This window comes from Tursiops truncatus, chromosome 4 (assembly GCF_011762595.2).
Source record: "Tursiops truncatus isolate mTurTru1 chromosome 4, mTurTru1.mat.Y, whole genome shotgun sequence".
In the NCBI taxonomy this organism is placed as follows: domain Eukaryota; kingdom Metazoa; phylum Chordata; class Mammalia; order Artiodactyla; family Delphinidae; genus Tursiops; species Tursiops truncatus.
In genome coordinates this window covers 28,684,626-28,953,515 of record NC_047037.1, presented here as the reverse complement: position 1 = coordinate 28,953,515, position 268,890 = coordinate 28,684,626, and the positions used below count along the sequence as shown (strand labels likewise).

At 43.3% G+C, this 268,890-nt stretch overlaps 5 protein-coding genes and 1 non-coding gene across 15 annotated transcripts; 2 read left to right on the top strand and 4 right to left on the bottom strand.

The window, feature by feature from the left end:
- Positions 1-5,458: 5,458 nt before the first annotated feature.
- On the bottom strand, positions 5,459-9,672 carry A4GNT (alpha-1,4-N-acetylglucosaminyltransferase). Its single transcript, XM_004323737.4, has 2 exons — positions 9,262-9,672; positions 5,459-6,073 (listed from the first exon to the last, which is right to left on the bottom strand). Exons 1-2 carry the CDS (start codon positions 9,670-9,672, stop codon positions 5,459-5,461), a joined length of 1,026 nt encoding a protein of 341 aa, XP_004323785.1.
- A 27,380-nt stretch (positions 9,673-37,052) lies between these two features.
- On the bottom strand, positions 37,053-48,718 carry DBR1 (debranching RNA lariats 1). The gene is made up of 8 exons (XM_004323735.3): positions 48,386-48,718; positions 47,637-47,761; positions 45,725-45,805; positions 43,482-43,567; positions 41,747-41,971; positions 38,820-38,900; positions 38,422-38,567; positions 37,053-37,938 (listed from the first exon to the last, which is right to left on the bottom strand). Exons 1-8 carry the CDS (start codon positions 48,580-48,582, stop codon positions 37,245-37,247), a joined length of 1,635 nt encoding a protein of 544 aa, XP_004323783.1. The 5' UTR covers positions 48,583-48,718; the 3' UTR covers positions 37,053-37,244.
- Positions 48,719-60,305: 11,587 nt separating this feature from the next.
- Positions 60,306-166,825, top strand: ARMC8 (armadillo repeat containing 8). 7 transcript variants are annotated; one of them, XM_073803786.1, is made up of 23 exons: positions 60,308-60,585; positions 81,176-81,252; positions 88,858-88,909; positions 97,060-97,131; positions 98,484-98,626; positions 98,731-98,828; positions 103,694-103,786; positions 108,467-108,547; positions 110,531-110,606; positions 110,703-110,793; positions 112,478-112,538; positions 114,552-114,752; positions 117,777-117,872; positions 135,175-135,257; positions 135,569-135,650; positions 139,684-139,770; positions 143,600-143,692; positions 146,227-146,376; positions 147,067-147,162; positions 153,865-153,960; positions 158,552-158,624; positions 160,026-160,119; positions 164,294-166,825. In XM_073803786.1, the coding sequence occupies exons 2-23, from the start codon at positions 81,201-81,203 to the stop codon at positions 164,325-164,327; spliced, it is 2,004 nt and encodes a 667-aa protein (XP_073659887.1). In that variant the 5' UTR covers positions 60,308-60,585; positions 81,176-81,200; the 3' UTR covers positions 164,328-166,825. The 7 variants fall into 7 exon arrangements, with proteins under 7 accessions (XP_073659889.1, XP_019789788.1, XP_073659888.1 ...); XM_019934225.3 differs by lacking the exon at positions 88,858-88,909; XM_019934229.3 differs by lacking the exons at positions 88,858-88,909; positions 114,552-114,752 and having other exon boundaries at positions 60,307-60,585.
- Positions 107,311-107,383, bottom strand: TRNAE-CUC (transfer RNA glutamic acid (anticodon CUC)). Its single transcript has one exon. It is a non-coding gene; the product is annotated as a tRNA-Glu (tRNA).
- A 1,823-nt stretch (positions 166,826-168,648) lies between the features above and the next one.
- NME9 (NME/NM23 family member 9) lies at positions 168,649-208,626 on the bottom strand. The gene is given in 11 exon segments (XM_033856326.2): positions 168,649-169,661; positions 171,549-171,685; positions 173,103-173,257; positions 174,188-174,280; positions 174,571-174,653; positions 177,471-177,546; positions 178,922-179,038; positions 181,024-181,095; positions 182,345-182,448; positions 206,860-207,028; positions 208,408-208,626. Coding segments are annotated over 11 exon segments (1,320 nt in total). The 3' UTR covers positions 168,649-169,566.
- On the top strand, positions 208,274-267,476 carry MRAS (muscle RAS oncogene homolog). 4 transcript variants are annotated; one of them, XM_033855363.2, is made up of 6 exons: positions 208,274-208,411; positions 233,163-233,373; positions 255,872-256,025; positions 257,372-257,471; positions 262,389-262,468; positions 264,171-267,476. In XM_033855363.2, the coding sequence occupies exons 2-6, from the start codon at positions 233,181-233,183 to the stop codon at positions 264,268-264,270; spliced, it is 627 nt and encodes a 208-aa protein (XP_033711254.1). In that variant the 5' UTR covers positions 208,274-208,411; positions 233,163-233,180; the 3' UTR covers positions 264,271-267,476. The 4 variants fall into 4 exon arrangements, with proteins under 4 accessions (XP_033711254.1, XP_033711255.1, XP_033711252.1 ...); XM_033855361.2 differs by lacking the exon at positions 208,274-208,411 and adding an exon at positions 208,694-208,850; XM_033855362.2 differs by lacking the exon at positions 208,274-208,411 and adding an exon at positions 208,861-209,092.
- The last annotated feature ends 1,414 nt before the right edge of the window (positions 267,477-268,890 follow it).

The window sequence follows — 268,890 nt, the reverse complement described above, 5'->3', positions numbered from 1 at the left end:
CAGCTCCCGTTCCAGATCCCACTTTCCTAAAGGGCATATGAGGTATAGAGGACAGGCCTCTCAGTGCTGGGATGCTGGCTGCTAATGGTCCTGGAGGTGATTTTAGGTCAAAGGTGTATTGTTGAGTTTTCACAGTATTGATGTATAGATAGACAGACAGGCGTATTGTTCGAAGGGCATTTTACATAAAAACCTGGTTTGCTGGTTTCTTCTTGAAAAATCTGAGAATCTAGCAACAAAAGGCCCGCACTCTCATATGTCAAGAATCAGCTGGAACTGAGGGGGAACCTCTTCCCTAGGCAGAGCTTACACTCTAACCCATTCTCTGAAAAAGATCACTTTGGAGGATGTCTCTGCACTTACAAAAAGACCTCTTTCCTCCTCTTTTGCAAAATGAGAATGCAGGGTCATTTTAACCAGGACCCACTCTCTGAGTCTTGAAACAAACACTAGGTGGGGAGGGCTGAGACAGACTGCACAAATTGCGACAGAATAGTAAACTGTTTGTGTCCTTGATATACAAAGACTAGTTAAGTCACTAAGAAATAGAAAAACAATCCCATAGAAAAGTGAACAAAAGATTAGGCAAGACACAGAATAAAAAAATATATCAATTGAACATGTGAAACACTCAACCTCACCAAAAGTAACATAACAATTAGAGACATTTTTAAACAATAATATTGGCTAAAATTAAGTAGCGTTTTGGCACTGGTGAAGGATGGGAAAATGAGCAATTTCAAACAGGCGCTTTGAAAACAATTTTGCAGCACATATCACAATTTAAAGTCCCCAAAATGTGGTAATCAGGACTACAGTATTTCTTGTACGATTAAAATTAGAATCAATTTAAATGTTCACCAGTTGGGGTGTAAATAAATAGATTATGATATATCCTACAATGAAACACTCTGCAGCCCTTACGAAGAATATATCTTGGTATGTTAATGAAAAAAAGGTGTCCAAGACAAATGTATTGTTAAATTAAAAACAACTGACATAATAATATGTATTACATGAATCCATTTATGTTTTCTTAAACTATACATATGAGAAATTCAGGGGTGATATTCAAAATATTTAACCACTAGGCTGACACAGGGACTAGCACGCTGGGGCTGGTCTTCACACGTTAACATATTCTTTTTTTTTTGGCTGTGCGGCATGCAGGATCTTCCCCAGCCAGGTATTGAACCCATGCCCCCTGCATTGGGAGTGTGGAGTTATAACCACTGGACTGCCAGGGAAGTCCCCATCTTCACCCTTTAGTTGCTGCATTATGGGGGTCCTGGCGGGAAAGAGCTAGGGCAGATGAGGCGATAGTGGTGGATACTTGGAAGCCTGTGGCCAAGACTTTTTACAAATAGCGTGGATATATATGCAGAGAAAAGTGAGAGACATACCAAACTTGACAGTGGTACAAGAGAGACTTTCACCTTTTCCTCTGTACAATCTTACTGTTTGAAATTCTAAGAACGAGTGTCGGATTTGGAAAAAAATTAACATAGGGGAGAACACCAGAATGGCCTATATTCAAAATGTATCATGATGTAAACGTGTGGCTTAGGCTCCCCGAAGGCCAGAAGGAATCCAGGATCATCTGGAATCCCACGCTTCTTACCACTCACTACTCTTTTTACTTTGCCCAATACCCCCCTCGCCACTATATTTCCTTTCCAGCTTTATTGAGAAATGGTTGTCATACATCACTGTATAAGTTTAAGGTATACAGCATGATTTACACATATTGTGAAATGACAACCACAGTAGATTCAGCTAGCATCCATATTCTCATATAGATACAGTAAAAAGAAAGAGAAAAAATATTTCTCCTTGTGATGAGAACTCCTAGGATTTATTCTCTGTTTTTTTTGTTTGTTTGTTTGGGTTTTTGTTGCAGTACGCAGGCCTCTCACTGTCGTGGCCTCTCTTGTTGCGGAGCACAGGCTCCGGACGTGCGGTCTCAGAGGCCATGGCTTATGGGCCCAGCCGCTCCGTGGAAAGTGGGATCTTCCCAGACCGGGACACGAACCTGTGTCCCCTGCACCGGCAGGCAGACTCTCAACCACTGCGCCACCAGGGAAGCCCGAGGATTTATTCTCTTAACAACTGTCCTATATATCACACAGCAGTGTTAGCTATAGTCATCATGTTGTACATTACATCTCTAGTGCTTATTTTTTTAAATCATATACGTTTTAGTTTATGCATTTTTTCCCAGCACCACCAAGTTTTGAAATATTCTTTTCTACTTAACAAACTGCATTTATTAAGTAATACATTATTAACTTATTCCCCACATTTTATTAATCAAAAACATTTTGCTGCCACGTAAAACTCCCTACAAATGTCAAATTATCAATAATGCCACAGTGAATTCATATAATCACAACCCAGCATAAAGAAATGTGACATTCAGATTGACTTATTTGGTCCCATCATAAAACAGTTCATATATTTTTGAAATATTGAAAATGTTTCTAATTAAACCCTTCCAAACCCTAGGGACTGGGAATGTTAGTTGGAGGACCATTTGTCATGCATTCTCCAGACGTGGAAATTAGATCCAGCGTGTGTGACCCTTCTCCTCCCTCAGAGGGCTAGCCCTAGGAAGCCTCACCTGTGGAGAGACTCAGGTGAGCTGAAACCCAGCAGGGGTTCTGGGGACACAGGTCAGAGGGCAACCATGGGGAGTAGCAGCAGGCCTCAAAGTCTCACTCTGGGGTCAGGCTGGACCTAAGAATCCAGAGCAAGTAGCTGGGAATAAATAAAGCTGGGGCAGGAGACATGACTTGCAGGTAGTTTTTAATAAGACAGTCAGAACAGTGATTCTCAAAGGGGGAAATATCAGAATGAAAGGGGATGGGTGGATGTCATTTGAAAAAGCATCATAATTTTATATATGGAGAAAAATATAAACTTATGTTTCCGTTAAAGCAGCTACCAAAAAGGAAGTTCTAGAAAATCTTGGTTGATGAGTATTTGTAGAAGAAATATTAATTCTCATACCTCCTAGAAAGAGGAGGTAAACTTTTATGTGACTGTAGAAGGACCAGCAGTTTTTAAAATTTGAATTTGTAACTTGCTTTTATAAGCCAACTGGGGTAGAGTAGGGAATAGCAGACACCCTGGGGAGCAGAGGACACTATCCCAGGGGGGATGTGGCCAGTTATTAAGATGTAAGTACTAGGGACCTGCAATGGACTGAATGTTTGTGTCCCCCCCCCCAAATTCAGATGTTGAAGTCCTACCCCCAAAGTGATGATATTAGGAAGTGGGGCCTTTGGGAGGTTTAGGACGTGAGGGTGGAACCCTCATGAATGGGATTAGTTCCCCTATAAAAGGGACCCCAGAGAGCTTTCTTGCCGCTTTCCACCATATGAGGATTCAACAAGAAGTGTGCCATCTGCCGCTCAGAAGTGGATCCTCACTAGAACCCAACCATGCTGCCAACCTGATCTTGGACTTCCAGCCTCCAGAACTGTGACAAATAAATTGTTGTTGTTTATAAACCACCTGGTGAATAGTACTTTGTTATTGCAGCCCAAGCTGATTTAGACAGGACCTTGTCTGCTTGATCCAGCAGCATCTTCAGCATCTAAATCAGTGCTTGACACACAGAAGGGACTCAATTAATATTACTGACTGAATGTTTTAATGAATATCAAATTCAGGACTAGAAATCAAGTCTCTTTTTTCCCCAGCCAATTCTCTAACAGATCCTGTAATTAACCTTACAAAAGTAAATATAACACATAGCAAAACCATTAGCTGCCTATCCTAACACCCATTTTCTCTTCCTTCTTGAATGTCCCAGCCTCTCCTGCAGCTACATTCTGGTCAATGAGATGTAAGAGGAAGTGTTATATGGTACTCGCAGGAAGTCTTCATAAAATAAGGGAAGTGCACCTTTCCTCTTTCCTTCGTCCTGCTGCCTGAAATGCAGAAATGATGGGCTGGAGATCAAGCTGCCATATGGACCATGGGCAGGATGGCAAACAGGAAGATGGAAGAAGCCTAGGTCCCTGATGACTGCAGTGACCATACCCGCCCTGATCTGCCTGCCTTCAGACTACTTTTACGTGAGAGAGAAATGAACTTCTATACTTCTACGTCAACGGTCTTCTTTGGGATTTTTCTATTATACTCACAGAAAGCCCACTCTTACTGACATGCGCTACCTGCACGTCCCCACCCCTGCCAGCAGGAGATGCTGATCCCGCCTCTATGACACGGAGCACGTGAGAGTTTCATCCTCGCTCAGCTACCAGGAGCTCCACCTCCGGCACCTGTAGGACTTTGGCTTCCGGACAGGGACGGCAATGTAGCTGTCAGTGCTCAGTCTCCTTAGAACCCGCTGGGGTTTCAGCTTGAGGACAACACTGGGCTGCATCCATGCGGACAGGAGCACAGTTTTCTCAGGACCGTCCCAGGGAGGTCCCACTGGGAGAGAACGGTGAGGAAAAAAGTGAAGAGAAGTGAGGAAAAGTGGGGAGAAACTTCCTGTGTGCGACTGACTGCTGGAGGCTGGGGGGGATCCCTCTTCAGAGGACCCAGGAGAGAAAGGTCTTGATGTAGAAAACTGTGGGGTTTTAGTCCCTGTTGTGTGCAGTGTAGACTGTGTCCAGTGTGGTTCTTTGGTGTGTGGTGTCCAGCTTTCCCGGTGCTGTTTATTGAGGGGACTGCCCCTTCCCTGTTGTATGTTCTTGGCCCTTTTGTCGTAAATAAACTGATCACACCCGTGTAGATTTATTTCTGGGCTCTCTGTTCTGTTCATCTGGTCCGTGTGTCTGTTTTTGTGCCAGGACCACACAACTGTTTTGGTTACTGTAGCTTTGTAATATTGTTTGAGGTCAGGGAGCGAGATGCCACCAGCCTGTTCTCCTTTCTGAGAATCGCTTTGTCTATTCCTGGTCCTTTGTTGTTCCACACAAATATTAGGATCCTTTGCTCTATTTCTGAGAAATATGCCATTGGAATTTTGGTAGGGATTGCTTTCAGTGTGTACATTGCTCTGGGTAGAATGGACATTTTAACAATATTCATCCTTCCAACCCATGAGCATGTGATATCTTTCTATTTCCTTGTATCTTCTTCAATTTCTTCATCAATGTCCTAAAGTTTTCAATGTGCAGGCCTTTCACATCCTTGGTTAAACTTATTCCTAGGTGTTTTGTTCTTTTTGATGCAGATGTCATTCGGATTGTTTTCTTTTTCTTTTTGATGGTTCATTATTAGTGGTTAGAAATGCAGCTGTTTTTTGCGTATTGACTGTCACCTTACTGAATTCCTTTACTAGTTCTAATAGTTCTTTGGTGGAATGATGTGGAAAATTGTAACTGTAACTGATATGTGGGTGAGCGTCCACACACCTAGGGGAAGTGGAGATCAGGTGAAAGTCTGGCACTCCAGGAAGTGGCCAGTTCCACGATGTAGCAACAACGACCCAACATTGGCTCTATTTGTTACCTGGGCCCCGCTCCCCAGTCACCGAGCTCTCTGGACCTTGAAGCAGGTCCCTATAAGACTTGGGACAGTGCTTACGGTAGAGATTTTCCACCAGTGTGTTGCTTCCTCTGACCACAGCCCTCCCTTCCTGGTTCATGTAGTTCCACAGATGCAGTGCGTAGGAGTCGTTGAAGCTCGGCTCTGTGTCCCAGGCTTCATAGTAGCGCCTCCACGCTGCATAGGAGATGGGATAAAATCTTTGGGGGTGTAAGAAGGAGAAGTTTAAACACTTGAGGTCGCTCACCTCCTGGAAGTCTCTGAGTTTGCACCATACTCTCAAAATCCTTGTCATCAATTCGGGACCCTGGTGGCCCCAAATATCTGAATTGTAATTTTCCACAAAGTTTTCCATGCACTGCCACAGGAAAGGGTGGTGGGGGAGGAATCCAAACACCCCATTACTGGAGAACTGAGATGTCTGCGCAGCCAGAAAGTTGTCCTCGGGGATGGGTCTGATGGAGATGACATCAGTATCCATGTAGACACCACCGTACTTCCAGATGAAGGCCAGGCGGGATGCATCTGAACTGACGTGGAGCCAGTATCTCTCTGCGCTGCTGTTGATCTGCAGGAACAGGTGCAAATCAGCCCCCAGGCAGGGGAAGAGGGAGGGATGTCACAGCAAGAGGCCAGGCACAGGGTAGCTGAGCAGGAAGCAAGCCAACTTCCCAAAACTCTATTTGCCAAAAGCCCAATATTGCAAATGTACCAAAATTACCTCCACCCAAAAAAGTTGCCTTTAAGTGAAAAGTGTACAGCAATCAGTATCAATGGGAAGGTTTTAGCAGCTTTTAAAGATTTCATGAAATCGTTTTTTGAAAAAAGCAGTAGAAAGATGAAACCCAGAAGGGATTTCACAATGAACCCTATGAGTCACTTTCAGCAGGATGGAAATTAACCACAAATATGAAACTGTGAAGGAAGAATTTTTTGGTAAGTCCTAAAAGTGCTGAGAACTGATAAAGAAAAAAAAATAAATATGAAAATATAAGATAGATTAATAGCTATGCTCTTTGAGAAATTGATAAAAGAATCTTAAAATGCATCCATGCCTTCATCCACTAATTAATTCCTTTAATAATATTCATTGAAGGCCTACTTGCTATTTGCCAAGCTCTAAGCTGCTAAGGATACAGCAGTGAACAAACAGATAAAAATCTTTACTGGCAGGAGATAGACAACAAACAAATAAATATATCATATGTTGGGTGTTCATAAGGAATATGAAGGAAAAAAAGTCAGGCGAGGGGGCTATAAAGGGGGCAGGATACAGCACTATCTTATCTTGTGTTCGAACAGAACACTGGATGAAGTGGGTGGATGAACCATGCTGCTACCTCCGAGAAGAGGGCTCTAGGTAGAGGAAACAGCAAGTGCAAGGGCCCTGGGGCAGGAGCACACTCACTATGTACAGGAACAGGAAAACAGCAGTGCAGAGTAGTGAAGGGAGAAGGGTAGGAAACCAGATCAGAGCGGGGACAGGGGCGGGAGTGAGGGAGGATCCCGTAGGCTGGGGTAAAGACCGAAATGATTTGGAAGGTTTGAAAGAAAGGAGTGGTGTGATCTGAATTAGTCTAAAAGGGGTCACACTGGGTGCAGTGTGGAAAATAGATGGGGGCAGGGGGCAAGGGCAGAAGCAAAGAGGCAAGTTAGGAAGCTGTTGAAATAATCCAGGCAGGGGATGATGGTGGTTTAGACCAGGGTGACGATAAAGGAGATGAGAGAAGTGGTCACATTCTGGGCACACGGTAAAGATAAAGCCGGTCAGGATGTGCTGATGGATTGGATATGGAGCTGGAGACAGAGGAGTCAAGGATAACTGAAAACGCTGAAATGTGAACAAAACCGAAATTTACTTTGAAACGAATAAAAATAAACCATTATAAATGCCAGTGTTCCCAAATGGAATGCTAAAATTTTGAATACAGAAAACACAGTAGATTTTTCTGAATTTAAATATGTTGATTAAAAGATTAAACAATGACCCTTGGCTTTTGACAAAAGAAACATTTTTTTAAATTCTACTATAAAGCCAAACGAAAGCAAGTCCACTAAGACTTTGCAGAAATCTTCACCTGAGCTATTAACGTCATTATATTGTATACAGTTGCTGAAAACCTCATGAATAATAATAGCTACAATTTATCAATAACTGTGGTGGTGGGATGAATTGGGAGATTGGGATTGACATGTATACACTAATATGTATAAAATGGATAACTAATAAGAACCTGTTGTATAAAAAAATAAATCTAATTCAAAAATTCAAAGAAAATTTATCAATAACTGTTCTGATCTCTTATAATCTACACAAATCCTCAGAAATAGGTGCTATTATTAGTCCTATTTTTCAAGTGAAAAATTAAAAGGAAAGACCAAGAAGTTCAGTCATTTGTGCAAGGTAAGAGAGGCAGAGGTTAGATTTTAACCCAGGCAGTCTGACTCCAGAGACCCAGTTACTTTCAGTAAAAATAAGTAAAGTTGATTCTTTGGTAAATTGGTGATTATTAGTGAACAGACCCAGATATCAAAAGCCGCACAGAAGGAAGGAAGCCTACCTTGATGTGGGCATTGGACTAACATCAACGTAAAACACAAGGCTCCCCCAGAGGTGAGCACCAGAAAGGGGATTAGGATTCTGTTTGCTCATTCCCTCCCCACCCCCTCAGTACTCATCCCTGGGCATCTTCAAGGGCTACAGTTGCCCAAATCAGTGCAGCAAATCCAGTGGTCACCAGCAAGTGATGGCACGCTAGGCCATCCTAACAGCTGGCCACCAGCTATCCTATTGTAGCCTAACTGGAGCAGAAGATACCACAGCCCGACTCCCCCAAGGTGCAAGTGTGTCCCCCACCCAGGACAGCCCACCCAGTCCCCAGGTGAATGAGAGAGGGTGGGACAGGAGTTTTCTCTTTTCTTATACAAATACTGTAGTAGGCTGAATAACAGCCACTCAGTGGTCCTAATTCCTGAAACCTGTAAATATTACCTCCTATAGGAAAAGGATCTTTGCCAATGTGATTAAATTAAGGATCTTGGGACTTCCCTGGAGGCCCGTGCTTCCACCACAGGGGGCGTGGGTTCGATCCCTGGTCGGGGAAGTAAGATCCCACATGCCACACGGTGTGGCCAGAAAAAAAAAAAAAAAAATTAAGGATCTTGAGCTGAGATTACCCTGGATTATCATGGGCCCTAAATGCCACAACAAGTGTCCTTTAAAGGGAAAGGTAGAGGGAGTTTCGCACAAAATTACAAAATTCCTAAGAGCTCCGGGAGTTTCTTGATCGTATCTCAATGTAACCCAATCTCATACAGCAGCACCCACCTGATCTTTCATGAATTTTCTATTTACATCATTTTCCAGTTAAATATTGCCTTATTTTCCCCCTTAGGTGCAAAAAAGTTTAACATAGATGGGTTTAAAACTGTCAGTGAAAAATGAATGGTCTATACACCTAGAAAAGATGTAGAAACTCATTCAGTTAAGAATAGTCTCAAGAAATCCTAAGAAATAAGGTGAAAGCAAAAGGCAGCAGGGTAAAGATAAGCCTAAATCAAGTCTCTCCTGTTTCCTTGAATCAGGACTCAACACCGTAGAATGAAGACCAGGCAAGAGTCAAAAGATCTGGGTTCTAGCCTATCTCTGACAATCTAGCCTTACCCTCAGTTTACCCATCTATAAAATGGCTAGATTGGACCCATTTCCTATGGTCCTTCCCAACACCGACATTCTGAGATTCTCTGAACACTTACCTGAGTGTACCACGAAAACAGCGGTGTGTCTTCAAACAGGCTTTTCATATCCAAAGGGAGGAGGAAAACATTGTCTATTGCCGAGAGGAGGGAAAGGGCTGGGGAAGTGGAGTTTGGGGGCAGCTGCATGGAATTGTTGAGCCCTTTCATAAGTAACAGCACAGGCTGCTCAGTGTAGACGTTGGCCGCAGACTCCACAGCACAGGAGACCAGCGGGGATAGCTCCATTCTCTCTGAGGTCTCTAGGAACACGATGCTGCGCCCATGGCCCAGGAGGGCTTCCAGCCCCTGCTGGGACTTGTAGGGAGGCAGGTGGGGGAAGAGGCAGCTGGACTTCTGGGTGAACTGGTAGAGGAAGCCACAGGCAAGCAGCAGGATGACCGACAGGGAGAGCTGAAGCTTCATCAGCATGTCCACCCCTCTCTCCTGTCCTGCTCCCTAAAATCAACACTATTAATTAAAAATTATAGTCACAAAACCTGATAAAGATAGCACACAAGAAGATGATACCTGAATATCACTTTCAAGCTTAGATTTTTTAATTGAAATATAGTTGATTTATAATATGAGATTACTTTCAGGTGTATAGCATAGTGATTCAGTATTTTTACAGATTATATTTCATTAAAAATTCTTACAAAATAATGGCTATAATTCCCTTGCTAAACAATATATCCTTGTTGCTTTTCAATTTTATACCTAGTATAGTTCATATTTCTTAATCCCCTACCCCTGTTTGCCCCCTGGCCCCTTCCCTCTCCCCTTTGGTCACCACTAGTTTGTTTTCTCTACCTTTGAGTCTGTTTTGGTGTTGCGTGTGTGTTCATTTGTATTATTTTTTACATTCCGCATGTAAGTGATATCATACAGTATTTATCTTTCTCTGACTGACTTATTTTAGTAAGTATAATATTCTCTAGATCCATCCACGTTGCTGCAAATGGCAGAATTTCATTATTTTTATGGCTGAGTAATAATTCCATTGTATATACACATGTATATACCGCATCTTCTTTATCCATTCATCGTTTGATGGACACTTGGCTTGCTTCCATATCTTGCCTGTTGTAAATAGTGCTGCTATGTGCATTGGGGTGCATGTATCTTTTCAAATCAGTGTTTTTGTTTTCTTTGGTTATATACCAAGGAGTGGAATTGCTGGATCATATGGTACTTCTGTTATATTTTTAGTTTTTTCAGGAACCTCCATACTGTTTTCCATAGTGGCTGCACCAATTTACATTCCCACCAACAGTGTATGAGGGTTCCCTATTCTCTACCTCCTCGCCAACATTTGTTATTTGTAGACTTTTTGATGCTAGCCATTCTGACAGATGAAAGGTGATAATGTCATTCATGCATTTCTCTAATAATTATAAGTTTTGATTTTTTTAATTCTAAATAAAATATGATCAAATCAAATCCAGCAATGTTAAAAAGAAAGGTGCATTGATTAGGTTTTATTTGAGGAATGTAAGGATGATTTGTAATAGGAAAATAATGAATTAATAGGAAAACTATTAATGAAATGCATTATTTCCACAGATTAAAGAAGAAAAGCTGTATGATCATTTTGGCTCAGTAGATGCTAACAACAGCATGCTAAAATTTGACATCCATTCATGCTTTTTAAAAGGCACAAGGAAACTTTCTTAAGCTGACAATGTCTACCAGAACATATAGCAATGATCATCCTTAATGTGAAGCATTTGAAATATCCCCATTAAGACCCGGAATATGACATGGATGTCCATTATCACTGTTACTTTCACCGTCATTCTGCTAAGTCTAACCAATGCAGTGAAACAAGAGAAAAGAATTTCTACTATGACTATTAGGAAGAGACAAAAATATCACTAGTTGTAGAAAATATGATTGCCTACCTAGAAAATCCAAGATAACTTACCAAAAAACTAATAGAACTAAGAAGAAGCAAACTGAAGGTTAAATAACTTGCCAAGATCACACAGTTAGCGGAGCCATGACTTTAACTAGGGTCTGCCTGTCCCCAAAGCTCAGGCTCTGAGCAGTTACCTGCAGTACCACCCTCTTCTTCACCATAAGCTCTAACTCCAGCCAACTCCAGGACAGCAGAGATCTCCATTCATCAGTAGTCTATTTTTTGCTTGACATGTAACTCTTTCAGAAAATACAAATCCAGTAAATCAGAGCTTACCTTCCAGCCAGAAACTTGTAGTTAGCCAATAACTGCCGTCTTAGCAATGATGACAAGATTTTTCCTGCAACACTTTCTGATAAATCACCACCTAACCTTCAATTCAACAGTGCTGAAGGAAGTAAATCATTGACAGAAGATTATGCCAAACACAGGAAGTTCCCAGGAAGCTCCTCCCTTTGCTAAGTTGCCCTAAACACAAAGACTTGCATATTGTAAGGCGTTCACATGATTTTTCAGGTGACCTACACACTAATCCTGCTGGTTTGTGGGCCTATCAGGAGGGTTACAAGGCAACGATTTCACCTGAAGAAAACTGTATAGTAGCACAATCCTGGCGCCAGCAAAGTGTGCACCTAAGCAGTTTGGCCTCAGTCAAAATCATGGGCAGAGACTTGGGGAAGTTCCTTCACCAGACAACCCTGTAACTTGGTCCAAGCTTTGCAAACAAAAGATTTTGTTGAACGAAAAGAAAATTCATCTCCACAAATAAGTAGGTAACGTAGAAACCCCAGCAGTCCAAGGGCCTGGTGATCTGGAACGAGAATTGATTCCCCGATTTCAGTTATGGTGGCTTCCCTTTGCCCAGAAGTCCCCCCTGTGGGATGTGAGCTTCCTCCCCGTCTCACGAGGTCGGCGTCACCACACTCCACTGATGTGGTAATCCCCACATTTCCCAAAATAATGTGACTCTCCTGTGGTCTGGTCCCTATCACCCCTGACAGGCACGCTTAGTAATCCTCTTGCGAGCCACCCTCTGCTCTGTCTTCATCCAGAGCCTTCTCTCAGCCATGAACAGGTATCCACAGAATGCTCTGGTGTGAACAGGGAGGTTCCCTTCAAAGCAGACATTGGATCCTGATATAGCAGCTCCTACGTCAAGGGAAGTAAAGCTGTCCCACTTGTCAGTGGCTTCTCATTTTCTATGTGCCTGAGGTTCTCCAGGAACAGCTCTTTGGGTCTCCAAACACTCCTATTCCTTTTGGAGCTGAATTTCTTCTCTGGACCTTGTCATTTCTAGGGTCAGGGTACCTTGGCATCTTTGCAAAAGTTCCCTGGCACTGGATAGATTGGTCGTTCTTTCCTTATGGAGGGGCAGAGGAAGCAGAGCTCCTGGGCCGCACTCTGGGGTAACCAGAGGACTCCATTTGTGGGAGTGATACGTTCCTAGTGCCCACATTTCAGGTGGGTCACAGATCCTGGTGCCTTCTAGCTGCTTGCAAGATACCCAACACCATCAAACAAGTGGTCGAGGCAGAGAGCAGGGAAGTAGTTGGTGATCTTTGTCACAGGGATGAAAGTGAGCATTAGCGATGCAGTGAAATACTAAACACACAAAAAAGTAGGACCTGTCTGACCAAGAACCAAGTAGAGGGTATGATGAAAAGAGCAATGAGCTTGGAGTCATGCCTCTACCCACTGTAGCCAAGAGTACTAGAGCAAGTCCTGAAACTGCCCAGAGCCTCAGCTCCTCTGTACAGTGCTGACCTCAGGCTCGTTGTGAGGATGAAAGGGCTCTATAAGCCAAAGAAGCAACTCCCACTTTCCACCAAGGATAAAAATAGAATACTATTACTGTAGATGGCCTGGACTCCCTGATGACAAACATGAAGTCATTGTTGCTTTCAGATGAATGAAGTCTGTTTCCCAGTGAACAGCTGAGAAGGAAATCCTCAGCCCCGTGTGAGAATTGTTGAGATGTGTGCAGAAGTCGGCAGTCAGCCTCTGGTGTCTGGGATCTTTCTGGGTCACAGCCTGATGTCCTTGCTGACTCTTTCCAAGGAGGCCTCCTGTCATCTGAGGCACTCTACCAGGAACGTCCCAGGGACCCTGGATCCTTTCAGCCTTCCCTCTCGTGTTCAGAGCAGAACCGCCTTCCCTTCCGTCTGCTCCCTCTTCTGCCTTCTCTGGACTGTACCACACTAGCTTTCTGTCTGTGCAGGCAGATGGCACAGCAGCGGCTCCTAACCTGGACTCCACAGATCCCTAGAGGCTCAAGGATACGTTTCAGGAGACCCTGGACCCTGAAGCCATAGCTTTCATCAGTACCTTTACCCTGGACACCATTTATCCACAGTTTCTCCTACATATCCCCTGAGGAAGGTCCCTGCTCTTTGACCCTCCGTGACATTAATTCTGTTTAAAATTCCCACAGATATCTTCACCATACAATCTCAGGCCTTCTTCAACCAGCCAAGCAACCCCTAGGTACCTCAGTACAGATATCTGAGTAGAGATGTACCCAGAGCTATTTACCTTTAAGCAATGGATGGGTCTGAATACACTGGTGACAGTCACACATGCATCCAGCTATTATCTACTTTCCTAGAGTTTAGGTCTCCTGTGAGAGAGCTCTTACTTCCTACATTGCAATGTAAGCCAGACTTGGTCAATCCAATGGATTATGGAGCCTTGGTAATTGTTGCTGAGTGATGAGACCTTAGGAAACATGGATTGGTGTAGCCCCAAATAAATGAACAGGATGGGAAAAAATTCTGAATCCATTGTTCTTTCTATTGTATTTTACAATGCTGTTCTTTGGATATTTGAAGCGAGTACAGAGAAAAGGCAGTACTGGGAAAAAATCAAGGAACCAGCAGAGATCTCGGCACTCGTTGGCTCTGCAGATAATCTCTGATAACCTCAGTTGGAAATAGTTCAATGTTTGGATCTAGACTCCCTCTGCTATAAAGGACACACTGTGTCAAGAAGGAACCATTAAAGGAATGTTTAACAATAAATTTTTGTTGCCTACAATTACGCGTGAAATGCCTACCACTCAATTCTGTAGCTTCTTTGAACTCCAATTTACTGCAAGAAGGAAATGTTCAAGTTTACAACCCTTGTCCTGTTTTCTTTGGAGCTGTTGGAACCACAGTTCCGGTTTTTAACATTTGTTAAATAAGTGGGACTGATAAGCTTGTTAAAGCATTCAGCCATTCACAGGGCAAAACGAATACACAGAGCGTAATAGCTTATCAACGTTGCCAATTCCTTTCACCACTCTTCTGACGCAGAAACAGAGACTGGAGTGTTGGGTTTCCATGACAAGAGAGGAGACCGCTGGACAGAGGCAGTTCACTGCAGACCGAGAAAGAATCCATAACCTAACCCTTGGGACACATTGAGGAGTGACATTATCAACATCAAATCTGGAAAAAAAAATTTTTTTTTTTACTAAAACTCAGTGAGTTCGTGCCAGAGTAAAATCTCCTTGCCCCATGGCAATATTTTAAACTATTCTGCATTTCCAGGAAAAAATGCTTCTGGCCTTGTGTTTCTGGGGATAATGGTTTTTGTTCTCCACACAGCCACACTAATCAAACATGCTTCTGCTTACGAAACCTTATATAGCCTCCAAGAATGTGCTTCTGGGTGTATTCTGGGTATTACTCGATTCACACATGTAATTCCCCCCCCCTTTTTAAATTTACTTGCAGATAAAAAAGGGGTTGGGGAGAAGGGCAGGGAGATAAGGGGAAATAATTGTTCTCAGTGAATCAGTTGTGCCTCAGATGCCACTCTTCCAGCTTGAAGAACAGGGTCTGCAAGAAGCCCACAGAAGTCAGTGCAACCAGTCTGATCATGGAGGGCTGTTCAAAGGGGCTTTGCTATTAACTTTTATAAGTCAGTGCTTAATTTCTTCTTCCTGTAAGGAATTGGGAACATCTTGGAGCCACCTACACCAAGTGTCCACATGACACGGGTACCTTTATAAAGACTGAGTGGCCACGAGATTGAGCACTTCCCATTCTGGCTGAAAGAAACTGTTATGGACTGAATGTTTGTGGCCCTACCCCCCAACCTGTACCATCACCAAAATTCCTATGTTAAAGCCCCAACCCCCAATGTGATGGTATTTGGGGGTAGGGCCTTTCAGAAGCCATCAGCCTTAGATGAGATCATGAGGGTGGGATCATTATAAGAAGAGGAAAACAGATCCCTCTCCCCATGAGCACAAGGAAAGTGCAAGGGAAGACCCAGCAAGAAGGTAGCTGTCAACGATCCAGGAAGAGGGTCCTCACCAGGAACCCAATCTGTACCTTTATCTTGGACTTCCCAGCCTCCAGAACTGGGAGGAGTAAGGGTCTGTTGATGAAGCCACCAGTCTGAAGTATTTTGTATAGCAGCCCAAGCTGACTGAGACAGAAACCTCACAGTAAGCTTCTTCTCTCTGATCTCCATCCATATCCTTTCCTGAGAATCTGTTTTTGCAGTTGGAGCTGCTCTTTAAGGTTTGGAGAACTGAGACCAGGCCTCCAGTGGGGAAAGGGCAAATTCATCTGCAACAAAAACCCATAATAATAGGTGGAAGCGTCCTCCTTACCTGAGACCTCTCTGCCTTCTCCTCCTCTTGTCCTTCCGCACACCCCACAATCTGTCCTCTTGTTTTACCTTTTCTATTTAAATGGAGATCCTTGGTCTCCCTTATCTCAGTGCCTGACAATCACCATGCACCCACTACCCAAGTCAGAAATCAGGGAGTCATTCTTTTTTCTTTAATCCTCTTCTTAATTGAAGTATAATTGATTTACAATATTACATTAGTTTCAGGTGTACAGCATAGCGATTCAATATTTTATAGATTATATTCCATTTAAAGTTATTATAAAATAATAGCTATATTTCCCTCTGCTGTACAATATATCCTTGTTCCTTATCAATGTTATACATAGTAATTTGTACCTCTTAATCCCCTACCCCTATCTTGCCCCTCCTCCCTTCTCTCACCCTCACTGGTAACCACTTCTTTGTTCTCTATATCTGTGAGTCTTTTTCTGTTTTGTTATACACATTCATTTGTTTTATTTTTCAGATTACACATATAAACAATATCATACAGTATTTGTCTTTCTCTGACTTATTTCACTAGGCATAATATCCTGTAGGTCCATCCACATTTGTGCAAATGCTGCAGAATTTCATTCTTTTTATGGATGAGTAATATTTCATTGTGTGTGTGTGTGTGTGTGTGTGTATCTCACATCTTTATTCATTAATCTTCTGATGGACATAGGTTACTCCCATATGTTAGCTCTTGTAAATAACGCTGCTATGAGCATTGGGATGCATGTATCTTTTCGAGTTAGTGTTTTAGTTTTTTTCAGATATATATATCCAGGAGTGAAATTTCTGGGTCGCATGGTAGTTCTATTATGATTTTTTTGAGGAACCTCCATACTGTTTTCCACAGTGGCTACACCAGTTTACATTCCCACCAACAGTGTGCAGGGGTTCCCTTTTTTCCACATCCTCACCAACATTTGTTATTTGTAGACTTTTTCATGTTAGCCATTCTGACAGGTGTGAGGTAATGTTTCATTGTGGTTTTGATGTGCATTTCTCTATTGGCAATATTTAACATATTTTCATGTGCCTGTTAGCAATCTGTATATCTTCTTTGGAAAAATATTTATTCAGGTCTTCTGGCCATTTTTTAATCGGGGTATTTGTTTTTTGATATTGAGGCCTATGAGCTGTTCATAGACTTTGGATGTTAACCCCTTATTGATCATAACATTTGCAAATATTTTCTCCCATTTAGTAGGCTGTCTTTTTGTTTTCTCAGTGGTTTCCTTTGCTGTGCAAAAGCTTCCAAGTTTAATTAGGTCCTGTTTATTTATTTTTGCTTTTATTTATTTTTTTGCCTTAGGAGACAGATCCCAAAAAATATTGCTACAATTTATGTCAAAGAGTGTTCTGCCTATGCTCTCTTCTAGAAGTGTTATGGTTTCATATCTTACCTTTAGGTCTTTAATCCATTTTGAGTTTATTTTTGTATATGGTATGAGGAAATGTTCTAATCTCATTCTTTCATGTGTAGCTGTCCAGTTTTCCCAACACGACTTATTGAGGAGACTGTGTTTTCTCCACTGTATACTCTTGCCTCCATTGTTGTAGATTAATTGACCATAGGTGTGTGGGTTTATTTCTGAACTCTCTATTCTAATCCATTTAATCTGTTTTTGTGCCAGTACAATGCTGTTTTGATTACTGTAGCTTTATCATATAGTCTGAAATCAAGGACCATGATACCATGAGCTTTGTTCTTTTTTCTCAAGATTGCTTTTGCAATTCATGGTCTTTTGTGGTTTCATATAAATTTTAAGATTATTTGTTCTAGTTCTATGAAAAGTGTCATGGAGACTTTTGGGTTTCCTATATATAGTATCATGTCATCTGCAAACAGTGAGTTTTACTTCTCTTCCAATTTGGATGCTTTTTTTTTTCTTGTCTGATTGCTGTGGCTAGGACTTCCAGTACTACATTAAATAGAAAAGTGGCAAGAGTGGGAATCCTTGTTTGTTCCAGATTTTAAAGGAAAGGCTTTCAGTTTTTCAGCATTGAGTATGATATTAGCTGTGGATTTGGCCTTTATTATGTTACGATATGTTCCCTCTTTTTCAACTTAGGTGAGAGTTCTCATCATGGATGGATGTTGAATTTTGTCAAACGCTTTTTCTGCATCTGTTGAGATGATAATGTGATTTTTATCCTTCCTTTTGCTAATATGGTTATCACATTGATTGATTTGGAAATATTGAACCATCCTTGCATCCCCTGAGTAAATCCCACTTGATCATGAAGTATGATCCTTTTTATTTATTGTTGGATTTGCTTTGCTCATATTTTTTGGCAATTTTGGCATCTATATTCATCAGCAATATTGCCCTGTAATTTTCCTTTTTTGTAATATCTTTGGTTTTGGTATCAAGGTTATGGTGGTGTTGTAGAATGAATTTGGGAGTGTTCCATCCTCTTCTAATTTTTGGAATAGTTTGAGAAGGATAGGTATTAGGTCTTCTTTATATGTTTGGTAGAATTTACCTGTGAAGCCATCCAGTCCTGGACTTTAGTTAGCTGGGAGTTCTTTTGATTACAAATTCAATTTCACTACTAGTGGTCAGTCTGTTCCAAGTGTCTGTTTCTTCTTGGCAGGTTGTATTTTTCTAGAAATTTGTCCATTTCTTCTAGGTTGTTCAATGTGTTGCCATATAACTGTTCAAAGTATTCTCTTATGATTTTTTGTATCTCTGTGGAATCAATTGTTATTTTTGTTCTTTCATTTCTTATTTTACTTATTTTGGTCCTCTCTCTTTTCTTCTTGATAAGTTTGGCCAAAGGTTTATCAATTTTGTTTATCTTTTCAAAAAACCAGCTCTTGGTTTCATTGATCTTTTCTATTAAGTCCAACTGGTCTGTTGTGTCATTTAAGACCACTGTTGCTTTATTGATTTTATTTCTGGATGATCTGTCCATTGATATAAGTGGGGTGGTAGAGTCCCCTACTATTATTGTATTATTGGCAATTTCCACCTTTATGTCTGCTAGTATTTGTTTTATATATTTAGGTGCTCCTATATTAGATGCACATATGTTAATGAGTGTAATATCTGCTTCTTATATTGACCCTCTATCATTATATAATGCCCTCCTTTATTTTTTGTTATAGCCTCTGTTTTAAATTCTATTTTGTCTGATATGAGTATTCCTACCCCTGCCTTCTTGTCATTTCTGTTTGCATGAAATAGCTTTTTCCATCTCTTCACTTTCAGTCTATGTGTGTCTTTAGCTCTGAAGTGAGTCTTTAGAAGGCAGCATATAGAAGAGTCTTGCTTTTTTATCCAATTAGCCACTCTATATCTTTTGATTGGAGCATTGAGTCCATTGACATTTAAAGTAATTATTAATAAGTATGTACTTATTGCCATTTTATTGCTTGATTTCTGATTGTTTTTGTAGTTCTACTCTATTCATGTGTTTTTTGTTTCTTTCTTTCTTTCTTTCTTCCCTTGTGGTTTGATGATTTTCTTTAGCAGTATGCTTGTGTTTCTCTCCTTTTAGTTTTTGTGTATCTATTGTACACTTTTGATTTGTGGTTATCATGGGGTTCGTGTATGTTTACCTATAACTATATCTATTTGTTTTAAACTGTTAGTCATTTAAGTTCAACCACATTCTAAAAGACCTACCTTTTTACTCCCCTCCCCCACATTTTGTGTTTTTGATGTCATATTTTACATCTTCTCATTTATCCCTTAACTGCTTATTGTAGTTATAGTTGCTTTTATAATTTTTTGTCTTTCAATCTTCATACTGGCTCATTTAAGTGGTTGAGCCTCAGTCCTAACTATGTATTTGCCTTTCCTAGTGGGATTTTCCCTTTCTTATTGCTTCTTACTTCTTTTCCACTTACAGAAGACCCTTTAACATTTATTTTAGGGTAGGTTTAGTACTGATCAACTCTTTTAGTTTTGGTTTGTCTAAGAAGTTGTCTCTTTTTCTGTTCTCATGATAAACTTGCTGAGTAGGGTATCCTAGGTTGCATGTTTTTCCCTTTCAGCACTTTAAATATACGATGCCACTTCCTTCTGCCTGCAAAGTTTCTGCAGAGAAATCAGCTGATAGCCTTCTGGGGATCCCTGTGAATATGGCTCTGTTTTTCTCTTGCTGCCTTTATCTCTTTAACTTTTGTCATTTTAATTATTATTTTGTTGGTGTGAGTCTGTTTGGATTCATCTTGTTTGGGACACTCTGTGCTTCCTATGATACCTGGATGCCTGTTTCCTTCTTGAAGTTTGAGAAGGTTTCAGCCATAATTTCCTCAAATACATTTTTGACCCCCTTCTCTCTCTCGCTTTTCCTTCTGGGACCCCTATAATGCGAATGTTGGTACACTTGATGTTATCCTAGAAATCTCTTAGACTGTTCTCAGTTTTTGTTTGCTTTTTTTTTTTTGGCTGTTCTGATTGGGTAATTTCCATTATTGTATCTTCCAAATCACTTGTGTGTTTTTCTTTATCACTTAGTCTGCTATTCATTCCTTCTAGTGTGTTTTTCACTTCAGTTATTGTGTTCTTCAGTTCTGGCTCATTCTTTTTTATATTTTCCAGTTCCTTGATTCTCACTGTTTCCATCTATTCTTTTCCATAATTCAGTTAGCTTTCTTATTGCTAATGCTTTGAATTCTTTATCTGATAAATGGTTTATTTCTGTCTCATTATTTTTTCAGGGGTTTTCTCTTGCTCTTTCAATTGAGAGCAGTTCCTCTGTCTTTTCATTTTGCTTAACTTACTCTGTCTCTATGAATTTAGGTGAAACAGTTACCTGTTGCAGTCTTGAAGGGGTATCCTTATGTGGGAGCATCCTTATGCAGTCTGCATGTGCCCAGTGCCTTTGTTGGGACAGCTAGATTTGACATGAACAGGAGTCACATTTTTCCTCAATGTGAGCTGGCAGCTATCACCTTGGTAGGAGGTGGGGCAGGAGATGGAGGGAGTAGGGCCAGAGCCAAGTGTGAGTCAGGGATTCCCCTCTGCTCAGTGGCCATCACCACCCTACTGCGGGCAGGGGTGAATCCCAAGTTGATTCAGGTCCTTCAAGAAGCAGACCCCAAGATGAGATTAACTGTGCAAGGATTTTGTTAGGAGAAATGCCAGTGTGAGAAAACATAAGAAGGGAGCTGTATAAGGCTGGGACAGCTGTCAAATGACAGGGCAAGTCTGAGAGAAGCTTGGGTGGAAGTGTCCTAGACTGCCTTGCCCAAGGCTGTTCTTGTCTAAGGAAGGCTCAGCAAAGTCATCAGAGAGTCCTCAAACCAAAGTCAGCCACTAGAGGAGTCTTGTGTCTCCCAGGAATGAGTCTACCTCAGTATTCTTGCTACACACAGTGACTGCTGGGAGAAGCCTGTGGGAGGAGTGGTCTTGGCACAGCTCAGTGATGGATTTCATAGTGCAGTAGCTGGAGCCATTGGTCACTTATGCTCCCTCTGGTTGGAGAGCCATGAGGCACAGTCTCATGGCTGCCACAGTTCACCCCTTGAGCTGCACAGATCTACTTTTCCAGATAGCTTTGGGGAGCAGTACTTCCATGGTTCCCATGGACCTCTCTTACTGAGGGGAAACTAACAAGAAGGAGGTTAGAGGAATGAACTACAGCCCCTGTCACTGTAGTTAAGTTGATCTCAGGGCTGCAACTCATCCTCTCTGTCCTCCAAAATCCATTCTGAATTCCTTTCACCCTCAGAGATTACCTCATCAGGTGTTGGTAGCTTAGCTGGTTGTGCAACTTACCTCCCTGAAGTGCCTGAACCCTTGATAGTCATACTCTTCCTTAGGTCAGCATTGCTGCACATGTCTGTTCAGTTATCATGGGGCCAGGGAATACCAAGAGGCCCCAGATCGGATCTCCTGGGTTCAGTTCATATTCCTCCCTGCTACCATTATGTAAAAGCAGCCTGACCTCCTTCTGCTGATCAGGATCAATTACCTTTACCAGTGAAACTGTCCCCTTTACTTGCTGGTCCCTGTCACAAGAAGTCCAATGTGCCCTGCAGTGATTTGTAAGACCCTTGCAGTATCACCTGGCAAGAATCTGCTTTATTTGAGATCAGAACCTATAATACTGAAGAGTGAGTGCAGAGTTACAGGGACAGAAGCACAAAATCCTCCAATAGGTCAGTGGGGCCACTCCTATTTATAACCCTTGATTCCCAGATCCATCTACTCTTTCTATTGGGAACAGAGCACCATACACAGGTCTCTGAATTGATATGAATACACTGTGTCCTGAAGGATAGCACCCAGTTCTTTCAGAGTGTTTTCTCCAAGCTAGCACTTCAGCTGCACCTTTAAGAATGTCTTTCTGAAAGCTGCCTCTGGATGGTGCAAAATGTGATACAACCAGTAGATCCCATGGGCTCACCCCTGCACCTCCCTAACTGTAAAGCGAGTCCCTGGTCAAATGCTATGCTATGTGAGATTCCATGCCTGTAGATCAAGCATTCCATAACCCAGATAGTGTTGTAACTGAGACTTTGCAGGCAGGAAAGGCAAACTCATACTTGGAATATTCATTCCTGTGACAATGAAACTTTCATCATCAGGGGCTTGATGTAGTCAATCAACTGGGCACCAAGTTGCCAGTTGGTCTCCTCAAGAAATAGTGCCATACCAAGTACTCAGTGTTGATCTCTATTGCTGACAAGTTAGCTCAATCTTGGGAAGTGGGAGTCTATAATATTGGACAATACATGGCCTCCATCTTTGCTACCATATCCATTCTATTCAGGTGCCCATCATGCCAGTTCTGGGCTGGTAACCAATTGCTAGATTGTCATCAGTACACCAATGTTCCTGTGAGATATCTCACTGTTGCTTTAACTTGCACTTCTCTGATAACTAATGAGTTTGAGCATCTCTTCACATATAAGTTAGCTGTTTGTTTTCCTCTTCTGTAAATTGCTTTTTCATATGCTTGGTTCATTTGTCTGTTGGGTTCTCTGCCTTCTTCTTATAAATCTACAAATCCCTTGTAGAATCTAGATATTAGTCTTGTGTTGGTCTTAAACATTGCAATTATCATTTCCCAACATATCATCTGGATTAATTTGTCTTTGATGTCCTCTATTTAACAGATATTTTCATTTTGATGCAATAAGTACAACAGTTATTTTGTTGAATGATTTACATTTTGGGGATCCTATTTTTTTTAAGATTTATTATTTATTTATTTATTTAATTTATTTTTGGCTGCGTTGGGTCTTATTTGCAGCACACGGGATCTTCGTTGAGGCATGCAGGATCTTTCATTGTGGCACACGGGCTCTCCATTGTGGCACACAGTCTTCTCTCTAGTTGTGGCATGCAGGCTCCAAGGCACATGGGCTCTGTAGTTGTGGCACGGGGGTTCCAGAGTGCATGGGCTCTGTAGTTTGCGGCACATGGGCTCTCTCATTGAGGCACAGGAGCTCAGTAGTTGTGGCACGCAGGCCTAGTTGCCCCATGGCATGTGGGATCCTAGTTCCCCAACCAGGGATCGAACCTGTGTCCCCTGCGTTGTCAGGCGGATTCTTTACCACTGGACTACCAGGGAAGTCCCTGGAGATCCTATTGAAGAAGACTTTCCATACTCCTAAGTCACAAAGATATTCTCCCACATTTTTTCTTTTTTTCTTTATAATTTCATAGTTCACATTGTTTATTTGTTCATCTGGAGTGTACATTTGTACATGGTAAGATATAAAGATTGATTTTTTCTTTTTCTGCCTGTAGTGAACTAGTTTCTCCAACATCATCTACAGAATAGTTCATGCTTTCTCCATTGGGTGGTGATGCCAGCGCTATCATATAGCAAGTCGCCATATGTATGTCCCCATATATATGCACATCTGTCTTTGAGTTTTCTCTTTTGTTCCACTGGTCTATTTTTCTGTTCCCATAACTGTACTTCTTAAATTCCGTTGGCTTTTTTGTATGTCTTATTCTGTGGTAGGTATTGAAGAACTGCTCCTTTTTCTGATTTCCCCACATGCCTTTGGAGCAGCTGTACTGGCAGCACAGAATAGCTGGAATAGCGATGGTGAAACACTTGTCCCTAGAATAAATTGATAGAAATAAAGAGTTAAGAAACAGGCAAAAAGCTGTGACTGAATGGAACATATTCTTGGAAGAAATGAAAGAGAAAAGGAAGAGGAGGGGGTGGAGGAGGAGAAAAAGAAGCAAGCAGCCACACCTTTTGGGAAGAAAGAATTTGAAGAAGAATTTCAATTATTTAGGAGGAAAAGACCACAAACTGTTAGTGAAAATGACAGTCCAAAAGAAGTACATGACATGATAAGAACATAAATTTCTCTCGAGAGATTTCAGCAGGATTCTGGGAAAATGATAACAGCAGCAGTATATAATTTAAATCCAAATCCCCATGTAAAAACAGGCAGAACAACTAAATTGTACAACCAAAATCCCAGACAACATTTACAACAAAACTCTGTGACAAGTTATCCCCATAAATCCCAAAATACAAGTGGATGGTGACAGACCACACATAGCCCCGAGAACTCCATGGTTTCAGTTTCTATGCTAGAGAAAGCAGAGAGAATCAGTCAAACCTCAGAGGAGAAGAAACTCAAAGGATCCAACAGATATTTACTGGAAAGTGTGGCCACACTGAAAGTGGGAGGGGTTTTGTCCAGTATAATAGTGGATGAGAGCGAGGGGCTCCCAGTAAAATCTGAAGGGGCTGGAATAGCTCTGTGAGGCTTCTCTCCAACACAGAGCCTCACACTGAAGAGATACCGATAGAAATGGAACAATCAAAATTGTACAGGATAAGGAATTCTACTTCCAGAGGCAGAATAAAGGAACCAGGTTTATCCTCTCACCTGAAACAAAGAATAGACAAAATAAATGAAACAATGGTTTTTCAAAACACTGAGCATCAGGCAATAAAGGACAGTCATCCCTGACTGATGGGAAACAAACAAGGTAAGCCCTGTAGTTAACTCAGCTTCCTGCCACAGTGAGGATTTCTAGCCTCAGTGCAGGGAATGGGAGCCAAGGTAGAACCCATATTTTGCATTGAAAAGACAGAGCTGAGAGTCCTGGAAGACTGAGGTAAGCAGAGTACTAGAGAAAAGAGAATCACAGAGCAAAAATTCAGAGACCTACAGAGGGTTATGCATGAGAATTCAGCTGAGTAATAATCAGAGCAGGTGTGTGAGGTAACAATCCAAGGCTGAGGAAGGAACCACCAGAAGGGATTAGAGGAAGAGTGTGTGGCACTCACACAGGACCAGAAATAGCTCCTGTCCTCACCAGTCAGGCTGAAAACCCTCATAATTCATAGGATGTTGGGTAGAGAACTCAGAATGCTCTTGTCTCACTACTGGGGGGAAAAAACTAGCTTTACACTAACACAGCTCTGATGCTGCCTAACAGATTTTTTTTCTGCCTAACAAATTTTAAAAGCAAGAACTGAGAGGATCAAGCAGAGGAGGTGGCCAAGGTGGCAGAGTAGGAGGACCCTGAGCTCACCTCCTCCCACAGACGCACCAACATTACAACTACTTACAGACCAACTATAGCTGAGAATGACCTGAAAACTAGCAGAAAAGATTTTCCACAACTGAAGACCTGAAGAAGGAACCATAACGATTCTGGTAACAGAGGTGGAGATGGAGTATAGTGAAGACCCACTAGGAAGGCAGCTCACAGATGGGAGGATAAGCACAATTGCAGGGGTTCTCCCCAGAGAGAGAGAGGGATCCAGGCCTCAATCAGGCTTCCCAGCTAGGGAGTCCTACACCAGGAAGAGGACTCCTAGAACATCTAGCTTTGAAGGCCAGTGGGACTTATGTTTAGGAGAGCCAGAGGGCTGCAGGAAACAGAGACTCCACTCTTAAACTGTACACACAAACTCTCACACTCTCTAAGACTCAGCACAGAGGCAGTAGTCTGAAACAACACTGGGTCAGACTGACTTGCTGATTTTGGATATCCTCCTGGAGAAGCAGGAGGCAATTGGGACTCCCCTTACGGACACAGATGCTTGGCAGCAGCCACTTGGGGGAGCCCATCTACCACAAGGACACAGGCGCTAACAAGTGCCATATTGCGGTACTCCCTCTAGCCTGTGAGTGCTGGGGGCTTGCCTGCTCACCAAAGGCCCAGCAGCAGTCCTGGGCCTCCCCAGCCACCCAAGACCAAGACCTTCTGATCATCGGGCCAGCACGAGCTCCAGCCTACTCAGGCCCACAGCCAGCTGCCCCAGGACCTGGCCCACCTCCCAGCAGGTGAGCACCAATCCCAAAACCCCTGGGCCCTGTGGCCAGACACATCAGGGTCCAGCCCTGCACACCAGTGGGCCAGCACCAGCCCTAGGACACCACCCCCCCCCCAGATTATGCACCCAGCCAAAGCAGGACCCAGCCAAGCCTGCCCCACAGAATACCAGTACCATCCTGGTACACCCTGGGACACACAGCCAGCCATACCAGGACCCAGCCCCACCTACTAGTGCACCCACATTAGTCAGCCCCATCACAACAGAAGGGCTCATGCAGCCCACATAGCTGGCACCCCCAGAGCATATAGCTCTGGTGACCAGAGGGAAATGTGCTGCTGCTGGGTCCCAAAGGACGTCCCCTACATAAGACCACTTCTCCAAGATCAGTAAACATAACCAACCTATCTAATACAAAGAAGTATTAGGCAATACACAGAAAATTAGGTAAAATTAGGAGACATTCTGACATATTCCTCTGAGGAAATAGAAGAATATGTTACAAATGAAGGAACAAAACAAAACCCCAGAGGAAGAACTAAGCAAACTGGAGATAAGCAATCTAACCAATAAAGAGTTGAAGGTAATGAACATAAAGAGGCTAAATAGACGTGGGAGAGGAATGGATGGACACAGTGAAAAGTTTAACAAAGAGTTAAAAAATATAAAGAAGAATGAAATAGAGCTGAAGAATACAATAAATGAAATTAAAAACATACTACAAGGAATTGACACTAGATTAGATGATAAAAAGGAACGGATCAGTGAACTGGAAGAGAGAGGAGTGGAAATCACCCAAGCAGAACAGAAGAAAGAAAAAGAATTTTTGTTTAAATTAGGATAGTTTTAAGAGGCCTCTGGGACAACATAAAGCATACTAACATTTGCATTATAGGAGTCCAAGAAGGAGAAGAGAGAGAAAGGGGCAGAGAAATTATTTGAAGAAATAATAACTGAAACATCCCTAACCTAGGAAAGAAAACAGACATCCAGGTCTAAGAATCACAAAGAGTCCCAAGCAAGATGAACACAAAGGAGTCTACACATTATGATAAAACTTCAAAATTAAAGAAAAAGAATATTAAAAGCAGCGAGAGAAAAGCAACTAGTTACATACATGTGAACTCCAATAAGGCTATCAGCTGACTTTTCAGCAGAAACTTTATAGGCCAGAAGGCAGTGGCACGATATAGTCAATGCAATAATAGAAAAAACAAAAAACTACATTCATGAGGTTAAGGGAAACATCCTGCAATCCTGACTTTAGATTGGAAGTATCAGTGTGAATGCATGAGGTGTTTTGTCATGTGTGTGTATGTGTGTGCCCTTTTCCTAGCTCTGTCCATTGAAGAGGCCTAGAAACAATGACCAATCCAATTACAATTAACAATGTTTGTACCCAGATTATGGTCTTGAGATACATTGTCTTACTAAAAGAAACAAGGGCTTTTGGGGGGAAATGATTCATTTCATGCCTGAGGCAGAAAAAAGGTACAAGACGAGTCTGGAATATATTTTCACACCAGATAGCAAGGAAAGAGTCATGTCAAAATGATTCAGTAGTAGGGGTTTCTACTAACAAAAATGGGACACTCTTTGCTTTCTAAGGCATAAGTGCAACTGATTGAAATTCATTTAATATGTTTTAGTCCATAGGTTTTTAAAACTGATTGACCAGTTTTGGACTGTGATAGGGATTCAAGTCACTATCTGAAGACTTGTAAGAGAAAGAATCAAACATTTATCCTATATTTCCCATACACAATTGCACTATTGTTTACTGGCTATAAAAATAGCATTGTTATAAAAGGTATTCAAACTAATAAAAAAAAATTACTGAATTAGAATATCACTATTTTTCAACTCCCAATAAATTATTGGATCTAGACATTGGGCATCAAATGCTGCTAATATCACAAAAAGAATGAAAAGCAGACATGGTGCGCCTGCTGATGAAGGAACACAGCACCACCTATGGTCTTTTCCAAGGAATTTGACCTAAGTCTGATCAAGCATCTGGCTCCAGCTGCCAATCTGCAGGAAAAACAGAGGATAGAGGAGCATGTTGAACTGCACCAAAAGCAAAATCCAGACTGTGGGATTCCAGACACCAAAAGTCCTTGAATCTCCAGCTGAAAAAGTGTAAAGAAAAGAAAAAATGAAGCGAAATCATGAAGATTAAAAGCCCCTTAAAGACATAACAATTTTTTGAATGGACAAGACTCAACTACAGTATGTAGGATTGCCCACAGGTGAAAAACTACAAAGAAACACAAGAAAGTGATTACTATAAAGACAGGATAATGGATACTTTTGGAAGAAGGGAGGATATTGAGATCAGAGTGGAGCCATGGAGGGACTTCTGGGGTAAATGGCAAAGTTCTAGTCATCTGGGTGACCTGGAATATAGTTATAAGGGTGTTCACCTAACAATAATTCAGTAACTATACATTTGTCTTGTTTAGTATTCTGATTCTGTGTTTTATTTGATTTTATAATTTTATTTTATTAAAATGACCTAAAGGGGCTTCCCTGGTGGCACAGTGGTTAAGAAGCCACCTGCCAATGCAAGGGACACGGGTTCAAGCCCTGGTCCGGGAAGATCCCACATGCCGTGGAGCAACTAAGCCCGTGCACCACAGCTACTGAGCCTGTGCTTTAGAACCTGCGAGACACAACTACTGAGCCCACGTGCCACAACTACTGAAGCCCACATGCCTAGAGCCTGTGCTCCGCAACAGGAGAAGCCACTGCAATGAGAAACCCGTGCACCTCAACGAAGTAGCCCCTGCTTGCTGCAACTAGAGAAAGCCCGTGTGCAGCAACGAAGACCCAATGCAACCAAAAAAAATTTTAAATAAATAAAATAAATAAATTTATTAAAAAAAAAAGACCTAAAGACCCCATGATTACAGACTCCTTAATAGTAAGTCAGAGACAATCAAATAGTGAAGTTATACATTGACTGTTACATAAAAACCTTATAAATAAGTAAGAAATTAAACTTCAACCCAGTAGAAAATTAGGGAAAAGCAATGACCAGGAAGTCTACAGTAAAAGAAATACAAATAGATTTCAATATATATGAAGACAGTCTTACCCATAAGATAATTAAAAGCTGCCCTGAGATACTATTTTTTATCTCTCAATGCCTATAAAGTTTAATAAAATAAGGTGTTGGAAAAGGTGTGGAGAAACAATCATTTTCACACATTGCTGGAAGCATAAATCTGTATAGCCTCATCAGAGAACAGTTAAGCTATACTTATTGAAATTATGAACTAATATACCCTGTGTCCAGTGATTCTATTACCAGGAATTTATCCTAGAGATCTAGTTGCACATGAGTGAAATGACATATATTTTCATTTGCATTGTGTTTATTTTCAAAGGATTGTGAAAAACCTAATGTCCATCAGAAGGGACTGGTTTAATAAACTTAGATACATCCATACAATGGAATAATATGCTTCCATAAAAAATAAGGAAGACATATATGGACATGCAGTCACCTCCAAGGTATATATTTTAAGTGAGAAAAAGCACGGTAAAGAAGAAAATGCGGGCTTCCCTGGTGGCGCAGTGGTTGGGAGTCCGCCTGCCGGTGCAGGGGACGCGGGTTCGTGCCCTGGTCCGGGGGGATCCCGCGTGGCGCGGAGCGGCTGGGGCCGTGAGCCACGGCCGCTGGGCCTGCGCGTCCAGAGCCTGTGCTCCACGGCGGATGAGGCCACGGCAGTGAGAGGCCCGCGTACAGCAAATAAATAAATAAATAAATAAATAAGAAAATGCGTGGATTGCCACTATCATTCTCAAAAGAGAGTAGAAAAAGAAATTCAACTATTGATTGACTCTAGGGAAAGCAACTGAGTGACTAGGAAACAGACAGGAAGAGATTTTTCATCGTATGCTACTTGTACTATTGGAATTCAATACTATGTGAATATATAAGCAATTCAAAAAAAAAAAAAAAAACAAAGTTTGAATAAAAACAATTGAGTATCCCAACAGTGACTGATGAGCACAGACTTATGATGAGAGTTGAGAAGTTTGATAAAATTACTAATGAAGAATTCAGGCAATCATCAGGAACTTCCTATCTTGGATTCAATAAGTCAATACATGGAGAAATCCAAAATGGACAAAGGAAAGCAACTGAAATGCTTTGGAATCCTTTGATATTCTTCTCTAACATTTCCTTTCCACATTTTATACATTAAAAATAAAGATAGCGGTCACATCAATAATTCACAGCATTCTTTCTTGTTACCATTCTTTTATACACTTTTAGGAACTGATTTTGAATCTTCTTTATAATTTCACTACTATAATTTATACTAAAATTTAACTTACCAGATTTGCTAAATTCCCAGGATGGAGTCAATATTTTCTCCCAGGTGGTTTGGCAAGAACTGACACCTTTGCAATGTTAAGCTATCACATCCAGAATCCTAGACCATTTCCTCATTTATTTAAATATTAAATTATTTCCTTTAATACAGTTTTCAGTTTTTCTCTACTGAAGTCTTGTGCATTTTTGATAAATTATTTTCCAGAAATGTTTTCATTTTTCTTGTTGCTGTGTTGCTGTGTCTGTCACTTTTGCTTACTGATGATTGCTGTTATAGAAAAAAAAAAATGCTGTGATTTTTAAAGTTTTCTTTGAATCTGGTAAACTTTTGTTGACCTTGTTTATTTGTATGAATCTTTTTATTTTACTTTTTTTCTTCCTATATAGGTGATCTAGATATAGATGATCTGCAAATAATGTTTCCTTTCCAACCTTTGTATCTATTTTCTTTTCTTTTTTTTAGAGATACAGCTGTTATTTTATTTCTGTTTATAGCATAAATATATACTCATTTGCTTAGGGCAAAGCCTTTTTCTCTTTCTTTTAAATTTATTTATTTTTGGCTGTGTTGGGTCTTTGTTGCGGTGCGCGGGCTTCTCATTGCGGTGGCTTCTCTTGTTGTGGAGCACGGGCTCTAGACACGCAGGCTTCAGTAGGTGCAGCACTTGGGCTCAGTAGTTGTGGCTTGCGGGCTCTAGAGCGCAGGCTCAGTAATTGTGGCACACGCCTTAGTTGCTCCGCGGCGTGTGGGATCTTCCCGGACCAGGGCTCGAACCCGTGTCGCCTGCATTGGCAGGTGGATTCTTAACCACTGCACCACCAGGGAAGCCCTCTTTTTCTTTTTATACAATTTTTAAAGGTTACTTTACATTTACAGCCATTACAAAATATTGGCTATATTCCCCAGGGAGTACAACCCTTCTTATTTTATAGCTTGAACCAAGACTTCCAGTAGGTATTATATTAAACAATACCTGCGGCTCAGATATCCCATTTGATTTGCTCTTGTAGTACTATGTTCCTGTCACTTGGCACACTGCCATAGTTGGAATTTCACAATTTTGGATGGGATTATTTTATTAATATTAAATTCCCTCATTGTACTTTAAGCTCCATGAAGGCTGGAATTATAACTGGTTTTTCTCACCATTGTATCCCTGGTATAGTGACTGGGACATATTTATCTCAATAAATATTTCTTGAATGAATGAATAAATATCTGGCCTAAGCTGATAAAAAAAACATAATAGATGAGGGCCATACTTTTCTTATTTTGCTTTTTCTTCCCCTATCCTAATTACAAGCCCATTAACATCCAGGAGCACATGTATCAGTCAGGGTATTTGGCTTGCAAGCACCAAAACTCATGCTGGCTAAATTAAACAAGAGGGGAATTTAGTGGAAGGAGATCAAATAGGGAGTTGGGATTAGAAGATGAAAGGAATGCTGAAACACTAGGTTAAAAAAAGAGCAATTCTGAGGGTGTAGAATAGATAGTAGAAACTGCTGTAGAGTTTTGTCTGGGTACTGCCACTGGAACAACCATTTTCATCTTTTTATCTCTCTGATCAATACCCATATTCCAAGGAGGGAGCATCCAACTGTTATAACTTGAGTCACATGACTGCCTTTGGACAGGTTAGGGCAGGACACCAGTGCAGTAGTGGTGATTCCCAAAGAAATAATGTGTGGTGCCACTACCAGAAAGGGGAATTAATGCTTGCAGGTCAAAAATCAATGACCTTTAAAGGTCCACCTGTGACATCACCATTTCAGACACTAGGATAAACTAGAAACTAATGCAAAGAGTTGGGAAGGGAGTAACAGGATGAAGGGGTTCAGAATGGGAGGAAGACATCTCTGAGTATACCTTTTTTTAAAATTTTTATTGGAGTATAGTTGCTTTATAATACTGTGTTAGTTTCTACTGTACAGCAAAGTGAATCAGCTATATGTATACATCTCTCCCCTCTCTTTTGGATTTCCTTCTCATTTAGGTCACCACAGAGCCTTGAGTCTCATTAGGTCACCACAGAGCCTTGAGTAGAGTTCCCTGTGCTATACAGTAGGTTCTTATTAGTTATCTATCTAACTATCTTATTAGTTATCTATTTTATACATAGTATCAATAGTGTATATATGTCAATCCCAATCTGCCAGTTCATCCAACCCCGCCACCCCGAGTATACCTTTTAAATATAGTTCTGACAACTACAATGAAGTACCCCCTCACACTGGTTAGAATTGCCATCATTTAAAAGTCTACAAATAGGGCTTCCCTAGTGGCGCAGTGGTTGAGAGTCCGCCTGCCGATGCAGGGGACATGGATTCATGTCCCGGGCCGGGAAGATCCCACATGCCGCAGAGCGGCTGGGCCCATAAGCCATGGCTGCTGAGCCTGCGCGTCCGGAGCCTGTGCTCCGCAATGGGAGAGGCCCACGTACCGCAAAAGAAAAAAAAAAGTCTATAAATAATAAATGCAGGAGAGGGTGTGAAGAAAAGGGAAACCTCTTGCACTGTTGGTAGGAATGTAAATTGGTGCAGCCACTATGGAAAATAGTATGGAGGTTCCTTAAAAAACTAAAAATAGAGCTACCATATGATCCAGCAATCCCACTCCTGGGCATATATCCATAAAAGACCAAAACGGCAATTCAAAAAGATACATGCACCCCAATGTTCATAGGACCACTATTTACAATAGCCAAGACACAGAAGCAACCTAAGTGTCCATCAACAGATGAATGGATAAAAAAGATGTGGTATATATACAGTGGAATATTAGTCAGCCATGAAAAATGAAATATTGTCATTTGCAGTAACACAGACCCAGAGAATATCACACTAAGTGAAGTAAGTCAGACAGAGAAAGACAAACATTACATATTACTTATATGTGAAATCTAAAAAATAATACAAATGAATTTATTTACAAAACGGAAGCAGACTCACAGACGTAGAAAACAAATTTATGGTTACCAAAGGGGAAAGAGGGGATGGGGAGGGATAAATTAGGAATATGGGATTAACAGATACATACTACTATATATAAAATAGATAAACAACAAGGATTTACTGTAAAGCACAGGGAATTATATTCAATATCTTGTAATAACCTATAATGGAAAATAATCTGAAGATATATATATGTATGTATACATATATATATATGAATCAGTTTGCTGTACACCTGAAACTAGCAATATTGTAAATCAACTATACTTCAGTTTTTCAAAAGTTTTGACTTTTGAAACATGTAGATGTTTTACAAAGTCAAAACTAAAAGAAAAAAGCAAAGCAAGGAAATTTCCTTCTCACACAGAAAATATACACTGCTCTCTACCTTGATTTAACTTAGTATAACCTAAAACTCACTCTGTATCAGTTCATGAGAATCTCCCATTTTTTTTAGTGTACAATTCAATGGTTTTCATATTTACAGTATATTCACAGAGTTGTGTAACCATCACCATAATCTAATTTGGGAACATTTTTGTCACCCTCCAAAAAAATCACATATCCATTAGCAGTCATTCTTCATTACCCCCCATTCCCTTCCCCCAGCCCTGGGCAACCAATAATCTACTTTCTGTTTCTATGGATTTGTCTAATTGGGACATTTCGTATAAATGGAAATCAATCAACATGTGTTTTCTTTTTTTGTATCTGGCTTCTTTCACCTAGCATAATGTTTTCAAGTTTCATCCATGTTGTAGCATATGTACTTCATTCCTTTTTATTGCTGAATAATATTCTGTTGTGTGGGTATATATTTTATGTATTCATTCATCAGTTGAATGGACATTTGGGTTACCTCTACTATCTGGCTGTCAAGAACAGTGCTGCTATAAACATTTATGTACATGTTTTTTTGTCCCACATTCTTTTTTTTTTTTTTTTTTTTTTTGCAGTACGTGGGCCTCTCACTGTTGTGGCCTCTCCCGTTGCAGAGCACAGGCTCCGGACACGCAGGCTCAGCGGCCATGGCTCACGGGCCTAGCTGCTCCGCGGCATGTGGCATCTTCCCGGACGGGGCACGAACCCATGTCCCCTGCATCAGCAGGCGGACTCTCAACCACTGCACCACCAGGGAAGCCCCCCCCCAACCCACATTCTTTTTTAAAGCTGTGTGTTACTCCACCGGGTATTTGTTCAACCAATCTTCTCCTGGTGAACGTTTAGACTGTTTCCAATGGTTCGTTATTACAAATAATGCCACAATGAATACTCTTGTGCTTATGCTTTCTTTTATTTTGGAGATGTATCTTTAGGACCTATTCCTACAAGTTTAATTACTGAGTCTATATAAAGAGTTCTTTATATTTTGGAAGGATGAGTCTGTGATATGAGTTGCAAATACATTCTTCCAGTTTGTCATTTATCTTTTAATATTGTTTATGGTGTTTTGTTTTGTTTGCCGTGCAAAAGTTATCTATTTTTGCATATAGTCAAAATGTGTCAGTCTTGGGCTTCCCTGGTGGCGCAGTGGTTGAGAGTCCACCTGCCGATGCAGGGGACACAGGTTCGTGCCCCGGTCCGGGAAGATCCCACATGCCGCGGAGCGGCTAGGCCCGTGAGCCATGGCCGCTGAGCCTGCACGTCCGGAGCCTGTGCTCCGCAACGGGAGAGGCCACAACAGTGAGTGGCCCACGTACCGCAAAAAAACAAAAAACAAAAAAAAGTGTCAGTCTTTTACTGTGTCTGGATTCTGAGATACAGTTACAAAGGCTTTCCTCAGTTCCAGATTAAAAGGAAATTTACCCATGTTTTCATCTGGTATTTATATGGTTTCATTCTTCACATGTATATCTCTGATCTATTTGGAGTTAATTTTGGTATTTAAAAAAAAGTTTCTTTCCCAAGGCCCAATCCTATTTATTTAAAATGTCATCTTTTTCCTCAGTGATTTGAGATGTCACTTAAATACTATACTAAACTCTTATATATGTTTGGGCCTATTTCTTGTCTTTCTGTTCCATTGGCCTGTCCTCTAATGAACCAGTACTATGTTGTTTTAATTACTGTAGAGGCTTTGTATTACATTTTAATAGCTGTTATGCCCAGCATATGTCCATTACTCTTTGCAGGGGATTTTCCTGTCTGTTCTAACTTATTTATCCACAAGCATTAAAATCAACTTGTCTAGCTCCAGAAAGACAAACAAAAAACATGTGTTGATATTCTGATTAGGATGTTAAATTTATATGTTAACTTGAGAACTGGCATCTTTAAAATGTTGAGTTTATCTATCCAGGAATAAGAGATGATTTTCTATTAGCTCAGGTTTACTTTTGCATTTTTCGGGTGCATTTTAAGGTTTTCATTACAGGTTCTATGCATTTCTCATTAAGTATGTTTGTTGTTTTGCTTATATCATGCCACTCACTAGTAATTGTGTATGAAAACTATTGATTTGTATGTTCAGTTCATAACATTACTTTGCTGTATTACTTTATTTACCTATTACTTTAGTGGTATCTTAGTTTTAGTTTTAATATTCTGGTGTTTTCCAACGAAACATTCAGGTCATCTGTATAAAGATGCTTCTGCCTTTACAATTCTGATTCCCCTCATTGTTTTCACCAATATTAAAATATAAAGGAGGTAGTGGGTATCTTGTTCCTTGATTTTGCTCTCACTTTCCTTTGATGGGAATGCTTATAGTATTTCCCTTTTAAACAAGATGCTAGATTTTACTTTTCAAAAAGAATCAGAAATGGGTGTTGCATTGTTTGTCCTTAGATCTATTACTGGGTGAATTATATGAACAGACTTCCTAATATTGAACTATCTTTGTATCAGTCATGCTGTATCTTAAAATGTGCTATAGATTCTGTTTGCTAATATTTTATTTAGGACTTCAATTGGGACTCAATATTCATATGTGAGACTGGTTTGTGGTTTCTTTGCGCAATCTTTGTCAGATTTAGGTATCAATGTTATATCAGCGTCATGAAAAGAAACTGAGCTTTCCTTCATTTTCTGTATTTTGGAACACTTTGCATAATATTAGTGGTTACCTTTAAAAGGTTTGGTAGTTTCTCCTGAAACCATCTGAACCAGTAGTCCCTCGATAACACTATTCCTTCTACAGAAATTACTTTCACTTTCCATCTCTACTAGGATAATTCTTTTCCCTTATAGGTTATTACAAAATACTGAGTATAGTTCCCTGTGCTATACACTAGGTCCCTGTTGGTTATCTATTTTATTCCCTGCTAGTAATTAATACTAAGCTGAACTGTGCCCCACATGACCTGTATAGTCACATTAAAATTAAAGCTAAAGCTAAAATATAATATGTAAAAGTCAGCAGGGTTATATTAATCTCATCAACTAAGTATAAGATTTTATGTTTGCCAATGTTTAGTACTTATTTCCTGAAATCTTATCTACCCTCTTCAGCTTCAATTATATTCGATAGACATTAAGAGCTGACCAGAGAAAATATTTATAATAAATGAAAAGGGAGCATATATAAGTATATATACAATAATGAATTAACTGTAAAACAAAATATGCCATATTTTATACACCAAAATATTTACAGTGATAGTAACTCTATGAAGGTAAAAACCCCTGTCTTACTCATCTTTGTAGTGCCATCTTATGGAAGAGTGCCTGGTACAAAGTAGGTGTTCAGTAAGTGCTTGCTGAAAAAACTGAAAGTGAATAATATATGTTCTCAGAAAAAGGGGTACTCAATCAAGTAAATATATGAAAGTTTAATTTTTTTTTATCTGAAACATACAAAGGCCTAAAGATAAAGTCGATACCTAACTAAAATTTATGTAACTTCATTATTACAAAGTTAAGTCTTGAGTCAAAGATCCAGCTCTAAAAATATAGTCTCAAAAATCACATATCTACATATAACACTAAAACAAGTAAATTGTCTTAGGCTGTATCATCATTATCCACTGCAGCATAGATGGCTTGATTCCTCCTCTTGATTTTCTTTCTTTGTTCAGGTTCATGTTCATCACTCAGCCTCTTCAACGGCACATTGGTTAAGTCCTTTCCATCCCCCAACTCCACAGGGTCACCGCGATTCCCCTCCTTGCCAACTGGGGAACCGGATGTATCATCAGAAGATACAGTCATGGAACCTGGCAAGATCCTGATGTCAGAGAAGCTTGCAGAAAAGTCAGAAGCTTGATCAGAAGATGGTTCTACAGATGGTGTATTCATGTCACTGTGTGCGCTTACAATACTATCATCATATTCCTCTTCTTCATCTAACATTATTTCGTCTGGATTAATAGAGGACAGGGCAGATGTGTCTGTGTTATACTCACTAGGGTCTTCTCCAGAGTCATTACTCTGCACGTCATCCTGCTCTTCATAGTCACCACACAAGTGCTGTTCTTCCTTGGCCTTCTGAAGCCTGATGTTAATGTCAGTGATGCCAAGTTGGGCACAAAATTCAGTAGTCTGAGGATTGATCCTATGAACCAACTGCATTTGTGTCTGTGGCTTGCTAGGGTCATAACAAGCAGCCGTTACACTAAAGTTACATGGAACTTTGAGGTCATGATTCAATTTTTCCAATACTTCGTTCATAGCTTCTTTTGTTGCACTGTAATCCCACCTAGAAAAGTCCAAAACAATAGCTTTTTATATTTTATCAGCCTTGGACAACACATGATGAGCTCCAACTATGGACGGCAGGTGCATTCAAAAATAAACCACATTTCAGAATTCCACTTCATAAAATTATAGTTAACTTAGCAAAGGACCATTTTGAGATTAAAACAATTCTTAGAAAAAGCTGTCCTTAACTCACTCCCTAAAACAAGTACAAATTATTTTAATGTGTGAACCAAATCTCCACGGTCTTAAGGTTTCATGCGCTTATGCGCTTATAGTTTGCTGCACTTATACACTTCTTTGGGTTGGCGCTCAGCAGTCTATTTTCTTGGATCTCTCGGACGGAAAACTTGCAATTTTCATACCAGTCAATAAACTCTGAATTGTAGCAATAACTCCCTTGATTTAAAAAAATAAGAAGGTGGAGGGGACAGAAACTGTGCATACAATGGAGAGGGAAAATCCTAAAGAAGGTCAGACTCACCTCGTATGCAGGCCATTATTTTCAGGCATATTCCATAGGTGCTCAGTCACATTCATAAGATCATTAGTAGCCCTGAGAATGGCGAGCCATTCGGTATCATACTCCAAGTAATCAGGAGCACTGGGGTCGTGTTCTATTTCTATTACCTACAAGAAGAAATTGGTGATTTTAAGAAGTACATGTCTATTTTTAATATTCTAAGAATGTCAATATAACAGTAAAGTTTGAAAGGAATTTAATTTAGTAGCTTACAAACATGAATGTAACTTAAACATTCCCAAAGAAATCTCAGAACACATAGATTACAAACAGCACCGATAATTTCTGCAAGGAGACAATTTTTTTTAATCACTGGAAGAGTAAAACTATATTGCAAAGTTATTTCATTTTCTTTTTACCTGAAGAAAGTCTCTGTGTGGTAAGCATTTGTCCAGGGCTAGAAATCTGGTTGCTTTGGCTGACTGTCCTTTATCCTTGGCCTAGACAATAGGAACCATGATTTAAGAAAGAACGTTAAAACATCACAAGCAATTCAGACATTGAAAAGGATGGAAATAATCTTCACTACCCAATCCCCTAAGTTGTGTGTCAAAGGAACAATGGTTACTTTTCCAAAACAAGTTAGCTCTATACCCCCTTGTGCAATGACAAGCAAGGCACTTACACTCTCTGGGCCTGGGCGTCAATTTCCTTACAATAGTCAAAGCAGAAAGAAATGGTGGTAATGATAATGTTAAATCAAAGCAAATAACACACATAAACCAAAGCATATAACACAAAGGTTAAAGATCAGACAACGGAAGAGCTTAAAAGTAAATTGGCAGAGCTAAAACTATACAACTCGTAGAAGAATTCATAGGAGAAAATCTTTGTAACCCTGGGTTAGGCAAAGATTCTTAGATACAACACCAAAGTAGATATATATATATATAGATAGATATAGATATAGATATAGATATAGATATATCTATATATATATATATACATACATACTCCATAGGATGAAACACTATTCACCAATAAAAATGAAAGAAACGCTGACACATGCGACAACAAGAATGAGCCTCAAAAGCAAGTAAAGGAAAGAAACCAGTTACCAAAGACTATGTATTTTGTGATTCCACTTATATAAAATGTTCAGAAAAGGCAAATCCATAGAGACAAGACAGATTAGTGGTTGCCTGGGGCTGAATGTTGACAGAACAAAGACTGACAGCAAAGAGGCACAAAGGATCTTTTGGGGTGATGGGAATGTTCTAGAATGGGATTATATGATGTTTGCACAACTCTGGAAATTTACTAAAAATCACTGAATTCTACACTTAAAGCAGGTGAATTTTTTGATATGGAAATTATACTCCAATAAAGTTCTTTTTTAAAAAGTGAACCAGCAGAAAGAAACATGGGAGGATCACAAACATGAAGGTCACACTGGAAGAAGTAAAAAGTGACTCACTAAAAACAGCAAGGCAGGGCTTCCCTGGTGGCGCAGTGATTGAGAGTCCGCCTGCCGATGCAGGGGACGCGGGTTCGTGCCCCGGTCCGGGAAGATCCCACATGGCGCGGGGCGGCTGGGCCCGTGAGCCATGGCCGCTGAGCCTGCGCGTCCGGAGCCTGTGCTCCGCAATGGGAGAGGCCACAGCAGTGAGAGGCCCGCGTACCGCAAAACAAAACAAAACAAAACAAACAAAAAAAAAAACAGCAAGGCACATGGAGAAAGAAAGACAAGGAAGCAAGTGATGGGACACCCTGCTGAGGACCAGGTTTCAATTCAGTGGTGGGGAGGGACTGAGAGGTGGGATGCACAGAGATCATGGGCAGATCCTGGCAGCAGGGCAGTTCTGAGGAAAGATGACCTTTGGTGTTAGTAAAAGGGCTCAGACAGAATACCGGTGAAGTCAGAGGCAGGTGAGGAGCAACAGAAAGGGATCAAACATATTAATTCAGAGACACAAGTCCCCACGGTTGACAACAGAAGACAGAATCAGGGAAAAGTAGCAAATTAGGTGCTTCAGTAGCAATCCAAGAGCATCATGAGCCCCAAGAGACAGAGGAGAGTAACACAGATGTGGGAAAGGTGACTGACAGAAACAGAAGACTTGGACGTGAGAAGAGGATAATCACGCTGGCAACAGCCCAAAGGAAAATGCAAGAGTAACCTCGCCTTCTTCTCCCAGTGAAGCTGGGGAGTAAGAATAAGCCCACAACAGAGAGGGCCCACAGGAATGTTTTCAGACAGAATCTTCCGGACCGTGTGCGAAGAGCATCACCGAAGTGTACCTCTACCGCAGAAAAGGGTTTGGTCAGGTAAGTTCAGGAAGCGCTGCACAACCCCTCCGCCATCTCAGAGAAAGGTAATACCCATTAGCACACTGGACTCTCAGAAATTCTACACAAGCCTCTGGGAAGAAATCCCGAACTTTGTTAACCCAGCATTTTCTAAACGTATTTCCTATGGGATACTTTATGGGAAAGTCAGAATTCAACCAGAATCAGAGGTGAAAGGAAGAACTGCATAGTTCCATTAAAGCCTAACTCTAAGTAGGTATTTATTTTCTACTTTGCATCAAGCACCATCCCCATGCAATTACCAAAGGAAAACTCTGGGAGTCATTCTAGATTCACTCCTCCCTCTGTCACTAAATCCTGATGATTCTGCTTCCAAAATCTCTCTGGAACCTGCTTCATTCTCTGTGTTCCCTCTTTGCCTTAGGTTAGAACCTCATCTTTTGCCTCCTCTGCCTCCCATTTAACATTACTCCAATCCACACACAAAACTGCTGCCAATCTAATCCTTCTGAAATGAAACTCTGACTTCATGACCCCCAACCTTCCCCATTACCTCCTGGTTAAAACCCAAACTCCAGAGCATATCCCAGAAGGCAGCTATGATCTCGCTCCAGCTTCATCTCTCCCTGTGCCTCAGCCCCAGGGACCAGCTGCACTTCCCCAAAGGCACCACGCTCTCAGACCTTCCAGCCTGTGCACACATCGGTCCCTGGGCCTAGATTACCCTGATAATCTGCTTCTTCCTGGCACCACCAACTCCTTTAGAAAACCTTCTCTATCCCTTCATCTCTCTGTCCACATCCCCTCTCACCATGGCCTGGCTTAGGTGTTCCCACAGTATCCTAAGCACTTTTTGTCACAAACTTATTACACTATTTTATAATTGCTTGCTTGTCCCTTCTCCCCACTGGATACTGAGTTATTCACAAAAGGAAAGTCACCTTTGATCTCTTTCTCTAACTTTCCAACTATGCCCATAGGGCCTATCCCGTAGATGTTCAATAACAACTCAAAGAATAAGCATTTTGTTTTCTACCTGATGCTGCATCAAGGCTGCAAACTTCACATGCAGGTGTGCAGAAAACCAGTAAGTAGGTTTTAAGTGCTCTAAAAGTTCTGAGGCAGCGGGACTTCCCAATGTGTTATTTTCCACTTCTTGTCGGAAAAAAGATTTAGTCTTAAGAAGTTGCTTCTTATTTCCATAATGATATATACTTCTCGGCCAATCATGAGATAAGAATATGTCCATAGGCTGCTTCAGCTTTAACAGACAAAGAAAAGAAAGAAAGCTCTTAGAAACAGATTAACCAAAAGCAATCCCCTCCCTTCTCTCCACCGCCACACAACCATTTACCCACGGAGATCTGTAGATTTCTGTGTAATTCATTCTAAGAACACTTTATTTAAGGAAGTCACAGAAATACTGAGCTACTCACTCATCGAGGCAAAGAGAAACACCTTTCTCTCTGCCTGACAAATCAGCTTTATTTTCCGTGGCGAGGCAGTTCAATAGAGACACACTTTGATTAGATTGCCAATCAGCTAAGGTCTTTAGCACTGGGTTTCCAAAATCTACAACATGCACTGTTCTTTTCCCTTTTAGTAAAGAAACTACTGTTTTAAGATCAATGTCCAGATTTCATGAGACTTGTACTGTAAATGATACAGTAAACCTAACCTACAGTAAACCTTTTTTTTTTTTTTTCTGATGGACTCACATAGTAAACACCAAAAAAACCTCTCCGTTTACTACAAAAATTATATTAGAGGTATTTAAGGTAGCTGGTGTCTTCTTGGGGAGAACACAAAATATACTCCATACTGTCAAGTAATCCAAAGCAAATACTTGGACAACTAAATTAAAATAATTTAAGTAAGTGTTCAAGAAAATACAAAAGGAAAGATGACATGATTAACCACTGAAAAGCTGGTATGGGCAATAAGTGCTACAAAAATTCAGAGAAGGGTGAGGACTTCAAACTAGAACACTGGTTGGGAAGTGAAATCTAAGCTGGGTCTCCAAGGACCAGTAGGATTTAGATGAGTAAAAGTAAAAAGTAAAAGGTAAGTAACTGTTATGAATGGGGCATACCTGTAAACATCTTTATGTTCCAGTCGAGGCTGTATTTATGATGGGAAGGGCCTGAGTTCAGTCTGGCAGGCTCTACCAGCCTGGGGGCTCTGGCAGGCTCTTAACTGTGTGGGAAGTCCGGGCAGGTTACTTTATCTATCTGAGCCTTTGGCCTCTCTCCCTTAGTGTGACAAAGTTGGACACGCTGCATGACAGAATTTGAGTGACAGTTATATGAACTATCACGGATGAAAGCTGCTTAGCCCGGTGTCAGACATTTAATGGGTTCACAAACAAAAACCTAGTTTCATTTACTCTCCAGTTGAGCCAGTGTTTCGGTTATCACCTTCACAATTTTCCCATATCATCTTCACTATTATTTTCTATTTAATATCATTATTTAAAATAAAATATTTAACACTTTCTTTCAAGTATCACTTTATTCCAATATATATTCTTCAGCCTTACCCTAGCTGAAGTCATGGATCAAATATTTTATTTTATTATTAATCACTAAAATAAATGTATAGCCATTAAAATCTAAAAAATGTTCATCTGTGAACCTCCTAAAAACAACTCAAGATCCAAATTGTGGAAATACAGAATTGAGCTCTTCTTGGAAGTAGCAGGTCAAAATACATTCTGGTAGAGAATTAGTTTACCATTTTTTCAAGTCTGCCGTAATGTACTTTTTACATACCTGTTTTAATTTGTAGACTTCAATATTTCTCACATGATAGATGCTCCTTATTGTAGCTGCATTATAGGGGGGGCACTCAAAATGACCTTAAATTGAAGAAGAGAAATAAGCTATTATCAACTCCCTTAAATACTGCAAGTATAAATACATACGTACACTTCTCCAAAACTGATGCTTGTCATCAATGCTTTTGGTTCTTGAAAATTTTATTAAAAAAACACTCAAAGTGCTGGTATTTTCTAATAACTGATCACCAACTATAAATCTAAATAAGTGGGAGGCTTATGATTTTTTAAATTAAATTATATTTAATTTTGGAATACATTGTTTAGTCACATAGTTTAAGATTTAAAAGATACCATCAGAAAGGCATAGGGTAAGGGGGAGCGGGGGTGAGGGAAGGATGGATTGGGAGTTTGGGGTTAGCGGATGCAAATTATTACATACAGAATGGATAAACAACAAGGTCCTACTGTATGGCACAGAGAATTATATTCAATATCCTGTGATAAACCATAATAGAGAAGAATATGAAAAAGAATGCATATATATGTGTAACTGAATCACTTTGCTGTACAGCAGAAATTAACACAATATTGTAAATCAACTATACTTCAATAAAATAAAGAAAAAAAAGAAAGGCATAGGGTAAAAAGTATTCCTCCTGGAGGGTAGACCCTACTGGGTACCTAGGGCTGGCATGGGAGCAGGGATTAAGTTTGGCACAAAACTTTTAGGCATGATAGAGATGTTCTAAATCCAGATGGTGCTAAAGGCTGCGTAACTCTACAATTTACTAAAATCACTGAATTGTGTACTTACAATGGTACATAAATTTTACGTCAATCAAGCTGCTAAAACAAGCTGACAGGGTTCTCCTATTCCTTCCCCCATCTATCAGTAACCCTACCTACAGGGAACCAGTGTTAATCAGGTTTCAGTATTTTATTCCAGGAATGTCATCTATGCATATAATATACATATTTCTTTATCCTCCCTTTTCTTTCTATACAAGTGGCAGTATAATTTATACACGTTCTGTGCCTTGTTTTTTTCACTTTATTTTGGAGTTCTTTTCATATTAGTCACACATAGAGCTGTTTCTTTTTTCCTTCTTTTTGACTTCATAGCATTGCACTGTATAGTTATATCATGACACATTTAACTAGTTCCTATCTTTTGCTATTACAAACAAGGCTGAAATACATTTGTTTATATCATTTTGCACTTGTGGAATATATCTGTAGATAAATTCCTGGAAGTAGAACTCCTGAGTAAGAATACTTCTATAATTTCCACAGATGTTACTAATTTTCCTCCAAAGAGTGGTTCCAATTTGTGCCCACACCTGCCATGTAGAAGATGGCCTATTTTTGCAGACCCATCACAATAGTTCAGAATCATGGGGAACAGGGCTGCTAAGGAACAGACTTGTGATTTAACAGTTACACTGAGGATGTAAGTTTTAGCTGTCAACTTAATTCATGAAATTTTAAAATCAATGTGGATCCAAGCTATTCCTTTAACTTTAAAATCAAGATATAATTCATTCAGATACAGTGTGGTATATTTATACAATGGAATACTATTCACAAATTTAAATGACAGAGTTACATGTATCAACATGGATTTAAAAAACATATTAAACAAAGAAGCAAGTTGCAGAAAGATACATGTAAAATGATACACTTATATGAAGTTTAAAACATGCTATATAATACACTGTTTAAAGCTGTTACTGATATGGTAATGATATAGAATAATCAAGTGAATGATAAACACCAAATTCAGAATAGTGACTGCCTGGTGAGGTAAGGGAGGAATAAAAGGAGGGAGATGGGACTGAGAACAGATAAACAATGAACTTCGATTGTATCTGTACTCTTTTATTTCTTAAAAATCAAAACTAAAAGTGGCAAAATACCAAATAAAACTAGATGGTGTATACACAGAAAATACGTTCTAGTGTTCTCTATTTTTTCATATTTATAAAATATTTTATAATATAAATTTAAGAATAAATTAATCAGTTCATAGGAGAAATCCAATGAAAAAGTCAAACTGTATATTATGCTTAAGTTACTATGGGGCATGGAAGTTGTAAGTTTAAAAACAATTCTCAGAATAACAATACTCACTTTGCTGTATACCTGAAATTAACACCACATTGTAAATCAACTGTACTCCAATTAAAAAAAGAAAAAAAGAATGTAATAAAATGTAAAAAAAAAGCATAACAATACCTTTTCGATAGTCATGAGATTTAAAGATACCAGAGATTCCACCAATCCTTACACCTCGGTATTTTACTACACCTGCCAAGCCTGAAAAATTACATAGTTAAATAAAATTACTGTAGGCAAAAGCAATCATTTTTTTAAAGCAATCTTTACTAACTGAATGAACAGTTTAGAGGCCTAGAATATCATGCAGTCTTAAAATTATTTGAAAATTAAGTGTCATGATGAGGTTACTCTTTTACATAGAAAATATGCCAACAATATATAACATAGAGTAGGGAGACAGACTACGGAGGCAAGAGACTGAGCAGAAAAGAAGGAACAAATGAGACAGGGAGTGTGAAGAGGGAAACAGACATACATAAATTTGGTACCTAAAGGAATGTGGGGATGGGGCGGGGGAAATAGGGGAAAATGTCCTATGATGGATTTATATGTTATATATAAGGTATATATAACATATACCTTTGACTTACAGAATATAGAAACCTGCAGTTTCTCTATTTCATTTGATTGATCATCTTCAGACAATTTCACCTTCTCACAATACTACAGTTGTCAAAAGTTGATCCATCAGTAATGACATAGAGAAATTAAATTTCTGAAGTTATAATGTCATCACTAGAAACACCTATAAACATCTAAATAAAGAGATGAAAGGACTGTATAGTTTAAAAGGACTAAAACTGAACCTGAACCTAATCAGGTCTATAAATCTAAATGCAGATTATAAGCAACACAGAGGATAAAAGGAACACGTTAAACAACCCAAGGAAATCCAATCAGCTAAACCCAGAATGTGGGAAATTCTGCCAGATAAATTTCCCATATTCTTCAACAAATAAACAGCATGGGGGTTTGGGGGAGAAGAGAGTGCGAAAAGAGACAGTTATAGTCTAAGAGACTTCAGAATCATGACAATCAAATGAAAGTGTGGACCTTGTTTGGATCCTATTTGAACAAGTCAACTGTAAAACAGACATCTTTGTGATAATCAGGGAAATCTGAACATGAACTAGGCAACAGATAATGATAGGTAATAGGTATAATCATGGTACTGTAGTTGTGGTATTTTTTTAAATCCTCATCACTTAAAAACACATGCTAAAGTATTTACAGGTGAAATAATCCGATGGCTGAGGTTTGCTTTAAAATACTCCAGTTGGGACTTCCCTGGCGGTCCAGTGGTTAAGAATCCACCTTCCAATGCAGGGGACATGGGATTGAGCCCTGGTCAGGGAACTAAGATCCCACATGCCCCTAAGCCCCTAGAGCCCTCATGCCGCAACTACTGAGCCAGCACACTCTGGAGTTCCAGAGCGCCCAGGCGCCACAACTAGAGAGAAGCCTGCCCACCACGAGGAAGATCCCGCGCTGCAAGGAAGATCCCACATGCGACAACTAAAGACCTAACACAGCCAAATAAATAAATAAATAAATAAAATATTAAAAAATAAATAGATAAAATACTCCTGTCACCTCCTCCCACAAACGAGTTTAGGCAGGGAGTGGGTTGAAAGAAGGATGGCAGAACAATAATTGTTGTTAAAGCTGTTTAATAGGTACAGAGATTCATTATACTATTCTCTACTTTTGTGTATGTTTAAATATTTCCATTATAAAAAGTTCATTTTTTTAAATTTAATAAGAAGAGTAAGAAAAAAATTAAGGGATTGCAAATCGTACAGAAACTCTTTGCAGTTATATTAAGTATTGCTTAAAGCACTAGATGATGCATGGACATATTTTCATGATTACCTACTTAAATGAATTATTTTAATTAAATTTTCATGATTATTTAAATCAAGAGACATTCCCAAAACACCATACATTTCAAGATGCTGATCAACTGATAAACAAATCCTGACAGGCTCTTCCATGCCATCAGACCAAGAAATTACCCACGAACACATACCTAAATAATAAATGTTTGGTGCTACCCAGCCACCATAGGGTAACTCTTGCAAATGATTTGAGGCTTCATGGTTACCCCCGATGAAAATTGTGAGAACTGGGGCCTTTTTCTCTCCAGAGTAATACCTAGAACATAAGGGTAAAGTTGTCAATTGGCATAGCAGAAATGAGACATAGAGAAAAGCAATTGGGCATGCCTGTACTACTAAGCATAGCAGAAAAGCAAAATAAGGTCCGAAGTAAAAAAACTTGAGCTCATCATAAAAAGTTAAGCCCTTTCTAAACGAATTGTCCATCCTTGTCCTTAAGAATGATTAAGGGCCGCCACCTTGGGTTCAAGCCAACGTATATTCAATGAGGTCAAAAACTTTTGTCAGTTCACTGCAACAACCTTAGTTTCTAGAATGAGGACTAGCACATAGCAAGCGTCCAATAAAAACTCCTAGATCAATAAATGAAGTAGTCCCAGAGTCCGATTAAGTATAAACTAGATTAACCTGTCAGTTTCTTCCTCCAGATTTTCCCCTCAGGCTGCGATCCCTTCCGAAACAAAACAGATGAATGGAAAGAAGAAAAGTGACATTTACTAAGCGCCAGTTCCTAGACACACAGCGTAAACAAAGACGGGAACTAAGAGAGACAGCTGGTCAGTGGCAGACAGGATTCCAACTCAGCCCGGGTTCTCAGCCCCCACCGCTGGCTAGTCACACCTCGCACCGCGGGGGCCCGGGCCCAAGCCACGCCCCTCACCTGTAGAAGGTCTGCATGTGGCGGTACTTGGGCGGCACGGCCATGCAGCGCAGGTCGGCCTCGTTGCGCACAGCCTGGAAGTCGCCGCAGCATAGCAGAAGGTCTATCGGTCCCGGGCCGCGCCGCTCCGCCAGCGCCAGCGTCTCATAGATCTTGTCCAGCTCGCCGTGGCAGCAGCCGGCCACAGCCACCCGCATGCTGCCGGCCCGAGGCAGGGAGCGCTGCCCGCAACCCCCTAAACCAGAGCCAGCCCAGGCCGGACAACGAAGACCCGACTGATCGCTCAGATCCCGCCAACCTTAACTGAGACGCCGCCTCTTGCAATTGAGACTCCAGCAATATAATTCACTTCCGGTTTCCAAATCTCGCGAGAGAGAGGTCGGGAAGGGAATGACCAACACGGATTCCAGGGAGCTTTTAAATCGTCTCGTACTTTGCCTGTTGTGGCAGGTGGTTCTTGAAGTCCGAGCAGCCTGACAGGTGCTAAAAATCAAAACCAGAATAGTAAGACAAACAAACAAAAATTCCCGGAAATAGTGTAGTTTGATAAAATCAAACTTAGGATGAACTTCTCACGGCAAAGATAATTGCCTGAAAGTGATTAGAAACGATTACACAAACGATTTTTTAAGACACCCGAAATAAAAATAAATTTAAAATAAAACGCAAAAACTCACTGAGGATTTTGAAATTATCTCCTCGAAGAGTTTCTAAAATTATCAGTTATTTTTTTTAAAGGGGCCAGGGACTCTTCATTTCCCTACCAAATGGTTGTGTAACTAGACTGCAAGCTCAATGAAAGCAGATGAATATCTCGAAAACATCCAAGAGGGAAAATGACCAGACTGACAATTGAAGAATTTGTGGCCAAGGCAGAAACAAGCAAACAAATAAAACCCTTATGGCAAATTTAATCAAGAAAATAATCAAGATAATACGGAGAATAATAAAACCATCTCTGCTCATTAAAAAAAAAACTAGATAAACAATTTCTAGGAATAAAGACACCAAAGTTAATTCAAAATGAAGCAGAAGATGTAAACAAAACAGTGACAATAAGACACTGGGATATATACACTACCAAATGTAAAATAGACAGCCACATAGCACAGGGAGATCAGCTCGGTGCTTTGTGACCACCTAGAGGGGTGGGATAGGGAGGGTGGGAGGGAGACGCAAGAGGGTGGAGATATGGGGATATATGTCTATGTATAGCTGATTCACTTTGTTATACAGCAGAAACTAACACACCATTGTAAAGCAATTATACTACTATACTAAGATGTTAAACAAAAAAAAAGACTGGGAAAGTCAAAGACATAAATCCATTGAAAGACATTTATGAGTGATTTATAGGTGATTTCTTTCAAATTTACAAGGAAGATACACTTTTCATGATATCTAAATCAATCAAGAGGGTAGAAAAAGATGGAAATCTAATATTTCCTATTAGTTTTTAATGTTTTATTTTCCCTTCTGTATTAAATTTTTTGAACTATATAAAGAACAGATAACTTTTTTTGACATTGTTAAATTTAACTTCTAAAAAAAATTTAACTTCTTCCACTTGATTTTCAATCTTCAGGAATTATCTTTTTCTGGATCTTTTTTTCTCGATTGAAAAATTGTTAATTTTAATTAACTTAAAATGCCATGAACAAATCAAATCTTAAGTGCACATTTTGATTAATTTTTCCATATATAATCACCCATATCAAGATATAAAACATTTCTAGCATTCCAAAAGACTCCCTTGTGCTTCCTCCCAAGCCTATTCTCCCAAAAGAAAAACTCTAGTCTAACCTCTAGCACCGTAGATTAGCTCTACTTGTTTTTAAACTTCATAGAAATGTCAGTGTATATTATGTACTCTTTTGTGTCTGGCTTCTTTCACTTAATATCTGTGAGGTTCATCCATGAATCTATGTAACTGAGCAGGAGGACCCTATGGGGCCTTCGCAGGGCAGATGACCACCACCCCCACCCCCCGCAATGTCCTCCACCTGCCTCTTTGTAGAAAAACTAGCCACCTAGGCCTTCTCCAAGTTCCAAAGAATAAATTTAATTAGAGAAGTGAGAAAATGCAGAAGCAAAGGAAAACAATCAAGCAGGACAAAATAATAATAGTTTAGCCATTAAACAAAGTCAAGGACATTTAGTTCCTCCTCAAGGGCTATAGATAATAATCTGAGCCAGGGAATTCCCTGGCGGTCCGGGGGTTAAGGCTCCGCACTTCCAACACAGGGGGCACGGGTTTAATCCCTGAGCCATACCATATCCTTTGAGCTATTTTGCAGATACTGAAACTCCCACCAGGTGGAAGAAGTTAACTGTATGCTGATCACAAGCACAGAGACCCCAGACTGGTTGGAATCAGAAGGTTGATGATGTTGACTCCCAATTACCTCACCACCAACCAGTCAGAATGTCCACAAGCTGATCACGCACCCACAACCCCCTCCTTCACCCTGTCTTTAAAAACCTTTCCCTGAAAGCCATCAGGGAGTTCGGGTCTTTTGGGCACTAACTACCTGGAGTCCTGGCTTGGTGCCCTGCAATAAACACTGCACTTTCCTTCAACATACCCTGGTGTCAGTAGATTGGGCTTTACTGTGAGCAAGTAAGCAGGCTCAAGTTTGGTTCAGTAAGAACTATACTATAGATAGATACAGCCATAGTATACTATTTCTTATTGCTGTGTTGTTTTCCATCGTGTGAACATACCACAGTTCATGTATCCATTTTTCTGTTGAAGGACATTTGGATTGTTTCTAACAATTGTTATGAATAAAGCCACCATATACATTCTTGTAAAACCTTTTGGTGGACATAACACTTTTCCCCCTTGGATTATGCCCAGGAATGGAATCTCTGGATAACATAGTAGGTATATGTTTAGCTTTAATAGATAGTGTCAGTTGTGCTAATTTACACTTACCTACGTAATATGAGTGTTCTAATTATTCCATGTGCACAACAGCACTTGGTATTATCTGTCTGTTAAATTTTAGCCATGTTGTTAGGTGTGCAATGGTGTCTTCTTGTTATTTCCATGTAGTTTTTTTTTTTTTTTTTTTTGTGGTACACGGGCCTCTCACTGTTGTGGCCTCTCCCGTTGCGGAGCACAGGCTCCGGACATGCAGGCTCAGCGGGCATGGCTCACGGGCCCAGCTGCTCTGCGGCACGTGGGATCTTCCCAGACCGGGGCACAAACCCGTGTCCCCTGCATCGGCAGGCGGACTCTCAACCACTGCGCCACCAGGGAAGCCCTCCATGTAGATTTTACAACAACATTTTAATATGTCAATTTGAATTTTCTTCTTCTGTGACCAATAGGAAACAATAATTTAATGCCATAACATTCAAAATCTCATGGTCAAAGAAGGAAATAGAAGATTATGAATAGGGATGAAAAAGTGCATCATGGCTTAGCTCTTAACTCTATTCCCAACCAACACCCCATTTCCAGAGGTCATACCGGTATGTTAATAAACTTAAGAATTCTCACTGACTTTCTCAAATCCAGAGAGAATAAAACTAAATCAATAGCCTCAACTCCTTCCCATGCTGAACGAGGTGAAATGGGAGGATTGTGGGAGAAAAATGGATGTGTGAACAATGAAAATTCTTTTTGCAAACATGAAGGACCATTCACTGAACGGGTAGGTAAACCCTCTCCAATTGTGTGTGTGGTCCATGAGGAAAGTCCCTCTTATCGGGTGGGAAAGGAATTCCCTGATGCTGTCAGAGCAAAGACAGTATCTAGATAGAGGCACCCAATGATGAGCAAGATGAAAAAAGAAACCACATGTCAACTATGGAAACATGCTAGAAAGAGCATAAGCTGGGATGAACCTGAGCAGGTGTTAATTAAAACTTCTTAGATACAACCAGATCTTTCTCCTTTAAATCAAGTCTTTTTGTTGAAATGGTTGATTCCAAGACAGAGAAAGTACAAAATGAGCATGGATCATCTTGTGCCAGAAACAAGGAAGTGCTCAAAGAATCTGAGACATCAAAAGGACATTGAGTGAAGGTTATTCCACTGGCCAAATCTGAAACAATTTCAGCATCAAAATGCACAATCATAGTAACAGACTTTAGCCCATTGAATAAAGTAGGAATCTACTATTCCATCCTGACATAAATAAGTAAATAAATAAATAGGAAAAGAGAGGTCTTATTTACACAAGAATGCTGATTGATAAGCATAGAAGGAAAGTTGGAGTTAGAAAATCAGAAAATCACCATAAACCATCATCATCATCCTCCTCCTCATCAACATCACTTGTTACAAGGAAGAATTTTAATGAATGCTAAAACAATTGGGGAAAACTTTGAAGAGTAATAGGATACTTACATTGTCTCAATGTATCTATTATTTGAGACTATTTATATGATCTCAAAGTATCTTTCCAAAAGACACTAATTTTAACAAAGAGAAAAATAAGGATTTTACACTAGAGAAACCTGGCAGACACCACTTAACAGAGTGACCAAAGTTAATCTCACTAGGAATGGACAAATCCACATCACGTGCCCCTGATACATTACTTCTGTGGTATTCCTACCAAAAATGCATAACCTGAATCTAACCTTGAAAAATAGGAGACCAATTGAAATAGACAAAATTTTTTTTAATAACTGGCCTGTCTTTAAATATATATATATAATAGTCATGAAATACAAGGACAGACTGAGAAAGATTAAAAATTAAATGATACTGAAGATTCATGATAACTGAATGCAATGTGTTGCTATAAAATATATTATTAAGATTATTGCCAAATCTGAAGAAGATCTGTAAATTAGATAGTATTGTATCAGTGTTAATTTCCTGATTGTGATCATTTTACTGTGGTTACATAAGGGGATTCCTCATTTTTAGGAAACACACACTGAAATATTTAGGAACGTATATATCTGCCCATCCATGTATTGCAGGGGACATCACCTTCTTTGGATGAGGACCGGCCTTTGGTGTGGTTGGTGGTGGTTCATTTTGCTTACCCCATGATCTCTTCCATTCCACGTTATTGCACAGTATCCACTTTTCATTGCCCACCACAATTTGTTTTAAAAACGGAATGTTTTCATTACGTTTCAGTAGACAATCACATGTGGAAATACGGTCAAGAAGGTTTTTTTCACTTAACTTATGTGGAACCCAAACATCAAAGTGATTAACATAACCAAGCTGGTGCAAATGATTTTCAAGGCATGATTTGGATATTTTGAGTATGTCGGCTATCTCTCATGTGGTATAAGGTTGATCATTCTCAATTAATGTCTCGATTTGATTGCTATCAACTTCAACTGGTCTATCCAACCATGGAGTATCATCCAGTGAGAAATCACCAGCACGAAACTTTGCAAACCACTTTTGACATGTTCAATCAGTCACAGCACCTTCTCCATACACTGCACAAATTTTTTTTCCATTTTGGTTGTGTTTTTACCCTTCTTGAAATAATAAAGCATAATATGCTCTGAAAATGTTTCTTTTTTTCTTCCATCTTCAATATTAAAATGGTTACACAAAAATTCACCAATTTTGATATCTTTTTTTTAATGCACGCTGATATGACAGCTGTCACATACAATCTAACAAAATTGTTTTGAATGAAGTTAAAGACAATTAAGTGCTACTAGAGCCATCTTATGGAAAAAAACTGAAGGAATCTTTTGGCCAACCCAATACATTTCTTAGACTCCCTTGCTGGCTGAGGTCTGGATTGGCTTTTGCAAATGAGAAACACTTGTGTGAGGTTAAAAGGTAGAAGAAAAGTAAAAGCTGTTGCTTTTCTCTTCTGGCTCTGGAAATGGTGGTGGCAGCTCAGCACCCCAAGTTCATGCAGTGATGGTGAATTTCTCACTGTTCCTGATCTCAAGTGAAATATTCCCTGCCTGTTTGCCCTTTATTCCTTCCAATAATTTTGTAATCTTTTTGCTTAAAATACAAAAAATGGGTTCTTTTTTCCTGTATGTTGTACCAGCCAAGACGTCATTCAAGTAAAAGGCAACAAGCAAGATGTTTTCAACCATGAAAGTGCTCCAGGGAGACAATACCCATGAGCCCCTCTTGAAAAAATATTACTTGACAATGAAATCCAGCCAAATAAGACTTGAATAAACATAAATGACACAGGAAGGAAGAACTGTGTTTAAAAGATGATTGGGACCTCCCTGTCTGTTCAGTGGTTAAGACTGCATCTTCCAATGCAGGGGGTGCCGTTCGATCCCTGGTCGGGGAGCTAAGATCCCACATGCCGTGTGGTGTGGCCTAAATAAATAAATAAAGTCTCTTTTTAAAAATGGAGTGGGGTGGGCGCGGGGGAAAAAAGAGAAATTAAAAATGGTCCACATCAAAAAAATCTTTTAAAAAAATGGATGATTTAAAACAGAACAGAGTGAGGGGATTGGAAATGCCATGGTAGGGGTAGGGTACTTAATGAATATAGGGTGGTTCTGGAAGACCATGTTGATAGGGTGACATATTGAGCAGAAACCTTCATTAAATAAGGGAGTGAGCTGTGGAGATATCTGGGCAATGAGTTTTCAAGTCAGTTTATAAATAAAATGTTATACACATCAAGGTAAAACATCCATCCCTGCTATCTGTATCTTATCATTGAACCAGGTGATTATGGCACCTACCACCACCTGATGGCAGCACATTCCACAGGAAAACTAAAGAGTGAGCAAGTCTGTGGTGGTAAAACTAAAGAGCGGCAAACATCACAGAGAGATGAGTCCTGTGGTGTCTCTAGCCCCTGAATCTTAAACTTGTCAGACATTCCATTCAGACTTCCTGATTTCATCAGATTTTTTTGTTAAAAAGCAAGCAATACCTCTTGTTTATAGGTTTAATGACGTCCAGATTCCATTCCGGTATTGTAAATGGTGAAGATTGGATTTGCTTTGCCTAGATTGTTACCTTCACGTCTCCATTTTCAAACTCATCTGCCTAATGTGGTCATCTTTGCTTGGGGTGGGTGTGGAGTTGTCTTTTAGTACCCAGGTAATCCAGAAGATGGCAACCCATCTGAAGACCTGCTGATTTTATAGTGTCTCTTTTCCTATAAATAATCGGAGCTCTTGTCCTAGCACTGATTTTGCAAGATCTGCCAGTGTTTCCACAGCTAAGTGCAGAGAAGGGGATGTCTTAATTGTTCCATTACACAAATGTTTATGGACAAGCCAAGCTCTGTGTGGAGCAACGCACAGAGTTTTGCCTGGTCTGTTCCTGTTGACACTTCAGGTCAGAGCTTGGGTGCCACCCCCAACAGAAAGACTTCCTGTGACTTTAGTCCTGATGAGTTTCCCTCATAGATGTTCCCTTTGCCCCACACCTTTTCACGTATCATCCTACATTCTAATGACTTGTTCTCTTGTCTCTCTTCCCTTTTTTAAAAAAAAATAAATTTATTTATTTATTTATTTATGGCTGTGTTGGGTCTTCGTTGCTGCGCGCGGGTTTTCTCTAGTTGTGGTGAGTGGGGGCTACTCTTCGTTGTTGCATGGGCTTCTCATTGTGGTGGCTTCTCTTGTTGCAGAGCACGGGCTCTAGGTGTGTGGGCTTCAGTAGTTGTGGCTCTCAGGTTCTAGAGCACAGGCTCAGTAGTTGTGGCACACTGGCTTAGCTGCTCCGCAGCATGTGGGATCTTCCTGCACCACGGCTTGAACACGCGTCCCCTGCATTGGCAGGTGGATTCTTAACCACTGTGCTACCAAGGAAGTCCTCTCTTCCCTTCTTTTGAAAGCTCTGTGATAACAGGGAATGTATCTCTCTTGTTAATTGTATTACACCACCACCACCCAGTACTGTGCCTGGCACATAGTAGGTACCTAGTAAATATATTTTATTGAATGAATTAATTTCCAGGATCCTTGGTCCTCTTATTATTATTATTCTCTAAATGAGTCCCTTTTTCATTATTAAAGAAAAACAATTGTTTAATACATAGTGACTCAGTTTTTTACACTTAAATTCTTCACTCTGTGTTTCCTAAGAACAAAGGTATTCTCTTTATAACAACAGTACAGTTATCAAAATAGGTACATTAACGATGGTACCTCATCTACAAAATTTGTTCACATTTTGCCATCTTTCCCCTTGATGTCCTATATAGCAAGAGGGAAAATGTTTTTTTCCAGGATTCAATCCTAGATCACAAGTTGTATTTAATAAGTGTCATGTCACATTATTTTCCTTTCATCTATAGCAACTCCTCAGCTTTTCTTTGTCTTTCAGGCCAGTTTTGAAGGATGTAGATGTGTTGTGTCTCTCAAGGTTTGTCTGATGTTCCCTCATGATCACACCCATGCATTTTTGGCAGGAATACCACAGAAATGATGTTGTGTCCTTTTCAGTGCATCATATCATGGTGTCTATTTATCCCATTAGTGGTGATATTAATTATAATCACTTGAATAAAGTGATGTCTACCAAGTTTCTCTACTATCATTAGTAACTTGTGGGGAGGTTCCGTTTCTCATCATATTCCCACCAGTTAGTTTCAGCATCCATTGTTGATTCTTGCCTCAAACAAGTATAACTCATATGGTTGTCAAGGGGTGGTTTTCAAATTCCATCATTTCTTCTATATTTGTAAGTTGGAATTCGAGCACAGCAATTATTCAGTTATAAAAAGAACATTTTCTTTTTTTTTACTGTAGTTTCTAATAGAGGACTTTTTCAACATCTTACTAATTCTGCTTTATGCATATACATATTTTACACCTGCCAAGCACCTGAATTATGGATGCATTATTTCCCATTGCAAAGCCCTTGTAGATTTTCCTTAACTGGCTGGTTGCTTAAGTGAGTGCTCAGTAATCCCATGTGGGAGAGTCCTATCAGGTCCCAGGGGATTATGTACGAGAGAGCAAATTATTGAACCTCTCAGAGTCTCACATTTTTGTCTGCTTGAAGGCAGGAACCATGTCTTTATTCCACTTTGAATCCCTAGTACAATGTGTGCGCCAGTAAACCCACAGTTAGTGTCTGTTGAACTGAACTATATCTCCTCTGCACCAGTGTTAGTCTATTTTCTCTTATTAATTTATTTAAAGAATCTCTTCTGTTTTCAAATCTTTTAAAGGGTCTTCTAAATTCCTTTTGGGATCACTCAGTTTTTGTTTTGAATCTTTCTATATTTTAAGCTTTCCTTTTTTTTTTTTTTTTGCATAGGTATGTTTCTACTTTCAAAAATATGGCTTTATTTCTCTACCCTGGCAGTTCCATTTAGATATCTATAAATACTTCTCAGATTTCTTTCTTGCTACTTACTTTCGATTGTGTATTTCTACTTTTCCTTTATTAAACTCACACTTTGTTGTCATTATTTTTTCAGAAATTAATACTGCTCTGAGATAGGGGAGGATGGGGAGAAATTTCGTTCCTGTTTTCAGGGGAGTCCGTGTGGCTATTCCCGCTCTACACCACTGGGCCAAAGTTTTGTTGTTGCTGTTACGTGGAGGCTGAATCAATTTTTTTTCATTACCCTCAATTTCTACTCATTATTTAGGTTTGAAGGATGTACCTAAGATTATTTAGTAGCAAAATTTGAACTAGAAATGGGATTCCTGATCCCAAGCTTAGGACTTTGCTAATTAATGCTTCTTTCCTGTAAAATGGCTATGTCAGTTTTCTGGAAATAAAACAGAAAAGCCTGGATGCTTTGAGTCATGTTCCCTAGCCCCTCCTCACTCTGATTTCAGCCACAGCTGTAATGATGGTTCTGCTGCAAGTTCAGGTGCATGCTGCCTGTATCCTACCCCAAAGGAGAGCCTGCAGATTCTGCTTTTCTGCATCAGGTTAAGGAAGCCCTCTCTGTTCTGTGCACAGGTACAATCCAGGAGGGTAGGGAATTAAAAGCTGAGGGGAAACCCTCAACTAATATAGGATGGGAGTGGTGGATTAATACTCCAACCTCAAGATGGATATCTAGGGGGTGGGGCATGCTGTATGTTTTTCAGGGGTCCTTAGGGAATAGGCAGTGACTTCAACAATGGACCCTTATATTGACTTTTTCTCCTTTCTTTTCTCACTCTGGCTGATCCATCAATTCTGTTGCATGGAAACACTTTCCAAATAAACTACTTGCACCCAAATCATTGTCCCAGGATCTGCCTTTGGGGGTGCTCAAACTAAGCCAAAAATTCATTCAACAAACATTTACTAAGTGCATAGTCTATGCTAGGCAGTGAGATAAAAGACCTGGAAGATAAAATTCCTAGTGCCTGCTCTGAAGTGTATAACGGGGAGACAGACAAGTAAAATATTACCCCAAAAGTTAGAGTCTATTGTTGGAGATGCTATGTTAGAGGCAAGAACAGAATGATGTGTGAAGACATGAGGGAGGGGTCACCTAATCTATACTTAGGGGAGGGGCTTCCTGGAGGATGTATTGCTTGGGCTAATTAATGACATGTGGATCAAATACAGCTGCAACAACTCTATATCATACAAATGTCAACTGAAAATTTAGTTGATACCTCTGTACACTCTGTGTAAGGGCTATGCTCTGCTCTGTTGTGGTATGTAGTGCATGACATGATTCTAGGTGATATACGGATGGACATTTGAACATTTTTGTAGTTGTTATGTTAATGTGTACTAGAATAAAAATTAGGAGCACAATACACTTGATTTTTCAGAGTATTATGATTTAGGATGAGGCTAAAATTATTTAATCAGTTGAAATTGGCTTTAAAGAAAAATATTGAATAATAATACCTGGGTGCAGATTGGCAAAGATTGTGTGGGTGGTATGCAGAGTACTGAAGTTTGGGAAACAGTGCTGCAGCAGGAAGAAAATCTACAATGAAATCACTTCTTTCCAGAAAGTCAACAGTTTGTTAGGGGGCACAGGCCCATAAGCGAGATTAGTACCACAATAAATTCAGAAACCAAGTACAGGGGGAAGATAGGAAAGCAATGAGGAGCAAAGTGAAGGAGAGGCTAGCTACAACATCAGTTGGAAGACAATTGCTCTAGTACAGGGGAGAGGTAATAGCAGCCTACATTAAGGAGCGGCTATAGCAATGAGAGAAAGACAAGTAATATAACAGGTTAATTGCACTCATCCTGTGAAAACCTTGCTGGTTGTGAGCAGCATGAAGTTGAAACCTGTCCAGCCAAGTCCAGGGCAGTTTTGTTCATATACACCCAAACACACAAATGGAGTGGGAGAGCTGAATTCATCAATCAGAAAATAGAATTAGAAGCATATTTTTATTTGGCCTCAATTATCAGAGGGTTTTAGTGTGAATTATTCAGATATTTGACTCCATTTTTTTCTGCTTGACTCAGAGGCTGCAGAAATGCTAACACATATATAACGTTTTCTACGTTCCAGGCATGTTCTAAGAGCTTTATATTTTCCATCTTCATAGCCCCTTATTTTGCACAAGAGGAAACTGAAGCATAGGAGTTTAAGTAACTTGCCGAGGTAATGCAGCTCTGTGAAGTAGCAAGGATTAAACTCAGGCGTTCTGGCTCTAGAGTATCTATTCTTAACACTACACTAGAATAAAAGGGTCGGGCAGATAATGCTGAAACAGGTCACACTTCAACGTTGGATCGTGAAACACTCTTACTGGTGGCAGGAGCCCTGGTTCTGAGATCACAGTTTCTCCATCTGTAAAATGGAGATAATAACGACACTAGGAGTTTGGTGCAAAGAAGGAGTGAGATAATGAATGTGAAAGTGAACTTCAAATTATGTATTTGGCTCTACACACCAGTTTTTCGGAATAATGAGTACGCGAGCTCAAGAAATTGCAACAAATCAATCTGTGACGCTTATAGCAAGACTCCGCCCCTGAGGCTCCGCCCACCGCGAGCCGCAGGTGGGGCCGGCCGATCTTCTTTGCGCATGCGGAAACTGCTGCGCGCTCCCACCTCTCACCCAGGCTGAGAGTAGCTGCCGTTTCTGAGAGGACGATTCGTAAGGAGGCCCCTGGTGCGGTTTCCCTTTGCTCTCCCCTCTGCGGGCCCTGGCCGTACTTCAGCGGTGTCTAGAGCGTGGTCCGTTCTCGTCTACCTGCCTGACTTTCTTCAGAGGTAACTGTGGTTGGCCCAGTAGTCGGCTGTCGAAAGTGCCGGCCCCGGCGCCGGCGCCGGCCGCAGCCGGGTGGGAAGGCTCAAGATGGCGTGCCTGTTGGAGACCCCAATCCGCATGAGCGTCCTTTCGGTGAGTTACCGGCCGCAGCCGCTTGGCTGCCCGCCTGCCCGAGAGCTCGGGCCCAGCCCGCAGCATTCACCACCAACGCGGCGTGCCTCCTGGGCACCACTCCTTGGGGTGGCCTCCGGCTCAGCTCTAAGCAGGGGAGTTGAGAGAGGGTGGGCGGGGGGGAGAGACGGGACCCGGCCGAGCCCGAGACGTCTCCAACTCCGGGAGCGCTCACCGGTGCAGGTTCTCAGGACGGCGTCGGGCGGGCCGGGTGGTTGGACACACGGGCAGCTGGCCCGGCGGCGCGGCTTGGGCTTTGCCAGGCGTTTCACCGAGCCTTCTTACCGATGCCTCTTTCCTGGGGCCGAGCGCTTTGCCGTGTGAGGCGCCGGGTTTGCCGCTGGCCTGGGGGTGAGCGCCCACTCAGCCCTCCAAGGCTTTGGCAAAAAGAGACGGAGGCTTCTTGGCCCCCACTGTCTCGGGCTGCCAGGCCAGGTCTGTGTGGCTTCTATCGCGTCCCAGCACCCGGTCACAGGCTAGAGCTGCTTGCTTCTTGGCAACGGGAATTTCTTATCAGCTGCAACGTCTCCTAGTGTATGTAGTTATTTAAGCCCCTTTTCTCCGCTCTGCTGCGGAGTCTAGAGGAACCTGTGACTGGGCTTCCTTTTTCCTTCACGGGGAGTCAAACGTTGAAAAAAGAGATCAGATTTTCCTACTATTGAAAGAAGGGAATGTATTGACATGCCTGGAAGTAATACCTAGTTTGTTCGCTTAAATTTAAAAATGAAACTAAAACTTTCACCTTTGCTGTGTTGCTCTTGAGAGAACCAAGGACCGGGGGTGAAAGTTACTAGGAGATAACTTAGAAGGGTTTTGCAACAAATGAGAGCTGTCCAGCTCTGAGAATGGTCAGTTTACCAATGGTCCATTTGCTGTTGTTGGCAACAAGCAGGCAAAGACTGGTTGACCATCTTTTAGACTTATCGTGGAAGTCAGTCTGATGTTGAGAGGATGGTTGGATTATAGATGCCTTGTCAGGTACCTTGAGGCTGTGGCTCCAGCGGGTTTCTCTTCCCTGACTTCTCCCACAAACACAACTCACCTATCTGGAAGCACTTAGGACATTTGCTGCAGTTCACAGTTAGAGCATTGTGGCATATTCCACCTTGATTTATTTGGGCGGGGGTGGGGTGGGAGCTGTACACAAATTTGTCCTCTGGTCCATTTCAATAGTCCCTTTTCTTATTTTTAAACTGTAGCTGGGGAAATACTGCTCACCTAAGCATTGAATTAGCTTGTTACTGCACCTCTGACTGACACCTAGGAACATTTTGTGGGAGAGCAGGCCAATGACTTTCCCTCATTAGCTTTTTGTTGTTTTTTTAAGTATGCATCTGGACTGTTCTCAATTTCCTTAATTATCTAGCTTATCCTTCATTTGAAGCTTCTTTAGTTTTTGTACGTTGTCAACCCATGTAGTGTACAGTTGAAATTTTTGGGGTTTTTTTTTCACTCCCTCAGTAAATAATATTTCCTATTTTACTTTATTCAAAAACTTCTTGAAGAGTATTCCCTACTTCTAGTGGGCATTTGCTTTAGCCCTAGTCTCATTGGGGGCTTTTTTTTTTTTTTTTTTAAGGTTTTCACAGTCCCAAAGTTTGGTCTTTCAGTTCTTCAGTTCTGGAGCCTTGGGAAAACAGACCTTTGGATAAATGATTTAAACTGTCTAAACTCACTGATTATAATAATTTCAAGTGAAGCCTGTACCTTTCAAAGTTCTACCTAGGGCACCACTTTTTGAAATACAAAGTGCAAGTGGAACAGGAATTAATCATCAGAAATTATCTTGAAAATAATTGGTTCCTTTAATAGGCTACTATTTTGCACAACACCCAGTGCACAGTTGAGCTCAGCTATGCCTTCAGGAAGCTCACCATCTGAATGACTCCATAACCTGAGAAACATAATTCTCACCAGAGGCAGATCAAATGGTTTTAAAGAATTTCCATTCAAGGCCCTTTATACCTTCTCCTCTCTGAAAGATCTCATTCATTTTTATAACCTTAACTGTAATCAACTCACACATCTACATTGGCAGCCTTGACTGTTCTCCATCTAGTCTCACGTCTTCAGTTGTGTGGATGTTACCCATCACTTTCCAACAAAGCACATTCCTTCTCCTAAGAGAACTTAGTCCTGACTTCTCATTTCTGTTAATGGTATTATCTTTCATGGATCACCCACTGTTAAACCACTTGACTCATCATTGACTCTTCCCCCTTTCATGCCCCTATAGCTAATCAGTTCTTAAGTTCTGTTGGCTCTTCATTCTCAGTGTTTCTCACATCTGTCTTTTCCCATGACCACCCTCTCATTCCGGAACTTATCATTTTGTGCCTGCATTACCACAGTTCCTTGCAGTTATTTTTACTGCCTCTAGTGTCTTATCCTCTTAGTTGAATTCAGTTCTCTGCATTTATTTCCCTATACAGCACATCGGATGCACCGGTTCCCTGTTTCAATTCTTCAGTGGGTTCCTGTTGCTGAAAGGCTGATGTTCATATTCAGCTTTGTATATAAGATTCTTTATCCTCTGCATGAACCTCCTATCCCATATAAACTGGCTTTCTCAAGTTGAAGTGATCTTGGGTTCTTACAAAACCCAGTAACTCTTGTTGTCTGCCTGCTCATTTGCACATATGAATTAGAGCTTTGTATAGGTTTATTCATGTAACATATTTTGAGCTTCTGTCATTTGCCAGGCATGGCATTGAGTTTGGGAATACAGTGGTGAGCTACCTAGACTGTCTTTGCCTTCTTGGAGATTAGCCTAATGGAGAAAATAGACATCAAAATGTCACACAGTTTTTTGTGAATGGTGATTAGTGTTATGAATGAAAAATATAGGGTGCTGTACTAGCATGTAATAGGGGAACGTGTTCTAATATGGAGAGCAAAGAGAGCTAGGGAAGGTTTCCCTAAAGAAGTGACAATGAGCTAGAGTTCAAGGACAAGTAAGAACTAACTAGAAAAACAGAAGAACATTCCAGGCAAAGGAAACTGCTTTTGCAGTGGCCCTGAGGCTTTTAATAATTAGTCTGTTTTATCTTCTTAGAGAGTAAATTAATTCAGAGGTAAGTGCTTGACCTTTTCTTCTTCTTAACCCAACTACTTTTTATAGCACTATGTCTTTCATGTATTAGATTCTCAATAAATATTTGATTGAACTATTTATTTGGAGGAGTTGGACAAAATCTCCAGGTGTCTTTCTAGGCTACACCATGATCACCCCATCCCTGTAATGCATTTAGCATTACAACAACACTGTTTTCAACAAATTTATAAATTTTCCCATGTTTCCCAAACTTTTGGGTGATTTTACATTGATTGCATTTTTTTAAACGTTTTGTTTTGAGATAATGACAGATTCACAGAAAGTTGCAAAGATAGTACAGAGAGATCCCTGTGTATACTGTACCCAGTTCCCGTGTTTGGTCACATTTTATATAACTATAGTACAATATCAAAACCACAAAACTGATATTGGTATAAATATGTATACAGTTCTGTAATACCATAGTCAAGATCTCCCTCATGCTCCTTCTTTATAGTCACACCTGCCTACTGCCCCACACGCACTATCTCTAACCCCTGGTGACAACTAATCTCTTCTCCATCTCCATGATTTTGTCATTTTCTATAATGTTGCATAAATGGAGTCATACAGCGTGTGATCTTTTGAGATTGGCTTTTCTCGCTCAGTGTAATGCCCTGGAGATCCATTCAAGCTGTTGTATGTATCAGTAGTTTCTTCCTTTTTACTGCTGAGTAGTATCCTGTGGAATGGATATATAATATGGATGTTTGAAAGATAGTTTGCTTAACTGTTCACCTGTTAGAAATTTTGGGCATTTCCAGTTTTTGGCTGTTATAACCTGCTATGAACAAACATGTATAGGCTTTTGTGTGGACATAACTTTTTGTATCTCTGAGATAAATGCCCAATAGTGCAATTGCTAGGTTGTATGGTAAATGTATGTTTAATTCTTAAAGAAACTGACAAACTTTTCCAAAGTGGCTGTACCATTTTACACTCCCACCAGTTATGTTTGAGAGATTCAGTTTCTTTGCATGCTCACCAGCAATTTGGTATGTCATTATTTTTTATTTTAGCTGTTCTAATAGATACATAGTGATATCTCATCATGGTCTCAATTTACATTTCTGTAATGATTAGTAATGTCAAAAATATTTTCATTACTTACTTGCCATCCATATTTTATTGAAATATGAATAAAATATTCTATTGAAATATGAATAAAATATTTTAGTGAAATATGAATAAAATATTATAGTGAAATATTTTTTCACGTCCTTTTGCCCACTTTCTAGTTGGACTTTTTTTTTTACGCGGGCCTCTCACTGTTGTGGCCTCTCCCATTGCAGAGCACAGGCTCAGCGGCCATGGCTCACGGGCCCAGCCACTGCGCGGCATGTGGGATCTTCCTGGACCGGGGCACGTACCTGTGTCGCCTGCATCGGCAGGCAGACTCTCAACCACTGTGCCACCTGGGAAGCCCTGTTTGTTTTTTTACTGTAGAATTTTGAAGTCTCTTTATATATTCTAGATGTGAGTCATTGGTCAGATGGGTGCTTTGCAAATATTTTCTCCCCGTCTGTAGCTTATCTTTTCATCCCCTTAAACATAGGTTAAAAAATGAACTTTGATCTTAATTTCACACCTTGTACAAAAATTAATTCAAAATGGATCGTAGATTTAATTGTAAAATATAAAACTTTTAGAATAAACAAAATTTGCAGAACCTTGGGCTTGGTAAAGAATTCTTAGACATAACACCAGAAGTATGACCTATTTTTAAAAAAATTGGTATCAGACTTGAGATGAAAATTTATGCCTTTTGAAAGACCCTGTTAAGAGGATGATTACAGTTTACTTTGGTCAGTTTGTAGTGATTTGAGAGAGACAAGATAATAAAATGCCTTTGAATCATACTGTAGGCTGGCACAGACAGCTAAGGCCTTTGTTACATTTATTTCCCAGTGCCATTATGCCTATTTGATGAGCAGTTATTTGCACTGTATAGGGTATTCCAAGTCTGGATATTCCTTGATTATGTTCTGTTCTTGATGATTATAAGCATTTGTTGGTCTTCAGGTGCACAGTGATTTGCTCTCTTACATGGACAACTGACAAGAGCTAAAAAAATTTTTTTCTGTGAGGTTAAGCTCAACTATCTTATAAGTATGAATTTGCCCTCTCTTGGTTTTTAGTAGTAAATGCAAAGTAAAATCTTGTAAGCACATTTTAAAGTTTCCCGTTTGTTTTCTCTACAAAACACCAGCAAGCACAGGATATGTCAGGAGGTGGTCCTAAAAGAAAACCAGTATGAACTTCCTAATCTTTAATGACAATGTGGGAAGAATGGGAGATGCTCATCGTATGTTTCTGGACATCTTCTATCTTTTTAAGGAATGATTGCCACCTGAATTCAGACAGCGAATGCTCAGGAAGTCTTTTAAGCTTTACCAAGAGTTAGGTAAGGTCTTCAGTTTCACTTGGATATTTATATCTAGCCTTCTTGTCTCCTCCCATTCTCATCAAGAATTTTAAAGTAGTACCAGGAGCCAGGAATTTCAGTTACTCTGACTTGTATCTTTTTGATTTCTGATTTGGCCGTTGTTTTGCAGTGTAATATGTTATGTTGGCTTCTAGGTAAAGATATGGATTTATTGACAAAGGATGATTTCTGTTATCTTCTGGAAATTGGAGAGCAGCTGCCTTCCCTGAGCTGTAGTGCTATGATCCTTAGGACTGTTTAGCTAGGAATGAAAAGTATTCCAAATAAGAGCTGTTTTGCGGAAACAGCCCCCACTTGTCACTTTGGTAGAAGAAAACTGTTTTGATCTCATTTCATAAACTCAGAAGAATAAAGAGTTAGCTACATTCTCTGGCATATTCATAAAACAGTTATTGGAGGAGGGGGAATGATGAGATGGTGTTATGCTTTCTATTAAAAATGAGAAGTTATGGTCCAGTGGGAAGAGTTTCCAGCCTATAGAATCTATTAATATTTGGAGATCTTTACCACCTGCAAAATGATTAGAGAACACATGATTCTTCTGTTTCTGGAGTGTTTTAAGAATTTATTAAGCTTTCAAAAAGTTGTAAGATGTGACTGATTGGATGAGGGGAATGAGGAAAAGGAAAGAGTCATAATCATGATCAGGCATGATTGACAAGATTTTTAGTTTTATATCTAGGTGGTATCCTCTACTGAGATGGTGAGGATTAGGAGCTGAACATGTTAGAAGAGTAAGGAGGAAGAATGAGTTTCATTTTGGACATGCTGAGTTTGAAGTGTTTTATGGGAATTCATTTAGAGGTGTCCAATAGGCAGCTGGATATTCTGGAATGTTTTCCACACCACCAAGCAATTCTCTGGTTCTCTATGGATACTAGCTGGGTGTCCTACAATTTAACTCAATTCTGACACTATTTACTTGGAGATAGTGTCAGATTCCACAGGTTAAGTCCTGCAAGACTGCCCCCACCTCAGACAGCAGTTGCAAGTCCAGGTTGTTCTCCTGTCCTCTGACTGACCAGTTATAAATCAGGGGTTCCCACTGCTCCCTCCTCAAATTCAGTCATTTGTCAGAATGGTTCACAAAGCTCAGCAAAACATTTATCTTATAAAAGATTCAGATGAACAGCCAGGTGAAGAGGTACATAGGGCAAGATCCAGAAAGGTCCCAAGTGCAGGAACTTCTGTCCATGTGGAACTGGGGTGCACCACCCTCCTGGCAGGTGGATCCATTCACTTACCTGGAAACTTAATCACGTTTTATTCAGAGTTTTTATAGAGCGTTAATATCCAGCCTCCCACTCTTCCACTTCCCAGAGGTTGGTGGATGGGACTGAAAGTTCCAGCCCTCTAATCACTTCGTCTTTTGGGTAACCAGTCCCATCTTGAGGCTATCTAGGGGCCCCAGCCTAATCGTTCATTAGCAAAACTCTTGAAAGATGTTCCTTATGAATAAGTAAAGACATTGATGTCACCCAGGAAATTTCAAGGTTTCAGGACCTCTGTGCCAGGAAGTGGGAGAAAGACCAAATACATTTATTAAACCACAGATATAGAAGTCTAGTGCTTAAACCTGGGGAGATGATGATTATTGGTAGTCATCAACACATTGACCGAGTTCTTAACGTTTTAAGGGTAAGAGGCTCAACACCATCTTCCCCAGAAAAACATGCATCTGCCTAAAGAATCACATAATTTCAAGGGGCTCATAGATTCCCTGAAACCCACACATAAATCTTGAGTTAACAGTTCCTATTCTTTATTCATTCCAAAGTCAGTCACAAAAGCATAGAGCAAAATTTAAAACTCATTTTCAATCATTTTGGAATGGTAAAAATTGTAACAACAAGGTTTTAAAGCTCACATAAGGTATCATATGGGGGATTTGGCTCTGAAGAACTGTAATCTTTTTCCCAGATTATGCCAGTGATCTTCCCCAAGGTGTACTGTTTGTACAGAAAGGGCTTTGTGTAGCAGATGGTATAGCAGGCCTGGGAGGCAGAGCTAGATGAGAGATCTAAGCCAGGACAAAGTAAGGCACTGTGGATCTGGGCATAGGCAAGGTGGAATAGACAGAAATTGCAAGTGGCCCGTGATACTGGCATAATAGTCACAGGCCACAATGTGGGTGATGGGTCAGGCAGATCCTGAGTGGTACTGTGGTCGGAAAGCTAATGCACCAATTGCTGGAAGTGACGGGCTGAGTATGAGTCAAGCACCATGGATAGCTCTGAGGCAAGGGTGTTTACTGCCTCTAAGAATCTGAAGCAAATAAAGCCTTTTGAAAAAAAAAAAAAAATCAGAAGGCAGCTAGCCTGTCTGGACTGTACCACCTCTGAGGTGTACCATGAAAGATGGTACCCTGGATCTCAAAGTCATTACATGATTGCAGTCTTGAAGAATAATTTAAACTATTCTTATGGTCAAGGACAACATCACCCGTGCCTGAATGGCCTCACTCTGTTATGTCAGGATTAAGAAGTAGGCATTTGAATGCATCCTAGTGGATTTCCTGGGCTATCTTATCATTTTGGAAGGCATCTAAATGAACCTTTGCCAACCCAGAGAATACCTCAAGCTTTATAAAACTCCTCACAATCCTTGTCACTCTAATGTCCCATATTAGGTTCTTGCTCCCTTGGACTTCCAGATTCTGCTGTTTTGCACCATAAATCCTTACATGGTCCACTTACTCTGTCCAGAGGGATCTCTTCTTGGTCCTCAGTCTTCAGACATTCTTGTCTACATTGAAGAGTAAATGAATAGAATTTAATAGTGAGAAAGAAATCGTCTAGACCCAAATAGCTCTTTGTGATTTGTACCATACTTTAAAGGGATAAACATTGCAGTACCTGATTAGAAAGAAGCATGAATGCTAAATTGCTTCCAGTTCTTGAGACCACCTAAGCATCTTTATAACATGTTGATACGATATACAAGGGCTATAATAATATTTTATTACATTAAAAACTCACTACTGTGCTCTGGCTTTCCTATTATGAAAAAAAAATCCCCCTTTGGGTAAGTAAAGTTATGGAATCTTTGCCTGAAAGAAGCCTGCAGATAATCTTTAGTTTGTCCTTGTCTGTTTTTTATTGATGAAAACTGAGAACCAGAGACTGACCTGTCCACTGTCATATACTATTGTCTATGAAGTGTTGTAGTCAGATTTCCAAACACATAGAGGAAAAATTTGTGTGCACAGCCTTACATTTTAGAATTTTATTTTCAAACTTTATATGACTACTGATTTATTAGCTCTTTATTTTAAAATAAGTTCTCTTAACATGTGAAATCTGATTTTCAGTCTTAATTACTTATTGAGAGGTCAGGGCTGCTTCTTATCCAAGTAGATTAAGTTTAAAATTATATATTTCAGTATTTTCATAATTGTGTTTATGAGATTGAAACATTATATTCTAGGAATTTTGGTTGTCATAAGTATGTTACATTCTGCACTGATGGGACCCAGCCAAACTGAAGTGCCATTTTATAAACTTCCCAAAGTTGCTAGAGACTTCAGAAAAGCAGGGCTTTGGTGAATTTTGGGAGGAAGGATGCTGCAAACCTCTAGGATCACCTAAGAATGAATCCCATAATAATAAAAAAAAATGTAAAGATAAAAATAGTTTAGGGCTTCCCTGGTGGTGCACTGGTTGAGAGTCCACCTGCCGATGCAGGGAACATGGGTTCGTGCCCCGGTCTGGGAAGATCCCACATGCCGCGGAGCGGCTGGGCCGGTGAGCCATGGCCGCTGAGCCTGCGCGTCTGGAGCCTGTGCTCCGCAACGGGAGAGGCCACGGCAGTGAGAGGCCCGTGTACCGCAAAAAAAAAAAAAAAAAAAAAAAAGTTTAAAAAATACTATATGATGGGTCTGCAAAAATTGAATGAGAATCTGATTGAATCCTAATGGGGCCAGAAGTTTACTAGAATACAAAAAAGTAAAAGAAAGGAAAAATCAAAATATCCACAAAATTTGGGGTTTACTTAGGCATTTTCTTCTAATTTTTCTTCCTTTTGGAGGCAAGTAGGAATTTTTTAATACATAGGGAGGGCATGATAGCCATCTGCAAGGAAAAGGTCAGTCTTTGTTATATTATCCTTTTTTGTATTGTTCCAGAGGGAGGTAGGGTTTTTTTCCCCTCAAAGTTAGGAAAAAATTCTCTAGTTCCTGGACTTCAAATTGAATAATTGTGAATCTGTGAGTGATCTAAGCAGTACAGTTACTTGGCATTTCAGAAAATTGTCAAAGTGACAGTAGGAAGCATTTGTTTGGACTGAGAGTTGGAGGCATCAGAAAATCAAATTTTCGTTTCAAAATGTTTGGGATGGAGAAGAGGTTCTGGAGCTCCCAGCTGACTGGAATGTTAAGAGCTGTTTCAGTTAGTAGTTCTCAACTCTGCTAGACTCCACATCCCCTTCTTAAAACGTATTTTGAAGCACCTCCTTGGCTCTCCTGGAATGAAATTCATAGATAACTGCTCTTACATGTAAATTTTTAAGAGTTGGCATAATGCCTCAGCTGTGTTAAGGGAGAAAGAGCAGGAAACTAATTTATATTATTTAAATGAGTAAATACTCAGGTACTAGAAAGAAGTAATAAAATAGTGATATATTTACAAATAAGGGTAGTTTAACTGTAAATATGACTGCTGTAAGACAGTGATATAGGTATGATGTGATGGCTACTTAAATACAATAAGTGATACTGTTTTTGATGTGATTTTTTTGAAGTGAACAACTTTTGATAAAGTTCCTAACAACACAAAGTACACCCTTTCCTGTATTCATATGGGAGTTGCATTCTTGGAAAATGGTATAGTAAAATGATGCGAAACACATTTTTTGTTTATATGTAAAATGGAGTTAGAGTCTAGGCTCAGGCAATTAAAGTTTATTTTCCTACATGACTGCATAGTGGAAAGTCTTTTCGAGTATGGGCCTGTTGTCCCACTCACTGCAGGACATCTAGCATCCTTAGCCCTTGCCCACTAGATATCAGTAGCACCTATTGCCATTTTGACAACCCAAAATCACTTCCATAGATTTAAAGAATATATCTTAGGCAGTAGTGTCCCTGTTTAGAACTACTGTTTAGAACTACTGAGATGCTGAGTGTATGGTGTTCTCTGGGGGGGGATGTATTAGTACACTTCCCTCTTTCTCTCCTGCACTTCTCCCTCCCCGCAGCTTGTGCAGTGTATAGTAAAAGGAGATGGAAATAAAATGTGCTATTAAACATTTTCCCCCATAGCATGTATAGCCCTATAATATTCTATAACGTTTATTTATTATGTTTATTGCTTTTTATCTTTCTCCCCTTGCTGAAATGTAAGCCCTGCAAAGTTGGGCTTTTTTTGGTTCTTGCCTAGAACAGTGCCTGCATAGCTGTCTAAATATTTGTTGACTGAATTAAAGAGTACAGCTTTAGCTTTGTTTTGTATTCCCAAGTGTATACTGTATCACTATAATACTAAATTGCGTTTCTCAAACACACCACATTGCTTCAGAACTCTTTTGCGTGTGCTGTGCTCTCCGCCTAGAGTCCTTAGCTTTTTTTTCCTCCCCATTTCACCTAGCAAAATAATACTAGTCTTTCAGATTAATCATCCTTGCTGCTTAGATACCACCTCCCATTCCACCCCTAACTTCAGTTAATTGTATCTTCAGCTTTCTTTTTATCTTGTGTTCACTTTTATGGTTACACTTATCCTGTGTTAGAAGTGACAACTGTAACTTACTTACCTATCTGTTTCCTTTCTGTGCTGTGAATGAGTTGAGGGTAAGGGACTCTATCTTAACTCTGTTACCAGCACCTAGTAAATTAAATATATTCACATGTTGAATTTCAGCATGAAATAGGTTTTAAACTGAAGCTTTATAGAGCTCAAACATTCTGTTGTTTGGGTTGTGCTCCTTTCATCTCTTCCCTAAACCAGGATTTTCCCTGACAATGCTGAATGATCAACATTATGAACAATTTTATCTTGAAGTTCCTAGTAGTTTGGAATAATTGACACATGAAATTTTGATTAATATGGCAACAACTAGTTTAAACATTCATTTCTCAGGGGTCAGAATTCCCCAGTGAGATTTGTAATATTCCAATTTCTAAAGAACATGTGAATTAAATGAGAAAATAGATATGAAAATACTTTGTAAACTGTAACATACTAAACAAGTGTCAGGTATTATAAAAATATTTGTATTCTGTCTACCTTTTCTTTCTGATTTGGTGTATGGGTACGAGAACACTATAAATTGATTATTCCTTGCGACTTCCCTGGCAGTACAGTGGTTAAGACTCTGCGCTTCCACTGCAGAGGGCGCAGGTTCGATCCCTGGTCAGGGAACCAAGATACCTCATGCCAAGATGCAGCCAAAAAAAAAAAAAAAAAAAAAATTACTCCTTGAACTATATATTGGTATTCGTAGCTGTGATTTTATATTGTCTGAGTCCATGGTTATACCTACAGTTATAATGCAAGTTAGTAATAAAAAGTGCACTAAGGATTACCTTACATATTTTTAACAGTTATTTTAAATCTCAAGTAATGAAAGTTTAGATTTCTAAGGTCAGCATTCAAATGCATATTTATTTCTTGCTAAGTACTTAGCTTGGTCTGAGAAAAAAGCTGCTATCGGGTGAGGAAAGGTATGTCTGAATAATTAGGCTTTAATCATGAATATGACTATAAATAACTGAGAAGAGCATTAGTACATTTGTTAAGGCAATTATATTTTTTATACAAAAATAGGCTTTTCCTGAAATCCGTGTTTATATGGTTCATTTACAGTGTATAGGGGTTTTTCTTGTGTGTTATCTCATTTGATCCACACTCTGAGCTATGTGGTAACGTTACCATTTTATACTTGAAGAAACAGTCTCAAAATATTATTTTTGCCCTATGTCACAAAGCTACCAAGTGGTAGAAGTAGGTTTCAAACCCATCTTCTGATCCCAAGTCATATATTCTTCTACCATTCAATGCCTGAATATGGTAGGATTAAAGAACATACTATTTTAATGAAATACACATAGAGCAAGATTTTAATGAAATAAAATAGTTTGATATTTTCTTATTTACACTTAAACCCTCACTCTTCATTGTCTAATAAACCCATTGTTTCACTTCAGGTTTTAGAACTTCAGTTGAACGAATTTACTTCTTCTATTCTTTGTGTTAAATCCCATTCGTGGCAAGTCTGGGACTTAATAATTTGGCATTCAGAACCTTTCCCGAAGAATTTTTTTCAAAAGGCAGGGTTTTAATTTACCCCAATCATGCGTAGTTTATTCAGAAGGGCAATTAGAGATTGTTCTGGTTTGCCTTTTCAGTATGTCTGACCAGTTTTCTGAGCTATCTCTAATTTATTAGAGATAAATTTTGTGCCACTAAAGAGGAATAAAAGGTAGGGCGAGCATATAAGCCCGGTTTGTCTCCAACACTCTTCATTTATGTGTTATTCTGTGACAAGTATTAGTAGTGCCCTCTTTCAGTCTTAAAATTATCCTGGTTTGGATGATAAATTTGAAGGTAGATTCATTGTCTGTTTATTGTTATGTAACAGATTACTTAGCTGCTTAAAGCAACATTTATTATCTCACAGTTTCTGTAGGTCAGGAATTCAGATGTGGCTTAGCCCCAGAGTTCCTTGTGAGGTTGCAGTCAGGGTGTCAACAGGAGCCACGTTTCAAGGCTCAGTTGAGGGAGAATCCATTTCCAAGCTCACTCACAGGATTATTGGCAGGGTTTAGTTCCATGTGGGCTGTTGAAACGAGGGCCTCAGTCCCTTGCTGGCTCTTGGCCAGGGGCTCCCCTTAGTTCCATGCCATGTGGGGCTCTCCATAGGACAACTTACAACATGGAAGCTGGCTTTTGACTGAGGGAGGGAGGGAGAGACAGACAGACAGACACAGACATGGCCACAGAGAGAGGGAGAGCTCTGCAGTGACATCCTATCACCTCCACTGCTTTCTGCTTGCTAGAATCAAGTCACTACAACCAGTCTTCACTCAAGGAGAGACATCACAAATGGTCACCCTACTAAAAGGGAAATTGCTTCCACATTAATAGTTCTCCACAGTGGAACGCAACTCATTACCTGTTTCTGTTTTCCTTCAAGAAGAAATTTGCTACAAGCTTCTCTTCCTTCTTTAATGTTTAGTACCTGTTCGTACATATGTACATTCAGCTCTACTAAATTCTAAATACTAAGTCACAAATTTGGTGTATACAAACTTTCTGCTTGAAAGGATTCATGTACATTTTTACATAATATAATTTGGAGGGGTGCTATTAAGCGTAAAAATGTAACAGTTTTTAATCTATACGTTTGTGGTGGCTTCTGCAGCTTTGAATGGGTACAGTAAGTTTAGAGCTAGGTTTCGAGGGCTTTCTAGGTCATTTGTTTGAAGCCTTGTGCCAAAAGGCAGAGGTCATAGTGTGACCCTGGCTAGCACTACTCTCCTTCATGGGCACAGACTGTACCCTGAGCTTTAGCTGGCTGCTTGGCACATTCACTGGATCGGTTGGGAGGATGGAGGATCACTGTGTGTACAAGCCCTTCCAGCTACCGGAAGCTACAGAGTAATTTAAAAGGGTATTAGTGTAATATTCCATTGTATATATGTGCCACATACAATGGAATATTACTCAGCCATAAAAAGAAACGAAATTGAGCTATTTGTAATGAGGTGGATAGACCTAGAGTCTGTCATACAGAGTGAAATAAGTCAGAAAGAGAAAGACAAATACCGTATGCTAACACATATATATGGAATTTAAGGAAAAAAATGTCATGAAGAACCTAGGGATAAGACAGGAATAAAGACACAGACCTACTAGAGAATGGACTTGAGGATATGGGGAGGGGGAAGGGTAAGCTGTGACAAAGCGAGAGAGAGGCATGGACATATATATACTACCAAACGTAGGGTAGATAGCTAGTGGGAAGCAGCCGAATAGCACAGGGAGATCAGCTTGGTACTTTGTGACCGCCTGGAGGGGTGGGATAGGGAGGGTGGGAGGGAGGGAGACGCAAGAGGGAAGAGAGATGGGAACATATGTATATGTATAACTGATTCACTTTGTTATAAAGCAGAAACTAACACACCATTGTAAAGCAATTATACTCCAATAAAGATGTAAAAAAAAATCTTAAAAAAAAAGAATAAATGAAAATATTTTCATCAAAAAAAAAAAGAATAAAAAATAAATAAAAGGGCATTAGTGTTTTGAAGTGAGCATGAAGCCACGTCTTGAAAGAACAGATCATCAGACACTCTTTTAACCTTTTGGCCTCTGTGGGCAGGAGGGAGGAAGAAACTCCAGTGTTTGTCCTATTTCAGGGGTAAATTAGTGCCTAGATCAAACTGTCCCTCCCCAACATTCAGGATTAAGCTCTTTATCTCTGTTTACATCAACTACCACAGGAAGCCCAGGACTCTAGGGTCCTTCCTCATGCGCATGTGTCTCTGTCCATTTACTTTTCTATCCAGATCCCTTGCCTCTCTCCCGCTTCTTTCACTGGGTTTCTGTTATCCTCACCCTCTTGTCTGAACATTTCCTTCATCTTTTTGTTTAGACTGAAACCAGGCTTTTCACCTCTTGACACCCTTTTCCTCAGCTTTCTCCTGCAGTCTTCTCAGCTGTTGGCTCTTTTTCTTCCCATATCCCTCATATCTCTAGGCCTAGAAGTGGAGACAGAGAATTGCTCCTCATTGCTCTTTTCAGACCCCTCTCTTCCCTTTTCTCTAAACATTCCAGCTCTGAATCTCATCAGACTCTACCTTGTAGTCATCTATAGATCCCCTGGATCATTCCCCCTCATTTCTTTAAGATTTTAGCTCCTAGCTCATGTTCACTTTTTCTAGCACTATTTCTGTGATAATTTATGGAAATTTCATTACCTATGTAGACAATTTTTCTAAAACTCTAGACTTGCCCAATGATCATATCCTCTGTGTTCCCTTGAGGTGTTTGTCCACATGGTTATTTCCTAGACCTTGACGTTACCAATAACTAAAACCCCTTCATAATCTCTTCAGTTTTACAAATTCTGGTCACCACCTTCTGTCCTCCCAAACCACTCCTTCTACCCGAACACCTACAAGCCTTCGTCAATCCCCCTGTTACCTGCATTCCATTAATCCTACCGCTTTTTCATTGGTCTTCAATAGGCCTGTCATTATAATCTCAACTTTGCATATACCCTCAACTCAGCTGACCCATTCCTTTGGCTTTGTCATCCTTGCCTGGTGAAATTCCAGCTCTGGTTAAATCTAACTCTATTATTCATGTCTACTTCTGTATATTTTAATGTAGCTGGAGAAAAACACAGCCATGCTGACTGGTCTCATTTTAAATTCATAATCATGAACCTCAAGAAGGTTAGTGCTGCCTGGCAGTCCTGGTATATTTTCTGGCCCATGCTGTGTTTTATTCCTTCTGTTCTTCAGTCTTGCACCCAACCCCACAATTTTAACTTTCAGAAAATAGAGATAATCAGAGAGAATGTCCACAAGCTCTCATCACCGTATCCACCTAATTTATTGCCTCTGACTGTTGTACTTTACATGTTCTACTTGGTCAGTAAATCCACTTCCCTCTCAATTATTATGAACGTTGTTCCAGAAGTTCTCCCCCTACCCCAGTGCAGCATGTTTTTCTTTATCAAAACAAAACAAAAATTTCCGTCGATCAATAAGTATGCTTTAATTTATTCCGGCTTTAAAAAAAAAAAAAAAGCTCTCCTGACTTCGCTTGTCCCTCTAGCTCTTACTCTCTTTCTTCACTCCCCTTTACAGTGAAACTCCTTGAAAGAGCTGTCTGTGTGTACTTTCTCTAATTCCTCTTTTCCCATTCTCTCTTAAACCCTTGCCAAGCAGGCTTTGACCCCACCACTCTGCCCACACTGTTGTTGTCAAGATCACTGATGACCTCCATGTTCCTAAGTCTAATGGTCAGGTCTTAGTTATTATCTTATGCTACACATCCGTAGCATTTGGCATATTTGATTACTCCCTCCTTGAAACCTTACCCTATCTGGCTTCTCAGATTTCCTCCCACCATACTGGCTGCTTGTTCAGATGCTCCAGAGTTCAGTCTTCAGGCCTTGCCTTATCATGGTTATTCCCTAAGTGAACTTATCCTGTGTATAATCTGTCAACTCCCTAATTTGTATCTCCCACCCACAACTCTCTCCTAAACTCTAGACATATTCAACTGCTAACTTGACATTCTCACTTGGGTGGCTAATAAAATTCTCAGTCCTAACATGTCCAAAACTGAACTTTTGATCTTCTCGCTCAAACCTGCATCTCCCACAGTCTTCCTCATCTCATTAACTGACAATTCAGTCTGACTTTCTAGGTGCTCAGGCAAAAACTTTAAGTGTAATCCTTGGCTCCTCTGTTCTTTCACACTCCACATCTACTCTGACAGCATATCCAGTTTGATAGTCATTTCAGCTTTAACATTTATCAGGAATCTGAGTGACTCTTACTACCTCCAGAACTCTTGCCCTAGTCCAGGCTTCCATCATCTCTCTGAAGTGACAGCATTTCTAATTATTGAATAGCCTCCTCCCTAGTCTCCCTGCTTTGTTCCCTAGCCCCCTCCACACATTTGTCTGTTTCTAAAGTTGCAACCAGAGCAGTCCTTTTAAAACAAGTCAGTTCATGTCTCTACTTTCTCAAAACTCTCTAATGGCTTCCCAACTCACACCATAAAAATAAAAATCCTTACAATGACCAACAAGGGTCTATACCAGTGTTGTCCAGTGGAAAAATAATGCCAACCACATATGTAATTAAAAATTTTCCAGCAACCATGCTATACAAGTAAAAAGAAAACATGAAATTAATTTCAATATATCTAATTTAAACCAGTATATCCAAATATTATTTCAACATGTAATCAGTGTAATGAATTATCAATGAAATTGTTTTACTTTTTTATATCAAGTCTTCAAAAATCTGATGTGTATTTTACACAATTTTGATACCAAATTTTGGTTGGAAATACTTGATTTGTATTTTGATTGGAAATACTTGATCAGTATTTAGGTTTCATGAAATTTACAGTTGAAAGTAAATTTACATACTTAAATAATTCACAACATTCTTAGAAGTTTTCTAATAACAGAATCCAGTATTGGTTTTTAAATTTTAATTTTAATTAAAGTTTAAAAATTTTAAATTCAGTTTCTAGGCACATTTCAGATGCCCAACAGCCATATGAGACTAGTGGCTATCATATTGGACACCGCAGCTCTTTACCATCTGGCCACTCTTCTCTGACCTCATCTCCTACTGTTTTCTCCTTTGCTCATTCTGCTCCAGCTGTAATGACCTCCTGTTCTTTGATCCCAGCAGACACTTAACATTTCAGAGCCTTTGCATTTGTTGTTCTCTTTGCTTAAAAAGCTTTGCTCCCAGGTAGCTGCATGACTTACTCCTTGACCTTTTTCAGGTCTTTGCTCAAGTGTCACCTTTTAAAGAAATTATCTCTGACCAACTTATTTAATATCTGCACCAATTGCCTTCTCTCTCAAAGTCTTATATTTCAGGCTGCCTTTTGAAAGACGAGAGAAGAGGGCTGAAAGGGGAGAGACTGATCTACAAAGGAAAGCAGTGAAATATGAGAAGTGTCCCATACAAACAACTAAGTAAATTTGTTAAGCAAAAACATAAGAGTAAAATCAGATTGAACAAGTGACTATATCCTCTCAGCTTGCTGCTACCTAGGCAGCTCAGAGGATCATTTTTTGTACATAGGACTGACCCCTTTATAGATGTAAGCTCCTTAAGTGCACTGTTCTGCCTTCACATCCTCTTGTATTTTCTTTGGCACCTAGCATAGAACTTTGACCAAAAGGCAATCTGAACACTTCAATTATTGGCTGCCCATTGATTAGCCTTTTGTGTTTTATATTCTGTGGTTGCCTTTCTACCTTCCTCCCTTCTTTTTCAGTGCCAGCAACTGGTATACTTGCTGATGGTATTTGTGTGTTGGCTTCACATGCCTTATGGCTGTGGTTGTGACCCTGATTCTTTCCTTGTCTGTTCTCATGTACTCTTATTCATTTTCCAAAACCAACTCCTAAGAAATCTTCACTATGTATTCTTCTGTTTTATATTCTAGTAGGGAATATAAACATGTAAACACAGTTACTATAGAATATGAATTCTTGAGGGGAGGGACCATGCCTTACTTTTTTTTTTGGCCTTTAATGCCTTCCTCAGTGCCTTGCGTATAGTAGGTACGCAGTGCTTGTTAAATTGAATGAACCAGGCATAGAGCAATAGAGTTGCTATTAATGGGAGAAGTTTATGTTGTTTAAAATAAGGTCTTAAACCCAAGTACCTTTTTAAAAACCACATTGAGAGGCAAGAGATGTAGAGCTGTGGGAGAGTGTGTGGAGAGAAACAGTAAAATCAAAATCTTTCCTTACATAGGAGGGAGTCTAAGAGTCTGAAGTTCTCAGAACTTACCATGTTGGAAAGTCAGGAAAGCACATGTGCTCAAATGGAGTGAGAAGACATATCTGTTTGTATTATAGGAATACTGTTTTCTGTTTTACCCTGGATTTTGCTCTTGTGTATATTGTTTCTTGATATATTTGTACAGTTGTTTGCATCCCTACTTAACATTTGACAGTCTGACATCTGGGTAAAGATCAGCCCTCATTTGTTAACCAGGGGATTGAGAGAGATAATTAAGAGTCCTTCTAACTCTGTGATTCTGTTATTTTGAGGAAACCAGACCCCGTTAGCAAGTACTTAATGGTACCCTATTAGGCACAAGAATTTTCATCAGTTTGGCTTATTTGCTGCCAGTTTGTTCTTTAGAAATGGAGTATGTATTAAAAGTGGGTACTTGAGTTGCCTACAAGGGTATTTTGGTTGCAAGCTCATAATGTGAAAATACACTTTGATTTTGGATTAGCTATATTGTCAGGAAATTTGAGTTTATAGAATTTTTTCCAGAGTTATTTTTGGAGATTCAGAATTTTAAGCTGGCACTGTGTCTTAGCAGTTAACTCTTTTCTGATCAGGGGTTCTGGGTAAACTGGAAAAGTATTTCTTCCTCTCTATAATAATTTATTGCTAATGGGTCATAGTACATGAGCAGCATATTCCAGCAGGCATCAGGAAGAAACAGCAAGGGACAAAAATTCTTTTTTTCTGGTTCTTAAACATGTTCTTTGTTTTAAATAATGTTAAGTATTGAAAATTAAATATAAAAAATAAGTATGCCCCCCAAATAAGTATTACAAGAAATAACATAATAGTGCAAACCCCAAAATACAAATAAAAGGAGGTAAGTGTCTCCCCTGCTCTTCATATTCTAGCTCTCCCTCGTCTGCCCAGCTTTAGCCAGTTCAGACTGGGTAGCTCTTTTGGACCTGATAAATCATCCTAATTCTTAATTTTTTTTCCCTCACAGAAAGTGTGACAACTCCTTTATATTCGTTTTTATTTTTTGCATATGTCTGCTTCCTAGCAGTATAGCTCTCCTCTGCATCACTCTGAGAGTCTTCCTCTTGCACCAAGACTGCCCTTCATAAACTGTTCATGAAGTCCTTACCCTTTTTTCCTTGCTGAGAATCAGATTTTCCCTCCCTTTAGTGGGTATAAACAGAAGCAACATTCCCATGTTTTTTTCGTGTGTAGGTGACATCCAACAGTTAATTAAGAAACTTAGCTTGCTTCTCAATACTTAACGCCCAGTTCTTCCATCGGCAGAGCTTGCAGGGCTCACTGCAAAGGTCCCACTGTCTAGTCATGTTTTTAGTGAGAACCGGGTATCTCTTTCTTCCCCATCTTATGTTTTATCTTGTCACAAGATTTTCTCAGATAGATTTAATATAATAAGTATTTATAAAAATTCTAATGCTTCTACCGTAAGTTAGATTATATAGCTGTTTGATGTTATGGGTGATACTGTGAATTTGTGATTTGCACGGCTTCAGATGTCATAATTTTTCCCCCCACTTTCTAGGAAGTAACAGCTAGCAGTCGCCACTATGTTGACAGGCTATTTGACCCTGATCCCCAGAAAGTTCTACAAGGTGTCATGTAAGTAGTATGTATTTAAGAGTCTATCAAAAAGTCTTGTTTGTTTCATGTTTGAATCTGTCAAGTATTATAATTCTGAAAATGCAGGGTTGTAACTTTTTTCTTCTGTTTTGGAAAGACCCCTTGACATTCATGACTTTAATATGGTACTATAAAGAATCGTCCGTTGGATAGTTAACTGACATGGTTAGCTTCATTTTTTGTAGAATACTTGTTTTACATTTTAAAAAATGTTTACTTTGGAGAATGCTTTTGTGACTTCAATATCTAGCAAAAGTAAGAGAGTAAAACTGATTATCTTTGATAATCGGAAAGGGGGTGGGAGAATAGGTCACCAGGGTTTTGGGCTTCTTGTTTTGCTTTGTTTTTGGTTAACTCATTGACTGTCTTTAAGGTTTGAATTTCCTAGTGATGTTCTAAATACAAGAATTTAGAAAGCACTCATTAGAAAATTTAAACTTTTTTTTCCCACATTTTAAATAAACTCTTGATAACCTAAATACCCTTCTTTTCTCCACAATTGCCTCATGTTTAATGAGAGGAAATATTTTTAAGCAACATACCTGAGGTGATTATTCTTAAAAAAAAAAAAAAAGTGGGACAAGTGCAATAAGATTGAAAATGATTGAAAGATGAATTCTCTCTCCTAAGAGCAGATTTTCATGCTCTTATCACATTACTTGTAAGAAAGAAGGTCTAGCCTAAGGCGACTGACTCATAGGGTTGGAAACACGGAGCACCCACAGGGCTGAGCTGTGTCCTGGGGAAGGAGGACCCAAAAAAGGTCAGGATGAGATACATTTGGGATAGCAGTGAGGGCACAAATGAGTCCCTTTCTTCTTAACCCTGTTAGTGTTATCAGCAAGATAACATCTTTAGTTTAACTCTTGCTCAACCATGGCAAGGCTAGGATGCGTCCCACTTCCAAAAAAAAAAAAGCTCTATAGCAGGGACGTCTTGAGAGTGTGTATTTGTAAAGTAGAGGCAAGATAAGTAAGGCTGCTTGACTCTTCAAATTGAGCTAGAAGGGAAGGTGAGGAGCTGGATGGAGATCCACCTGGGAAACTCGACACCTTCTCTTCACATCTTCTCAGTTTACAGAAACAGGAGATGATATTTCTTGTTTTCTCATTATGTTAACTTTGCCTTTGTCCCCTTAACTGGGAGACTATAATGATTTAATCAGCGCCTTTAAGTCTAGTTTGATTAATACCAGGAAAAGTGGTATTAAATCTGTCTCTTAAATAAATCAGTTTGGGTTGTACCTACACACACAAATTAGTGGAAGAGATAGGTTTAATTTGACATTCTTTCTTAGACAGGCAGACACTCCCCCACACAAAGCTAGACACAGCTTTGTATATTGCTAATCCTAGATATCACTTAAGATTCCTCAATAAATAGTTCCGCTGGAAATGTCAGACTCATTAAGTATTCAGTAAATGATACAAGATGATGTTATTGTTGTTGTTGTTTTCATTATTACTGCTTCTGTGGCAGTTTAGGAGAAAAGCTAAATTTCTCAGTCAAGGATTCTGCGTGAAAGACTTGTATCTTGAGTCATATCTGATGTGAGTAGCTGATTCAAGTGTTGTCACTGTTAGAAATTTCTCATTTACCAAAAACACTGTAGCTTTTTTAAAGGTGATTAAATATCAAATAAGGCATAAAAAACACTGGGAAGGGTTTCCCTGGTGGCGCAGTGGTTGAGAATCCGCCTGCCGATGCAGGGGACACGGGTTCGTGCCCCAGTCCGGGAAGATCCCACATGCCGCGGTCCGGGAAGATCCCACATGCCGCGGAGCGGCTGGGCCCGTGAGCCATGGCCGTTGAGCCTGCGCGTCCGGAGCCTGTGCTCCACAATGGGAGAGGCCACAACAGTGAGAGACCCGCTACTGCAAAAAAAAAAAAAAAAAAAAACCACTGGGAAGAGTGTATTATTTCAAACTAGCTATGGTATAGTTTGATAGACTTAGTGCCTCTTAAAAAATTATCAAGTCTAAGACACTTAGCTGTCAGCTAAGAAGATAAGAAAGGTTTGTGTGGAGGGATAGTGGAGTGGAAAGAGCATGGGCTTTCAAGTTGGACAACGGTAGGTTGGATACCTGGTTCTGATACTTCCTAGTAGAGTCCTTTCCTAGTACAGTGCTTGGGCAGGTTATTTGATTTCTTTGAGCGTCAACTTTATCATCTGTAAAGAGAGAGTAATACTGCCCATCTTGCCAAGTGGTTAAGAATTAAGACAAATATAGCATTCAGTGCCTGGTATGTTGTGGATACCCACAAATTGGTACTTAAATGGTTAGTAGTTATTGACCCTAATTTAAAACAACTTCAAAAATAAGGTGATTCTTTTCAAAGAAGAGAAAGAAAAACTAAAAAAATGTCAGAGATAAAACAATTCCCACCGAAGGAGAAGAAGAGGGAGAGGAGCTAGAATTCTTGATTCAGACAAGAAAATCTGAGTGATAACACGTTCCAGTAAATGTGATTGCTACTTAAAATACTAAAATCTATTTAGAGTTTGAAACGGACAGATCACCCAAAATCTTTTCACTTTATGGCCTTCTGGGGGCGTGTGTAGTATGATTTGATAAAGCTTTCTTTACCGCAGAGAGAAAAAATTATCCTTTCTGACTTAATTCTTTCCTGAATTTTGTTACTGTCTGAAGATTAATTGTACGTAGTCAATTGAATGAAAAATGAGTTAAATTTTTAACATTTACTTTTAAGTAACCTTGTCTAATACAAGAATAATACAATATTGATAGAGGAAAAGGGGGAGCCAAAATGATGTTTAGGAAAAGAGAATTGACCAATTCTTTCCTTTTATTTAATACACATTACACAGCCACCGTTGAGTCAGTCATACAGAGACCATTACTAGACCAAAAGAGGCAGGTAGAAGGAAGGTGGCCACAGAGTGTAAACAACCAAAGGTAGCCTTCTGGTTTTAGGGAAGGAAAAGACAGAGGCTGAAGTAACCAGCTTTGAATCCACAATATCCAATTCGAAGGACATAAAAAAGAATTGATGACTAGCTTTAGCTATGAGACAACCAGAGCTCTATCGTTTTTCTAGCAATATTAGTCTGATTTTTCACTAGCAGGAAAAACAAAATCGAAGAAATTAAAGATGAATAATAACTTTTCATCAAGGCCTCTAACTAATCTACTCAGCTGAGTTAGAGCCATAGACCTATGCATAAATATAGGGAACTTCTTTGTAGATAACCCATGTTGTGAAGGACTGTTTTACCTAGTCAGTGAGTATGCCTTTGAAGAATACTATTAAACATCAGAACTGCTTAAGTTTAATTGTTAAAGAATGAGGAGTTATACTAGAGACAACTTTTTTGTTTATAGTACAATATTTAGCATAAATTTGAATGGTCCTATTATACTAAAGGTTTGAAAACAGAATTAGGTCCTGAAAAGCAAGGTTTCAGATGTGTAACTGAGTAGTTAATGGAGTAAGATAGGAGTCAGATATGAGCAGAGAGAACAGGGCAATCAGCTGTGTAGGTCATAAACTACAGCCTTTGCAACTACAACAGAGAGTAGGTACATCAGATAAACTATACCGTATTGCAAATTTTCAGCTTCCTCTAGTGTGGTGATCTGCGTGTGACTTTAAAAAAACAATTACAGGATGTTTTTGGTGAAGTTACCCTGGTATTAGCTCAACCATGTTAAATTTCATAGTTGCAGAAGAATACCTGTTGAAATGTTTTTGTAGACCTTGAGTTAAAGCTGCTTAAATATTGTGCTTTTTTTAACATACCTAAATTAGAGCACCTGAATCTGGTTTTGACGTTAGTGATTCTCCGTGGCCTTACGTTGATATTCCCCATGTTGAAAGGCAAAAGATGATACAAGCAAATGTGGCTGGCTTTGTAGTTTCAAAGTTGAATCAAACTAGAAAACTAGATTGGCTCTTTCTGGTAAACTAAGGCAGGCAGTTGTGGATACTGTAGAATTGTGTGGTTTTCACCAAGTATCAATTTTTAAGAAGTGTCTTCTGAAGTATTTTAATATACTGATGAAATAAGTTCATTTTGGTGATGGTTTTGGTACTTCATTCTCTGGTTCCAAGCAAATATGTACCTCTGGTTTCAGTAGAATATAGGCACTTTCCATTTTCTTGCATGTCCTAAAGATATGAGCTCCTATAAAATGAAGCCTCTGGCTTTTGGAAATTTTAAATTAAGGATAAGTTTTAGGCTAATTCAAAAGAAATGTCCTGTTAGTTACTTTCAGAAGTGTTACAGGTAAACATAAGTGAAGATGACCTTAATACCAAATGAAATGGAGTGATTCTGAGAGTTACTTGTTTAAAACTTTGTATTCTGAGACAGGTTAGTCTGGTTAAAAGGGTAGCAAGATTTTCCAGAAATTGTTAGGTCAGATTGACATAGTTTTGTGTACAGATATATAAGCTGTTTATATATGTATGTGATACTAACTTTGAACATCAAAAATAGCTGAATATTTGTATGCATATCTGTATATATATCTTTTCATATTTATAAGCCACTTAACTGTATGCTTCCATATTCATAATGTTCTAACACATTTCTGATGTTCTTTGGAATGATTACATATATTAAAAATATTTATTAATGTACTGTAAAAATATTTTACATTTATTAGTGCAGTTATTACATTGCACTTTTCATTTTTGGAGAATGTAAGGTGATTTGTAATCAGCTGATAACTCTGATAAAACAGAGTTAAGTACAACTCCTAAGCTAGTGTTTATAAAAATCGGAACTGTATCTGACGCTACCCTACATTCCAGAAATCTACACCTCAGGGTAATTTGTTGATAAGAATGAACTAAATTACTGTCAATTCTCAGTTCTGTTCAATTTATACATATAGTAGGTGCACAATAATTGCCTAAGTTGACTTGAAATGAAGTTCACTGTAAATCTCTCAAGTACCTGCTGAATCAAAGCCTTATGTTAAAAGTAACTTTAGTTTGAATAATAGATCATCATTATCTACTTCTTTTAAAATTGGCAATTCACATATGATGATGGTGATTTTGATTGGAATATGAATAATCTCATTCCTTAACCATGCTGGATATTAGAAACTTATTGTACTTGGATGTTTGGATGTTACATTTTCCAAAAAGAACATCATAATAATTATTATTACAGGGTCAGAGCAGTGATTAAGTTTGTAATTTTCCAAGTCCAAATAATTTTGTTAAGTTGTTTACCCTGTTGCCTTATTATAGCTACCCACAAATACGTATTTCTTCCTTATGTCTTATGAAAAGTGAGTTTTCATAAGTAGGTCAGACGTTAGACTGTACTTTTCCATATCTACTGTACTCTTTGGCTACTTCATGCTAATTAGACCAAGAATGAATGTGTAGTATTCCAAATAAGAGCTGCTTCAGGTAAGTGAAGAGTCATACTGGTTCAAAATGAAAATGACATCATTGATCTTTAGCTTCTGGCCCCAGCCTTCAATGACTTTAAAGATAATTTTCTATTTTTAGATGATAATTAGGTTTTCAGTTAAAATTTATGGTGTCTTGACTGTTTAGGAATAATATGCTCATACCTGATTGACTTAGACTTTGTTTCTCCAACGGGTCTAGGTTCCAATTATTATTTTTTTTACTTTTCCTACTATTTTAATGACAAAGTGTGGTGTTTACTTTCTCTCTTGGTTTTGATCACAAATCATAATACTCTGATTTAGACATATGCTGTAGTAGGCACTGCACATCTCGTTTTTATATTCAAGACCTTTTTCTCTACCACACTAAAAATTAAACTCCTTCAGAGCAAAGAAAGGAAGTAGAAAGGTTAACCTCCATGTAAAAGTGGGTGCATTTTGAGTCCATTTATTACTGGGCAAATTTAAGGTTCTAGCTAGATTTTAGCCGAAAATGTTCTCTGCCAAATGCATTTTTGTAACATCTTAATATCGACTCCTCTATTCCCATCCTCAAGGAGTAGACTATCCCCAAGGCTTACATTTTAGCTTTTCTACCCAGATATTCGTATCTCATCTCAAAGATAATTCAGTATGTATAAATTCAAGATAGATCCTTGTCTTGCTAAGGGATTTATTCTCCAAACTTCCTAGTGTTCTCTGCACCCAGGCACCCAGACTTGAAGTAGTCACTCAAGACATGTCACATATCACATTTCCTGTACCTGTCAAACCTATCAAATCATCTTGTTAACTGCTTCCTTAAAATGTCCTCTCTATTAATGGTTCCTATGCTGCTACTTAGTCTCATATAACCAGATACCTGGATGGATTGAGTAGTTTTTTAAACAAACATTTATTGAGTGCCTATCAGGTGCTAGGTAGGCATTGTGCTAGTATGGGAGTATATAAGAGTGAATAATTAGTCACTGCTCTGGGAGATCCAAAAGTCTAATGCAGGAGTCAGATAACTAAAGAGACAGTTCACTGTAGTTTGATTAGTGAATACTGTGATAATGATAAGTACAGAGGGTCTTGGGACCACAGAGGAAGGGCATCAGCCGTTTAGTTGCCTCTCAACTCTAGAATTATCTGTATTCCAGTCCATTCCACATTCAGCTTATCTTCCATTGTCATTGCTTCCTTCATGTCCTTTTTCTGATCAAAAACATGATTTCTCCTTAATCCATCCCCCTTTAGTTTGTCTCTTCTCCCTTTCACTTTCCTAACTTTGTTCCATGCTTAATGTTCCACCTTAAAAGGAACCTTCTTTTCAATCTTGGCTCCTGGTACTGCCCCAGAAGTATGCCATATTCATTTCCAGTATGGTTCCTTTTGCCCTCCTCATCCACTTATTCAAATCCTAGCCATTTTCTAAGGTCTATCTTAGTTCCTACCATTGCTTCAAAACCTGTGAAGCTTGTCTTATCATCTACTTTTCTCAGCCCTATAAGCACACTGTTTATAATATACACTGGCTTACATTGTTAGTGTTATTTTTGTCATCTCAAAAAGATTGTAAACTCTTCAGATCAGACATCTCATTATGTGATGCTTTTGTATCCTTCATAGAGCCTAGCACAGTGCTGAGCTCAAAAAGTAATTGTTGAATTTCAGTAGTATGTTAGTAGGGCATTCCACCCCCTCCAATATTAAGGATTGATGGACATGAGATTGAGATTATATATTTCTTTGATCTACTGGGAAAAGGATGTCTTTGCCTAAAAGATATGCTTTTATTTTGCATAAAAATGTAAATTGAAAGACAGGAGGAAAAAGGAAATTCATTTACTAAATTCTTTTGTCTTTTCTCTGAATGCCTGATATCACTGGAGGTAATGGAAAAAACACTTGGCATAAGGGACATGGGTTGAGACTGGCTCTGTCATTTATTATGGAGCTTTGAGAAGAGCCCAAACCCAAGTCTTAGCTTCCTCATCTGTAAAATGGGGTTAATATTACTCAAGATTGTGGTGAAGATTAAATAATGGGTATGGAATGCTTTGTGAACTTCAAAGCAATGTGTAAACCCTGCCTAGTTTTGTTGTGCTCCCATCTTGATAGTTGTGAGTTTGTATTTTACAAAAATACGGATTTCTATATGGTATGTTTTGTGATCCATTGATAGTAACTTCTCTGATATTTCCAGGTCAGACTGGTTTCTTGCCTCTGAAGAGGAGACAGACTTCTTTCCTAAAAAAGTAATGAGTATGTTATGATACAGGCCACTAGGAGGGATACCTAACCCAGACTTGGGAGTTGTCAGGGCATGCTTCCTGGAGGATGACACTGACATAGAAGCTCAGACCTGAAAGATGAGTAAAATTGGCCAGGGAATGATATAAGGGAGGGAATAATAAGGAAATGAAAGAGAGAGAAAATAGCTACACTCTGGGAACTGAAAGAAGCTTCATTTGGCTGGCTCTGAAATTGAATCTTACCCTGTACTTAGATCTGCTAAAAATGAGTATATGTATTCATTATTGTCTCTTTCGATTTTAACTCTTTCATAGAAATGATCTTCTGGTACAACTGAATAGAATTTATTTGCAGGGCGTTAACATCTCTTCCTTGTCTAGTATAGATATATTTTACTTATTAGAGCCAGAGCAAGAATTGTTTTCTTTAGACATTGGTCCATTTTATTAATTGTGTTCTCTTTAGCCTGCGATTACTCTATAACTACCAGCTGCCTCCTTCGTGTCCTTTTTGCAAACTATTAGGAGAACTGGAAAGTTGGTTTTGGAGTTTTTGTTTGCTTTTGTCTATAAAAACATTTACTCTGGCATGGTTTGAGGTATTTGGGTTGTGTTTATAAGGTGGGGACACCTCATTTCTGCTTCGTTTAGGAAGAATGGGGAGAAATCTGAGAAAATGTTAGGGTTGGGAATTCCAGAATAGAGAGAACCTCCAGAATGGCACCTGGCATAAATAAACCCTCAGTAGATAGACAGCTACTGGACAAATGAATGTACTGTGTTGGTATAGGCAGAACACATTAAGAGAAAAGAAGAAGATGAAAGAAGACGACAGACTGCTAGGTTAGGGTCTATAAGCTGACAATTGGGAAGCAGGTCTCTAAGAAAACAGCAGACATCCATAAGGAGGCAGGAGCTTAGATGTACAATTTATCATCAACTATGCTTTGCTCAGGGAAGCTTCAGTATCACATAATTTTATAATCATGTATCAGAACTTGGTTAAAACCTTAGTAAACTTCATTCAGCTTAGTCCTCATAAACAAAAAATACTCCTGCTGATCCCCTATAAACCATATGGAAGATCTGAGGGATATTTACAGAGAGAGAGGTAAGGACCTGAAAAATAGACCACCCTCAAGCACTGAGCTGAAGGAAGAAGACTAACAGGTACAGTGTTTGGCTCAAGACTTGTGAAAATGCTATTCAAAAATTTGTGGGGAGAATCAGCTTTCAGCAGACCACTACGTCATAGCAGCATTTTTCTGTAATAATTGAAGAAGGTAATTAAGGAGAGGGGTATTATAATTATTGTTACCAGGGTTTTCAATGCCAGTGAAATTGGTTGGTACTGGAAACACAAGCTGACGATAACATTTAGTCACTGATTTTCTTAATAACTCCCCCCCACCCCCACTTTCTACTCGTGTTTTTCTATAAGATCATGGTTTGCCAGTTACAGAACTTTTTCAGAATTGTAACTTTCATGGTCAGCAAAAAATTCCTGTATACTGTAGAGCTCTGCTGCCTAAAAGAGAAGTCAAAGAGATCTCAGTAAGTAATTAGGGGAATGTATTTTGGAATATGAAAAAAAGATAATTTATAATGTTTCAATATGTAAGTGCTTAGGGGTGACCATGTTAGAAAACTTAATGAGGTGTGAACGCAAGAGCAGAAACTATGGACTGATGTCGGTATGGTATTGATGACCCATATACCATGAGTGCCACTGATCTGATTTTCCAAAGTGAAATAACTTTTAATGAAAAGTATAGTCTCGAGCAGAAGCTAGAAGAACTACAATCCTGCAGCCTGTGGAACAAAAACCATATTCACAGAAAGATAGACAAGATGAAAAGGCAGAGGGCTATGTACCAGATGAAAGAAAAAGATAAAACCCCAGAAAAACAACTAAATGAAGTGGAGATAAGCAACTTTCCAGAAAAAGAATTCAGAATAATGATAGTGAAGATGATCCAGGACCTCAGAAAAAGAATGGAGGCAAAGATCGAGAAGATGCAAGAAATGTTTAACAAAGACGTAGAAGAATTAAAGAACAAACACACAGAAATAAACAATACAATAACTGAAATGAAAACTACACTAGAAGAAATCAATAGCAGAATAACTGAGGCAGAAGAACAGATAAGTGACCTGAAAGAATGGTGAAATTCACTGCTGAGGAGCAGAGTAAAGAAAAAAGAATGAAAAGAAATGAAGACAGCCTAAGAGACCTCTGGGACAACATTAAATGCAACAGCATTCGCATTACAGGGGTCCCAGAAGAAGAGAGGAAGAAAGGACCCGAGAAAATATTTGAAGAGATTATAGTCAAAAACTTCCTTAACATGGGAAAGGAAATAGCCACCCAAGTCCAGGAAGTGCAGAGAGTCCCATACAGGATAAACCCAAGGAGAAACATGCCGAGACACATAGTAATCAAATTGGCAAAAATTAAAGACGAAAAAGTATTGAAAGCAGCAAGGGAAAAATGACAAATAACATACAAGGGAACTCCCATAAGGTTAACAGCTGATTTCTCAGCAGAAACTCTACAAGCCAGAAGGGAGTGGCATGGCATATTTAAAGTGATGAGAGGGAAGAACCTACAACCAAGATTACTCTACCTGGCAAGGATCTCATTCAGATTCGATGGAGAAATCAAAAGCTTTACAGACAAGCAAAAGCTGAGAGAATTCAGCACCACCAAACCAGCTCTACAACAAATGCTAAAGGAACTTCTCTAAGTGGGAAACACAAGAGAAGAAAAGGACCTACAAAAAACAAACCCAAAACAATTAAGAAAATGGTAATAGGGACATACAAATCGATAATTACCTTAAACATGAATGGATTAAATGCTCCAACCAAAAGACACAGGCTCGCTGAATGGATACAAAAACAAGACCCATATATATGCTGTCTACAAGAGACCCACTTCAGACCTAGGGACACATACAGATTGAAAGTGAGGGGATGGAAAAAGATATTCCATGCAAATGGAAATCAAAAGAAAGCTGAAGTAGCAATACTCATATCAGATAAAATAAACTTTAAAATAAAGAATGTTACAACACACAAGGAAGGACAGTACATAATGGTCAAGGGATCAATCCAAGGAGAAGATACAACAATTATAAATATATATATGCACCCAACATAGGAGCACCTCAATACATAAGGCAACTGCTAGCAGCTATAAAAGAGGAAATCGACAGTAACACAGTAATAGTGGGGGACTTTAACACCTCACTTACACCAATGGACAGGTCATCCAAAATGAAAATAAATAAGGAAACAGAAGCTTTAAATGACACAATAGACCAGATAGAGTTATTTGATATTTATAGGAGATTCCATCCAAAAACAGCAGATTACACTTTATTCTCAAGTGCGCACGGAACATTCTCCAGGATAGATCACACCTTGGGTCACAAATTAAGCCTCAGTAAATTTAAGAAAATTGAAATCATATCAAGCATCTTTTCTGACCACAACGCTATGAGATTAGAAATCACTTACAGGGAAAAAACCATCAAAAACAAAAACACATGGAGGCTAAACAATATGTTACTAAATAACCAAGAGATCACTGAAGAAATCAAAAAATACCCAGAGACAAATGACAATAAAAACACGACAATCCAAAACCTATGGGATGCAGCAAGAGCAGTTCTAAGAAGGAAGTTTATAGCTATACAATCCTACCTCAAGAAACAACAAACATCTCAAATAAACAATCTAACCTTACACCTAAAAGAACTAGAGAAAGAAGAATAAACAAAACCCAAAGTTAGTAGAAGAAAAGAAATCATAAAGAACAAAGCAGAAATAAATGAAATAGAAACAAAGACAACAATAGCAAAGATTAGTAAAACTAAAAGCTGGTTCTTTGAGAAGATAAACAAAATTGATAAACCATTAGCCAGACTCATCAAGAAAAAGAGGGAGAAGACTCAAATCAATAAAATTAGAAACGAAAAAGGAGAAGTTACAATGGACACCACAGAAATACAAAGCATCCTAAGAGACTACTACAAGCAACTCTATGCCAGTAAAATGGACAAACTGGAAGAAATGGACAAATTCTTAGAAAGGTATAACCTTCTAAGACTGAACCAGGAAGAAATAGAAAATATGAACAGACCAATCATAAGTAATGAAATTGAAACTGTGATTAAAAATCTTCCAACAAAGAAAAGTCCAGGACCAGATGGCTTCGCAGGTGAATTCTATCAAACATTTAGAGAAGCACTTAACACCCATCCTTCTCAAACTCTTCCAAAAAATTGCAGAGGAAGGAACACTCCCAAACTCATTCTATGAGGCCACCATCACCCTGATACCAAAACCAGACAAAGATATTACAAAAAAAGAAAATTACAGACCAATATCACTCATGAATATAGATGCAAAAATCCTCAACTAAATACTTGCAAACAGAATTCAAGAACACATTAAAAGGATCATACACCATGATCAAGTGGGATATATCCCAGGGATGCAAGGATTCTTCAGTATACGCAAATCAATCAGTGTGGTACACCATATTAACAAATTGAAGAAGAAAAACCGTATGATCATCTCAATAGATGCAGAGAAAGCTTTTGACAAAACTCAACACCCATTTATGATAAAAACTCTCCAGAAAGTGGGCATAGAGGGAACCTACCTCAACATAATAAAGGCCATATAGGACAAACCCACAGCAAACATCATTCTCAGTGGTGAAGAACTGAAAGCATTTCCTCTAAAACCAGGAACAAGACAAGGATGTCCACTCTCCCCACTATTATTCAACATAGTTTTGGAAGTCCTAGCCATGGCAATCAGAGAAGAAAAAGAATTAAAAGGACTCCAAATTGGAAAAGAAGAAGTAAAACTGTCACTGTTTCCAGATGACATGATACTATACATAGAGAATCCTAAAGATGCCACCAGAAAACTACTAGAGCTAATGAATTTGGTAAACTTTCAGGATACAAAATTAATGCACAGAAATCCCTTGCATTCCTGTACACTGATGATGAAAAATCTGAAAGAGAAATTAAGGAAACACTCCCTTTTACCATTGCAACAAAAAGAATAAAATACCTAGGAATAAACCTGCCTAGGGAGACAAAAGACCTGTATGCAGAAAACTATAAGACACTGATAAAAGAAATTAAAGATGATACAAACAGACGGAGAGATATACCATGTTCTTGGATTGGAAGAATCAATATTGTGGAAATGACTGTACTACCCAAAGCAATCTACTGATTGAATGCAATTGCTATCAGATTACCAGTGGCATTTTTACAGAACTGGAACAAAAAATCTTAAAATTTGTATGGAGACACAAAAGACCCCAAATAGCCAAAACGGTCTTGAGGGGAAAAAATGGAGCTGGAGGAATCAGACTCCCTGACTTCAGACTATACTACAAAGCTACAGTAATCAAGACAATATGGTACTGGCACAAAACCAGAAATATAGATCAATGGAACAGGATAGAAAGCCCAGAGATAAACCCACGCACCTATGGTCAACTAATCTATGACAAAGGAGGCAAGGATATACAATGGAGAAAAGACAGTCTCTTCAATAAGTGGTGCTCACCGGAGAACTGGACAGCTACATGTAAAAGAATGAAATTAGAACACTCCCTAACACCATACACAAAAATAAACTCAAAACGGTTTAGAGACCTTAATGTGAGGCCAGAAACTATAAAACTCTTAGAGGAAAACATAGGAAGAACACTCTTTGACATAAATCACAGCAAGATCTTTTTTGATCCACCTCCTAGAGTAATGGAAATAAAAACAAAAATAAACAAATGGGACCTAATGAAACTTCAAAGCTTTTGCACAGCAAAGGAAACTACAAACAAGATGAAAAGACAACCCTCAGAATGTGAGAAAATATTTGCAAACGAATCAGCGCACAAAGGATTAATCTCCAAAATATATAAACTCGTGCAGCTCAATATTAAAAAACAAACAACCCAATCCAAAAATGGGCAGAAGACCTAAATAGACATTTCTCCAGAGAAGACATACAGATGGCCAAGAAGCGCATGAAAAGCTGCTCAACATCACTAATTATTAGAGAAATGCAAATCAAAACCACAATGAGGTATCACCTCACACCAGTTAGATTGGGCATCGTCAGAAAATCTACAAACAACAAATGCTGGAGAGGGTGTGGAGAAAAGGAAACCCTCTTGCACTGTTGGTGGGAATGTAAATTGATACAGCCACTATGGAGAACAGTATGGAGGTTCCTTAAAAAAGTAAAAATAGAACTACCATATGACCCAGCAATCCCACTACTGGGCATATACCCAGAGAAAACCATAATTCAAAAAGACACATGCACCCCAATGTTCATTGCAGCACTATTTACAATAGCCAGGACACGGAAGCAACCTAAATGCCCATCATCAGATGAATGGATAAAGAAGATGTGGTACATGTATACAGTGGACTATTACTCAGCCATAAAAAGGAACGAAATTGGGTCATTTGTAGAGACGTGGATGGATCTAGAGACTGTCATACAGAGTGAGGTAGGTCAGAAAGAGAAAAACAAATATTGTGTATTAACGTGTATATGTGGAAACGAGAAAATGGTACAGATGAACCAGTTTGCAGGGCAGATATTGAGACACAGATGCAGAAAGCAAATGTATGGATATCAAGGGGGGAAAGTGGAGTGGGGGGTGGTGGTGGTGGGATGAATTGGGAGATTGGGATTGCCATATATACACTAATATGTATAAAATGGATAACTAATAAGAACCTGCTGTACAAAAAAATAAAATTCAAAAAAAAAGTATAGTCTCCTTTTTATTTACAAGGCAGGTACAGTACTGAAAAATATGATTTTCTTTAGGATTGTGCAAAAAAGGCTTTCTATTTTAAAACTATGGCCAGAAATTTCCAGACTCTCTCTTAAACTTCTGAAATGCCCATGGAGTCTCTGATACCTTCTTCCATACTTTGAGAATCACAGTGTTCTAATGTTCTATATTAAGATAGCACTACTGACCAATTAGCGTAAGTTTTTTTAATTAAACATTTTATTAGTACTGGGCTTATTTTCAGCTGTTTGTATTTTCTCTGGGAACAACCATGTGTTTGTGAACCAACTGGTCATTGATATTCTTTTTATGGAATAGAGTGTTACTCCTGGTGAAATAAAGATCTGAGTGTAGCTAGAATAAAAAATACTGGTGAATATATGGGAAATATAAAAGATTTTTTCTTATTTTTAAATCTCCTTAAAAGATAAGTGGCTTTTAAATCAAAAATAATACAATATAGGGAATTCCCTGGTGGTCCAGTGGTTAGGACTCCGTGCTTCTACTGCAGGGGGCATGGGTTCAACCCCTGGTGGGGAAACTAAGATCCCACAGATCTCACAGCACAGCCAAAAAAAAAAAAAAGGTACAGTATATTATGTTGTTTCTAACTAATTTAAAAATAAAACTATGACAGCAGCTCAAAGAATGGATGGGAAGATGGAAGTATATGCTTGCAAGGCTCTTAAAATACACATGAAATGGGACAGTATCCCTTGAAGATTGACTGTGTTAAGTTAAAAGATGCATATTGTAAAGCAACCACTGAAAAACAACAAAACAAAACCCAAAGAGGTACAGCTAATAAGACAATAAAGGAGATAAAATGGAATCAGAAATATTCAGTCCAGAGAATTCAGAAGAAAAGGAAAAAAGGAAAGTCATTGTCCCTGAAACAAGATCAGATCTGTTCTGTCGGCTGGCTGCTTTTACTCCCTACTGCCAGAGCTGTGCGTGAGAAGATGGCCTATATTTCTTTTTATTCAAAGGATTGGTAGCCTTTTTGAAGAACTCAACTTCCTTTGTATTGGAAGTCTTTTGCCAATACTCAAGATGTCTCTCATTCCCCCCTCCCCCCACCTTGCTACTCTCCTGTTTTACAGCCCCAGGTTTATAAGGTACCTATCTCTGTCCCTTCTCTTTGGCACTCCAGGTGGAAAAGCGTCAGTGTTTTCACTTTGTCCCTAACTTCTGTACTTGCCAATCCAAGATGTTGCATAATAAAGATAAAGTGGGATGCATTGATCTTTTATTTTTCTGTGATGTCTCAACATACCTTACCCTTTTCTCTTTCCCCTGAATTCAGAGACATGAAAAATGCTGTAATTGGAAACAACAAGCAGAAAGCCAACCTCATTGTTCTAGGAGCTGTTCCGAGGTAAGTTTGCTGTCATCCCCTTTTCTGCTATTCATACTAAGTTTTGAATGTATTTCTCATTCTCAACCATAAGACCTATCTTTTTTCTGTATTGTCTGTTCTTATTTTTTTTAAATAAATGCTTTGAAGTATATGAAGCATCTCTTTAAAAACAATTAAGGTACCAGGGAATGGAATATGAAACAAATGTATTAATACTTTCTAGAGGTTCAGGAAGATCATTGACCCTGCAATAAAAGGATGTGTTGTGTAGATAAGCAGTGTACACCAGCCTGAATCTTCCCTGTCTCCTTTGCACTCTGGCAGTTTTTGTATGATTGGATAATAATTTATTAGGATTCGCAAAACCTTTTTTGAGTTTAAAAAAAATTCTTGGTTTTTTAACCCTGCTTTTTTAATTTCTAATTTTTCGAATTTGCTGGTTTTTAAGTTAACATAGAAAGTTTGATTTCTTCTGATGAAGCTAATAAGCTTCCTTTTGGTAGACAGTGACAGTTGTATAACTTCCTCTTTGCCTTTGCTACCCAGAACTAAGTTTTATGTGCAATTGCTGTAAGTTTTTCATTCAGAATTTTTTAATGTTTTGTTTTTTTCTCTTTCTTCTTTTCTATCTTTTAATATAGGATTAATGGTTTTATTGTTTTTAACGTGATTGACCTTTGGTCACTATAAAGCTGTCAGCAGCCTTTCTTAGGGAATTAGTGCTCAGTATATATAAATATGCTTTAGAGAACATGAAGGTTCTACATTAGAACATAAAGGAGATGGTCATAAGTGGTGGATGATTAGAATTTGGGGAGTATTTATTTGTCAGGCTGGCCTGGAGTAGAAATAGGATCTTCTGATCTCCCAAATAGGAGGACTGGAGAAAGAAGAGAGCTTCCCTTGCTTGAAGAGCAGCACAAGGACTCTGAATATTCCCTCTAGGCTAGATCTCTGTGATCTCTGAACTGCAGTATTGGGTATTCAAGGTCCTTAAGATCCGGCAGCACTTGGCTTTGGGAGTCTTCATATCCTGGAGTGGCAGATAACGTGGACTGTGGTGCTGCTGTTTCCACAGAGATCACTTGCGGACAACTTTCAGATTCACAGTTCTGATAAACTAAGATTATATGATAGTTCTGTTGCTCAAAATGAAGAAAATCTCTTTAGATCCACCCCCACTGGATATTCCATTATTAAAGTAACAGCTTATATAAAAATATGACCATTTCCTAGCCCTCCATAAGCTCACCAACCATATTTTCAGTGTGTGGGATGTATTGGTAGCCTTTTTCTGTAACATTACTTTTAGCTAATGTTTACTTTTAAGTTTTTTAGTCTCTTCTGTTTACCAAGTTCTTTCTTTTTAGATTATTGTACTTGCTTCAGCAAGAAACCTCAAGCACAGAGTTGAAAACCGAATGTGCAGTGGTATTGGGAAGTCTTGCTATGGGTACTGAAAACAATGTTAAGTCTCTACTCGATTGCCATATTATCCCTGCCTTACTGCAAGGTATGTAAAGAAGTCATTTTTATACAAGTAAAAATTAGAATCAGTTTGCAGAGTTTTAAATATGAGTTGAAAGGATGAGTCTCAAATCTGTTTTCTATTAATAGGACTACTGTCCCCAGACCTGAAGTTCATTGAAGCTTGCCTCCGATGCCTGCGCACCATCTTCACCAGTCCCGTTACTCCAGAGGAACTACTGTATACAGTGAGTTTTAGGTGTTTTTGAATCATCAGTTACATTTTACTAACAGCATACTTCTAATTTATTGGGTTGACCAAAAAGTGCCTTCAGTTTTTAAGTAAAAATGAAAGACACATTTTTCATTTTCACCAAGAACTTTATTGAACAGTGTATTCACCCTTTTGTTCCACTACCTTCTGCCGTTTTTCAGGCAACTTCATAATTCCATCTTCCCAAAACTTCTTATCTTTTTGAGCAAAGAACTGTTCCAGGTGCCTTTTACAGTCTTTCAGGAATTGAAATTTTTTCCATTAAGAGAATTTTGTAAAGACCTAAATAAATGGAAATCTGAACGTGCAATGTCTGGTGAATATGGTGGATGAATCAGAGCTTCCCAGCCAAGCTGTAACAGTTTTTGCCTGGTCATCAAAGAAACATGCGGTCTTGCGTTATCCTGATGGAAGATTATGCGTTTTCTGTTGACTAATTCTGGACGCTTTTCGTCTAGTGCTGCTTTCAGTTGGTCTAACTGGGAGCAGTACTTGTTGGAATTACTTGTTTGGTTTTCCAGAAGGAACTCATAATAGAGGACTCCCTTCCAATCCCACCATATGGACAACATCACCTTCTTTGGATGAAGACCGGCCTTTGGTGTGGTTGGTGGTGGTTCATTTTGCTTGCCCCATGATCTCTTCCATTCCACATTATTGCACAGTATCCACTTTTCATTGCCCACCACAATTTGTTTTAAAAACGGAACTTTTTCATTATGTTTCAGTAGAGAACCGCATGTGGAAATACGGTCAAGAAGGTTTTTTATCCTTAACTTATGTGGAACCCAAACATCAAAGCGGTGAACATAACCAAGCTGGTGCAAATGATTTTCAAGGCATGATTTGGATATTTTGAGTATGTTGGCTACCTCCCACGTGATATAACGTTTATCGTTCTCAACTAATGTCTTGATTCAATCGCTGTCAACTGTTCTACCCGACCATGAAGTATCGTCCAGCAAGAAATCTCCAGCACAGAACTTCACAAACCATTTTTGACATGTTCAGTCACAGCATCTTCTCCATACACTGCACAAATCTTTTTTTGCGTTTCAGTTGCATTTTTACCTTTCTTGAAATAATAAAGCATAATATGCCAAAAATGTTGCCTTTTTTCTTCCATCTTCAATATTAAAATGACTACACAAAAATTCACCAATTTTGATAAGTCTTTTTTTAAATGCACACTGATATGACAGCTGTCACATACGATCTAACAAAATTGTTTTCAATAAAGTTAAAGACAGCAAAGTGCTACTGGAGCCATCTTAACGGAAAAAAACGAACGAACCTTTTGGCCAACCCATATTTAGCATCTCAAAACTGATCTTAACTGTGATAACTGTGTTGTAGAAAAGTCTCAAGAAGTGTTTGAAGTCTTGCTAATTTGCAAATATCAAACGTTCTAGGCTTTGTAAAGAAGTGAAAGGTCGTCTCAGATCTTGAGGAATTTGTAAGCTGTTTTTTTTCTTTTGGTTTTTGTAAAAAGACCCTTCTTAATTTCCTAATAGGTACAAATTAAGGAGTATATTTAATGCACTCACTATAGGTTAAATCCAGTAGAGTAGGCTTTGTAGAGAAGGTAGAATTCAACCTGGTCTTGAATAATGGATAAGATTTCAAGAAGCGGAGAGAAAAGAAGCTGTTCTAGGAAGCATCTGTGTAAGAGAGAATATGCAGGACAGTGGACAGAATAGTCTAATGCAGGAAAGGAATCCGTGTTCATTTCGGCTGGAGAGGTGAACCAGAAGCAACTTGTTAGAGGCTTACTTACCAGGCTAGAATCAGAGTATGTGTGAGAGAATCTAAAGATCTTTAGAGTCATTCAGTGGTTTTCAAAAACTTCAGGGAGTATTAGGGGGTGTTTTTATCTGTTGATTACTTGGGACTTTCTTAATAAAAATTATCCAGACTAGTATTTTTCAAACTCTTATCCACAGTCCACAGTAAGAATGATATTTTCCACTGCCCTACTGTGTGTGTGGGGCGGAAAGGGGAGGGGGTGAGGGGTGGTAGAACATCCTGAGATAGTCTTCACAAAACAGTTCCATAAATGTGGTGCCTTCTGATTTCTGTTCTATCCTTTTTCATTAAAAAAAAATGCTGGTTGTGATTCTCTGAGCTGACACACAGAATGTCAGAGTTTCAAAGTGGACACATAATGAATCAGAGATCTTGTCCAGAATCATGTTTTACAAGTATTTCAAGAGTATAAGCAGTCAAGAGGCACAGGCAAAACAGACAGGGAGAGGGAACATGCCACATGCCTTCATAGTTTGTTTTTCCTACATTAGGCCCTTGCTCCTCTGGCTTGTAATGATGCATAAGGTCTGTGAGGTTTGTGGGTCACCTCACACAGCAGGGAGGCTCTAAATTATGAAACATCTCAATTTTATACCTCAGGGATTTGTGCAGCATTCTTCAGGGAGCTGTGCCTCATAAATCCAAAGACTGTTTACTACACTGGTTCTCAAACTTGAGCATGCACCAGAATTGCCTGGAGAGCTCATTAAACACAGAACCCTGGACTCTACCTACAGAGTTTCTGATTCAGTGAGTGTGGGGTAGCGCCTGAGAATATGCATTTCTAACAAGTTTCCCAGTAACTTGAGATGCTACTGGTCCACGGACCACTCTTTGAGAACCACTGGTTAACTGTAAGCACTTCTAAAATGGGGACATCCTCCTCAAAACATTCCACATAGAAGGACTCTCCATCTGTTTTCCTGAAAGTCCAATTGTCATGTTTACAAAGAAATTAAACCAATCACCCATCTTCTTTACCCTATAAGTTTCTCCCCAACCCCCAGCCCAGTAATGGGGGAGAAATTGATCCTGGTTAACTGATTTAGCTCCTTCCTCCTCCCTCTCTAAACTGATTTCATGACCCACTAATGGATTGTGGTGCATAATTTGGAGAACACTAGTCTACACAAACTTAACTTCTTTACATAAGAAAAATTAAGACACAGGGACATTAACGTGACTTTCACAGAGAGAATACCTAAATTGTGAAACAGTTTTATCCCTCAGAGACAGTGGAGAATCCATGAAGAGTGTTAGGTGGGACAATGACAGAGAGTAGTATTTAGGTGTAACTGACTGACATCTGTGAGTTGGATTGTGTAGAGGCCAGCTACCATGGCAACTCAGGCACTAAACTAAAGGCAGCACAGTCCTGTTGAAGAGGGCAGGATGTCTAGTTTGCAATCCTGTTTATCAGATGGGTGACTGGGGAAATTATGTAACTGTTCTTTGCCTTGTTTAATCAACCATAAACTGCAGATATATAACACAGTTGGCAGAAAGGACGCAGGTGTGAAGAAATGAGATAGGGGCTATTGTCACAGGAAAACTGAGGGGTGAGAGAGCAATGGAGGAAAGGAATGAGGTGGAAGTAGTTTTAGGAGCGTAATAGAGGCTCTTCCTCTCAATTGCTTCTTCTCTCTCAGCTGTTACCTACTTCCCTATCATCTGTCAATGGAACCACTGTCATCGTTATTCCTGCCACCCCAACCCCGCATCTGTAAAATAGATGCATACTTTACATTCTCATCGCTTCCCTTTTTTAAATGAATTTAGTAGCTGACTTTCTTTGAAATTTTCTGAGTGTTGTTTATTTTTTTTGTCCACGCCACGCCACTTGCGGGATCTTAGTTCCCTGACCTGGGATCAAACCTAGGTCTATGGCAGTGAAAGCGTTGAGTCCTAACCCCTGCACCTTCAGGGAATTCCCTCATTTTGTTTTTAAACTGCTAATGACAACACAGGGTTATACTAACAAGCAAGGGGAAAAGATTCTACTTGTAGGCATCAACAACCTATTTTCCTACTTAGCTTTTATGGATCTTGAGCATTCTTTTCTTTCTGAGGGAAACCCCAAATCTTGTTTATCCCAACAGTGGTATTCTGGTATTCTTTTAAGTTTCCTTCCTTGCCCTCTGTTGTCTTTTGTCAAAGGGTGGTCTGTGGACCAGCAACATCAGGTATCAGTTGGGAGCTTGTTAGAATGGAGAATCTTAAGTCCTGCTGCAAACCTAGAGAATCAGAATCTGTATATACAGAATGTCCCCTGGGAACATACACGCAGTGCACATTCATATTTGAGAAGCATTGCTACAGGACTTGTGAGAGCATTGACTAGGAGGCTTGAGCTAAGTCTCCTTTACCATCTGTGGTTCAAGCCAAATATTATTTCAACATTTAATTCTTTTTGCACTCAAGAAAGAGGAGATTTTTGGAGAGCCCTGCAGCAGGTTCTGTCTTGTCCTGTACCATCGTGTGTGTTGTGAAGTGTCAGTAGTAGGCAGAGAGTGGGCTATAAGTGAGAAGTTGCTATTATATAAATTGTGAAGACTGAAATTAGCTAACTACAGTTGTTATGAGTGTTAACCTGTTGCTGATACTTACCAGAACATCTCAGAGATCAAAATTGTCAACTTTTATTTTAATACAGTAATTCCTCCTTATAAGCAATGCATTGTTACGTATCTTATTAATATGTCACATTTTGGTTTCAGAATAGATTTATGTCAAGTCTTATTGAAATGATTTTGTTTTATTGTGGGGATGTAGGCTGTTTATGGGAGAGAAATTGAGAATTTCCTGTTCTTGTATTTTGTTGTCAAGGATGAAAATTGAAGCCCCTTTCCTTGTCCTTTGCCTAGACAGTTTTGATTGCCGTGTTGCTTCTGTGTTGTGTTCCTTAAAGAGACTTGATTTACTGTCATTAAGATAAGAGGCTTACATATGTATCTGCTCGTGGAAATCATTTGTTAGAGATACTTACTGTGTTTGAGTTCCTTGTTGCTGTGCTCTTCTTCCCTTTGACTCCAGGATGCCACAGTGATACCGCATCTCATGGCGCTGCTTAGCAGGTCCCGCTATACCCAGGAGTACATCTGTCAGATCTTCTCACACTGCTGTAAAGTAAGAACCAGAACAAATGTTCTCTATAATATAAAATCTTGCATGTCCTCAGGAGATGTGCCTTCTGTGTGTATCCTCCTGTAGTTAATCTATACACATATAAGCAGACTTATGTATTTTCCCCTCTTTTTTTTTTTGACACAAATGGTAGCGTACCATACATACTGTTCTGCACCTTGCATTTTTTACTTAACATCTTGAAGGATATTCCACATCAGTACATGAGGAGTTTCCTCATTCTTTTTTTTTTTAAACAGATGAAGAGTATTTTATTGTATAGATGTACAATAATTTATTCAACCAGTCCTCTATTGTTGGGCATTTAGCTTGTTTCCAATCTTATTTCACAGCAGTGATGCAGCAAATACCCTGTATGTAAGACATTTTATAAGAAACAGAATTGCTGAGTCAAAGAATGTGTGCATGTGTAATTTTACCACATGTTGTCTTATATTGGAGGTTATACAATTTTATACTCCCACCAGCAGTATATGCTCATGACTGTTTTCCCACACCCTCAGTTTCCACATTGTTGGAAATTGTTTTAAGTGATCTCTTATAAGGAGAACTAAGAGAGATTCTTCTCTCCTCTTTGTTGAGAGGAATTCAGTTATTAGAAGAGCCTGAACCTAAACTGAAGAGTGCCATGCAGTGCTACTTATTTTGCTTCATAGTTTACATATTGAGTGTACTCTTTTGATAACCATAATTTGCTAACTTTTAACCAAGTCATTGTTTATCTTCTGATAAGTTTTTCAGGACAGCATTACTTACCTGCTTATCACTTATAATGCAAATATAAAATGAGGAGTTTGGGGAACTATAGGAAAGAAGGAAAAGTGAACAACTGCATACTAAACTAAGAAGATCACAGATCTATGCTATTTTAGGACAGTTTCCAAAATATAACTTAAGTCAGTTCCTTTCAGAAAAAGTAACTATAGATTATAACTAACTACAGATTATAACTTAAAACCCCTCTCAAATCCTAGCTGTCATAGCCTATTCTATTCTATATATAAAGACATTTAGAATTTAAGATTTTTGTCAAAAGTCTCTGAAGTTTCTCCTCCTGGATTGCTTTGTGAGCATGTAAGCCAATTTATAGGACCAGGGATGTCAATTCCTTAATCTCTTGAGGTGAGCAAAGAAAAGCTTTGAGAAAACAATTTCCGACATTAAATGATGTCTTACAGCCAACCCTGGTAGATAGGTGGAGAAGGATACTCCAGAACTATATGCCTCATTACAAATCTTTCAGCATCTAGATGCAAGTGCTTGAGAGCACAGCATCTACTAGTCATAATCACAGTAATCCCAAATGGACACTGAAAATTGGACCTGGAGGTATAACTACTACATGTCAAATTATGAGAAGTTTGAATAATCCTATCCCTGAAGTTACCCAAATAGTTTTTAGAATTGCTCTTCAGGAACTTCTCAGTGCTTTTAGGCTTGCTCATCTGAAACTTCTCAATGCTGTTTTAGCCGAAATCATAGATAATGGAATACTGTTAAATTACTAGTTCTTTTGCTGGAGATAGATAACGGAATACTGTTAAATCACTAGTTCTTTTGCTGGAGAGAAACTTATGCTGAATAAGAATTTACAGGCACCCTCATGCCACTAACAGAACTGAAGAAAATTAAAAACCTGAACTCATCTTTCTTTTAGCCTGATAATTAGCATTTGCCATGGTAATTAGATGACCCAATTTAAGTAGTCTGAGATATAACTAGACCTCAGGAAACATTATAGCATGTATAAACCCAGTGACAACAGTAATAGTCTAAAATACTATTTATTTTCCTACTGACACACTAAAAACATGTATCTTTGAAAGCAGCTGGTCTGATGATCTCTGTATGTCATTAATTATAAAAACCTTTTATTTTCATTTTGTTTATGAAAACAATAAATAAAATTCATAGTAGCATTTTAAGACTCATTTACAAATTTTCATATACTAGTATCAATATTAAATTTGCATACTTTGGGCAGGAGAGACAGAAAAAGAGATTTCTAAAGCATTTGTGTTGTAAGCTAATCATAGTTATATTTTTGAAATTCTCTCCCTGATTTATTAAGGAGCAAAAAAAGGCTAGTAATAATATTAATTGGAATTCTAACTTCTACATTGTTGCCACTTAAGCAGTGACTCAGATTTCGAGACCTGTCTTTTGGGGTTTAGGATCATGAGGGCTTATGTGCTTCCCACACTGAGAGGCTGTTTCACTAACTCCAGGTTCGTGCAGGTTGATTTGGAGAGACCAAAGAGAGAGTTGGTAATGGAATAATAGTTCCTCCTCTTTAGTTGGTTCAGCCACTAATTCCTTCCTTGCAGTTGTTTTTACACAATCCTATCTATGACCATAGAGAAGAGGAAGAGCTTCTTTTGTAACAAACATTTGCTGCAATTTGGGCAAAGAATGTGAGGGATTAAAAAGTACAATATCTTGTAAGCGGTGGGAAACAGTTACGTACAGAGAATTGCACTGTGCTTCACCATCATTTATAAATATAACTCCAAGACTGAAAACAATCTGAATGTCTAACTATAGGATACTAGTTAAAGTATGGGACATTTGTACAATGGATTAAGGCCAAAAAAGAAATGAGAAAGCTCTTTGTGTACTGATATGAGTGATCACTGAGATATATTATAAAGGAAATAAGAGGTTTAGAGCCATGCATATATATACTTATATATGTATGTATAGTATATATATAGTATTTGTATGTAGTATTTTATATATTATATATATATAAATATATAGTATTATCCTACCATTTGTGTTAAAATAGGGGGAAAGAATGTACTTGTGTATTCTTCTTTGTCTTGAAGAATATAAAATAATCTATTAGTCACCTCAAATCAGGAGAATGGATTGGCTGAATACAGTGGAAGAACAGTGAGGTACAAGGGGGTAGAGGCAGCCCCCTGCCTACTTAGCTGTTCTGCTCAACATTGCCTGTATATAAATTGGGATGTTAAAATTTATAAGGAAGGCAAAAAAACCTTAGTCAAGGTTAATTGAGGCTTATCTTCATAACTTATTCTAGTTACCTACTTGTTAATAGGTAGAAAAAATGGGTCAGATTCTGAGGAGACCCTTCTTTTCCTTGACTCCCCCTTTGTAGTCTCCACCACTATCCTTATAATGAATAAGCCAGAGACTCCTGTGTTTCAAATGAGTCAATTAATAGTGAGACACTAGAAAGTACCAAAAATATGTGATGGGGGTTTGCTTGAGTAAACTGTGGAATATTATATAGTGATTAAAAATAAGAAATTAGAAGTTAGAAAATGTATAGAATCAATTATACTTCAATTTTTAAAATGTTTGTAAATTAAGAAAGAAATTGCTGAAGTGTTTTTTTTTTAAGGGCTCTTTTTAAAAATGTTTGTTTATTTAGGCTGGGCCGGGTCTTAGTTGCGGCAGGCGGGATCTTTAGTTGTGGCATGAGGACTTCTTAATTGCTGCATGCGAACTCTTAGTTTTGGCATGCACGTGGGATCTAGTTCCCCGACCAGGGATCGAACCCGGGCCCCCTGCATTGAGAGTGCAGAGTCTTACCCACTGGACCATCAGGGAAGTCCCTAAAGGGCTCTTAATAGTATGTAAAATGTTTAGGGGATTGTTGCCTATAAAAGAGAGTATGGCTCTTTTATTAATCGGAAGTATGAATGCTAATCTTCCCACTTCAAATGATGGATATTTTGGTCCAAGAAAGAATGAGCATCTGCAAAACAGTTGTAACTTGGCTGAATAGTGAGTTGGAGAAGTTGGTTTGAGAGCTTTTTTTCTAGACTAGGAGTTGGTTTCCTCTGGTGAACCCAAATAGATAACCTACCTTTCGGTGCTACACTTTTCTCTCCTAAATAATGATAAGCATGAACTACCATCCTTGCCTTGGCTTTAATTGACTTTTCATTATTTGAGTGAATTGGTGGGACATAAAAGAAGTGAATTAAGTACTGGCAAATTCAAAGCCTTGCATTAATCTTTAGCTTGTGCCATTTTGAAGATCTTCAGTAAATTGATTAGTAGAAAACAGAGTTGGTAAAAAATAAAATACCTGAATTTTCCTGTTACTTCACTTTCTTACTCTAAGAAGTGATAATTTTAAGAGAAATGAGAGAGAAAGAGAACTAAAACATGTTTACTTCTCAGTTATGCAGTGCTGTGTTTCCTGCCATCCACTGCTCCAACCTCCCAGATGTGTTGAGGTAGCTTAGGATCTGGTCCAGTTTCTCTTGTAATTAATTAGTTTTAGAGTTCCCCTGACTAGGTCATCAGTCTTAAGTTGTAAGAATGAGTACACTGTCTCCTGTGGGCATAGGGTAAGGGTGTGCACGTGAAATGCAGAATTTGGAGTGCTTTTGTTGCTGTAATGGTGTGAGGGCCTATGCCAGGATAGCTTCTGTGCCCCCTTCCTTATTTAGGGAGCTAAGGAGGCAGCGGTTCTATGGAACTGAGATGAGAGGTAAGATATTACAGCCCTTTGCAGGACTGAAAACAGTGTCTATCCTGCTTTTGGGGAATGGGTTTATACAGGAGAAGGGTAACTAAAAATTCTACATTGTAGTGAATGTGGTTTTCTCCATTTAAGTAAGTGTTTTATTGGAATGAATCATTACTCTTCTTAATGTATTATTATATTCTCTTTTCTTACAGGGTCCAGATCATCAAACAATTTTATTTAATCATGGTGCAGTTCAGAATATTGCTCACCTACTAACCTCAGTATCTTACAAAGTAAGATGTTAAAAATTATGGCCAGACTTTTATACTTTATTTTGGGCTTCTAGAGTCTTGGTCTGGAAAGAGGCACACATGTTTTGTTGTTTCTTTGGTAGATATTGTGATCAAGAATAGTATTTTATCAGTAAAATGTTATGGGGCATTGTTTTACCTCTAGAGAGAGTACACTTAAAAAAAAATCTACCTTACCTTTCCTTTTTTTTTTTTTCCTTCAGGATATGATTGTGGTATAAGTTCCTGTTGATTTTTACCTGTGATCATTAGTAGTCTCTTCTGGTATGGTGTCAGTGCCAAAGTTGCAAGTGAGGTTATGCCTTGAAGTATGTAGGAGCAATGGCTTGCTATAACAGGAAAGACCTTGGATTTCCTATTTGAAACCTTTATTTAGCCACACTGACTGAAACTTACAGCATATACCCACATATACATCAACATTTAAAATGTGTTCTGTTTTGTATTTTGACTTAAAAAGTCAAGGGTTTTCAGTTGTGTTAATTAAATTTCTTTACTATCTCTTATATATAGGTAAGCAGTGTCATGATATACTATCAGGCATTTAGTTAAAACTTTGGTCATTTCATTATTGTCCAACTGGTAAGTTGTAGCACATATTGGGACACTGTCTTTATTGTGTCACATTAGAACTAAATATGCTAGGAATTTCCTGTAAAGCAGAGAAGCTGTCATTTTTGTCTTCTATCCATTTGCACTGATCGTAGTCTGCTCTTTTTGTCCTTAGCTTTATTGCAGGTCTGCCCTGCTAATATGTACATTTTCCCTACTTCAGACATCCAAAGTTAGATCTTGGTGAAGATCTCACAAGAATAGGAGTGGGGAATGGAACCAGCTTGAAACTAGCCAGAGGCAAGGGAAGGACATATATACTGAGAGCTGCTTCCTCTGCTCTGTACTGTGTGTAGGCTGAGACCAGTCAGCACTTGTATGTCAAGAAACGGTTGCTGGGGTGGCGATTTACTGTTCTTGTTCTTTTCCATCCTCTAGCTTCATTAAGTTCTTCATTTCTTTCTTTTCTTTTCCACACTAGACTTCCTTATCTACTATGGCAAGTTACAGGTTGTAGAAGGAAAAAGGTTTTGGTAACATTACTCTTGCCAAGGTTTGCTCCACTGTCAGAGTGTCATGAACATATTCTAGGTTCCATCTGTAGGCACGTGCTTGTGCTGCAGAGCATTGCCCAAGTTAGGGACAGAGCTTCTTCACACCTCAGCTACCTATCCTGCCAATCTCAGGCTCCACAGGAGAACATCATATATAGACTCAGACTTGGAAGTGAGGATGAGGTCATCTGGTGAAAGCTGAACAAAAAGAATGAAAAATAACAGCTCTCATAGGAGCTCCTGCAAATTATAAAATATGTTGTATGTGGTCAAGAGTTTGAGCCCTTGGTATCATCCCAGACCAGTTACCTAGTTTTGAGGTATAGTAACATAATTCATAAGTATTTCTAAAGTTAAATTAGTTTAGTCCTTTTCAAACTTTTATCATAACTTTCTTTCCTCTCCTGTTCTCTTCCCCCACTCCCCATCCCATACACAACTACAAGAGTACTCTTTTTTTTTGATCTTCTCTTCAGTTCTCTGGTTTGTAATTTGGGAAGAAGAAATGTCCCACTTGAAAGGCAATTAGTAATTGTTATTAAGTTCCCTTTGCCTTACCAGCATTGTATTTTTTACAGCGTTCTTTTAAATTTGAATAGGGATTTATCTAGTTCCATTTTAGTTGCTACTTCCTCCCTGTTTTTTCTTTTCTATTATTTCAAAATTAATTTTAACTTTTTATAATTTTAACTTACTGTACTCTTCAGATATACAGGTCTTATTTTTATTCCCTTGAGTCCTTCCTTTAGTACTTTAGGCAGATTTAAATAGTTATTTCTTCAGAAGAGTTTAGATTCTGAGACATTAAAATTCATATTTGCAAAATTAAAATAAATGCTTTGTTCATTTATTTTTACAGGTTCGAATGCAGGCACTGAAATGCTTCTCAGTTTTAGCTTTTGAAAACCCCCAGGTATCGATGACCCTGGTAAATGGTAGGCTGGAACTTTCAGTGGCACCTACACAATTTAATTTATGAACTTTGTAGATTTAAAGAATTCCTTAATCCTTGTTGTTTGTTTTATTTCTAGTTTTGGTTGATGGAGAATTGTTACCACAAATTTTTGTGAAGATGTTACAGAGGGATAAGCCCATTGAAATGCAGCTCACATCAGCAAAATGGTAAAGGTCAAGACAATGTGGGAAGAAAGACAGTGCTTTATCAATTTAGAGTATTTTTGGACAGCCTAATGAGCTCACTTTCAATCCCCATCTTGTTTTGGGATTTTGAAATTTGAAAGTCATGGGATTATCTCATACCTTCTTAAATGGATGTGAGTTTTATACTCAGTTTACTACTAGTAGCATGCACAACAAGAACTCTCTTACAACATCTAAGACTACCTACAGAAAATTACTTCATTACATTATCTTCTCCTTGTATTTCAGTTGAAATAACACAGAGTTAGATCAGATTTAACCAACACATATTATGCTAAGTATTATGGCAGGAAAACATAAAGATATAGAAATAGTGAGAATTAGTTGAAGTTGATAACCAAGGCATGATTTCAGAGAATGTGACTTCCTCAATTTTGGAAAAACAAAACAAAGATTCCTCATAGAGATGTGACCATTTATAAGATAGTTATGTCAAGTTCTTATTAGCACAGTTCCTGGCTCATGTAAGCATTCAGTACATGTTAATTCTGTAATTATCAATACATTACCAGATAGGTTTAACACCTGTTATGTAGGGTTCTGTGCTAAGTGAATGGTTTAGTTTCAGTATTTAAGAAGCTGTGGCTCTCTAATATTTTGGCCAGAATGAGGAGTTTTCAGTGAATCACTCCTGCATCATGAATTGTTTTGTGTTTGTTTATATGATTTGTATTTTTTGTTTGTCTGCTTTTTTGTCTTCAAAACTGAGCATTTGCCTTTTTGTTAGTAAGGTAATACTCTCATGGAACTGGTTTCAAAAAACAATGTAGTAACAAATCTTAAGATAATGATAACAGCTATAAAGAATTCATCTCCTACAGTGTAAGTAAGGAGTTTTACTGACTTGTTTATAACTTTCCCTAGAAGCCAGAACATGGGGTATTTTAGGCTTTTTTCCCTCCAGCTTACCAAAGGAATCTAATTCAAAAAGGAAATCCATTAATTTAAGTTTCTTAATTGCTTAATGTTCAGTACTTGCTTAGAGAGTAGAAAGTAATTGTATTCTTATTCACAGCCAGATATAATTGTGAAGGTAAATTGTTTTTCAGTAGAGCCAAATCACTAATTAATTCTCAAAGCCACTTCTGGTAACCTCTGACTAGTTAGTTAATATCTTAACTAGTTAATATCTTAACTATCTTAGCTAATAGGGTTAGCTATAAGTGTTACAAGTTAAATGCTGCTTCTGTGATACTTCTACCACTGCTCTTGGAGTTGAAATATCCCAACTTAACTTCATTTAAATTTAGATACTTTGTTAACTTTATATTTTACTTAAAAATTTTTTCCTTTTTATTATGGAAAGTTTCAAACAAAAAGTATAGAGAAAAGTATAGAGAACTCCAGTGTGCCCAGCACCTTGCTTTATCGTTTACCCATTCATTCGGCCATTTATTTTTAAAACAATTTTGTAGGTATTTTTAAAAACTTCTGGCTTACTGTCTGCCTATATCACATAGTTTTCTTTGACTATTTAATTAATAGAATCTCAGATAAGGGAGTGTCAAAACTTTCTCCCTCAAGATAAGTAAGAGTAGTTGTCTTTTTTTTTCCCCATAATATCTTAAAGGCAAGTAGGTAGTGGTGGTTGTTTTTAAAGCTTTAAAACACAAGCAAAAACTTACTTTCTGCCATCTTATTCCAGTTTAACTTACATGTGTAGAGCTGGAGCAATTCGGACAGATGACAACTGTATTGTATTAAAGGTGAGTGAATTAATTCTTTCTAAAAACATGTGAAAATTGTCCAGGCATATAAGTGTTGAATATAAATATTTGTATTCCTATTTATTTTTACACATTTATCACTATGGTATGCGTGCACAGCATGAAATAATATTAAAACACCATGCTTTTCAGTGGGATGACATGTAGTTTTAGATATGTTTTGAAAGTCAAAGTAAATCTTTCCTTGTCAAACCTTTTTCACTTTTATGGCAATTAGAAGGATGTAAAAATTATAAAAATGTATAAAATTCAGGTTAAATAGAAAATATATTTTAGTCCTTGATTTTCATTAAGTTTGCAACACAGTTTTGTAGGCAAGCAGTTCACTAACTCTATAGATAAAGACTTTATTTCACCCACATGGCAGATAATCAAAAGGCATAATGAGAAAGAATAAGTAAATAACACATGAAAGCAATCATCATTATTGTGGTGTGTCAGATGCAGCTAGAACTCAGAAAAGCCCAGATAAAAGACTAGCCCTTAAAAGTCCTAAGACCTGGATTCTGGTTTTAGCACTTCCACCACTGACTGGGTCGGTAGCCTTGGGCACATCCCTTATTCTTGTGGTGCCTCAGACCCCTAATTATGAAAATGGAAGCAATAATTCCTGTTCATCTATCCCAAAGGGATATTGAGAATAACAATGTATTAAATACATTAAACAGCTTTTAGTTACAAAGAACAGAACAACTGTAAGTAAATTGATAGTGTGTCACTTTATGAATGTGAGATCTCATTATCAGTGTTCAAAATGAAGCCAAGGTTAAAAGAACATTAAGAAGATTAATGTTTCCTTTAGTCTTTGGTGAAGCAAGATAGTTTAATGAGATCTGAGGACCCCCTAAGTAAATAGCACTGCATACAGGGCTTCCATACCCTTACTTAACTGCTCTCCCCCTCCTTTTCTTTCTCATTGGTAAACTAGGTTAATAAGTATCTTCTTTGTGTAGTAGTTGTGAGCATTAAATTCAATAATCCATGAGTTTATGGTATTGATAAATGTTGGTAACTGTTCCAAGGAAAATAAGAATAGGCTTTCTTCTTGGAAGCCTAGGGTCATATTTAAAAGATGGAACCAGCCTGATAAGAAATCAGCAGTGAACAATAAAGTGCTGAACTCTGTGGTCAAGCTATAATAGGAACTTAGAAAAGAACAAAGCATAGTTGCCTGCGGTTGTAGAGGAAGTCTTCCTGTAATTCTGATGTTTCAGTTTCTATTTCCACATTATCCTTTAAAGTTGATTCATCAGCCTTAGAAATATAAACATGGGATATTTTTATTGAGAACCTAATGTAGAGAAATTACCAAGACCAGTGCCAAGGTTTTTGAAGGACCTCAGAAGTAAAATTGGACTAGTAGATATCACAGTCATTCCAGGGAGTTCTCTGGAGAACTCAGGAACTGTGATTGATACATTCCACTTGGATTACAGGAGAACTGGTAGAATCTGACTAATGGGAAGATCACTGAGTTTTTAAAGCTGTATTTTGTTTTTGCAACTGTAAGTATTAAACTCTAAACAAAAATTGAAGGTCATCCCAGCTATATCACACACATTAAGGAAAAGATAGCATACTTTTTCTAAGGCAAAATCGTTCCTAATTAAACTTCTGGATGTATTTTAGGTAAATAAATACGTAGACAGGGCAGGAGCATCAGAAATGATTTATTAGGGATTCTTAAATGTCTTTTGTAAGGTTGTACAATAAAGCTTCAGTCTTACCGATCACAAGAGCCTAATTAGACTTTATATTAATGTGCTTTGAATATATGTTTAGTTTAGTGTGCCAGTGTAAATGATTAATATGCACTGAATTTTGTTTTTACATTCCAAAAAAAAACTTTTATTCTCTGAAAGTCTTTATTGAAACATTTGATCACAAACATGACTCCCAGTAAAAACTGTGGGGTTGATATAGTTACTATATGATCTCCATCATGCTTTTGCGTTTACCAAAAAGCAAATAATTAATATCACTACCTTCCAGACATTGCCTTGTTTGGTTCGAATGTGCAGTAAGGAGAGGTTACTAGAGGAGAGAGTTGAAGGAGCTGAGACACTCGCCTATCTGATTGAACCAGATGTTGAGCTACAGAGAATTGCTAGCATTACTGATCACCTCATTGCCATGCTTGCTGATTATTTCAAGTATCCCAGCTCTGTGAGTGCCATCACTGATATTAAAAGGGTATGTTCTCTTTTCCTTTTCAGCAGCTCAAGAGAGGAATTTTTAAAAAGATTTTCTTACTGTTCACTACTTTTGAACCAATTGATAATTAATAGTTCAGAGCCCTTTTAAATAAAGAAATCTTTTAGTAACGTAGATGATGTCACTTTATGAGTTTTGAATCCAGTTTGTTTCATGTTTATTGTCAGAAGTTTTTTTAATAAGGAGATAATCAGAAAATTGCATCCCAAATTCCCAGCTAACCCCAAAATAGTGGGGTCTCTAAGCTGGTTATTGACATTGTATCAACATCATCTAATGCTATTGAAAGTCCCAGAATCAGCTTTGTCACTATATTCTCATTCTTTAGGACAAGGGTAATCTTTTGTTCCAGGCGACTGAGTGGCTTTATTTTACTCTCCGCCACTGTCTTTTTCTTTTGCTACCTTTTCTTCTAATTTTTGCCATCTCTTCTTTCTTTTCTGCAGTTTCAAACTGTGCTTTGGGCCTGCTAGTGACAGCTAAAGCACCATCTAACCTCTAGTTTGAGACCATCAAGGACCAAATTGTGCTAACTTTTTCTCAAACTATAAGTTCCTCAGAATAGGTAGATATTCTTTTTGGCTTTGTTTTTCTCAACGTGTTTGTCATATCCACTTCTCTAAGCATGAGAGATAAATATTCTGTTAGAGAAAGTTTATTTAAGGAGGTCATGGTATAGAGAGCATTGCCTCCTAAATAGTAACCAGTACTGTTTCACAAATGTGACTGTATTTTTGATGCCACTGGTCCCAATGGTAAATTTTTTTTAAACTATTCTCTTGACCTCTCCCATGCCCCTGAATTCCAAAAAACTTCATCCAGTAGGCAACTGTTCATTTGGCATTTAACACTGAAAATAAAACAAACTATTGAGGGTATAACTTTTCTCTGCCTCAGAAAGGGCCTAAAATAACTTCCATTGATATTTGTATTAATGTACACTGCCCTTTATGTATTAAAGTTATGTGCCTGCTCTTCCTTCAGCAGTATTGTTTTTCTAGTAGAAGTGATAGGTTATATTGAAGCAGCTGCCTTGTCTGTTGTCCCTCTGGCTACTTGCTCACTGACACAGTAACTCAAAGTACAAAGACATATGAGCAAGTCCTAACTACAGCCTCCTGAACACCCTTAGCTGACCATGGCAGCAAGGCAAATAGAACACTTTGATGGACATGAGAGTGAGGAAACATAGTTACAAGAACGTCTAGCTTACACATGTGCAAAACATTTAACTAGTATATAGAAGATTATCCCTTTTCTTAGGGTTTTTCCATTTTATTTCCATCACAGTAAAACTGGAATAATAATAACTTTTTTTTAAATCTCCTAAACTTGAATATTAGTTTGTTTTGTCATCTTTATTTTTGATGATGGATTATCCAGTGGTTTCTGACATACAAGTATAGGTACTAGACCCATAAGAGAGACTTTTTTACATGTTAATAAATGTCTGATTTTCATTGTATTTTAGTCCAAGTCAATATTCTAATAAATGTTATGACTGGAAAGTAGTTAAGACATAAGAATAGATATTTTAGAACTTACACATCAAAATGAGTGTCATATATTGGGAGGTTCCTCCCATAAACCATCAGTACCTGCTTTGATCAAAATATTTGGGGAGCTACTCTTAATAATTGCCTTCAGAACCCAACTGAGTTTTAGTTTTTTACTGTGGAGTTTTTGTTGTTGTTGTTACTCTAAATGATGTTACCCAGTTGGATTTCCCCCACTTCACACACCAGTGACAGTTAACTTAAAACTCTCTTAGTCGATGAAAATATGTTATTATTGTCAGGGTTTTCTTGCTAGTGTGCCATTCAGTTCTTTAGGAATGTTCAAAAGAGGGTCTCAGAATATTGTGAACAACACCTATATCTTTGCATAAGGGTGAACCTTTCCAAGGCAACTCATTTGGAAAAAGTTGTAATCATTTGGATAAGTTATATCTCTTAGTTATAAAATTATTTACTTTACTGATATGCCTTATATATTTACTGGTTCATATTTAGTCACTGAAAGTGTCCTGAGAACACGGTTCTCTTTTATTTTTATGGTAGTTTGGTGATAAATCAGGTATATGGAAGAATTGATAACTGAGAAAGCCAGTTATGCATATGAAAAGATAGCATTAATTGTTTCATACCAGTAAGTAATTTTAATAAATTTATCCCAAAAAAGCCCCCTGAACATAATTCTCAGATAGCTGTAATAGGTAGTAATGGTTACCACGGTCTGTTGTTTATTAAGCATTTTTACAAAGGTTTTCCTGCTTCTAAAAGCTTTTTAAATACTGAAATTTGGTTAGCACTATTAAAGTTTAGGAAAACCTTCTAAAGATACTGTTGCAGCAGCACTCAAGGTATCAGCTGTATTCCGGGGTTAGAAAGGCCTGAGTGTGCCATTTTTTTTGTTTTGTTTTGTTTTAATTTAATTAATTAATTAGTTGCAGCATGTGCCCTGACCAGGGATCGAACCCAGGGCCCCTGCATTGGGAGTGTGGAATCTTAGCCACTGGACCACCAGGGAAGTTCTTGTGCCGTGTTTTTTGAGAGCATTTCAAAGAGTTGGTGGGAAATTCCCTGGTGGTCCAGGGACTCTGTGCTTCCACTGCAGGGGACACGGGTTCGATCCCTGGCTGGGAAGCTAAGATCTCGTGTGCCGCGTGGCACAGCCAAAAAAAAAAAAGAGCTGGTGCTAGCAAGCACCAGTGCCACTAAAGCTACCATCTAGAAACACTGAATTTTTAAGGCTCAAAGGTTCACAAAGATTTTTCATATACCAGTGTCACATTTTAGACAGAAGCAGACTGCAAGAATTCCAGGTCATGTTGACACAGACACAGCAAGGTCTCAGTCATATGTGAGCAGAAACCCAAAATAACCAGCACTGATACGTTAATAGTTGTTAAAACATATTTTTTCTTCAACTCTACTTTATTAGTTTTATCGAAAATTTAATTTGTGGACTGGGTTGGAACGTATCGTTTTTTCCCTCCCATAGCTTGATCATGACTTAAAGCATGCTCACGAACTTCGCCAGGCTGCATTCAAGCTCTATGCCTCTCTCGGAGCAAACGATGAAGACATCCGGAAGAAGGTGAGTCTGGGAGAGGGGCGTCCCCCAGTCCTGACAGCCAGCAGGCAGGGAGTGACGTCAACCTGAAAGTCGTGGTGAAGAGCACTAACAGTGACTGTTTGAATATAATAAAACAGAGTGACTAAAGGCATAATTGAAGAATGAATGGGACCCGGATTTGGGGGGTTGTTTGTTTGTTTTTAGAACATAGAGTGGCATGGCCGTGCTGGAATGACAAATAACTGGCGTGCTTTGTTGTGTCCTTAATATGGATTATTGTGTTGCACATTTTTGCATGTGTTCTGATAAAAATCAATTCTAGCACTGTGAAGCTTCAGACACCTTGAAAGACCTAACACTAGAATTGTAAATGTTATTTATGGAAGTACTTTCCAATGCCATTGAGAAGTTCAAATCTCTATTGTATATTGTTCTTTGATATGTGGCTTAGTTATGTTTTGATTTTTTTTTGCTACTGTGCAAGTTCGATGTGAATAAAATCTTTGTGGAATAATGATTTTATGTTTAGTGAGTGGTCATCTGAATTTTCCAGCTCCCAAAAAATGTGTCACTGCTATAGCACCTTATGTTATTACAGCCTAGTCCAACACTGAGCTCCTGTTCTTTATGAGAATAGTTCTAAGCAGGGAGTAAAGTATTGTGGTAAGCTCTGATCTGGCTCCCTCCACAAACCAAAAGCCTGGAGCTTACTACTCAAAAAAAACCCCCGTATAGTCTAATAAATTATAAACAAGGCTTTTAGGAACATCAGTAAATTAATTCATATGTTCTGTCTTGATGAGCCATAGCAGAGAGAGCAAATTGTGTATTATTTACTGAATGTGGCAGTTTACTAAATCTCCCCATCTTGCATTGGTATTTTAAGGAGCCCTGTGAGAGAAATCACAAAGTATTGGGACTTTAACATGATTTAGAGAAGTACTTTGGGCTTGTAGAAAGAGAAGTATGGAATTAACTGTAGGTTTATTGAAATAAATTGTACCATGCTTGGAGAAAATTGAAATTAATAGCAGTAAGATGAGTAAGATTAGATATGTAAGTAGCTTTGCTTTAAAATCAGTGCAGAAAACACAACTAAGCTGAATGTTTTCCATGTACCTCAATTTAGTTCAGTTAACAAGATGTTTTTGACTTGAAGTGTTCTAGTAAATATCTATGAAAATCCTTTTTGACACCTCTAAGCTTTCATTTGTAAAATGTTACTTGAAGGCAAACATACTAGTGATATGATTTTCCCTATGTCTAATCATGATTTATGAATGTTGTTGTTCCTATGTTTCATTCAGTTTAGGTACATGGTGTATTGCAAGGGAAGAGGCTTTTATGGCAATTCATATAGATAAAACATTTTTTAAAAATTGACATGGACTGTATAACTTAAACCATCCCCAAACAAATCATTATGTATTTATTAGGGCCCAATGGAAAGAGGAGAGGTATTTTACCCAGTCTTTTAGTTGAAGAAGGCCATGCCATGGACTGAAAGGGAGATAGATAGATGGACCAGAATGGGGGAAAATAGGATGTCCATTTGTACTTCTTTGTACCTTTTTGTTAATAAACTATTGTTTTGGAATTAATGACTTTAACTTGTGATATCATGTTCTAGAAATATAACGTAACAGTCTGATGATCAGTAGTCTATTAAAACTTGTATTTATAATGTGTATAATTTCCTGGTAAGGCTAATCCTGATAATTTCTGTAGAAAGATAACAAATAAAGAATAAGTTATAATTATTATAGTTTTTTGTGTGTGCTGAAGAAAAGATACTATAGTATGCCAATGTAATGGGGATTATATAGAGTTTTTAGGAACATATTTAATTTCTGGGAAATCAAGTGAATAATTTATAGTTCATAGCAACTACTGAAGAGAGAAATTGTAAATTGGAAAATATAAAGTAATTTTGTGATAAAATCTGCGTGAAAACGTTTCTTAGGAGTGGAGAATTTTTATTTTCAGTGTATAAAAATGATAAATGTTAACTCTTCCTTTGAATGCATTTATTTCTATTCTATTTTTGTTGAAATAATTATTTGGATAGATTTTTATTTACTTTCTCCATGAAATATTTATTTACCGTTTACACTTCTGCCTTAACTTTGATTGTATTTTTTTTTTTGGTGTAGATTCTTAAAGTACAATGTTTATTATTGTTTTATTTTTTAATGCAATTTTTATACTTGCCAAGATGGAATTTCAGTTTACTGAGTTGATGAGTGGACAATCTCTGAAAGAAATTTCGAAGACTATAGACCTATTTCCACCCCATCCCTCACCCCACCCCCCAGCCAAACAAAAAGGCTTATTTATTCCAGGATAAAAGTATGAAATGTTCAGTTGGTCTGCCCTTTAAATTGAAAATGGTAATGTAATTCAGTAAATATAGGAAGTAACATATATCCCACTGCCCTATTATGACCAGTTAAGGGAATGAGGCAGAATGAATAGAAAACTAAAGCAAAGAGATAGAGACAGTGAGAGGTATACACAGCAGTAAAGGAGAAAGATACAAGCCTCCTCTCTTCATGGAATTATGGCTCTATCTTATTGCTTGTAAAGTCTGCAAAAGGCCTGCTGTGATTTCATTTCTTAATAGCTTCTCTCTGGGCCACACAAAATTAAGCTAAAGACTGAATATGACCTGTAGGTCAGAGATTTACCACTCCTGCTTTGAAGCAGTGTTAGTGTGTTCTCATTAAAAGAAACCAACTGTATAACAAACAGTCCCTGGAACCTAATAAGCAGTCAATAAATATTGTGGAGTGGATACAGAGAGATGAATATAGAAATGAAAATGCAGAAATCATACACAGAGTGATATTTCCCTTAATACACCTAGATCTTTCTGTATCCTTCTGTGCAGAGCAAAGTTGGTATCCTAATTCCTAGCTTGGCATCCTTTATCACTCTGTGGCATATCTACAAATTTCCTGATTTCCTGTGGTGTCCTGTCAGTGAAAGGGTGGAAAGAGTCCTGCGGTGAAAGTGGAAAACATTACCATTGGCTGTGACATGAAAAGGGAGAAGAAGCCCAAGAAAAGATGAAGGACCACTCACCTTGGCAACAGATGTGGCCTGGCCATATTAAACTTAGAATAATTCAAGGATTTTGGTTAGGGAAAGCAAGGGCAGAGCAGGAGTTAAGAGCTTGGTGAAAGAAGGGTCCAGAGCACATTAGCAGTAACTGCACTGACAGCAATGCCAGGTAAAAATTAGCTGTAATCTCTGCCATGGGGAAAGTCTGCAGTTTCTAACAGTAGTCTTTACCACCTAGTAATGCTGACTAAGAAGCATAAGTTCAGTTAATGGGGCAGTAACAAAGAAGTTAAGACAACTAACAAATTATTTTAAGTACTGGCATCTCAATCAAAACCCCAGTCAGTTGGCTAAGTCATGTAGAGGCAGCAGTGGCAAATTACAGCAGTCGTATAATTGTGAGGCCCATTGTTTTATAACAAAGAATTGCTTTTTTGAAGACCATCACTTGATTGGTACCTGTTGATCGTCAATTAGGTTGGAAATTTAAAAGGATGGTCTCTCTTTTACTTTCTTCAAGGAGCTTGTAGAATTTATCAGAAATAGCTAGGAAGTGTAAATTGAGGAAAATTAGAAATTTAAAATATAAATTAAAATTCAAGGAAATTAATAAACTTAACAGGACGTTATTTTTATTTTTGATAAAAATAAAACATGTTACAAATGTAGTACTTATTGTAGCCTTTGCTCCTTTGAGATATCTGACTAATGGAGCTTTTCAGAAAGCTTTCCTCTTGGATTTTGAGTACTTACGTTTTAGCTGGAGATCCCTTTTGAGGAACTAGAATGTAAGCTCCATGAGGGCAGGGATTTTTTATATTTTGTTCCTCACTGTATTCCCAGCATCTACAATACTATGGGGTGCGTAGTTGGCACTTACCAATATTTGAAGAATAAATGGGTGAATGGAAAAAATGAATGGACAAATGAATATTTGAACTCTATTGCAAAATTGCATTGTTAAGCACCATTAATTGTGTTATATATGGGCCTCTGTGTTAAGAACTCTCATAACTTTGCTAGCAATTTTACGGGTATGTGAAGAGAGGAGATTTAAAATAGAGGAAACCTACATCTGATCACATAGGCAAGGGGTTTCACTATACTAGCATAGAGAAAATGTAGGAAATTCCCATTTTCAAGAGGCAGACAATACCAAGGGCGTGTCTTCTACTTCTTTGATGTAGGTCAAAGAGAACATGTTTTATGGTATGGTACTTGTTTAATTTTGAAATAATTTTTACCATTATTTCTTAGTTGTTTTCCTTTTTAAATGTATGATATTTAAAAATTTATAACATTCACAAGTGTGAATCTGGACCAGTTTTTTTCCCCTAGGGATAAAAGTATGATTTGGTTTATAGAAATTAGACCGACTGTCAGGAATCAGCCTATCCTATAAAGTGATATACACCTGTATAAAATATTCTCAATGAATGTCAGATTTTTATGAAAATCATAATTAGTGAAGGTCAGTAACTTAATTCAATTTTACATAGATTGATTGAACTGCCTACATTGTATAAACAATGTCAGATGGGTGGAGGGAGGGGGAAAACAGTAAGGTGAGATAAAGAGGAATAAAGACACAGCCTTACTACTCAGCATTTATAATAAAACCTCAGTACGTCTGAGGAAAGTAAGGAATGGCCAGTAAGAATTTGCTAGGGGCTCAAAGAATTATTTGGAACCAATTAAAATGGATATGGTGATATCAATGGAGCAGTCCTTGAATCACTTTGGAAATTAATAATTTAATATTGTCTAAATGCCTTTTATATCTTCAAGAATTGATAACATAAAATCTTAAGGTTTTACTCCCTGGCGAGGGCAGGGCGGTGCCTGTGGAACAGTCACAGTGGTGTGTACATGACGTATGTGAAGAAGGTAGCAAAGCGTGAGATGTTTTTTTCTTTTTAAACTGAACAATTTTTTTTTTCCTGGGCAATTTTTTTGAGAAGTACAGGGAGAAAAAAATAAGAGAAGAAAAGGAAAACAAAGAAGAATGAGAATTTTTCTACTCTCTTTTTCCTAGCAAAGGAAGTTATATCTACAGGGACATTGTGAGGATGAGCTCTCTAATGTATTGAAAATGTTTAGCATGGTGCCTGTAGGTGCTCAGTAAATCGAAGCATTTATTAGACTATCTTAAATAACTTCATTGGAAGATTAAAAATAAATATATATTTTTAAGTATTGGGAGAAAAGCTGAACAGTGTTGGGGCATAAATAAAGAAGGTTTACAGTGAAAACAGTGCTTTTATGCTATAAATTTCCAAGACTACTAGTTATTCCTTCTAGTAAAAAGAATATTTATACTTCAGAAGCATCAGCTCTTTTTTTTAGTTTATCTCTTATTAAAATGACAAGATGTCTTCTTACTCTTATAATTATATTTTTAAATATATTTAAAATACTTGTTTTCAAAACTCTTTGTTGCTATAGCATACCCTCTGAAGCACCAAATGTAATATTGCTTTTCTTGGAGTTAGATAGAATATACAATATAAATCAATAATTTGTTAGTATCATAAGTAGTAGATGTCTTGAGAAAAGTAAGGAGGCCAAATTCTGTCTAATGTTGTTTATCTAAGTATTACTTATTACTGTCTGTGGTTGCCATAGATGTCATTTCTCCAAAGGGTTATCATTCATATGAAACCATATCTCAAATACATGTGTTCGAATTTTGAACAAATGTAAATCTTCTGTGTTTTAGAAGTTACACGATTTTAAAGTATATTTGTAAATTTAGGTCAGTTTTTCTTAATATCTTACTGCTATCTCTTAAACTTGATAAGCACTTCACTTTGAACATTTTAATCATTTGTTATTGCTTGATTTTATTACTAGTTGGTCTTCTATGTAACAGTATAATTGTACCATGAATTTATATTTTAAAACATTTTGTGAAGTTCAGTAATTCTAAATGATCATTTCAAAGGTACACTGTCAAAATTCTGTATTTGTCTCTGCCGTGAAATCAGGCAGATGCAAAAAATTCTTTCTGAGCCTTAGTCTACATGTTGAAACAAATGCCTTGAACATTTTGAAGGTTTTCGACGGTACCACAGAAGTAGCACCCTTCAGGACTTGGTTCTGCTACTGAATAACAACAAATTCATTCAGAATTCAGAATTCCTTGACTTAATCTGTGGTTAAATTGTTAGTTATCGTCTGAAAGCTAATCTACCAAAGAATTTTAAATGAACTCTGCAACACTGATTCATGATGGTAAGTATTTTTAAAGAGTTCACCATGACAGGACCAGGTTTTGCCACTTGCCCACAGTATTGAGACCCTTGGCCTTCAGCATACTGAAAGAAGCAAACCTGGGAGTGATAATGCTATATACAGAATAGAGGTATTTATAAAATCAAGTAATGAACTTATATTTCAGAGTTTCATTAAGTGGAGACATAAAATTGAGTGTTTTACTGTTATTTGTGGTATTGTAGTTGCGTAAATCATTGAATTATACTTCTTGTTTTTTTTTTAAAATAGGAAGTACAGATTGATTGTTTCATTAGTTATTTACAATCTAAGACAGGTGATTATAAACCAAGAAATGGGCTAAAATATGGTCTATATTAGATCTGTAGAACTAAAATTAGTGACTTAGTTGGATTTTCAAGAATTTTCTATCTGGAAATGAATGAAATGTTTGGGATGATAAAATTTGTGGAGTAGTAGACCTTGAGAAGATTGAGTTTGTGATGAAGAACCAGAACCAGTGCTACACTCTTTCCTGTGATTAAAATGCTAGCACAGGAGTCAGCAAACTATATCCTGTGGGTACTTATTACCTATGTAATTATCCTGTAGCGTGTGAGCTAAAAATGGTTTTTGCATTTTTAAATGGTTGGAGGAAGAAAACTGAAAGAAGAAGATTTCCTGACATATGAAAAGTAAATTAAATTCAAATTTGTGTCCATAAAGTTTTTCTCTCTTCATCTTTTTTCAACTTTATTGAGATATAATTGACAAAATGTCTATCAAGTTTTATTGGAATATAGCCACGTTGATTTGTTTATGTGTTGCCTGTGTCTGTTTTGCACTACAGTGGCAGGTTGAGATGTTGGCTGCACAATCACAAGGCCCACAAAGCCTAAACTAAAATATTTACCATCTGGCCCTTTGCAGAAAAACTTTGCCCGCCCTGTGCGAAAACTGCATAGCTTAAACAGAAACGACCATAAACCAGTTTGATGAAAAACTGCATTTCCCATTTGCCTCTTCGCACTGAACTACAGAAAGAAATGGGACCCTACCAAAGCCCAGGATCGGGGTGGGGCGCGGAGATCAGTTGTCTGACTTCCTGAAAGAGAGGCATTATCAAATGTTGACAGTATAACACTGTCACTGGATTCTTTCCTATATGCTGATTCCCTTGTTTGAATGATTTTGGCATGTGACAGAACCCAGACAAATTGGGTAATAACTATGACTTTTGGTTATGGTAGGATAACCAAAAGATTATCTGTGTATTAGATTAGATTAGTGTATTGATCTGTGTATTAGATTAGATTCTGTGTATTGATTAGCAGAGTTGCCAGAATAAGATTTTTCACCATGCCAATGAGAAGAATTAAGATCCAGTTGCCTTATTAAGCAAATATCCATTCAGCCTTTGCTATATACAAAGCCTTGTGTTAGGTGGTATGGGGGCATGTAAAAGGCATGTAATTAAGTGTTTACATCAAGAGATAATCTGTTTGGGAAATGAAATTTAACAGAACTACCATTTATTGAGCACTTACTGTGTGCTGGGCACTGTGCTGATAATCAGCGTTAGCACATTATCTCCCTTAAACCTTATACAACCTTGTAAGATAGCTATTGCAGATCAGGAAACAAGTGATTTGACCAAGACCACACAGCTAATAAGTGATAGCCCGTGCATCGTGTCCCAGTCTCTCTGACTCCAAAGACTATGCTGTTAACCTCTTCATTACTTTACTCATGTAGAATTAAATGCCATTACTAGAGCCAAATTATGATATGAAATGGCAAGAAGTGTCACTGGAGAATGTGTGATAGTCTGAAGTAGTGCTATGAATTCAGAAAACTTAATAGTTTGTATTAATTGGTTGCAAAATATCAGATTCAGAAAATGTGTCTTTTCTCTCACACAGTTTTTGGTACAAAGTGGATAATGAGATGCTTTAATCATGTCCATTTATTCATCTGGCATTTATGATACACCTCCTCCTTTGTGCCCAGGAATGAAGCAGAAGACTAGTGTGTACTTGTGGGAGCTTACAATTTAAAGCAGCTAAGGAATGAGACGCTAAATTGCTGTGTAGTAATTCCAGGGCCTTGGGTGTATGTAAAAAGTCTCATTGCATTGAAAGCCGGTTTTGCCGCGATCCACCCAAATATGATTAAAATAAGGCTGTAATTGAAGCCCATTTATATACTATAAAGAAGTTTACTTAAAAGCATTCTCACCTTTTCCTTCCAAGGTATTAAGGAATGAAAGATCTCCATATCTGTTTTACTTCTGCATAATTGGAAATGTTTTTCTAAGGCCACTGTCTTGACATGATTACACTGTAAATTAATGTTCTGGAAAGGAAGCATCCAGAGTTAATGATGTCATTTCAGAACTTTATTTTGTAGACAGCTTCCTTATGGAGTAGATTTAAACTTGAGGCAGCATTTTGAAATCTTTTAGTAGTTATCTCTTATCAAGCTGTAATGTTCATAACTGGAATGTAAGCTCCATAAAAGCAGTATTTGGTAGATACTATGCTTGTATTTATTGAGTAAATTGTGTATGTCTGGACAATAGAATTCAGCCAGCCAACCTGTAGGATAATTAAGACTACAGGTCTTACACAAAGCTGTGGCGTGCACAGCTTTGTGTAGTGTAGGGGCTGAGCGGGGCCACTGTGTTGCACAGTTCTTAGGGCAGTGCATCATTCAGATCCCTGGCAAACAGTAAGAGATGGAAGGGAAGTTTCTAGTTCTGTTGTTTGAATAGTCACTTATAATGGTTTTATTTATGTGCTAAAATAAGTGTAAATCAGCAGCTGTTTAGGTTCTATTCTGCTGTAAAGCTAATGGTTGAACTTTAAAAATTGAACTCTTATGTGTAGGGAAATATTTTTTTGATAGAGGAAGTGTTGATTTATTTTTAGACATTATAAGTATTTCTCACACACTGTGTTTGTATTTTTGGTTTTAGGAGAAGGACAGGTCGGGCCAAGAGAGTTCTCTCACTTTTCCCTAAAGTGTAGAAAAGTTTAGAACTTTGAGTTTTTCTTCTAAGCATTTAACATAAATGAAGTTTCCCAGCTATTAAGAAGGTGAAAAGGTCCTGAGGTAGAAATTACAAAATACCACTTAAAGAGGCTTAAAAGCAAGAATGAAATATAGAAGCTTAAAAGCAGGCCCACCCTAAGAACCCCCTCCTCTTTGTCCTCCACTTCTAAAGTGAAGTGATAACTGCTCCCAGGCTTAGACCTGCAGGAGAGCTTAGATGTTAATTTAGTTCAGTGCCTTCAAGAGAAAGGACCAAAAGGAGGCCCTGCAGATCAACTCTTATGATGTTTTGTTTTTCAATTTCTCTGGCTAAGATGTTACAGAAAAACCCAAACGAAGTTTTGGGCCAACCCAGTATTTCTCCCAACCCCCTGTCTCCCAAGATTGTGGAGTTAGAGAAGTCTGGTATGAATGTGGATGTAAAGAGCAATGGAAGACTGAGAGAAGGGAAGAAATGCTTTGTAAAATGTTTACTGAGACTCCAGAATACAATGTTTTGATCAGTAGTCTGTCCTAAGAGAAGCTGTGATCTTTTAGAAAAAAAAAAAAAAAGAGCCTCTGGTAAAAACTACCTTTTTTTTTTTTTTTTTTTTTTTTTTTTTGCGGTACGCCGGCCTCTCACTGTTGTGGCCTCTCCCATTGCGGAGCACAGGCTCCGGACGCGCAGGCTCAGCAGCCATGGCTCACGAGCCCAGCTGCTCCACGGCATGTGGGATCTTCCTGGACCGGGGCACGAACCTGTGTCCCCTGCATCGGCAGGCAGACTCTCAACCACTGCACCACCAGGGAAGCCCTACCCTTTATTTTTTAAATATTTACTAGAGTAAAATGTCAGAAATCTTAAATTGGAGCAGTGGCAAAGATATGACATAGGATAGGCTGTGGTTGGGAAAACCTGCAGTTCTCATCCAGAGCAGATGGGGCTTGTGGCCTGAGAACAGTGGGATATTAGTTCTCTTTAGGTGGTATCTGCTGAAGCTAGATCCTGATTTTAGAATGGAGATCAGATTATAAGGGAATTGAATTTAAAAGTCAGTGGAACTCACTCTGGTGGTTTCTTCACAGTGTTTTCTTAACTTTTCTTCATTGACTTGCATCCTCTCTGACCTTTGGCGTTTATACTCCAACCCAAGCTGAATGGTTGATTTGTCATTTTTCTCTCTTGTAAGTCCTGTGAGTTGTGCCTTTTCTTTTTTCCTTGTCAGTCCAGTTTATTAATGATGACCTCTCTTGCCTTTTATAGTATATGCTTATCTTTTTTGGCCTAGGATGTCAGTATATAATATGTAGTTCGCACAGCACTGCTGACTTTTTAAGTTTTCTTCTTTCCTCATTTTCAAATTCAGGCCTCAACTTAGTTACTAAGGCTAAGCAAAAATCTTATCCTTAAGTGCAGTGAGTAGAAAGGACCTCACACTGGAAGTAAGAAAACCAGGTGGAGCCCCAGCTCTGCCTCAGATTTGCCTAGAGAACCTGGACCAGTGACTTAATATTTCTGAATTTCAAAGACCTCATTGTCAACTAAAGAAGGTGGATGAGTTTATTTCTAAGACCTCTGTAGATTTTAACATTATTCAACTAAAAATTAACAGCCGTAAATGGATTTAGTTCTTTCAGAGAGTTGTATCTGCTGCCATTAACGCCATGCAGAAGAATGCAGAAAGCGGATTGGTTTCCCAGTTGAACTTGTTTAGGAGCAAGCACTGCAGCTGCCCTTGCTTGATTCATGAAAGGCCATGTGCTCTTGGGGGTTTTTGTTTGTTTGTTTTGTTTTGTTTTAATAAAGGGCACATGGCATGAGGATGTACTCAGGAATTATAAATATTAAGTACTCAAGCATTTCCATGATATGCATGGCAGCATATCCTTAAGTATTCTGTGGCAAAATCAGAATGGTCACATCCTAAAACCTAGGAGAGTTGGTTTTCCATTTTTAAGGATAGATCCCTCCCCAGTCCCTTACCAATGCTACTCAGTCTACCAGATCAGCTGGCTGTACATGTTTATCTCACTCTAGTGTTTACTTTGTTATCTCTTAACCCTTCTCCTTCCTCCCAGCCTCTACCTCATTTCCAAAGCCAGTCGACTGCACTGTCATCCGATCTTGTGTTCATAGGGCTCATCTTTAAAAAAGATAAGTTAGATGAGGGGCTGGACCTTAAGTAAGTGGCCCCAAGTAGGAAAGACGCAAATGTGTGCCCTGAGACCCATCTACATTGACACTTACGAAACTGAAGCACTGCCATCTACAGCTAACAGGTTCAGGGCTCTTGTAGATCCTTTTTCCGTGCCACACCTACTCTTTCTTCCTGACCTCCTTGTGCTACACTCTGCTTGACTGCTTAGTCCTTGCTGCTTTAACTAGACTTTCTGGATTTGGTACCTTATCATCTTAGATCTTAGATGGCTGCCTCTCCTGACTTACAAAGTTTGATTCCAAGTCTTCACTCTCTGGAGAGTTCTGTCTTGTTATCGTCTGTTGGAACTCTTTCTAGGAACCTTTCACAGAAGCCCCTTTGGAATTAAATTGTGTTTGCCTGGCCATTGTGCACATTAGCATAAGTAATTGACATTAAGAAAATCCAGCTCCCTTGACTCCGAGCCCACCTGCTTTGAATTGTCTGAGAAGTTTGGTGACACCACTAAGAATCTGCCTGGTTTCACTTTCCACATCTTCTGCTTGATCTGGTTTCATCACAGTTCAGAGTCCACACTGAAGTTTGTAGTACCTGGAAAATGCTTCATCCCGGGTCTTGCTGGAAGAATAGCCGTGTCTTGTCTTTCTGTTTGTTTATTTGTTTTAACTCTGTAATCCTTCAGTTCTTCAGTTTTCTGAGGAAGAGATGGTATATGACTTGGCCACAACTTAATTATGGATCCACTAGTGCTCATGGAGGGCTAGGGAATTCCCTTTTAAGCTAAGGCCACCTTTATCTTGTTAACATTCCCATGTGTGCCATGAACCTCTGCCTTAGGATTATCTGGGCTCTGCATTTTCCCCATGACCCTCTAAGCTGACTACCCTTCTCTCCCCGAGGCTGTAGGGATCTCCTGTCCCAAGACAGGGGCCTCAGATGCTGTTCCAGTAGATCTTCATCTACTCCTACAAGAGCTGCAATGTCAGAGACAGAAAGCTTAGCAAAAGCATGTAGTTATGAAGACACCAGCAGAGAGGTACACAGCACCTAGTCCATTGACCTAAAGTGTGGTCAGTTTAGGGTACAGCATATCTTATGGGATTTAATTCTATAGTTAAATGTACAAACCAGTCCTCTAAAAGAGCAGAGATAGAGAGATGGCTCCTCCACTTTGAGGATTCAGGCCACTACTGATATTCCTCCCGGCCAGGCACAGTGTCTGTGTATTCTCTCTCTCTCTGTCTCTCTCTTTTAAAGCAGATTCAACAAGCTATGCCGCAGGGTATATTTGCTGAGCTATGGCTGAGGAATCTCCAACAAGAATCATGAGGCACAACTTCAAGCCCCGCTTGGCATTGCTCTTATATCCTGGAAAGACCTAAAGATCCTTTGTGGGGGCTAGGACTTGGCTGTCCGTTATTATCAAGGCTTTACAGCACGGTACTGGGGTCGTTGAAAATGTGTTTTGTTGTACTTGGCTTTCCAAGCCCAGATCTGAGAAGCTACCTAGTGCTCTGTTAGACCTTCATGTGGGTCAGAGGGCTATGGCAGCAGCCACTGCCAGTTCCTTCCCAGCTGACCTGAAAACTTTTTCTGTGGATTTGATTCCAAACCTCTCCCTACCTCCTAATCACATTTTTATCCTCATTTTGGTTAGTGTACTCACTGTAATTCTCCTTTTATCCCTGCATAGGCACTCTCAGTAGCCTCAAGGCTACAATTGCGGTTAGATCATGTTGCTCATTCACGTAGCCTCTTAGGATACTCTTCTGGATTAGAATCCTAGATTCATTTCACATTCTGATTTTGCATCATTTTCACCCACTTGCTCCCTGACTGATATCTTGATGGAGAAAGTAGATCAGACACTCAAGTAGTGTGCTTTCTGGAAACCTAGTAGCGTTACTGAAGTTCCTCCATGACGAATTTAGTTGCAAATCTTGGCCTCCTACTGCAGATATTTTGATAGACTACGACCTGTAGTCCAAAGGGAATATACTTCCAGATAGTCCTACTGTTTTATATCCTAAATCAGGAGAAAAGTTTTCCAGCCACCTATAGCTATCCTCCAGCCCAAAGTGTCAGCCACCACACCTCCAAGAAACGAGAGAAAGCTCAAAGCTCCACTCTATGTTGCAGTGACTGACCACTAACATAGTTCTCCAGTGTCCTCTGGCCTGAGCCAGAACATTCTCTGGTAAGGTCATTAATGGCCACTTCCCAGCCTATAGTAAAACTCCCATTCTTGACAATGGATGTTTTCCCTACTTAGCTTATGTGCTTATTTCACTCTGTTTGCCTTAAGCCCGATGGCCTGTGTCAGCTCTTTCTGACATGGATTCAAGTGGCATAGCACTTGAATAGTTAATTGCACTTGCTTGTTCAACACTGTAAGTTTGGTGGGAACAAGGGCTCTGTCTCCCACATTGTATCTTCCAGTTTTAAAACCATGCCTAGCACTCAGTGGACACTCAGATATTTGCTGAATAGGTGAATGCGGGTATGTAAATAGGAGCTGCGCCCTGTTTGCCCTTCCTTGCCTAATCCCTGATTTTGTCCCCCTGTCCTGCACTATCTCCAGTCTCTTCTAACCAGCCTTGCTTCCCGTGTCACTTCTGAACAACATGATAGTTTTGCCCAAACAGACTAACACAATTTTTATTTACCTGACTGCAAAGAATTGGAGGTAAAATAATCATTGCTCTATCCTCTCATTTTACTGAAGGCCCAGAGAGGTCAATTGAGTTGCTCAGAAGCATAGAGCGAGTCTATATGCCTACATGATTGCTACACCTGTCCTGTGCCTTGACAGATGTACATCTTTGGTTAGATGTGGCCGGTCAATATTATCCAGAAGTCTCTTTCAAGTCTTTCCCATGCCCAGGTTTCTTAAGCACCAGAAGCCAGTCTAATAGTATTTCTCAGTTCTTGGAGAGTAATCATGTGTCCCTGTCTCTGCCCCAGCCCCCATCACTTTATTTTCTGATAATGTAGTTACACTCAGTACAGGCAGCTGTTTCTCCCAAGTTATCCCTTCTTATTCTCAAGTAAAATTTATTTCCCAAGCCACTGGGAAGGAGCTTTCAGACTTCTGCATCTAGCTATCCAGTGCCTAAGACTTTTGCCCCAAGTTTTAATTTCCTTCCCATGCTAAAGGTCCTGGTTTGGCCTTGTCTTTTTCAAGAACAGTGGCTAGTCCTTGACTGAAGTAACCTGTCAGTCAACCAGTCTTTGACAGTTGCTGTAGCACAAAAGATTAGATAACTTGGAAAACACTATAATCCCAAACAAATAGTAATAAGGTCCTAACTAGTTTATTGGACTGAGACTAGTAAAGAAATGAATATAAGGTGTACAGTGCAAAATCACTTGATTGGGTATTCAGGAAGAGATGGAGTCAAAAGTAACACAAATATAGTGCCTGGGTGACTGGGAGAATAATAACAGTATCAGAGCGACAGACAGACTGATGTAGGGAAAGAGCAGGCTTAGGGAAGGAAGATAAACTCAGCGTGGGACATAATGAGTTAGACGTTCCACCAGACATTGTGGAACTTACGTTTGTGTTTAGCAGGCAGTTGGAAATATGAAGCTAGAGGTCAGGAAAGAGAATTACCCATATCAAGCTGATTTTGATGTCACAACAGTGTCATTTAAGTAGAGTAAGGATGAACAGAGCTTTGGGACACATGTCCATTTAAGGAGGGGAAGGGGTGAGAGGTCTGTAGCTTAAAGAGGTTAATGTTTGGGCACTTACATCTTTTAAATAGGAGTGGGAATGGGAGGTGGGGCAGGCTGAGGAAGAGGATCCAGTGGCGTGGGGCAGAGTAAAGATGCAAGAAAGAGGGGTGGGGGAGGGGGCAGGGATTTGAGCTGTAAGTACCCAGCTTCAACAATACGGGAGTGAAGAAGAGAGGTATGGAGACACGTTAATGAGAAGGGGGAAGTTGAGGCAACTTGTGTCCCAGAAAGAAAGCAATGTCCCTGCAAAAATGAGGTGAGCTCAGAGGGACTGAGGGTGTGAGGGAGGTAGGAAGCATTAGAGGTAGGAGGTAAACATCCTAAGGAGTGTGGGAGTCTCCTGCAGGGGAGTGCAAGGCTGGCGGGCCCTCAGTGAGGACTCCACTGAGGGGGGATGGCGTACCCTGAGAGACCAGGCAGCCGGGTTTGGTGGTTTTTCTACTGTAATACCAGCAGTTTGGGATCTGAAGCAGGAATGAGTTGTGGGAGGACAGTGGAAAGGAATCTAATATGTGGAGTATCTGAGCAGGGCATCCAGGTGAGAAAGAAAGGCATATGAGGGTCCGATAGATAGGCAGACGTTCCGGGGCTGGAAGTGACAATGAGGACAGAGGGTGGATGTGCATAAAGGTAACGGTGAGATTAGGTTTGGTCTGGAGTGAGAAAGATCAATATGTAAGTTTTCTTCAGCCACCTCGGAACCTGCAAATCACTATGTTTTTAAAAAATGACCATTCCTCCTGCCCTACAACTGCAGTGTGGTTCTCTGTTCCTAATAGTTGGTAATCTTCTCTCAGGCACTGTTCATTTCAACTCTGTTTTCTTCTCTTCCCATTCGGCTTGAACATCCTGAGATTTCTCACCCTCTCCTGTTCTGAGGTCAGCCTTTAACTCCTCTCATTTTAGTCTAGGGCAGTGACCCTCAACCTTGCCTGCACACTGGACTCTAACTGAGGAGCTTTTTAAAAAACTACAAGTGCCTAGGCCCCGCCACAGAGAATCTGATTTAATTGGCCTGGGACTTTGTTAAACTCCACAGGTGATCTTCCTACATGTTCCCCCAGCCAGGTGTTCTCCCAGGTGAAAGTAATGACTCCCATTAATGTGTTGCCCACACTGGGAACTACCTGATGAGCACAGGACTACTCTAACCAGGGCAGTGTTACAAGCATAGCTGAGCATAAGGACTCCAGAGTCAGATGCCTGGATTCCTGTCTCAGCTCCGTGATCCTAAGCAAACTCTGGATTATCTAGAATCTTCAATTTCCTAATGTGCTGATGAGGAATAATAATGCCTACAAAAGGCTTAAGTCACATAATGTAACATGCTTATTAGCACAATGCCTGGCACACAAGTACTCAACAAATAATAGTTGTTTTTGTTAATATTTGTGTTTTGATAGCATTAGCATTTTTTCTTAATATGCTATATTTCCGTAGGACCACACAAATTAAACTTAATTTCTTCCACACACTATTTTGTATCTATGCATTGTTTAATGAAGGAAAATCGTAGGCTATCTTGTTTTTAAATTTCAAAACAATAATAAAGCTTCATGATTGTAATGATTACATGTAGCAGGATTTGGTGCTACAGTGAAAGTTGGCAAGGATTACTTTTCTAAATATTTAGCTTAATTTCCACTTGCTTGGGAGGAAAGTAGCCACAGGGTGGCTCTGTCAGAAACCCACAGATTTCTTTTCATAAGGGCTGAGTGTGGACCATGATTTTTCAAGAAACTCACTCTGGCAGGAGAAACTCTGGCAGGAACCTGCCCAATGGTAGTTCAGTCGTATCTTGCTTTTTCTCAATACTGTTTATGCAACACCTCTGCAATATTTATCACATGTAATTATTGTTTTAAGTGTCTTTAAAAATAAATGAAGAAACATAATCTGCCCATAAGCCTGTCATTCAGTCTGGCAGGTCCTTGGTGGGGTAGCCCTACCTTTCTGATGAGCTGCCTGCCCCCACTGCAGAATGGTTGTTCCAGAGGCAAAAACTCTTGCTGAAAACATTAACTTAAAATGGACATTAACATACTTGCATTTACAAGCAGTGAAGTTTGTCATCTTCGTGTTGTTATTTATGCAGCATTAACCTTTTTCTCCAGATCATTGAGACTGAAAATATGATGGACCGAATTGTGACTGGCTTGTCTGAGTCTAGTGTCAAGGTGCGGTTAGCTGCCGTCAGGTATGAGCTTTAAATGGCCTGAATAAAAATCCTTTGCCGTGTGTTTAACCTGTTTCCTTTCCGGACCTTCACCGAGTAAGCACAGAATCCAAATGTTACTTGAAAGTATTCTCAGGTGAATTCATACAGTGCGTAACACTATTTAACAGAGAAGCTAGCCTGAAAAGCCTGTGAAGTCCTGAAGTAGTTGAATTAATGATGTCTGTAGATAAACTTGAAGTGTATATTAGTAATTGTGCAATGCCAAGCAGTGTGTTTGAAAAGTAAAAGTTTCGGCTTCTTGTGAAGCTAATTTTGATTATTCTTTGTAGATGTTTGCACAGTTTATCTAGATCTGTGCAGCAGCTTCGAACCAGTTTCCAGGATCACGCCGTGTGGAAACCTTTAATGAAGGTAAGAAGAAAGCATCAAGTCCACACCTATTCCCACCGAGCCTTTAGTGTGCGAGGTAGCTGACAGCACTCTCTGGTCTAGGAGTGTATCTGATTTTTATGTTAAAGCGTTTTGAACATTTATCTCCTCAGATGTGATGTTTTAAGCCTCTTTAGAACGTGCAGAATGTATTTCTGAGGTCAGCATCTCGTGTGTGGCAGGGGAAGTACATGCCTGGCTTTCCTTCATTAAATGAAACTCTAGTTACTCATTTGATCTCCCTGTGTGTCTAGTATTACACTTTAGACTTATATCCAGAGTCATCTTTGTAATTTTTAGTTATAAAAAAGAAAGGAATCAGCCATTTACAGATATAACCTGCTCTTAGTCTTTTGGCAATCCCTGGATATTTTTTAAAACAATTATTACTTCTTGTCTCTCTATTCCAGAATGACTTCTTTGTTAAGACCTAAAGGTCTTTCCTTGAGGGCCAAAAAAAAAAAGAAAAAGGTGGTTTAGGTCAAATAATTATCTGAATTGAGACTTAGAATATGCACAGGTTGCTACTAATAATGTTATCCCTGATACAGCATAGAACCACAGGTCAACTTAGTCTCACCATTTTTTTTCTTTTTTTTAAGTAACTATACACCTTGCATTTAACCAACAGATTTATTTGTTTAAGCTTTTGGTTTTTTGTTTTGCTTTTTAGTATCTACTGTGAAAGCCTCTGGGCACAGTAAGTCTACCAAAACTTTTTACTGCAGAGCTCTTGCCCCCAGCTTAAAGCCTCAGGTTATAATAGAGGCATAAGTATGGTAGAAATAGTTGGGGGAGGCTTCAGGCAGGAAGATTACAAAGTAGCTTTGAATGCAAAAGGAAGTCAGGAGGATTTTCCAGAGAGGAGTAGCGTGAACAGAAACATTACGCTCTCCTTAGTAAAGGGATTTTACTATTGCCAGTCTTGCTTGTTCTTAGATCGCACCTTTTTCATAGCAGCTTAATCTTGATTTATTGATTCTGTGCATTCAAAACAATTTTCTTAAACATATCACTTTAACTTTTTTTTTTTTTTTTTTGGCTGCGTTGGGTCTCCGTTGCTGTGTGGGGGCTTTCTCTAGTTGCAGCGAGCGGGGGCTACTCTTCGTTGCGGTGCACAGGCTTCTCACTGCGGTGGCTTCTCTTATTGCGGAGCACGGGCTCTAGGCGCGTGGGCTTTAGCAGTTGTGGCACGTGGGCTTCAGTAGTTGTGGCACGTGGGCTCAGTAGTTGTGGTTTGCGGGCTCTAGAGCACAGGCTAAGTAGTTGTGGCGCGCGGGCTTAGTTGCTCCGCGACGTGTGGGATCTTCCCGGACCAGAGCTTGAACCCGTGTGCCCTGCATTGGCAGGTGGATTCTTAACCACTGTGCCACCAGGGAAGTCCCCATTCAAGATTTTTAAAAGTGCTCTCCTGTTTCCCAAAATAACTGCCAAATATTTTCTCTGGAGCCATTTTCTCTGATTGCTCAGCTTGGTACCCCTCTCTCATATGAATCAGAAAGAAGCAACATATGGTTTTTGACTAGTTCTACCTGGACAAAGGTCTGGTGAGCAGTCTAGAAAGATTTTGAGCACTTGGTTACGTGTGGGTATAATTACTATCAAACTACTACTGTGTTGCACATTTAAAGTATAGTATTAAAAGCCTGGAAGTAAATGAGTGATTTATATCAGATACTTTTAGGTTTCTCTTAGTTCAGAGGCTGTTTGCATTTCTATTGATTCTTTTTCCCCTTTGCTTTTCCATGTTTTTAAATGTTGGTTAGCAAACCACAAGAGAGTAGACATTTGATTTTAGCTAAAACTTTTATTTGTGATTATTTTTTGTTCTTATTTTGGTGAAATTCTGTTTGGTCAGTGTTAGATGTCAACTTCTGAATTTCACATGTTATATCTTATACTGTAGTGATTAAATGCTTTTAAGAATTTCATAGAATCTTTTCTGTTTTAATTTATTATGTAATTTGAAAATGAAACTTATAAAAGCAGATTAATCTCTAAAACAGTAAATAATACTTTAAAAAGTGAATCATGTCAAGCAAAGCAACTTTTTAAAACAAGTAATAGCCATTTATTAATGTTTCTTTTAAAAGTTACACATTTTTAAAGTCATTTTTTTCTTCTTAACAAAACACAGAATGCCCCTCCCCAAAAAATACCCTGCTCTGAATTCATATGATTGCAAATTCCCCAGCACATAGACCAGAAGCAAAGCAACTTTTTAAAAGCCTTGATAGGCGCTCACTTATGTCAGTCAATGATTCTAAGTAGTATAATTTTGGAAAATGATTATTTGTCTTAATTCAAAAGCATTCATTGAGCACCCACTTTGTGCAATGCCATTTAGTTGATACAGGCCTGGATAAATTAGACTATAGATATTATTATAGATTATTCCTTCAAGAAGCTTAAATTTGTTAGTAGGAAAAGAGGTTGGCAGGGCTGCACAAAGAATTTGAAAGTGAACAGTAGTAAGGACCCTAAGAGAGGTCACAGACAGTAGCAGTGTGCACTCAGGGGAGGATAGGATGACTTCTGATAGGAAGGGCTCCAAGGAGGCTTCTGGAATGGGACGGCCTTAAGGCATGGATAGAGTATATACCTGAGAGACATAGGAAGGGCATGGCAAAGGAAGGGAAGGGTGAAAAGGGTGTTAAAGTGGGTTGTGGCACACACAGAGATCAGCCTGCATAGTATATGAGATGTGATCTTTATCAACTAGCTAATGATTCACAGAAGAGTTAAAACACAGTATCTTAGGAGAACTGCTTCCATTTTGTAATTCTTGCTTGTTCTTAACTTGGAAACCTCAGACTTGATTTAGCTGATAATATATTTAACTCTCTGAATTTTTTGTGATGATGCATTTCCATTTGCGTAACTAGAGCTCCTAGGATTACTTTTGGGATCATAAGCCTCATCCTGATCTGATTCCAGATGCAAGGGATTTATTTGAAGTGGATATTGCGTATACGTGGTAGTGTTTTTGAAGTCTTCTCTCTTAGAATCTAGAAAGAGGAGGTTCTGATAATAGCTAATGGCAACGAACCTTTGTCATCATGCTGTGTTGTTTTCTGAGTTCAGTAAGAGTCCGTGGCAGTTAGTTTGCTGTATAACTGCTATGTGCCTGATAACAACAATTATGGCAGTAAGTTACCTTTCTTAAAACCTTATTTATATAACCATTACTGTGTGACAATTACTGTTGTAAAATCTTTTCATATATTAATTTTCACATAAACTCTATGAAGCAGACACTATTATCCCCATTTCATAACCAAGGAATTCATACACCTAGTTAGTGGTTAAGCTGAAATTTGCACTCAAGCATTCTGTGTTCTTAACTGTGATGCTATGCCGCTTCCCTTATTATTCACCAAATCACATTTAATCTTAAATAGTCCCATCAAGGAGGTGTTATTTTCCTCAATTTGAAGGCTCAGAGAGGTTAAGAAATGTGCTTAAGTTCACACGTCTAGTAAGTGGAGGAGTGAGGGTTGGAACCAGGACTGTGTGATTCCAGTCCTGAGAACCAGTTCCCCACCTTGCCCTGCCTGAGTAGTAGCTTGATCCATCCATGTTCCTAGTCAAACAAGTCTTTCCAGAGACATCAGAAAGTCTCAGGTCCTCGGGCAATTCTGTGGTTTCATAAGTGGCCTGAATATGGTGGAGTAAATTGGGTTAACTTGCCCTAAAGCAGTTCTGTGGTCTTTAAACTTTTTATATAGAGCACCCGCTCCCTGACTTGTGTCTATCTCCTTTTCCATGTAGCAGCCCCCATCCTGGAAGTGGGGCTGTAGCTTCTCCTCCAGCAAGATAGATGTGAGGGCCTTAGTCAGTCATAATGACAGCACTATGTAAAGTTTCACTCGATGTCAAGTGGATCTTTCCTAACTATCTCTCCAATATGAGAAATCAGTTTGAAAGATAAATTGTTTTTGTTCTCATTTATTCTTGTGATCTTACCCCCATGGTTGCAAACCATTAATAGTATCTTTTATTTTTAATCCCACAGGTTTTACAAAATGCACCAGATGAAATCCTAGTAGTAGCGTCTTCCATGTTATGTAATCTTCTTCTTGAATTTTCTCCAAGTAAAGAGGTTAGTGTTGATTTTCTCTTCCTAGATGACTTTTGCCCGGCCTACCTAGAGTTTAGTTAAATAGTTTTCACAGTAGTTGACATTGAAATTTGAGGATTGGTGCTTAAAAGCTATTTCTGAATTGTTTGGTTTGGGGGTGCGTATTAAATCATTTAAAAATATGATTATCATTTCCTCTTATCCCTTTTCTGCCTGGCATATGAAGTGTATTTAAAAGATATTACAGCTTGCCGTCAATCTAAACTGCCTACAACTGCAAATGTAGGAAATAATTACACAAGTAATAGACTATTTTCAAATTATATTTACTAAAGAATACATTAAGACCCAATTTTGTAAACCAGGATTACAGGTCATTTCAAGAGATAACTGCTGGCATTGGAAAATAATCTTTTTAATTTTTAATTTTTAATGGTAGTTGTTTAGGGAAGGATTGCATTTGGGGATTTTTTTCCCCTTCTTTTATGCATTTTATAAATTGTTTGAGCATGCATTATTTTTATAATAGGGAAATGGAAATAAACTTTAATAAAGGAGGGGGGAAACCTTACAGATTTAGTTTTATCATGTTAAAATATCTCTGGCCTGCCCAATCATGAACTAGGTTTAGACACCATCCTTTATTAAGTACATTTAGTCGTCCCATTAGTTTTATCGTGTTAAAATATCCCTGGCCTGTCCAATCGTGAACTAGATTTAGACACCATCCATTATTAAGTACATTTAGTCGTCCCATTTTGACGAATGTCTTTCTACATTGTAACACCTTCAGGCTTTTGACTGTTAGGAAGACATTACTAACCAGGTGGAGATTCAGAGACAACTATTCAGCAAGCAGAAATCTTGGAACGAAAAGGGAGAAACAGCTTCCTTCAGCTGTTCTGAAGGAAGGGGAAGGCGAGATAGGATACCAGAGCTTTTGTCTGTTCCTCTGCCCTGGTCGTGGGGGTCTCGGCTGAGGGTGATCTGGCTGCAGTCAGTGCAACACTTTTAATCGTCCTGAACAGCTCTTATGTTGCCTCAGATCCACCTTCAGAATATTTAGGGTCTAGTTAGAAAGTAAGTTAGATGAACTCAGGTATAGGATCGTTAATATGATTGATTTTTTAATATTAAAAATAAACTGGACTCTTAACTGGAAGGGAAGGAAATGGTATAAGAGCACTTATTGGGCCAGTTGACAAAATGGGAATATGGACTATAGACTCAAAAAAAGTATTGTTGTAATGTCAGTTTCTCTGAATTTGGTAAGTGTTCTTTGGTTATCTAAGAGAATATCCTTGTTCTTAGGAAATACTCATTGAAGTATTAAGGGTAAAGTGGCATGATGCCTGCATTCTACTTTCAAAGGGTTCAGAAAAAGATAAATAATGTGGATATGGGTGTGTAGAATGAGAGACATAATGATAAAACAAATATGTCAACGTTAAAAATTGGTGAATCTGGTATACAGATTGCCAACAAACACATGAAAGGATGCTCAACATCACTAATCATTAGAGAAATGCAAATCAAAACTACAGTGAAGTATCACCTCACACAGGTCAGAATGACCATCATCAAAAAATCTACAAAGAATAAATGCTGGAGAGGGTGTGGAGAAAAGGAAACCCTCTTGCACTGTTGGTGGGAATGTAAACTGATACAGCCACTATGGAGAACAGTATGGAGGTTCCTTAAAAAACTACAAATAGAACTGCCATATGACCCAGCAATCCCACTACTGGGCATATACCCTGAGAAAACCAAAATTCAAAAAGAGTCATGTACCAAAATGTTCATTGCAGCTCTGTGTACAATAGCCAGGACATGGAAGCAACCTAAGTGTCCATCAACAGATGAATGGATAAAGAAGATGTGACACATATATACAATGGAATACTACTAAGCCATAAAAGGAAACGAAACTGAGTTATTTGTAGTGAGGTGGATGGACCTAGAGTCTATTATACAGAGTGAAGTAAGTCAGAAAGAGAAAAACAAATACCATATGCTAGGGCTTCCCTGGTGGCGCAGTGGTTGAGAGTCCGCCTGCCGATGCAGGGGACGCGGGTTCGTGCCCCGGTCCGGGAAGATCCCACATGCCGTGAAGCGGCTGGGCCCGTGAGCCATGGCCGCTGAGCCTGCGCATCCGGAGCCTGTGCTCCGCAACAGGAGAGGCCACAACAGTGAGAGGCCCGTGTACCACAAAAAAATACATATATATGCTAACACATATATATGGAGTCTGGGGGGGAAAAAAAGGTTCTGATGAACCTAGGGGCAGGACAGGAATAAAGACACAGATGTACAGAATGGACTTGAGGACACGGGGAGGGGGAAGGGTAAGCTGGAACGAAGTGAGAGAGGAGTAACAGTGACATATGTACCCTACCAAATGTAAAATAGATAGCTAGTGGGAAGCAGCTACATGGCCCAGGGAGATCAGCTCAGTACTTTGTGACCACCTAGAGGGGTGGGATAGGGAGGGTGGGAGGGAGATGCAAGAGGGAGGGGATATGGGGTTGTATGTATACATATAACTGATACAGTTTGTCATATAGCAGAAACTAACACAACATTGTAAAGCAATTATACTCCAATAAAGATGTTTTAAAAAAGTGGTGAATCTGGGAGAAGAATATATGGAAGTTCCTTATATTAGTCTTGCTATTTTATAAGTTTAACTTATTTCAAAATAAAACGTTTTTTTAAAAAACTGCACAATTTGTATATAAATCTGCGTTGCTTAAGACATTTCTAGAATCCACTTGAAAGATGGCCTTCTAAGCATTTGTTAGTAGTGATGGTACATCAGTCCTCTAAGGCTTGAATTTTTTAGAAACTACCAAAACCTATTTTCAGCCAAGTATCATAAGTTAAGTAGTCAGACTAACACATGCTATTTTAGGTATAAAATGTGATATGACCATAAAAGTACAAGACTGTTTTGCTTGTATGATTGATAGATAGTCCTGAAAGTAGTTCTAAAAGATGAATTCTACAGCATATTGATGAATAAGATTAGCAATTTGTAAGGAAGACAGTTCCATTCTAAACCAGCCATATTGCTTCATAGTCACAACTTGTAAAGGACACCTGAGATACATGCTGCATGAAGCAGGGGTGGCCCTCTCAGAGGAGGGTGAGAAGAATATGGATAGGTAATGGGATCATAAGGGTATGTGTGAAACGTACACAGAATTAGGGTATCTCCTGAGCCTTTCAGGACTACAGAGAAAAAGGAAACAACAGGGTTTATTTTGGTTTTTGGATTTGTGAGAGAGTCATCGTTCTTGACCTTCTCAAGGTGATTTTTTAAGATTTTTTTCCATCGTTCTTATTCTTTTTGTTTGTTTTTTCATCTTTATTGGAGTATAATTGCTTTACAATGGTGTGTTAGTTTCTGCTTTATAACAAAGTGAATCAGTTATACATATACATATGTCCCCATATCTCTTCCCTCTTGCGTCTCCCTCCCTCCCACCCTCCCTATCCCACCCCTCTAGGTGGACACAAAGCACCGAGCTGATCTCCCTGTGCTATGCGGCTGCTTCCCACTAGCTATCTATTTTACGTCATACAGAGTGAAGTAAGTCAGAAAGAGAAAGACAGATACTGCATGCTAACACATATATATGGAATCTAAGAAAAAGAAAAATGTCATGAAGAACCTAGGGGTAAGATGGGAATCAAGGTGATCTTTATGGCTGCCTCACTGCCTGCTTTGTGAAGGTTGTTTGGAATTGGGTAAGAGTAGGAAAGAAATAGGAATCAGAGTGCCAGGGTATATATACACTTAGTTAACAAACCTGACTTTGAAACTGTTTTTTCTCCTTTCCAATCACAGCCAATTTTAGAATCGGGAGCTGTAGAGCTACTTTGTGGATTAACCCAAAGTGAAAATCCTGCTTTACGAGTGAATGGAATTTGGGCTTTAATGGTATGTTTCACAAAGAGAAGGGAGCAGTTATCAAAGTTAAAACTAAAGAATGTTTTTGAAATGTCTGGAATTTTCTTTTTTAAAAATCTTGCTCTTTTGGCCCAGTTTTTTAAAGACTTAGGACTTAGAAGACTTCATTCACCTTTCAGATTCAAATGTAAGCAAGTTGCTTGGCCACTGTGTTCCTCGGTTCTCCTGTTTATTAAGAAAAGCAGACAGGTGTTGAAACTTGACATCTAATTTTGGGGAAAAAAAAGTTTTCCTCCTCATGAACGTATTGATATCTGTATGGCGCTGCCTACTTTACCAAGTACTTTCGTGTCTCCTTTATAACGTCTTTGTGAAATAAGCTAGAGAGTATACATATGGGTACAGATGGGTAAGCTAAGCACAGAGCCATTAAATAACTTCCCCAAGGTAACAGAATTGGGGTATACATGCTCAATGATTTCTTAACAGTTTCTAGTAAATAATTTATAATAATCTGAATTCTAAAACTATATAACTATGAAGTCAGAGAACCATTTTTCCTTACAATTTTTTTAAATAAAATTTATTGAAATTGAAAATAGAGTAATTCTCCATGAATTTTTTAAACATAATTAGAGTAGTTATAATTCAATACTGTGTGCCAGACACTAAACTAGGTGTTTTATATTTGCTATCACTAATTTTTATTTTACATTATATTGGTATATATCCACCTTACAATTGGGAAACTGGAACGTAGAAGGTAAATGAATCATCTAAGGCCTCACAGCTAATAAATGATGGAAATGGGTTCTGAACCTGTCCCAAGCCCGTATTCATCTCCCTGTACTGTGCTATATCTGCTGTCTTTTCACACAAACTTTGGATGGAAATAATCATCTTCCAAGAAAGCACTGAATGTAGTAGTGCTTTTGGCACTTCTCTTTCTTGAAACTCTTTCCCAGGACTTAATTTTTTTTTTCACCTCCCTTTGTACTTAGCCTCCTTTCAACCTCTTTCTCAGAGAACATTCCCCCGAGTTTCAGTTCCCAGTTTCTACTTCCCTTTACACTACAGTTTCAGGGACTTCATCTATTCTCATGGGTTCAACTCCCCCTAATAGAAGAGGTTGCTTTGGAATATACATATCCAGATGGAACTGTACCCTATTCACCAGGTCTATCACTTAAATGGCTAATGGGACTTCATTTCAGGGCTCCCTGACAAGCACAGTTTTAATGTTGAAAACTGAATTTATCCCACTCCTCAAATTCATATTAACTATCTTATTGTCATCAATTTCCATATTATCAGTTATTATGTTCTCTGTCCACAAAATATAAAAACCTTGGAATTCTCTTTGGCCTGGGTATCTTGACACCCAACTCAGTACTCTTTTTGCTCTGCCATGTTGCCTTGTGTTATTAGGTAACTTGATCTTTCATATGTCTTAGATCCTTAATTTTAAGAAGTTCCTGGAGGGCAGTAACCACATATTATAATACGTTTCTAGTTTACAAGAGATTTTTTTATACCAAAAGTTGATGTATGAATTATTTGGAATCAGCCATGTTTTTTTTTTTTCCTTCAGACCTATTATAGCTTTAGGTTAAGGTGGGGTAATCCATAATGTGTCCAAAAAGGAGAAAAAGGAGCAAAACAGCTCCTGCCCATCTGGGGCTGCTAGTAGGTTGGATACACCTCCTACCCCCGAGAGCTTCCTGCATGATATGGTCCAGTGGATCAGCACCTAGCATAGAACTGTGAACACAGTAGGTGTTTTCTGCCAGTAAAGTTAACAAAACCCACTACTGGGCTTCCCTGGTGGCGCAGTGGTTGAGAGTCCGCCTGCCGATGCAGGGGACGCGGGTTCGTGCCCCGGTCCGGGAAGATCCCACATGCCACGGAGCGGCTGGGCCCGTGAGCCATGGCCGCTGAGCCTGCGTGTCCGGAGCCTGTGCTCCGCAACGGGAGAGGCCACAACAGTGAGAGGCCCGCGTACCGCAAAAAAAAAAAAAACAACACTACTTATTTTCATGCATAATAAGGGAGTACATTTACGTCTTTCTCAAAGTGCATGGCACAGTATAGTTGTCAGTAGTCATTTTGTTATTAAAGTGCACACAAGCAACATGATGTCCAGAAGGATATTCTCAAAAGTAACCAAGCTCATAGATACAGAGAACAGATTGGTGGTTGCCAGAGGTAAGGATGGGGATGGGAGAAATGGGTGAAGCATTTGGTTTTTTAATTTAAATAAATTGAATTTTAAAAAATATAATAGTAGATTTTGTATTTATTTGAGAAATCTTAAGACATGCAAATGCCGTGTCAGGAAGTGGTCATAGTGCTCATAGAGGAGTATGTATAGGAGTGACAGTTATCTTTCTTCTGACAGACAGAATTATAGGTGATTAACAGGAGTCAGAAAAATGATGTGACTTAACCTTAAGGATTTTCTGCAGATTCTGTTTATACTTTGAAAATTATCAGAATTACTATTAAAATATAATTTAATAATGCAAATATAGGCATGATTCTTGAAACTTCTTTAATCCTTTCAGAATATGGCATTTCAGGCTGAACAAAAAATAAAAGCAGATATTTTACGAAGCTTGAGTACTGAACAGCTATTCCGGTTATTATCAGATTCAGATTTGAATGTGCTGATGAAGACATTGGGCCTTCTTAGAAATCTCCTCTCTACTCGCCCAGTAAGTAAAATCACCCAGGTTTCCAGATTAGCTACCCCTGCATATGCATCACAAAACATTGCCCTGCCTCTCTGCTCCCATCAACATCTGCCCAGAAGTGTGATTCAAATGCTGCCCCTTCCCAGAGAAGCCAGGAGTTGATGTTTAGACCTGTCACCTTCATAGGTGTTCTGGGAGCTGTTTCACCATATGGCCACCTAACCCTCCACTCCTGCACTGCCTGTCCTCTCGTTCCTCCGTGCTGGATGGGAGCCTGCCTTGACTTGTTACTTGATTTGCTGGCCAGGATGGGTTTTCTCGTCTGCCTAAATGACTTATCTCTGGGGCTTCAGCTTCTTTCCCTTTAGAGACTCCTTCTCAGTGCTATTGCGTAGATACCTCCCTGCCCCGCCCACATTGACTGGATTGACCTCTGAAGGTGTCAGCATGGAGAGCAGTGGGCATATGTCACAGCAGGAGAGGCTGAGCCTTGGTGTGGGGTCTTTCTTGTTGTTCTCTAATGTTCCCTGAGCAACAGGGTCAGCGGCCTTCAGGCAGATAAAGAAATGTGGGTGGTTCCCTTCTCTGTGCCTCACTTGTTTTCTGAGTCTTCTCTGTACATTGTTTAACTTTTGGAAGTCTTCTGTTCTTTTCTATGGTCTTTTTCTTTGTTCTCCAAATCATAATTGTGGGTTTCCCATTGTTTTGCAGCATATAGATAAAATAATGAGTACTCATGGAAAGCAAATTATGCAAGCTGTCACCCTTATTTTGGAAGGGGAACATAACATTGAGGTCAAAGAGCAGGTATGTGTTCCTTTTTTTTTTTTTTTTTTTTTGTAGGAATATCTTCTGTGTGTGAGTACCAAGAGATATCGTAGTTAGGAGTCTCCTGAAATATTCAAGTCTGCAAAAGACAGGGTGCTGAGATCAGAGGTGCTGTAGAGACAAGAAAGTTCTGAGGGGAGATATCCTTCACCACCCCTTAAACTCTCTTCAAGAATTCCTCCTCTTGGGGCTTCCCTGGTGGCTCAGTGGTTGAGAGTCCACCTGCCGATGCAGGGGACACGGGTTCGTGCCCCGGTCCGGGAAGATCCCACATGCCGCGGAGCGACTGGGCCGGTGAGCCATGGCCGCTGAGCCTGCGCGTCAGGAGCCTGTGCTCTGCAACGGGAGAGGCCACAGCAGTGAGAGGCCCGCATACCGCAAAAGAAAAAAGAAAAAAAAGAATTCCTCCTCTTGGAATGGAAGAAAACATGACCAGAGTCTATACTTTTACCCTCTGTGTCACGCTCTGTACATACTATTCGTCTCTACAGGGATGGCCACCTCTGACCATCCTAGAGTGAATCCTTTCTCCAGGATTCACTGCTTCTAGCCCTCTATATCACCATGCTCTGAACTCAGATTCCTACAATTCCCTGATGAAATAATCCCTTATGCTGGAGACATCTTTTTTTTTTTTTTTTTTTTTTTTTTTGCGGTACGTGGGCCTCTCACTGTTGTGGCCCCGGACCAGGGCACAAACCCGTTTCCCCTGCATCGGCAGGCGGACTCTCAACCACTGCGCCACCAGGGAAGCCCTGGAGACATCTTTTATTTCTTTATTCTCATGCTTCCCAGTTCCTTATTTCTATCTCATACCCCTACTTTCTGTTGTGTTTCAATAGGGCAAGTTTAAGGTAGGCATGAAAATACAGAGGCTATGCGTTCATCAGGAGACAGTTTGGGAATTACTTCTCTATAGTTCCTGGGATTTATTATAGGGTTTTTAACATAGTATATATTTTGTCATAAAAGGAAAAGTCACCTGCAAACTTAAATTTTTAACACAAGATCTGAAGTTATGGTAATATTCAGCTTTCTGACATAAATGTTGGCTACATGGTGTGTTCATTTCACAGCTCATTGAGCTGTACACTTATATGTATGGAAGAAACTTGCCCAAGGTCATCATGGAGAGTTGGACCCAAAGTCTAACTGCAGGGCCCACGCTCCTTATCCTCTGTGTTCCTGAGTTAGGGTAGTTCATCAGGCTTCAGAAGAACAGTCCAGGAAGCAAGAGTGGTAGGACTTGGGAGCCGTGTTGGAATTTGTGAGCAAAAAAGGTGATAGATTTGACAAAGTGCTTTTAAGATGGATGTTTTAGGTGATTTCTACTGAAATACAGTAATAAACAACTATGTTTTTTGCTTAACAAAAATTTAACACAGAAAAACTATGATCTTGTAGGCATCACTGAAATTAGGGTGAATGAGATTTGTTTCTGGAACACAACAATAAAGAAGAGGCAGTGTTCAAAATAAACTGTTCTACCTGGAGAGCATAGAAATTTGTTTACAAAGACAGCTCACCTAGATAGAATTCCACGAACTTGAAAAGCGAAGCAAGGTAGAAAGGTGAGGCAAGATTTGGATGAAGGCAAAAGAAAAGGCCAACAACAATGGGGTGTTTTGGCAGGATACAGTGATACCCTCTCACAGATTTGGGTGATGGTCCAGAAGTAGGTGACTCTGGGGAGGCTTAAACTGTCTGGCTTTTAGCTAGAAGTTTAATTCTTCTCAAAAGTATCAAAAGATACATTCTTTTCTTCCGTTTTTATTGAGATATATTGATATACAATAAGATACATGTATTTAAAGCATACAGTGTGATAAGTTGACATATATAAATACCATGAGACAATCACCATGATCAAAATGGCGAGCATATCTATCACTGTCCTTAGATCAGGAGCAAGACAAGTATTCCATTGTTACCACTCCTATTCAACATCATACTGAAACTGCTATCGAGTACAGTAAGGCAAGAAAAAGAAATAAAAGGCATACAGATTGAAAAGGAAGAAATAAAACTCTTCCCAGACAACATGAAAGTCTGTGTAGAAAATGTCATGGAGTCAAGCTAAAACTAGTCAGTGAGTTAACCAAGGGCACAAGAAGAATCAATTGTATTTTTATATACTAGCATGAACAAGTAGAAATTAAAATTTTAAAAACACTATCGTTTACAATAGCTCAGAAAAAAATGAAACTATGTATAAGTCTCACAAATTACGTGCAGGATCTGTTTGCTGAAAACTATAAAACACTGATAAAGCAATCTAAGATCTAAATAGATATATACCATATTAAAATGTCATTATATATTACCCTTTACATATGTTGTTGGATTCAATTCACTGAAATTTGGTGAGGAATGTTTCACATCTATATTCATGATATTGGTGAATAGCTTTCTTGTGATGTCTTTGTCTGGTTTTTGATATTGGAGTAATGCTTGCCTCGGGGAATGAGGTGGAAGTGTTCTCTCTTCAATTTTCTGCAAGAAAATTTGTGAAGAATTGGTCTTCTTTCTTTCTCAAATTATGGTGGTATGTACCAGTGAAGCCATCTAGACCTGGTGTTTCTTTTGTGGAAAGGTGTTTAGCTACAAATTCAATTTCTTTTATAGAAATAGAACTATTCAGTTTATCTGTTTCTTCTTGAGTGAGCTTTGACATTATGTCTTTCAAGAAATTTGTCCATTTCATCTATGTTTTCAAATTTATTAACATAAAATTGTTCAAAATATTCTCTTATGTTTTTAAAGTCTGTAGTATTCTTTGCAGTGAACTGTCTTTTGTACTTTATATTGGTAATTCCTTTTTTCCTGATTCAGTCTGCCTAGAGGTTTATCAATTTTATTGATCTTCTCCAAGAAGCAGCTTCAGTTTCATTGATTTTCCCCCCTTTTATTTTTCTATTATCTATTTCAGGGGTTGGCAAACTTTGTACAAAGGGCAAGACAGGTATTTTAAGTTTTGCAGGCTATACAGTCTCTGTAGCAACTTCTCAACTGTACTTTTTTTTTTTAACATCTTTATTGGAGTATAATTGCTTTACAATGGTGTGTTAGTTTCTGCTTGTTATAAAGCAGAATCAGTTATACATATATCCCCATATCTCTCCCCTCTTGCATCTCCCTCCCTCCCACCCTCCCTATCCCACCCCTCTAGGTGGTCACAAAGCACTGAGCTGATCTCCCTGTGCTATGTGGCTGCTTCCCACTAGCTAGCTATTTTACGTTTGGTAGTGTATATATGTCCATGCCACTCTCTCACTTTGTCACAGCTTACCCTTCCCCCTCCCCATATCCTCAAGTCCATTCTCTAGTAGGTCTGTGTCTTTATTCCTGTCTTACCCCTAGGTTCTTCATGACCCTTTTTTTTTTTTTCTTAGATTCCATATGTATGTGTTAGCATATAGTATTTGTTTTTCTCTTTCTGACTTACTTCACTCTATATGACAGACTCTAGGTCCATCCACCTCACTACAAATAACTCAGTTTCAGTTTTTTTTATGGCTGAGTAATATTCCATTTTATATATGTGCCACATCTTCTTTATCCATTCATCTGTGCTCTTCTAACCTGAAAGCAGGTATAGACAATGTGTGTAAGCACGTAGACATGGCTGTCTTCCAGTAAAACTTTATTTACCAAAACAGGCATTGGGTTGGGTTGTATTTGGTCCACAGGCCATAATTTGCCAATCATTACCTCTATATCATTGATTCCAGTTGTTCATATGAGTGTGTGTGTGTGTGTTGCTTTTATCTCTGCTCCCTAGCTCATGTGTTAAATTGGCTTGGCCCATGAACTAAATCAGTCTCTTTAAGATTTGGTTTCTTGTCTCCTGAGAATATTTACAGAAGGAGTACGTGGGCTTCAAAGCAGAACTCTAGGTCACTCTGCCATGCTGGACAAGCCTGAGGATGCATAGGTGTATTCTAACACTCCAGGAAGGGGAATCACTTGCCTATCTTGCTGGCCTAGGCTATTCTGAGGACTATTTCCTGAAATCCCCTCTTATACCCACTGTCTTAGTAGGTAAGAGAGGGGTAGTTCTTCCCTACGTGAGTCTAAATTCTTTTCCATGGTTAGAGTCCAAATCTGTTTTTCCCCCTTGCTTTCCCCTCAGTCCTGAAAAATTCAAGGGTGTTGTGCATGTCAAGACTTCTGACAGGCTCACCATGTACCGGATCACTGTGAAATCTGATGTCTTCCTCAGATCATCTCTCTCCCACTTCTGGGGCATATCAAGGTCTCCTCTTCATGATTTAAGTACCCTGGAATGAATAGTCCCCCAGTGCCTTGGATCATAAATTGCATTTTCTGTTTCCTGTATCCTAGAGGCAACCTTTTTTGGTTCAAACCTCAGGACTCACTCCTTAACAATCTAGTTACTGCAGTGCTGTAATCTAGGAAAAATAAGATCACACACCCTTTAAGATATCTGAGGGTTTGGGCCATAGTAAGAAAACATTCTCCTCAGTTAGCTATAACCTGCAAGCTTAATTAGCTTAAGTCTAGCAAAGAGAAAGGTTAAAATTGGAGAAAATTATTTGAATCCAGGCACCATCTCCACCTCTCGTCACTTTCTTTGAGTAATTCCTTACTCTGCTCCTGGACTCAGTATCACTTCCTCCAAGAAGCCTTCCCTGACCCTTGCATTATCACACAAATGCACTTAGTACTTTCTCAGTTCTGTTTTTTTTTTTTTACATCTTTATTAGAGTATAATTGCTTTACAATGGTGTGTTAGTTTCTGCTTTATAACAAAGTGAATCAGTTATACATATACATATGTTCCCATATCTCTTCCCTATTGCGTCTCCCTCCCTCCCACCCTCCCTATCCCACCCCTCCAGGTGGTCATAAAGCACCGAGCTGATCTCCCTGTGCTATGTGGCTGCTTCCCACTAGCTATCTACCTTACGTTTGGTAGTGTATATATGTCCATGCCTCTCTCTCACTTTGTCACAGCTCACCCTTCCCCCTCCTCATATCCTCAAGTCCGTTCTGTAGTAGGTCTGCGTCTTTATTCCTGTCTTACCATTAGGTTCTTCATGACATTTTTTTTTCTTGAATTCCATATATATGTGTTAGCATACGGTATTTGTCTTTCTCTTTCTGACTTACTTCACTCTGTATGACAGACTCTAGGTCTATCCACCTCATTACAAATAGCTCAATTTCATTTCTTTTTATGGCTGAGTAATATTCCATTGTATATATGTGCCACATCTTCTTTATCCATTCATCCGATGATGGACACTTAGGTTGTTTCCATCTCCGGGCTGTTGTAAATAGAGCTGCAGTGAACATTTTGGTACATGACTCTTTTTGAATTATGGTTTTCTCAGGGTATATGCCCAGTAGTGGGATTGCTGGGTCATATGGTAGTTCTATTTGTAGTTTTTTAAGGAACCTCCATACTGTTCTCCATAGTGGCTGTACCAATTCACATTCCCACCAGCAGTGCAAGAGTGTTCCCTTTTCTCCACACCCTGTCCAGCATTTATTGTTTGTAGATTTTTTGATGATGGCCATTCTGACTGGTGTGAGGTGATAGCTCATTGTAGTTTTGATTTGCATTTCTCTAATGATTAATGATGTTGAGCATTCTTTCATGTGTTTGTTGGCAATCTGTATATCTTCTTTGGAGAAATGTCTGTTTAGGTCTTTTGCCCATTTTTGGATTGGGTTTGTTTTTTTGTTATTGAGCTGCTTATAAATTTTGGAGATTAATCCTTTGTCCTCAGTTGTGTTTTTACCTCAGTTGCACCACAGTGAAATGTAATTGTGTACTGGCTTTGGAGTCAAGGAGAGTGTCTTATTCCTGTCTCAGCCCGTTGCCCAGTGGAGTGGGCGGAGTGCATGCACATTATAGGTGCTCTGCCAATGTTTGTTGAACTGCTAGGGCTGTCACTGGCTCAGTGTCCCTGTCACCATCCATTCACTTTTACCTTAATCCTTGCCTCTTGCTGGTCTGGCTGTGAGAATGTAACAGCCAACGAGAACAGTCTTTTCCTCCAGTACCAGCGTGCTGATTGTCCTCATAATGAGACTGTCCTGCCAGCTGGCACAGGCTCCCTCTATCCTCCACATTAGGCCAGCCTGGACTAAGCTTCTTCACACATTTTGCTTCCCTTTCTGTTCCTCCAGTAGGGTTCAAAAAAGTCAGGAGGTCCTCATTGCATGTGGCTAGTGGACGGGGATCCAGAAGGTCATGAGCTTGGAAGCAAGTGGTATTTGGAAGGGGAGGTAGGGGGGAGTTATAACACCTTTGAAGTTTCTACCAAAGAGACTACCTCTTTGAAGAAACCTTGTGGGTTAGTAGCAAGAGCTTCTCTTAAAAATGAAATTTTCAAGAAAATATTAATAAATTACATTTTCCCTCTGATTTATGTGATAGCATGAACTATGGCTGCCTTTGCCTAGCAGTGATGGTTTATGCCCAGAAAGAAGCCACTGAAACATTTGGGCTCTCTTTTAGCTAAGGCAGACTTTCCTTAGGTGTGGTTACTTTTGTTGGCAATGACGTTATGAGATAAGAAATCAGGGCATTCAGAGTGGAACCTGTGAGAATCCATGTACTTCAGATGGGAAATTGCCTAAGTTCTTGAGAGAGCTTGAGTCTGAGGACTTCAGAGCTTTCCTGATCGCTGGCCGTTTGTTCTTTTCCAGACACTGTGCATCCTAGCCAACATAGCAGATGGGACAACGGCAAAAGAACTTATTATGACCAATGATGACATCCTGCAGAAAATCAAGTATTACATGGTAGGCCTTTGTCCCCTTCATGGCTCCACACTAGCTGCACGTGAGAAGGCAAGCACTGTAGCACTGTTAGCTCAAAACGAATTGTGCAGAGATTAAACAAAGAATAGACTCCTCCGTAACCGATTCCAGAAACTCTCTTCCATCCTGAAGGGAAAAACGACACCAGGCTCTTGAAGCTTGTGCCATTCCCCACCCTATCGTCTGATTGCCTTCCTCTTACACAGTGAGAGCTTGGGCTCTTGGCCTTCTCTCAGTGCCCCCAAAGCTTCCCTCTCAAAGCTTCAGTCCTATACGGATGAACCCTCTAGCCTCTGGTATCTCTGGCTCTTGTTCTTTGATCATCTGCTTTCAGTCACAATCTGCTACCTACTTGCAAACACCTCAGCCACCTACTGCCATGGCCTTACCCGGGATCTTGTCATCACCAGAATCTGCCCATTGCCAAAATCTGGAAATCAAACATCCATCCTCTTTTCATTCTGTCAGCGCCTCCTAGCAAAACCCTAATTGTGGGTGAACCTGTCTTCTCTTTGCCTCCTTGTCAGAGTTAACAACTGCAGAGAAAGGCACAGAACCGGGCTGACTGGTTTCATGTTAAATTCACACTTACAAAACCCACATGGGCACTCAGCACTGCCTGGTACCCTCCTGTGATTCTCCAGCAAGCTGGCGCCTCCATTCTCCAGAAGAATAGGTTCTTACTTTCTCCTCATTCTTTAAACCTCACCTCTTATCTCCCTCATCACTCTTAGTGGTGACCTCACCTTTTGTTTTACTAAGAGAATAGAAGCCAAAATCCTTCAGCAGTTCCCTATTACACCTTGAATAAAATCCATCCCCCCACTTTTTTTTTTTTTTTTTTTGTGGTACTCGGGCCTCTCACTGTTGTGGCCTCTCCCGTTGCGGAGCATGGCTCCGGACGTGCAGGCTCAGCGGCCATGGCTCACAGGCCCAGCCGCTCCGTGGCATGTGGGATCTTCCCGGACCGGGGCACGAACCCGTGTCCCCTGCATCGGCAGGTGGACTCTCAACCACTACGCCACCAGGGAAGCTCCCATCCCCCCTTTTGATGGCCTGTGGAGTCCTATATGACCTGACTCATCTGTATCCCCCAACTTCTCTCATTCCCCTCTTCCCTTTGTTCACTACACTGACCTCTTTCCACTCCTGGAAGAGGCCGTGCATGTTCGTTTCTGCCTCCGGACCTTCACACATGCTGGCTCCTCTGCCTGGAATACTATTCTCCCCATGGGATGCCTTCTCGCCTCTCAGATCTAAGCTCTGCTAACACTTCCTTGTGGGCTCTCATCTGCATGGGTTATTCTTTGTTACGGCATAATTGAGTGAAGTACTCCCTTCAGAGCACTTAGCTCAATTATCGCAACATATAGTTGTTTGTTTGTGTGCCTACCGACTGTAAGCTCCCTGAGGGTAAGGACTGTATCAGTTCTGTGCACAATTGTATATCCATGACCCTGTACAGTGCCTGGCCTTTAGTATATGCTTAGTAAGTATTTGTTGAATGAAAACCATACTGCTTCAACTGGGAACTCCCTTATCTTTCCAATACCAGATCCACATAGTATCTCTGTAATCTTCTGAAAGCTTCTCTGGACTTCCCATACCCATTGAGTTACACCTGTCTCTCTGCTGCTGTTCAGAGCCAGACTTAAGAGCGTCTTCTGCACGTGCTGTCTCCTTCTCACCACTAAATTCACTCTTTAGCCCAGTTCATCTGGCCTCCAACCCCATTGCTCAACTGAAACTGTTCTGGTTAAGGTCACCATCCTATTATGCCAAGTCCAAAGGATGGTTTTCTCTCCTCAACTTTCCTCACTTACAGTGAATTTCAGCACAGCTGTTTCCTCCTCCTGGAAACATTCTTTTCCCTTGGCCTCCATTCCATTATGCCTCCCTGCTTAGCCCTGGACCTTTATCTTTGCTCTCGCACATGTACTATTGAGATTGATGGTTCATACCCTTTGTTGCATGGTGGAGGAATCTTTCAAAGACTGTTGCCTTGCCCCTTTCCTCCTGAGATTCTGATTTAATAGTTCTGGGGTGTAGCCTGGGCATCGGTGTTTTTTTTTTTTACAGTTCCCCAGGTGGTTCTTAGGTGTAGCCAGAGCTGAGAACCACTGGTTTAGGGAATCTCATCCACTCCCATGGCTCTTGCTGTCATCCCTATTCTTTGTTTGGTTTCTGGGCTCCAGTTCAGTAGTCAATTTTGATAAATAGATTAGGCATTATCTTACTTACACTGTCATGGTATCAAGCAGTACAAAACACAACCACAATAATGGTTACTGGCCTTCAAAAGCCATGACAGCAAGCTTCCCTGATGGTGTCCACAGCTTTACAAATGCTGGTTCTTTTCTTAGTGGGCGGGAGGGGGTAGGGGAGCAAGGTCCGAGGGTCACATGGAGGGTATTCTCCAGCCTAGACCTCTCTTCTGAACTCTGGACTTGTATATCTTCCTGCTTACTCAGCATCTCTCTGTGGCTGTGAAGCTTCTTGAGGTTGGTGTTTAAAAATCGATTCTTAAGTATCTCCCCTAAACCTAAATTTCTCCCCTCCTGACCTTTTCCATCTGAGTAGAGTGGCTCTGCCATCTACCCATTACTCACACCAAGGAGTCAGTCTTTATTTCTCCAGCTCCTTCGTCTCGTGATCCAGTTTATCAGTAGGTCCTGTTAGCCCGGCCCCTAGCCGTTCTGGATGCTGTTGACTTCTTTCTGTCACCGCTGCTCTCACCCTAGTTCAAGCCATAGCCTCTCATACCTGACTGACCATAACAGCCTCCCAGACACCTCAGCACTGTCACTCCAGTCCCTTCAGCCTGGGTGACCTTCTAAAAATGTAAATCAGGTGTTGTCCCTCCACTGCTTAAATCCTTCAGGGCTTCCTGTCAACTCAGAATGAAATCAGTCCTTACTCTGGCCCGCAAGGACCTACAGTTTAGCCATGCCTACATCTCTGAACTAATGTTACTCTACTTTTCCTTCTCAATATGCATAAGCTCTACAGTTTCTTCTGACCTCAAACCTTTTCGCAGACTTTTCCCTCTTCTTGGTACCTCTTGCTCTTTGTACACCTGTTCAAAGAGCACCTTTGTTCTTCCTATTTTTTATTCTTCCTCTGTATAAATATTGCCTCCTTCAAAGAGATCTTTTCTGTCCATTTCACTTAAAATTAGGTTCCCACCCCTCCACCCTCCAGTTTTCCCTATCACAGCAATTTGTTTCCTCAAAAAATGTTTATTGAAGGATGGATGAACTTATATGTAGTAAATACTTACTGTTGTATTATAAATAAGTTCATTTATTCAACAAATACTCATTGCTGGCCTGATGCTGGGAGCAGATGACACATTTTATTCTGTTTTGTCTTAGTGGAGCCCCAACTGGACAGCTCTCTAAAAGTCTTGGCAGGTAGGAGGGAAAAAGAATCACCAACCATAGAATTCTAATGAAGGAAGGCATGTGCTTTTCTTTGTCTCTGCTTAGTTCAGATATAGTTCTACCTGGCAAGACGAGTCTGTCTCAGCCTTCAAGAGACTGTTGAGCATATATCGTGTCATGGTATTTCACAGATATGCATAAGTTATTTAAGTGTAGTGGGGACTTTCTTTTTTTAATTGACCAATTAAAAAATCATCTGTAACACAGAGATCGGACTTGTGGTTGCCAAGGGGGGGGATGGACTGGGAGTTTGGGGTTGGTAGATGCAAACTATTACATTTAGAATGGATAAACAACAAGGTCCTACTGTATAGCACAGGGAACGATATCCAGTCTCCTGGGACAAACCATAGTGGAAAAGAATATAAAAAAAAGAATATATATACATGTATAACTGAGTCACTTTGCTGTACAGCAGAGATTGGCACCGCATTGTAAATCAGCTATACCTCCGTTAAAAAAAATCACCTGGAAAGATTGTTTTACCACTGGGTCCTCTTTCATTTAGGAGAAAGCACTGTATATGGACAAATAATAACTTAAGCAAAAATGGTTGTACTTTCAGTACATAAAGAGAAATAAACCAGAAGTGTGTTTCAGGAAGATAGGAGGCTCCTTAAGAATAGTAGAGACTTAGTCAAGTTTTTGTGATGTGCCTATAGAAATAAGAGTACTTTGAGTCAGATACTCAGTAGCCAAAGAGATGAATACTAAGTGCACATCCATTCCGTTTATTGGCCCTGCATGTTTCCTACCGTAGAGAAGGCATAGTCGAAAGCACAGACTTGTCATATGCCAGTGTTCCTGTGTGTATGGGTTGAGTGATAAATTGCAGACTGCACCTGTGGCCCTAGAGGTGTTTTGTGTGGCCAGCCAGAGGGTTTCTGAAATTTGAGTGTGAATGTCTTTTGGCAAGGCTTCACTCCCCAGTGTGCCGGATTTCCTACCATTCTCTTGTCTTTAGCCCAGCCTGTTCACCCATTAGTACTAATTTTGTGGCCCCTCAAGACATTTGGGTTTGAGGTCCCTGCTTCAAACTTTTAGGCTATTGGAATTGCCTGTGGTACGTTACCAAAAATTACCTCAAATGAGATTACCTCTATTTTTGTTTCCTTTTCTGCATCAAATAGGGTCATTCACATGTCAAATTGCAGCTTGCTGCTATGTTTTGTATATCAAACCTCATATGGAATGAAGAGGAAGGTAAGAGATTGGTGAGATTTGTTCTGAAGAAAATTATGGGAAGGAAGGTCTTGCACAGGAAAGGCATCAGGTGCCCCTGAAATCCTGGGTAGAGGCACCACTCACTGGCCCCCAAGCCCCCAACCGTGTCACCTTGGTATGAATGAGAATCCATGGGTCTAGTTAACACTGAGCCCCACCGTGGAGTCAGCACTGTTCCAGATTACTGAACGTGAGGGTGGAGGAGACCGTAGGGAAGTGAGTGACAGTCCTTGTCCTTGAGAGGGCTGAGGAGGAGGATGGTGAGATGCGCTTGAAGATGAGAGGTGAGGGTGGGCAGGAGGGTCGGCCTTTCACTGTGAGCAGGGGCCGCACATAGAAGGACGACAGGCAGATAAGCTTAATGGAGAAGAGGGTGCGTTGGTGAGAAGGGAGAGACACACTGTGCCTGGTGGGGCAGCCAGTCTGCGAGGAGGCCCCTATAGCTCTCCACCTTGACTGTGCATTAGAATCACCCAGGGACTTTTGCACCAGCCAGTTAAATCAGAATCTCTGGGGTGGTCTCCAGGCGTAAGTGGTTTTTTTAATTCCCCAGGTGATTCCAATGTACAGCTAAGGTAGTGAACACGTGCGGGAGAGCAGTGGATCTCAGTGCTGGGTTGGCTGCGTGAGAATCACCTGAGGAACTTTGTAAAATGCAGATGTCTGGGCTCTACCCCTAGAGATTCTGGTTCACTGGGTCTCAAGGAGGTGAATGCATGAGTGAGTCACTGTGGGCTCTTCAGGGGTGGAGGAAAGAATCCAGGAGAATTATCCTCCTTAGCACTGTGTCCAGAACAAAGTGGAAGGAGGAAAAGCTGCATTCAGCGTGCAGGCCGAGAGACCAAGTAACAGCCGGGTACCAGGGAAACAAGCTGCCCTCAAGGAGGTCCTAGTCTAGTTGGAAGATAGAACACAGCAGTGCGGAGTTGGAACTGCCACGTGCTAAGAGGCAGCCGGAAGTGCTGGGAGGTCCGAGGAGGGTGGAAGAGAATGGAAGGGGAAAACTGGACTGGTTTGGGGTAGGAAGAGCCTGGCTAAGTATGTCCAGAAAGAAGTGATGAAGATGGGGCCTGGTGGCAGGGCCTCGTGCCAGGCTGAAGAAGCTGACCTTGACCCTGTGGTCCATGGAGAAATTAATCCAGCAGCAGAACCCAGATGGACTGCGGGAAGGAGGGTCAAGAGGCAGGGAGACCAGTTAGAGCACTGTTGGAGAATCCAAGCATGAGGGGATCTGGCTGCACTGGGGAGAGTGGAGGGCGAGGGGGCGGAAGGGGAGAGGGCAAAGGACACTGGTAAGGCTCCCGATTGTTGGCTGTACATTAAGGAGAGAGCAATTGCCTGGGCCATGTTCCCAGTAACCTGCTAGCTTTCATCTCTCAGGCTCACAAGAACGCCAGGATAAATTACGAGACATGGGCATCGTAGATATTCTGCACAAACTGAGTCAGTCACCAGATTCAAATCTTTGTGACAAGTGAGTATCAAAGTAAAAGGGCCTTGCTTTGGGGTATGTTGCATTCTTTTATGACAGGGTTTGAATTGCTTAGTAAGTCACATAGCCAAACTCAAAATCTTTTAGATTCTTGGATTCCCTTTTTCATCTGTGAGTCAACTGTGTGACATTTGAGTAAGAGATAAACTAATAATTAGCAGATTATTAAAGATTCTCATCTTACTCTGAATTGACACGAGCCCAGGCCACCTTAGTGGGACTCTGGAGAGGATCCAGAGGTTATTCCCTTTCAGTCCCTCGATCATTAGAATAGAAATGCGTGTGGCCTTTTGGAGAGCAGAAATGAAGGCCAATTATAAAAACATTCATTAGCTCAAAACCTCACTGAGCGCCTGCCTTGTGCCAGCCTGGCCTGGCTGCTGGGGATGCAGCAGTGACCACTAAGGAGTCCCTGTCCTCAGAGAGCTCACCTTTTCTGGGGGAGGCGAGAGTCATAGTCAGAGACCCCTCTAAGCTCAGGATAACCGAGATTGTTTTTCCTGGCTGTGGACCCTTCTTATAACACAGCCTTCGTTTTCCAGCTCACTTTCATTCTCCACGCTCGCGAGCAGGGCTCAGAGTGCTCCATGGTCTGGCTCTGCCTTCCTTGTGCTGCCCCCTCCCCTGTGCCCACCCTGTGCTCCAGCCACACCTGCCCTCTTACAGTATCACACCTTCAGGCATTTACACCTTCTGTTCCATCTGATTTGCCATCCCAGTCCCCTCGCCTCTGAATCCCCATTCATTCAACAAATATGTATATATATTTTAATACCAACCTTACCAGGCACCGTTTCAGGCATTGGCGATATAAGGGTGAATAAAATTGATGACAACCTTGCCCTCATGTAACTTACATTCTAGTACAGAAGACAGATAATAAGCAAATGAATATGTAATATGATAGCAGATAATGAGAGGTACTACGAAGGTATAAGCAAGGGTGAGGGAATGGAAAGTAAGAAAGCTTCTTGTGGTATAGATTAGTCCCAGCCTTTCCGAGGATGTGACATTTGATCAAAGACCTGGGTGAAATGAGAGAGTCTTCCAGGCAGATGCTTAGAATAGTATTCCAGACAGGGGACAGTGGGTTCAAGGCCCTGAGGCAGGAATGCTTGAATGTTCAAGAAACAGCAGGAAGACCAGTGGGGCTGGGGAAAAATGAGCGAGGGGGAGAGTGGTAAGAATTGGACACAGGGAGGCAGTGGGAGCAACTGAAGAGCCTGGTAGACTGTGGCAAGGACTTTGGATTTTATCCGGATTTTAATAGGAAGTCAGTCATTAGAGAGTTTTGAGCAGAAGAGACAGTATCTGATTCAAATTTTTAAAAGATGGCTCTGATGGCTGTGTAGAGAGTGGTCTGTAGTAGGGCAGGAATGGAAGCAGGGAGACCAGCTAAAGGCCGTTACAGTCGTGTTAGATAAGGGATGAGGGTAGTAGTGCTGGGAGTATTGAGAAGTGATTGGATTCAGGATTTAATCTAAAGGTAGAGCCAACAGGTTTGCTCATGGATTTGATGTAGGATGTTAAAGAGAGAGAGGAAAGGGAATTGCCTAGAGTTTTAGCATGAGCAACTGAATAGAGGATTTGCCAAGATGGTCATTTGCCAAGATGGTGAAGAATAGAAGAGAAGTGGGTGAGGGTAGGGAGAATCAAGGGTTCTTGTTTGGTGTGCCAACTTTTGGATGCTATTAGATATCCAAGGGACTCGGGAGAGTGGGGCTGAAGATATGAGTTGGGGTGGTATATAAAGCCCTGGAGCTGGCTGAAGTCACTTAGGGAGAATAAACGAGAGGAGAGAAGACAGGAGGGTTAAGGACCACACTCTGGGACACCCCACCGCCACCTTTAGGGGAAGATGCAGATGGTCCAGCAAAGCAGCAGGAAGAACAACCGGTGAGGCAGGCAGAGACCCAGGTGCACAGGTGTCCTGAAAGCAAGGGCGGAGAACGCCTGCACAATGGCCATCCGTCCTTCAAAACTCAAATCAGGTTGTCACCTCCGTGGAAAAATCTTGCTGGATCCTTCTGCACCCTGGCTCCCAGGCCTTGCTAAGGACCCCTCTGTGCTCCCGTAGGACACAACACATGGTGTTGTGGCTATCAGCTTGCTTATCTGCTCCACAGAAGCGAAGAGGCACTTGTTTAATTGTTCCTCAAGTGAATGGCTGGGCCAGATGGAGCACAAAGAGCTGGGCCCCTTCCTCCCTGAAGCTTGCCATCCAGTGTGTTAAGGACAAATCCCCGAATAGCTGCAGCCCCCACCCTGCTGCTCAGATGAGTGTTCCATCAAAGGCAAGTCAGGGCCGGCCACATGCTCAAGGTGGGATTTGAGCTGTACCTTGAGGACGGGAACCTTCATGTCTACCTCCACAGCAGTAGTAACAGCTGCTGGCTTAAATGACAGGCTCTGTCAGCCCGTCTCTTCTGGCCGAGAGCCAGACTATTCCCTGGGTTTCTTTTCTTGTGTTTGTTCAGAAATTAAAATAGTTCTGCTTAAAATCATCTCTGGGATGACCTGGAAAGAGGCCTCACCAGCATGAAGTGGGATAGTTTTAAGCCCTGGCCTGCATTTCTTAGACCAATCTGGTACTGTTTCCCCAATTTCTATGGCACATACGTTGTCAGCAGTTCTTAAACCCCATTAAAAGGGTCAGGGTCTGAGGCTACTCTACCTCAGTCCATTTAAGGAAAGATGACCTTGCCTACAAAACCATCCATCTGAAAGACTCCTTAGATATTAATAGATAGCAGAAAGATAATGAGGGCACAGTCTCTGAGGTCCGATATAATCAGATATAGCCAAACCCTTAGAAAGATCCAGAAGGAGTCTGAATTGACGATTTTAAAGAGTAATACAGAATTTCGATCAAGACCCTCATGTGGGCTTTCCCATCATAGTAAAGTCTGTTACCTAAAGCCAACATCTTTCAGGTTCTTTGTCTTTAAGGCTTTGTGATCCTTTGACTTTCAGACACTTACAGATGAGGAGCTATTGCTAACTAGGCCTCTCCACCCCAGCCTCAGAGGGCCTCAGGTTTGTGAAGTTATGGTCAATAAGAGGTAGCCTGTGGCATTATTCATAAACTTATTTCCTAACACAACGACCTTGTAGAACCCAACTTGCTCATAACTTGGAGTGGTCTGTATGGAGCTCTCTGTTCTGATGAACTGGACTATTTGCAACTGTCATCTTTACAGAGTCTTAAATAATTGCAAGAATATCCCTTAGCACACCTCTTTTAAAACTGTGGATTGTATCCATTACTGCAGCAAAGAAACTGCGCTTGAGTCCAGCTTATCGCTGCCCAATCTGCTTTGGTATACTTTCATCAGCTAATAGTAACAGAAAAATTTAACGTTGTCTTTCCATAACTTAGAAGGGGATATCATTGCCAAAATCTGACTTCCTAACTTCCACAATTGCAGCCTTTACCAAATCATGATGGGAGAGTAAAGGAGGCCTTCTGAGTCCCAGCTCAAAGGAAGGCACTTTAATAAGGATCAGGATAGGTTAAGGCATTGCCCACATTGCACCTTTTCCTCTCCAGCTAGCTAACTTTTTCCCTAATCACTGTAACAACCCACATCCCACATCAGTCAGTGTTATCAGGCATAATGAGAAGAATGGGATAAAATTGTAACCTCCCTTCCTCAGTTCTGAGGCATTTGAACCACCAGACAGCCTCATCCTAGGAGCTCTTTGCCCCTCCCACGCACCTTCTAATCAGCCCCTACCCACCTCTTCCTGGGTCAGTGTTCCTCTTAGCTTCCCAGAACCCTAAGTGTCCTCCCCAGTGTCCTGCAGCACTAGATAAAACCTTCATGGCAATAGGAGAAAGTCAAGAATCCCAGATCCATCACAACTATATGCCATTGACAAAGGAAGATTATAGAATGTCACTGGGTTGCAGCAGCTATAAGAACAAGAGCAGGACCACAGGAAGAGGATGTAGCCAGCATGGGTTTGACGTGTGTGCTGACCACAGATCTCTGCCCTCTACGGTAGGTGTCCCACTTACCTACCGTAAGTAGGTACCCGATTCCCTTGGGGGACCTACCTTTTTAGACTTTCCCGGCTACCATCTTTGAACCATGGGCTTTTTACCTTAATTACACTTCTGAGATGACGGCTAACAGGAGCTTTGTGATTGCAGGGCAAAGATGGCACTGCAGCAGTACCTGGCGTGATGGGAACGCCCTGGGCGCCTGCGAGCATCCCACATCCTTGTTAAAGGAAGTACAGGAACTAGCCTCATTTGATTCCTTCTATTTGCACAAGTCACCTTGGACTGCAGGGAGCTGTTTTGCAAAAGCAATTTGGTAGGCTTAGATCTCAAATTCACCTTGAGAACATTTTTTTGAGGTAGTAATTTCCTCAGAGGACTGTTGTGTTTTGTTTTGTTTCTTTCTGAGCTACCTGGACTCTTTATTAGAACAATCAATTATTTTCCTTTGGACCTACAATTTTTTGCCTATGCTGCAGCCACTTTGTGAGTGAGAATGGCTGTGTGTGCGTGTGTGTGTGCGTGCGTGTGCGCGTGCGCGCACGTGGGTCAGGATGAATGGACGTGTGTGTGTGAGGGGATACCTCAAAGTTTTCTTTTCTTATTTTGTGTGAAAATCTCTTTTCTACAGATTTTCCAGGGTTTAAGCATTGCTTGCTGTATAAAAATCTTTACTGAATTATATACAGTTTGAATGAAATGTTATTTTAAAAACAAAACGATTGTTAAGTGTTCCATAAAGGTTATGTTGGATTTTGGTCAGATGAATATTTGTAAGTAAAAAATATATGCATTTCTGAACCTCAACTTACATAGATTTTCTTTATAAAAAACAAAAAAAGAAAAAAACAAAACGAAAAGGTTGGCTATAGTTGGCCTGAATAACAGGCACGATATATGGTGCTGTGCAAAATAGTAAGCTAGCATCTTATACTGCCGTCAATATCAGCAGGTACAGAGCCTCTTTTCAGCCTAATTCAGTAAGCTCTCAGGCTTCCAAGTCAGATGGACAGGGTGGAGTGGAGTGAGGCGACAAATACACCATAGGTTTTTGGAAACATCAAAGGGAAGTATAACTACTGATAGTGAAAGCCCAGCCATGACTGGTGGGCTATGCTTGGCAGGAACTGGGCACCGGGAGCCTCCCAACTGCCCTAAATCCTGTCACTGGTATAGTAATACATGGCAGGATTTAGAACCAGTCATGGAACCTTAAGCTCCAACTAAAGTAGGTCATCACTTCGTGGAAACAAAGTCCGATCACCTTGTGCTTCCTGAAACAGCATATATCACTGTGAAACTAAAGAACGTCCTACAGACGCATCTGTAGGAAGAAGCAAAGAACAGGATAGTTTAGAAAGCTGTTTTTCTCTTGGCTATACTCAGCAAATTCTATATACTTGTCACTCAGGACTGCTATTCAGTGTGCTTTTGTAAAATGAGATGGAAATTTTAGTAAGCGTCGCGGCTAAGATTTTTTCCTGCATGAAGCCCAAAGCACTGACGTTTGAGAGAAGGGAAGGGGGTCTCCCCAGGAGGACCGCAGTTGACCGCCTTTTCCAGCCACTACTGCTTAGCCCTTCGGCAGCCCTCAGCTTGGCACACGCTCCAACTTCTGGGTCCGCTTCAAGGTGAACTCAAGGAGGTTGCTCTTGACTGTTTAAAGGTACAACCAGCCTCGCTTTTCCCTTTGCTCTGCGAAGTTCAAAGGCATCGCGGCCAGGAAGCGAGGTCTGCGGCCCAGAAGCTTGCCCTGAGTGCGTGCACCCGACGGGTTCCCCAGCCCACCAGCCGCTCCTGACGGGGCACCCCATCACCAACCTGCTCCTTCCCTAGAAGAGTTAAATATGTTTGATTGCAAATGAATGTTTTTAAAGTGTATTTAATGCCGTTTTTTTCTGTTCTCAACACGACCACCCAAGATTCAAACACAGAGATTTCCAAGTTGTTATTTTTTCAGAACATTACCGATTTAAAAATCTGTCACAACAGGAACTTGGGTTTTGTGCAACCATCAGAGTGCTAATGTGCAGAAGCCAGTTTAAAGAAAATGGAGTGTAGTGGGGGAAGAGCCTTACTTAGGCCCACTCATTGACATTTCTAGTACTGGGAAAATATCCTTGGTTGGCATTTGTAACACTAAACACTATAGAGTTGGTATTTTAAGTACCAGGTAAATATAAATAAACCAATATGAATTGCTGAGACAATCTTGAACCCAGATAGCATTGGAAAGTGGAAAGCCCAATGAAATGACACTTTCACACTTAAACTCTGTGGATAAATCTTGCCTGTGGCTATAAACAGATGGTCAAAGAAAAAGTGCTTTACTATGATTAACTTTTCTGAGTTGAATGAAGGAAAATGTATTTATTAAAACAAAGCTGTTTGCTGCTTTATGCAGGTGCAGTGTTCAGTCAGCAAGGAAGTGGGAGGAATGGGACGTGGTCTTGTGTTTCCACCCAAGTTCTTAACTAAGCTTCTCGCTCTCTCTAATACTGCATTCTGTTTCTCCTTTTGTGCCCTGATTGTAACCCAAAATTTATGAACTAGAAAAGAATGTCCAATTTAATAAGTTGCATTTTTTTCCTTAAGCACTTTATGCAGAACAATACATGTTCTTCTGGTAGTGTTTGGATAATATGATTTTAACACATGCTAATAAAAGCCAAGAAAAAAGCATGGCAACTTCTAAAAAGGAGTCTGTTTTCCAAATACCTAGAACATTAGGAAACATTAGAAGATGATGTGTACTGGCTTTCGGAACCTGAGATTCTTGGTGAATGAGAGGCTGGGAAGTGACTTTGCATTTCAGAGGGGGGGCCAGCGCCCTGGGGTAACTGCAGCTTCCAGGGGCCTCTGCAGCGGTCTGCGGCCCCCTCTTCCTGGTCTTTACAGGCGGCCACTTCCAGCCACCAGGACTCCCCACTCCGTCCTATGCCACTCTTCCCCTGCCACCACCCACTGGACTCAGGCCCAGAGCTTGTCAAATGACCGTCTGCACAGACGCCCTGCATTTACTGGGCGCCACCTTCTCTTCCCCGTCTCTGAAGTGTAGGGACGCACCTCCTGTCTCTTGGCCTCACTAGAACCGGAGAGAGAACCAAGGGCGCCTGCCCTAGAGCGTGGGGGGAAGATGGTGAGGCGATTCCCCCGCCACAGGGGAAACTTGGAAGCGAGGCCTGGGAAGGGGGGACTGACCCCAGATCCTGCTGGAGAGCCAACGGGGAGGTTCCGGACACCTTGCCACCTGGGATAGGGGCCGGTGCTTTCCCAGTCCTACTCCTTTGCACTGACCTTCCCTGGTTGCTGGGCAGGGAGGTATGTGTCAGTTCCCAGCACGAGGGAAATTTTGTTCCATGACCTGGCCTCAGGGAAAGCGGAGGGGGCCCCCGCCAAGGCCACATTGGGACCCACCGAGCCACCTTCCTCCCTCTCTCCCTGCAGCCCTGGCTGAGGGGAGGGCCTGAGCTAGTCAAGCCGTGTCCTTCACTTCGTGGGGCTAGGCCTGCCCTCCACCCTGTCAGGCGCTCACACCCAGGAGGAGCCTTAACGCCTAAAATGGCACCCATCCTGCAGGCCCAGGGTCTCTGCCAAGGAGTTCCGTCCTCAGACAGTGAGCAGATATTTCAGCCTTCCTCCAGATGGCTGCCAGCTGGGTGTACCCCCAGCAGTTCATTCAGAGCCACACAGCACTTCTCTTCCTCCCCCTCTGCCCTAGCCCCATTCTTTCCGCCAGGAACCTTCTGGACTCTGAGAAAAGAAGCGCCCTACCGTGCAATAGAAGGAAGGAGCATGTCATCACACCTCCCACCCCAGCCCTATCACCTAGCGTCCCTCCTGCTTTCCCTGTCCCAGCCCTGCCACTCCCAGCCGCTTCCTGGGGAGGCTGAAAGGTCATCACAGACACCAGCACACACGGGCCAGTTCTCCCACCTGCTCTTCTCTGTCCCCTGCTTTCAGAGGCCTTGGTCACTCTGTTTATTACCTCTCATCTCTCCAGTGATGGGAGTTTGGCCTCCCAGCTTCAGGGGAGACTAGATAGCTGTCAGCAGGGTGTACCCCAAGCAGCTCATTCAGAGCCACACAGCACCTGTGGTGTGGAAGAGCAGGCATCGGGCCCTATTGCCAGCTCTGAGGTGAACACAGGCCAACCGAGTCCCCGTCTCAAGGCCACTCACAAAGGGAAGAACACAGCCCCATGGTGGGCTATTGCCTGGGGACCTGGAACAGTAGATTCAACTCTCCTGACGGATTCTGTCAGGGAGGGCTCCACTGGGTGTTTCTCACAGAGGCCTGTGCTGATGCGCTGAGCACAGTGGGCAGGCATGTTTCCATCTAGAGGTGACACAAGGTCATGGGAAGTGCAGCCACCCACCCGCTGTCACAGACCACCCGGTGTCCCCGCCTTCTGCAGCCTGACTCATCCTGTCGCCGTTGCCAGCACGGAGGGCCTCATGCTACAGGCTGGGGGAAAGAGTAGTGCATCCATAAAGGACGTCTTCTGGGAGCTAACTACCCATTTAAAGAGCTGCTTCAAGTCATAAGCACGGAGCCCCCTGGAGAAAACCAGCAGATGAGAAGGAAATCTCTGCCATTTGCCTCGTGGTGTAGAAGAACACAGCCTTTTCCTCGGTCAGAGAGGAAAGAGTATGCCTGGGCTCAGTGAATTTACAGATAAACCGAAGAGCAAGCCGGTGAGAGAGTAGCTGGCATGTTACTATTCACAGGGGTAAAGCTAGTTCCTGAAAACCTCCTGTGTCCCATGGAGGGACAGCTAAACCAGGCAGTAGTGAAAGGGGGCGCCACAACTAGGAGTGCTCAGGTTTTAAAATTAGGCTTTAGCCAAAATCAGAAACCAAAGAAATGGGGGAAGGGGGCATCAAGAAAATTAGATGAACGCTGGTTCCAAATGTAACCCCCAAGCATTGCTTTCTGAACATGCCCTGATTCGTGGAGAAGAATCTGGCATGTTCCAGGACTACCCTTGTGGCCTGGGTGGGCAGCATGAACATTTAAAGCTGATTTATATCTGCCCCCATGTCAGTAAGCCCTGAAGTGTCACATTCAATCTTGTTGGACTATTTTCAAGTCCGTCGTTACCAAGTTAAGCTCTAAAATTGTTTCATCCATAACGTAGATTTATTACTGGGAAACACTGTCCTCTGTAACTCAGTATCCCCTGAGATGACACTGTATCACGGCAGAGTTCAAGGACTGATGTCCATTTATTTTCTAAAATCCCAGAGATGGCCAAAAAAAGTACATGTTCCATATTCGTACTGTTTAATAAGGCAGGAAAGTGGATACTATTATTTTTATTCATGAACGGTAACTAAACCAAAAAAGTATTGGTGCTCAAAAGAGGAAGTTTCGGTTCTGGAGGTTTCCTTACGTGCAGCAGATATGAGTGCACTGGCGCTTCATCTCACGGCCTCAGCCTGGTCGCAGGCCGCCTTGTCCACGTCCTCGGGGGAGTACAGCGCCTCACCGGCGCCCTCTCCTTCGGCCTCGAGGCCTGTGGGACAACAGGCATGCTGTAGGACTTCTTACAGCAGCCCTGTCCCCAAACTGTCCACAAAGGAACAGCGGAAAGGGGAAATCTAAGTACATCACAGACGGTGAAGTTAGGGGTCAGGGTGGACGGAGCAGCAGAGAGAGGTCCTAATATGAGTGTTAGGGACTCGGAAAAAATGAGGAGAGCAAGTGACATTGGTTGAGCACTTGATGTGTGTCAGGCCCCAGGCTAAGAGCTTCACCGTGCTTTGTCTCCTTTCATCTTCACAAGAGCCCTCTGAGGAAGATGATTATTATGGGGCTATAATGGGCCTCTCATTATCTCCATTTCACAAATGAGGAAACTGAGGTCCAAAAAGGGAAGTAACTTTCCCGAGGCTATTCAACTAATAGATAGTGGAGCCAGGATTCAAACCCAGGATCCTGTCTCCAGGGCCCAGAAGAAGTGCTGGGTACGTGGAAAGCACACTCTGCCCCTGACAACTGAGAAGGCACAACATACATGTCAGACAAAGGGGCAGAACACCACACCCCAACGAGGCTGTGCACTTACTCCCAGGTGTGGTCTAGGCTCAGACCCTTCTGGAATTGTTCCCTTTGTTCATTGTCACCTGAGGCCAAAAAGTCAGGCTCACGATCTCCCAACACTCTCCCCGATGCCCTCCGATGAGTGGTGCCCAGCCAGTTTGCTCTCCTTTCCCATAGTCATACCTACTTGTTTCCAGTCACCCCCCCCAAAAGGATGAAGATGTCACATGACCCTGGACACATAAGGAAACACGTCGTGGGCTCTCCCTGAGGGCAGGCCCCCAAAGGAAAGCTGGTCCTCGCAGTAACACACCAGAGTGAGAGTTCTTCCCACAGAGGATGGCTTTGGAGAACCATCGCCCGCACTTGGATGTTCAGACTTGGGTCTCTGGTCCACATAGAGCCACACTTCCCAGGATTTCTCAGCTCCCTAAACTCCATCACACTCCCAGCTTGTCCCTCAGTTGGCAGCAGGCAGCACCAGGATTAAACGAGGGCCAGCAGGGGTCAGCTCCCGCCCTTCCTTTCCTCGCCCTCAAACCACCTATTCTAGCTTGATTGGATTCAAATCTTGAAGAGACCATGACGAACATTTCAAACATTTAGGTAAACCGACTGGTTAAAACCCAAACATTTAGGCACACGGGGGTTATTACCGTTTCAGATCTGCAGGCAGACTTCTCCCAAGAATGCCCCCCCCTCACATCCTTTGCTTTTCCCAGGATGTTCACCCCCGCCCCCTTCCACCTCACTTCAGGCTCAACCCAGAGACATGCAACACGGTGACAGGAGCAGCACGGGCCGTGTCTGGTTCTTCACTCGTGGAGTGGGGTGAGTCACGTGCACTCTGAGCCCCGTGGGTTTCTCACCCAGATGTGGAGGTGGGGATGACCCAGCATGCTTTTCCCAAAATGTGGGCTCTGAGGGATATGAGAGCCATTGCAGCGATGGGCAGAGGGCCCTTCTGTGAAGCTCTCTGCTTCTCGGTGACCCCACCAAGGGCTTAATGGGGCACGTGGAGCACAGAGAAAGTGAGGGAATAACATCTGGCCTCTGCCATGGAAGTGGGCTTCCAGAAAGTTACATTTTCCGGGTGGTTTCCACAGGAGAATGCAAAGTAACTTTGTAACAAGAGTTTGACTTCAAAGTAAAAATGCAGCCAAAAATGTAATGAAAAAGCAAAACTGTTACTCTGAAAACACAATAGAGCAGGACTGCCGCTAAAGTTATGTAATGGGCCCTGTTTCCCCAGCAGGCCCTTATTAGACGGAGGGCTTGGTTACCACATAGTTACTGTCAGTACCCGCCCCCCATCCCCACTGCAGATTTAATACAGACCAGATCTGCCTGGATGACTTACCCAGAGGGGCTTCCGGAATCTGGTCTGAAAACTTAAAACTGGGGAAGAGCAGTGTCAGTTCCCGGCGGGCATCTTCCGAGTCCCGGCTTCCATGGACTGCATTAAAGGGCATTTCTGTGCCATACTGAGCCCGGAGACTGGGAGCATGCAAAACGTACAAGAAACGATTGGCTCATTTGAAAAGAAATGTTTTGCTCTCTGGCAACATGGCCACCAGCTACCAATCAGCAGCTGGCATTTCTGTGACATGGCTTTCTCTGCTGGAAACGCCAGGAACAGCAGCAAGGATGATAGTAGCCGCGGTGTTCTGGGCACGTTGCCAGTGCTTAACATACCTGATCTCATTTCATTTGTGCGGCAGCCCTGTGAGGGAGACTCTGTCATGATCCCCAGTTTAAATATGCATGAGTTATGGTGGGAGCCCAGGAGCTGCTAGTTTATTGCTGTTACTACGGGGGCTAGGCTAGCACCCTGCCGAGGGCTTGGTACAGGTTGGCATAGTTAATCCCCCAAGGTCCCCTAAGATGATAATAATATTGCTAGGACTTCCCGTATGTCAAACAATGTTCTAACTTCTCTCTCTCTCTTTCTCTTTCTGTCTCTCTTCATCTGAGGCAGGTCCTATCCTATTATAGTTCCCATTTTCCAGATGAGGAAATTAAGGCAGAGGGATTAAAGCATGGATGACCCAGGGTCACACAGTTAGTAAGAGGAAGAAGAGAGATTCTAAGGTCGGTGCTCTGAACCACAACACTGTACAGCCTCCCCCGACAGGTGCTCATATCCCCCTTTTATAGACGAGAGAACTGAGGCTCAGAAAACTTAAGATCTGAACCCTGGGCTGTCTTTCATCAGCCCAGGCTGCCTCATATAGGAATGTTCCCGGCCCCCTACAACTGTTATGTCACAGTAAAAACTGCAGTTACTTAGTCTCTTGCTAATTTCTTTCCTGTTGGTGAGGCCTCTCTCAGCTTCAAAGGCAAGACACAGTGGATTTGGCATTGGTGGTGCAGACCAAGGGAGCAGACCAAGGCAGCCTAGTGCTGTGTGCAGAACAGAGTGCTCAGACTCTCGTGGGCCTCAGGACACCTTGGGTAGGGAGTAGGGAATGGGGCTTGAGGAGGTGAGTCTACACCACACATTCCTAGGCCTCACCCAGAGTCTCTGACTTGGTAGACCTGGGTGGGGCCCTGGAATCTGTATTTCCTGGGTGAGAGTTGCAGGTGGCTCTGGGACCACACGACGGGACCCTTTGGCTGCAGAGAGAAGAACAGTGAGGACCCAGCTGCAGCCTTCAGAAGAGGGAAAGAGGCAGCAAGGAGTCACCCAGTGAAGAGCTGGGGACTGGATCAGAGGGAGAGGATGTCAGGGTCTCCTCAAATACATAACAGGGAGGTCAGGGACTCCCCTAATGTATGACAAAGAGGGAGCTTCATGGCCATCGGAGAGCCTTCTGTGTTACCCACGGTTCTGGGTTGAACCTCGAGCAGGGCTCTCAGCTTCCTTGGATGCAGGTTCTGAGATGGATGCGAGGACCACAGCTGGTGACATCACCTGTCAGGCTGCTCCCTCCTTGCCACATCGGGGTCACAGGGTCCCATGAGGGTTTGCCAGGCGGTGACCACTTCCTCGGTGCCCTCAGTCCTGGTGAGGTTGAGGAGGTGGCTTGGTCCACTGCACATGTGATGTACCAGCTTCTTAAATGCCTCCTGGCACAGGGAGGGAAGACGGTGAGCCGGGGCAGGGGCCCCAGGGCCTGCAGAGGGCCTGCGGGCCCATCCCACACACAGGATGGGAGAGCGTCAGTGAACGGCCTTGCCACCGGCCTGCATGCCCGTGGAGGGCCCCGGGGAGGCGGGGGGCCTAACCACACCCAGATATAAGTTAAAGGCAGGAAGATGAGGCTTCGAGTTGACTCCCTTGGGGTTGAACATGAGATAATAAGTCAGGTGGGAGCATTTAGAAGACCACAAATATGGAAATCATGTGGGTGCTGGATAACCAGGGGATGCGGTTGAGACTGTGCAACCCTTCCCCCTTCTTCAAGTAGCAGTACTCAGGCTTCCTTTGGGGAGAAACCCTTCCCCATTTCACTTGGTCCTAGGCCAGCTGACAACCACAATGCCTATCCACCCCTCCACATACACACCCCCTCACCTGAGAGGTGGAGCCCAGGCTCGCTCACCGATACCCTCCCTCCCAAGTGGGTGAGTCACAAGCAGAAGCAGATGGAAAGTGGTTGGGTCTGAGTCCCCCAACAGCAGAACCCGAGGTGACTGTCCATGAGGTTTCGCTCCCAAGGGCCCTACCCCTGCCTTGGTTCTTCTTCTCCCCACACCTTCTTATGCAACTCCTTCAACTCTCTTCAGTTCTGGGAGTCATGGAGTGTCCCTCCGATAAATTCCTTATTTCATCCCTTAAGTTGGAGCCAGACTCTCATCCTTGCTGCCAAAGAATGTCTCCCTGATGCAGCCCGTAATTATGATTCGGAGACCAAGTTCACGGCTCACTTGCTGTTCATATTCTTGCTGTTCATAATACTCTACTTTCTCCCAAACTAATAGCAATCTATAAACACAGTGTTGGAGAAAGAGAAAGAAATGAGAGTGTTTTGGATAAGTGGAAGCAGAGAAGCTGACCTCTCCAGCTCTGTGTTGGTAGAAAAGTCACATTTCTGCTTCTCTCATGGCTCTCTCTTTATTTGTTAAAATGTCAAACCCAGCTTCCTGGATCTGTAGGAGATATATATATATATATATATTCTAAAAGGGTAAAGCAAGCCCAAATTCACATTTCAATGTGTTGAGAGTAAAAGATGACGGAAAAGGCAACATTAAAAGCAGTGGAGACCCTCGTCCTCCAATTCGACTTACAAATTGTAAGTTACTTAAATGGAATTTTAATTAAAACTACTTAGAAGCCTTCTTTCCCCCCGAAGACCCTGCTACACAATGCTCCACCCCTGTTTTTCCACCAGAGGAGACATGAGGGTAGTCTGTAAGGTAAGCGTTGTCTCTCTCACCTTCGTGATAATCTCATCCGTCTTCCCATGGACCACCGCATCTGGTTTAATGACTGCCAAGGTGCAGGCCTTCTCTGATGACACTGCAACAAGCTGGCGATGGTGCTGTCAGACGCTGGGCTCTCGGGAGCCCCTCCGCAGGGACGTGCAGCCCTGCATACAGCCCCCGGCTTCCCTCCCCTGGCCTCTTGGCTGTGCTTGTGCAGACCTAGACTCTAGTGGATGCAGGGGTCTGGCTCCAGACCCCAACCTTAGCCTGGCTGCAAGGGACAGAGACACATGCAAGGGACACGAACCTGGGAGGGAGGGCGTGGGGAGGGAGGAGAGGATGGGAGATGGGGGAGGAGGTCAAAGACAACTCAGGAACAAAAACCAGAAACAACCAAAAGAGTCGGCTCTTGTCCCTTCCTGTCTGTCACCGTGTCGTGATCCTTGACCTCTAAGTGCTGCCGACCGTGTTCTCCTCTCGGTGTGCCTTTTTGCCTTTCCCGGCGTGTGGTCAGTAGTGGCTGCCCCAGGCCCCGAGTTGGCATGAATGGTCAGGGCCAGCACATTCTACCAAACTGCGCCTTCAGTCTCCTCTGTCTCTGTTCACACTCTCCTGAGAATTGGCCAGCTCATTGCTTGGAGCCCAGGCAACAGTCATAGATCACCGGCCAGTCTACTGGTGGGCCGTGTCCATAGGTCCAAGCAGCTGTGGGGATGAGGAAGGTGCCGCGTGGCCACCGTCCACCGCTCAGGCCCGCAGATGCCGTGGGGAGCCCTGTGTCTGGGCACAGACCCATCCCTGTCAGACTCCCGTTTGTATGGACTTGGCCTTGGTGAGCTACCTACACTCTCCACAGACTCTATATCCCCCCACGGCCTATTTTCTCTTTTCAACTTCTATATCAGTTGTGTTGTAGCATGACAGTATCTGCACCTGAGGAGGGCCTCCTACTTTGAAAAATCTAAAAAATGTGGACTGCAAAGGTGTGAATCATTTTAAGCAAGCCAATTGATTCATTATTCCGTGAACACTATTTCTAACATCCTATGAACACTTGGACTTTAAGGGACTCTTACAATAAATCCCCTTATAAATGGACCGATTCATGAGACTGCCTAGAGGTATAGGGTGAGAAGAGAAGAGACCAGGGCTGGGGCCCTGAGAACTCCAGCCTGAAAAGGGAGCAAAAGAAAAGAAGCCAAGGAAGGGGAGGTGGCGGAGAGGCCAGAGAAAACAAGAAGGAAAACGAGAAAGGTCTCGACATCTCAGACACCAGACGAGAAGAGGGCTTTGAGTAGGAAGACGTTGGGGACATCGGCCAAGCCCACAGAAGGATGCCATAGGCTATGACTGGAAACTGCCCGCTGGATTTGACACCAAGAAGGTCACTGGAGCCTTGGGGAGCGGCAAGGGGGCAGGGGCGGAGGAGAGGGTGGCCCAAGGAGTGTGGACCCCGTTCAGGAAGCTAGGCTCGGGGGAGAGGAAGGCTAAGGGCAAGGATAGGCTTTGGGTAGTTTTCTGGGTGGAGAGACCTGATTTGGGAGAAAATAATGGGGAAGGGAAAAAAGAGGTCATCCCAGAAAGAGACAACAAACGTTTCCTGCAGAAGCCAAGTCGCTGATTTCCTTTTCACACTTGGTTTCTTGCTCTCCTAAACTGTGCCTCTTCCCTTGTTAGGATCCAACTCAGAGAGTCCTCGTCATCCACACGTGAATAAGCAGCTTTTCTATTTCAGGGAGTAATCAGAACTTCCTTCTCTCTCCAGCTCGGTTCTTGAGCTGCATCCTGGTCTCCCCTGGTGTCTCAGGGACCGTCAGGAGGCACCTTGCCAACAACAGCCTCTCTAAACTCTAGCTTCTCTTCCCACTGTCAGGTCAAGGTGTTCTTCTCATATTAAAGGTTCAGGAAGGACAGCAATGCTCAGGAGTGTAAAATCCATGAGTTAATACTTGGGGCATAAGTGGAAGAGGGTGCAGGGCTGTGGGGAGGGAAGGGGTTCAGTACAGCTGACTTTCTGACACTTCAGAAAAAAGGCGAAAGAAGCTCAAACTCTTTAGCTCAAATAGGGACTAAGGGAACACCAGCATCATTACTTTACCTTATTAGCGTCACTCCCTCCATCTTACTAAGGGAGACTTTCCTGATGCCCAGAAATTGCCATGAAACTCACAGTTGTTATAACTGAACATGATCAGAAAGCTGTAAATGTGCCCAAGATGCCATTAAAGGGCAGGAGGGACACAACACAGTATGTTTGAAGTCAGGTGATTGGAGACAAAATATTTTATGGGTTATCTTCCCAGAGTTCAGATCGCTCAATAAACTGATTACTCATATATTTTATAAAGACACATCAGGGACTTCCCCGGTGGTCCAGTGGTTGAGACTCCGTGCTTCCAGCAGAGGGGGCGCAGGTTCGATCCATGGCAGGGGAACTGAGGTCCCACATGACGTGCAGTGAGGCCAAAAAAAATTAAAAAATAAAAAACACACATCAGGGCTTCCTTGGTGGCGCAGTGGTTAAGAATCCGCCTGCCAATGAAGGGGACACGGGTTCGAGCCCTGGTCCGGGAAGATCCCACATGCCGTGGAGCAACTAAGCCCGTGCACCACAACTACTGAGCCTGAGCTCTAGAGCCTGCGAGCCACAACTACTGAGCCCACGTGCCACAACTACTGAAGCCCGCGTGCCTAGAGCCCATGCTCCACAACAAGAGAAGCCACCGCAATGAGAAGCCCGTGCACCACAACGGAGAGTAGCCCCCCGCTCGCCGCAACTAGAGAAAGCCCGCGCCCAGCAACAAAGACCCAACACAGCCAAAAATAAATAAATTAAAACAAAACAAAACACACACACATCAAATCCGAGTCTGCTCTGCCTTCTTGCCGTGCTTGTTGGTTCTGTACTCACCCGCATCCTCGTCGTCACCATCTTCCTTTTCGTGGGAAAAGCATTCATCTTCATCAGAAAGAGCCTCATCTTCAATCTAGTACAAATTGGTCATGGACAGTAAGTAGTTAGCTAATTAAAACTCCACAAAGACCTTCAAAAACCAGCAGAAGCCAAATAGCTAAAGTTCCTAAATGCAGAGCAGAAGAAGAGGGTCAAGATTATCAGCCTTGGGGCTTCCCTGGTGGCGCAGTGGTTGGGAGTCCGCCTGCCGATGCAGGGGACACGGGTTCGTGCCCCGGTCCGGGAAGATCCCACATGCCGCGGAGCGGCTAGGCCCGTGAGCCATGGCCGCTGAGCCTGTGCGTCCGGAGCCTGTGGTCCGCAACGGGAGAGGCCAAAACAGTGAGAGGCCCACGTACCGCAAAAAAAAAAAAAAATATATATATATATATATATATATATATATATATATTATCAACCTTGGAAACTTTTCAGGAACCTTTTGAGTAGTTGGGTGGTAGGGAGCGGGGGAGGGAGAGCGATTGAGGACCAGGAAATCCATGCTGATCTTAAGGTTTAGAGTCTGCCTGTTTCCACAGCATCAAGTAGAAACTAAGGAAAAGAAAGATGAAATAGAGAGTTGTCAAGAAGACAGAGTAAGAATTGAAATGCAAGTAAATAGTAAGCAACTGGCTACACAGTGCAGGTAGTACAGAGAGAGATCATTTATCTGTGGAGTAGGTACAAGCGTCTGTGATTTTCTTTCTTGGGGAAAAATTGCCACTTTTCTGGGGAAGAAATGGGATTTGATTCCAATCCATTCTATGAAAACAGGGCTTTGCTCTTTGGAACTGAATGCGGAAACGTGAACAGTGAACGCGGAATAACGTTAAGGCTCCTTTGGCAACTGCTCGGGGCACCAGGAGATACTTCTACCTAAGGTGTGTCGGTTTTCAAAGGTTGCCAATTTTTTGTGAAAAACTCGCAGTCCCCGTTGTCCTGGAAGTAATTTACCAAAATCACAAGCAGTGCTGATCTTGTTTCTTAAGGTAATGACCCCTTTCTAGTTAAAGAAATGAACCCTCTGGGATCACAAGTCAAACTCAGGCATGAGAAGGGAGGGCAGGTCACCAGGAGAGATTTCCCCCTGAGGCTGACTCCTTGTACCCACTACTGGATTCGGAACTTCATGTCCATTTCTGAATTCGTTGTCAGGGTTCCAGAAACGCTGTTAAGAGATGCAGTGGGGATGAAAGGGAAATGGATAAAAGACGTTAAAGTGTTCTGGATGAAGGGGACGACTTCAAAGAAGATTTCCTAGTGGGACTTGCACCCTCCCCTGAGCCCTCAGAGGCCTCCAGCCAGCGTGGGCATGTAATGCAGCTTTCCAAGGACAGTGAAGACATTGGCGGGGCAGGGGAGGCACCTGCTGGCCTGGCCTGGGGGACACTCGTGGGCTGGCCGCTTACCACTCTCCGCTCTCTGCCTTCGGCCAGCACAATCTTCTCAGCCTGCAGCTGCTCTCGGATGGTTTTCTGCAGCAGCGGGGCATTTGCTCCTCTAACCAATGCCACCAGCTCCCCTCCCTAGAATACAGCACAGATGTCCCGCTCAGACCACACGATGCGCAACCTCCTTCAAGAGACAGGAGGTTCCAAGAGCTTTGTTTACGAGCGTGCCCAAGGTCAAGGTCTGTGGACCCCAGGCCCACAGCCTCCATCCACTTCTCTGCCCCCTACCCCAGGCCCCTCCCTTCAAAACTTCCTTCAGGACAGCGGGGAGTTAGGTGGGGGAGGACCAGGGCGCACTGGGTTGTGAGTGACTAAGTGTGGCCTCTCCTTGACTCCTTCACCCAACAAGTATCAGCTGAGCACTTACTATGCCAACACCAAGACAGAGGCAGAGAACAGAAACACTAAACATGAAAAGACATAGCTGCCACCCTCCGTGAGTGGGGTGTCAAGTGGGGAGAGAGTGGTCGTGTCAGAGAAACAGTTGCAATAGAATAAGAACATTGCTTTCATGGGGTACTTGGGATTTGGGGCAATAACTGATCCCCAGCTCCATCTGGGGTGGTCAGGGAAGACCTCACAGTGGAGGTGGTGTTCCCGGTGAACCCGAGTTCACCGCCTTCGCTTTTTCAGAAGTCTCCCTGCCAGTCACTCATGGAAGTTCACGTGCACTGGGTTCTCCTTCTGTTTCCATGCCACCCTCAGGGGATGGCCGCTGTGTGACTGTGATGGGCTGCCGCACACTCCCACACGGCCAATCATGATTTATGCTTTAATCCCGCCCACTCCAGGCTCAAGCAAGAAAACCACTGCAGTAAGGATCCCATTTCAGCGACTGAGCTCTGATGCCAGTCTGGCGGAGGGCACTTTCATCTCAGCGCTTCCCACCCCTGCTCCCTCCCCCACCAGGTTTCTTCGTAAAACCTCAGTCTCCCTCGAGAAAGCCGAAGCTCAAATAATGTTTCACCATAAGCTTCCAACTTGTAATACTTGCAGTGCCAAGGGCAGGAGCCCAAAGTTTTCCAAACTAAACAACTCTGGCCCCGGTTGGCAGATCCCAGTTTCCCTGACTGTGCTGTGAGGGGCTGGACCGGGTCAGGAGGAGAATATCAATCCACTGTCTTCAGGGCCTGGCAGGTGACCTAAAACCAGGAAGCCAGGTGTGAGACAGCGGGGGGCCCTCAGGGGCCTGGAGCCCCGGGTGGATGTCACAGCCGAAGGCAGCCAGATGACCTTTCAAATGCTGAACCACTGGGGGTCATCAATCACCCCTCTCATTTCTGACTTTGTATCAACATATCTTCACATTTTATAATGAAACGAAGGTGAATACAAAGCTTGTCTACCCCACGAGGGAGCGTTCATGTTTGCTGAAAAGTCCCCTCTGCGGAGGTCTCCAAACTCTGCACTGAGAGTGAAACCTCAGTCAAGAGGTTCACTAGGGACTTCCCTGGTGGCACAATGGTTAAGAATCCACTTGCCAATGCAGGGGACACAGGTTCGATCCCTAGTCCCGGGAAGATCCCACATGCCATGGAGCAGCTAAGCCTGTGCGCCACAACTACTGAGCCCACGTCCCACAACTACGGAGCCCACGCACCACAACTACTGAGCCCACGTGCCACAACTACTGAAGCCCGAGTGCCTAGAGCCCGTGCTCCACAACAAGAGAAGCCACTGCAGTGAGAAGTCCGCACAGCGCAATGAAGAGTATTCCCCGCTCGCCGCAACTAGAGAAAGCCTGTGCGCAGCAACAAAGACCCAACGCAGCCAAAAACAAACAAACAAATAAAATAAGAGGTTCACGAACCAGAAAGAGCACAGGCCTCTGAGTGAGTCCTGCTCTGTCCCGGGTACTGCCCTCATGAAGGCCCCAAGCCCAGAGCTCCACCCATGAGCAGTGCCATGATTAAGGGCATCTGTCCTCGGCCAAAATAATAGAGTCCGGGAGGAAACAGCATTCACTCGCTGGGAGCAGTGTGGCCTCTTGGTGAGAGGCGTCCATCTGAACCCTTGTGATATGCAGCCGTGGGACAGTTCTGGACTGAAAATGTACTTACTGCATAAAACAGAAAGGTCGGCTCACACCTCCCTCTGTATTTTTTGAGGACATCAAGACAGTCCGCCTCTGCCTAAAGGAAACAGGCTGTCAGCAGAGCGGGTGCAGGGACAGGATGGCGGGAAAACCGTGCGGGACACACACACCACACCCCCCATACAGAGCACATACACATCCATATTGCATGCACACCACACACACACACACACACACACACACACACACACCAAACGCACATACTCCTCATCCCCCACATACCACACACCGCATACATACCACACACACGTATACATACCACACACGTATACATACCACACGCATATACATACCACACACACATATACAAACTACACACACATACTACCAGCACATACATCCTGCTACACATGAACGCGCATACGTTACGCATAATATACACACATCACACACACATCACATCCTCCCACACACCACATACACACATACACCACACACGTGCACACACGTACATCACACAGTGACTGCCCTCCCCAGCTGGAGCCCTGGCTTGCTCTCTCTCATGCTCCTTCTTCTAATGCCTTTCATCAGAATCTTAACAACTGTCAACATACTGGTAAAAAGTGTTGCCAGTGTCGTTTTCTGAGGAATAAAATAAGGAAGATGTGACAGTTTGTCCTGCTCCGGATCAAGGGAGCTCCACCACTAACATCCCACATCTGCCCCGAGTGGCAACAACAGAGGAAGGTCCTCAGCTCACCTCCGGGTCTGATAAAGCTCCCCATCCAGACCCCTCCTCCGCTCACTCCACAGAAGCCTCACAGCCCACTCCCACGGGAGGAGTGCAAGCCCTGGGAGCCCAGCTTCTCAAGAGTTAACTCAGGGAGAGTCTCGCCTGTGTTCACCGTCTCTGAGCCTCAACCCGTGCAGCTCCTCCAGCGTCTCTTGCATGCTTCTCTGGAAGTGATTCCCATTTCCATACACTGACCTGAGTAAGCGTTTGCTGAAAGTTCCCCTTTAAGGAGCGAGGATAGAAATCTTAAACCCTGTGCTCTGGAAGTGAAACTTCAGGGTTCACAGTGGACACGAGCCAAGAGGGAGTGTTGGCCTTAAAGTGGCCGCACGCCTTCCCGGCTCCGGCATCAGGGGCAGCTGAGCCCACAGGGACTGTCGAGAAGCAGGGTGGGGGGGAGGCTTCCTCTCTAGAGAAACTGGTATCAGCAAAAAAATCCACAACGGATGCCTTGTCGATGATCTGAAAAAGGCCCCTCAAACTTCCTGTTCCTGTTTTAAATTTTTTAAGTTTTTTACAAGTTGTGTGACATTGTGCTGAGAGAGGACCTTACTAATGCAAAATGCAGAAGGTCCAGGCCGACCTCGATCCTCATCTTCTGGAAGAGGCTCACCACAGGCTTGCAGGGGCCACACCAGCCTTGGTAGACGTCGACGACTGCGTGGAACCAAGAAGCGGGAGCGCTCAGCAGGCACCAGCGCCCCGCACGTCAGGCAAAATTGATACCTGCACATTCCAACCCCCTCCGATGGACATCTGTTTGCAGGGATGTTTATTTCGCGGTTAAAGGGACTTATTATCCCAGCAGAGTATGAGCGAGTGTGGCAACACAGCTTTCCTTCGTGAACTCAGTGTTCCGAATTCTAAATACAAGGAAGTGAGTATGGTGGAAAATCACTTACTTAACACAGATCCTTTGCCTTAAGGGACTTCCAGCTACATTCAGGGTCAGGCCTAGCACAGAGAAGCCCTCAGTACGTATTTGAAATAGACTGAAACTATCTCTTCTAAAAGGAAGAGGTCACTGTAGGTGACCTATCAGGATGCAACCAACTCTTAGCTACTTTGGTAATAAACATAGCATTAACCTTTCCTCCTGATGCATTGGAAGCCACTTGCTTTGGGTAAAGGAGAGTTTTATCTTTAAAACTTTACTTTATCAAATCAACATTATTCTCCTGGAAAGTGAACCTGAGAGAGACCTAGGTGGAAACTGGGGTGCGTTTTTCTGCTTTGGTCCCAGTCTCTGGAGCGTGGTGGGACTGGGTGTGAGGGACCCTCCTGTCTGATTGCACTAGACCCCGAGGCCTGTAAGAAGCTAAGCAGCGAAGCCAACTCATGTGCACCGGATACGCACCAGACCTGCCCAGCCCAGTCAGATGCAGCAAGTAAGTGCTAGATGGTGATGGACCGGTGGTCACATTTTAAGGAAGGATGTCTTCCTAAAGACCTCAGCACTCAGAGCTCATGTCTGATCCACACAGGGGGTGTTTCTGTTCTGCAGTTAGAGTGCATCCTCACGGGGTCAGAGTGTGGACACTGCTTATACACTACCAGCCCTGCCAGCTTTAATAGCATGCAATTTGCGATTTTACTTTTTGAAGATTCACATTTCAAAATTTTCACATCACATGAGAACTGTTAATAAACCATGATATAAATTACCTTTTTTTTTTTTTTTTTGGCCATGTCACATGGCTCGCGGGATCTTAGTTCCCCGATCAGAAATTGAACCCAGGTCCTCAGCAGTGAAAGATCAGAGTCCTAACCACTGTACCACCAGGGAATTCCCTAAATTATCATTATTAAAATTAGCATAGACTCTGGCAGCACTGTCTTAACGCTGTACTGTAGGACTCAGGGGAGGAGGCTTCGCAGTGGAGAGGCGACGTGCATCGGGCATTGTGGAAATGCCAGGCTTGGACAGGCAGAGAGGGAGGCCATGGTGGGAAGCGTGGTGGGGGAGTCCAGGGGCCGCTGCGGTTGGGTTGATCAGTGGTGGCAGAGATGACTGGAGGAGTGGGGAATGTGGGTTTGAGGAGTTCCATCCTGATTTACTAGGCAACGAGGGTTCACAGTAAGTTTTAGAAAGGAGAGAGAGTTAATATTTACTGAGCTATGAGAGAGCATCTGCACTTTGCTTTTCTCTCAGAAAATCCAGCAAGATAGGTATCATTATCCTACCATATAAATGAGGAATGAAATAACCAACCCAAGGTAAAAAAATAAATAAATAAAAATTCTCAAGCAGTAGACCCGAGTTTTGGACCGAGGTTTGTCTGATGCCACAGCCCATGCTCTTTCAATGACTCCAGGAAAGAAGATGCATGAATTCAACAGTATGGGTTAGTTCCGCCAAGCAACATAGTTTTGCAGAGAAAGTGAGAGCCAGGCTGGCTTTAAGAGGGACAAGGAAGCCAGACACAGGGGTGGCTGTGTTGAGGGAGGGGAGAAACGAAGGCATCCCTGAGACTTTGAAAATGTAGTGGAAAGACTGGGGGTGGCAGTCCTGTGGGTGTGAGAAGGACCACCTTTGAGCCCGGCAGAGAGAAAGCACTGGGTGGAGGCAGGGAGAGAGCATCTGGGGAGGGAGGAGAGTGAACTAGATTCCAGACACATTGCATTTCCAGTGCCGACCAGAGAGTCTAGGGCAAATAGCCCCAAAGTCAGCCAGACACCGGCAGAGGCCAGAGAGAAGGATCTGGTTCTCCTCAACATCCAGGCGGAGGATAAAGCTTCTTGGAGGCTCCTTTGAGGACAACAGCTTCACAGTTGAGGGATTTGGAGATTTCAATAGACCACAGGAACGAGAGAGAAATGCATTTGGGCGACTCCAGGAAAAAATCCTTGAAGAATCAGAGGACCCTGTATCCAGGCCCACCAAGGAGAACAGGTTCAAGCCCCGGCAGGAAAAAATTGGGACCCAATTAGCTGCCAATCTCTAGGCAGGGTTTGCATTGCTAGGTCAGCCTAGTCATTTGTACCAGCTTCCCATCTCCTCTCGCACTGCCTGGCTCTACGAGGAGTGGTGGTGACAAAGGCACACTTCCCACGGTTGTGGGAGACAGGTGGCTGCGGACGGGAGAGGAAGTTATGAAGAGATTGACTCTGAAAGGCAGGAAGCAGAAAGAGAAGCAAGGAAAGGAATGGCAGAGAAAATGAAAAGCGGGGGGTGTTGTGTAAATCTGAATAGACTTTCGCGTGTTTGAAGGCAGATGGAAGTGAGCCAGCAGAAGACCAGAGTTCCAAGATGGTGACTGACCTTGGAAGCAAATCTCTGCTGGTTCTAGAAAGAGGGAGGAGCCTGAGTTCCTGGCGACTGCTTGATGAAGAGGGGCAGACGAGCCCCCGCTGTCTTAGGTCCACACAGTTCCCTCGTGTCGTGCTTCGAGCAGGACTCGACAAAGTCCGCGCTCAATAGATTAGGGTGCCTGGAACGTGGCACGTCCTCCAAAAATGAGGAGCTGGTGGCTTTCTTACTGTTGTTAAAGAAATAGAAGTCATGGTGGTTTTGCCCTGGAGCCATGTTCCGGTTGCACGCAAGGCACATGGACAACATAGTTAAGACCTGGCACCATCAACAAAGCCTTGTAATCCCTCATCCTGGATCAATGGAACCGCATTTATTAAGAACCCACTTGGCCCGGGCCTGGACACGTCTGCTCCTGATGGAAATGAAAAAGACAATGGCCCTGTGCTAGAGTCCGGGGGAAGGCATGGAATGCCTGCCTTCACAGGGGCCACACCAGGTTGGGTGTGTGCTGGGGGTTGAGACAGAGACACCAGGCAGAAGTGACCGCACAGAGGTTCAGGAAAGATTTCATGCAAGGAGGCTGCTTTAGAACTGCCTGGGGATGAGAAAGGTTTCTACAGGTTGTAGAGGGGTCATGATATTTCAGGTAGTAGGAACAACGTGGATACAAGTGAAGAAGTGGGGAAACTTGTGGCATGTTCGGGAAACAGGTTGGAGCCGAGGACAAACCTCAGGGGACAGTGGGTGAAGGGGCTGGAGGGATGGGGGAGGGGGGCTTGAGTGCTGAAGTCTTGGGTGCAGGGGCAGCGATGGAGAGAGGTGAGAGCAGATACCAGCTGACCAAGCGTATTTATTTATAGAGAGAACCGAGCAGACACAGAAATGGAGCCCAGAGATCTCTAGAGGAAAAGAAGCAGAGATAGGAAGACAGGGAGCAGCTGTGCTGGGCAGCCTCTAAGATGCCGCCGGTGAGCCCTGCCTCCTGGGATTCAAGCCTTTGTGTAACCCTCTGCCTTTGAGTGCAGGCTCCACCCAGGGCGAACAGAACAGGGCAAAAACAATGGGATGTTACTTTTGAGATTAGGTTACAAAAAGGCTGGGACTTTCGTATCTCTCCCTCTCTCTCTCTTTTCCTCCCTCCCTGAGCCCTGCTTTGGGGGAAAAAAGAAGCTACCATGTTGTGAGTAGCCTTATGGAGAAGTTGATGGCAAGAAACTGATGTCTCTGGTAAACAGCTAGCAAGGACCTAGGTCCTGCCAATGGCCACAGGAATGGGCTTGGAAGTGACCTTCTAAGATCTGCCAAAGCCAAATGACTGACGTTGGAAGTAAATCTGACTCAGTTGAGCCTTGACATTCTCTGTGTGACTCCTTAGCGGCAGCCTTGTGAGAGACTCCCAGTCAAGGCACCCAGCTAAGCAGCCCCTGGATTCTGGATCCACAGAAACCGCGGGATAATACATGTTTAGTGTTATAAGGCACTACGTTTGGGGGTAAATTGTTGCTCAGCAATAGATAATTGATACAAGGATGACAGCGACAAGGAGGTCCAGTGACAGTGGCTTTGCTGTTTCCTAATGACTGTGCAGCCCCTGGTTCCACTTGCTTGGGTTGCCTGTCTCTCCTTCCAGCACTTGAGTTCTGAGAGATCCCGTATTCCTTTCAGTACCTTCCCCTTTTGTGCCTCAGGTAATTAGAAGAGGTTTCCGTTGCCTAACACCAAACAAGCCCTGAGCATGGCTAACCATAATCTAAAAGAAGGGAACCCTGCTATCCGGCAGTACTGACTAGTTTCCTGAACTGAACTCACAGATGTTGAAGTCAGATATGTATTTAAACACAAAGAAATTACTGGTTCTTTATTTATGAAACTCGAGGTTATAGGAAAATGATGCTCTTTGCAGTTTTCTCTTCATGGTTCAATATGTCATTTGGCAATTTTGAAAAGGATGGGTCTAAAAAATAATCTTAAATTACCAGTTAGTCCTTTGGAACTGAGCATTTCCTCCCAAAGTTCCTGGGTACTGATGTTGACCTAGCATCAAAGAGAAACAAACGCTGTATTACTGAGGGTGACGATGGGGAGACAATTTTATGTATTCATTTGCTCCAGGTATCTACCTATTGTTCTCTCTCGCTCTTGTTCTCTCTCTCAATGAAATACTTACAAATACAGCTCGGCTGTCATCTTTCCCCAATCCTCTCTTCTCTTTTCTCTCTCCTCCTGCCTCCACCCCCAAGAATAACCACTATCCTAAGAAAATCTCATTTAAAAATTTTTTTAACTTGTTACTTGTCCAAAAACACTATATAAAATTGTTTCGTGTCCCTAAATATGCATAAATGGTACCATACTGAAGATATCCTTTTCCAATTTGTGTTTTTACTCAACATTATTTTTTTTAATTAATTTATTTTTATTTTTGGCTGCATTGGGTCCTCGCCGCTGCGCGCGGGCCCCCTCCCGCCGCGGCGCGTGGGCTTCTCACTGCAGTGGCCTCTCCCGCCGCGGAGCACGGGCTCCAGGCGCGCGGGCCTCAGTAGCCGTGGCTCGCGGGCTCTAGAGCGCAGGCTCAGCAGTTGTGGTGCACGGGCACAGCCGCTCCGCGGCACGTGGGTCCCCCCGGACCAGGGCCCGAACCCGTGTCCCCCGCGTCGGCAGGCAGGTTCCCAACCACTGCACCACCGGGGAAGCCCAACATTAAATTCTGACATTTATCTGTATCTATGTACAGAGAGGTACTCATTTTTTTGTCTTTTTATACATTTTATCGAGCTATAAATTATATATAATGAGATACACAGAACTAAATTGCTACGAATCAATGAGTTTTGACAAATGCACACATCCAGGTAACCACACTCCTATCATAATACAGGACATTCCATCTCCCAGAAAGTTCCCTCCTTTCTCCTCCCGGTCACTCCGCAGTCCTCATCCCAGGGAAACACTCATCTGCTTTCCGTCATAATAAGTTCTTTTTGGGCTTCCCTGGTGGCGCAGTGGTTGAGAGTCCGCCTGCCGATGCAGGAGACACGGGTTCGTGCCCCGGTCTGGGAAGATCCCACATGCCGCGGAGCGGCTGGGCCCGTGAGCCATGGCCGCTGAGCCTGCGCATCCGGAGCCTGTGCTCCGCAACGGGAGAGGCCACAGCCGTGAGAGTCCTGCGTACCGCAAAACGGTCATTTTGCCTATTGTAGAACATCATATAAGTGAAACAGTACAGCATGTCTTATTTTGCACTGGCCTCTTTGGCTCAGCATATTTGGGGGTTCATCTGTGTAGTTGTGTGTCAGTGGTTTGTTCATTTTTATTCCTGAGCATGTTCCATTGTATGACAACATCACAAACTGCTTGATAGAGAGTTTGGGGCTCTTATGAATAAAGACTTAGGAACATTCTTGTTAAATCTTTTTGTGTTCATGTTCTCAGTTGTCTTTGGTAGGTAAATACCTAGGAATTAAATTGCTGGGGCATAGGGTAAGTATATATTCAGTTTAATAGGAAACTGCCAGTGTTTTTCCTAAAGTGCTTGAACCGTTTTAAACATCTATCAGCAAAGTATAAGAGCTCTGGCTGCTCCTCATTCTCACCAAAATTTGGTGCTGTGAGGCTTTGAAATTTTAGCCACGCTAATGGTGATGTAGTGGTATCTCAGTGTGGCTTTCATTTCTTTTCTCTGATGACTAATGGTATTGAGCACTATTTAATGGGCTTATCAGTCATTTGTATATCTTCTGTGAGAAGTGTCCATTGAGCTGTCCATTTTCTTAAATTGGATTGTTGACCAATTTAAAGTATATTATTAGATTATATATACTTTTGATGGGGGACAAGTTCTTGTCAGAAATATGCATTATAAAAAATTTCTCTCCAAGTTTGAGGTTGGCCTATTAATTTCCTTAACAGTTTTTGTTGAGCAGAAGTTTTTAATATTGATGAAATCAAATGGATTAAATTTTAGTTTTATGGTTAAGGCTACTATGTCCTTCTTAGGAAACTTTTCCTCAAAGTCATAAAGATGCTTTCCTATTTTCTTCTGGAAGCTTTACAATTTAGGCTTTCACATTTAAGCCTGTGAGCCATTTGAAATTAATTTTTGTGAGGGAACGATTGGGGTTAATTTTTTTTCATGTGTAGGTATAGTTGTTTCTGCAAAAGTTGCTGAAAAAAATTTATTTCCCTATTAACTTGCTTTGTTGAAAACCAATTGATTGCGTAAGTATGGGTTTATTTTGGACTCTATTCTGTTTTATTGACCTATTTATTCTTATTCCAGTACTATACTATTTTGATTACTGTAGCTTTATGATAAGTCTTGGAATCAGGCCGTGTAAGGCTTCCTTATGTGTTTTTCTTTTTCAAGATTATTTTGGCTATTCTAGCTCCTTTACATTTTCATATACGTTTCAGAACCAGCTTGTCAATTTCTGCAATTATTTTAATTGGGATTGCATTGAATCTATGGATCGATTTGGGATAAAACTGAAATCTTAACAAGACTGAGTCTTCCAGTACATGAACATAATGTTTCTTAACATTTATTAAATAGCCCTTAATTTTTCACAGCAACTTTTCATAGTTTTTGGTGTGTATGTTTTGCACATCTTTTGTTAAATATATCCCAACATCTACATCCTAAGTAATTAACAGTTGCGTGTATTGCCATTTCTTCACATTTTTCTCTTATCTATCTACAAAGTATTTTGGTTTATATCAGAAATGAGAATCAAAGAAATACATATTATAAATAGTACATTATTAATAGTGTACATTTTTGTATAATGTTTTTATTTGGAAATAATTTCAAACTTACAGAAAATATGCAAGTACAGTGTAAATAATCTTTTTGAACTATTTGAAAGTAAATTACTAACCTGATTTCCTGTTATCCCCGAACACATTATTCAACATAACCACAGTACAATCATCAAAGTCAAGAAATAAACACTGATATATTATTACTATCTAATCCCCAGAGCCCATTTAAGTTTTACCAATCATCCCAATAATGTCCTGAATAGCAAAGGATCTGAACAGAATCATGTGCTGGATTTATTTGTCAAGTCTCTTTAGTCTGTCTTAGTCTGTAACAGTTCTTCAGCTGTTCTTTGATTTTCATGACCTTGATACTTTTGAAGACTACAGGAGGGTTATTTTGTAGAATGCCACTCAGTTTGGGTGTGTTCGGTGTTTCCTCCTGATTAGAAGCAGGCTGTGCATCTTTCGATTGGTTGGAATGGTTGAATTGGTTAGAACTGATTGGATTAGGTGGAAATAGTTGGATTAGTTGGAACTGATTGGGATTAGTTGGAACTGGTTGGATTGGTTGGAACTGATTGGGATTAGTTGACACTAGTTGGATTGGTTAGAACTGGTTGGATTAGTTGGAACTGGTTGGATTGGCTGGAATTAGTTGGATTGGTTAGAACTGGTTGGGATTGGTCGGAACTAGTTGGCTTGGTTGGGATGGTTGGATTGATTGGAATTAGTTGGATTAGTTGGAACTGGCTGGATTAGTTGGAATTGGTTGGATTGGAATTAGTTGGATCAGTTGGAACTGGTTGGATTAGTTGGAACTGGTTGGATTGGCTGGAATTAGTTGGATTGGTTAGAGCTGGTTGGGATTGGTCAGAACTGGTTGGATTAGCTGGAACTAGTTGGATTGGTTGGAGTGTCAGAATCAGAAGAATGTTCTCTCATTGCATCCTATCAGGTGACACACACTGTTGATCTGCCCCCTTCCTGATGATGTTCACTTTGACCACTTGATTAAGGTGGTCTGTCAGGCTCCTGCATTGTGAAATTATTCTCTTTCCCTTTGTAATTAATAAGTTTTTGTGGAGAGCTGCTTTGAAAAAATATAAATTAAAAGACCATGACAATTACCGCTCATTGTTAACACAGGTATGCTAAGGTGTTTGTCTCTTTAAAAGGGCTGGAAACATGTAACATCTGCAAATCCTCTATTAAACATCCATCTTTCTAAATAATTCAGGCTTCCATACATTTTTTGTTTCTATGAAAAAAAAAGAAAGAAAAAACAGAAAAGTCTTCATGATGCCTTACAGGCCGTAAGAGAGTTGGACTGGTGTCATCCTGAGCCCACAACTATAGTCCTGAGGAAAATGATAGAACTCAGGAGTCCTCACCCTCTCTCTCATAACAGTCACTTTCAGAGACTCAGCTGTCAGTCAGTGGCAACTCTCTGTGGTGCACCCCCATCATGGACTGAGCCACACCAGGGCCAGGACTCTGGACAGCTGAAGAACCTCACTCCTAGGAGCAGCGCAGGAACAGAGAGGTATGGGAAATACCTGGACCTCGAGAAATCCTACATGAGGTAGAGAATGAATGGCGAATGTGTGGCACCTTTTGGCCACACTGTCTCTTGATATCCTGCAATTCCTGTCTTAGTCACAGAAGGAACCCTAAATAGTCTTACCCAGAGAGAGAACAGGGTTCCTGGGTGGGCAGACCCTAAAGCACTGCTTTCAAGGAGTTGACCTGGTAGACAGGCAACGCTTACACAGATGCCTCAGTGCATAGCCACCCTGACCTCAGCAAATGGGAGCACTTCCTTTGAGGACCGCAGTGAACTCAGAGCTCTGAGGAATACGCGTGGAAAAAGAATTGGTGAAAAATGCTATTACTCTCAAAGGGGATATAAGGTATAGACACAAGAAAAGACAGTCGTATGGGGCAAAAATCTTAGAGCCACGACAGACAGCATTCAGACCAGCCTGGAAATGTCTAAAGAAGTCTCATCATAACAACTCTGCTGGTTATGCATTATCCGTCCTGTTTACATAAAGAGCATGGAGGCTCAGAGAGGTTGAGGAAATCATTCACAGCAATAAGTGGTAGGACCAGGTGCTTAGAATTGATTTACAGACAGAATACAGACAGAGGAAAAGTTTTATAACTCTAGAGTACTAGAATATCAATGCCGGAAGGCCCTTAGGTATAATTCACCCAACATCCTCATTCCACAGGTGAGCAAGCTATAGCCCAGAGAGGTTACGTGATTTATCCAAAGTCCCGGAGCTGGCTAAGAGAAGAGGTAAGAACTACATCAAGTCTTCGACTGCCAGTCCGAAGATCTTCCCTCCTCCCCCACCCCGCCTCCTGCACACTATCCTCAGCCTGACATTGCTTTCTCCCTTTTAAAAATCACTAGGCTTTTGGAATTCACATGTAAAGTGCTGGTGCCACAGAGAACAATAAAGGAGAAATCAGATGACTCAAGACCACTGCCGCTCTTCTCTCCAGGAAGTGCCTAGAGCCTGAGCACGTACCCTGATGGACTGAACTGACTATGAGACATTTTAAAGTGTGCTTTCAAAGGTATCCATATTATACATCATCCAGATGATCTTATGATAAAGCCCTCCCTTCCGCTGCCAGGACCCATGCCTGCATCACTTTAGAGTCAACCACCACTTACTGTCCAGGACCAGGGAATGAAAGAGCAGACCCTGGCTTATGGAGTCACTTATCACAGGCACAAATGAAGTAAGGCACTCTATAATGAAAGTGCAGCGCACGAAATATCAAAACATATTTCTTGAATAAGCGAATGATTTTAGAGAGTAGTGGTGTGAGAACTGGGTCTGCAGAGAGGGCATAGTTACAGACACATGGCCAAACTTAAAAGAACCGATACCATATTCTCTCAGCAAGCCACAATTATACTTCAACAAAAAAAGATGTCAACATCGAATTATACTGATTCATATTTTCTTGTTTTTTTAGTTTTACGTTAATTCATGTTTGAGTTTTATGGTTGCATAAGCACTATAAGCATAAACAGCTTACACCCAAGTTTATGTGTGTTTATATTTAAGTGCACAAAAAATTTGTCATCACTAGAGATCCAAGATAAGGGTTTTTTTTCCCTTTAAGATGGAAGGTACAATATTCAAGTTCGAGAACGCTGTCTGTCACATACTACTGGCAAACAATATCTTTTTTTTTTTTGCGGTACGCGGGCCTCTCACTGTTGTGGCCTCTCCCGTTGCGGAGCACAGACTCCGGACGCGCAGGCTCAGCGGCCATGTCTCACGGGCGCAGCCGCTCCGCGGCATGTGGGATCTTCCCGGACCGGGGCACGAACCCGTGTCCCCTGCATCGGCAGGCGGACTCTCAACCACTGCGCCACCAGGGAAGCCCACAATATCGTTTTTATACTCCACTTCCCGCTCCACACCATCCTCCTCGCCCCCCAACCCCAGTCAAATGCTGGAAGGAAGCTCCTCTTTGAGGCTTACCTGCAGGGCCATTTCCTTCTTGCTCCCCATGGCACTGCAAAGAAGACAGAAGCTCTGTTACTGACAAAACGTTGCGCTGATCAGCAAGCCGAGACCCTCCTTCAGACAAAGCCCCCCCCGCCCCTTTAAGTTAGAGTGGCAGCAAATAAACGCAATGATGCAAAATGAACACCCCACGGGAGAAGCAGAGCTTGCGGCCCGCGGGCTCATGGCTCGCCGGAAGATTTTCTGCGGATTTGCGGAGCCCCTTTCCCGCCCCGGAGCTGGCCAAGGGGTACGCGCAGAGGCCAGAGTACGAGCTCCCGGGCCACGCAGCCCGTCAGGTATCCGAGCGCCTGCCGAGGAATTCGGATGGAAAAAGTCTACAGAAACCTGCTATCCCTACTGTTCCAATTTATTCCTGGGAAACTGAGTCACTGCAAACAGATACACCGTCTTCAACCTGCAGCGAGAGTTTCCAACAAAATTTGCTGCGACCCAGCCACGGTCGTCATGGCAACATAGCGCTGGCCTAAGGCGGCCAAGAAATAAACAGGAGTACACATAAGCCACGCCTACTCTGAGCCCAGCGGAAAGGCAGGAGGGTGTCCCGCCCCTTGCTGTCAGAATTGGACTGTAGGAACACTTTCATTGGCTAAAGAGTTTGTCCCTGTCTGGGACATATGAACCCACCAAGCAAAGACCCCGTGCATCCATGTACTGTAGAGTTGCATCCTCGAATCCCTGCATCCCTTCTGTCCCACCAGGACTGGCATGCAGCTTTTCTATTGCTAGTTAATACATGCCGGGCAGGGGTGGCTCCAGGGTTTGAGGGTCGGAAGAGGTTCCCTTTAAGACAAAGAATACGAAATTACAAATTCAAAATTAAGTATGAAAGTCAAGTGGAGCAAATAGAAAACAAGTACAAACCTGTTGTAAATGATCTACACCAATTAAAAGACGGAAATTGTCAATGGATAAAACAACAAGGCCCAACTGTATGCTGTCTACAAGAAATCCACTTTAAACATAAAGTCACAGGTTTAAAAGTTTAAAAAAAAAGACACTTAAAAGTAAAGTAAAGGGGTGGAGAAAGCTATGCCACGCTAACACTAATCAAAAGAAAGCTGGAGTAGCTATATTAATTTCAGGCAAAGCAGATTTCAGAACAAGGAAATGTATCAGGGATAAAGAGAGGGCACTACATAATGTTAAAGGGATCAGTTCTCCAGGAAGACATAACCATACTTACTGTGTATGCACCTAACAACAGAGCATCCAAATACGAGGCAAAAACTATCTGAACTGCCAAGAAAATATAGATAAACCCACTATTACAATCGAAGACTTTAACACCACATCTTTAGGAATGAGTAGATCCAGCAGGCAGATAATGAGCAAGGATATAGTTGAACTGAGCAAACATCAGCCAACCCGATCTAATTGACATCTAGACAATACTTCCTCTGAACAGCAGAATACAGATTCTTCTCAAGTTCACATAGAACATTCACCAAGATAGGCCACATGCCACGTCATAAAAATACCCTAACAAACTTAAAAGAATAGAAATCATACAGAGTATGTCCTCAATGGAATTAAACTAGAAATCAATAATAGCTGGTGAAAGACATCTAAAAGATTTATATAAATGGAGAGATATTCCATGCTTGTGGAGAGGAAGAATCAATATTTTTAGATGTGATCTATAGATTAAACACAGTTTCAAAATCCCAGCAAGCTATTTTGTAGATAACAGCAAACGAATTCTAGGTTTTATATGAAAAGATAAGAGACAAAGAATAGTCAACACAACAGTGAAGAATAACAAAGTTGGAGAACTGACACTATTGGACTTCGAGACTTACCATTAAGCTACAATAAGCAAGACAGCATTTTAGTGAAAGAATAGATACATAGATCAATGGAATAGAATAAAAAGTGCAGAAAAAGACCTGTACAAATGTAGTCAACTGATCTTTGACAAAGGGGTAAAGGAAAGTGATTGTAGAAAGAATGGTCTTTTCAAAAAATGGTGCTGGAGTAATTGGACATCCATTTGCAAAAAAAAAATCTGGACATAGACCTTACACTTTTCACAAAAATTGACTCAAAATGGATCATAGACATAAATATAAAATGGAAAACCTTAAAACTTGAGAAGAAAACAAAGGAGAAAATCTAGGTGAACTTGGGTTTGGCAATGACTTTTTAAGATAAAACATCAAAAGAATGATCCATGAAAGAAAAAATTTATAAGTTAGATTTTATTAAAATTAAAAACTTGTGCTCTTCAAAAGACTGTTAAGAGAATGGAAAGACAAGGGAGAAAATATTTGCAAAACACATATCTGATAAGGGACTTGTATCCAAAATATACAAAACTCAACAATACGAAAACAACCCAGGATTCCCTGGTGGTGCAGTGGTTAAGAATCCGCCAGACAATGCAGGGGACACAGCTTCGAGCCCTGGTCCGGGAAGATCCCACATGCCACGGAGCAACTAAGCCCCTGTGCCACAACTACTGAAGCCTGCATGCCTAGAGCCTGTGCTCCGCAACAAGATAAGCCACCGCAATGAGAAACCCGCGCACGGCAAGGAAGAGTAGCCCCCACTCACCGCAACTAGAGAAAGCCCGCGCCCAGCAACGAAGACCCAACACAGCCAAAAATAAATTAATTAAACAAAAAAATTTATTTTTTTAAAAAGTAAACAACCCAATTTTTAAAATGGGCAAAAGATCTGAACAGATACCTCACCAAAGAAGATATACAGATGAAAAGTAAACAAATGAAAAATACACTCAACCCCTTTTGTCATTAGGGAATTACAAATGAAAACAATAATGAGAGACTTCTACATACCTATTAGAATGTCTAAAATTTTAAAGAAGACCTATGTTAAATGCTGGTGGAGATACAGAGCAACAGGCACTCTCATTTATTGTTGGTGGGAATGCAAAATTGTACAGCCACTTTGGAAGACAGTTTAGCAGCTTCTTACAAAGCTAAGCATAGTCTTACCATACGACCTAGCAATTGTGCTCCTATATATTTACCCAACAGACTTGAAAACTTATGTGTACACAAAAACCTGCACATAAAAATTTATAGCAGCTTTATTCATAATCACCCAAAATTGGAAGCAACCAAGATGTCCTTCAGTAGGTGAGTGAGTAGTCTGTGTTACATTCATACAATGGTATCTGTAAGACACAGCATTACCGACTGGGTCTACTAAGTGCAAGTGATGTTTTTGGCCACATGGTGGTGGTTATTCAAGTTCTTGAATCATTTGAAATCTCCCTTAGATCTTAGTTCCCAAAATAAAATTCAAATCAGGTACTAAATTCCTCCTGCCAGCACTCAGAGAGATAAAGACTTTTTGTTCACTTTAAAAAGGTTAGATTTCTCATCACGTGGTCTCTGCTATAAAATGCAGTCACAACTTTGCCAGGCTAAAACACAGAAACAAATATGGGGAATAACATGTCTTTACACCCTGACCTTACACTTACTGTCCCGTGTAATTAGTAATAGCAATGCTTTTTACTTTCAAAAGTGTACAGTTTACAGGACTTCCCTGGTGGCACGGTGGTTAAGAATCTGCTTGCCAATGCAGGGGATACGGGTTCGAGTCCTGGTCCGGGAAGATCCCACGTGCCGCAGAGCAACTAAGCCCATGTGCCACAACTACTGAGCCTGTGCTCTAGAGCCTGCGAGCCACAACTACTGATCCCGTGTGCCACAACTACTGAAGGCTGTGTGCCTAGAGCCTATGCTCTGCAGTAAGAGAAGACACCGCAACGAAGAGTAGCTCCCGCTTGCTGCAGCTAGAGAAAAGCCCACGCACAGCAACGAAGACCCAACACAGCCAAAAATAAAAATTTTTTTTAAAGTGTACACTTTAAACAGTATGGAACCTCCTCAATTTTCCCCCAAATGGATCACTCCAACTTTTAACGTCTTGATTTAATGAAATTTCCATGTTACCTATTTTATGACATGGGTCAGTGATTTGATTGCTTTGCCCAGAAGTCAGATACCTTTTTCAAAGACACCCGTTTTAATTAAGCCCATCCTAAGGAAGGTACTTTTTCCATTTGTTTGTTTTGCTTTGTTTACTGCAAAAACTTCCAACTTAAGTGTTACCACTGTGTTTTGGAGTTTGAAAGACTGGAAACAAACAGACAAAAACCCTTCTTTCTCGTGCGAGTTATGTTCATTGCCACAAGGTGGTGGTTTCCTCAAGGGAAACACTTCTGTGATCCAAACTGAACACCAGGAGCATTTTCTCGATTAAAACTCTTCAGAGCTGTGATGTGACCGTGTAAAAGAAGAATGAACCTACTCGCTTTAACAGCAAATCACAAACCAGAGCAAATTATTTCCCCAGATAACTTCCAGTCTTCCATGTTAGATAAGAATACATATACATATTAGATACATATAATACATCGTTGTCTATGCTGACAAATATCTCTGCTTCTGGATATTATGTTTTCTTTTTCCATTAGTACCAGCATGTCCCTACTGTAACTTGCTCTGAGGAAGGCAGCCAGGAGTCATAGAACTGGGAACTTTCGAGTCTAATAGGCTTGGGTGAGCCCTGGACCTACCACCTACTGCCCGTGTGAGCTTGGGCAAGTTACTTCAACTTCTTCAACTTCCTCAGCCTCGGTTTCCTTGTCTTTAAAAGGAGGAGTATAATACCTACCATTCAGGGATGTTGTGGAGAGAGATAATGCCTTTTAAAGTTTCTGGACAGTAAAGCCGTTATTGGTATTGTTGTTAAAGTATCATGTTTGGAGTGTAGGATCATTGCTGGGAGGTAGCTTCCCAGTCAAGGATCAAGATGACCACTCCCTCCCTTGCCTACAGATGGAGCCATTGGATTAGTTTTCCTCAGTCAGGGTGGACATGGTTAGTGTTACTCGGGGGCCTAAGTGGTGAAGTATCAGATGTAGAATCTTCCACACTCTGCCCCTAGCTGCCAGCTTGATGTTACCAGGATGGCTTTAATGACCAGAAATTTTACTTTTTTTTTTTGAAATTTTACATTTTTGATGAGATTTAATTTACCAATTTTTTATTCTATTTATTGTTTTCTTTGTCTGAAGAGATCTTTTCCTAAGGAATCTTTGCCTACTCCCATGAAGACATACCCTTTATCTTAAAGTTATAATACTAGAAATTATTTTTTAATTATAATAAAAGAAGTTATTTAAAATTCACATTTAAATGATTAAAATTCACATTTGAGATGATCCATCTCAAATTCACTTTTTCATTGAAATTTTTATTGAGGTAATTATAGACTCACACAGTTGTAAAAATAACCTTGAGAAAAGCTTTGTACACTCTGCCGAGTTTCCCCCAATGGTAACATTTTGTAAAACTATAGTATAATATTGCAACCAGGATATTAACATCAATACAATCCACCCATCTTACTCAGGTTTCCCTAGTTTTAGTTGTACTCATTTGTGTGCGTGTGCGTGTGTGTGTGTGTGTGTATTAGGTTCTATAAAATGTTGTCATATTTAGGTTCATGTATTCACCACCATAGTCAAGATCCTGAACACAAGGATCCTCTGTGTTGCCCTTTATAGCCACAACCACCTCCCTTCTACATATCTCTCCCCACCAGTCCCTAACTTCTGGCAACCAGTATTATGCCCTCCGTTTCTAAAATTTTGTCATTTAAAAAATATCTAGTATAGCACAGGGAATTCTGCTCAATATTCTGTAATAACGTAAATGGGAAAAGAATTTTAAAAAGAATGGATACATGTATATGTATACCTGAATCACTTTGCTGTACACCTGAAACTAACACAACATTGTTAATCAACTATACCCTAATATAAGATAAAAATTTTTTAAATGATATCTAAATCATATCACACAGTATGTAGCCTTTGGGGATTGGCTTTTTGTCATTCAGCGTAATTCCCTACAGTTGTTGCATGTATCAATATTTTGTCCCTTTTTAATTGCTGCACATCCCACAGTATGGTTGTACCACTGTTTCAGATTAATTTTTGTGGAGGATATGAGATAGAGGTCAAGGTTCTTTTTTTATTCCATATGGATTTCTGACTGCGAGCATCATTTGTTGAAAAACTTTCCTTTACTCCATTGGATTATTTTGGCACCTTTGTCAAATATCAATTGGTTGTTAAGTGTGAGTTTCTTTCAGGACTCTCTAGTCTATTCCACTGATCTATTTGTCTATCCCTATGTCAGGACTCCTCTGACTTGATTATTATAGTTGCATAGTGTTATGGGCTGAATGTTTGTGTCCCCTCGGAATTCATATGTTGAAACCCATTTCCTAATGGGATGGTATTTGAAGGTGAGGCTTTTAGGAGGTAATTAGGTTATGAGGGTGATGCCCTCATGAGTGGGATTAGTGCCCTTATAAGAAGAGGCCAAATCATTAGCTAGCTCTCTTTCTGCCATGTGCCATCCTAAAATTTGTGTGGACATCTAAGGTCTTAATTCTAAATGGCCTCTGAGTTCTCTAAACTTCGCTAATATTTATCTCAAAGATTTGCATGTGTCTTGGAATACTACCATATACATATCTGTTTTAATGTAAAAATAATGTTTTAAAATCCTAACCATCAGAGATCTAAAATTCTTCTGTCTTGTTTGTTGATGGGGTGATGCTATTGGATTTCAGAAAATTGGGCTAAATTGAAATGAGCCAACCTTGCATTTTCAGTTTCAAAATCCAAGCAATTTCCCTTTTTCTGACTTGGTATTATAATATTTCAAATACTAAGACATGAAAACACATGGCTACAAATGATGATCATTTTCCAATCATTTTGCAAGCTGGGGCTGGGCATTAGTCAGAAGTGGTGCTGAGGATGCTGGTCCCAGGCTCTGAGCTGCAGAATGATGTTGGGGGCTGGCCACATTGTTAATGTGGCAGAGAATGGCTCTCACTCAAGATCAGCTTCTTATCAGCTGCCAGGAAATGGGTTTTTTCATCAAAGGGTTTTTTTCAATGAAGAAAGATTTCTGACACTTAAAATTTTATTTTTTACCCTGCTGTCAGCAATATAACTATGATGAGCCTGCATGTAGTTTTCTTTGTGTTTATCCTTTTTGGAATTCATCAAACTCCTTGAATCTATGGATTTATGTCTTTCACCAGTTTTGGAAAATTCTCTGCCATTGTCTCTCTGAATACAGTCATTTCCCACTTTTTGAAAGTTCACTTTATGTCACCTTGCTTTTATAAAAGACCTACATTAGTACATGTTTTCACTAATAGAAAGAAATCCATAGAGGCTTTTCACTTTTAAGGAAAAAGGAAAAAATCAAAAATAACATTCAGCATTTGTTTTGCATGGAGCTGTTACAGAAGCAGCAAAAGTAGCATCGCCACACTCCTTCCCAGGAACTACATTCAGTGTCTCAGCATCAAGGCACCATAGCTTTGAATGGTGTCTGTGAGCATGTGTGCCTTATTTCAATTTATTTTGTGCATCTATTAGCACAAAGGTAATTGCTATTTCATTTTATACTATTTCAGCCTATGAAAGTTTTCATAGGAACGTTCTACTTTCAGATAGTGGGGAAAACCTGTATTGCTTCTGTTTCATTTTCTCTCTCTCCTCTCCTTCTGCGAATCGGGTGATATGAATGTTAGACATTTGAATATGTCCCACATATCTTTCTGATACTATTATCTCTTTTTCTCTCCATCTTTTTTCTCTCTCTGTGCTTTAGTTTCAACATGTTCTTTTGACTCATCTTCAAGTTCATTAATTTTGTGCTCAACAGTGTTCAATCTGTTATTAAACTTATCCAATGAGTTCTTGATTTCAATTATTATACTTTTTAAGTTCTAGAATGTTCACTTTGTTTTTATAGTTTTGGTTTTTTGGTAGATTCCACTTATCTGGTGCCATTTTTCTCCATCTAATCTGTCTACATTTTTCTCCACTTTATTCAACATATTAATCTAAGTGAAGGTATTATGAATTTTTAAAGTACAGTTTACCCTTGAAAGGCACGGGTTTCAATTGCACTGGTCCACTTTTACGTGGATTTTTTTTCAATAAATATACAGGCTGGTGGCCCTCGGTATCCACGAATTCCACATCCACAGATCCAACCAATTCAACCAACTGCAAACTGCAAACTGAACACATGCTCTGAGGTTTGTTGAATCTGTGGATGCAGAACCAGCAGATACTGGAGGGCCGACCATGGGGCTTGAGCACCTGTGGAGTTTGCTGTCTGCATCGGGTCCTGGAACCAATCCCCTGTGGGTACCGAGGGATGACTGTGTAATACACATACAGTGAAATGTGTAAAGTGTGCTAATCATTCATGCACAGCTTATTGAACTTTCACGTTGGTGTATATTCATAAAACCACCACCCACATCAAGATACATAACACTTCTGGCACTTCTGTCCCACCCAAGCTGTTATCTTCCTCTCGCCCAAGAGAAAACCACTATTCTGACATCAATCACCATCAGTTAGTTTTACCTTTTACTGGACTTCATAAATGTCTTTTGCATCTGGCTTCTTTCACTTAATATAGTATCTGTGAGATTCATTCCTGTTGTTTTTGTATCATTCTTAGTTATTGCAGTAGAGTATTCCATTGTATGAATAAACTACAACTTATTTATTCACCCTCCAGTTAATAAACATTTGGATTGTCTCCTGTTTAGGGGCTAATTTCTCTTAGAAATATACCTAGGAGTAGAAACGTTGAGTCCAAAGGTAGCTGTATGTTTAGTTTTAGTAGATTCTGCTAAACAGTTTCTCAAAGCCAGTTGTGCCAGTTATCAATTTATTACCTCTCAGATCCAAATCCATACTTAATGACCTGCCCTGTGCTAATGGAGCTGGGCCCTGCAAACATTTCTCCTTTGCCATCTGGCACAGTGTTAAGGTTTGTCAGTAGGGAGCACTGGCAGTCACTGCAGAAGAAAGAGGACTCTCTTCCTGGTTCTGATGTTCTCACCTGGAAGACTCCTGCAGCATGTGGCAACCAGAAATACAAAGCACATCTCCATGGGCAGCTTCCTCCAAAACTCCAGAGGTTGACCTTCCAATGCATCACTCCTGGGGGAAGTTTTCCAGCAATTTCCACGGTGTGGCGCCCTTCCAGGGATGGCTTCCCTCAGCACCAAGAGGAATGCTTTCCAATGAATACCATCTGCATAGACCTTCAGCAAACCTCTTCATCATCCAGTGGGTCATGGCTACATAATCTCCAACAAGGTATGGTTCTCAGCCCCCTGGTAGAAGGTGAACGTTGGGACTCATACAGACTTGTTCCTTCTTTGGGTGCTCTGTCTCAGCCCAAGAGGCTTCTCCCGACATCTGCTGTAACTATCTTCTTCAGAGTTCTCTTTTCTCCTTAGTAGGTAGTCTCCTCTAATACTTAATAATTCTTTATATTAAAATTTCCTGTCCAAAGTACTGTGTAGTTTCTGTATCCTGCATACACCCTGGCTGATGCATGGATATACCATTTTACACCTCCACCAGCAGTGTATGAGAGTTCCAGGTCCTCCGCAGTCAAAGTCCTGTCTACTGACTCCAATATCTGAATGATCTGGGTGTCTACAATGTTTTCTCTTCCTTATCAATTATATGTTCATGCCTCTTCACAAGACTAGTTATGTTTTACTATACACACACATTGTAAATAAGAAGTAGAGAGACTCCAGATGATGTCATTTGACCCACAGTGTTCCCTCTTTCCTCTGACAAGCAGGTGGGTTGAGGAGTGATCATCTCAATCCATTGAAGGATTGAGCTGGGTTGTGGCTGGGTTTCAGTTTTTACAGGACTCAACGTATCTCCGGTTTATCCCTATTCCTCGTGTGTGGATTTTGATTGAGAGCCTTGCAGATCTCTGTCTCCTAAGCCATGGAAGGTTACGGAGAGTCAGCTCTGCCCTTCAGAAGTTCCCGGTCCAGCTCTCTGGACACTGTCCCCACGGAGCTTCAAAATCTGGCAAATCTCAGGAGGAGGCAGGAGCTGGCCTTGTTTTTGAGGCAGGCTCTTTCTTCTTGGGAAGGCTTTATTTTCTAAGCACTGTGGGACTTTGGAAGATTTCACTCTGCTTTTTAGATGCATTTAGATTCGTTCCAATACCATGTGACCAGTAAAAGCTTTACTGGTTTCTCTTTATCCCATTAGAAGTCTTCTTTCTGGACAAAGATTGATCATCAGCCAGTGCCCCAAATTAGCAAATGTCCTTGGGGAGGGGAGAGGGAACAGATGGAGAGCCTCATCTCATTTTGTTGCAATAGGAGAATTGACCAGCCGCAACCTACCACGTCCTACTTAGAAGAGGAAATCTCCTGGGCTTATGAAACTCAGAACTCTTTTCAAACTATTGTCCCTAGCATGTGTTTCAAAATCTTAGAGTAGACTTTTCTTTCTTGACAAATTTTTATCATGTCACTACCCTGAGGCTATAGGTGTCAAAACATGGTTCACGGGCTTCCCTGGTGGCACAGTCATTGAGAGTCTGCCTGCCAATGCAGGGGACACGGGTTCGAGCCCTTGTCTGGGAGGATCTCACATGCCGCGGAGCAACTGGGCCCGTGAGCCACAATTACTGAGCCTGCGCGTCTGGAGCCTGTGCTCCGCAACAACAGAGGCTGCGATAGTGAGAGGCCCGCGCACCACCATGAAGAGTGGCCCCCACTTGCCACAATTAGAGAAAGCCCTCACACAGAAATGAAGACCCTGCACAGCCATAAATAAATAAATTTAAAATGGAAAAACAAACAAAAAAAACCCCACGGTTCAGTGTTTTTCAAACTGTAGGTCACAACCCATTAGTGGGGCATGAAATCAATTTAGTAGGTCTTGCTAGCATTTTCTAATGAAACAGAATAGAATAGAATAGATCAGAGTGCATGGCACATAGTAACAATAAGTATTGTTTCATGAAATTTTTGTTGCACTTGTGTGTGTATGTCTGTGTTCTGGTTTGCAATGTCAAACCTCTTTATTGCTATGGGTTGCAGGACAAAATGTTTATTTATTTATTTTTAAAAATATTTATTTGGTTGTGCCGGGTCTTAGTTGCAGCAGGTGGCTTCCTTAGTTGTGGCATGCAGGCTCCTTAGTTGCGGCATGCCTGTGGGATCTAGTTCTCTGACCAGAGATCGAACCCAGGCCCCTGCATTGGGAGCATGGAGTCCTATCCACTGTGCCACCAGGGAAGTCCCCCCAAATGTTTAAAAACCGCTGGATTTTAGTTTAAACAGAGGAAGGACGAAGTGGAGAAAAATAAATGATCAGAAACAAATGTTAGTTGAGTATGGACAACTCTGGGGAGAAGTTTGGCCATGAGTGGGAAGTCGATTGATTAAAAGCTGCTCTTCTGGGGGCTTCCCTGGTGGCGCAGTGGTTGAGAGTCCGCCTGCCGATGCAGGGGACGCGGGTTCGTGCCCCGGTCCGGGAAGATCCCACATGCCGCGGAGTGGCTGGGCCTGTGAGCCATGGCCGCTGAGCCTGCGCATCCGGAGCCTGTGCTCCGCAACGGGAGAGGCCACAACAGTGAGAGGCCCGCTTACCGCAAAAAAAAAAAAAAAAAAAAAAAAGCTGCTCTTCTGGCCCCAGAGAGCAAGAGGGAGCCCATGCAAAGGATGGACCGCAAGCATCAGTAACCTTAAGCATCAGAGAAGAAAATCTTGGGAGGCCTAGCTCCTAGTGGGGCTGGGGCAGCTGTGGCAGGTGCAGAGGGGTAGCAGGGAGAGCTGAAGCTGAGAAACGGCTGAACCTGCGTTGGTAAAGCCCATGACAGCCCTGAGAGAAGACCATGGAGTTCCTGGTGCCAGATCACTGGCCAAAGGTCTTGTAGTTGGCACAGAAGGAAGGTCAGCTGAGGGAAAGTACAGGCCTGTGGGTGGGGTGAGGCTCTTCGGCTAACCCATCGTTGGCGCTCCAGGGTCAGCAAAAGATAAATTCCAGCCACAGGCCCGAGGAGACTGGGACTGGAACAAGTGCTAGTGTTTTCTTCACCTTCTCCCTGCTTTCCCAACACCACCCCCCCCCACACACACACAACTGACCAACCTGCCCGCCGAGGCCACCAGACATAGGGGAGAGAGTGGAGGCTCTGTGTTCAGAAGGCCCTGACTCTCAGTCCACTGGCTGGGTTGGACTGGGCTTGTGGTCTCCTATGTCTAAAGCAGGCCAGTGAGACCTTCTGCCCGGGTCCTTGGGAGGCGTGCAGACCCATCACTGTGCCCGTGTCTGGCATGCTGTGAGGGCTCCGGAGCCCAGAGCTGCTGGAACCCCCAGGGGCTGCACTGGGGCAGAGTTCTGGAGGAAGGTTGTGCCACCGTGACCTGGCTGGCTCCTGGCCCTGAAGTCCACAGGCCCCCCGGGTTTGCCTACTGAACCCCAAGACACCGGTGTGGGTCTTCTGTGAGGCGTGGCACTCAGCAAGGTTTGGGCAGAGAGGCTGGCACGGGACGCCCTGCAGCGCATCAGGCATGTTTGCTCTTGTCGCTGAGCGGGGAAGTTCTACTCTGGGTCACAGCTCCGATCTTTGTCCTATTCCAGGAACTGTCTCCTGGCCTCGGGTCTGGCCTAGGACCTCAGGGCCTGAAATTTGGCCTGAGCCCTGCCTGGGTTCTTGACCTTCTATCATGCCCCATGCACACCTGGTCAGCCATGGGGATCTGCTGGAGTTTGGGGAAAGATTTCAGCTCAGTCATACCTCAGCCTATAAGGTTTTCTCCCTCCCTTCACAGCCTAGCTGATTGGTCTTTGCCCATCAAACCCTAGCTCCATCAGCACCTCTCACAGAAAACCTGCCCTGGGCACCTGCCCCTCCCCACACTGGGTTACGCGCCCCTCCTCTGGGCTCCCTCTGCGCCGCCTCTTGATTCCACACCACTTACCCCTCCGCTGGTGCGGAGGTAGGACTGTGCACAGCACCGGCACGTAGTAGGTGCTCTGGCAGCATTTACTGAGGAATGAACCATCAATCCCAGGCCTCCCTTTTCTGCTCAGTGGTCCTGTTCTCTAAAGCTCCTGTTTGCCAGCAGCTGAGCCCTGCTTTATTTCAGGGCGCAAAGAGCAGAAGTGGCAGCCCAAGTGGGATGAACACCCTGTTGTAAGACCCCAGCCATAACCTGCAGGGTCTAATCTCACCATTAGAGAATCCCAGGTACTTGTGTGTGATTACTAGCTGGTTAAGTTCCATTTCTAAGGCAAACAGGTTCTTAAAGCTTTGTGTATGAAAGGGGTATAAAGACAAAGCTTTGACTCGTGTGCAGAGACAACCAGGACACACAGACCCCTGCCTGCCTCCCCCAGGGCCTGTGGTAAATGGAAGGGGGAGGAAGATGCGGGTCCCAGGCCAAGACCAGCCGGTCAAGATGAACATCTGTCCCTCAAGGCCCCTCCTCAACCAGTTCTTTTACTCCCTACCGAGATGAGATACTCTTGATGGTACCCAAACCTTCCCCCGAGCCATGGGGACCTGAGGGGTCCACGGGGCCTTCAGAGCAGCAGGTGGGAGTGGCTTCAGGGGGCACAATAGCTCTCACCAAATGGCTGCTTGGATGCCTGGGGTGCCAACTGAAACCACCATGGCATGAATGACTCAGGGTAGCAAAGTTTCCTGAGACCTGGGGTGGTGGGCGAAGCTCTCAAAATGATAAGGGAATGAGTTCCCCAGATGTGTAAAGCTGGTTCCAAGTCATCATCAAGGTCCGTCTACAAAAAGAACATCCTCAAAAATGACACTGATAATCTAAACTACAGTGAGATACGCCCCCCCCCCCCCACAATGGCTGTAATCAAAAAGAGATGATAGGGCTTCCCTGGTGGCGCAGTGGTTGAGAGTCCGCCTGCCGATGCAGGGGACACGGGTTCGTGCCCCGGTCCGGGAAGATCCCACATGCCGCGGAGCGGCTGGGACCGTGAGCCATGGCCGCTGAGCGTGCGCGTCCGGAGCTTGTGCTCCGCAACGGGAGAGGCCACAACAGTGAGTGGCCCGCGTACCGGAAAAAAAAAAAAAAAGAGAGATGATAACAAGTGTTGGTGAGGATGTGGACACATGGAATTCTCATACATTGTTGGTTAGAATATAAAATAGCACAGCTGCTTTGGAAAACAGTTCGGGGGTTCCTCAAAATGTTAAGCATAGCTAGCATATGACCCACAAGTCTACTCCTAGGTATTGATATATACCCAAAAGGAATGAAATATTCATACAAAGACTTATACACTAGTGTTCATAGCAGCTTTATTCATAATAGCCCAAAAGTACAATCTGTCCATCAGCTGATGAAAGATAAACAAAATGTGGTGTATCCACACGATGGAATGCTATTCAGTCACGACAAGGAGTGATGTATTTCTACATGCTGCAACGTGGATGAACCTTGAAAACATCCTGCGAAGTGAAGGAAGCTGGGTCACAAAAGACCACATGTATGATTCCACTTTCATGAAATGTCCTGACTAGGCAAATCCACAGAGACAGAAAGTGGATTAGTGGTTTCCAGGGGCTGGGGAAGGAGCAGGGAATGGGGAGTGACTGCAAATGGGTTCGGAGGTTTTTGTTTGTTTGTTTGAAGAGGGGGGGGTGTTATGAAAATGATCTGGAATTAGGTAATAGTGGTGGCTGCCACTTTGTGACTATACTAAAAACCACTGAATTGTCCACTTTAAAAGCTGGAATTTTATGGTATGTGAATTACATCTCAATTTTTAAAATAAGGAAAAAATGACGCCGATGGAGAGGAGTTAGAGGAACTGAAACAATGAAATGGATCGCGAGTGTCGCCCGTCCCCGTCCGTCGCCTCCATCTGAACGAACTTTAGGCCCAGGAACCTGGCACCGAGAGGGCCTGGGGGAAGCAACGCTGGGGACTGGATCGAGGAAGAAACACGGCCCGGGATTCGAAGGGAACGCGGTTAAGGTGGCGGGCTGGGATCGCCTAGGTCGGGGGAGGCGTCTGCAGGCTCAGAAGTTGGCCGGGCGGGAGCGGAGATTTAAAGGCTGGAGTGCAGAGGCTCTTAAATAGGCCCGGGCGAATTCCCATTCGGCGTCCACTTTAAAGCCAGCTCCGCCGCGCAGAGGGTAGGACCTGGGTAAGTGCGCGGGGCCACGGGGGAGGCGGCGGCGGGGTTCCGTGGCCGGGTCCGCTCGCCCTGCCGGGTCCGGGGCGCTCGGCGCGGATGGCCTGAGCATCGGGCCGTGCGTCCTGGGAATCTGGGGCCCGCGGGGTGTCAGGGTCGCGGCGCCGGGCCCGGCCCCCACTGCGCCCACGGCGGCGGCGCTCTATTTTTAGCAGCCGCTGTTGCATTATAAGGAATGCGCGGCGCGCCGGGCGACCAGGGCGCGCGCGGGCTGCGCGGTCGCTTTAAGGAGGCGCCGGGGCGGGGACAGGCCAGAGCGGCCGTCAGGCCGCGGGCCGGGAGCCGTCAGTCCGGCTGCCGCGGGGCCCGGCGGGCGCGGCGCTCCCTTCTCGCCGGTGCGGGCATGGAGGAGGCGGCCTGAGGCCGGAGCCGAGCCGGGCTGGAGCGCGCGGTGAGCGGTCGGGCAGGCTGGGAAGGGAGGGCACCCGGCCGGGCGCTTTGTTCCGGGGGGGAGGTGTGGCCGCCCCGGGCCCGGCCGCGCTCGCCACAGGCGGACTACGCTCAGGGGCTGGCGGAGAGTGGCCTTTTGCCCCCACGGCAGGCTCCAGCGTGACGGTGTGCGATAGAGAATTCGGAGACGATCGAGACCCCAGTGAGAAGGGCCTGCCCACCGCACAGAAAGCCCCTTTCATGGTAACCGCCCTTGGGTTCCTTGTCTGCCCTGGCGAGAACGCGCGGGGAGGTGGGCGGCGGGACTCGGGTGGATGGAGGCGGAGTTGGGGGATCTTTCCCCTTTTAAAATGGCGTTAACGAGGGCAGGGATCGGCCGAGGGAGTTGTCAGATTCATCTGAAAGATGAAAAGCAGGCTGCTTCATAAACCTTTGCTGCGCCGGGGGCCTGGGTCTCTGGTCACAACCAGGGCCCGGCTCATTCATTGACGGGAGCTGCAGGGGCGCCCACCGAGTGTAGGGCACAGTGCCAGTTACCGCGCCGCGAGGAAGGTAGGGGTGCAAACTGAGCGACAGCCCAGCGTGGTCGGTACTGGGATGAGGGAAGCACGAGGGCTGTGGGAGCAGACAGCGTGGAAGGGCAGGGAAGGCCTCCTAGGGGAGGGGAGGTGATGCCTGGCGGGAGCGTGGGCACTGGACACCAATTAGACTTTGTGGCTGGCACTGAGGTCTGTGCTGGCCAGGGCCAGAGCCGAGGCTGGAGAGGTGGAGAAGGGCCACTTCATCCCGGCCCTGATCCCCGGAGCTCTGGGACTGCCCCTCCTCCTCCCACCAGCGCCTACTCCGAGCAACCCTCCTTGGGCTTGAATGGTTCTTGCCCCTTAGGACTCACACTCTATCCTGGACCTGACCAGAGAGGGTGACTGACAAGGCTCAAAATTGTGGCCTCAAAAGAGTGACCTCCCCGGCAGCAGGAATGATAAGGAAATCTGACTAAAAGCCCTGAAGCTCCGCTGTAATAACAGCTGCCAGCAGGGCTGACACAGACCAGGCACTTGAGGTGGATGTGCTTGTTCATCATTTGACAAGACTCCTGCAGAAGGGCTTTATCATGACCCCCATGTGCAATGGGAAACAGGGGCTAGAAAGAGTAACTTGCGCAAGATCATATCTAGGGTCCATGATGTAGACCCCGCAGCCCCTCAGGCCCCTCTTGTGAGGGTCTGGCTGACCTGGCCTGAAGGCTCCAGGTGCAGCTTGTGTTAGGCTTTGGCTCTATTGCCTTTCACTGGTTGGGTGAAGTGTGGGGTGGCGAGCTGCTGGTATTAATAACTGACACGTGTCAGGGGCTTTGCAGTGAACAAAGCACTTTCACCAAGACAGTTCTTAGAGTTTCTCCTACTTTTCTTCCCAGGAAAGAAACTTGAGCTGGCTAACATTTTTGTAAGTCTCCTAATTTCCTGTAAATCGCATGTCCCTGCTGACTGGGGCTGAAAATGTTCCATGAAAACATTCATGGTTTTGACCCCCAGCCTGTTCTCACTCCCAGCCAATTAGCTTTTCTGTCTGTGGTTTAAGGTGTAGTTTGTCCTTTCTCTGCTAGGTCAGGAAGGTTGGAGCTTTAATGCTCTGGGGTTTTCGAGGCACAGAGTCTGCCAGCCTCTTTGGGGGTGCGGGTGGAGGTTGCGTAAGCCGGGTGCTCTGATAGAAGCTGCCCCCCGCCTCAACATTTCCTTATGGGGGGGCAGTGTGGCCCTCTGCTGAACCCTGGTGGGCAGTGACAGTCTTCCAGGGCTGCCAGCTCTGTTTGTATTTGCCACTACTTATGTTTTCACCTACCTAAGACATCTTTGTGACAGGTATAACTTTTATTAGCTGTAACCACAGGTATTTCACACTTTCAGTTGATCTGAGCTGCTTATAGAGAGGCAAGTCCATTATCCCTGGGGTTGGTTCCTGAGCTTGAGTGATCACCTGGCACCAGGGAGGACTTCTGGGCTCTGATGGACTGAACTAGCTCCTGGGGTGCCTGGTCCTAACATCAGCCTGATTCACATGGTGACCAGCCTGCTGCATCAGTGACTTCTTGGGGAAATGTGGCCTCCATTTTATATTTCACATCTGGTGTCATCATTGTCTACCAATGAAGTCCCCCATAGGGAGCGTGCCTCCCTGCAAGTGATTGAAAACATACCTGCTCATGAGCCTCACGTAGTTTGCACAAACCATACACATGTGAACGAATTGGGAACACGTTCTTGTGCAAAGCTGGGATGTTCTCAAGTGTCCAAAGAGTGTGCATTGAGTTCCAGAGGCTCTGTACTTACCTGGCCGGGGGCAGGTATCTGGCTGGCTAGGAGGTAAAGTTACCTTTGTCTGGGGATGGGAAAAAGGAAGGAACTGGGTGAGCTCCCTGTGCCCGGGGCATCTGGCAGCTATGCATGGTCTAGAGGCTGAGCCGAGAGGTCGAGCTTTGAGAGGAATTTTGTTGGTGGACTCTGAGGCCTTGCCGCCCCTCACAGTCTTGGGTGATGCCACTGGGCCCCGTCGTACCGGATCAGTGCGGGTGCTTTTGGCTGCAAATAACATAACCCAAGTCATAGTGGATTAAGGAGAGCTTAGATCTCCCAAAGATGTTCTCAGCTTTTGTGAAGTCTCTGGACACAGGGATGGGATATTAGTGCCACTTCCAGCAAGTTCTTGCACGGGACAGGCAGCCAAGAGGGCTGAGTGTTCAGAGCAATGATTTTTACCTTCTTGGGCCACTGCCTCTTTAACATGCCAGTGAGAAGCCCAAAGAAAAGTTCCTTGGTTGTATGAAGTTGGGCATTCAGTTTGGGAGATGTGTGGATCTCTGAAAATGAGCCCTGGATCCCAGGGTAGATCCCTTGCTTCACTGCTGTTCACTGAGGACCTACCTACCCTGGGGCTCTGCCCTCCCAGCCAGGCCAGCAGGCTGTCGTGGTAGAGCCAGTGTTAAGAGTGGAAGTAGAGCGGGACGGATGTCAGTTCTCAGCTTGTGGGTGGAAATCCATGCAATCAGCTAGTGGGTCTGTCTTGTGGAACTCTGACTGAGAGGGCAGTGCCGCCACCTCCTGCTTCAGGCAGCAGAGGATGTTGTCGAGGCCGAGGTGACAGCCATACTGCACTCCCTGGTGTCTGCCATGCATCCCCTTGGTGCCCATCTCCAGTCTTCTAGGTAGTGTTCCTGCTGCACATAATGAGGCTGGTCCCGCCTGTTCTGAGATTCCCCTGGCCTTCCACTGAGCCCCACCACTGAGCCAAGGGCCTGTAGCCCATTGGTACGATCCATGGCAGCTTTCTGCAGCCATCCCCCTTGTAGGGGTCATGAAGTAGCAGTGTGTATTTAGCTTTTTAATGTCGCTATCATTGTCCTTTAGTATTTTTAAAATTAATTATATGTATTTATTTTTGGCTGCGTTGGGTCTTCACTGCTGTGCGCGGGCTTTCTCTAGTTGTGGCGAGCGGGGGCTACACTTTGTTGCGGTGCGCGGACTTCTCATTCTGGTGGCTTCTCTTGTTGCAGAGCACGGGCTCTAGGCGTGTGGGCTTCAGTACTTGTGGCTCATGGGCTCCAGAGCTCAGGCTCAGTAGTTGTGGCACACGGGCTTAGTTGCTCCACGGCATGTGGGATCTTCCCGGACCAGGGCTCGAACCCGTGTCCCCTGCATTGGCAGGTGGATTCTTAACCACTGCGCCACCAGGGAAGCCCTCCTTTAGTATTTTTGATAGCTTTACTCGGTGGAACCTGTTGATGGCCAGATGGCCAAATGACAGTGTGGGTCATCATTGGTTGTGAAATGACCTTCTGGGTCTCAGAGAGGCATATTTTCACCTACAGAGCCTGGCATCTGGCCACCTAAATGGATAAAACATCGTGATTTGGATCTGGGTTGTGTTGCTAATGAGAGTTTGGACGGTACCAGGAAGGGATTTGGCTGTGCAGTGTGTGGCAGTAGAAGGAGGGAGGGGGCATGGAGAGTTCAGCGCTGTGATTCAGGTCCTCTGTGACCGTTGACAGGGCCTTGGGAGAGTCCTGTGCTGCAGGGGCCCAGGCTCTGTCTGCGACTTCTCTGTCCCGCCCTCAGGGTTGTCATGGGGATTAGATGAAACACACAGATGAGAACATGCTTGGGAGACCAGAAAGGGCCGTAAGAATTGAGAGCATTATCAGTATTCAAGCAGCCTTCAGATAACAGAATCATGGACCCAGAAGGGGCCCCTGGAGCATATTCAGTCTCAATTCAGACCCAGGAGAGCACATTTCTCATAGTGATGAGGGAGATGGTTTCAGGTGGGACACATTTTAATAGTTATATATATATGTATATATACACACACTTCTGTGTACTATAAAAATACAGGTATGACATCAAACCCTTTTTTTTTTTTACTGGCTGTTTTACTCAGATTAAGGCTGAGTAAGAATTTTAAGTTAAAAAGTATGGTGATTTTAAGGTAAAGATTAAACCAGTAATAGTTCAGTAGTAGACAAATACAGCCCAAATGGGAAAGTGACCCCTCGAGTAGAGGCTGGGAAACTTTCAACAGGGGGTCCCTCTGGTGCAGCCTGTGAGGGGCGGGTCTTAGCTGGACGCTTTCAGAGGCAGGGTGCTTGACGCCCCTTAAATCAGTTTACCCCATTTGGGGATTCACTTATCCTGGCAAAGTTCTTTTCTTTCTCCCTTTAACCTGTCCCGCTGGATCTGTGCCACGTGAACCTTGACAATCGTGCTTTTCTCCGGCACAAGCAGCCTGTGCTTTCTCCAACTGCTCCTCAGGTGGCATGGCTTAAAGACTTCCTCTCTGGAGGTCTACCCTCTCTCCGCTCCCTCCTTCCCGTCTCTTCCTTCCCTTCCTTCAGTGAAGACTTGTGGGCTGGGCTGCGGTAGATGTTCCGCATTGACCATCTCTAAGCCTCACAACAGTTTTGCTGTTAGCCTCTTACAGATGTGGAAATGGGGGCTCAGGGTGGTTAAGTAGGCATCCCCACGGCCATGGCCTGAGAGGAGCAGAGCCTGGAAGGAGTCTCACCAAGGTCTCTCTGGTCCTGGAGCACATGCTCCGTCTGTTACTCGGTGCTGCTCCCAGGACTGATGACTTTGGTCATTTGATGACACGCCCCTTCTCTCCTGGTGCTCATGGGACATGGCCCACAGGGTTCTGGCCATATATAATCAGTGCTGCAGTGGAGTGAAGGCCTCGTGAGGAGAGGGGACAGAGCAGTTCATGCACAGCGACGCTGTGAAGCAGCAGAAGCCACGGAGGTGCAGACGTGGCTGGTTGGCAAGAAAGGCAGAGGGAGCCTAGATGGAAGTGGTTTTCCCCGACTCTCGTTAATCTCACTGTCAACCAGGAACCCCTCCATCATTTGTGCACTTGGTATATTTTTTAAATTTCAAAAATATAAAAGATGAAGGATAACATATAACAAGCACCGTGTACCCGTTACCCCAAATGAGCAGATGCGACCGTTTTGCCGGCACCTGATCCCTTTGGCAGGGCTTCAGCGCATCCTCGGTCAGGAGGCCTGGCTGGCTGGGCCTGCCCTCAGCCTCCGGCTGGCTTTTAGAGCCTTGCTCCGAAGTTTCCGTGTCTTGGCTCTTTTACCTCCACGTCCCCAGCGAATTCACTGAAAATGCCACCTGGGTCTCCATCAAGGTTGTCGATAGATCCTTTTGCTGCCTGAACTCACCCCGGGGAGGAATGAGTGTGCATCTCGGGATTGAACCTTTTTCAAAAAGTTCCTCTATCCGAATACATACTTGCCTTGACCACTGTGGCTTCAGGCCAGGCTGTGGAGCATCATTTAGTCAGAGCTGCCCAAAGCGAACTGTAATTTAAATGGTAAATGTATATATTTGGAAAAGAGAGAAGAAAACCCCATGATTTTCTTTTTATCATTAGATGACACCGACTTGTGAAGCCGCTCATCGTCAACAATCTTGAGCAAAATACATTTCTGGTCTAAAGTGCAGGACCGCTTTACAGGAAGGAAGACCAGAGTGCAACGTAGTACCTTTGTAATCCCTAACGTGGCCTTGCCAGCTCTCCCTTTCCTCGGCTCTCACAGAAAGATGGTGTCCCAGGTGTGTGGTCCCAGGTCCTCCCCTCTGCCAAGCTCTCCAGCTGCAGAGGGGGAAGCTCTCCTTGACTACAGGAGACAGGAGAAGGTTTCTCCCCCAACTGTTTGCAGCCTCCTGCTACCCGCCCCGCCCCCGCCTGACCCCACTCCCGAGCTGGAGCCTGACGTGGCCCATTTGCAGGTAGCTTGGGCTTGACTTAGGGCAGTTAGCAAAGCACCACTTCTAAAGCTGCGCAGAAAAGATGAAAAACCTTCTGGAAAAGCCTTGCCTACCCAGGCAGATTCCATTTTCAAGGAGTCAAGGAGTTCAAACCGGGGACAGAGATGTGAACGAGTTTCGTAATAGAACACGGAGATCTGAGGCGTCCCCGAGTTTTCTTTACTAAGTGGTGAGAATGAGTTGAGATGTTTTCCATTCCCGAGTTGCCGACAAAGGATAACACTGCCTGCGTCCTTTCCCCTGACTCCATGGAGATGCTGCAAAAGCCAGCAAAGGCTGGGACCCCAAAGACCTCAGAAGGACCTGCTTTGTTGGGGTTTGTCTTGCAGTAGAAGCGGTCAGAGACTGTACCAATGAAGGCAACGAAGCATATTCTAAAGTCCATTCCTATTGGTTTATGCAAAAATACACATACATGTTATGTTGACGGCCTACTTTTTAAAGAAAAGCTTTGGTTTAAAAAGAATCTGCTATACATACTGTGTGTTAGGCCGTCCCTAGTATCCTAACTACCCAGATTCAAAGTACAAATATTTGTAGGCATGTGGTGCTGTGTGGAGATCGCTGAAGATGCGCTGGAGTTGGGGAGGCCCACTCTCCGCTTAGGGCTGACTATTTTTAGGGGGGCCTGGGGACAGGTTCTTGCCTCCCCAAAGCATATTATATATTCACTTCAAGAGCAAAATTCATTTTAACTCAGTTCCAGTTTTTTTTTTCTTCTTCTTCTTTTTAGCCTTTAGAACTTTAACACACCTTCTTGAAAATTCCCCCTTTTAGATGACCGCCCAATTCACCCCTTTATATTTTAAATCCGCTGGGAATGGAGGTCCCCAGGAAGAGGCGGAGGCAAATGCATCTTTCTTGACGAGTACCATTCTCTCACAAGGAGGCTCAGCAGCCCCAAAATAGCATCTATCATGTTCTTCTTTCAATGCCTGCTTTATTGTAACTGGAGATGATGGGAAAGGGTGGAGCCACGGTCCCAAAGCCTCGGGGGGCATATATTAAATACTAACTTGTAGGAGATGTGTCTTCTCAGTGGTCCCTCCACACCCACATTCCTCAGGTTGAGATTCCCCAGGCGACAGAGTCAAAAAGGCCTAGCACTCCCCATATGCTCCGCACACCCATTCTCTTCCCGCAAAGGAAGTCAGGCCCCGGTGGCCTGCTGGCGCTCCCGGGAGCGAAGGTCAGCTGGCATCAGAGCCTTCCGGGCCACCCCACTCAGTGACCCCTGGCCCTGCCTGCCCGCAGTGGCCCCAGTCCACTTATCTGGGGCTGGGTGGGTGTTTCCTGCATGTTTGAGATTTTAAGCAGGAAATCAAAATAAAGAAACAAAGCCTTTGTTTTACTTCTGGGCTCAAACTGGGGATGGCTGGAGGGATGGAAAAGGGGAGTGGGAGCAGGTCACTTAGCACTTGCACCAAATAACCATTCTAATAAAGCACTCAACAGGGGCTGTTTTCTCCTTAGGGCTGGTGTGTGTGGATAGGAAAGCTGGGTGGAGGCCGGGAGAGCCTCTGCGTGGAAGGAGGAAGGAGAGGGCCCCAGGCAGGGTCTGGCACCACCAGCGATTGGCAGCCAGAGGGGCCTCGGAACCTCAGCCCTCCCTCCCTTCCTCAGAAGACCCACAGGAGAGTGGGAAGGGGCCCGGGCTGCAGGCCAGAGGGCCTCCCTGCTGAGTCTCTGCCCCCTACCTGTCCTCTGTGTGACCTTGGGCAAGTCCCCATCTGCCGTGGGCCTCCTTAGCGGTGTCTGTAATAGGGACAGTGCTGCTGTGACACATGTCTCAGGCATCCCCACCCCCCTTTCTCCTCTAGCCCGGTCATGCGGGGCCAGGCCCTCATCCCACATATGTGGACATGGAGAGGTGCTCGCCCCAATAGATCTTCATTCTTCCCCAAAGAGTTTCTCCCTGTGCAAGTTTTCTGAGTGTATCATTTATTTTTCTTTGAAGATTACGCAGTCGTTGATGGAAACCGTTCCCATCTGCAGTGTTTCTGGGGATTGCAGGGTGGGGACCATGCCAGCAGGCCATCTGAGCTCTGGGGTCAGCTGCCACACTTTGCGTGGGTACCATAGGCGTGGCTTCCTCATTCCCTAAGCCCCGCTGAGCCACGGCTATTGTACGTAACAGGCTGTCACCAAGGGCCTCTGAGAAAGGGGGCTGCCCGTAGCTTAGAACGGGGCAGAAGTTAAAACTGAGCGTCAGACACCCTTCCCTTGCCTGCTCACACCCTTGGAGACTTTCTCCCCGGCTCTCTGTCTCCTCAAGCCTAGTTGACTGCCATTTTCCAGGGACCAATTTTTCTGGGCACTTTCCCCCAGAACTTCTGAAAACTCCCAATTTCCATTACTTTTGACTATAGAGGAGTAAAGACATGGAGACAAGGCTGGGAGCCTACCCTTTTACTCCTGAAAAGAGCCAATAAAGAGCTTGTCTGAGCAAGAGGCATATGCACCCCAGACCTACACCGTGACCTTCTGCAGGCACCACAGCAGGAGCTGTGGGGTGGTTACTGTCACTGTTCCAAGCCAGGTCAGAGTCTTAAGTCGGGCTTTCCCAATGACCAGAGCAAACTCAAGTGTTAATCTTTTTTCCTTTGTGTTAGGACAGTGTTCAGAGTAGCTGTGAGGATTAGAGCTGATGCAGATCAAGATATTTATTGAGCATCTTCTTGGTGTCAGGCATGCGCTGGGCTCCAGAGATACAGTGGAGAATAAAACGGAGGATGGGCCCTGGCCTCCTGGAGCTGACAGTCTGGTGGGGAAGACACATTACATCATAAACAATTAGGCAACTGAGTGCAGCATGCAAAGTGCTGTCAAGACAGACAGCTGGGTGTCTAGGGAACTAGAGCAGTGACCTCACCTAGTCTGAGGTGCTGGTCAGGGAAGTGTGGCATGTGGTCAGGACATGATAAACAGGCATTCTAATGATCGGCCCTGGCCACAGCACTGGGCCTGATTCCACCTCCAGCTGATTGCTGCTACCCGTTCACCAAGGATAGTTTTGCACGGAGAGGTTTATACGTAATTTGTCCGAGGTCACACAGCTAGTAAGTGGCACACCCAGGATTCAAAACTGGGTCCGTTGGATTCATTTCCACGCTCCTGACATCTGCTCTGCCTCCAGCTTTACCCTACTTGGGCTCGTCCCCCCACCCCACCCCCGCCCGATAGGATGTACCTCCACAGTTTCTCCTTTCTCTGCACCCCTGAAACAAGCCGGCACGGACTGTGGGTGGCGATCATTCCTCAGATCGTCCCGGAATAGAATGTGCTTCCTTGCTGAACCCTGGGGTGGCCCAGCGGCAGGAGCAGTGATCCTTCGGCAGGAGCAGTGATCCTTCATCCCGCTGGGTGGCTGAGGTCTCCCTGTAGAGGAGGCTGCGCTGTGCGCCTCGCGGGCTGAAGGTGGTGATTCAAAAGCAGCTGCTTCCTTCCCCTCCTGCCCCCGGTCCTGAGTGCTCTGGGGCAGCCTGGAAAGTAGCCTTGTGTGGCCCCAGGAACCCTTCTGTGCAATTTGGTGGAGGGGATGTTGGAGAGAGTTCCCACAACATACTTATGAGGATGACGATGATGATGACAGTAATAGTAACACTTTCTGTGCCAGGCACTGTTCTAAGCACTTGCGTGTATTGGCTTATTCTGTCCACAGAAAAACGCTGTGAGGTGAGGACGTAGATAACAGATGAGGAAACGGAGGTGCACACCCGGGTTGAGTGATTTGCCTGACGTCACATTCCCAGCAGAGGGGCAAATGCTTTGATTCATGACTTCTTATAAAAGTGCTGTATATAGAAAAAAGAGAGGTGGGCGGCCGGTCCCCTGGCCAATGGCGGCTTCTAGATGTCTCCTGCCCCTTGGGAACGGAGTAGGTCTGCCCACTCTGCCCTTTGCCCCCTCTGCATCCAGGACTCGCTGTCTGGCCTGGCCAGGCTGGGTAGGAGGGCAGGAAAGATGCAGCCACTCTATAGGGTTTGGGGAGAGAGATGTGAATAGTGGCCTCCTCCCCTTCCGGAGTTTGGCAGGGTCCCTGAGAAGACATCCCTCCCCACCTCCAGCCTGGTTCAAGCCTCCACAACAAGGCGGCTGGACCCTCCCACCCTGGTCCTGCTTCCCTGGACTTTCCCTTTGCTGAGGAAAACCCCACACCTCCCCGGCCGCTCATTGCGCCTTGTGTTCAGGAAGTTTCCCTTTTGTTTTGCCCCAGCCCTTCTCTCCGCAGTCTGCTTACTCGTTTCGAATGGGGATTGGGTCACCTCTCCTCACCTCAGGGAAGGGCCTAGATCCTGTTTCTTTCTCATTTTGGGTCGAACATAAAATTTTTCACATTTTTCATTTATGATGTTTAACCTTTTGAATACAAACGATGGAAACAAATCAAAGCAGCGGTCATTTTTGAATGTGCCTTTCTGCCCTCTTCCTCCGAGGGCTCTGCTGTGCTCCTGGGGTGGCTGTGTGCTCTCCCCCAGCTAAAGACGGCTAGACCGGAAAGTTTCCAGGCTGAGTAAGCCCTGCAGCTGCTCCGCAGTGTCACTGCCACTTCCTTTAACCTCACACCTCTTTGCGGCCGAAGCTAGGCCAGGCCAAGGCAGTGCCAAGGGTCGTCTGCCTCGGAGTGGCCACACCACTCAATGCTGGCATGCTCGAGGTGGCAGGGTAGCAGCAGGTGCCCTTATGGGCTGCCTGCCCCCCACCCCAGGGAGGTGATTTATTTGGCTTATATAATGTGTAAAACTTTTTAATTGGTAGCCAACATGTAAAAAATCATTTTCACATAAAAATTCAGATTTCTGGCTACGCTTTAAAAATTTTGACTGTCTGGAAGCCCCGTTGCAGATATGCTTCTGTCATGGCGGTCAGGTGGTGGAAGGTACCAGTGGCCTCCTGTTTACCACAGGCCCCACTGCTCCCTATTGCCTGTCCCTGTCCCCTTCTCTCATTTATCGACCTGGCCTCTGCCTACACATGAGTTTGGGGTGTCCATTTGTCTCCTGAGTCCCTCTTTCTGCTATTGTAGGGTGAAGCAGTTGAGGTAGTGGGTCAGGTAGGATGCGGGGGGCTGGAGTTTAACCGTTCAGCCCTGGCAAGAAGCATCCATCTCATAGGTAGGGGGTTGCTGACACAGAGGCCTGCCCCCGGCATCCAGGCCTTCCCTTTGCTGTCTGTCACCACCCCTGCCCTTCTCCTGGGCCGCTTACCTGCTGCGCTGGTGTGAAGCCATAGGTTCCAGGAGGCAGCAGCTCTGGGCTGGGGCAGCGCTGAGGGACAGCCTGTGACGCTGTGCTCCGGTTGCCTCCACTCGGGAGAAAGACAGTATGAGAACCTCTGCCTTGATGCCATCAGGGGGTTCTGGGGACGGGGTGTGGCATCCCCAGCCCGAAGGCGGGGATGGTCAGGGAGCTGGGCCCTGGGACCTACAGGGGGCTCAGTGCTTGGGAGTGTGGCTGACAGGGAAGGACCCCCTTACGGTCACCCACTCCTCCTCTGGGCTGGTGCCCACATGGTATCTCCCTTGTGAGGGCCACCACCCCACTTCTCTGTGTGGCTCACAGCACTTCAGCCTACCCGCCACCCAAGCAGAATCCCAGCCAACTCCCAGGGTCACCCCTGCATTTGGGGAATGCAGACGGCAGATGCCGGAAGCATTTCTGTGCGGAAAGCTATGCCAGGGCTCCAGGGTGACCCCGAGATAAGGAAAATGAAGCCCAGCCTGTAGCCCCCAGCCCCACCCCCGCGGGGAAATGTGACAGTAAAACAACTCCCAGCTCCTAGATTTGAAGGGAGAAGAGGCAGCGTGGCCATGTGGCTGAGCCGGGAGCGCGTGGTCACTTGCAGGCGGCGATGCGTGGCATGGACAACCATGGAACCTCGGGGACCTCAGGGGCTAAACAGAGCCTTCTCCACGAGGTGGCTGTGATGAATCGGCGGAATAGCGGCTGCAAAGCACTCTGGCTGCCACCTGCCACCTGGCGGCACTTCGTAGACGCAGGCAAGGCGGCTCAGTGGAAGGAGGCCTGGGGAGCAGGAGCGGCCGGGAACGAAGGGGTGGCTTCGGGAGCCTGGGGCGCAGGGCGGCCGTGCCTCCTAGAGGGAGTGTTTTCACAGGCCGGGGAGAGTGAAGAGGCAGTGCGGGCAGACAGCATTCCCTGGCAGACTCCGTGAGGCCCTACGAATTGGGCACCGCCCCTGCCCCCAAGGACGCCGTACTAGGAATCAGTGGGAGAGAGGCTCTGGGCGCCGGGGACGTGATGCCGGGCAGCTCAGGGAGGGCCCGTGGGGAGAGCTTCAGGCTCCGGGGCGGTTTCCGGGAGGAGCACTGCGCCCGGGCTCGGTTGAGGGGTGGCCGCGCTGGAGTGGCGGGAGGGCGGCGCCAGTGAGGGGGGCCCAGGCAGAGGGCAGAGCCAGCCGCGGAGGGAGATGTGGCACGAGGTCTTGGCCTGGGATTTGAGGTAAAGGGATGTTGGAGCTGGCGGGGGAGGCCGAGGAGAGAGGGGCAGGGCGGGCTGGCGGGGGTCCCGTGTGCGGGGTTGAGCCTGAGCAGCCCGGGGTGTGGGGGGCTTGCAGGAGCCCCTCCTCCAGGCATGGGCCGAGGGAGCAGCTGAATCAGGATGCGGAGCGGGCTGCCAGCCTTTGGGGAGTCTGAGAGCCTCACTTTGGGGAGCCCCAGAGTGTCCAGAAGACAACCCTCCGCATTGGGGTGATGGCCTGGGTGACTTTCCCGATGGGCATGCAGATGCCGGCCTGAGGCTGGGAAGCTCCTCCTCAACTGCGGGTGGGACTGCCCGGCCCTAGGGAAATCGGAATGGCCCCCAGGACTGAGAAGAAGAATCCAAAGATAAAGCCACTTCCTCCTCTCTGCCCCTCGAGGAAGCTGCGGGCCGGGCGGCAGCCCTGCCCCTCACCCCTGGACTGAGTGCAGCCCCAGCCTCCCTGTGGTGGTGGGACATGGGGACACAGGGGGCCGGGCATTGGGGTGCGACCTCAGCCCGTGAGGACGTGGGCCTGTGAGGGCCAAGCGGCCGGGTGGCAGCACCCCCGTGGCCCGGGGATGCCAGTGGAGCACGTTGTTCTGAAGGGTCGTGCGGACCCTGAGACACCGAAGCCCCCGTTAACCCCTCAGCCCGGAGACCCCCGCAGACCCACCCAGCCGCCTGGGCTAGCTGGGCGGGGAGTGGGGCAGAATTCTAGTTTTTAGTTGTCGGTCTGGATGCCAAATCCCAGCTTCACCCTTTCCCAAGCCGTGCCCTCGGGCACATGCCTCAGCGCCTCTGACTCTGCTCCCCGCTGGTAAATGGGGAGGCCAAATGCCACCCCACACAGCTCTGCCTTTGGGCCTTTGTGGCCATGCCAGCTCCGCCTGCGTGACCTTCCCGCTCCCACCGGCCCTGCAGCCCTTTCCCGTCTGCTTCCCGTCTCCTCTCCTCTGAGCTTCTGGAGCCCTCAGTTTGTCCTGTGCGAGTTATGCAGCGTCCGCTGGGCTTTTCTGGCTGGTGAACTTCACTGCGGTCATCAGAAAGGGCTGTGGGCCTGCTGGACCGTGCAGCCTTCCAGTGAGCCTGCATGGCGCGCCTGTGGGGAGGGGAGGGTCCGGGGGCCTCGGGGTCACGCGGGGCCCCTGTGCTCCCCAGCGCCTCGCCCTGCAGCCCCTGCGCTTGTTCCTTCATCATTCTGTGCTGAAGAGCAGCCACTGCGTGCCCGGCACTGTGCTTAGTGCTCTGGATACAAAGACAGACGCCCCCAGATGTCAGGCAGCCAACAGGAGCTCCTCCCCACTCCCCTTCCCCCCCGCACCGCACACGTCACACATTCTGCGCTCCAGTCACACGTGTTGCTTGCAGAACTTGGCACCTTCTTGGTTTTCCACACCTCTGTGCTTTACAGCTTTGCAACTTCTGGTCCTCACCTGGGATAGGCTTGTCCCTATCACTTCCCTTAGCTGATACCAACTTGGCCTTCAAGACCCCATTTTGTCATTGCCTCAACCGGGAAGCTTTCTGCAATGCCCCCAGGCTGAGTGAGATGCCCCCCGCTGCCCCTGTGCTCCCACTTAGCCTTGTATACTGTAGTCCTCTGTCTGTCTGCCCCTCCCCCCCCACACCCCATAAGCCCCAAAACCAGGCACTGGGGCTCATTCATCTCCGTCTCCCCAGCTCCGAGGACCAGGCACATTGGAGGTGCTCTGGGAGTACTGACTAGACGTGCAAGTCTCCCGGATCTGACCCTCTGTGTGGTGGCACTATCCACTTTCCTCCTCCTGGATCATTCTCCTCTGGGCTCAGGAAAAATGGGCCCTTTCTCATGTCATGTGTCCTTAACAGGTTTTTCTTTCCAAAGATAAATCCACCAAAACAGGAGGAACCCAGAGAGGGGCTAGGCTTTAGGATGGAGAGCACTTCTGGGTTTAAAGACCAGAGGGAGAAACCGTTTCATGCCGAGTTCCCAGCAATTTGGTATCTGCTGCGCAGTCTATTCAGTGAACAAGCATCTCCTGAATATTTGGGGAAATGTCTTTGAGGAGCTTAATTTTCCTTCATCATTGGGTCAGCAGCATGCGGGGCTTGTCGTCCTACAGCATGGCTGCAGGAGGCTGCCCCCCAAGGCGGAATGGGGGAGCTGAGACCAGCTGGCAGATGGGCGTGAGAGCGCCCCGAGGACGGAGTGGCGAGGGGCTGAGTTCCGTTGAGCTGTCATCTGTGGAACCAGCCAGTTTGCAGGGCATAAGCTCAGGAAAGACTCTGGAGAGGCAGGAGGGCTTCCTGCAGGAGGAGGGACGTGAGATGGACTTCGAAGGATGCTGGTGTTGGTAACTCCCTGATGTTTATTGAACACTCTCTATGGGCCAGACACTGGGCCAAGCAAATAAATGTAGCCTATCATGACCACCACAAGTCAAATGCTGCCACTGTCCCCACTTTTACAGAAGAGAAAACCGAGGGACAGAGTGTAAGTAACTTGCCTAAGGTTGCAGCTGTGCGAGTTCCTAGCTCAGGCTCTTTGGTGAAGGGCTCCAGTTGAGGCGCCAGCCCCCACCTTGGCGGGGAGCAGCCGGTGTGTAGGACCACAAGGAGACAGGCTGGGGCAGGGACCAGCACAGTGGAGAGGGGCCCGACAGGGGTGCTGAAATAGGAGGTCTCAGAAGCCCCTGGTGTTCCCACGATGCTGGGCAGCTTTCTCCCTGGTCCTCAGGGCAGGAGCACCTGGCGGTACCAGACCTGTGCCCTATTTGTCAGACTTTGTCCCAGTTGGGATGGGGGGGGGTGTCTGTTCCCAGTGACTAGTATTTACCCTGGGTGCCCCTTGGGCCCTGACCTGCTCGGCTGCTTCTCCCACAGGGGCAGCAGTCCGGCCTTGGAGGCCTCCCTGACTCTGACACCACCTCCCTGGCTCACTGCTGACCTCTTCCCAGCACTTCGGATCTGCTGCCTCTGGCCTGGCCCGCGTCTGCACCCACCCACCACTCTGCCCCACGAGAAGTTGCCTAGCCTGACGCACTGGCCGTGGGCTCTGGAGCCACACTCTTGTGGTTTTAGATCCTGGCACTGCTGCTTTCTAGCTGGCTGACCTTAGAAGAGTTACTTTACTTCTTTGTGTCTCAATTTCTTCAATTGTAACACGGGGACAAAGTTATACCTCATAGGGTTGTTACGACAACTAAATGAGTTAATTTGGTAAAATCTTCCAACAGCATCAGACACATCGCCTACGTTAATTAAGTGCTCCTATCATTTTTAACATGATCACTCTTGTAATTATTATAGCAGGTCATTTCTGGGACTCATAGCGCTGGGTTGTAGATGGCTAAGCTCCAGGCTCTGTCAGGAGGTACTCACACACTAGCAAGTAAGACCCTAGTGTTAATAGTTGTGATATAAGGAAGCACGTGGTACTTGGGGTTCATGAGTAAGGTCAAGGGCCTGGCTTACTTCAGGCATTGGCCTTTGTCTGGATCTCAGGACTCCTGTCTGATATTTCTGCCCTGCTGTCAGCAGTCCAGGTGTGATCCTGGCAGAGGAGCTTGGATTTGATGGGGTAGAAAAGCAGGGGCTGATGTATTACCCAGAAGACTTGGGTAACAGAGTTCTCCAGAGGTAGCCAGGCAGGCTCCCCCAGAAGGTCCTGAGCCCCTCCCATGGAACAGGACAGCCAGTAGGTGGGATGTTTTGGAGGGAACCTAAAGAGTAGTGGGTTCGATCTGGGACGGCAAACAAGTTTCCTCTCCGGACCAGTCACCTGGTTGTGGCTGCCAAGGGTGCTGCGTTGAAAAGGGTTGTAAGACTGAGCAGGAAAGAGGACCACGATGGACTGTGGTGTCTGCCATTGGCGCTGGGAAAGCGGGGGAGGCACCCATGCCACATACCATCCAGACCTGCTGATGTTTAAGGTCCTGTACAGCATAAAATAACACACGGTTGGATTGGTGGTTAAATCTTAATAATCAAGTGAGCTGAATGCGCTGGCTTCCCGGAGGGGTTGAGTGATGCAGTGACAGTGCTGGGCTGGGATTAGCAAAGGTGGGAGACAAAGGGCAGAGCAAAGTCTTAGGGAGGGGAGAGTGGAGCCTTAGGGATGCCAAGTGGCCTAGACCCCTGGCGGGGCCGCACACCACTTTTGCACAGCCTGCAAATCAGCAGCCCTGGGGAAGCTGCCCATTTCTGGGAATTGTGCAGAAGGGAAGGGCAGCTCCTGGAATGCAGAGCCGTTTCCTCCACATGGGTTGGGTCACCCCCCAATGTATCCTCATCCCCCTGCACTGGGCACACCCAGACGTCACAGAGATGAGATTAGCTTCCCAGGGCTGATTCAGCTCAATGTGAATGAAAGTCCATTCACTCTCCCAAGAGCTGCATTAATAACGAACGTGTCCCCCTCTTCCAGCTTTATTTACCAGACAACTTGTAGTTTGACAGATGGGGTTAGGGGAGGTCTTTAAAATAATTAGTATGGAAATAGAGAAGCAAAAAGCAGTGAAAACTAAACCTTCAATTAAGTTGGTAGCATCTTTGGGAGAGGCTCTGGGATGACCACTGCCACAGCTCCTATAGTCAGAGAAGATAAAGAGTGCCCTATGGGTTACGAGTCACAAAGACAGTCAAGGAAAAGTCCTGTGATGTTGCAAAACTAATGACCGAAAGAATTCTAGGCAGTGCAACACGACGGTTCCAAGCCTGACCTTCGGTGTCTGATCCACCCACTGCTGATGCCCACTAAATAGTGGGGGTTGTTACTGCCATGTAGCCTCTCCTGGGCACCTCTTCTTCTGGCTAGGACTATGACATCACTTCGGAAGTGGTACTTGGGGGATGGGGAGCATGGAGAGGCCAGGAAGCCCGTGAGCCCCTTGACAGTGTCTGCAGCCAAAGCCATTTCTTTTACCATGTGCCCACTTAGAAAAATGGGCAGTGTTCTGGGCTGTTCTTCTGGGAAACAAGCTCTCTAGAAGCCCTAGAAACTGGGAACTTGGGGAGAAGGTGGCAGATTTGGTAAGAGATAATAACCACTGGGCACTGCTGTTTTGGGGGGCTGCTGGGGCCCACTGCTGTCCTAGGATTTGTTACTGTGTTGGGTCCTCCAGCAGCCCTATGCGTTCAGGTGCTCTCAGGGCCATGGATGGGGCAAGCAGGGGTCCAGATCACTAGGCTCTACCACATTGCAGGGAGCCCAGGGGCCCAGCTGCTTTGCACATCAGTGCAAATATGCCCTCACTGGGGGGCCCTCCATTTCCCCCCACCACCACTGGGACTGTAATTACACATTCTTGAGGGTCCTGTTCTGTTTTATAGATGGGGAAACTGAGGCTCCCTGAAGTTAAGAAACTCGCTCCACGTCACACAGGGAGTCCGTATCAGAGACACAAGTGGAACTCAAGCTGCCTGGCTGAAGAGTCCAAGGCTATGACTGACGCTCCACCCCAAGCTGCCCCCCTGAGAACAGAGGGGGCTTTGCACAAGGCTTCCCAGGAGGTCTCAGGAACTCCCTCCAAGCACACTTTGAAAATTGCTGGGTGAAAAGGTTATTCTGGGGTCATGGGTCCACCCAGCCCCCACTTCCTAGGGACACGAGCCTACCCCTGTCCGAAGGGAGGGTGTCACGCCCTGCTTATTGGGCCAGTATGGAGTAGTCAGTCAGCGAATACACCCTGAGGTTCCCACGTGTTGGGCCCTGCCTGGCCCTGTGAGAGGTCAAGAGAATGAGGAGACGTGGCTGTTGTCCTCTTGGAGCTCCCCAGTTGCTGGGAAGACGAAATCTGCCTTTCAGGAAACAACTTCAAACCAAGCAGGCCCAGGGTGCTAATCGTGGGGAGAGAAAGGGAGCAAAAGACAGTCACCAAAAAAGTTTATTTCTCAGCCGAAAGATGCCTGAAGTTTTCGTATACACGTCATTAAAATCGTCGAGGCAGTGATACTGACTTTTAGAGAGAAGTTTCCAGTATGAGCCGGGGTTTGGGTTGCTCGGGCACTGGGAAGGGCTCTGGGAGCGGTGGTTGCCATGGGAACCAGCGCTCGGCGCCTCCTCCGCCCAGGGGCTGCGGTTCCAAAAGTTGGTTTCTGAGTGGAGTGGGCTGTCTGGAACCTCGGAGCCATTTCCCATGGAAACAGTGTTCTAACTGATGGGTGACGTTGCCACACGAGCCTATTTCATCTGACTGCAAGGGAGCTGAGGTGGCAGCGGGGCTTCTGATGGGGGCGGGGGAGGAGGCTGGGAACCGCGGAGCCTCAGAGTGGAGGGAGGGAGGGAGACTGTGGGTCCGCCTCTTCTGGGAACAAAGTAAACAGGGCGAGAGAACAAACATTTGAGCACCTTCTTTAAGCTGGGCTCGCCTCATACATTTTAATTTCCCGCTTAGAGCAATCCTGCAAAGGATGATTCTCTAGCCAACTCTATCTTTCAAGTAAAAAAACTGAGGCTGTGAAAGGTTAACTCGCCCAAGGTCGCTCAGCTGGTGGGCAGGAGAGTATCAGGCACGGAAAATTGGTGGCGAGACTTTAAAGGGAGCCCCGGGCCCACCTTATTCCACCCTCCCACCTCGAAGGGGCCATCTATGACCCCCAAATGGTGAAGAACCAGCGTTCTAGAATGATCTCCAAGGTGCCGTCTAGTTGAATAGACTGGAGAGGAGAGGGATGTCCTAAATGGAAACAGTTTGCTCCTTAAGCACCGACCAACATTTTATCCTGTGGTGACTTTCGTCATAGCCTCTGGTGACTTTAAAAATTCTTTCTCCACACCACGTGAGATCAGCCGATTTTGTAGGAGTGTGGTGCACGCCCCTTGGCATTTTGACTGCCCTCCCTGTTTACAAAGACATCATTTTAGTCAGGGATTATTTCGGGGGAGGTTGAAGACTGGAAAAACATGTGCATGAAGAGAAGATCTGGCCGAGAGCCCTTATAGATTGAGGGGTTTTCTGGACTCATGGTCCCACCTTTGTAAACCTGGGCTCACACTTGCTTCCAGGAAGGGTCTTATCTGTGTGATCCGTCTGACTTGGGAGAAGGAGGGAGACAGTCCCAAGGCCTGGCTGGGAGAGCTGCCCCCGAGCCCTCTGTGTGGGGAGGCCAGTGCTGTGGTTGGTGGGTTGTCTGATGGTTGTTCAGAAAGGCCATTGTTGGGCCCCCAGTTCCTCTAGCTGACGTCTGTCCTTGCCGATGTGGTGCTGGGCCTTGGTGATCCAGGGAGGGACGAGATGCATCCCTGCCCTGTTGTGTACAGTAAGTATAGAAAACTTCAAGTGTGGTGGTGGGCTCTGCACCAGGAACTGTGGGGGACGGGGTCGAAGGGGGTGCCTCCCGAGAGGCGATTCTCGGCCTGGGCCTGACCTGTGAAGAGGTGTGCGCTCTCCCCAGGGCCCCAGTAGGAGGTGGGGTGGGCAGAGGGCTCCACAGGACCACAGGGCACACTGGGGAACACAGAGTTGCTTGGGAGAGAGTAGTGTCAGAGGCTGCAACGTGGGTCCCACTGGAGAGGTCAGCGATGGCAGCCAGTGACTGCCTTGAATGTCCAGTGAAGGGGCGAGGACTTGACCCATCAGCCATGGGAAGCACTAAAGGGTTTCTCCCCACGAGGGACCCAGTCCAAGGTTTGTGTTAACCGTGCGTTCTAACCCTGTTCCACTGAGTCTGAGGTGGGAGGGAACCCCAGATTGGCCCCCCGTGGTCTCTCAGGGCCCAACTCCTGAGTGCAGGGCACTGTGAAAGGAAATCAGCCCTCATCTGACCATTTCCTGCCAGCTGCCTTGCTTCGCAAGCAGAGGGCGATTTTTTTCAAGTCCCCAGGTGGTTCTGCTGTGGGTGGTCTGAGCACCGCCTCAAAGGTTGGTCCTCTATCATATTTACTAGTGTATTTCTCATCTTGTTTTATTTTGAGAAGAAAATCAAGGGAAACGGTTTTCCTTCCCGATACCTTCCCACCCACTTAGTATTTTTTTATTCACGTTGCTGCCAGCAAGAAGGGAAGGGAGCTTTCATTTTTATTTATTTTAATTTTTTTTATTGAGGTATAGTTGATTTACAATATTATATTAGCTTCATGTGTACAACATAGTGATTCAAATTTTTTATCGATTATACTCCATTTAAAACTATTATAAAATATTGGCTGTATTCCCTGTGCTATACATCATATCCTTGGAGCTTATTTATTTATTTTTTACATCTTTATTGGAGTATAATTGCTTTACAATGGTGTGTTAGTTTCCGCTCTATAACAAAGTGAATCAGTTATACATATACATATGTTCCCACATCTCCCTCCTGCGTCTCCCTCCCTCCCACCCTCCCTATCCCACCCCTCCATGTGGTCACAAAGCACCGAGCTGATCTCCATGTGCTATGCGGCTGCTTCCCACTAGCTATCTATTTTACGTTTGGTAGTGTATGTATGTCCATGCCACTCTCTCACTTTGTCACAGCTTACCCTTCCCCCTCCCCGTATCCTCAAGTCCATTCTCTAGTAGGTCTGTGTCTTTATTCCCATCCTACCCCTAGGTTCTTCATGACATTTTTTTTTCTTGATTCCATATATATGTGTTAGCATACGGTATTTGTCTTTCTCTTTCTGACTTCACTTTTTTTTTTTTTTTTACGGTACGCGGGCCTCTCACTACTGTGGCCTCTCCCGTTGCGGAGCACAGGCTCTGGACGCGCAGGCTCAGCGGCCATGGCTCACGGGCCCAGCCACTCCGCGGCATGTGGGATCTTCCCGGACCGGGGCCCGAACCCGTGTCCCCTGCATCGGCAGGCGGACTCCCAACCACTGCGCCACCAGGGAAGCCCGAGCATTTGTATCTTCTTGGAAGGGAGCTTTAAAAACAGCCTCTTTCATAGGCAGACACGTTCACGCTGGCTTAGTGTCACCATCCTCCCCAGGCTAGGACAGCAGTTCATTTTTGTCTCCCTCACCTCCCCTCTGGCCCCTTTGGACCACCAGCTCTGTCACGTGGGAGAGCTCAGTGTGTTGAAGGCTCAGCTTAACCCCACTGTCATCCCCACCTAGGGGGGATGGGGGAACCAGATGCTGGGGCTCAGCTGGCACCTGGTCCTTCTATCCCGCACCAAAGGAGTTATAAATCCCCACTCGAAGGAGAGGGAATCGCACATTTTCAGGTGGCCCGAACATTTTATTTGGTGGAAATATTTTTTTTAACATCTTTATTGGGGTATAATTGCTTTACAATGGTGTGTTAGTTTCTGCTTTATAACAAAGTGAATCAGTTATACGTATACATATGTTCCCATATCTCTTCCCTCTTGCGTCTCCCTCCCTCCCACTCTCCCTATCCCACCCCTCCAGGAGGTCACAAAGCACCGAGCTGATATCCCTGTGCTATGTGGCTGCTTGGTGGAAATATTTTAATACTGTTCAGCTTTTCTGATACACAAATAGAACACATGCTTGTTGTAGAAAATTGAAAATCTGAGAAAGTGTCCCAAAGTCCCCTGTAGAGACAGCTACGTGCCAATCCTCTCTATGCCTAGAACCACCCTAGACATGTAGATTCATAGATGGTAGCTTCATGGAAGTGTAATCATATGTACTTGCTGTTTTGCAGACTGGCTTTTTTTTTTCCCATGTATATTATAAACCTTTTCTAGGCTAGGGAATATCGTCCTTCTGAATGGCCATATAGTATTGCATTGTATGGATAAATTTTTCTTTAACTTGCCCCCCAGTATTTAAGTTATTTCCATTTTTACCCCTGTTCTTAACATCTTTGTACACTTGTCTGATTACCTCCTTAGACTACATTCTCACATGTGGTATAGCTTTGAGAGAGGATATGTCTGTTTTAAATTTTGATGTATTTATGCAAGTGTATTCTCAGTCCAGTTTGGACAGATTTACATTCTCACCCACAACGTGTGAAAGCGCCTACTTTCCCTGCCACTGCAGGGAAACCCTAAATGTCAACATCAAGCTTCAGTAACTGCAAAAGATTATGCAACGACTCTCGCCTATAGCCCCATGCAAATCAGCGTGGCCACATAACCTACATTTGTGTCTAACGTCCTTTCTGTTGAAATCTAGAACGGAGGACTCTTTTAGAGCTAAGAACAACTGTGAAAACCCAGCCCTTTAATCTATTACGTAAGGAAACTATGGCTCAGTCAGTGGCCTTCCCGAGCAGCAGTGATTGCACACAGGACACACGGTTCGTTGTCCCCTGGCATGCTGCCTGCCCCCCTACCCTTCTATGAGTCCTGAAGCTACCCAGGAATGGCCCTACCAGAGGTGGTTTGTGCTTTTCCCTAGTTAGCATCTTAGGCCCCTGGCAACACCCTCAAATTGTTCTTTAGGTGACTCTCCTCCCTCATCCCGCACCAGTGTTTAGCCTTCGGTGCTGTCAACCTCCTCCTTCTGGAAACCCTGGGCTTCCATCACTGTGACAGATCCTGGTTTCCCTCCGATTTTTCTGAATGCTCCTTCCATGCTCTCTGCCCGCCTCTCCTCCTTGGTACTTTGTGGTGCAGTTTCCAAAGTCACTCTTCACTTCTCTGCCATCACCTCTACACAGTCAGTCCTTATCTGTTCAGGCTCAGTTGCTCTTTAGGATCCTGGTCCCCTATTTCCAGCCCCTGCCTAGTCAGCTTAGCTCAACGTCTCTCATCCTTGGCACTGTGGACATTTTAGGGTGGTTAATGATGGGTTCTGGGGGTGTTTTCCTGGGCATTATAGGATCTTTAGCAGCATCCCTGGCCTCTGCTGACTAGATGCTGGGAGCACCCACTTGGTTTTGGCAACCAAAAATATTTCCAGACATTGCAGATATCCCTGGGGGACAAAATTGCCCCTGGTTGAGAACCACTGCCTTAACTGGACTCAACGTCATCAAAATAAAACTTATCCCTGATCCTCCTCTTCTTCCTCCCCAACTAAAAGAGGGGTTGACCAGATGTCATAAGAGTCTAACATGACTTTCTGCATGATAGAGGCTGAGGAGATCAGAGAACAGAGCCAGGATCACAGAATTCTGAGAGTTGGAAGGGGCTCAGAGACGCTGAGCTCAGCTGTGCTAAGCTGTTGTGACTGTCTTTTCCTTTAAGCTCAGACAGCCTCCCATTCGTCTCAGCACCACAGTCCAATGACCAGAGTTGATGTGAAAGGCGAACCTCCTTGCCCTCCCTGCTCAGACTAACGCCCACGTGTTTAACTGTACAGGACTAGGGCGGAATTTGATGGTGGAAAAACTTCGTTGACATGGCCTTTGGCTGGTTAAAGGCCGTGTGGCATTATATCCCCAAGACCGGGCCTGGCACATAGTTGACATTCAGTAAATGGTTGAATAAATCATTTTAACAGTTATTGTCTCTGGGTGAGGGATCTGGGGTAGCACTTTTCTCTTGCATGTCTTCATTTTCAAAACTTTCTACAACTGGGAGTATTTGTTACTCTGTAAGAAAGGAGGAAACCCCGTGAATATTTTCCCCTGAGTCAGAGAAGAAGAAGCCCCCTGTCTCATTCCACATATCTTGCCTCCCCAGGTCTGACCTACCAGCAACATGGCGACCAGTGCCGTCCCCAGCGACAACCTCCCCACGTACAAGCTGGTGGTGGTGGGAGACGGGGGTGTGGGCAAGAGCGCCCTCACCATCCAGTTTTTCCAGAAGATCTTTGTGCCTGACTATGACCCCACCATCGAAGACTCCTACCTGAAGCATACAGAGATTGACAACCAGTGGGCCATCCTGGACGGTGAGACTCGATGCAGCCCTGCCTGTGGGTGGGGCGTTACGCGGGGGTCAGGGAAAGTCGATAGGCTTCAGCAGGGCATGCCAGTTTCTTCTGTGTTGCCATTATGGGATGGTTGGTATAAGGCTGTGTATGTTTTCCAGGGTGAATTCTGAACAACTTTGTGGAAACCAAAATGTGTATTCAACCAAGAGGCAAGGCTAGAATCAAGCCAACTCAGTGATGTCATGTTTATTTCTCTCTCATCAGAAGCTCTGATTAACATTTATAGATGTCTCTAGCTAATTAAAAAGGGGGAAATCAATTTTTTCTCTTAATAAACATAGCTTATTTGATAATTGTCCCTGGGGTGGGGTGGGGAGTCTTGCATCTGACATTGTGTTTCTAGTTTAGTCTAAGTTGGTCTGGAGTAGCAGTTCTCAAAGTGTGGTAGCCAGACCAGCTGCAGGGGCACCAGCAGGAAACTTAATCGGAAATGAAAACCCTCAAGCCCTACCAGTTCAGAAATTCTGAGGGTGGGCCCAGCAACCTGTGTTTTAACAAGCCCTTCAGGTGATGAAGTTAGAGAACCACTGTTCTAGATTCTTACTGATTCTTACTTTATACCACCTGAGTCTCGAAACAAAGAGCCATTAATCATAGAATGTCATTCTATGACATTTGAAATCCACGGGGATACAAGTCCTCTCTCAGACATGTGATTTGCAAATGTTTTTTCCTAGTCTTTGGCTTGTTTTTTATTCTCTTAACAGTGTCTTTCAAAGACGAGAGTTTTTAATTTTGATGAAGTTCAGTTTATCAGTTTGTTCTTTTAGGTGACTCTCCACCCCGCTTCGTGTTGTGTCTGAGAAATCTTTGCCTGACCCAAGGTCGCAAAGGTTTTCTCCTATGTTCTCTTTTAGAAGTTTAATGGTTTTAGGTTTATGATCTATCCTGAATTAATTTTTGTATATGGTATGAGGTATGGGACAAAGTTCATCTTTTTGGTATATGGATATGCAGTTGTCCCAGCACTATTTGTTGAAAAGATTGTCCTTTCCCTACTGAATTGCCTTTTTTGTACCTTTGATGAAAACTGATTGTCCATATATTCTGTTTGATCTATTGTCTGTCTTAACACCAATAGCACACTGTCTTGGTACCTGTAGCTTTATAATAAGTCTTGAAATCAGGTACTGTTAAATCTCCAACTTCATTCTTTTTCAAAGTTGTTTTGGCTAGCCTAGGTCCTTTGCATTTCCGTATGAATTTTAGAATCAGTTAAATTCTAAGATTCTAGATTTTGATTGAGATTGTGTTGATTCATATTCGTATGGATGAATATGAGGAGAATTGACATCCTAACAACGCTGAGCCTTCCAACTCACGAACACAGTATCTCTCTCCATTTATTTAAGTCTTTTTTAATTCGCTTATCAATTGTTTTGTAGTTTTGAGTGCATAGGCCTTTTACATATTTTGTCAGATTTATACTTACCTCTGTATTATAAATGATACTGTTTTTTTAATTTCAGTTTTCAATTGTTTATTGCCAGTATATAGAAATACAATAGAATTTTATATATTGTAACTTGCAGCCTTGCTAATTACGTATTAGTGCTAGTGGCTTTTTTATAGGTTCTATTAGGTTTTCTGCAGAGATGATCATGTCTGTGAGTAAAGATAGTTTTACGTCTTCCTTTCCAATCTGGATGACTTCTGTTTCGTTTTCTTGCCTTATTTCATTGACTTAAAGACATACTTGTCTTGTTCTTGATCTTCAGGAGAAAGCTTTCAGTCTTTCAGCATTAAGTATAATGTTAGCTGTAGGGTTTTTATAGATGCCCTTTATCACGTCAAGGAAGTTGCTTTCTATTCCTAGTTTGCTGAGAGTTTTTTATCAGGAATGAATGTTATGAATGACATTGAATGTTATCAGGAATGTGATATTGTCAAATGCTTTTTCTGTGTCTATTGAGATAATCATATGGGTTTTTCTTTTTTAGTCTTTAATATGGTAAATTACATTGATTAGTTTTTCTAATGTTAAACCAAGATTGTATTCCTGGGATAAACCCCACTTGGTCATGATATATTATCTTTTTATATATTGTTGGCTTTGATTTGTTAAAAGTTTTTTAGAATTGTTGCATCTATGTTCTTTTTTTTTTAATAAATTTATTTTATTTATTTTATTTTTGGCTGCATTGGATCCTCGTTGCTGTGCACAGGCTTTCCCTAGTTGTGGCAAGCAGGGGCTACTCTTCGCTGCGGTGCACAGGCCTCTCACTGCGGTGGCCTCTCTTCATTTCGGAGCACAGGCTCCAGGCGTGCAGGCCTCAGCAGTTGTGGCACGTGGGCTCAGTAGCTGCGGCTCACGGGCTCTAGAGCACAGACTCAGCAGTTGTGGCGCACGGGCTTAGCTGCTCTGTGGCATGTGGGATCCTCCTGGACCAGTGCTCAAACCCGTGTCCCCTGCATTGGCAGGCCCACTCCCAACCACTGTACCGCCAGTGAAGCCCCATCTGTGTTCTTGAGAGATGTTGGTCTGTAGTTTTCTTGTAATGTCTGAGTAATTCTGGCTTTATAGAATGACTTGGGAAGTATTCTCTCTTTTTCAATTTTCTGGAAGAATTTCAATGACATTGGTATTACTTCTTCCTTAAATGTTTGGTAGAATTCACCTATGAAGACATCTGGGCTTGGAGTTTTCTTAGTGGGAAGGTTTTTAACTGCAAATTCAATTTCTTTAATAGATATAGGGCTATTCAGGTTATCTATTTCTTCTCCAGTGAGCTTTTGTAGTTTGTGCCTTTCAGAAACTTGATCGTTTCATCAGAGTTATCAAATTTATTGGCATCAAGTTCATAATATTCTCTTATTATCTTTTTATATTCCGTAGGATTTGTAGTGATGTTACATCTCTCATTCTTGATATTGGTAATTTGTGTCTTCTCTTTTTTCCTAATCAGGCTGGCTAGAGATTTGAAAATCAATGCCATTGATTTTCACAAAGAACCAGTAAATTGATTTTTCCCATTTAATTCTATTGATTTCCATTCTTATGTTTAGTGTTTCCTTTTGCCTTCCTACTTTGGATTTAATTTGCTCTAATTTTTCTAACATCTTAAAGTGGAAGCTGATGTCATTGATTTGAACATTTCTTTAATAAGATATTCATTTTGGTGCTATAAATTCCCCCTAACCACTCATTTAGCTGTATCCCACAAATTTTAATATGTTGTGTTTTCATTGCCATTAGGTTAAAAATACTTTCCAAGTTCCCTTTTTATATCTTCTTTGACCCTTAGGTTATTTAGAAGTGTATCATTTAGTTGCAACTATTTAGGAATTTTCCAGAGATCTTTCTGTCATCGATTGCTATTTTAGTTTCATTGTGTCAGAAAACATACAATATATTATTTGAATTCTTTAAAACTTATTGAGGCTTGTTTTATGACTCAGGATATGGTCTATCTTGGCAAATATTCCACGTGCACATGAAAAGAATGTGTATTCCACTCTGTTGGGTGGGGTGTTCTACGAATGTCAACCAGATCAAGCTGATAGTGTTCTCTAAGTCTTCTGTATCCTTACTGATCTTCTGTCTACTTGTTCTGTCAATTATTGAGAGAGGGGCGTTGAATTTCACAGTTTAATTGTGGACTTGCCTATTTTTTTCCTTTTAGTTCGATCAGTTTTTGCCGCATGTATTTTGACACTCTGTTGTTAAGTGCATAAATGTTTAGGCTGTATCATCCTCTTGATGAACTGACCTTTTTATTATTATAAAATGACATTCTTTATCCCTGGGTTTCAACACTGTGGCCTAGAAGCTCTCTCAGGGCGGGAAGCTGGGAAGCTGAACGTTCATAGGTGCCTTTCCCTGTTTTTTGTTTGCTCGTTTTGGCCTTGGCTTGCAGGATCTCAGTTCCCCAACCAGGGATTGAACCCAGGCCACAGCAGTGAAAGCCCAGAATCCTAACCACTAGGCATCAGGGAACTCCCATGCCTTCCCCTCTTTTGTATCCCATCTCTCAGGGGTCACCATCCTTTGTTGCCTGATGTCCAGTGTCTTGAAATCCAGTTTCCTATATTTTGTCTGTTTTTTGGTTGTTTAGGTGAGAAGGTAAATCTGACCCCCCGTACTTCATCTTGGCCAGAACCAGAACCAAATCATCACTCTAAAAAAATAGAACAACTTTGTGTATATACACTTTAAAAGGGCAAATATTATGGTATTTGAATTTGATTTAATTAATTTTAAAAAGCATCCCTTAGGGTTTGTCTGCCGCCCTGGAACTTGGAACCGTTCCACCAGGTGCCACGCACATTCTCACGTCAGGGATTTGTGTCTGGTGTTCTCTCTGCCCAGCACGTTCTTCCTGCAGAAAGACAGTCTCCTTCATTTAGCTCTCCGTTCAAGTGTCCCTTTGTCTGAGAGGTCTTCCCTACACTAGTACTCACCCCACCCCTGTCACTTCTGTCCCCTTGCCCAACTGTTTTTCTTTATTCTGCCTTTTACTGTTGAACATATATTTATATGTGTATTTTTCTGTTTGTTTGAGTTTTTGTCACTCCCCACTAAAAAGTAAATTTATGAGAGCAGGGACTTTATTTTATTTACTGCTACATTCTCAACATCTAGAATACTGCTGGGCTCATAGTAGGTCCTCAGTAAATGTCCATGGAATGAGTGAACGAATGAGTCCTGAGCAATATATGTGCAATCATAGGTTTGATGTGCTGGCTATATTATTTGCCAACTGACATCAAAATAAATATATATAACCATTAAAATTAAAAACATTTATGCACTTTCTAAAATCATCTCATGCATCACCCATTTGAATATATACCACTCTTTGGGATATACTGAGTTAAATAAATGTAAACAGTTTCTTTACTGCAGGGCTTGAAAGAACCTTCAATATACAAACATACGTTATAAGTATATTGGAAGAATATATTATCCTTAGGGTTTCCCAAAGGACCATTTTTTTGCACATCATTCTGGGCTAGTTCCACAGAAGACGTTCTGAAAAGCATTGCATAATGCATATGTAAGAGAGTAACGTCATGCCTGGTTCAATAAATATTATTTCTATCTACTGCCATATTAACTTCTCTAACTTTTTTTTTAATGATGGAGATTTTTTTAATGTTTATTTATTTATTTATTTATTACTTATTTGGCTGCACCGGCTCCTTAGCACATGGCTCCTGAGTTGCTGCAGGCGGGCTCCTTAGTTGCGGCGCATGGGCTTCTTAGTTGTGGCATGCAGGCTCCTTAGTTGTAGCATGCGAACTCTTAGTTGTGGCATGCATGTGGGATCTAGTTCCCTGACCAGGGATTGAACCCAGGCCCCCTGAATTGGGAGCATGGAGTCTTAACCACTGTGCCACCAGGCAAGTCCCTCTAACAATTTTTAAAGTAACTTTGGATATTAGATTACCCAAGGTTGTTTCTAGAAAAAAAATTTTTTTTCCTCAAGGGTGGTTTTAGGAAGATTTGGGGATGACATTTATAGCAGTGGAGGAAGCATGGCCACAGCATTACTTTGTAAGTGTGAATTTGCAGAGCTTGTGTTCTGAAGCTCCTGGGCTCCCCTTAGGTGCTACGCCTCTGATCCTGCCCCCAGAATCAGGCCTGATTTAGGGCATTGCCCACCCAGGCCTGCCTCAGGAGTAGGTACTGGATTCCCAGATTAGCACACTTCTCTACTCAATTAGGTCTTGTTTTAAGAAAAGAAAGGCTTAAAGCATTACAGCTAAATACTAATTAGTCTGGCATTTAAAAGGTTGTCCCATATTTGGGGAACTTTAATCAAAGGCTGGTTGTATTAGGCTTGGGTGTAACTCTGACCCCTACTGGGGCTGAACTCTTCTGGGGTTGTTGGCTGCCCTGGGATGGACGGGACTACCCGTGACATCCTTCTTCCCTGGAGCCCACAGCATCCTGGGGGAGGTGCTAAGCCTGGGATGCCAGCCAAGCACTCTGAACTCTGGGGTTTCTCTTCTTCCAAATTCAGAAAGAGAAAAACATGGCAGCTTGATAATGATGATGAACAGGAGGAGACAATAATGATATCTGTTGGGCAGTTACTGTGTGGAAGGCCCATGCTATGTACTGTCCATCCTTACAAACGCTATTGTGGTAGCTGCTTTTGTTATCACTATAAAAATAAAGCACGGAGGGAGTCACACAGCCAGCAATGGTTTCAACTTCCCTTTGTCTCCTGTACTCTCCGTCAGTGTGGCTGGGTGGGAAAACCTCTCCCATCTCACACAGTTGGTCCCTGCACCTCTGGGAATGGAGCTGAAATCCCAGGGAGAAGGGGGCGTGGCCTGGACTATCAGGGTCGGCAGACACACACACCTGCCCTTCCAGCTCCTTGCCCAAGGTCTTCAGAGGACCAGGGGCTCCAGTTCTGATCTGAATCTCAGAGCAGAGATGCTCAAACTTGCTCAGGGGGCCTTCTCTGTGGTTTCCATACTGAAGAGTCTCAGTCTTCCCACTTACAAACCTATTTCTTGTTGTCTTTCAAGGAGTCTCATTGCCCTGGTGCTCGCAGAATCTAAAAGACAGGAGATGGCTGACCTCAGGGGCCAGCAGCCAGGTTCCCCAGTGTCTGTGGGGCCCCCCAACATTGGAGCAAGCCTGCTCTGTGTTCTTTCCCACAAGGGTTTGGGACCTTTGTCTCACCTTGCAGTGTTAAGGGCCCAACTCTGGGGGCATCGCCTCCTCATCATCTGGGCCCCACCTCTGCGCTGTGGGGCTGCATCGGCTCCCCATCTCCCTCTTCGGGGGTCTGTGGCTTTGGACCCCATCACCCTGTCTGTCAGCTGTATGACTCCCCGTACCCCAGTTCTCCGGCTTCATGAATCAGGAAGACCCGAGCCTTAGTCAAAGTCCTGGAGGTTTTTTTGTTGTTGTTGTTGTTGTTTGCGGTACGCGGGCCTCTCACTGTTGGGGCCTCTCCCGTTGCGGAGCACAGGCTCCGGACGCGCAGGCTCAGCGGCCATGGCTCACGGGCCCAGCCGCTCCGCGGCATGTGGGATCTTCCCGGACCGGGGCCCGAACCCGCGTCCCCTGCATCGGCAGGCGGACTCTCAACCACTGCACCACCAGGGAGGCCCAGAGTCCTGGAGTTTTGTGTTTGTTTTTGTTTTTTTTGTGGTAAAATATACGTAATGTAAAACTGACCATCTTAAGCATGTTTAAGTGGACAGTTCTGTGGCATTCAGTACATTCATATTGTTCTGCAACCATCACCCCCATCCATCTTCAGAACATTTGCATTTCCTCCAGCTGAAACCCTGTACCTGCCAAACAAGAACTCCCATTTCCCCATCAGCCCCAGCCCCCGGCAACCCCCATCTACTTTCTGTCTCTATGGTTTTGACTACTCTAGGGACCCCGTACAGGTGGAATCATACAATATCCGACTGTGACTGTCTTATTTCACTTACCACATGGTTCACCCATGTTATAACATGTGCCAGAATTCCCTTCCTTTTTAAGACTGAATAATATTCCACTTTATGCATCTACCACATTTTGTTGAGCCTCTCATCCGGCAATGGACATTTGCGTTTTGGCCATCGTGAACAAAGCCGCTGTGCACGTGGGCGTACAGATATCTGCTCCAGTCCCTGCTCTCACTTCTTTTGTCTTGGAGTGCTTGCCTGCCTGTTCTTCCAGTCTGTTTGGAGCTGGAAGGCTCCTGAGCGCTGTGGTATCAGCCCCCTTTACTTTACACCTGAGGAAACTGCAGTGCAGATGGAGAAGTGACTGCCGGGCTCAGACCTCTCTAGAGGCAGAGCCAGGCCTAGGGCCTCCTCACTCTGCCAAGTACGTCCCATCCTGTCAGCCTGCCTCCCACTCTGACCCAAGCCTCAGTCCTGCAGGGTAGGATGTTGACCAAATCTTCTGCCCACTTAACAATCTGGGCCTTCCCACCCACATGGCTGCCAGCCCCGCCCTCTGCCCAGCCAGCCTCTGGAAGCTGGCATCTTTCTTCCATCGACAGAGGACAGTGGCCTTGCGGACACCCCTTCCCACCTAGGGGCTCTTGGGCCCCGCTCTGCAGCCACTCTGTCCCCGGCAAGGACTCAGTCTCTGCAAAGAGTGAAAACCCTGGCTCCCCTCCTGCACCCTCAGAAGCTGGGACGTTTCCACCCTGGCTTCTGCCCAAACCGCAGACACAAGTGCTGTTGTCTTCACGGAGGGGCCTGGACCTGGCTTTTCCCCGAACACTTGAATCCACATTCTTTCTGGGGAGGTGGGGGGAGGAGGACGTGGGTAGGGCAGCAAGAGGACAGGAACACTTACTGAGAGTTTTTTCTGAGCTGGGGGCTTTGCATGGTGGCCTCTATGCTCAGCAGCCCTTAGGCCAACTTCAGAGTAGACCCCTCCTTGTGGCCCCCACTAAGAGGGGGGTATGGGCAGAGCTGGCCGTCCTTCCACCCGTCCTCCCACCCATCTTCCCCTTTCCCTGCCCACAGTGATGTGGGAGGGATTTCCCTCTTTCTTTTCCTTTCTGAGGGAGCATGGCCGCTGGCCTGAGATTATGCAACTCAGCCCCGCAGGCCTCTCTGCCTGACCCTTCATCTCACCTCCATCAGCCATCACTGCTTGAATGCTTCCAGTGACACAGAGCTCACTGATTTCCAAGGTGCCTGGGGCGGTGCTTGCCGGTAGAAAGCCCTTCCTGACCCTGAAGCCTGGTCGCTGTCGCTCCTTCCGCCCTCAGCAGTGTTAGCAGCTACTGCTGGACAGCTGCGGGAGCAGAAGGTCTGCGTTCCCAGGGGGAGGGCTCTTGGGGACACAGGGTAGCAGCGGTGGCAGCAATTTTCCGATGGTACCGAAGTATTTTACCATTTCACCCACTGGTGCAGTAGCACTGGTGTGTACTGGCCGAAGAGCAGCTGTGCTCACCTGTAAAGTGAAGACACTAATCTCAATTTAGCAGGATTGCTACAAGGATGAAATAAAGCAATCCCCGTGAAGCACTCAGCACAGGGTCCGGCCAGTACGCAGCAGTACTACTGTACCAGTGGGTAAAATGGTGAAATACTTTGGTACCATCGTAAAATTGCTGCCAGCGCTGTCACCCTGTGTCCCCAAGAGCCCTCCCGCTGGGAACCCAGACCTCCTGCTTCCGCACCTGTCCAGCAGCCCTGACTGGTAGGTCAGGGCCCTGCAGGGGAAGGAACTAAAACTCAGAGAGGTGAAATAACAAGTCCAAGGTCACGCAGCTACTTAGCACCCTATTCCCTCTGACCCTGAAGCCAAGGATATCTTGCTCTATGCTCATCTTAGCCCCACTAGCCAGCCTGGGAGCTGAGGGACCGGCCATCAGCCAGTGACCTAGAGTCAGTTCGGCAGGGCTGAGTGGTGAAGGTCTGAGTGCAGCGTGCACCCCTCCCCCTTCAGAGTCACAGCACAGCCTGGGGGTCATTCCAAGCTTGTCAGCACCCCAAACCCCAGGTTTTCCTCTTACTCACCTTGCTGACAATCAGGTCCTAGACTCCTGCAGTTAATTTCGGGTTTTGCCCTGATTTCAGAACTTCAAGTTGATCCCTGTTAGAAGTCACGTGACCGGTCTGCGCTAAGCGCACCAGCCCGGTCAGCAGATTTGAGATCTCACCTGTCTGCCCTTGTGTTGGGTGATGCTGCCAGCTCCAGGCCAGCGGCGCAGCCGCTGTCAGCCTGTTGTCACCAGGCCCCAGGTCCGAGTGACTGGGGGCTCCTCTTTCCCTTGGGCACAGACAGCCTCTGGGCCAAGACCACCTGCCCTCATCGGTGGGGTCTGTGCCCAAATGGGAGAGAGCCTCATAGCTGTTGACTCCCTAACTATCCCTTAGGGAGTTTGGGATTGACGTGTACACGCTGCTGTATTTAAAATGGATAACCAACAAGGACCTACGGTATAGCACAGGGAACTCTGCTCAGTATCATGTAACAACCTAAAGGGGAAAAGAATTTGGAAAAGAAGAGATACATGTGTATGTATAACTGAATCACTTTGCTGGACACCTGAAACGAACACAACAGTGTTAATCAACTATACTCCGATATAAAATAAAAAGTTCAAAAAAAAAAAGAAACATCACAGATTGTAAGCTCCTTCAGGAGAGAGCCTTTGCCCACCATTGTATCTCTGGTGCCAGCAGCGCCTGTTGGGTGCTTAGTTATTGTTTGTTGAGTGACGGAGGGAACGCAGCACCTTGTGAAGCTCAGCACGTAGAAAGCCTCGGTAATGCTTTTGTTGCTAGGGCTGTTCTAATATGATTTATATTCAGAGAGTGGCTTGGTGCTTTCAAGAATAGGTCCTATCACGTGTGCAGATGAGGGGTCACTGACCCATCTGCCTGCATCTGGGGAGGTCCAGAGTGAGGCTTGATCCCCTGACGTGGAGCTTCCACCTCTCCCCGCCAGTGTTGTGTGGATCGGTCCCCGAGACTTATGTATGTGGGACTGTTCACTAGTTCATTGTAGAAATACTTCTGGGTACCTGTTGCTGTCTTTGGGGCGCTTTGCGTGCAGCAGTTGGCAAAGCCAGGGCCCTGCTCTCATGAAGCTTCTGGTAGAATGGGGGAGACAGGGCATAACAAATAGGTACTGTGTCAGGTGGTGATGAATGCTGTGAAGGAGAATGAGGCAAGGTAGAAGGGAATAGACAGTGAGGACGGGGTTGCTATCTTATCTGTGCCCATTAGGGAAGGCCTTCCCGATGAGGTGGTGTTGGAACAGAGACCTGAAGGGAAAAGCTGTGCCTGTACCTGGGGGGAGAGAATCTTGGACAGAGGATCAGGTGCAAAGGTCCTGAGGCAGGGATGTGTTTGGGGAATAGCTAGGAGGCTAGAGTGCAGAGGAAGTGAGAGAGAAGCTAATAGGAGACATCAGGGAGATAGCTAGGGAGCAGTGATCTTCTAGGGCCTTGTAGGGAAATAAGCCACTGGAGGGTTTTGAGCAGAGGACGGGCATGGTCTGACTGATGTTTCAAAGGCTCACTCTGGCCGTGGTATGGACAATAGACCAGAGAGGAGCCAGGGCAGAACTAGGGAGACCAGTTAAGAGGCTCCTAATGGTAGACTAGGGCATCAATAAAGGAGGTGGTGAGAAGGAGAGTCTGGATGTATTTTAAGGAGGAAGTAACAGAATTTGTCGATGGAGTATGTGGGATGGGGTAGGAGTATGGAGGGAAGAGCCTTTGACCTGGACAACGGGTAGAATAGAGTTACGTTTATCAAGATTAGGAAGACTGATAAATCAACTATACTTGAATGAAATAAATTTTTAAAAATATTTTAAAATAAATTTTTTAAAAAAGGTTAGAAAGACTGGTAAAAGCAAGTTTGAGGGAAAAATTAAGAGTCTAATTCTGGATGTGTGAAATCTGAGATGTCTTTCACACATACAAATAAAAGTCAAACCAGCACCTGGGGTCTGAGTCTGGAGTAAGGGGAGGTGTGCAGGCTGGAGATGGAAACTTGGGAGTTGCCACATGAAGCCATGAGACAGGAAACCTCTGAGAAAGTGAACGTGTTTAGAGACGGGGTCCCGGGATTGAGCGCAGCGACCCACTGATGCTCAGAGAGTGATTAGGGTCAGAGAAGAAGCAAGATGGAGTGACATACCAAGGCCAAGTGCAGAAGGCTCTTCAAAAAGGAGGGAACCATCAAGTGCATCAGATGCTGGTGAGCGATCCAGTGGGATGAGGACCACGAAGTGTCCACTGGATTTAGTGACACGGAGGTCATGGTGACTTGACAAGCTCAGCTTTGATAGAGTGGCCTGATAACGGTGGGTTCAAGAGAGTGGAGAGGGGGAGGGAGGGAGACGCAAGAGGGAGAGATATGGGAACATATGTATATGTATAACTGATTCACTTTGTTATAAAGCAGAAACTAACACACCATTGTAAAGCAATTATACTCCAATAAAGATGTAAAAAAAAAAGAGAGAGAGTGGAGGAGAGGAAGGGCAGGCAGTAAAAACAGATCAGTCAAGGAGTGTGGCTGTAAAGAGGACGAGAGAAATGCACAGTAGCTGGAAGGTGTGAGGTCAAGGGGAGGGGTTTTTTATTTTTAATTTTTTCTTCTTTATCTTTGTTCATTTCTTTTAAGGTGAAAGAAATTATACCATGTTTACATACTGATGGAAATGAACCAATAGGGAAACGGATGATGCAGGAGGGGGAGGAGACAAAATAGTAGCAATGTGCTTCCATGGGTGACAGGGGACAGGATCCAGTGGGCAGCTGGAGGGATGATGGTCTTGGACAGGAGTAGGCCGGGGCGTCCACCGCAGAGAGGGGAAGGCGGAGCACGCATTTCAGAGAAGGGAGGTGGGTTTTTTCCCTCAAAATTTAGATATAATTCACGTGTAAAATCCCCCCCTTTTAAAGTGTACAGTCCAGCGGCTGATAGTATATACACAAAGGTGTGCAATCACAAACTGCTGATAGATTGCACAGATCAGCGAGCCCTGGGATCACCACTGTCTCATCCTCGACATTTTCATCACCCTCCAGGAAACTCACACCCATCATCCGTCATTCCCTCCACCCTCCCCTCCCCCCAGTCCCCAAGCCACTCATCTCCTTTCTGTCTTTATGGATTTTCCTATTCTGGACTTTTCACACGTGTGGAACCATATAACATGTGACCTTTGTGTCTGGTTTCTGTCCCCTAGCACAGTGCTTTCAAGGTTCATCCGTGTTGTAGCATGTCTCAGGATTTCATTCCTTTTTACGTGTGAATAATATTCTAGTACAGCTGATCCTCGAACAACGTGGTGGTTAGGGGTACCGACCTCCCTCGCAGTTGAAAATCTGCTTATAACTTTTGACTCCCCCAAAACTTAACTACTAATAGCCTGCTACTGATCAAAGCCTTTACCAAAAACATAAACTGTCGATTAGCATGTATTTTATACGTTACATATATTATATAATGTATTTTCACAATAAAGTAAGCTAAAGAAAATGTTATTAAGCAAATCATAAGGAAGAGAAAATACATTTACAGTACTGTATTTATCAGTACCATAAGTTTATGTCATCTGTTTATATCTGTCTGTCAGTACCTACGTCACTTTTGTCTTATAGGATACAAAGCACTGTAGATATTATATGTGTTACTAACACTAAACATCAAAAATGAAAGGATACTATGAAAAAGAAGTTCATATTTATACACAGGTATAATGATTCATGCATTGATAACAAAGAAGCAGCGACATGAGCACTTTATGGTAGCCTAGTGTAACCGATACAGCTGTTTCCCAGTAGCCTAGCTTTAACACTAATGAATGAATCGTTATAAAGTTTTTACAGCATACAGTATTACAGTCATATTCATAATACAGTACTGGAAACACTGTTACTCTTTTTTTAGAAACCACTTACTCGTGATGATAGAGTGATACGCAGTTTCTCTAATTACAAGCTGAGGAGGGGAAGAGACATACTCTGCAGTTATGTAATTCTTTGAAAGCAAAGTTATAAAACAATAAGAAAACTAACAGATTAGTAATTTTAAATATCACTCACCTTATGCCTAATGTAAGGATAGGCCATCCACTTCAATACAAGTCTTGCACACGATGTTCTACACATATATTTTTGTATATTTATTGAAAAGAATCCCCGTATAAATGGTATAAATAGACCTGCTCAGTTCAAACCCATGCTGTTCAAGGGTCAGCTGTATATGGAGGGACGACATTTCGTTTATCCATTCATCAGTTGATGGACACTTGGGTTGTTTCCGCTTTGGGTCTATGATGAATAATGCTGCTGTGGGCATTGGTGTGCAAGTTTTTGTGCGGACATGTGTTTTTCAGTTCTCTTGGGTACACCCCTGGGAGCGGAATTGCTGGGTCCTGTGGTAACTCTGATTAACATTTTGAGGAACTGCCAAACTGTTTTCTAAAGTGGCTGCATCATTTTACTTTCCTCACCTGCAGTGTATGAGGCTTCTGCTGTCTCCAAGGCGGGTTGGTTTGGACACTTGTGGAGTTCAGCTCCTGATAATCTGTTTCTGATCCTCAGCTGGGGGTGGAGGCTTGAGGAGAGAGGAAGCAGTGGGAAATGGTGGCCTGGGAATGGAGGGACTGGATGGGGATGTGTTTAGATTTACTGGGTGTTCTAAGGGTGCCCTGCGAGCTGCTCTAAGGGAACCAGGCCAGCTCAGCCAAGCTCTCTCCTCCTGGCTCCACGTGGCTGCCCAGGGGCAGATGTGGAGTAGGTGAACGGTTTGGGGTGACCAGGTGGGGGTGGGGGGAGGAGGCATAGCCTCCAGGACTTTGTCTTCCATCCCTACAAACCTCAGGTGTTCCGTCCTCACCCCTCCTTTTAGGCCTGCCCCTCTTCACAGGCCTTGGGGACACTGCTGCCAGCTCCTCACTCAGGGACTGGCAGAGCCAGGCCGGGACCCAGGCCCCCACCTGTCTCTGGGATGCTCCTGGGTCCCTGGTTACACAGGTGAGCCCCGCTGCTGCTCCTTCCCCTCTTTCTTCTCTTCCCTCCCTGAGAGCGACATGGAGGTGGGGTGCGGGGAGGTCCAGGCTCCTCTAAGAATCCCACAAAGCCATGGATCCCCTCCCTGAAAGGGTGTGCACCCACACATGCAATGTGCCCACCAAGTCCATGAATCTGTGGGCCTCATGGAAACGTCTCCCAAGACCTCCCCCACTTTACCCCACTCCTGCAGCTGCAGCGGTATGGTCATGAGAACAAGTGTCCCCTGGGGCCGGTGGCCAGCACTTTTCCCCTGGGGTCAGCTAGTCAAGGTTGGGGCCACTGCCAGAGGAAATCTTCCCCCATCGCCAGGGAGCCAGCTGGCGCCTGCCACGGGGTTTTAGCTCCCTCCCCTTAGAGCGGCCTGGCTCCCACACTGGGCCAGCACTTTGGAGAAGGAGAAAGTGGCCCTTTTTCTGGGAACAGTGCCTGGTCGATGCATCCAGCCCTCTGCCCGGCACCCGGCCTACCCCATACACACCCTCTCCCAGAAAGGGGAGGCTTCATCACTATTGACCCTCAACTAGGTGGCATTTCTTAATGGGAGTCTTTTCTTAGGAAGAGCACAGGCTTCGCTGCCTGACTGCCCTGTAAAATGGGCACATCCCTCCTGCCTTGCAGTGGGCCCGTGCATGAGAGGGGTATAGAAAACACCACGCACGGTCCTTGGAGGCATATTATCTCCAGAAATGGTCATCTGTGTTGCTTCATGTTCCAGAACCCTTACTTCACCCTGAAGGGTGAGTTATAGGACTTCAGAAGTCTGTTTTTAGTGGTTTCCCTTACAGCTGGCGTGAGCTGCTTGAACACAATAACTGCATTTCCTGTAGCGTGCGTGCGATTTGTCCAGTCATTCTGTAAATATTTTTTGAGCCCTTCATTGGGTGCTGAAGCTTTTGGGGGACCCAGGGAAATGAAAGCCAGACTCCCACGCTCTGGGGCTCCACCACCTGGTGGGGAGCTGAGCCCGGCCTAGAGGCACAGTCTGGGAGGAACCAGAGCCACACACACCAGCAAGGGTTCAAAGACGGAGGTCGGAGGTCAGAGGCCGGCGGGGCCCTCAGGAGAGGAGGAGGGCTGTAGCCCTTCTGGAGGGCAGCTGGGGGGAGCCCCGAGAGGGCATTCTGGTTGGAGTCATGGCTGGGCAGAGGCCTGGAGTCGAGACACAGCCCGGCCAGATCCACACCCTCTGGTTGAAGCAAACAGCCTGGATGAGCTGAGGCAGCTGGGCCTTGGGGAGTTAGAGCACCCTCCTCCCCAGCGTGTGGCCTTAAGCAGATCCCTTTAACTCCCTGGGCCTCAGTTTTCTCATCTGTGCAAGGGGGACAGTAATACCTTCTTTCCAGGGCCATGAAAAGGACTGCAAGGACGTGTGTGTGTAAAGCCCCAGCGCGGTGCTTGCCGCCAGTCGGAACAGTGAGTGGGACTGCGCTTAGCCAAAGAGCTTGGACTGTACCCTGAGCTTGGGCCAGTGTCAGAGCCACCAGACCCCTTGCCAGGGTTTGCCTCCCTCTGGGAGCCCTGGAGGAGGAGGAGGAAGGAGAGGGAGAGACCTAGGGAGGGGGATGGGGGGAGGGTTCAGCAGGGCCCCAAGCAGGTGCTGCCTCCATGCTGGCTGCCCGCCGGCCTGGGGCCCCATCCCCGCCAGCATGTGGGCTCGGCTTCTGAATCCACCAGATCCAAGAACGGCTCCAGGGTTTCCACTTAAATCCCCCTCAGCAGCACTGCAGGGCCCGTCCACCCCCGGGTGGGAAGACTGGGGCAGGGCGGATGGAGATGCACAGCACTGGCCCCCTCTGTCTCTCTCCTCCCTCTTTCTCCAGTCTGGCTGCCTCTGTCTGTCTCTGTCTGTCTGCCCGTCTGTCTCGCTCACACATGCACACATTGGCAGAACACCTCTCACAGTGACTAATACTTCCTGTCTCAGGAGTCCTCCTACCTTCCTGACATCAGGCATGGGGGATGCAGGCAGAATCATGATTTTTTTTTTAAAGCATAGCTGCCTGTTTTCTGCAGCCTCCCCAGAAGTCTTGGAGGCAGAGCTGCTGACCAGGGGCCTGTGACCAGGCTTTTGCAGGATATGTGGAGGGGAGGGGTGGGCAAGGGGTGGACCGCAAACCAGACGAGGCCCAGCTCGGCCCCCACTCCTCCCTGGTTGAACCTGCCTTCCTGGGGCCCAAGGTTTGGAATTTCCAAGGCGCCCTCAACTCTGCTCTCTCCCCTTGGCCCCCATTCCCTGTGTTCCATGTCCTCGGGGTGCCCCTGTTCATTCTTTCCCCTCCCTCTGAAGCACACTGCCTTTGCTTACACCCTGGTAGCCTCTGCTCGGGGTCCTCCTCCACCTCTTCACAAGCACCCTCCTTCAGCCCCCTCCCTCTTTGGATGCCAAACTCTCTCTCCCCTGACTACATCTCTTTCCTTTCTGGACCTTCAATAGCTCCCCAGTGCCCCCCAGGTTCTAACATTTTAGTTTAGGATCCAAGGTCCCAGCCTCTGATCTCCCTGTCTCCTCTTTCTCTTTCTCCCTCCTCTTCCCAACACAGACCTTTTCCCCCAGCACACCAGCCTCCTCACTGCTCTCTCCTTTCCAGCCCCCGGGCCCTTGCCCATGCTGTTCCTCTGCCTACGAGGGCCTTCCCCAGGCTCTGTCTTTTTTTGTGTGTGTGTAGTACGCGGGCCTCTCACTGTTGTGGCCTCTCCTGTTGTGGAGCACAGGCTCCGGACGCGCAGGCTCAGCGGCTATGGCTCACGGGCCCAGCCGCTCCGCGGCATGTGGGATCTTCCTGGACTGGGGCACGAACCCGCGTCCCTTGCATCAGCAGGCGGACTCTCAACCACTGTGCCACCAGGGAAGCCCGATAGTTTCTTTTATACTCATGTTTCTGTTCATTTCTGATGACCCATATGACTTATGCTTTCTGGAATTTGTTGAAATTTTAATTTATGGCCTAATATATGGCCAATTTTTATGACAATTTCACGTGTGTTTGAAAATACTTATTTATGGTTTTGAATGTAAAGTTCATTCTTTCAGTCCCTCAGATTACAGTTGTGAATTGTATTATTTAATGATAAATCATTATTTTGGGAGTCACTTGTTCTATTTCTAAGGGAGGACTGTTCAATTCTCCCACAATGATTGTGGGATTTGTCATTTCCTACTGTTTTAAAAAATTAGTTTTTTATACATATATATATATATATTTTAGGCAACATTCTTATATGCTTATGACTCATGACTTTGGCATTTCTTGATGCTGTACTTTTTCCTATTATAAATACCCTGGTTTGTTCTGTTTAATTCCTTAGCCTTGAATTCTGTTTTGTGGATGCATGTGGCTAGCATATCCTTTTTTATCTTTCATTTTTCACTCTTTCTGTGTCATTTTGTTTTAGACATGTCTTTTATAGTAGCAGACAAGTGGATTTTGTACTGAGTATCTGCTTTTAATGGGTGAATTTAACCCATTTGCATTTACTGTCATTCATCATAGATTTATTTCTGCCATCTTATTTCATGTCTACTTTTTTTTTTTTTTTTCCTGTACGCGGGCCCCTCACTGCTGTGGCCTCTCCGTTGCGGAGCACAGGCTCCGGATGCGCAGGCTCAGCGGCCATGGCTCACGGGCCCAGCCGCTCCGCGGCATGTGGGTTCTTCCCGGACCGGGGCACGAACACGTGTCCCCCGCATCAGCAGGGGACTCTCAACCACTGCGCCACCAGGGAAGCCCTTATGTCTACTTTTTAAACTTTCTTATTTTTGTATAGTTTCATTGGATTGGTCCCATTTACTTAGTCCTGTTTTTCTTTCCTCTAATGATTAGGAAGGTTTGAGTTTTATTTCAGGTGGTTATTCTATATACATATGTGTGTATATACTTATGTTTTTCTATCAACATCTGGATGTAATCAATATCTTTAAACTCTTCCCAGATAAGGCAAGCACTGTAGTAATGACTTACTTTTTCCCAGCCCATACCCTCACATACAGATCAGCATAGCTTTTAGTTCTAAATTGCCATTCATTTTCTCCAAGTTGTGTTATATTTATTTAAATTTAACTCTTAGGTTTTGCTGTTTCCTTTGCATACCATTGATACCATTGTTTATAATACCACTCATCTTCCTTTCGTGGATCTGTTTTTCACTTTTCTGGTGTATATCCTCCAAGAATTCTCTTAGAAACTGTGGGTAATGTAATTTCTAAGGCCATCAATGTCTGAAATGACTTTTTCTCTGTTCTAGAGGGTCCATTTTGATTTTCAACTCCCTGTTGAATCATTTTTTTTAAGTTCTGAATGATCAGATTTTTAAATATCTTAGACCTCTAGTTTTTGTTTTGTTATGCTCAAAATCTATGAGCATATTAACTACAATATTACCTGAATATCTTTTGCTATTCAGTTCAGGCCTCCCCATCCCCACTTCAGCCAAATCCATGCCATTTTCATCTGTTTTCTTGATTGCATTTCTGAGTGGGACTTACTTAGGACCAAAGGCTCCACTCCCTCTGGGTGAAGGTGCAGTCTTCCTTCCCCACCCCCTCCCTAGGAAATTGGGGAAACTGCCTCAGTCACCCCACTGGTCCTCAGCTGTAGATCTTATTTTCTTAGCCCCTTCATTTGATATACAGACCAAAGAATTCTAGGATATCAGAACTCAATCCTGAAGACCCAGGAGCCCTGCCCCGCCTTTCATCCATGAGGAGACCGAGGCTCTTGTGCGTGGGGCACAGCCTGGGTCCGTGTGTCCGCCGAGCCTTGCCCCTCGGCCATGCTGAGTGACTCAGGAGGGTGTGCAGGGGCGACAGGCTGTGGGGACGAGGTCACTTTCTCAGGCACGGGCTCAAGATGTCTCCTGAGGAGACGTGGCTTCCTGGGGGTCCTGGATAGCCCGTCCTGTGGCTTTCCTTGCCATCCACACACATGTAGACGGATATATCCTACATCTGTATCTCTTACCCTTCTTCTCAGTTTCTGACTGAAGTCTGCAAATGCCTATTTGAAATCCACGTAGGAGTCTGAGAAGTTCTGAAGTGTGTGTCAAAAACTCAGCCCTGGGCTTCCCTGGTGGCGCAGTGGTTGAGAGTCCGCCTGCCGATGCAGGGGACGCGGGTTCGTGCCCCGGTCCGGGAGGATCCCACATGCCGCGGAGCAGCTGGGCCCGTGAGCCATGGCCGCTGAGCCTGCGCGTCCGGAGCCTGTGCTCCGCAACGGGAGACACCACAACAGTGAGAGGCCCGTGTATCGCAAAAAAACAAACAAACAAACAAACAACTCAGCCCTCCCAACCCTTTATTCACCGTCTTCCCCACCTCGGGATATGACACCACCATTCATTTGGCCCAGGCCCCAGACAGCCACTGTCCTCAACACTCTTCTCTCCCACTCCCACGTCTGCACATTTCCACCCAGAACGCCCCGCTCCTGTTGGCTCTGTCTTAGAAAGTGGCCTAAGCCTGGTCACTTCTCACAGCGTCCACCCCGTCCCACCGCAGGTCCAGCCCTCCATCCTGTCCTGCTGGTTATGGCATAAACTCCTACCTAGTGCCGCTGCTTCTACTCTTGGTCTGGGTTTTCCCAACAGCCAGGATAAACTTTTCAAATGTCCTATAGATCATTTCGCTCGTTGGCCCAGTCTCTGTGGTGGCCCGTTTCTTGCTTAGAATGAAGTCAGCCTTACCCCGGTGCAGCAGCCCACCACCCCCCATCACCTGCCCCCACCTCCTATCCTCCACTCACCAGTCCCTCTGCTTCCCCAGGCCAGCAGGCCTACCCTTGCACACCTCCACGCACTGTGTTCCCTCTGCCAGGAATGCTCTTGCCCTCGGCCACGTGGCTCCCCCTCCCCCATCATTTAGTCACTGTTCAAAAGCTTCTCCTAGAGACGCCATCCTTCCCTATCCAAAACGACACCAACTTCTTCCAGTTTCCTTGAACTGGTGCCATTGTTCTTCATAGTATGTGCTCATCTTTACTAGATATAATATTATCCATTCATTTATCTGCCTTCCTATCAGAGTATATGTAAGTCCTATGGGAGCAAGGATTTTGCCCCATTCCCCCTGTATCCATAGTGCCTAGAACACTGCCTGACACACAGTAGGCTCTCAGATATTTCCTGAATGAATGAATGGATGCATGAAACCAAATAGACTTCACATTCATTTATTCATTCAACTACTATTTGAGTACTGTTTGTGCCAGGCTCTGAGTAGATGAGTGACACACAAACCAGGTCCCTGCCTCCGGGAACTGACAGTCCAGCTGGGGGCCTTTTCATGGGCAGTGAGAACAGTGTCATGAAGGGTCTGTATGGGGGTGGTGAGAGTCATGGGGGCTCAGGAGCAGAATTCTGTGAGTCAGAGCCTGCTCACCAAGCTAGGGGAGCAGAGAGGAGGGGTGGCTGGGGGAAGGAGTCCCAGGCCCGGAGGTGGGAGAGGACACAGGCACACAGCAGATGCTCCTATAGGGCTTCTTTGTGCCAGCACTGCTCCGAGGGCCTGAGTGCATTCACTCAAAACAGCCCCGACAAGCCCCATTTTAGGAAGAGGAGGCACAGAGAAGTGAGCTTGCCCAGGGTCACACTCTAGGGATATGAGGAGCCAGACTCAGCCCAGAACCCGGCTTCGAAATTGGTAACTAGCCGCTCCGCTGCGTGCAGGAGAGGGCAAGTGAGTCTGGGGCAGGGGCTTGCAGGCTGCTGAGGGGTTCAGATTTCACAATGCCCACAGGGCTGGAGCCGGCCAGGCTTGCAGGTCTAAAGGGAGACACCCCCGCCCCCTACGCCGCTGAGGCTGTGACCTCTCTCTGAAACAGTCAGGGAGAGCATTTTATCTCTGGAGAATAGCGGTGCGGGTAGTGGAAGAGATGGATGGGTTGGGGGGAGGAGCCTTTATGGAGAGGTTCCCCCCGCAGCCTCCGTCTCCCCAACTGCCTCAGCTCCCACATCCCACCACCCTGTAGCAGCCGCATCCTAGGTGGCGAGGGCCCCGGCTCTTAGGGGGCTGCTTCTTCTCCTCGCCCTGCCTGGCGTCTGTCCGCACAGGGACTGAGGACCCTTCCTGACCCGGGGATGGCCTCTTGGGGCTTCCATCAGGTTTGTCCCAGGGCTCTCCTCCAAAGGAGCTGCAAGGTAGAGGCATTGTGTCCATTTTTTTTTTTTTTTTTTAGTTTATTTATTTTTATGTTTGGCTGCATTGGGTCTTCGTTGCTGCGCGCGGGCTTTCTCTAGTTGCGGCGAGCAGGGGCTACTCTTGATTGTGGTGCACGGTCTTCTCATTACGGTGGCTTCTCTTGTTGCGGAGCACGGGCTCTAGAGCGCAGGCTCAGTAATTGTGGCTCACGGGCTCTAGAGCGCAGGCTCAGTAGTTGTGGCACACGGGCTCAGTAGTTATGTCTTGCAGGCTCTAGAGCACAGTCTCAGTAGTTGTGGCTCGCGGGCTCTAGAGTGCAGGCTCAGTAGTTGTGGCACACGAGCTTAGTTGCTCCGCGGCATGTGGGATCTTCCCGGACCAGGGCTCGAACCCGTGTCCCCTGCACGGGCAGGAGGATTCTTAACCACTGTGCCACCAGGGAAACCCCATTGTGTCCATTTTACAAAGGGGAAAATGGAGGCTCAGACAGTCAGGTGACTTTCCCAAGAATCAGCTTGTAAGGGCTGCAGCAGGGCTCCAAGCCTAGGTCTGGGGACTCCAGAGGGGTTTTGCGGCAGAGTCGATCACTGGCTTTATGAGGCTTTTCTGTAGGCAGAGAATTAAGGCCCAGGGAACGCCGTGGGCTGGAGTCAGTGGGTCCACACGTGAGTCAGTTAGAGCCGCACACTGAGGTGTCTGAGGCCCCACTGGACCCTTACCAAGCACAGCCTGGAACCTCTTGGGGGGAGCTCGATGGAGCCACCCCAGGGGCCGCAGCAGCAGCCTCGGGGTCCACAGGCCCCAGGGGCTCCAGGGTGGGTGGTGACAGCCCCTGAGCGGCCTCATCCCACCCCAGTTCTGGACACAGCCGGACAGGAGGAGTTCAGCGCCATGCGGGAGCAGTACATGCGCACGGGGGACGGCTTCCTCATCGTCTTCTCGGTCACGGACAAGGCCAGCTTCGAGCACGTGGACCGCTTCCACCAGCTCATCCTGCGCGTCAAGGACAGGTGAGGGCGGCCAGGCTGGGACCTCCCCATGCCTGGCTCAGGGTGGGCTCTGTCTGTCTGTCTGTCTTTCTCAGATCTTCAGGTGAAAGCTGAGGTTCGAGGGGCAGAGCTGAATTCAGACCTTTCCACACAGCCAGAGGAGTCTACACGCAGCCAAGGCCTCGAGGCGTCCGCCCCGCCCCCCCCATCTCTCCTAAACTGTCCGATGAGTCAAGGAATCATAAATAACATCTGTTTTTCAGCTCCAATGTAACCAAATTTTATTACAGTCAAAGAAAAAGTGAATTTTCTCTCCGGCGTACATCGTTAACTGGTTACATCACATTTGACTGTGAGATTTCTAAGCCCCTATTAAAGGCTCATGTTTTCCTTAGCATAATATGGCGTAGCTAAATAATTTGGAGTCTGTTTTAAGCCCAACTGGTCTTTTCAGTTAATTGGCTCTTAAAGAGGCAATGTAAAAGTAAAAGGACAAACTAACAGGAAAACAGCAAGCTTTGAGCAAATCTCGAAAATTCAAAATTTTCGAAAATTTCAAAATTCGAAAAATCCAGTTAACACTTATCTCAAAGGCAAAGTGTTAATAACTTTTCAAGGTGAAGGGATATACAGTCACACACACATACACATATACACATAGAGCTCCAAGAGACAAATGTGGGTTAAGCCCCTGACTAGGAATCTCTAAAGAGAAAACATACATGACACAGATACGGGAAAATATTCAACCTTCTTGCTAATCAAAGAAGTGCAAGGAAGAAGGATAAAGTACCATTTTTCACCCATCAAATTATAATTTCTTTATGAAAATACTCAACGCTGACAAAGACTGGCATTTCATTCACGTTGGGTCAGCAGTTTGGCCCCATGTGTCCACGGGAATCTTTAAGGCAGACATGCCTCTTGATCCCCGCCTTCCACTCTTGGGAGCCATCCTGACTTTGCGGCTGCCATTTATTGAGTGGCAGCTGTGTGCCAGCCCCTGGCCCTGGTGCTCTTCACAAGTCACTGCCGATGGCCACAGCATGATGGCCTGCACGGGTGGTGTGTCAGGGTGACTGGAAGATGAGAGGAAGCAGGTCTGGGAACCGGGCCGCTGGCCCAGTCAGTGCAGAGCCAGGGGATTCCCAGGAGGGCCTGCACTCACCTTGCAACAGGCCTGAGGCTTCAAACCAAGGCAGCCAGCAGCCCCCGGGTCCCTCTTCCATTCCAGGAGATGTGGAGGGAAAGACTCTGAAGTTAACCCAGCCCCATAGGGAGGTGCTGTGTGCTGTGTCAGGTCTGAGGCGTGGGTGCTCCGCCTTCACCAAGGGAAGCTCACAAGCTGCTGTTCCTTTTTTTCCCAGGGAGTCATTCCCGATGATCCTCGTGGCCAACAAGGTCGATTTGATGCATTTGAGGAAAATCACCAGGGAGCAAGGAAAAGAAATGGCCACCAAACACAATGTAGGTGGTGTGCGCGCCCGTGTGTGCACGTGTGGGTGTGTGTGCGTGCGTGTGTGTGTGCCCGTGTGTGTGCGCACGCGTGTGGGTGTGTGTGTGTGCATGTGTGGGTGTGTGTGTGGGGGTGAGGGCTCAGGGGATGTCAGTGCCCCCTCACTCCTGCAGTCCTAGTCTATTGGAATGAAACACAGGCCTCCTAGGTAGTGGGCTAGGTCCACATAGAGGCACATGTGATGTGGGATATTTTGTGAAACAAGACAACAGGCCAGAGAGAAAGCACCTTCTTGGCAGTCGTTAGAGGCCCTGCTGTCGAGAGCAGGTACCTTCACCTCCTGGCCCCGACGCAGCAGGCTCCTCGCTGGGCTGTGCAGAGGCTTGGCTGCGTCCCTGTCTCTGAGCCAGTGCCTGACTATGTTCAGAATCGTCAGATCAGCCGCCTTCACTGAGCCCTGCTCTGTGCCAGGCATTGTGCTGGGGGAGCATCTACTCCCCGCAACCACACATTGAGGTAGGCACCACTGTCTTCATCAAGTGATGAAACCGAGGCTTGCCCAGGCCACACCGTGCATGTCAGCAGACACCTTTGGGTTGCTTTTTTTTTTCAGTTCACTGTGATGCCCCTTTGCCCACTGGATGGTGGGGTCACTGGGCTTCTTCCCACCCCTCCCCCCGCATTAGCACAACCATGCCCCAGCCTCAATGCTCAGTTATGTAGAAGTTCACCCAGCCTCCTGGAAAGTCTGCAGGGTTGCCCCTTCCCTCTGCCCGGTGGGCCCAGCTCCATAAGTAGAGGGAGGGGCCCACTGCGAGTTCATTTTGCTTTTCTCTGCCTTCTGTGTTTATTCACGTATTCATTCAACAGTCCTAGGCCCTGGCAAACAAAACTCCTTGCCTCAGGGTGCTTGCTTCTAGAGACGGCAGCAAATTAGAGCGTGTCCAAAGGTGACATGTGCTCTGGGGGAAAGTAAATCAGGGAAGGGGGTAGGGAACGTGGAGTGGGGGGCTGTTTTTACACATAGGTGGTCAGGGAAAGCCTTACTGGAAAGGTGCATATCAGTGAGGACTGACAGGAGGTGAGGGAGTGAGTCCTCTGGATATCTGGGGAAAGCATGTTCCAGCAGAGGAATAATCAGTGCAAAGGCCCTGAGGTGGGAGTTTGAGGAACAGCAAGGAGGTGAAAGGAGGCCGGAGCGGCCAGAGCAGGAGTAGGAGGGGTGAGTAGCAGGAAGTGAGGTCAGAGCGGGGGGGTTAAGGCCTTATGGGCTTTTGCTCAGAGTGGAGGGGAAACCACTGGAGGGTTTTTGTTTTTTTTTTAAAGAAGATGTTGGGGGTAGGAGTTTCTTAATTTATTTATTAATTTTTGCTGTGTTGGGCCTTCGTTTCTGTGCAAGGGCTTTCTCTAGTTGTGGCAAGTGGGGGCCACTCTTCATCGCGGTGCGTGGGCCTCTCACTATCGCGGCCTCTCTTGTTGTGGAGCACAGGCTCCAGACGCGCAGGCTCAGTAGTTGTGGCGCACGGGCCCAGTTGCTCCGCGGCATGTGGGATCCTCCCAGACCAGGGCTCGAACCCGTGTCCCCTGCATTAGCAGGCAGATTCTCAACCACTGCGCCACCAGGGAAGCCCCACTGGAGGGTTTTGAGTGAGGAGTGACATGGCCCGACTCATGACTGAACAGCTTCCCTCTGGTGCCCGTGTGGAGAAAGGTCTTTGGGGGCTGCACCGTAAGCCGGGTACCGGCTGACGTGCACCCGTGTGGTGCCCGTGGAGGTGGCAAGGAGCGGGTGGATTCTGGTGTCTTTCTGAAAGCCGACAGGATTTGTCCACAGACCGGATGTGGGGTGACAGAGAAAGGATTTGAGGAGGATGCTAAGGTTTGGGGCACGAGGAACTTTCAGAAGACTGGAGTTCCACTAGCCGGGCAGGGGGACTAGAGCACCGAGGACGTGGGGAACACCAGGAGCTTTGTTTTAGGTGCTTAGTTTGAGGAGCTGAGGGGATAGTCAAGTGGAGGTGTCCAGACTGCTGTCAGATACACCATCTGGAGGTAAATATTGGAAATCAGCAGCATGTGGGTAGAATCTAAAGCCATGAAACCAGAGTAAATCTTCAAAGTTCTCATCACAAGAAAAAACAGTTCTGTAACTATATATGATGGATGTAACTAGACTCATTGTGGTGATCATTTTGCAACATATACAAATACCGAATCATTACGTTGTACACCTGAAATTAGTGTTATTTCAGTTCTACCTCAATTTTGTGTGTGTATATAATTATGTATTTATGTATACACACACATAGAGATAGAGATAGAGATATATACACACAAAAAGAAAAAAGCCATGAAGCCCAGGGGAATGGGTGTCGTTAGGGCAGGGGTCCCAGGCTTGAGGCTGGGGACACTTCGGTGCTGTGGGTATGGGGAAATGAGAGGAAGCAGCAAAAGGGACAGAGTGGTCAGTGATGTGTGAGGACCAGCGTGGGGCCTTGGGAGCCAAGGAAAGAAAATGCCTCGAGGAGGAGGAAGTCATCACCCAAGACAGGTGTGCTCAGAAGTCTCCAGGTGAGCACTTGGAACTAACCTCTGGGTTTAGCATTAGACGCAGGCCTCAGACAGTAGCGTGCCCGTGCCCTCCACCAGCCAACCTCCTGCACAGAGAGAGGCCAGGAGCCATTGCATCCCACAGCCTCGGGCTCCGCACGGTGAGCTCATGCTAAGAGCCTTCACAGACCCCTGGGTGGGCACGTGGCTGGCTGGGGACGGGGGAAGGGCGCTGCACGGGGGTAGCAGCAGCCCCATTCTGCAGGTAAAAGGGAATGGGACACAGGGGGCTGAGGGAATTCTGGGGGCTTCACGGCTGGCGAGGAGTACCCACCCATCCCCACTAGAACCCAGGTCTCCAGTCTCTCAGCTGACCTTGCTCCTACAGCAAATGCTGCTGCCTCATTTATCATTCGACCAAATGACCCTGTGAGCTACTGTCCTAATTTTAGAGCTCATAAGGCAAGTTCTTCTTTAGCTGACCATCCAATGCAGGAAGGTGGCATTTCCTGGCCCTTCGGTGGAGTCATATAGTACTACCACTTATTGCAGGGTTTCCCTTAGTTTAAGTCTTGTTACTATGACGCCCTAGAATTCTAAGAACCCAGATAATGCACATCAGTGTTTCTTCAGAAGCAGGATCCCTAGAAAGAAAGCGGAGGCGTCTGGGGACCTGGGCGTGCTACAGCGGTGTGCCCGTGAGCAGGCAGCGGAGGTCTGAGGCCCCAGGAGCCTGGGACTTACGAGCTGGCAGGATTATAGGATGTGAAGAGCCTCCGGGGAGGTCCCAGCCCCAGCTGCCCTCCCGCTTCCCCGCTGGGTGAGTGTGCACAGGGAAGAACGCTGTCCTGCCCTCATGAGCTTGCACAGGACTCTGGCTCCCAAGAGCTATTGGGGCACCTGCCATGCCTAGAAGAGGCTCCGCAGCAGACCTCAGCACCTCTACCTGTCCGTGCCAGGCCATGTGGGAAGTGCAGTGTGCACTTGGTCCAGATCTTGATTCTCTGCTGGCCACCGTGTGGCCTTGGGCAAGTACGTCACCACTCTGAGCTCAGTCTCCCCAGCTGTGAAACGGAGATAACCGCTTACCTCAGAGGGTTAACGTGAAGATTAGTGAGGTCAGGGACGTTGAGACCTGGGAGGCCAAACAGCCCATGGTCACCTCAGTGAGCAGCCTACAGTCCAACAGCCTACAGTGGAAGGCAGTTTCTTCCCGGGGTTATCAGAGGCTCAGATATTTGTCAAATGAAAATTTCCAAGGTCTGAGCCATGTCCTTTGTACTCTGCCCTTTGTGTGTGTGTTGGCTAGAGCAAGCCCCTGCTTGAAGCCACAGCAGTGGGTGAACATCTGATCTCCCGCGATGATGGGAAGATACTTTATGATGTGTTCTGGGCAATCAGTTACGACATGCTCCTCTAAGATAACGACTTACCCTGTTACCCCGGACCCCCATGCATTTAAAGTGTTGATTGTTTTTATTTTCTTCGCTGTGCTTTTCCTTTTCAAGTGTGTTACAATGAAATGCCTTAATTTTGTAATCAGGAGAAGGTTGCGAAAAATACCAAAGTTCTTCAGTCTAATCATGATTGGCTCACCTGCATCTCATCTAGGGGGCCTGTGCGTGTTGTCCAGAGTCCACACACTCGCCTCTTGTTGGGGGAGTGGGCATGAGCCTCCTGACTTTGTGGGGTCCCTGTTTTCCTCCCTGTGCCAGTCCGAGGCTTGGGGTAGACATGGCCCTATAGGGTCCCCTCAGCCACATCTCGCAGTTACTGCTGCCTTCCAGCCAGGTGACGATCCTCAACCTTAAACATGCAGACATAAGCCTTCTGCAAACATGGCTGAGCTCCGGGCTCGTAGATGCAGACCAAGCAAGAGCTGGGCCAGGCAGACGGTTGAGGTCGGTGTGGGGTGCATAGACCACCTGGGTCGCCAGGGTGCAGAGTCCTGCCCAGGGCCAGCCTCGCCTCAGCCTTTCCCACCGGCGTCCCCTCTGGAGGACCTGAGAAGAGGGGCAGAATCCTCTAAGGTAGAGAAATAGACCTCAGAGAGAAAACTGAATAGAATCAGAACATACATCAGTTTGATAAATGAAACAGTCGTTAGTCTTCAAGTGTCTAAAAAGATCATTTTTATTCTGTTGTTAGGGGGCTCTTAAATATCTCTGTGACCAGAGAACACGAGAGAATCAGAAAAGCTGTCAGTAAAACTTTCTGACTTTATAGAGTGAGAAACCACTGAGGGCTTGAGGTTGTAGGAGCTGGGGTTCCATGGGGGCTTCGCAGCGTTCCTTGGGACCTCTGAGAATTTGCCTTTTTAGGAAACAGGACTTTGTAACGCTGTTACAGGAACTCCGTAACGCTGCTTTGCCTTCCAGATTCCGTACATAGAAACCAGTGCCAAGGACCCACCTCTTAACGTCGACAGAGCCTTCCATGACCTGGTTAGAGTAATTAGGTGAGTGAGGCTCGCCTGCCTGGAAGCAGGGCCTCTGTGGCCAGACGGACACCGGAAAGGCTGGAGGAGCATGGTGCCGTGTCTGAGGCCCAGGCTGGGCAGTTCTGGGCCTGGTTTTGGATTTCTTTTTTTTTAATTTAATTTATTTTATTTATTAATTTTTTGGCTGCATTGGGTCTTAGTTGCGGCACGCAGGATCTCTGTTGCAGCATGCGGGCTCTTCATTGCAGTACATGGGCTTCTCTTTAGTTGTGGCACCCAGGCTCCAGAGCACGTGGGCTCAGCAGTTGCGGCACGCGGGCCTAGTTGCCCCGCGGCATGTGGGATCTTAGTTCCCCGACCAGGGATCGAACCTGCGTCCCCTGCATTGGAAGGCGGATTCTTAACCACTGGACTGCCGGGGAAGTCCCTAGTTTTGGATTTCTTACACTTCTGTCCATCTCTGTCCTTCCCACCTACCTTTGCTCTCCCCGACTCCCTATGCGTGAAGCCACAAGCTAAACAAAGTGCTTTCCTGCGCGAGGTGCCTCCCTGGCCTCCCCTCCATCCTGCAGCTCAGGCTCCCCGAGGGCAGCGCCTCCATCCTGCCCCCGCTGTTCTCCCAACACCAAAGCTGCCAACACGGTAAAAAGTAGGCCATTCTCCTCTTCCCTGATGTCAGAGCACCCCTTGACGTTTCACCTGAACAACCAGCATTCTGATCCCCAGGCTGCAATCACAGGGGCTTTGTACATGTGTCTCCTCTCCAGCCCCTACCCACTGTCGGTCTCCAGGGAGTGTCAGAAATCCCAGGCTGTAGTCTCTTGTGGGCTCCTTTGCATAGTCAGGCCCAAACCCTAATCATCTCATGCCTAGACGACGGAGACAGTGTCCTGGCTGGGCTCACTGTCCCCCCACCTTTGCTGTTGCCAAAATCTTCAACGTACAGAGCGGCCTAACCAGTGGTTCTCAGACAGCATGCGTTTGGTGTGTTGTCGTATGCCGACCTGTAGGGCTGTTGCTTAGTCATGGAATCGCCGTGCACTTCCCAACCTGCCGCCTCTCAGCCCCCCCAGTGCGTGCACACACTCACACCCATACACACACGCCCGACAACCCCCTTTTCTCATCATTCCCCAGCGTGGACTGTGGTTTGCAGCCTTCACCTTGTGCTTTAGCTGGCAGGCCTGCACTCGGAAAGCGATTTTCTCCTGGGCCTTTGCCTGGAGTTAGGAGATGCTACCACACCAGGAGGGGGTGATGTCTTGGTTATGGACCTCGAGTTCCAAGGGCAGGTTTTAGATGTAGGAAAAATGAACAGGAAACACGTAAAAAGCTTTTGTGCTCAGTTGACCTGTCATTTTATTTAAAATATGAAACACATAGAAGCCAACCTTGTATAACATATAACATAGCTTGTGATTGAAATAAACATAGCCACAGCATGGTATCAGGAAGTCTCACCAGTAGCATGACAGGTTTGCTCTGCCCTCTCTCCCTTCCCACTTCCTCGCCTTAGAGACACCGTCCAGGACAGGCTCTCTTCCTCCAGCATCCAGGACAGAGGCCCCTTCGCCCCCTTCCCCTCCCCCTCCCCCAGCCCCCTCCCCCTCCAGAGCCAGAACTGGCCTCCCAGCCGCAGACCCAGGGGCAAGGGAGGAGAAGGCAGGGAGAAGCAAAGCCCTTTCTAACGTTGTTATTCTGCCCTTCCTTGTCTCAAAAGGCAACAGATTCCGGAAAAAAGCCAGAAGAAGAAGAAGAAAACCAAATGGCGGGGAGACCGGGCCACTGGCACCCACAAACTGCAGTGCGTGATATTGTGATGGCCCGAGGCCCTGGGCACAGTGACCGGGAACTGGCCAGCCCTTGGGACCCCTCCACTGCCTAACCGCACTGAAGACCATTCTAACCATGACCCTTGGCCCAAGGACTTGACACAGGAAGGGAGAGAGGGAGGGTGGGCAGGGAGGAGACAGAGTCTGGCTTTGCTGGAAGGGCACGGGCTGCCCTGTGTCTCAGCAGCAGCGAAGAGGCAACAGTGAACAAAGCAGCATCCAAGTCCCTGTGTTGATGCAACCTGGTCCCTCCCCGCTCCTGGTGGCTGTGTTGTTTCTTTGAACTACATAGTGTGGGTGTGATGTGGAAGTGTTTCTCCACGTACAAAAACAAGCCATGATCACGCTTCCCCCACCCCAACCCCGGTCCACAGTGTCTGAGCTTGGGTGTCTTTTGTAGATTTTTAAATTATTTTAGGGATTATTATTTTATTAAAGGGGTCTGAGCCCACTGCCTGGTGAAGTTTCAAGTCTTCAGCAGACCTCTTCTATAACATGTCTGGAATATGGTTGTTTTTTAACTGAAATTTCCCAGCCGTGCCAAAACTCAACTCAACGTGAAAGCAGAGTGACCGAGAGACCAGAAGTTCACGGGGACCGTGGCTGGAGGCCTCGGGAGGAACAGACCCTACTCATGGCCTCCTATAAACTGGAGAGAAGAGAGATGTGTGTACCCAGAAGGTTTTACTGTGGTTGAGGATGCAGATAGCAGGGAACAAAATTTTGTTTTGCTGAGGGGAGAGACGGGCACGTCAGTTTTAAAAGGGCTTCTCATTACCCTGGAAATATATAAATTTTAAGTAAGTTTATTGGAGTCGCAAAAGTGTTCGTGTATTTTTCAGGTGGTGTGGGTTAAGTTCTGTGTTCTTCGCAGCCGTGGGAGAGGGCTTTCTCCCATCACCTGTGCTGTCTGGTGCCTCTGATACAAACACACTGAACAGGCGTGTACGGTCTCTGCGTCGAAGTCAGCTAACATGGACACCATCTGGAAAACTCTGGTTCGTGCTAAATCTTAACCAAAAATGATCCAGTACTGTTCTTACTGAAACAGCACCAAGACCTGAAGCCATTTTCCCTTTGAGTCAACTGACTCACTTCTTAAGCCCAGTAAATGAGCAAAACCCCTTGAAACATTTGCAAACTTAGTATTACAGGTTGCCTTTCTGGCAGGAACTTTTATTAACCTCTTGGATCTTAACTATGCTATATAAGTGGAGGAGAAAGTAAGGTTGGGGTGCCGACATGGCTCCCATATACCTGTTTCTACAGGGTGCCAGCCCCCTAGCTTCCTGACCACGCCCACCTGCCTCTCAGGTGCTGCTGGTGTGAGCCAGACTGGGGCGGGATGGATGGACAGCACACCCTCGAGAGAGAGTCAAAAGATGAGGCAGCCGGCTAGTGACTTTAGTTTCCATCTGTTACAAATCAGGCCACCAAGCAAACTAGAATATCCCTAGTGAGTGGCCTGGTCACCATTTGGAGAGAGAAACCCGGGTAAAGTGAGCACTCAGCCGGACATCGAGACCCCTGGATTCTTCCCTAGTTTTGAAAATGAGCTGAGTTCCTAACTCAGCAAGATCACCAGCAACGTGGTGGAAGGGGAGCGCAGCCAAAGAATGATTCTGATGCCGGAAAAAACAGTTGGGACTTCTGTTTGTTGGAAAATCAAACTTCTTTGTCTAAATGGCCCTTTTTTTCTGACCCTAAAAGGAAGGATAACAAAGAATATTCCAGATCAGGCACTTCAGAGCTTCCCAAGATCCTGTAATGTTAATGGGCCTTCTAAACACTAACAGGACAAGGCTCTTTCCAACCAATACGCTCCTCTGAGCCACACCCTAGCAGCCCAGGTGCAGTTGGGTGGCAGCTGCAAACTGGAGATGAGGAAGAGGCAAGACAGCGGGAAGAAGGAAGGATGGAGGTGCGGTGATGGAGCGAGTTGGAAGAGCAGGACAGGAAGCCCGGCTCACGGGGCAGCGTCCGCTTCAGAAAGGTCCCAGGCACGGACCACCACCACCCGGCCCACGGTGGAGCCTGCAGCTCCCTGACGGCACCGGATGGGGGAGTCTTGTTGGAAACAGATCAGTTGACTGAGAACGAAGCCCTTAGCTGTGAATGTAACCAGACGAAGAGATTCCAGCTGCTTCTAGGCCCTCCGCCCAACAGGGCAGCACATCTGCCCCACCCCCGGCCCCATCTTCCATCTCTCCTGCACTCAACCCACAGTGCCGGAGGGAGAAACTGGGTGAGGGATGGCCTCCTGCAGCCTCCCTGTTGAGCTAATGGTCGGCCTTTGTCTCCCATGACCTCATTTTCCCCATAGGTGAGATGGGTAAATAACACTTTTAAAAGGCGGTTCTTTGCGTTTTAGAGAACTGTGGACACTCGTGGCAGTGGGGGCTTCTGCACAGGCCTGAGTGGAGCATACCCAAGGGCATCCCCGGTACACGGTCACCTGGCGGGGTCAGTCTGGAAAACCAGTTGGCCATGCTACTTCATGACTGTGGAGCCCAAGGGGACTTGTGTCTTTGGTGGCATTCTGGTGTTCCCACTGGTTTTCCATCTGAATTAGTGCTCCCTTCATGCCCGCTGGAGCACACCCTTCCTGAAATCCTTTCACCCCATGCCTTTGCCACTGTGTGCTCTCAGATTTCCTTCTAACATTCTTCCGCCCCTCCCCCACTTAGAGGGCTCTTTTCTCCCCAGCAAGTAATGCTAGCCATCCTCTCCACCCCCAGCCTGGGGCGATGGCCACTGACTTTCCCTCACAGGGGACATTTGGATGGCTTCTGTTAGGACTTTGCCCCCCATCTTCTTGTGGAGAATGCCTGTCAGCCTGGTGCGGCCTGCCTCGTGTCCCTAGGAAGAGTGACCCACTAACACGTGGCAGCTCTAACCCAAAGGCCCCTCGGACGTGTTACAGAAAATCCGGAGCCAGAGACAGTTTCCCTCCATTCGCAGCCCATTGGATTAGAAAGTCCATGTCGGGTTTACTTAGAATGAAAGATACTTGAATTACTGAGCGCCCGTGAGCGCCCAGCTTCTGTTACACAGTGTTAGCCATTGTCTACACAGGTGGCCATTGTCGTGAAATGAGAGTGATGCCTGGAGATCTCGATGATGCTTGAGCCTTTTATGTAACTTTTATTAAGTCTTTGTGTATCCCAACTCATTAATAAACAAAAGAAGAGGAACACTTGTCTGTCTGATTTCCTCTTACTCAAATATTCCTGACGTTTTGCTGAGAACATTAAACGTTGTCAGCGTCTGACCCAGAACACTGCCCTCTTGCGAAGATAGCTGGTGTCTCTGAGGGTTGTCCCCGTCCTGCCGGTCTCCTGATGTCCAGCAGCCCTGGATGTGGGCTCTGCCTCTGACTTTTATGTGCCTTTGAGCGAGTTACCTGCTTTAATCTTCAGCTGCCCCGCCTGTGAATGGGACAATGGTGTGCGCTTCCTAAGCAGACGAGGGCTAAAGCTAAATGCGGGCGTTCGCGGTACAGATCCCAGAAATGACGCTCTTTGTAAAGGACACCGATTGGATTGTCTGATGTTGCTTTTCATGAACACTGCCCCCTGCCCCCATCTGCAAGATCACAGTCTTTCATATAATGTGATTACATTTCTCTTTTGATTGAAACTGCTGGGTAGTTGGCCAAGCTGAGCCTCTTTGGGTCTTCTTCCCAGGGAATAGAGGGCCAAAGCCCTCTCCTGGTACTTCTTTGGGTGATGACAGCTGACGCATGTAAACTTGGAGGCTAGGGGTGCTTCTCACACCCTCCGCGCTGGGGGCAGAGGAGACCGGACTGCAGACTAGAGCAGGGAGGGATGGTGTGGCCGCCTGCCCATTCATCCCTCCCATGCAGACTTCCTGGGCACCACCACGTGCCAGGCAGTGGGCTGGGTGCTGGGTGGTGGTGAGCAGAGCAAAGGGTCTTCTGATAGATCTCCTTTAGTCCCGTCCTGACCTACTCAATCAAAACCTGCATTTTAACAAGATGCCCAGGTAATTCACATGTGCAGTAAAATCTGGGTATCACTGCCCTACGACATCAACCCCAGCATTGGCATGAAATCTAGCCTGGACCTGAGGCAGGAGATGGATGGGCCCCAGGCTGAGCCGCTGGAGTTGGTCCCCTGTGGACAGACACTCCACGATGAAGACAATAGCAGGAGGGAAGAGGAGCTGAGCTCTGCCCAGGTAAGAGACAAAGAGACCACCTGTCCCTCATTCTGAGGCCAAGGAGAACTTCCTGACTACACATGCGCAGAAAGGCTCCTCGGGGACCAAAAGGGGAGGGGCATCATCCCGTAGTAGGTGATGTCAACCTACCCATAGGCCTCTTCACTAGAAGCCATCTTGGCTAAGAGATGTGCACGCACACTGGGGAGGACGCTGAGTTACACCAGATATACCAGATACGGACTCAGAGCCAGGGAAAGCAAGATGATTTGCCAGAGGAAACCCAGAAGAAATGCCCCATACAAGTGATTCAAACTACCACAAGTGCACGACTCTCCCTCTGAGCCCACCCATGTGAGTCTATTCACACGTACTCTTTTTTTTTTTTATTTTTTGCGGTACGCAGGCCTCTCACTGTTGTGGCCT

Bases quoted from the DNA above. Each gene is read 5' to 3' on its own strand.
- A4GNT (XM_004323737.4), bottom strand. From the start codon at position 9,672: ATGCTGATGAAGCTTCAGCTCTCCCTGTCGGTCATCCTGCTGCTTGCC. The intron at 6,074-9,261 runs GTAAGTGTTCAG...CTGTTCCTGCAG, and splicing joins TGTTTTCGTGGTACACTCAG to ATCAACAGCAGCGCAGAGAG.
- DBR1 (XM_004323735.3), bottom strand. From the start codon at position 48,582: ATGCGGGTGGCTGTGGCCGGCTGCTGCCACGGCGAGCTGGACAAGATC. The intron at 47,762-48,385 runs GTGAGGGGCGTG...CTTATGTTCTAG, and splicing joins CACATGCAGACCTTCTACAG to GTATTACTCTGGAGAGAAAA. The intron at 38,901-41,746 runs GTAGAAAACAAA...CCTATTGTCTAG, and splicing joins CAGCCTTGATGCAGCATCAG to GCCAAGGATAAAGGACAGTC.
- ARMC8 (XM_019934225.3), top strand. From the start codon at position 60,541: ATGGCGTGCCTGTTGGAGACCCCAATCCGCATGAGCGTCCTTTCG. The intron at 98,829-103,693 runs GTGAGTTTTAGG...CTTTGACTCCAG, and splicing joins CAGAGGAACTACTGTATACA to GATGCCACAGTGATACCGCA. The intron at 135,651-139,683 runs GTAAGAAGAAAG...TTAATCCCACAG, and splicing joins TGTGGAAACCTTTAATGAAG to GTTTTACAAAATGCACCAGA.
- MRAS (XM_033855363.2), top strand. From the start codon at position 233,181: ATGGCGACCAGTGCCGTCCCCAGCGACAACCTCCCCACGTACAAGCTG. The intron at 257,472-262,388 runs GTAGGTGGTGTG...TTTGCCTTCCAG, and splicing joins AAATGGCCACCAAACACAAT to ATTCCGTACATAGAAACCAG. The intron at 262,469-264,170 runs GTGAGTGAGGCT...TTGTCTCAAAAG, and splicing joins GACCTGGTTAGAGTAATTAG to GCAACAGATTCCGGAAAAAA.